We start from the raw sequence: 267,519 nt of genomic DNA, 5'->3' as shown, positions 1-267,519 counted from the left end.
TTTTAATTTGAAAACATCAAATCACATCACCGGAGACCAAATTTTCGTTTACATTTCTTAATCCAAATAATGTCAGGAATCGCTAATTAAAGTAGGTCAAGTACATTCATTAACACCCTCTGTATGTTCTACAAACTTTGGGAGCTGCGGTAATGTTGTTTTTATTTATTAATAGCTGAAGAGTTATTCAAAAATCGGATGTAGACAATAATTTTCCTTTTATTGTGAACTGCTGGGTGGGAAAAAAGGATTGCGTGGTGCAAGACAGTGACCTTCTTCTTGTTTCAAAGGTCAAGTGTGCAAAATTTTATCAATCTCCGTATAAAACTATAGATTTGTAAATCAAATCCACGCCGCCCCCCACAGACACTCTTCTGTACATAAAATCATCTGTATCAACTTTGGGAAAGCTGTGTGGTAGCGTGGAAGGCATTTTACGGGAAAGCAAGGCAAGGGAATGAACTAGGGTACTGAATGTTACACCTTATCATTGACATGAATTATGGTGTATGGTATATTTATACCGTTGATATTCAATAAATAATTACCTAATATCTTAAAAAATGACAATTTCACAAAGTATCCGTCGTTTTTGGAATGTATATTTAACTAGATAACACCGTCAACGTTATCATCGTTTGGGTATGTACATAATACATGTTTTCCATAATGATTATGATTAATTTAGGATGCGACATCCCGCCGGAGAAAGTGGTGACACAGATAAAATATACGTGATAATAAAACTGAGCATTGCGGGAAAAAATCCACCGCACGCATTTTTGACGAACTAACGTACATACGAGTGATTAAAAATATATATTTTTTAAATAATCTTTTACCTGGACTTTCGGATTATGGGCGTGTTTCTCTTGCGAATGAAGCAGTTAGTTTATCGTCGTAAGATTTTTTACGATAAGTAGGTACCCACCTACTGTGAGGTTTTATTGCGTAGATTTTTACTGACGATTTTGCCTTTTTTTTCTTCTTCGTATGGTGGAAGTCCAAGAAAGATGCTGAGGTTATCCAGCCAATCGACGGCATCGCGAGTCACTTATTTCAGCACAGATGTGCCATAGGAAAACTGATGAAGGGGACATTATTCTACGAACATTTTAATAGAATTTTTTTAAGGATAATTTTTGAGAATAATTGCGTATGGAATATGGGAGTGGTTTATTGCGTTCGATCATTTTGATTAGGGCTGTCCCAGTGCAGGCGCAATTTGGAGCAGGGCCGGCCATGATTTTAATAGATTATTTTGTCATTGGAGATGTTAAAACAACATTTATAAAATGGGAATGGCTTTTTTTCCAGAATGCTCACCAACGTAATTATGTATGTATAAATTTATCAAAACATGGGAATGCTTTTTTTCGAGAGTGCGCAGAATGCTAGTCATTAAATTTTAAAAAACGACCGCCCCTGCGCACGAACTTAATTAATTGGTAATTGATTACAAAAAATACATTAATTTTTGGAATCGAAACCGCAGCCGGTTAGGTGCACTGGCCACTTGCTATTGACTATTTGTATTATAGCAGTGTTCCTGGTGTAGATTTTGTGTAGTAAAAAAAAACTATGCAGGTATCTACCTACTATAAAAAATGTTCATTCGTTCGTTAGTTCCTCATTTGACCGCCTGTAAATTTTACTGGGTTAAGCTCACAGACATAGGAATTTAGACGAGAAGATAATGGCGAGGGGTAAAATCAACTGTTGAAGAACGAAGGGCGTAAGGCTGACTGTGATTCGTCAATAAATCAATGTGACAGTAAATAGGCATCTCGCACTATAATATCACCATTTACTTCTTAAAAGTAAAATCTGCTTTTGAATGAATAGACATTTTTACATGGGAGCGCAAATTACTCGCCACGTTATGAACAAATTTGCGAAGTCCAAATTCGGCAAAAAAATTCGGTTCTATTTTCAGAGTCGAATATTTGGTTTAAGTATTTAGTTAAGACACTTTTATAAATGTACATAATTTACTTCCCAGCAACCAACCAGCTTTGTGTTTCGCGTCCAGACGTTTCTCGATGTGATAGTATATTTTTCTAAAACTGATCTATATTATACGATGTGAATATGCTTAAAATAAAGTAAAATAATGCTTATATATGGAATGTAATACGACAATTGGGTTTATTCATTTTTTCACATCTATTTTTATAAGTTTTCATAGTACAAGTCAACATTTTGCCGTGTTATTTCGTAAAATGAACCGATGATGCCTCGACCATAGTTCGCACAAGAATGATGACGTCACGTTTTCAAATTTCACTTGAGGCCATACGCGAGCCCAGCCGGCTCCAATGGAACCGGTATGGGGAGTGGGGATAATACGCTTTTAATCACTTAGGGCAGGTCTACTAATATTCATATGTCTATGGTTAAGCTGTAATAATGTACTATTTTAGGTGTGTGGGTGTGATGCACAAATGAGACCGAAGTATTCTGAATTTTTTGACAGGGGACATATTCGAACAACAGAACACATTCATCGTAAAACAGTGTTTCCCAAACGTTTTTTTCCGTGGCCTGGAAATTATTTCCTTCCCCCCAAATTCCCCTCTTCAACCGTTGGTGGGTCGCGAAGAATTAATATAATAAATAATACACGAACCACGGAAACAAAAGTTTGGAAACACTTTCGTCTTGCAAAATATTATTTATAGGTAGTTACTTCATTGCTTGTCTAGATTTGAAGAGATTCTTTTAAAAAAATGATAATTTTCACAACACACGTACATGCCCATACTTAATAATTAATTCATTATTAGTTCAAAATCTGAAAATGTCACAGATTACACTTCATCCCAATGGCACAAGCTAAAAGTCGCTAATAATAATACTTATCGCCTACCGAGATACTGCAGCGCCACGAAAATGTTCACGACTCTTACAGAGCACTTTTCGGCTACCGCATGGGAAGCTTATGGCGTAGACTACGCCAATCGAAGAATACTAACAGCCATGGTTGCAGGGCAGACCGCATTGTTACTTTGGAACATCTACATTCTACTCCGTATCTCTTTTCCGTGCAGAGATACTAAATCTAATCTAAACTCTCCTGACACTAATAAGAACAAAATTTGAAATTTTCAGCCAAATCGGTCCAATAGTTTTGAGTATACAGAGGACAAACAAACATCCATTTTAATATACACAGAAGATGACATATATTATATTTTGTCTATGTTTTATTATTTCGAAATAAAGAATGTATTGCATTGCACTACCGCTGAGTACATCTTGGAATAAACTCTTTTCATTATTAATTTATATTTAGTACTTACCTATATAAAATTACCTCCAAAGTTTACTTATAATAATAACGTTGAAAAAATGACCCGAATTCCTCATTTGAATCCCCCTCCCCTCCTGTTATCTAATTCACATTCTTACCACATTCTAATTAAGTCACCTTCAAATTGGGGAAATCAATAACGCATTCATAATTTCCTAAATGTAATAATGTCTAAGAATTTCCTTGTCACTTCAGCTTGGTAAAGTGTAAATAAGTATCAGTAATAATTAGCTCACAACGCGATGTGGCAAGACCTAGAATGAACCATCCACTTCAACAGTCAACACAAACAATGTGATATACTTTCTCCTCCGCTGCGGCCAAGGTTATATTTAATCATACCGACATCTTCAATGACTCGGAATTAACGATATTAACCTTTTTCACGTGATGCGATGCGTGCCAGGAGAAATGTTCACTATAAAACTGTTGTGTTATGTTTTTTTTTACCATGTAGCCATAAACATGCTACGTCATTTACGTCGTCGGTGTCTGTATCTGTATACCTACTATCTACCTACTAAAAGTAGGCAATAATTCCTACTTATTGTAGAGTCGATAATCTTTCGTATATGTGTAAATAGTTTAAAATAAAGTGGCTTAGTTCTTCTAAACTACGCAACGGATTTTTATAGGGTTTTCACTATGATATAGAGAATTTCTTCCGGAAGGTTTATATATATATAATACATCCATATTATATTTACAGAATGTTGATAAAAGTCGATGTTTTGTAATTAAGTCGTAAAAATATTTTTTTACGACTTAATTAAAAAACATCGAATTTTATATTATTTTACGTACGGTGAGAAGACAGAATTTAATATTTTCCATACAAAAGATATGAATTAACTTGTCTACGATAAGTAGGTACCTTACAAGAGTAGGTATATAGGTACCCACTCGCAGCCATCGTAAGTTAGGTACTTCTGAATTGAGTAAATGTTTGCGAATGATCTTATGACAGTCAAAAATGGGCATAACTTGGTACATACTCGAACAAGTATATTACTACATAATAATTGTTTAAATATTCAAGTCCATCAAAAGTGCCGACATCGTTAAATATGTAAACGTGTAGATTTTAGATTTTAGAAGTAATATTAGGTAAATTCCATCAGCTTAGGTAGGTTAGTACTCGCACGTGATTATTTTCATAACTATGTACTTACCTACCTTGATAAAAATCACCCACAGTTAACGTATAGTATATTATAATATTATTAAAAATATCCGATCTTCAGTCTAAAATGTTGATGAATTGTTCATTATGCAGGTATTATACTATAATCATTTAATTACATGTAAGAAAATAAAATTACCCGCAATAAACCCAAAATAACATTTAACTAATAAGATGAGTATCATTACCTACATATGGATTTACATCTTGAGGTAATCATAGAAATATTTTATTGACGAGTGATTAAGTAGGTACCTACCCATAATGTAATATTTAGTGCTTAGATAAATCTTTAAATAGTATAAAGCAAAGTTGCTATCCGCGTATATCTGTTTGTGCGCTTAATTCTTCTAAACTATGCAACGGATTTTGATAGGATTTTCACAATCATTTAGAGAATTTCTCCCGGAAGGTTTACATATACAATACATGCATACTACATTTGTGGAACGTTGAGAAAAGTCGATGTTTTGTAATAAGTTGAAAACATATATTCTTGGGCGCTTACATTGCTAACGCTGGCTAAACTTTATGAGATACATCAAAGTAATGTTCTACGTAATTGTATATATTAAAAAGACCTACATAAAAGTCCACGATGGTATATAAATATCTCCTAAGGATAACCCCCAGCAACGCCGGGTCAGTTAGTAATATTTTAATATATATGATTAGTGTCCCCCCACATGAGAAAAAAGACAGATAAACACCGCTTCATAATAATTATTCAGCTTTCCTTGATTGTCCCAATTAATAAAGACGGATGTTGAGTTGATTTGAGTCGGTTCCTTGAAAGTTTTCACTACAAGACCACTCCCACATCCGACTACCAAATATCAAATTGCGTAGAGCCAGGACCGGATTTGAAACAGTTAAATTTGAAAAAGTCGGTTGCTACGAGATTACTGTCAGCTGTCGAACCGTTGACTCCAAAAAAATTTGAACCCTCTAATTTTTTAGTTTTTTTTGTATGTCTTTAAAAAATTACATATTTTTATCTAGTATTTACCTTTTAACAACTTATTTCTATGACATTAAGGACACTTTACAATACATCTAAAACTCATTCTTTATAGTATAGGGTTTTCCAATAAGAGTTGTTATTTTGATATTTTTCCCGTAAAAGATCAATGGTTTCGTTGCGTGTGTGACACGTAGCGCCGTCTTGTTAAAAGCAAACGTTGTCCAGATCAATACTATCCAATTCCGGCCATAAAAAATAATAATCATCTCTCAATAGCGATCCAATCACCGTAACTGTTTCTCCAGCCTCATTTTCGAAAAAGTAAGGTCCAATTACTCCGCCGGACCATAAACCGCACCAAACAGTCACACGTTGAAAATAAAGAGGCTTTTCAACAATAACTCTAAACTATATCAACAATACTTCTAAGCGCATTTACTTACTGTTAGCTGTTCTTCTTACGTGAAAAAGTGCAGTAAAAGAGTGATATCTTATATATGTGTTACATCATTTTGTGGAGAAATATTCGTTTATTCTCCTGCGAAAATTAGTTTTTCGCTATCTTAACCTCTCGACTGTGAGTCGGACGCCGGCATCCGAGAAATATTTTTGCTTGGTTTTTTTTTTTAAAGTGCTATTTTAACCCTTATCTATAGAGAAACTGTATGAAGAACAAGGTCAAAATCGCTTGCGCTAATATCAGTCTAGAAGATACCTTTTATTTTATTAGTGTAGCCTCTTTGGTAGCTTTCAAATTGACTTCTCTATGAAAAGCCGTTGTCATATTTTTTGTGCATCTTTTTCAACGTTCGCTGGTGCACGGACTGCTACAGTAAAGACTGTATTATACGACGAATTTCCCAAAGAAACGTAAGTAAACATGATTTTATGCATAGTTCATTGAACAAGTCATGTGTTTTTCATAAATATAATTCATTTTTGCAAAAGACAAATACGTAAAATTCCTGTCAAAAACTGGAAGTGTTTTCGCTCTGAAAATTTATTGTGTTTGAATCAAGTTATTTATGTCATATATTACATTATTTGGAATGATTTACATGTTATTGTGTAGAAAAACCATTTGAGAGAATAAATAAAAGCTTTTGTTTTGTCAATATTTAGTGTTTATTTTATGAAAAATGAATTACTGGCCGAAAATGTCAAAAAAAACTTGCTTATAAAAAGTTCATTTTTGTTTATCATTATTGACATCGTAATATTATATTATTTGTAGAGATTCATATGTCATTATGTAGGGAAAACTATTGGCATTGTGTTTCAAAATCATTGTTTAGTCAATATTTAGTTAAAATATTATAAAAAAATAAGTTTTGCATCTCAGCAATTGACACCAATACAATCAAGATTTCCAATTTGTTTGAATGTATGTGTTTACGGAATTTTACGAAAGCTTTGAAAAATGACTAGTGTCGCCATCTGTAGTGATATGTGAATATTGCAATCTCCATACAAAAGAAACAACCACTGCAGGGTGTACTAGAAAATGTAAAACTATTGTTTTATTTACGGAAATATTTTTTTTGTTATTTATTGTTTTATGAAAAATCGTAATAAATATCACAAAATTAGATCAGGTGTACAGGATGTGCTAAAAAAAATTATAAGATTTTTTTTTATATATGATAAAAAAAAACAGTATGCAATTATAAATATCTTTTTTAAAATTATATAAATACAAGTATATGTCTGATTGCTTCTATCGCTTTGCAGAATGGAGACCACAATACAACATGATGCAGGGGGCAGAACCACCACAGACACCGCATCGATCGCCATGACGGTATGTTTTGTATTAGTAGTAGTTATATTAGGTTGATTGTACGCTTCATCTTTTCCAGAATTGAAAGACATTAGTGTAACAATAAATGTTTACTGTTTCAGGTTTCAAATCGGCCACATAAGAGGAACATAAGAGAACATAACATAAGAGGAACTGAAATAAATACGATGAAAAAAAACTTTTTTTACTAAACATTTTTTTATTGAACCCCACAGCACTTGAATAAAAAAATGTATTTCATGTAATATAAAATTGAAATAAATATGATGAAACATAAATCTCCGACTTTTATTTTTATTGAACCACCCAGTTACTTGAAATTGAAAAAAATGCATTATATGTTATATAAAATTGAAATAAATATTATGAAAAAAAATATCACTAAAATTTATTTTTATTCTCATTGAATCATGATTCTTTGCACCACTCTGTATTTCGATAAATATCTGTATACAAAAATGGCGGCCATTTTGGATATCGATGTATTGAAGTTGGTCAACTGTCTGAGGTAAATATTGTATATATTAGCATTGTTTTGGATATAAATTCATTATCGAAATAATAGGTGTGAGATTCCATTAGAAAGGTAATTCTATCTAGTTTATTTTGATGTAATTTTTATAATATTTCGCAATATAATTGTGTCAAAAACCAAGTTAGTAAAGTGACAGCGAAAATTTACATCATAGTGCATAAATATATTTTTAGCATTATTTATTTACAGGTTTCTAGTATAAAAAAATATTATTAGTAACAACAATAGTATGAACTACCAAAAACTCAAAGAATTGCTTTCATAACTTTATACAATACGACACAAAAAAATTCTAAAGTGCACGCTTGGCTTGACATTTTTTTTTGAAAAGCCTAAAATATTTTACATTTTCAAAACAACGTAAATGCCATTATTTCTTTGAAAACACTTTTGGTTTGTTTTTTTTTCATATAGGCTATTTATTCAGGTTTGTGTAGAAATAATAAAATCCGTTTATATTCATATACATAATTTTTTTGACAATTGTTTCCCGAACGGGGGAATTTTTTATTAATTTTTCAGATAAAGTTAGCTATTCTGGGAAAACGTCTTACGATATAATCATGAACTATATATGAATAATTAGCTACATTATCTGGTAAACAGAAAACAATCGAAAAAAAAGCAAATACTTAGTTTTCATTAAGATATTTGAGCAGAACACATCGAGGTAATTTTCGCGCCGTTTCCGAAATTTCGTCCCACATTCAACAGGTTAATAATCTACGTGAATTTCAAGTTCTAAAAGTGATTTTGACAGTTGAGTTAACCATAGACACTTTTTGAAGTAGACGGTGATTCAAGCTGTGATAAATAAATTTTTCGTAAATTCTTATTTACAATCAAAACTCAAGATGGATCCCCAGATATACATATCCAAAGCTACGGAAGCGGTAAAACAGATGCAAAACTGTATTAATGATGCTACAACGAAACTGAGCAAAGAACAAATGAGTAAATTGAATCCAAAGACTATAACTATATTAGGTGTAATTAGCGAAATGGCGGCAAAAATGGCTGAAATTTCCGGTGAAAATAGAATTTTAAGGAAGATAAACAATCGTGTTCAAATCTCAACTGTAGAGCATCAATCGAAAGCTGAACTGGAAAATTTTCCCCAACTGCCACCTATAACCAAAAATAATGCTCCTCCAGGACCTGCCAGACCTTCGGTAATAATTCACCAGTCAACAGACAATTTCGAGTCGACCCTAAAATCGCTGAAAAATGCTATCAATCCCAGTAAACTGGGCATCCGAGTCACTGGAATGCGAGAACTAAAAAATGGTGGGGTGTTAATACACCCCAGCACTTCTGCTGAGGCAGATAAACTCGCGAACGCTCCGGCGCCTAACGAAGCGGGATTAAAAGCAACCATTCCCCCAAATCGCCTCCCTCGCATCGCCATCCACAACCTCCCTCAAGACATTTCGGCAGAGGAAATTATAAGTGCCGTTCATCTTCAATCTTCCAACGACACTGGTCTATCTTTGGAGAACTTAAAATTGATCATGTCTTTTTCCCATAAATCTGGCCCTCGCACTGGAAACTGCATCCACATTTTTAGAGTCCCTCCATCTGTGCGTCACTCTTTAATATCGCGAACTAAACTTGCCATAGACTGGCAACTACACCGAGTAAGAGACTGGGTAGATAGTTTAAAGTGTGGCCACTGTCAATTATATGGTCACACAGCTTCAAAGTGCCAAACTGACTTACCTACCTGTCCCCACTGTGCCAAAGTTGGCCACAACCGTGATGCCTGCCCCAATAAGGTGAAATCACCAGTATGCGCCACCTGCACCTTCTTCAGGAAACCGGCTTCTCACAATACTGGAGCTCAGGACTGCCCCGCCCGCCAGGCTGCTGAAAGACGTGAACTCTCTCGGATTATTTTTTTAGGTTGAACCTGTTCAATCGTTCTGTGAATAATTCCTTCTCAATGTACTACCAAAATGTTCGTGGCCTAAACACAAAACTGAACACCATTCGCTGTAACGTCAGTGTGTGTCAATATGACTTTATATTTTTTACTGAAACATGGCTCTCCGATAATATCTCATCTGCTGAGCTGGGATTTTTTGACTATAACATTTTTCGTAGTGACCGTTCTACTTCTGCGAAATGTAAAGGTGGTGGAGTGATATGTGTAAACAAGAAATACCATTGCTATATTCTAGAGTCATCTAACAATGTGTCTGATCAATTGTTTCTATGTGTTCTATTAGGTAACAAAAAACTTGTACTCGGTTGTGTTTACATTCCTCCATCCTCTTCGATAGAAGTCTATAAATCACATACTGTTTTAACTGAACATGTTTCTAGAAACGCTGATTCCATATTTATTTGTGGCGATTATAATTTACCTAAAATATTGTGGCTGAACGACAATCAAGGTGTCAAAACTCCTACTAGAAATCTTTCCCCACAAGCTACTGAAATTGTAAATTTTTTTGCCTACTTGAATCTGTTTCAAGTAAATCCAGTCACTAACTATCTAGGTTCTTGCCTAGATTTAATTTTTTCTAGTATACCAAATATCATAGTAAGTGAAGCTGATGTCTCTTTGTTACCTATAGATAAATATCATCCACCTCTCTCTATTAACATCACTAATTTCTTCCAATTAGATTCTCTGAAACCAAGTGCCTCTTATCACTACAAATATCTTAATGGTGACTACTCTAATATGAACACATTTCTTTCCCAGATTAATTGGTCAGTACTATTTTTAAAATCTGATATTAATGACGCTGTATTTAAATTTAATGAATGCGTCTCACGCGCTATAGATTTGTTTGTTCCTAAGGGATGTTACTATCAACCCAAGTTTCCAAATTGGTTTAGCTCAAAACTCAAACAGTTAATAATTGAAAAAAAGAAAACTCATAAGCTATTTAAAGACACTGGCAACTTAAACTTGTATCGAAAATTTTCTCATTTAAGGGAACTGTCCAAAATCGAATCAGCCAAATGCTATAAATCTTATGTAGAAGTTACTGAGTCAAAATTACTGCAAAACCCTAAACAATTTTGGCAATTTGTTGCGCAAAAGCGTACTGATAATGATCTTCCTTCTAGTATGCACTATAATTTATTTATTTATTTATTTATTTATTTATTAAACGCCATAAAAGGCTTTTACAGTAATGTGAAACATGGGATTATAAGTACACAGTTCAGGGCTGTCAGAGACTTGACAATTAGAAATAGCATTTTTGATTAAAATAATACATCCACAAGCAGTTTTTATTGATGCTATACATATACATTTCACATATATGTATATATGTGGAATGTATATGTATAGAACACCATATATATGTTACACATAAAGAAGAACACAACAGTCAGTATGATGCAGTACAAACAGACATTTAACATTTCACAAACATATCAATTACATTCATAACCAAGTATTTTTGCCTTGATGCAAGACGGTGAGGTTTTGAAAATATCAAAAAGGTCTGTATACGTGTTGGCAGTGCGGTGAAAACGCGCCAACGGTGAATGATACAAATAGTTAGTGCTATGATTGTCACTGTGGAAAAGATGGTGGAGTCGAGTTGATTTAACAGGGACACGAAAATTTATAACACTTAACATTTGAGGGCAGTCTATGAGATTGTTCAGTAATTTAAAAAGTATAAGAATGTCATTAATAGTTCGCCGGGTAGAAAGAAGTGGTAGATTTAGACCAGACATTAATGTATTATAGCAGATATCAATTACAGGCTGTCTCAATTTGAATTGAACGTATCGAAGAAATTTTCTTTGTACTTTCTCCAAGCGGTGTAAGTTACAGGTATAAATCGGAGACCATACAGGAGATGCATATTCTAGGTGCGATCTCACAAGAGAGCAGTAGAGTAATTTAATTGACTCAATGTTTTGAAAAGTCCTTGTGTTACGCATTACAAAACCTAGAATTTGCATGGCCTTATTGGAAATTGTTTCACAGTGACGATCAAAGGTAAGTTTTCTGTCAAAAATAACACCAAGGTCTTTGATAAATGGTACTAATGCAATTTCATTATTGTTAATTGAATACGATATGGTTATTGGAGTCCGTGAACGGTAAAAACACATGTGGAAACACTTTTTTACGTTTAGGAATAATTTGTTTATTTCACACCAGCTAGCAAGTCTATCTATATTATGCTGAAGGATAAGTGCATCATTTAAACATTTTATAATCTTAAAAAGCTTTAGGTCATCTGCAAATAGAATGAATTTGACATTTTCGAAACATAAAGATAAATCATTTATAAACAATACGAAGAGAAGTGGGCCCAGATGAGAGCCTTGAGGAACTCCAGATGTTACTTTAAATTTATATGAGACTTTATTATTTAATTTTACCATCAGTTCGCGGTTACAGAGGTAACTATTCAACCATTTTAGGAATGATCCATGTATACCAAGGGCTTGCAGTTTCGCGAGAAGGATATTAATATTTAACTTATCAAAGGCTTTTGAAAAGTCAGTATATATTGAATCTACTTGTGCACGAGACGTGAAAGCTTCACAGATATAGTGTTCATACAATAGAAGATTGGTTGTGGTAGACCGACCGGTCACAAAACCATGCTGTTCTGGAGTAATAATATGCCTAAACTTAACAGCAATTTTATCTAAGACAATACTTTCAAACATTTTCGGGGTGGTAGACAGTATGCAAATTGGTCTATAATTTAAAACACAATTTTTATCACCTGATTTAAATACAGGTGTCAAGTGATTAAGTTTCCAAGGATCAGGATATATTCCAGTTTGAAGTGACAGATTGAATATGTGTTGAAGTGGAGCTGCTATAAACTGAGCGCATTCCTTTATGAATACCGGTGGAATTTTGTCAGAACCTGACCCCTTCTTACAATCTAGAGATCTGATCTTTGTATTAACATCATCCAGAGAAATGTGGCATGTTGATATGTCAGTTACATTGGTGTATTTAAATTCAGGTATAGTTACATTATCATTTTTCTGTTCATAAACACTTGAGAAATGATCAGCAAAGAGGTCAACTATTTCTTGATCACTGTCAGCATGTTTTCGCCCTGAATACATTGATCGAGGACAGCCGTTGTTGTCTTTAAGAGAATTCACATAATTCCAAAAATGTTTTGGATTTGACTTGATAGTCTGCTCTACATCTGTAATATAATCTGAATAGCATTTTTTAGATAGACTTTTACATTTATTTCGTAAAACAGAAAAAATTTTATAGCAGTCAGTGGAGTTATCGGATTTAAAGTTAATGTGGGCAATTTTTTTACATTGAATGAGTTTTTTTAGTTCAGTACTAACCCATTTTGGGTAACAGTCGTTACGTTTTACAATAGAAGTTGGTATGCAATTTTCAATAGTATCATAAAGGTTTGAGTTGAACACATTTGTTGCTTCTTCTATGTTTGTAGACATAAAAATGCGGGACCAATTGAGCGAAGAAAGATATAACCGCACTTGATTATAATCGGCTTTCTTGTAGTTTAGTTCGTGAACGGGAGGTTGGGGACTAAGGAGTTCAATGGGTGCCAAATAAATGGTCGCTTGTAAAGGGGGATGATGAGAGTCAATGGATACTATTGATTCACGCGATTCGCTGACATTACTATTATTTATGTTTGATATGACAAGGTCAAGAATTCTGTCATTTATATTTTTAACATGATTTAATTGTTTAAGGTTGAGAAAGTTGATTGAGAAAATGAAACTCATGCTACTAACGGTCTTGACATCGCCAACCTTTTTGCTAAACACTTCTCCTCTGTATATTCTGGTGCCTCATGTAACATCCCTCCACTCAACTATAACTACAACATTGACTTGAATGATTGCCAAATCTCACTTGTAGAGGTTTACCAATCTTTAAGTAAACTTTCTAACAAAAAAAGTACCGGACCTGATGGCATTCCAGAAATCTTGCTAAAAGAATGTAAATATTCATTATCTAACCCAATTTGTATGTTGTACAACTTATCACTCTCATCTGGAACATTTGCTGATTCATGGAAAATTTCATATATTCGACCCATTTTTAAGTCCGGGAACAAGTCAAACATTGAAAATTACAGACCAATATCAATTATATCTTGTATTCCAAAAATATTTGAGTCGATAATTACAAAGAAAATCACTCCTATATTCAAAAATGTTCTGATTGATGAACAGCATGGATTTAGATCGGCGAAATCTACAACAACTAATTTATTGTCCTTTACAAATACCATTGTTAAAGCCTTGGAAGACAACACTCAGGTTGACGTACTCTATACTGATTTCTCCAAAGCCTTTGATAAAGTAAATCACTCGATTCTCATGGCCAAACTTTATGCTATAGGCATTAGAAACCCGTTATTATCATTCTTTCGCTCTTACTTGAGCGATAGAAAACAAAGGGTTAAAATAAACAACTTTGAATCCTTTAACATTGACGTAACGTCCGGCGTTCCCCAAGGAGCTCATTTGGCCCCGCTTCTCTTCAACCTTTTTATTAACGATATCACCAAAGTTTTTTCTCATACACGCTTCTGGCTTTTTGCGGATGATAATAAGATTCTTCAGATAATTAAATCCTACCTTGACTGCTTACATTTTCAACGTGATATTGACTCGTTTAATAATTGGTGCAAAATAAACTGCATGGAACTTAATGTTGATAAATGTAAAATTTTGTCCTTTTATAGAACCAAAAAACCTATTCAGTTTGATTATAAATTAAACAATGTTTGTTTATCTACTGTAACATCTATCAAGGATCTTGGGGTCACCCTAGACTGCAAACTTTCTTTCCGTGAGCACATTAACAACATTGTTAACAAATCACTTAAACTACTCGGCTTCGTTCCTAGAATAACCTCTGACTTTAAACATATAAGTACCCTTAAAACTCTTTACTGCTCGTTAGTTCGCCCTCACCTTGAATACGCTAGTGTTATTTGGTCTCCTTTCTATGCTGTCCACATTTGTCACATAGAATCCGTACAACATCGCTTCCTACGAGGAATCGCTTGGAGGTTGGGTCTTGTAAGAGGAGAGTACTCATATGATGAAGTTGAACAAACTTTAAACATTTCTTCTTTGGAGAAACGTAGAAGGGACACTGATCTGATTTGCATATTTAAGATTATCAATGGTATTACAGACTCACCTGCTTTGTTGCAACTTATCCAATTCAACATCCCTTCCCGTAGACTCCGAAATAATGAATTGCTGTTCGTCAATCAACATTCTACCAATTATGGATACCATTCTCCTTTGTCCAGAATGTCGAGACTTGTCAACTCACTGTCAAGTCAAAGCATTGAATTTTGTGGTATATGCCTAAATGACTTTCGACAGTCAATACGCAATGTCTAATTTCTAATGCCCTTTGAACCATCTTCATGCTTTGACTTATTATTATCTCCCATTCTTACTTTTATATTATTATTGTCATTATTATTGTCTTCGCTCCTCATTTATATATGCTCTCCTTTCACTGTCATCTCTGTTTATAAAACTTATTCGTGTAATTAATATGTTGTTAATGGACTATTTGTCCGTAAATAAATAAATAAATAAATAAACTCTTGGGTTTTCCGAGCCCCAGATGCGACAATTTTGCTTGTTGACGAAGCCACCGAGGTGAAAACGGGCCTCATCACTTAAGATGATTTGCATTTGATTCACTCAAGTGAATTTTAATAATTTCATTGCGTTGTTGAAGCGTGTATCGTTTCATTTTTATTAATGGCGTAGTTTCTACTGGTCAAATGTCAAAAAATGACAGCTTCAAAAGTAACATCTACCGAAATAGCGGCCTGTTCAAAATAACACCTCTTATTGGAAAACGCTGTATTTAGGCATAACCCACGAAAAGCTGCAAGGCTTTTAGCTTCTTTAAGATCTGTAGATAATTCAAAAGTTTAAAAAAAACAGAACGAAAAAATGTGTTGAATTGACATGAAAAAATTGGACACATTTACTTTGGGATTTAACATTTTTAACTTTAGGACAGGTAGTTTATATGTATCGTTCTTATGTTCAACAGCTTGGCTATTGGATGATTTGCCAACCTCTGCGTTTCCTCCCTCGTACAGCATGATCACTCCTTCCTCTCCTCTAAAAGACTCCCTACACAGCTTTCCCAATGATGACATTGGCTCTGAGGTAAAAGATTTTAACGTAAATATTTGTCAGAACACATCATAATCCCTTGGAAATGGAATTTAATCACTTCTTGTCTCCAAAATAAACGTCTGATTAGGCAACTTTCCCCGCGGATGTGACAAAACTAATTTTATTTTTAATATTATCATTAAAAATACACTGAAAAGGTTAACAAAAACCAAGATATTAGTAATCATTAATGTGTAGGTATATAATTTACATAAAGATTTAAAAAATAATAATTTCATACCACTTAAATACACACCAAATATATTATCTTATAATTTAAGTAACAGAAAGATTTATTTATTAATCATAAATATTTTCTTTAAATTATCAGACATAAAATTAATATTATTTATCTAATGTTCCGTAACGCCAATTGCTTTTGACAGGCCGTGTACTAACCAATCGTATCGTCAGAATTTGAACTGTGTAGTTTAAGTTCGCACAAGTCAGCTAAAACGACGGAAAGCCGTGAGCCGAGCCAGTTGCACAAAAACGGTTCGTCCTGTCAACTCTCGATCGCCGGTTGTCTAATCGGAATAATCATAAGACGTATTTTTATCGCAATTTAATCTAAAATAACGAGTGCTAACAACCACGCTAAACGTCCCAGTGCTGACAGATGATGCTCACTATGCAGATTTCACCATCTCCTCCCGGTAAGTTGATTGTGAATTAACGTTATGTATTGTGTTTTTGCATCGCCTGTCACAAGCCATATAATTCATTTATACTTTATCTGTGTGGAATAGCCCTTTAAAGTGCGGCTATTCCAACCCCTGTTCGTTCTTCGAACATCTAATTTTATTATTTTTATTAAGTACCTATTTACAAATCCCACTTTAAAGCCCATTATCTCAGGATATTGATTTGTCAGATGGAACCTTGTCCTGGGGAAACATTTCAATATTTTGCTGCTTCAAGTAAGTTTTTATTTTTAAAATAGTTTTTTTGGCTAAAGAATAAATGGAGTACCTAGACTGAGTGCAATTATATTGTCTATGGTCGCATCTTTTTTTAAACGGCCTCATGTTTCTCTATCTTCTATCATCACCGCTCTGTATGGTTGGTATATCTGTGGTTAAGTCACCGCACACCCGATTTATAACAAGTTTCTCGTTGACTTTTTAAGTTGTTAAGTTCCAAAAAATATATGTGTTAATTTTTGAAGATAATATAAATACATTTTTAATGCCGAAACGTTAATTATATGAAATTCCCTCGGCAGAAAATAATCGCAAAGTAAGCTCCGAAAATTATCTAAAACAACTTTTGTTCTGTTATTTAATATTTTAAGGCATAAAAAATCACAGTATATCTTTAAATGCAACTAAAGCATTTATAGAGAGATTTTTGCTCTATTTCAAACGAGTCGTGTTTTATTAAATATTTTCACCACTTTCACCTAATTATTATCGTTTTTTTTAATATTAGCGCGCTCTCTTTCTCCTTTCAAACCATCTTTGAACGCTTACTACGGGGCCTTAAGTTGTGTACAAACTATTTTCATACAAAAAGCCCGAGGATATCGATGTAGTGAATGGTATATCTGGGCCTCATGCATCGTCAAGTTAGCCGCACTGATTTATTTATGAACTCACCTGTGCAGAGATCTGCGCACTTCCTAAATGCGGTGGATCAAAAATTGCATGTTTTTAAAAAATTATATCCTACAACGCATTTATAGGGTTTTTGACATTGCAAATACTTGTATAAATGGTTCAATTATAACGATTTAGACTCAAATTAATACAATTAAAAAACGTGTATTAAATCGTAGATAAGTGTGCAAATGGTGATCGTGTAGAGACAAGATTTTTCATATGGATCCCAATATAGTTTACATTTTAGGATCGGCATGAAAAAAAGCTTCGTATTAAACGCCCAAAGGCGGTCCCTTGATTGTCCAAGTCCGCCTCTGCGGTCACATTACCGCGGCACCACGGCACAGGCCTCACTACCTCCTACGTCACTTCACGTCCGTATGACAACTATTGTTTTTGCCGCTTTACACAAGAAAGTGCGTAAACACAGAAACACCTGCTCAACTAACTAGTGGCTGGCAGCACGATACTTTCGCGCTTGTGAATCACATATTACTAAAATGTAAATAGTCTCTTCACCAGGCCGTGGAACGGTTCAGTGATAACTCCTCAATATGACAATTCAAGTCACCCATAAAAAGTGCTATAAAGTTATGAAAAATGATGAAACAAAAACTAGTTAGTTAAACTATAGTTAAAATTAAAACTAGATATAGTTACATATTTAGTTATATTATTTTTTCGCCAATGTACACTCCTCTTCCATCCACAAGCAAATACTTTTAATGGAAGTGTAGTATAAATTAAGACAGTATGACTTGTAAACATTGTATATTTATTGTAAAAAACACAAATAATATACAAATACAAATAAAAAATAAAATAAGTAATATATTTAACCTTGTTTTTGTTTCATCACTTTTCATAACTTTATAGCACTTTTATAGGTGTGTTGAATTGTCGTTTTGATGAGTTATCCGGTCACCGCGTGGAACATATGTTACGTATATAACTATAGTTCAACTAACTAGTTTTTGTGTCATCACTTTTCATAACTTTATAGCACTTTTTACAAAGCATTTGCTTGTGGATGGAAGAGGAGTGTACATTTGCGAAACAATAATATAACTAAATATGTAACAGTAGTTTAACTAACTAGTTTTTGATTCATCACTTTTCATAACTTTATAGCACTTTTTATAGGTGTGTTGAATTATCGTTTTGATGAGTTATTCGGTCACCGCGCGGAACATAGGCTCCGTAGGTAGCGTTCAAAAAGAAGACGAAGACTCCTGAAAATGATTTTAAAGGGAGATATGAAAATACGAACGTATAGAGGGAACTAATATATAAAAACGATTTGCATAATTAATAGCTACGTGTACACATAATAAAACGCGACTTATAAATCTCTCTAGTGTTAAAGAAATACAGTGGTTTTTTTAGAATATTAAATAACAGAAAATAATCACTATTATGTGTTTTTTGGAACATACCTTACGATATTTTTTTTTATCGAGGGAGTTTCATATAATTCCTTTTTCAAATCGACTAATGCATAATTACCGGTGACCGGATAACTCATCAAAATTACAATTCAACACACCTATAAAAAGTGTTATAAAGTCTTTAAAAGTGATGAAACAAAAAGTAGGTTAAATAGTTACATGTCAAAAAACATATATTTTCGCATGATAGAAAAATAGATAAAAATAATTTTATAAAATACGGACGTCGGTCATATATGACCTTCAAACGCTGGAAGGGTTAAGAGCTAAAACTAAGTTCAACAGAAGTATATTCTGAATATAAGAAAAGTAATTTCCCTTAGGGTACCTATATGCCATCTTTGGAGATGAAGATGGAAAAGGGTGAGAGGAATCAGTGTGTCCAGGAGTGACGGACGAAAGAATATATTCCTCAAAAGTTCAAAGGATCTCCACAAACCAGCCTCTCCCTATTTGGCACGCCACAGTTGGTGGGTAGGCACATCCTGAACACATCTCACCCGATGAACCTGGGCACCCCTGTTAAATCACCAAACGTACCCAACCACTTGGGGTGACCGTAAATGGTTCCCGTGACGGCGATACCCAAACCCGCCCCCCAAACTGTGTGCTTGTATCGCCCTCACTGATTTTGAAGAGAATTCCACCAAAAGATTAACTTGTAATGGATTTGATCAAGTTACAACGAATACAAACGCCTGTTTTCGTAGAACGCTTGATTTAGATTTTTTCCTGTAATATAGGGAAATTTCCTTCGATATTCCCTATTTACTTAAAAATAAAATTAAAATATTGAAACACTAGCTGACGTGTACCTGGCGTTACTGGGGGTTATGCTTAGGAGATAGACACATACAACAGAAAAGTCCCTCGCACACTTTTCTAATAAGATATATATTCTAATTAAGATATACAATTCCGTAATACATAATTTTGACGTATCTCATAAGGTTTAGCCAGCGTTAGCAATGTAAGCGCCCGAAAATATTCTTTTATATGCATGTTTTATGTATACAAAACTTCCGGAAGAAGTTCTCTAAATGATAGTAAAACCTATCAAATTCCGTTCCGTAGTTTAGAAGAACTAAACGCACAAACAGACAGACAAAGATAGCGAATTTATTTTATATTATTTAGAGCTATATACTTGCAGTACTTACCTATAGCTAGGGTTGCCAGACGTCCTTTATTTTAAAGGACGTCCTCTATTTCAGACCCAAAAATTGATCTTGTCCTCTAATTTAATATCTTCAATAGAGGACAATACTTTATCGTTTAATTTGGCAAAAATAAATGAATCATCGTAAATTGATGCATTGTATGAAGAGTTCTGTATATTAAAGCCTCTCCTGACGAAAATTATAGACGATAAGAAGTGTGAAAATATTCTTGAAATTTGGATTCAGATTCTCAAATCTACGGATGAAAACAAGAATCTGCTAAAAATAATACAATACGTATTTTCCATCCCCGTTTCTAATGCCCAAGCCAAAAGGATTTTTCCTTGTGTACGAATACGTGGACCAAAAACCGAAATAAGTTAAATATTGATACTGTAAAAGCAGAACTACAAATAAAGTCGAACTTCAACATGAAATGCAAAAAAATTATAATTTCATTATAGCAAACGAAGAAGCTCTTAAAGCAGCCAAAAGTAATACCAAGTATTAACTTTTTTTATTACTTTAAATGCAAAATGAATAATTAAGGTCGTACTACTTACTTGGCTTCGATTAACATTGTTTTTTTATAAATAAATGTAACTTCTGATACCATAACAGCATTTTATTAAAAAAATATTTATGTCCTTTATTTTCATCATATGTCCTTTATTTAATCGTATCAAATCCTCTAATTCATAAAACGGGAGCTGGCAACCCTACCTATAGCCCTGGTGAAAGATAACCAGGAACTGAAGCATTTCTAGAAATGCCTTTTTTCAGTACCTACAGATACAGAAAATTATTTTCCGAGTATTTTTTTATTTATTAAATAATTAATCAATTTACAGAGTATAATCAATAATGTTAACTAATATAATTAATACAATTATTTTTCACTGCTTTTGATTTTTTAATGTTCCTCTTCTATAGAAGCTGACGCTTGTGTCTAGAAGAGTGGTGAGCATCAAGATTAAGAATTTTTAGGGTGAATTGCATAATACAAAGAAGAAGAAGAAGATTTCTTCTCTTTAATTGCTTTCAGTAGGTGTTTATCGTTTTCTATTTTTTCCCTAGTGAAAACCCTATCAAAATCCGTTGCGTAGTTTACAAGAACTAAGCCCACAAACAGACATATTAGTATAATAAAAAAGATGCTGTACATAGGGTATTTTTGAGGAAAGGTTGGCGTGAACCTGGGTCTCTTGAAGAGACCTATGATGTAGGAGGTAGGAAACACAGAGGCCGGCAAATTGAGTCGTACCAATAACGTTGTACATTGAATAACAAAAAAACAATTGTACTCAGTCTCGTAGATTTCATTGCCAAGAGCTCTGTTTTCCATCACTACAAATACGAAATATGTGGTACAAAGTAACTCCATCGTAAGTAGGTAGGTGTAGAGACTGTAGAGGATAGATGTAAAAAAGCAGAAAGCATTTCGAAACAAAATTTCACAAGACAATGCGACATTCCTGAAAGCAACATTGTTTACGTTAGCGATACTTGGCTGAGTGGCAAATTCGCTTTGGACATCGGTTACAAGAAAGTTTGTAAACAAAAGACTAAAATGCAATAAACATTACACGCACATTACAGCTCCGATAACGCACTCACATTACGAACATTGACAAAAGTGCTGGCCAGTAATAATAACTCTGAAGACACATGTAGCTACAGATAGACCGGTTAGTAGCTGAGTAGACAGTTAAATACATATACTAGCTTAGTCCTTCATCATTATATCCGACTTAATATTTATGTTCAAAATTGTAAATGGTAGTATAGACAGTCCTGATTTAATTAACCTCATTGAATTTCATATACCCACGAGAGCTACTCGTTCTAAAATTTTGTTTAAATGCAACAATATCAGGACTGAGTATTCCAAACACTCGCTTGTACCTAGGTTGCATGAAGTTAGTAATAGATACGCAGATGTGGCAGATCTATTTAACTGCACGCAAGGTAGGTACAAGAGGGCTTTGCTATCAAATCTTTTCAATCAATATTAATTTAATCTAATTCTAACTTATTTGCACTATAGAAACTTATGTACTTGTATCTCTTGTTTACTTACTTACTTACTCTCTAATGTCATTACACAATCAAATGCCACATATATTTGTATTTCTTTTTTTTAAATATTTCTACGATTTTAACTGTGACATGTTATCATTGTTTATGGTATATTTATACCGTTGATATTAAATAAATAAATAAATAAATTATGCTACGTATAAAAAGAACAACATTCTCTCACTATAATGACGTCAGTAGGTGGTTTTCAAATATTGTCAGGGCAATTGATTTTTATTGAAGGAATTGAAAATGTAAGTACACAAGCCTTTATATTTTTGGTAAAAAAAATAATTATTTTATTACTGTTAAAATATACACACAGAAATATAAAAAAAATTTAAAACTCTTCATGATTTGGAAAAGATGCTAATTTTAGTGAGAATAGAAGAAAACAGCACAGAGTTTTGGCGGCCGGACGGCAAGAGCGCACGAGTAACAAGGCTGGACGAATGAAGCATAGTACCGTGCAAGAGCATCGTCCTGTCTTGTGTTCATGATCACATGTTATGTGTACCAGTTTCCAGAATGGATACTTGCATCTTTGCCCTGACGAAATAACACTACTGAAATAGCATTTTTTGTAATAGCGTTAGCCCTGTTTGGTGACCAGATCTGAATAGTCTCGTGAATTCCAATCTTCCACTTCCTCATCTCAATCTCACTCCCTCCTGTTTATCAGCATACCCCAAATGTTCGTTCAAAATCTTAAATCTCTGAAAGTTCTTGTTGGTTCGTTGCCTTCGAATACGCTGGTGTTTTTATATACCTACATTATAATATACAGGGTGTATCGGCACTAACCCGACAAACTTTAACCAGCTATTCCTTAGCACATTTGGAGTAAAAAATGTTATAGGCACTTTGCTGTCCGGTAACATTTTTTTTCCATTAAAAACAAAAAATAAATAAAAAATCCACACTCCGTCACTGTCATTTGCATTGTTTCTCGTGTTCAACACCTGTTATTAGCAAGTGTGTCAAAAAGTGTCCTCGCTCTTTGGTACACACTAAATAATAATAGTTAAAAATGAGACGAATGGTGCCGTGCCATTTCGTTGTGATTGTAAAAGCGCGCCAACGTAGGCACGTACCTACGTATATTATTCAACGAAACTCGAACAAAATATTGCCAGACGGGTTTTCAAACTTTTACAAAGGATAAAACATTGGTGACATGTGGTGAAAATATGAATAATAATTTTTTTATTAAAAAAAATGTTACCGGACAGCAAAGTGCCCATAACATTTTTTACTCCAAATGTGCTAAGGAATAGCTGGTTAAAGTTTGTCGGGTACGTTCCGATACACCCTGTATAGATTTCACCTGTGACAGGATAAAAATTTTTTTTTTGAAAAACAGATCTGTTGCACGTAAAAGCATTATTTCTGTATCAGCACAGACATATTAAGCAACAGCAACCCGTGGCGGGGTACAGCTAGTTCACAATATTATTTTTGACCACTTCATTTTAATTAGACTCAACCGGTTTCAGAAGTACCCTTGCTTCATCAGGAGAATATTAAAACTAACTTATAATGCTTACTTAAGGCGAAACTTAATGCTAAATCACTATTTTGATTAATCTTTATAACGAATTGGTGTACATTATGAATACCAAAAAATATGCTTTAAATAAATTGAAGGTTTTCTTATCGTTTCGCTTGAGTAGAATACAAATAAAAAAATGAATTACTCATTAAAAATATAAATGTAAACTACTAAAAAAATTTTTTTCAATAGAAATGTATGAACGCGTAAAGGAAACAACTTTTAAAAAATACAGTATTATTCCTAAGATTATCTGTGACAGTTTCACTTGATTAACTTTTTTGCTTTCTTATAAAATTATTTACAAAATAAATAAAAAACAGTTATTTGCTTGAAATCGAACGTTTCTAGACTCCGTTTTTCAAGCGATATTAATGCCTATTACCTAAGATATAAGGTATACCAAGAATATACACATTTTTGGGCTGTAGCTTCCTCTTAAACTGCCGAGCTGAACCTCAAATTATATAACGCCGCATGCACTTGCTTCGCTCCTTTCCCGTAATTCGTGTCTCGGTTCGCAAATGTATACGTACCATACTAATAAGACATACAATACTGAAATTTATAGGTGTATGAGTGGGAGGTGAGCAAAGGGGATGGGGTAATTAAGGGATTTTTGGGAAGAGCAAAGCGATTTATTGGAAATATGTCTAGAATCGGAATAAAAGATAAATTAATTTGAATACTTCATAAACTAGGGTTTTTTTTACAATATTTCTGACTTTCACCCTTCAAGGGTGTTCTTGGCCATCATTTAAAATTATTGAGAAATGAAAGGTGAATTTAAATATTAATTTTATTTAAATAGGCAAATTTCAAAATTATAATGAAAATTGGAGTCGAGTTCAGACTTAGAAGAGATGAGATGTTGAATGGAGGGGAGGCAATTTTAGATAAGGCTTGATAGAAGAGAGGATATTTGTTTAGAGAGGGACAACCAAAACATATGTGATCTAAAGTTCCCACTTCTAGACCACAGAATGTACAATCTGGGGAGTCAAGGACGTGAATTTTAAAAAGATGGGAAGGAACATTTACTTATGGGGGAATAGTGACATGCATATCGTATGTGTAGGTATATATTATACAGTAAGGGGGACAATACATCGCCTTGTGGTAAACCCTTCCAAATAGACCTACTTTGAGGAGAAATATCTGGAAGTTCAATGAAATTTTTTCTATCTAGAAATAGATTAATAATAGATTGGACAAACATGGGGGGAAGGCCAAGGCCTAGAAGTTTTTTTTTCAGGATTGGGATGGAAACATTGTCAAAGGCGCCTTCTATATCTATAAAGACGGCAAGACAAACTTCCTGTTTAGAAATAGATAAATTAATATCAGTGCTGATGATGGCAAGGTTATCCTGAGTGGATTTTTTTTCCTAAATCCAAATTGAGATGGAGAGAGGTAACTAGGTAACTAGGGTTATCATTTTGGAAATCTTTGGTTTTCCCCATTTTAAATGTTAAAACAGTAGCTATCATAATAATAAAAACTAAAATATTTGCAAAATTTAATAACTAGGAGTTTTGTGCACAGTAGACCTTGCGCAATGTTGAATATTGTCATATTATAGCTCGTAACGCTCATACAATTACTGGCGGAGTAAAAAGGTACTATCCAACACGGCTACCATCTTGACAGGTTTAACCAGACAAGGAACACACAAATCTATAGGCAGACGAAATGCAATAAGGTACAAGTTCCACGATTTAAATGCAATAACAATAAATGAAAAATATTACATTTTTTTTATTTATTATTATTTTTTCTCCATAAATTGTATTACAATAATTTGTGTTTTTTTAACAACTTAACTATCAAACAAACAAAAGTGAAACCAAAAAGATAGAAAATGATTCAGTCGCATCTAGGAATTGAGCCTTCTTTGTCGATGAGGTGCTCTGACCACTGAGCTAATTCGACCACATCAACTTACGTCAATTTTAGCCTTATCATACTTGAGAGCTAGCTATAATAATTTTTCTGTGAAATTATTCACGAGTATGCTTCAAAATATGTATATTTCAAAGGCTTCTGAGTTCTATGTATACCGTCTGGCGTCTAATATACACATTTGCAACAAAACGAAGTGTTCTTGCTTCTTTACGGTACTATTTGTGAAAGAGCGTTGCACTATTGGGCTGGATTTCAATCTCTCTAATGAAATTCGCCTTTGACTGGAATATTAATTACTACGTGCTTTGTCAGTACGTAAAATAAACGGTGACAGAACAAATGGATGATATTCCCAAGAAGATACGTGGTACATGGTGACAAGGACTTTATGGAAATAACTTTAGCAAGGATATGATTTGAGATTCTTAACTGCCTTGCTGATGGACCCTGCAAGGCTGTCTTGACACGTTGGCTAAAGGTGAACGAAGTGCAACACGGCATTATACCCGAAATATCAATCACAATAATGATATTTTGGCAATTTTAGCACGTGGGCGGTTATTTTCAGATTCAGATTGACATGGTTTACTTAAATTTGCAGATGGCCTCCGTGGTCTAGGGGTAAGTTCCTCGACTGCGATTCTTGAGGTCGGGGATTCAAATCCACCAAATAAATGTTATTAAATTAGTTGATACAATGTGTTAATTAAAATAATATAATATTTAGATAGTTGCGGCATGTTCCAGAGTGGTAGATGCTCTCAGTATAGGACCTCGTGAAAGACTAGCATACTGACACGATATGAAACTGGAAATGGTGTACCTACTGCCAATGATATCCAAATAAATGTTGAAAATGTTACACTTTTAACGACACTGGAAATAGAACTATGAAAGATTTATTCTATTTTATTAATAATTGAATTCTTAAAAAATTGTCTTCCACAAGAGATTTAGAAATCCCTGTTGATTCTAAATTCACATTTTATGTATACCTTATAGACATTAAGGACGGGTTATTTAACAGAATTTGAACAATTCATCAAATTTCGATTTTTAAGTTCCTCGAAGGTTCTCTTCAAGTGCTGTTAATATTTCAGTTTTGTGAAAAACTGGCCAATAATGATATAATAACAGAACTTGAATAGAACCTTCACAGAACTTGAAAATCTTCATTGAAATTTGATTAGGATGGGTTGTTTCATAGATTTCGAACAATTCAAATTTCAACGTTTATTTTTTGAGTTCTGTGAATGTGAATGTGAAGTTTTATCTCTATACGTCAGTTACTTGACAAAACTGAAATAATAACAGAACTTGAAAATGAACTTTGAAATTAGAAGAAATTTAAAATTCTTTGAAACAACCCTTCATAAGAACGGGTTCAATTCAAGTTCTGTTATTATATCATTATTGGCCAGTTGTTTAACACAATTGAAACGATAAAAGCACTTGAATAGAACCTTAACAGAACTTGAAAATCAACTTTGAAATTTTGATGAATTATTCAAATTCTGTGACACAATGCTTCCTACGTGAAAATCTCTTAAAATGATGGGATTTATTTACATAATATATAAACCTTTCAAAGATCCCCAATCATTTTTATCCCTTTACAATGCCCTAAATAGAAGTAAACTTGAATATAGAATCACTATTTGGAATTCACATTACAGTAATTATGAACACATTTATAAAAAATTGCCAAGACATCTTTCAAATTTTATTTATTTCTTTAGATTTACACACAGTACAATATGATACAAGATATAATTAAAATATTTTTAGTGATTATAGATTATTGTACCTTATCAGGTCGAAATTATTGGTTCCTAACTAGGCAAATTGCCCGTTCCAAGGAACCAAAATATGTGAAAGTAAGTGTGTGATATGTCTATAATATATCTCATTAATGTTTTAATTTGTGATGTTTAATCGTTACAATCTTATGGTAGAATCGAACTTGAGCTGTTGTGTATGTTTCAATTGTGTATGAGCAATAATTAGAATAGTGGAAGATATATAGTGCGTGATTAGTCTATGTCTATACTATTTGTATTTATTATGTGACGTTTTTTAACATTTTTTCAGATTCTCCTCTGCCAATCAACCATTTAGTTATTATTGGGCCTATGTAGGAAATATTACAAGATTTTATGTTTAATTCAGGGGCTTAAATGTGGTCTACAATCTCCATGACCATCATAGATCATATTCGTATGTCGTACGTCGGTACGTCTTGAATACTTCAAGATTAATATACTTAAAATAAGAAGGCAAGTGACTCATCTAATATGTTTACACAAAATAATTCAAGGCCATCTTGATAATGCATTATGTCGTAGCAATATTGAAATAAATGTTCCCAATGCACATCGTTTTAGACGCCGTAGCATGTTTCACCTGAATACATTTAAAAATAATATGTCATATTTTAGCTCTCTGTCTGACTCAAATGTGTCGACTATATAATAAGATAGAGTGTGCTGATGTAGACATTTTCGGCTATATAATAAGATAGAGTGTGCTGAAGTAGACAAATGTGTCGGCTATATAATAAGATAGAGTGTGCTGATGTAGACATTTTCGGCTATATAATAAGATAGAGTGTGCTGAAGTAGACAAATGTGTCGGCTATATAATAAGATAGAGTGTGCTGATGTAGACATTTTCGGCTATATAATAAGATAGAGTGTGCTGAAGTAGACAAATGTGTCGGCTATATAATAAGATAGAGTGTGCTGATGTAGACATTTTCGGCTATATAATAAGATAGAGTGTGCTGAAGTAGACAAATGTGTCGGCTATATAATAAGATAGAGTGTGCTGAAGTAGACATTTTCGGCTATATAATAAGATAGAGTGTGCTGAAGTAGACAAATGTGTCGGCTATATAATAAGATAGAGTGTGCTGAAGTAGACATTTTCGGCTATATAACAAGATAGAGTGTGGTGAAGTAGACAAATGTGTCGGCTATATAATAAGATAGAGTGTGCTGAAGTAGACATTTTCGTTGACAATTAATACGGATGTAGAAAAAATGTTACTAAAAATATAACAAATAATTATAAGCAATAGTTAGTCGCCTGAAGTATCAATACAAATTGAAAATATCCCCCGAGTAAAAATAAATGCCGCCAACGGGAATTACCCGGTACCTTCTGATGTCCGGTCAGGTGCTCTGAACCACTGAGCTATGTCGGCTTATTTCCAGCCCGCCAAATAATTTAATATGTACTAGTACCTCAATCAACAATTACTGCTTATTATTGGATAATTTATTATTGGATAATTTGTATAGCGCCGCTTTTGTGAGATATCACCTCAGGGGCGCTTTGATTATATTTTATTCACTTGTAAACAGCCAACTTTATTTTGGTAGGAAAGGCTTTGTTAGTTCTAAATTTCTCACTAGACGGAGTCGAGACATATTATATCTACATTTGTTGGTGAAATATTTTGACTTGTCAAATATTATTATTATTTTTAATGATGAATTAATGTTTATAAGACAAGGTTTTATGCATAGCATAGAGGATACCAAATAATTATATGCAATAGTTAGTTAGAAACTTTAGTTTATCATTAAAAATAATAATACTAAAAATATGTTGCGCTAATTATATTATTTGTAAGGTAGGCGACACATTTTACTATATGCATCTAGGCTTGGCCTATTTCGGCATATCGATCTACTCTACAAATGGGGATGTTTGGTGAGCGATATGCTGAAATAGGCCAAGCCACGTAAATATAGCGCGCTTTAGCATTGTCTGTCACAGGCTTTACTATTGTCACTATTTGTGTGTCTTTTGTATCTTGCCTTTCTTTGTAGGTACTATTTGTCATATGAGTGACCTTTTATTTATTTATTTATTTATTATTTATTAACGCCCTATCGGGCTTTTACATTGTAAGTTGACAGTATATGTATGTAAGTGTAACATGTACATGGATAAAATAGCTAAATATAATTTACTCATTAGGTAATTAGAAAATAATATGGTAAAGTAAATCAAAGTATGAAAGCAAGACCTTTTTTTAAAGCTAATAAATAATACAAGTTAATAACTAGCAAATAGGTCTAAAATTAGTTGCCTTTTGAAACTCACAAAGTTATTAACACCAAATATATCAAAAAGTTTACAGTATTTGTTTGCAAGGTAATGAATTCTTGGAATTGGTGAATACATAGAGTAGTTAGTATTGAGGTTATTGTTACATTTAAAAGTGTCTTTGCTTCGAGTTTGTCTAGCAGGTACATTCATATAAATTAATTCCAATAATTCAGGGTTGTCAATGAGAGATTTGATAATTTTGAATAAAAATAATATATTAGTTAGAACTCTTCTATCCGATAGTTTGAGAAGTCTGGTTTCGGTACGTAAGTTATTATAATTTATAATATTTCAATTAATTATACCTATGTAATTTTTATTTGTTAATCTTTATTTAGATATATGCAAAATAATGTATTCTATGTCTGAGTAGATTTTTGTAATTGTATGACATATTTGTTTATTAACAAATAACCGACACACTTAAATTAAAATCAACACTAAAAACATTTCTTTTAAACAAATGCACTACACATTGAATGAATACCTTACATGAATTAAATACCTCTGTTTTTTATTTTTTATTTACTGTTATTTATTTTTATTTATTTGTTAACATGTAATTGTTGGGTTATGTGATATAATGTGTATTTGTTGGGTTAGCTGGAAGAAATGGGATGTAACCCATAAGTTATACCCTTTGTACTCTTTTTGTGCAATAAATATTTTTTTGAATTTTGAATTTCGATTGTTCTCACGTAAGTGAGATCATTTGTAAAATCAAGTATACATAAATAAACTTCTATGTATTTGGTTATTATTATAAACAATATATTTTACAAAGGCGTTGCTATGAGAACTTAGTATAAGGTGAGTCAATTATCCAAAATGAACGAAAAATCACCATAACATTCTAAGGTGTGAAGTAATTTTAAAAAAATACTGTAATTATCTGTAGGTAGATATATAATGCATTTTTACGAGGGTGTTTGTTATCCGATCGGCGCCAAAGTTCCCGGTAAGAATGTGACATGTTGTCAAAATACGTGTAAAAATAAACGTTTCCTAGTTATTGTTTTACTAAATTTGGTAAATGGGTCTTCCGTCATATCTCTATTGTCTGCAATTGGCGCTTTTACAGCCATACAAATGTGGACATCATAACATATTGAGGATTGAGGTGAATACAGCTAAATCTTTTCTTGGTCCATATTTCACAAAACTGAACTAAATATAAATATAAAAGTACTATAATATTAAATATAATGTTGCCAATGGCTGAACTAGATTATTCCTTATATTTAAAATTCAAAAATTTTGTCTCTCGCATAAACATTCGAATGAATAGACTTGCCCTAACGTGAAATAAATATATTTGCCATAACACAAAATGAATAGACTTGACGTAACATGAAATGAATAGACTTGCCCTAACATGAAATGAATAGACTTGCCCTAAAATGAAATTAATAGACTTGCTCTAACATGAAATGAATAGACTTGCCCTAAAATGAAATTAATAGACTTGCTCTAACATGAAATGAATAGAATTGACCTAACATTAAATGCATAGACTTGACGTTACATGAAATGAATAGACTTGACGTAACATGAAATGAATAGACTTGCCCTAACATGAAATGAATAGACTTACCCTAACGTGAAATAAATATATTTGCCCTAACACAAAATGAATAGACTTGACGTAACATGAAATGAATAGACTTGCCCTAACATGAAATGAATAGACTTGCCCTAAAATGAAATTAATAGACTTGCTCTAACATGAAATGAATAGAATTGACCTAACATTAAAGGCATAGACTTGACGTAACATGAAATGAATAGACTTGCCCTAACATGAAATGAATAGATTTGCCCTAGTAAACTATGACATAAGTCGAGAGTTGTAGATTAACCACCGAAGAGCATACAATGAAATAATCAAACAATGCGCAGAAAAGTAAAGTTTGCATCGCTGTACGTCGTGGGGCTTTTCTGCTAAGGATATGATTTTTTTTCATTCTTCAATATACATTTAAACGAATCGCCTTAATGAGTATCGCTAAAATTGAGTGAGGTGGTTAAATGATAACACATTTGTAAAAGTGTCTGTTAAAAGTTGCGTTACGAATAACCTTACAATAATTTGAAAAAACTCCTACTACCACCACAGTAAGCGGAAAATGTTGCTTGTGTCATACAATGTGAGTTGCCTGTATACCGACAGATTAATTTATTGACAAATTACCGAAAGTGGGTCGGTCACGCCGCCTCCCGCGCTCCGCGCTAGTTGGTTTGTTCCTCTGTCCCTGATTGGCTCGTCAATTAATTTGTATGAATATGGTCTCTCGGCGCTAATTCAAAATCAAGTGGAATGGTGAATATGATGAGTAATGCTGCGTATACATTTGTGAGCCGAAACACGAGGCGAACCTCGAATTATGAGAAAGGAACGAAGCAACCATTATTCGAGGCTCGGCTCGCGTTTCGGCTCACAAATGTGTTCGTGCCATAAGATAAACGATGTGTAGTGTAAAAGAGACAGAGAAGGTATGCACTACGCGATATGTATTGCTGTGTAGTGTATAAGTTGTGTTTAAATTACCTATGGGTAAAAGACACAATAGGTACTAAAGTATCCTTATTGAATATGTCTGGTTCTTCTTTCGTATGGTGGAGGGTCAGAGGGGAACATCTAGATCAGAGAGTGGACTGCATCAATCCAGCCGGGCATTCGTTGACCACATGTTCGTTGATCTGCACCGCACCGCATTCACACATCGCCGACTCTTTAAGGCGTCACTTGTGCATCATGTGGGCACAGCGACTGTGGGAGGGTTACTACCTAACGGACACCCTATCCGCATCGCAGAAAACATCACAAGTCATTATAATATATTATATTATTCCTCGACGATTGTCAATTGTCAACCAAGTTGTAGAATTAGTGTCAAGGTTGACACATTATCGATGCAGCCTGGTTTCGTTAGTAGTAGTAGCGAGAAGTTTCTGTAGCCTCTTGGAAAAACCTACATTACCTACTTGATAAAATATGGTAAACACAGGAAGCTACACATTATATGTATTCTGTTCCAACTTGTCATTTTCTGAACACGGACATTTGTGTAAGATAGACTTGTATCCTTAATTTTTAATGTTTTTACCGAATACCAATCTTACGCGAACCGGTGAGTACAAATTTTTTTCTGAATCACAATGTACAGGATTTTCCAATAAGAGGTGTTATTTTGAATAGCCCGCTATTTCGGTAGATGTTACTTTTGAAACTGTCATTTTTTGACATTTGATAAGTAGAAACTACGTTATTAATAAAAATGAAACAATACACGCTTCAACAACGCATTGAAATTGTTAAAATTCACTTTAGTGAATCAAATGCAAATCATTTTGAGTGATGAGGCCCATTTCCACCTCGGTGGCTTCGTCAACAAGCAAAATTGTCGCATCTGGGGCTCGGAAAACCCAAGAGTTATTGTTGAAAAGCCTCTCTATCCTCAACGTGTGACTGTTTGGTGCGGTTTATGGTCCTGCGGAGTCATTGGACCTTACTTTTTTGAAAATGAGGCTGGAGCAACAGTTACGGTGAATGGATTGCGCTATCGAGAGATGATTAATGATTTTTTATAGCCGGAATTGGATGGTATTCATCTGGAGAACGTTTACTTTCAACAAGACGGCGCTACGTGGAAAACCCGTAAAAATAGTTTTTTTTTAAATTTATTATCTAGAAATGACTTTTTTCATATGATAAGAGTTGTTATAGAAATTTGAAACCGAAGAGCTCTGAAACATTCATGATATTAGAGATTTTCTTGTCTCAACCAAAAACATTTATTTTGATTTATAGTAGCTGAAAAGCAGAATAACAGAAAAGCGACAAGGGTGTGTATGACGCGATGAATTTGAATGAAGCTAGGAGTGTGTGTGCCGAAACAGATTTGTGTATCAGTCTATCCTATCTGCCTATCCCTTCGGGGAAACGACATACTAAGAGACTGAAGGTAGTGAGTGGTAGATATTCTCAGTAGACGGTCCTGTGTTCCTCGAGCGTCCCCGACTTCTTCTATAATTTAAACCACTCTCTAAAAACTCTTGGCACTAATAAGAACAAACTTTCAGCGATATCGATCGACCACTTATTGAGATTTCGAGCACAAACATAGGCAGGCTTAAATTATATACGTATATATATGACGATTACAATAAATAATAAATTGACAGGTTTTCTAACAAACTGTCGAATATATTATTAGGATGTCGGGAACACGTGTTCATAAAAATTCAAAATATTTTAACATTTCGTCATTATATTTATCAGAAAAAGAACACCTGCATGAACGCGTGTTCCGATATATTCTGAATGGTCTAATATTTTTATACCAAAATGTAATACCAAACAAATGCAAAATAACCATACCTATTTAGAAATAAAGTATTTCAACAACCTTCCGATTGAAATAAAGAAATTAAAGGATATTAACATACTTAAACTAAAACTGAAGTTACACTTTCAGAAATAATTAACCAAATAATTGCCTGTTTTTCCCTTTATTGATATTTATTATCTATACTCATCTCCACTGTATTTAGATGTTCCTAATTACTCAATAATTAGTATGTAACAGAATACTATAAATGTACAACTACACATATAGATAATCCAGAAGTTTCAATTGTTCCTATTATATAAATACTTACCTATAGCATAATGGTATTTTATTTTCCTTATAATTAGTGTAACTCGCTCACCAAGCACAAGAGCCAGTTTTTTCATTGGTGAGATTGCGAATATAAATATATTTTGTAGCCAAATGTACTTTTATAACATCACTGTACCCACTTATATATATTAAATTTTTTTTAAATATTTGGAAATTATGTAAATTACGTTTTTAACAGGATTTCAATAAATCAGCCTTACTCATTTTTCTCCGTGTAGACTTCTTGCCTGGACCACTTGACAATGTGTAGGTACACTGCCCAGGGTCCAGTCAAGGAGGTACACCTTGCATCAGCAAGCAGAGAATTCGAGGTGGCCGGACATATCAGATCCTCGTTTGCAATAATATATTCAATGAATATTACATTTTGGATACTTGAATACTGAATGTTACTAAACTGTCCGAAGACATAAAGCTATTTCACACAGGGGCAGTGTTATCAGTCATGGGTTTCTGGAAACCATTGGATCAAGGTTTTAAAATTCCGGATACCTGTGGCTAAATGGTCATAATATTTTATGGCTTTAAAAATTTAATTTTAATTTTACCATCTCTCCCTACATAAAAAGTTCTTTCTTATAGTAGGTACCGAATTAAATAAAAGCGGAATTCACTCTAATAACGGAGGTTTGCTCGACGCTCACATTTGAATTATTTCTGATGAACGTATTACTAAAATCTTAAATGTATCTAGAGGGATCCCTATGGATGTGAGATATTTATATGTAAGATTAATAAAAATAGGACCTTATCATTAAAATATTTTAAGTAAAAGGGTTTGAAAACTTTATAAAACGTTTTTCAGCTATAAAATTATTGGTAAGCACCAGATTTTATTTTTTTAGACGATGAATTAATAACTTCCCGAGGGATACTTCAAGAAACATTTGAGATTTTTGTAATACGTTCATCAGAAATAATTAAAATAAACCCCACGGAAAGATCGATTTCTTAGGACTGCTAGGGTAAAGTCAATCGTAAGTCCGTCCATTACGCCGAGTCGCGTGCCGAATATTGTTTTTACACGACTTGTACATCACTTATGTTTACATCACTTATGTTGTTAAGATTCCCACTTTATTTTAGAGATTTGATAGGACAAATTCAACCGCAGGTCTGTCCAATACACCAGGGCCGCGCGTCGCATATTTGTGTGCACGGCTGCTTCACTTACGTCGTTATGATTCTGGCTTTAGTTTAGGTATTGTGTCGTCTTAAGGCCCCGTAGTAAGCGTTCAAAGTTGTTTTTAAAGGGAGATATGTAAGTATGAATGTTAAAGGACGCGCGTTAATATTAAAAAAACGATAACAAATAAGCGAAAATGGTGAAAATGTTTAATAAAACACGATTCGTTTGAAATAGAGCAAAAATCTCTCGACAAATGATTTTGTTGCATTTAAAGATACACTCTGATTTTTTCATGTATATAACATGAATAACAGAACAAAATGTGTTTTTAATAATTTAAGAGTTTATTTGAGTTAATTTAGAGTTTAATTTGCGTATTTTTTCCTATCGAGAGAATTTCATATAATTATCTAAAAAAATAACATATATTTTTTTGGAAGTTAAAAACTTAAAGAGTTAAGGCGATGCACTACGTCGTGTAATATTTTATGTATTGTAAATTGAGCCGCTATCAATAACAACCCTTACGTAGATGGTGATAAGGTTTAAATTCCCGCTTAATGATCCGCATTTGAAAAAAAATGATCCGCCTGTTTTGATTTATGCAAGAAAAAAACATGGCCAAAAAGTGCCTTTTATTTTATTTTGTGGATGTTCAGGCTTAAATATTTAATTTTTTTTCGATCATTTTATAAATAACTTAATTTGCCACATTATACAATAAAATCATATTCGAAAATGGGTTCGTAAGTAGGAGATTTTGAATTTTAAAGCAGTTTTCAAAGGCCTTTACATTATTTTTATCTGGGTTTATCAAAAGACTTATCTAAAAAATACTCGATTATTTCAAAGGCCAAGATGTATTCTAGGCGACCAAATGTTCAAACCAAAAACACATGATTTTGGATTACTACGTATGGCATCGCCCGAGAAACTTATTATAAATAGGTAGAGATTGGGCGTGCGGGGGCATGAAATTGTGCATGATGCACCGCGTCGTGTAACATTTGGAATCGGGCCGCTAACAATAATACTCCTTATATGTAGATGGCAAAGGTTTAAATTCCCGCTCCACGTTTTGATTTATGCAAGAAAAGTTCCGGCACAAATATTTTTATGTTCAATGATCATTTTATACAGTAAAACCATTACCAAAGATGGGTTCGTAAGTAGGAAATTTTTAACTTCAAAGCAATTCTCATAGGCCTGATACTTTACTTTTTTCTTGGCTATAAAGACTTCTCGATTATTTCGAAGGCCAAGATGTATTCTACTCGCAAAACTCGATAAAACCATCTACAATAATTCTAAGCGAACAAACTTTCAAATCAAAAACACATAATTTTGTATTATACTATGTAACATTCTTATTGTGATCAAATACCAAAAATTTTGTTCAAAATATTTAAAACACAAGAGTTCACGAGGTTATCGACATTGAAATTGAAACAACTCGAAAGAATTAACAAAAAAGTGACCTCACTCTAAATTCTTCCGTTCATAAATATTATTATCATTACTATTAATCGAATGACTATGCAACTTATTTGCCAATCAGTCAATTAAGTACTAGATATAATAATATATGTATATACTTAAATACATCGTGTCCGAAAATTACAGTAGACAAATTAATTGCATTACATGTGATTTATTCCAATGACATTACAATAGTAATAGACACGTTACTGTCTTACATAATTAAACAAAATTGTTGCGAGTAACAAACACTCTTATGTTTTATTTCTAGTATATTCTTAATTCAAACCTTGTTCATATACGACAAAGATGAGTTATCAAGTTTTGAACCAAATAGATTTAGGACCGGGCAGCGTTTGTGTACTTAAAAGTTGCGGCGAATATTACATTCTACATCACGGGTTAGACTGAGATGACAAGATACACTTATTCGCTTACACTGAGCGAATGCGGAACGCTGTATGAGACGACCTACTGACAGTAATTTGTCGTTCTTATATTTATGTAGCGCTACGTTCAATATCTCACTTTATATTATTTAGAAATTTACAAGTTTTGTAAATAGTTGTATTTATTAAAATATTAAGTGATTTGTGAGTACATATTTGTACTCACAGTGAGTACATGAAATTTGACGCCAATTATTTTTGCACTCTCAAATCACAGGAAGGTAGTTTAAAAAAAAGAACCTAAACCAATGTTTTTATGCCAGGGTAGCTGGTGGGACCAACGAACTTATGTGTGATACTAAACGCAAGAAATTTCAAGTACGTCCAATGGACCTAGTTTAATGAAACCTCGAGCATTTTCTTATGTATCTATCTTCACTTTTTAATTAATCTAAGATTGTTCTTTCAAAAGTTGGTCGAAGTTCGTATTCCTGTGACGTCCTCAACATCGCGGGGAATTCGATTTCCATTGAAATTCATAAACTTATCTTCTTCTTCTGTTGCTCCTTACTGACTCCTCGGTGACTATATTCAACAACTCTTAAGCTGAACTGCACTCGCACCAATCACGTAGATTAAGGACGGGTTGTTTCGGAGAATTTGAACAATTATTCAAATTTCAAAGTTAATTTTCCAGTTCTGTGAAAGATTTTTTCAAGTTCTGTTATTATTTCAGTTCTGTCATACAACTAGCCTATGATGATATAATAACAGAACTTGAATAAGACTTTCACAGAACCCAGAAATGAACGTTGAAATTTGATGAATTGTTCAAATTCTCCGAAACAACCCGTCCTAGAATCCGTTATGCGTGGCGTCTTCCTTTTCCAAATATTCTAATTTTGCTTTTATTTTATTGATAACGGATCGATTATTCGAAGAATTTCAAGTGCCTTCATTTAAAGATCTTTATACTAAAAATGCATTAATCCAAATCATAAAAGAAAAAGACAAGTATCAATTTCTAACTGAAAACCGTACTCGACTTAAATATATTTTTCCATGCCCAAAATTAAACACTCCCTTTGCACAAAATTATTACACTTACCGGGCAAGATTTTTTTTCAATCGACTACCTGAAGAAATTAGAAACATTAATGATAACATCCAAATAATAAACAACGTGAAAAAATATTTTAAAGACAAACTTACAAAAAATAAAAATGTTTCCAATTGAATTAATCTTAAGAATAACTCATCTCAATTAGTTTCCTTAAGTAACATTCCATTCTTCAAATAAGTTTAAAATCATTTTGTTTTTAATTACTTACATACTGTAATAAAACAATGTACACTCCATTTCCAGCCACAAGCTAATGCTTCTATGGAAGAGGGGTCTTGAAATATTTGATCATATATTGTAACAAATAAACAAAAATGTACTTAGGTATATAACGCGTATATATTATTGTAACAACTCCTCGTTTCAACTAAATTACAATAAGAAACAATTATTAATGTCGAAGGATAGACAAAACAATGCATTTGTTGTAATTTCATTCAAATTAATATATGCGTATGTAATTTGCCGCTTAAGGCGATGCACTACGTCGTGTAATATTTTAAATTGAGCCGCTATCAATAACAACCCTTACGTAGATGGCGATAAGGTTTAAATTCCCGCTTAACACCATCCGCCTGTTTTGATTTATGCAAGAAAAAAACATGGCTAAAAAGTGCCTTTTATTTTATTTTGTGGATGTTCAAGCATAAATATTTTTTTTCTATCATTTTATAAATAACTTAATTTGCCACATTGTACAATAAAATCATAACCGAAAATGGGTTCGTAAGTAGGAGATTTTGAACTTTAAAGCAGTTTTCATAGGCCTTTACTTTGTTTTTTTTTCTGGGCTTATAAAAAGACTTATTTAAAAAATACTCGATTATTTCAAAGGCCAAGATGTATTTTACTCGCAGTATTTAATTAAAGCATCTGAAAAATTTCTAGGCGTCCAAATTTTCAAACCAAAAACACATGATTTTGCATTACTACGTATGACATCGCCTTAAGTTGCCACCATGTTGTATTTTGATTTATTTTTTTCTGAATGACAGTAGACAATGCTGCTAACCGTATCATCGTCCATCATACTACCAAGATTAAACATGGCGTCAATTTCAACGACAAAAATTCCATTTATAAATGTTTTTACCAAATATTAATTAAAAAGCATATTTTTCCATCTCCTCCGGCGTAAATATTTGTATCTTGTTTGTAGTTGATATCTTCTGTGTTTTAGTAAAACCCTTCAAGTCACATTCTTAGGAATGTTACTTTTCAGTGGTTTTATATTATAGAATATATAAAACCATTGAAAATAGAGTGTTTATATATACCTTTATTGTATAGATGTTACCTTTACAAGGTAAAACATGCTTTTTTTGAAAAAAATAGCCCTATCTGTTGGACGAACATGCTATTTTTGAAAAGCAGGGCCACCCGTTTGAAATAAAAGCAACACACGCTATTGTTTCTCTATCTGCACAGACAGAATGTGCCGCAGCAACGCGTGGTGGGGTACAGCTAGTACTAATATAATTGTAACATTTAACATCAAAATTCTTTATTACATACTTCATTTAGTTTTAAGAAAGATTGGTAGAACAGCTGGGGACAGTCCAGGACAGCTTTTGGAGAACTTTAATTTTGGAAAATTATATGTATTGCTTACTTGAGACACCATCATTTCAAGTCGTGATAAAACAGACTTCGAATATCCGGACACCTTTTAAAACACACTATTACAACTTTCAATAAGTATGTAGTAATCAATGTTGCAACATGGAAGAGTTTTATTACAACATAATGACGGTGGTAATTGAGTACCTACGCGCTATAGCCGGAAGGTACCTGTCATCACTAGCCGGTAACAGGTCTGGTAGGTGATAGGCAATGGCAACCTTGAAATAACCATTATGAAAGTCGAGCCCTCTTCAATGAAAGCATTGCAGTGAAGGTCATAACACTAGCTGATGGGAACTTCAAGCAGGGCTGCCAACTATTACTCTTACTAATATATTATTGATTCAATTGTCATTATGCTACCGTTAAATTCATTCTCTGGGTAGGTTTGTCTGCTTCAGCCCTGGACAAATGGCGCATGAAATCAACGCCTTCAAAAAAAATAAAAAATAATTTATAAGGCCTATGAAACTGCTTCAAAGTTCAAAATTACCTACTTACGAACTAATTTTCGGTTATGGTTTTATTGTATAATGTGGCAAATTAAGTGATTTATAAAATGATCGGAAAAAATTTAAATATTTATGCCTGAACATCCACAAAATAAAATAAAAGGCAATTTTTGGCCATGTTTTTTTCTCGCCTAAATCAAAACAGCTGGATGGTGTTAAGCGGGAATTTAAGCCTTATTGCCATCTACGTAAGGTGTGTTATTGATGGCGGCTCGATTCAAAATATTACACGACGTAGTGCATCGCCTTAATTAATAATTGTGAAAAAACATGAAATATTCAACATAAATATAGTACATAATAATATTATGTAAGTATACTAAGATCAATGGTTTCTATGTTTTGTTTAAAGTGGCCAGGTTTTGGCCACAAGTTTACGGCCGGCCCTGGCATACAAAATCGTGAATACATTAATCTTAAATATGTTGATTCAAATCTAAGATACAACTATGAATGAAGTGTATTATATTATTTGAAGAAAGTATGCACAATTAAAATAATATCATGTTATAGTTTCACATTATCTTGATTTTGATATCGGAGTCATCCGATCTGTTCTTCACATTAGTAAACTGGATTTTAAATTAAATGTCAGAGGTTAAAAACATATATATTTTTTCAAATTCAACTAGTATTAATTATTTGAATTTTAACGTATAAACAATGTTGCGATGATACAGCACTTCAACTTTTACAATTATATATTTTTTAAATAGTGGCACATATAGGTATATATTACGAACAGAGATGTGCAAAATGGGTACCCAAAACCATTTGAAATGCAAAATGGAAATGGGTCAAAACTTTTCCATTTGAAAATGCAAAATGCAAAATGGTTTTTAGAAAAGCATTTCAAATGCAAAATGCAAAATACATATTTTCAAAATGCATTGAAAATTCAAAATGGTTTCTCAGGTCAAACAATCAAAATAATTATAGAATTTTTAAACAATTTTGTCATTTTATAATGGACATCAATGTAGAACAAACATATTACATGATGGTAAATCGGATTATGAAACAACAAAAAATTTGCGCGGGACTAATGTTGCCAACGTAAAAACATAGAAACTGCTATCTAACATTTAATATTACAGCGTCATGGCCCCATGTTCAGTAGGTATTTGAATCAGTATTTTTTGTAATGTTATCACTCAATTGCCAGGTCTCCTACCAGGGAGCAACTTGACAAATGTAAATTATCTCTCATAGCGAGGTTGAGGACCGACTGATATTTGGAACTTATGAAAAAAAGATGAGTGGAGATAGTAGGAAGAATGTTGCAAAAAAGCATTTAAAATGGAAAATGCATTGAGAAAATTATTTAAAATGCAAAATGCAAAATGGTTTTTAGAAAAGCATTTAAAATGCACAATGGAAAATACCCATTTTGCATTTTGCATTTCCATTTGAAATGGATTTATTTGAAATAAAGCACATCTCTGATTACGAATAAGGAATTTCACGACCAAAAGTAGATCAACTCTTAGAAAAAAAATGTATTAACGCGATGTCGGAACACGTGTTTATAAAAATCATTTTATTTTCGCATTTCGTTATTGTACAAGGGTATCCAGGGGTAAAGTGCGCTAACTTCGGGGGGTGATTCTACATTATTTGAGAAGTAAAAAAGAAAAATAACTTATGCGAATCTAATTCTAATTTTTTTAATGTAGTTTTTAGGTAAAAAAGATGCATCTTTTTGTATGGGAAAATAAATATTCTTCTATAGAAAAATATTTTTGAGTGGGGAAATGAACATTGGAATTACAAAAAAGGTATTTTACATTTTTACTTCTACCATCAGTTAGAATCACCGGACATCATGTATTAACAGGACAGGGGCAGGTGTACGAATACGTGTTCCGATATATTCGGAAAGAAATAAGATTTTATTGGGTAACGGCCTGCTGTCCTGTGTTTAACAGTATTTTAATAAATCATCAATATTCATTTTTACTCACAGAAACGTTGGCTACGGAAGGAGGTAGCGTAACACAGCATAATAAGTTAACTATAAATGTAAGGATATTCGTAAATATTGTAAAACTTTTTTGAAATATACAAATAGTCAATCGAATCGTTCAGACTCGGTTCTGAGGTCATTAAGGCGATGCACTACGCCGTGTAATATTTCAAATTGAGCCGCTATCAATAACAACCCTTACGTAGATGGCGATAAGGCCTGTTTTGATTTATGCAAGAAAAAAACATGGCCAAAAAGTGCCTTTTATTTTATTTTGTGGATGTTCAGGCATAAATATTTTTTTTTCGATCATTTTATAAATAACGTAATTTGCCACATTATACAATAAAAATCATAACCGAAAATGGGTTCGTAAGTCGGAGATTTTGAACTTTAAAGCAGTTTTCATAGGCCTTTACATTATTTTTTTCTGGGCTTATCAAAAGACTTATCTAAAAAATACTCGATTATTTCAAAGATGTTATCGCATTTTTTATTCACATTTGTTATCGTACTCGCATTATTTAATTAAAGCATCTGAAACATTTCTAGGCGACCAAATTTTCAAACCAAAAACACATGATTTTGCATTACTATGTATGGCATCGCCTCAATACCGTTCCGAGTGAACTAATTTCTTCGCTTCACAAAAACTGAAAAAACCTTTTAATTTGGAAAAAAATTCAGAATTTTCTATCCTACCATTCAAGATCACAGAATAGTCACAGACCACCACTGGTAGGTAGGTAGTATCACTTGGGTCTGGATTTGAAAAGATTAATTTTAAAATTTGAAATTTTTCTATACCTAAGTACAATTTCGAAAATACCGTACACCATAATATTTTCGTAGAAATCAATCACTTTGGGGTTTGAGATTTGAGAATATATTTTTTATTTAATGAAATGAGTTAGTGATTTCGAGTGAAGTGATTCTGTTTAGTGATTATTATGAAACCATTCAAAAATAAATTATATATTATTAGCGCGAGCCCGTGAAAAATCACGGGATAATCTGAATTCTTCACAAATCAGTTCCAATTTTAAAAATGACGATTATAATTATTTTATGTTAAAATATTAGGTTTTAAGTAGGTCTTTATTGCTTGTCTGAATTCTTCTAACAAACAGTGTTACAATTTTGAAAACTACACATAAATTAAAGTAAATCCGAGTTCTTTGTATCGAACACGGTCATTCAATAAAGATTTGGTCGATAGTGTCTGTAACTTTTCATCATTCCCGAGCATGACCGCAGATCGCCAACGAACAGTTCACACCGACTAACAATTATTAATTTATTCGACGTGAACTGTCATTTGTATGTTAGAACGATGACAATTTATCGACATTATCGATAAATTAGATAGACACCCTATAGTCTTAAGTTAATCTAACCATAGTTACGCACGACAGACACACAACTGAAATTTGTATTTTTGATAATGGTTTACACATTTTTGATTTCAGATGGATATTTTAAATCTAATGACAAAACATTTAAAATGCACACATTTTCTCTGTAAGCATTAATAATTTAAGAAATCACAGGTAAAAAAAAACAATGGAGATAATGCATGAAAGCGTGCTTATTGTAAAACTGCTCGAACTATCAAACAGACTATGAATTACTAATTACACAACAATCAACTCACACTAACATGAAGTTTCTTTACAATCAAGACATCCGCAACCACAAAATTTGGAATAACAATAAAATCCGCATTCCTTTAACACACTATGAAATATGGAATAAAATCTCTTAACTATATTGCCTACACACTCTATAACTCTCTTTCAGATATGTATAAAAACAGCCAGCATTATCCAAAAAATAAAAGTAAGGCTTTAAAAGTACCTATATATTTTTTAAAACCATATAAAAACGAAAATTCGTAATTCTTGTCATGTTGAACTTTGTTTTGTTTCTTTTTCTCTCCTTTTCTATCCCCTGTATTTGTAATCGAGCATAATCTATTTTTACCAACGTATTAGTGGGTAAGTACCTTTTTCTAAATTCCTACCTTGGCTCTGTGCTTATGTGTATATCCCTGTATGTTTCCTTTTTTATTTCTTCTTGTTTGTTCTACTTAACATCCCTTTTTCTATTTGAGTACTGTTTTGTATCTGACACATATAATTATGATATTTTTCAATTTTTATACTCTTTCATATGTGAAACTTATAATTTTGATATCAAAATAAAAATGAAAAATTGTACCTATTAACTCCCATCTATGTATTGTCAGTTCCTCTCGTCCTACAATGAGTTTAGTAACTCATCGAGATTGCTCTAGCAAGAAATAAAAACAATAAAATTAAAATATTGTCAATTGTGAATGTAAAAAAATACGGGGAAAGTGGTATGTAGATTTGCAGTAGTATGGGTCAACGATGTTGACGACACATTTCCATTATTTCTATTATCACTCTGCATATACTAACTAAATTAATCATCAATCTCCAGAAACGTTAATTAATACCATAAAATGAAGTCATTAATCTTCAGTAACATAAAAAGAACCATTGTTTAATTCACGTCTTATTCACTAGTATCTATGCGTTTTCCGATTTCATTATGAAATTAGTATAAAGACTATAATTTATTATGGGACTGAAAAATATATTAATATTTATAAAATACAGTTTCGTCTTCGTTAAAACAGCATGCTGGAACGCACATATTTAATTTATTTACCACCGTTGTTGCTAAAGTCTTATGTTATCTACAGGGTTTTCCAATAAGAGGTGTTATTTTAAATAACCCGCTATTTCGGTAGATGTTACTTTTGAAGCTGTCATTTTTTAACATTTGACAAGTAAAAACTAAGTTATTAATAAAAATGGAACGATAAACGCTTTAACAACGCATTGAAATTATTAAAATTCACTTGAGTGAATCAAATGCAAATCATCTTGAGTGATGAGGCCTATTTCCACCTCGGTGGCTTCGTCAACAATCAAAATTGTTGCATCTGGGGCTCGGAAAACCCAAGAGTTATTGTTAAAAAGCCTCTTTATCTCCAACGTTTGACTGTTTGGTGCGGTTTGTGGTCCAATGGAGTCATTGGACCTTACTTTTTCGAAAATGAGGCTGGAGTAACAGTTACGGTGAATGAATTGCGCTATCGAGAGATGATTAATGATTTTTTATAGCCGGAATTGGATGATATTGATCTGAACAACGTTTAATTTCAACAAGACGGCGCTACGTGCCACACAAGCAACGGAACCATTGACCTTTTACGATTGAATATCAAAATAATACCTCTTATTGGAAAACCTTGTAGTTACCGCGTTTTACCGTAACAACAGCTGTTAGCAATGGACTCTGCCTTAGCGCAAATCACTTTCGCCACCGAACATATTATGTTAAATAAATAAAGAAAAAAAAACATTTCATGTGTATTATTGCACTGTATGGAAACTGATCCAGCAAACTTCCGAATCAAAGTCATTTGATCACAATCAGAGCAGTAAATACTCTCAGTATCGCCCTGTTGTAAGACCACCATTCAGAATCGAAACGTAGCTTGGTTATCAAATTAATTTCCTTCTGCTCCCCACCATCTTCAGCCTCACAACATATTCCTGTTTACACATATGTTAAATACTTATTGTTCTCTAGAGTCACGTCATCGACAAAGAATTGCTGCAACCCACCAAACAAACTAACAAGAAAACCAGCAAACTAAGAAGTTCGTCTGCGCAATTTTTTTATTTGCCGTCTTGCTAAAAAAATGACACCCGGAAAAAGAAAGAATGCTTTATTTGACTAGTCAAAACGCATGCGTTCTCACACTCTAGTAAGCATGCTGAAATAAGGCAGGTGTGAATTTGGTCTTTGAAAAAGTACCTAACTTGCTAAGGAGTAACAATGTATTCATTTAACAATGAAGGATTCAAAAGTAGGTACATAATGTCTTCGTGAATTATGAGTTACGACAGAAAAAAACTTTTTTTCATATGATTACAATTATAATAACTGAAGAATTTTGCGAAACTATAAGCTATTATTTTCAGCAGTAAGTTAAGGCTTAAAATAAGGCTATAGAAATAAGTTTATACCTACCTTACATTAATGCCCCTCCACCAAATTCTTGAAAAAGCATTAAGAAAAATTTAAGATTAAATCGACGATCTAACCTATGCATAAATCGCAAAAAAATTAGAAAGAAACTCTGCTGCGCTAACATATACATTATTATATCGATTATTTTTTTCGACTTTATGTCCGGGTTAAATCTTCCCCACAGGAAAAACTAAACCCTTCCACACACTTCTCCACAAATGATCATCTAGTATCTAGTCAATCCACATTATGCAAGTGCATTATATAAGCATAATAAATACAAAATAATACAAAAAAAACACGTCCAATCACCAGAGATCAAATGGGAAAATAATTCACCGACTCCAGATATTTTCATATCAGAGGGTTCGGCTTGGTAGAACTCCTAACTGGACCTATAAATCCTACTGATCCCTCAGTATATGTATTTAAAAAATCTTTCGTAATCCTACATGTATTTAAAATGACAGATTTTTGCATTTTTATATATAAATTCTTTGATAGATCTAATACGCCTAAATTTTGAATGAGAGAGTTAGGTATAATGCCAGTAGCCGAAATAACAAATGGTAATATTTTTAGTATTAGTCTGAGAATGCCAAATTCTTTTAATCTCATTTCCTAAAACTGTGTATTTTCTTTTTTCAGAAACATATTTTTGAATATTACAGGAATTTAGAATAGCGACATCAATGATATAAGTTTTTTTTTAAATTTTGTCGTCTACAACTATTTTGGGTCTATTATGACTAATCATTCGGTCCGTTAGTATAGTTTTATCGTAATATATTTTATAAAATTAATTTGGTTCGTATTCATAATATGGTACTATATTACGGCAGTCAATCAAGTTATGTTTAAATTACCAAACTTTGGTGAATTATTTTTAAAACTTGATTTTGCCTAAATGTGTACTCGGACGGCGCTAATACAGAACATCCCTATATAAAATGTTGTATAGTTTTCCCTTTCTACATAAATCATCAATTTGATTTGTATCTTTGATAATATGCTTCCTATAATTTTTAGTATTAATGACCCTATCCTGAATGGCAAGCATAAATCCTTCTATTTCTGCGCTCAACTCTCCAATACTCAACCATTTGTTTGACGAAAATTTGTCAACATACGTTTGGTTGAGATAATTAAGTGTTTTGCGTGTAAAATTTTATTTGACCAGGAATCTAATAATTCCTGGTTGGGATTTATAAAAATGTTGGCATTCTCGTCGTATAAATTTAAAGGTGTAATGTTTCTTTTATCTGCCTTGCAAATTATTTTGTGCATTTCTGAGCTATGAGCTTTCCTACGGAAAAAAAAATTGTTAGCATTTCTACTTGATTATGTTTCAAAGAAGTTATTTTGACTATACCTCTACCTCCTAAATTTCTAGGTAAATTAATTCGTTCTATAGCTGAATTTGGATGATGGTAATTAAACTTTGTTAGCGTAGTTCTAATAAATCGTTCTAAGTTATCTAAATCTGTATTGAACCATTTAATTATGCCAAATGAGTACGTTAATAGAGGTATTGCCCAAGTATTTATTGCTTTTACTAATTTTTTAGCAGATAGATTGCATTTTAAAATTTTCCTGATCCTAGTTTGAAATTTAATCCTAATATCATTTTTAATACTAGTATGGTCTAATCTATTTGATTGTGGGTACCTAAATACTTATAAACTTCATCCTTTTTCATACTAGTAATTTATAATATAGTAATTATCGATAATAATAATAATTATTAATAATTATTTATAATATATTAATTATCGAAATTATAGTTATTATTATTACTATATCGATTATTATTATGATTGTATCGATTACTATGTTATATTGATTTACATGAATTGTTTCATATTCTAATTTATGTTCGCATTTTTTAAAATTAAAATAATTACTTTAATGTAGCATGTAACGCAGCAAATTCGTTTTGTTGCAATTTACAGCATTTGTAGATCTTCGATTTGTTCTCAGAATGATTTGGGAAAGGGGCGATAACATCTTATATGTAAATGTTTTTTTTTAAATGAATAATGTTTTCAACACAATTGAACCACAATCAGTGGTTGAAGTAAGGTTTCGAGTGCTCGTTTGCGCAAATGTCAAAATCTGCAGTTTATGGTATAGTAAAACGAGGTTACTTTGCAACTGATGTGGTGACATCGCATTTTTAAAATTAAAAATTATTTCGTAGTTTATTTTTTTTTCTCTTATATAATTTTTAATTATACCAATTTGATGAATCGATTGTATCCAATAACGCTGTCTGATTGGAGAAAACCTGATTCTATAACACAGAGTCATTAACAACTTAATTGACAACCCTGCCATTGTCGCAATTATTAAATTCCATGAACTGAAAAATTATAGTAGTGTTGGTAATGTAATTTTGGTGATTTGTCTTATATGTAGTATTGTTCCAGTTTTTATGTTATTTTATGTTACTGTTATATGTTTCACTAGCATTGTTTCATATTTAGTTTATCAGTATAAAAAACTTTGCGTATAATTTTCGATAGCTCACTAGGTATATATTTTGTTCTTATAATCCATATAAAAGCGCAGCTTGGCGTAAAACCAAATAAATTAAAATCGAGTATATAGTTAACGTAATAACAACCTGGTTATACAAAAAAAAATTATAATAAGTGTTTTATTATCTTTTTTTTTTGAACAAATAGATATAATGACATCCTCACTGGGATCTTCCGTGCTGAGGATTTCATTTACATATTATGTATAATTTAATTATAAGAAAATTAATATTACATCAAAGTTACATATGAATTTAATTATGAACATATATCATCTAGAGTAATTTTTTTTTCTTTAATTAATTTTAAAATAAGTAAGATAGTGTTTTTTGTTATAGTTCAGTTGATTCTGTTTTATTCTGTGTTTGATATCAGTAAATTTTCTATTTCAGATCTCCCTATATTAAGTATCCAGCTTTTTATTTGAGATTTAAATGTTATAATGTTGAGGTTTTTGAGTGAGAGTGGTATTTTACTATAGAGTTTAATACTATGATATAAGATTTTTTGCCCAAGTATTAGTAGTTATTTGTTGGATAAGTTTTTGACCATGAGATCTAGTGTTTCTATTGTACGTGTTTGTTGTTATTTCTTGGGTTTTGAACTTATGAATGTAAACGAGTATAGTTTTAGAATATAGTTGTTTAATTGACATGATGTTAAGATTTGGTGAAGATTTCGTCAGTGCTAGTTCTTACAGGAACTTTCAGTATAATTTTCATTATGGCTTTTTGAGTTTTAATTAGTGTATTTAGTATATTTTTATTTGCACTGCCCCATCCGATAATACCGTATTCTAACAGTGATTGGCAGAGAGCCATGTAGATTTTAATTTTTTAATTTTAATGAGCACATTCCTGATAGTTTTGAAAAATTGATTTAGTTTTTTAATTTTATTATCTAAATAGCTAATGTGATTGGTCCATTTTAAATTTCCATCTATTTTTAGACCTAGATACGTTATATGGCTTAGATACGTTATATGGTGTATGTGTTAGTGTCACCTAGTGTTTTGTGAACACCTCATTAGGAGTATCCGTGCTGCGGTGTTCGCATGTTTATGTAAAGCGATTATGTCGTCATAAGTAAAAACACAGCATCAGCATTGAGATTTTCAAGGAGGATATTGTGGTTTCACACAACAACAATATTGAATACACATTAGGTTAGTAGTAGTTATTCGTTGGCGATATGCAGTAATCATACAACGTAGAAACAATTTAGTGAAAAGAAAAGGATTCTACATAAAGTGTAAAAGATAATAAAACAAAACAAAAGATTAGTAATTAAGTTAGAATTATTCTGCCCTGGTGTGATATTATATTTCATAAAAATTGACTGAACATAGCGAATTCCTGTTTCAACTCGACCATTTGGCATTTGATCAGTCTATAAATTTGTTTGTTACGTTCCGGTTCCGGTTCGAGATGGTGGTTTGGTCGATACTACACTTTTATAGCGCCAGAGTTCGCATGATCGTGGTTACTACTAGAAGGTTTGAAAAAGGGGTAGTCATTGAGATGGTGACCTTTCTTTGGATAAATTGCATAATCAATTATTTGAAATTTTTAAAAATATGCTTTATAATTATGAATGCAGATATTTAAGTACCAGACTACATGCTGTTGAAATGAGATCCATGAGGCGGATATGTGGTTAAACCATGTATGATCGTGAGTGAAATGTGGAGATCCGCAAAGAGTGCAAGGCTGATGTAAGCGTAATGAGTAAGATTGAGAAAGGGACGCTTAGATGGTTTAGGCATGTAGAGCGAATGAGCGAAGAAAGGAGTGTAAGGAGAATATATGATGCGAATGAGAATGGTAGCAGAAGTCGGGAACGCCCGAGGAAGACATGGAACAATCAAGTGAATCAGATACTCGAGTCGGACCATGTCAAGAGTCAGAATAATAGAAGAGTATGTATGAATGTGAATGAGGCGAGGAGTGTGTGTCAAAACCGAGTTGTTTGGCGGCCCGTCCTCTCTGCCTACTCCTGCGGGGAACCGCGTGATGGTTATTTAGTTAGTTACTTTTAATCTTATGATTTCTTATGAGTAATTTTAGTTTTGATTTATAAAATAAGAGAAAATTATAAGCATACTTTTTATTAGTATAGGGTTTTCCAATAAGAGGTGTTATTTTGATATTCAATCGTAAAAGATCAATGGTTTCGTTGCTTGTGTGGCACGTAGCGCCATCTTGTTGAAAGTAAACGTTGTCAAAATCAATACCATCCAATTCCGGCCATTAAAATTATTAATCATCTGTCGATAGCGCTATCCATTCACCGTAACTGTTGCTCCAGCCTCATTTTCTAAAAAGTAAGGTCCAATGACTCCGCCGGACCATAAACCGCACCAAACAGTCACACGTTGAAAATAGAGAGGCTTTTCAACAATAACTTTTGGGTTTTCCGAGCCCCAGATGCGACAATTTTGCTTGTTGACGAAGCCACCGAGGTGAAAATGGGCCTCATCATTCAAGATGATTTGCATTTGATTCAATAAAGTGAATTTTAATGATTTCAGTGCGTTGTTGAAGCGTGTATCGTTGCATTTTTATTAATGGCCATAGTTTCTACTTGTCAAATGTCAAAAAATGACAGCTTCAAAAGTAACATCTACTGAAATAGCGGGCTTTTCAAAATAACACCTCTTATTGGAAAACCTTATATTTAATTGTTCCCTTGAGAAGATAGGCTGTTTATTAAAATTATCAAGAAGGTAAATCTGTTAGCGTCATTTTAAAGTATTTAAGATGAGACAATACCATAAAGTAAAGCCAGAATCTTAACAACCTAAGTCAAGTAACCGTGCATAAAAATATGCGACGCGCTAACCTGGTGTATTGGAGAGGCCTGCGGTTGAATTTGCCCTACCAAATCTCTTAAATAATTTATGAATCTTAACGGTAAAAGTGATAAAGTCAAGTGAGTGAAAAGACGTAATAGACAGACCTACGGTCAACTCTGCCGTAGCAAGAAAATCTGTAAGGTTTATTTTAATTATTTATGATCAACGTATTACTAAAATCTCAAACGTTTCTAGAGGGATCTCTCGAGAAGTTGCTAATTCATCTCCTAGAAAAATAAAATTGGGTACTTACTACCAGTTTTATAGTTGAAAAACGTTTTATAAATTTTTCAAACCATTTTAAATCAATTATTTTCATTATAAGGTCCAGTATTTATATACAGGGTGTCCGGAAACTCGTAGTACAAGCGGGAAACTGGTGAATCTACATCACATTTGGAGTCGATTTTGTAGTATATTTTTTTTTGATTTGAGCTTTCGTTATCGAGTAAATCGAGTTAGAAGTTGATTTTTTTTTTTTTTTTAATCAAATTCTTATAAATTATTACTGAAGATCAAAGTACCCAACTAATTAAAACTATTTGAAAGTAAAGCAAATGAAGAAACTCGGATTTGAAGCATTATTTTGAAATCACCCTTCATTTAATCCGGTGTAATCATAAAATATTTCTGCTCTGCAGGGTTAAAACATTTGTTGTTCAACCCTAAACACCAGAAAAAACTTTAACCCTAAAATAGCCGAAATATATATTTTTTGGTTTTTTTTTTTTTTTTGTGAAAATGCTCAAATCAAAAAACTTTATGTTTTTTTGGGTTCCCCATGTGGTGTATATTCTCCAGTTTCCCGCTTGTACTACGAGTTTCCGGACACCGTGTATTTTAAATACAAATAACTTACATTCGTAAAGATCCCTCTAGAAACATTTGAGATTTTAGTAATACGTTCATCACAAATAATTAAAATGTGAGCATCGAGCAAACCCGCGTTATTAGAGTCGCCTAAGTAAACTGTATTCTTTATACCATTTAACCATAGAATTGTAGATATTAGATGATATTCTGTATTTTGATATCTCCCTGGTAAAGACGCAACTGTCAGTAAAACACGAATATGTTAGTAGGATGTTGGAACGCGTGTTCAATAAAATTTTAATATTGTCGCTTTTCGTCATTATATAGATCAGATGCATGAACACGTGTTCCGATATGGACTAATATTTTATTAGAAAATGGATTGCAATCATGTTTATAACAGGACTCTAATAAATCAGCCATACTCATTTTTAGTGCAGACACAAAGCCGAAAATTTTAAATTATTATGTTATTTATGAATTTTTGTAAAAGTTATGCAAAATACCCCCGTTTTTCCTGCGTCCCTGCGTCGTAAGTTATGTACGTTTACTTACGAATCTCAACTAACAAGCCTGGACACGGTAGGTAGGTACTTATATGCGAATTTACTGATTCTCAACACCTGCGAACTGCGAATCAATCAGTTGAAAGATTTGCGTATTCAAGGGGATAATCTGATCTGCAGATTATATTGAATTATTCTCTCATTGTCGCTGTTTGCCCTTCGTTTATGTTTACGGTTGTTGTGGTGACATACAATATCGTAACAATGCTGAAATTTGGCATGCATAATCAACATACATACATTAATTGAGGTGAGTGTTGATGCCAACTCCAGAAGTTATATGTATGGCAGTGAAGCGTGAAACTGGAAGAGGAAGGATAAAAGAAGACTGAATCCTGCAGATATGAAATCCCTAAGGCGTATGTGTGGTAAAACTTAATGTGAAACCACACAAGAGTCCCGTCTGGAGCCAGTGAGACTATGGCATCTCCAATTGGGGTGTGTTCTGGGGCTGAATATAATAGGGAGGTGAAGTTGATGGTGAAAAAGAAGGTGGAGAAGTACCTGGCTATTCACATCTGGTCACCAAACCCGGAAAAAGTCATTTGAAGCTGCTTTTCAATTCTTAATGGTGGTCTTACATCAGGGAGATACTGAGATTATCTTCTACTCCGAAACGAAATAACAAACAAAATCAAATAAAATTTACATGCGCACACCGGGACTTGAACCCTAGACTTCCTGCAACCACGAAGGACCCTCAAGATGGCCGTCAAACCGCTTAGTTGGTTTGGGCATGAAAAGCGGTTTAACGAATAGAGTAAGAGAAATATATGACCGGGAAGTTAATGGAATAAGAAGTCGGGCACGCCAAGACATAGCAAGATAAAAGTACGGTTCGTTTCTTCTTTAAAAAAATATTTTCTATCCCCAACTGCGTTTGGTCCCGAGGTCCAGGAAAGGAAGACGGGAGAAAAGAATCCTTTGGATCGGGGAAAAAACGCTGCATCAGATTTGTTGCTGCAAACCATTTCTTATCAATGTAAGAAAGGATGTATCAAGGTCTGGGTATACCTAAAGAACATAGGTCCTGAAGGAAGTTTTTTTTCCTCCTGGTTCCCTGTGTGGAGCTAATGGAGCTAAGCTGCAACTTCCCTCAGGGCCTATGACATCTGTGGGGATACTGTGTAGAGGGTTTTTTTAGGGAAAGGAAGGAGAGAAAATTCTGGGAAGGAAAAAGTTATGAGGGGTGGGTAGAAATCTAAGGGATTAATGTGTCCAGGAGTGACGGACGTATGAATCCATCCCTCCCACTGCAGTGCAAGGCTATAGGTCGAGAGATAGTCCGGATGGAGGGGGCAAAAGGACTTCCTCAACCAGTCTCTCCCGATCCGCCCCGCACGCAGTAGGTGGGCAGACATAGCCGCCGCCAAGACCTAGACAAACCTCACCCCATGAACCCGGGCACCCCTGCTAAGTCAACAAACGTAGCGAACCACTTTAGGTGACCTATGGCAGGGGTGTCAAACTCACCTCCAAAATTGAAAAAATATATATATGTTTATATCCTACAGCTGTAGAAAGACTAGATTGCATGGCTTTCTTGATTGTTTGGTGCATTTTTTTTTAATATATATACATTTTATATTTTTTAACATTTTACAAGAATATGTATATTTATAAAGATGTATAAGAGATTTTGATTATATTTGTAGTCCTCCTCACTATGAGATACTGTGTTGAGGGGGACTAGGTTTTGGAAGTTTTTCAGCGACTTCTATGATTCAACTTTATGTTTTGGGTAAGGATTTCCATAAACTTCTACGACGATGTTTTAAGTATGCTAGTAAGTTCTTTATCCGGTAGTTCCTTAAGCCAAGATTTAATGTCCTTAATGAGGTTATTTTTTGGTTTTGAATTGTTTGATACTTAGTGGAAGTTTGTTATATACCTTAACTGCTAAAAATTCAGAGCTTCTTTATCCAAAGGTAGAGTTACACTTTGGTATATTTAGTATCTGTGTTTGTTTGGCTCTGGTTTTATGAGTATGTAAGGTGTTTGCCTGTAAATTATTTTTGAGGTGATGTACCAGAATGTTTTTGGCATAGATTTTCTGTATATTTGGAACGTCAAATTGTTTAAAAATTTCTGTTGTTGACCTCCTTATGGGAACTTTTTTATGGTCTTTATGATGCAATTCTGAGTTACCTTCAGTTGTTTAACGTGTTTTGATGCTGCTGAGCCCCATCCTATTATTCCATATTCCAATTTAGAGTGGCTTTGATTAGATTGCATCGTTTGTAAGAATTGCTTTGAATAAGTAAGCATGAAAGTTCCTGAGATTATTTCACACGATGGTGACATTGAAGATGCAGTTTTAATAATCTTGATTAGGTATTGATGGATGGATGACATGATTACCCAAGATAACGAAGACATTGAACAATTTACCTCTGTTATAGAAAATGATGAAACTGACATCAAAGCGATATAATATCAAAAGATCAAAGTTCTAATTTTAATGCTAATATTTTTTCTGATTTATATAGCGCCGTTTGCGTGAAAAATACCTTAAGGGCGCTGTACAAATATATGTATTGAGTAATAAAAATGGCCTGTTTAGGATTTTAGGATTAATAATAAATAACAAGTGACTTATATCTAGTAACATACGACTGACTTAAAACTAGTGACTTATATCTAACACTAAAACTAGTGACTTACATCTAAGACTTATATCTAGTGACTTATATCTAGTGACATATCTAGTTACTTATTTATTTATTTAACGCCCATAGGGCTTTTAGATGACTGATAATTTTTAAACATAAGTAGAAATAATTATATTACAATTTATAAAAAATACAACAGGTAAAATTAAAAACACAGTGTTCAAATAGATTTAGTAATAAATAAATCAAAATTAACTTTTGTAAGGTAAAATGTACTTGGCCACTAGACTGTAATCACTTATTCGTGATTGGTGTGATTGAAAATGATAATAAATATTTTGATATGTTTATTTTTGTTTTACTTGACCGGCTATCCTGCTGCTCTATAATAATATATATTTTTAAACCGTGTGTCACAAGCGTGAAAGATACCTACTCTGAGTATCGTATTGATGAAAGTTCACCATTCAGAGAAGAAACGTTGCTTTAAATGATTTTAGTTGTGTTTGGTGTTATTCCGTATCTTAAAGTTTCTAAAGTATATTTTTGGCATATATTTGTTATACGTCAAATTGTTGGTACGTCAAATTGAATTGAAAATTTCAGTCAAATTCTTATGCGTACTTTCAGTATGGTCTTAATAATTCATTTTTGAATTGTATTCAGGTTATGTAAAGGGTTTTCCAATAAGAGGTGTTATTTTGAATAACCCGCTATTTCTGTAGATGTTACTTTTGAAGCTGTCATTTTTTTGACATTTGACAAGTAGAAACTACGCCATTAATAAAAATGGAACGATATACGCTTCGACAACGCATTGAAATTATTAAAATTCACTTGAGTGAAACAAATGCAAATCATCTTGAGTTATGAGGCCCATTTCCACCTCGGTGGCTTCGTCAACAAGCAAAATTGTCGCATTCGGGGTTCGGAAAACCCAAGAATTATTGTTTAAAAGCCTCTCTATCTTCAACGTGTGACTGTTTCGTGTGGTTGATGGTCTGGCGGAGACATTGGACCTTACTTTTTCGAAAATGAGGCTGGAGCAACAGTTACGGTGAATGGATTGCGCTATCGAGAGATGATTAATGATTTTTTTTGTGGCCGGAATATTGGATGGTATTGGTTTGGACAACGTCTACTTTCAACAAGACGGGGCTACGTGCCACACAAGCAACGAAACCATTGATCTTTTACGATTGAATATCACAATAACACCTCTTATTGGAAAACCCTGTATATACTTGGATACAGCAGATCCCCATTCATAATACCATATTGGTTTCGAGAATTTTTCATATAATTTTTTAACCACATTTCTGAGATTTTTAACGAAATTTAAAAGGCTACAGCTTATTACAGATTACATATTAATCATAAATCATACTTGGTTTTATAAAATTGACAAAAAGGTCGGTGTAAACATCGTGTAAAACGCCCATTAGAATCTCCCAACATTTGTCCTGCTGATGCATGGAGTGTCATCTTCTTCCTTTCTTCCGTGGAGACGAGACCAAAGCTTCTAGCCCCCCCTCCCCTCCCCCTCCCCATCTCATCCAGTTGATATAAATACGGGGACCCCACCGCGCCATCTTCAGTTGCTGTTCCGACACGGCCCGTGAAACTTGTGCTCAGTATATCGATTTTTATCAGATTTCATTCAAAGGTAAGCCCTAATATATACTAAAAATACATTTATAATATAAATCCTATGTTGTATAAACGACGAACAAATAGTGTAAACGACGAACAAATAGTGTAAACGTAGTACTTACCTAATAAATATATCTTACATCGGTGGAAAATAAATCTTTTAATACAATTAATTCGGCAACCGTTCACAAATATTACAAAAAAAATCTTTGATAAAATAAATTATTAATGTTATATTGAGGGTTTCTTTGCCATCTTGTTAGCTTGTCCATGGGATAACGTATATTTTGGATTTACTATTAAGAACCTATAAATTGAGGCCATATATCGGATAACTTTAAGTTTTTTCTAACTATTGCAAGTGTTTAGTTGTTTGTTTATTAATGTGCATTATCCCTTGGATAAACTATCGAGAGGATGGTGAATCGTACAATATACTATATTAAAACTAAATAAATAAATTTATGTAAAACCTTTTTTTTACTATCGGTCAGTCTGTTAATTTGTGTTTAAATTAATTTTGTTTAAAAACGTGTGATTTAGAATATGTTTATTAAGGACAAGTTATTTCTGACTATTTACAGAATTCATTGAATTTCAACGCTCATTTTCGGGTTCTGTTATTATATCATTATAGGTTAGTTGCTTGACAGAACTGAAATAATTTTATTTATTTATTTATAATAACATAACTTAAAAAAATCTTTCACAGAACTTGAAAATTAACTTTAAATTTTAAGAATTTTTCAAATTCTCTGTTATAACTGAAAACAACCCGTCATAAATAATGTTTCTTTCTTCCATTTGAAATTATTTAAGCTGATACTTTTTCTAAAACGCATCAAAAGACTTGGGTTGTTTCGAAGAATTTTTTTGGTCGCATATTAATTACTGTAAGCATGTACGGTCATACTTGATATGTATATTATACTTTGATTTACTTTACCATTTATTTATTTATTTACTTTTCCATTTACTTTACTATTATTTAAATTCAATATTAATTACGGCGTTGGTATTTTGCCATTACTTATTTGTTTTTTTCTCTATAGATACAACAGACATTTTTTTTCTTTTTTTAAACATTTGTTTTATAATACTTATCAGTATATTACATAAATTTATTTTCTAATTGCCTTATGAGTACATTATATTTAGCTATTTTATCCATGTATTATGTTACACTTACATACATATACTGTCAATTTACCATGTAAAAGCCCGATAATGCGTTAATAATAAAATAAATAATTTGAACAACTCATCAAACTTCATCGTTCATTTAGGGTTCTATGAAAGTTGTTCTGTTATTATATCATTGTAGGCTTATTGCTTGACAAAACTGAAATAACAACAGAATTTGAAAAAATCTTTCACGGAACTTGAAAATTAACTTTGAAATCTGAAGAATGGTTCAAATTCTCCGAAACAACCCGTCCTTATCATTTTAAGTGCAAAGAAGTTGTTCTTCGTGTTGACAACAAATAAATAGCGCCACTTAAGTACATAACTTAAGATTTCTATTTAAACATAGGTCAATTCACTCAACTAACGCAAAGAAACCTAACCAACGGAGATAGATAGTCATATTTTCTACTCGGAGCATGGGAAATTCGTGAGTGAAACGCTGGAACTTTTTGCCATGGAAAGATAAAGTACTCAATTTAATAATTGCCGCATTATTCCCATCATGTTTTACTAACCTTGCCATTGCATTGAATTTCATCTCGCGTAAGTGGAAAACATCAAGTGAGTATATTTAAGCGAATCTAAAATCGATGTGAATCTGTTTTAAAGAGGAGAGACTCTAAAACTCTAAAAGAGAAAATCTACACAAATGAATTTGACTATCACATTAATTCAGTACAATATATTTGTGTAGGTAGTGTGTATATTTTTTGTTCTAAATCGATTAATTTGAAAAAAGAACAACTTTAGTTTGAAATACGAACTGCATTTTAAAAAGAACAACACTAATTCGAAATACAAACTACATTTTAACAAGAACTACTGTAGTTCGAAATACGAACTACATTTTAAAAAGAACAACCATAGTTCGAAACACGAACTACGAGTATATATTAAAATATATTTGTATATTTTTGAAATAGTTTGAATTAATTTCAAATATTTATTTTGAAGCCGATGAGGTATAAAGTTTTCATAAACCACTACTTCCAAACTTATAAATAATAGAAACAAAGGAGATGGGCCATAAATATCTCCAACATGGTTTACCCACTGTATACGCATATTTTCCTACACCAACTTTCATTAACTCCACCGCTTTGATAGTCTGTGCTGTTTGGTCGTAGAATTGGTTCGATGCCATATAATCTCGATTTGATTCAGCTATCTTTGTCCAAACAACTGATGAATGTTAACACAATTTAAATTTTATTTTTCTTAACATATTAATAGTTCAAAGAGGTTGTATATTGTCATCCACGCTCACCTGTGTTGTGGAGGACTTTTTTCAGACTAAGTAATTTTATTTCAATTATTTATTCACTATTAACGCTCTTTTTGGGGGTATTTACGAATAGTAAATTTATACAGTACATATTTATCATACATAACTAAACTGCATCAATAACAATATTTTGTATTTTTTAAGTAAATTGAAGATGTCAACTGACTCGGTATAGTTATTTCCCTCCTTTAGTATTCTTGACAGTGAGGAATACACATCGTTCCATTTTTATTAATGGCGTAGTTTCTACTTGTCAAATGTCAAAAAATGACAACTTCAAAAGTAACATCTACCGAAATAGCGGGCTATTCAAAATAACACCTCTTATTGGAAAACCCTATATGTGTGTGTATATATATGCGCATTGAACAGTCTATATTATTGACATTATTCTACTTTTAAATTTATACTTTTTAATATATCAATCGGGTATTCAAATGACAGTGCATACCATAAACACATCTTTGTAAAGGATATCCTCATTCCGTTGAAAGGCTGTTTATTCGGGTGGCCGAGTTACCATTGCACTCACTCCACTTCTTCACACACTTTCAACCGTCTGTCTTACCTACCTACTTCTTACTTCCGTGCATTATGCGCATTGCTCGATGCGTCGTCATCTGCACTTTCACTATCAAACCATATATACACTACACATGTTGCTGGTGTATTGAATTGTCCAGGTCAACTAAGTCTTACATCGAAATATGAAATATATATGTACATAACACATATTTTTCCAATAAGAGGTGTTATTTTTAATAGCCCGCTATTTCGATAGATGTTACTTTTGAAGCTGTCATTTTTTGACATTTGACAAGTAGAAACTACACCATTAATAAAAATGGAATGATAAACGCTTCAACAACGCATTAAAATTATTAAAATTCACTTGAGTGAATCAAATGCAAATCATCTTGAGTGATGAGGCCCATTTCCACCTCGGTGGCTTCGTCAACAAGCAAAATTGTCGTATCTGGGGCTCGGAAAACACAAGCGTTATTGTTGAAAAGCCTCTTTATTTTCAACGCGTGACTGTTTGGTGTGGTTTATGGTCTGGCTGAGTCATTGGACCTTACTTTTTCGAAAATGAGGCTGGAGCAACAGTTACGGTGAATGTATTGCGCCATCGAGAGATGATTAATGATTTTTATGGCCGGAATTAGATGGTATTGATCTGGACAACGTTTAATTTCAACAAGACGGCGCTACGTGCCACACAAGCAACTAAACCATTGAACTTTAACGATTGAATATCAAAATAACACCTCTTATTGGAAAACCCTGTATTTCCGACGTGGTAGTTTGTAGTATTCAGTATATTCAGATGCATACGTCATAATAAGATTAGTAGTTGGGTAGAAAAATGCGTTGACAGGCTTCGCGGGTTCAATCATCTGATAACTAAGTTCTCTATCATTGCACAACCAAAATATTCAGCTTATCTTATATAAATCATAATAATATTAAGAAAAGTGAACTTGAACCTTTGCAAAACTTGGTAAATTAGATTTTTTGATATCTGATGTAAATACAGTATTTTGGTATGAAATTTCGTTTACCATAAAGATATTAGGAGATAAATATATTTGTTCATAAAAAAATTGCTTGGAAGATTTGCAAAATATGTTAATGTCTTTGAGATGGTAAATTTAGTTGATGCGATACCTGAACACAAATAAATATAGACTTTATTTAGTATATTTCAGTGCTTAACCAATCTTCGACCAAAATTAATTAAATATTTTTTTTAGCTCTAAGCTATCGATATGTAATACTTTTGACCTAGAAATGCAATAAATTATTTTCCATCTAAACTCATTTCTGATACTTTAATGGATATTCCAGTGCTCCTAAGTTCATGATAGAAATAAGGTTGAGAACTTAAACCCATTGCTTTTCACCCAACAATTTCATATACGAAAGATTGTGCAAATTTCGTGATGCTAGTGTCAAAACTTGAAGTATTACGAAATTAATTAATTTTTGATGACCAGGTGACATCCTGTACGTTCTATTTTTTTATTCAAATATGGTCAATAATTTATTAAACGTAGAATTTTCACAGAACTTGAAAATTAAATTTTAAATTTGAACCAAAAGTTGATTTTCAAGTTTTGTAAAGGTTCTATTAAAGTTCTGTTATTATATAATTATGGGCCAGTTGTTTCACAAAAATGAAAAAATGACACAACATAAATATAAACTTCATAGAACTGTGAAATCAACTTTTAAATTTATGAATTGTTCAAACTTCAGTCTTAATTTTCTAGTTCTGTTCGAGTTCTGTAATTATTTCATTTTTGTGAAACAAGTGGCCAATCATTATATAATAACAGAACTTGAAAGTTAACTTTGGATTTTATGAATGGTTCAAATGCTGTGAAACAATTCGTTGTAGGTCTTAATTTAAAAGGATATATCAGATATAATAATCTAGGATATATCTACACAAAACATGTATATTGTATAGTCATGAATTTCATCCGGTGAACCTCTGAAAAAATGCATTATTTTCACCCATATAATGCAACTCATCATTAATCAATGCCTATCGGAACTTTTTCTTATTATTTTTCCCGCTGAGTATTTCGCGTTAAGGTTAAACGCAACGCTCGTTGTATTCTACGTGTTCACAGATGGCGTTAATTAATTAATTTTGTTTAAATACGCTTTTGCAAGGTATTGCTTTACAATATTAAGGCAAATCATTTGTTTGCGCCCGTATATACGCAATATGAATATGAATCAATGGTTTTGTTAGTTTAAAGACTTAATTCTTTCGAGAAAGGCACACAAATACAATATTTTACCGATGATTCAATCCAATATTGTATTTGTATGCCTTTCTCGATAGAATTGAGTTTTTATATGGACAAAACTATTTATTCATATTCATATTGCGTATATGAGGGCGCAAACAAATAATTTGTCTTAATACTGTAAAGCAATACCTTGCAAAAGCGTATTTAAACAAAATTAATTAATTAACGCCATCTGTGAACACGTAGAATACAACGAGCGTTGCGTTTAACCTTAAAGCAGTTCTCTACGATTAAGGTCATGCACATTAAAACACGGTTAACAAGAGAAGACAAGTACATTACATAAAATAAAACAAATAACCATACTTTGGTTAAACCCACAACTTGCGGTAAATATTAAATACATGGACTCGTTTTATGTCTGGAATTTATTTTGATTGTTGGGTGTTTTAAAAATGGCTCCCCATATATCTGTCTCAATACTGTATCAGGTATCTCCCCCCGTGGGAGCTGCGTGCCCCAATTAAAAAAACCCTGTTATAGACCATAGAATTAGATTTGTTTTAAATTTTAGATTCAACTCCGACAAATGACAATTATTTAAAAAATCATTTTTGCCCTACCTACTGCATAAATACAGTATTTTCCAATAAGAGGTGTTATTTTGATATTCAAAGAAAAATGCCATTTGTTAATATAATTGATAAAATGTTTATTTCATTATAAAGAAGAAGGTATGCCGTTAATAGTGAAAAATAACATCAGTCAAATGACCACCACGATCACGCCTACAGGACCATATTCTTTTCATGAAATTTTCCATAACCAAATCGGAAAGTGGCTGCCTTATGTCCTCAATAGCTTCACGAATTCCATCTTTGAGGTCTTGAATCGACGCTGAGCTGTTGACGTAGACCTTCGAAAAGAGTCGCAAGGTGTTAAATCACAAGATCTCGGTGGCCAATTGTGATCACCTCTTCGAGAGATAACACGGTCCGGAAACTTTTCCCGTAAAAGATCAATGGTTTCGTTGCTTGTGTGGCATGTAGTGCCGTCTTGTTGAAAGTAAACCTTGTCCAGATCAATACCATCCCATTCCGGCCATAAAAAATCATTTTATGGCCGGAATTAAATACACATAACACTTCTTATTGTAAAACCCTATACTACTGAGAAGGAAAAGGTACAAGTGGTTGGTCGGAATCTGGGTGTTAGTGAGTTCAGGAGTAACGGAGATATGAATCCATCCTTTGCGGTGGAAGGCAATATTCCGAGAGAGTCTTATTGGAGAGTTCAACCAGTATCTTCCGATCCGTACCTATACCCGCCTCCCAAATTAAAGGTTGCCTCCAAAATCACGAAAAATATCATCCTTTAATGGCCTGTATTTTAAATAAATTAAAATGCTCGTATCCGTAATAGACGGCCTTCGGGGTCGAGGGGTAAGGCTCTCGACTAGCAAGCTGAAGATCACGGGTTCAAATCCCGGCGTGTGCAAGTAAATTCAATTTGATTAATTTGTGTTATTTCACAATTTATTAATTTAAAATCATATATTTGCGGTACGTTCCAGAGTGGAATATACTCTCAATATTGTCCTAGTAAAAGATCACCATTCAGAATTGAGACGTTGCTTGAAATCGTTAGCGTTGGTCGTGTTTGGCGACTAGATTTGTATAGCCTTCCCATCCCTACGACATTCAGCCCCACAACATACCTCAATTGGGGATGTAATAGTCTCACTGGTCAGTCCGTTAGGAGATGTTGCAACTCTTGTAACGGTTTCACATTAAGAAAATAAACAAGGATATTCGCTATGTATTTTGATAAAAAAAAAACATTATTATTCAGTTTGGTTGTTTCTGTTAAGGTCTAAATGTGAATCCTCTTCACTTATTGTCCTCGCCTCAAAGTAGACTTCTTTGTTATGGTTATTCTTTTGTATTCTATTCTTTGTGTAAAAGATATAATTGCTGTTGAACATATTCTCAGCAAACATTAAACTCGAGTAACTCGACCTTCACATTACCAAGGCACCCTTAAAACACAATAGAAATGTATGAATACATGTTGGATCTAACAGATAGGTACTGAATTTGCTCAGTGCAATAAAAACTATTGTAATTCTATTTAAATAACAATAATATCAGGACTTTGTCATTTAGAATTTAGATAATCACTTGTTTCTAGATTTCTAGATTGCATACAGTCGGCAATTGGTACGCAGAGGTGGCTGTGTATTTAACTGGACGGAATGTAGATACAAGAAGGCTATAATATCATGTATCATTAATCAACATATCGAAAATACAAATTTCTGTTGTGTGTCTTTAACTCCGGTGCAATGAGTTCTAAAACGTGGATTTGTATTGATTTTCAAAATTAGAACTGATTTTGGGAACAATTAAGACAAAAAATTATTTTATTTTTATTAATTGATTAATGATTTGTTCTTTATTTGAAATGTGTTTTTTTCGAAATGTTTCAGGTTCACTAAAGGTATTCATTCGAATAGTACATTTCTGATCGACTCTAAAATGGACAATGTTTGTTTTTGAAAGGCGATTCCGAGTTAAATATTTTTTTAATAAATATTTTCAGCTTAACAAATCTTGCAATTATAATATCCCATGATTTTTCACGGGTCTGCTCTAATGTAATAATTTACTACTTGTAATCATCATTCTTACTGTTCGCATGAGCAAATTATTTATTGTATTATAACTGCACCGCTATTAATATCAAATCAATATCACGATTGCATCCAAAAGTAAATATGAATAAAATTTATAATTTTTTCACTAAAACTGACACAATCATTTTCGTGTATTTTGTATAAAATTATCATAACATAACACAGTCCACAAAGCAATTAACTTGTTGGTATTTCAAATACCAAACTAGTTTTTTTTTAAATTATTTTATAATATTTAGAGTACAGTTTTATGTTGATTGATTTTTATAGTATCTCCAACTGTGTTTTTTATTCGAAAATAAACATTTCATATTTATTCTAGTAGTTTTGTGAACAGTAAACCTCGCGTCCAAAATTGTGTTTCTCATTTCTAAATCAAAACCAACATTTTCTCTGAAATTCTAAGATCTGTAAGCAGGTACTTAAAATACCTGCCTATTTAATTAATATTAACCATGTTCTATTATTTGCTGTAACATTTTTTTCATTTCAAATAAGGAATTATACAATTTTTCAAAAGAAACGTTACCACAGGGGGTATTACTCCGATCAAAAATTGGAACCGAAATATTGTGACGTCATATGATTGCCTAACTACATCCACCAATGAAAAACTCAGAAAGTCTATGGAATAAACTTTCGGAGTTTTTCATTGGTGTATAGTATAATAAGTTGGCTCCGAGTGAGAATTTTACTGTCTATATATTAGCAAATCTATGGTTTTTTAAGAACAATATGTTTCTGCCCGAAGATATCGATCTAGTGAGTGTGGTTTATTTATGCGTTACCACCATCCCAAACAAAAGCTTGTATGTATATTATTAATAAAAATAATGACATCTATTAAAAGGGGTTGACTTGGTAGAACGTCATCCAAGAGATAAGCAAATAGTAATAAGTTGGCGTATCAGTTTGCCCGGGATAAGTTCATTTTTTTCTTACTTCTACTGAAATCGATCAAATTAATATCGAAATTTATTGAACGAGCTTAGCAAAGTCGTATTTTAACTCAACCGTTTAGAATTTCATCTGTCTGTCAATTTGTTTGTGTGTTCCGTTTTCGTTTTGAAAAATCTGCTGTATCCATTTTATTATTCAAGCAAGCCTTAATTTGACTCTTCAAAAATTGGTAACCCGGTCAAAAACGAGATTGCAGATCTTAACGAATAAATTAATAGGTTTTCTGATGAAATTAAAAAAAAAATTACGAATCACGATATCGGAACACGTGTTCATGAAAATCCGAATATTTTTGGATTTCGTCATGATTAATGTCACATTATCAAGGCAAATGCAAACGCAATTTTTACGGTCCCAGATGTGACCGTTTCCTTTTCTGATTTTTCTGTTTCAGATTTTCGTTTAGGAATCACTAATATTGTCTTCAATATTTAAGTAAAAATATTTTTTCAAATTTAAAAAGATCATTTCTATTAGTTTTTCAATATAAGGACAATGTTATTTCACGGAATTTGAATAATTCATTAATTGACAATAAGTTGATTTTAAAGTTTTGTGAGGGTTCTTTTCAAGTTCTATTTTTATAAAATTATCGGCCAGTTGCTTCACAAAACTGAAATAGTAACATAATTTGAATAGAACTATCACAGAACTTTAAAGTCAACTTTGAATTTTAATTAGTTTTCAAATTCTGTGATACTTCTATGCCTGAAGAAAGTTTGAAAAAAGAATTATCATTATTTGAAAAAAATAAATTACATTAAATATATCGTTTATAATTAAGTGGGTATTTAAGTACCTACTTACAAATCTTAGAATTTCGAAGGAAATTTGTGTTTTGATTTATTAAATTAGAAAGATACTTTTTTTGAACGCGAATTAGAATTACCAGTTTTGCAGAAAAAAGATATCTGCTCAGTCTGGGGTCTTGTATAATTTGGTGACATCAGTTGTCGTCAAAATCTGTGTAGATCATATTTCCAGGGATTATCTGTCAGTCTCGGTGAATAATATAATATTACTGTAAATTATGTAAAAACTTTTTTGTTGGTTAGATAATTTAAATATAAAATCGCATTCGTTCTGTAAAATGTCTACAAGGTTACAACACGAACGTAACACAAGAAGTATTGTTTATCTAAAAAAATGTTTAATACATGAATATTTCAACTGAGTTTGCACAATGAATGGAAAATATTGCATAAGTTAATAAATACTATGTTACTCAGGTGGCGAGGTTTCGTTCTTGACCGTGAGTTGATGTCATTTGTGAAGAGATAATAATTATGTAAATTCTCGCAACCATTTCGGTAATAACAATAAATTAATATTTTTAGGTTTTTACATTGGTATTTTGAAAAGAATGAATTTTCTATATTAAGAATATCATTATCATCAACTAAATTTTATAAAACATCGACATTTTATTTAAGTACGTTTTTTACATAAAAAAGTGCTTTTCGTGCAGAATTTTTTTTAGCTTATAGCTGTTTTCCGCTCGCAAAGTTATTTCCATAATGAACTATTTTGCTTTATTCCATTCAAAAGTCAAGAAATAAGTTAAAACTATTTTTCAGTCTTTCAAAAAGATCTTGGAAATTTTTTTGTACCTTTTGTTTTGATCTAGATTGAACCCTTTTGTTGGATTCTGCGGGTTATTTCACTGAGAAAAACATAACACAGAAAATTATTTGTTAGGTTAGGTTAGTTAAGGCGACGTTAGGTTAGGTTAGGTGATATTTTTTTATTCACATTTCTTGAATTTTCTATTTCGTAACTGTTTTTTTATCATGGAACCTGTAAATGTGTAGACTGTGTTTTGAGAAACTTTGGGGATGAAAAACTCATCAGTGCCCAAAATAATTATGAAACGTTATTTTTGTGTAGTATATATGCGTTCGTATAAACAGATCTTTATAATTATTATTTTCCCACTCGATCACCTATTTTATTTAAGATTTGAAATGTGATGTTGCATTACTCGGTAAAGAAAAGCCGAACTACAATTTTTTTTTTTTGTAATTAGAATTGCTCTGTTTAAAAAATTTTCGCTTCCCAAAGATTCGTGGTATGAGCGTGCAACACGGTGTAGATATATAAATGTGTGTATATTAAATGTATGGTATTGTTGTTCCAGTTTTGTGATGAAGATGATATTAGGCTTCGCAGTCCTGGCTGTGGTGTGCGCCGCGGCGCATGCGCAGTTCGCCAACGGCCGCATTCTGGAGCCCCCAGAACCCAACCTATGCGCTCAGAGGATCATCCACGAAAGGAGACAAGACGGTAAGACTCTCATTTCATTATGTTGCCCTGGTGCTAGCCAACCTCCGATCGGAAAGGGTTCCAGAAGAACAAGAAGATAATTTGAAAAATATCTGGCGATGAAGACCTGCGGCATTAAGGATTATTCTTTGGGAAGTTACTAATTCTTTGTCTAGAAAAATGGAAGCTGGTAACTACTAACCTCTAATTTTATATTTGAAAAAGGTTTTATGTATTTTTCGAACAACTTTACGTTATAATACAGTGATTAATGGTAAGGTGCTTTTTATAACTTATATCCGTGAGTAACGGTCAGAAAATAGTTACAGTTACAAATATCTTCCAAAAACGTTTGACTGTTTTGATCAAATTTAAAATACATATTAAATTGAAATCATTCTGAAAAAGTCGAAAAAAGTTATTTTGGGGATATTATGTTGTGAAAAAGTTACCGCATTACAGAGTTTTTGTCCCTTTCCTATAATTCGCAGATCGGCTCACTGAAATCTTGTCGTGTTTATACGGACCCTTACAAAACAAGACAATGTTTAAGGCGATGCACTACGTAGTAATGCAAAATCATGTGTTTTTGCTTTGAAAATTTGGTGGCCTAGAAATGTTTCAGATTCTTTAATTAAATACTGCGAGTAGAATACATCCTGGCCTTTGAAATAATCGAGTATTTCTTAAGATAAATCTTTTTATAAGCCCAGAAAAAAATAATGTATAAGGCCTATGAAAACTGCTTTAAAGTTCAAAATCTCCTACTTACGAACCCATTTTCGGTTATGATTTTAATGTATAATGTGGCAAATTAAGTTATTTATAAAATGATCGAAAAACATTTAAATATTTATGCCTGAACATCCACAAAATAAAATAAAAGGCACTTTTTGGCCATGTTTTTTTCTTGCCTAAATCAAAACAGGTGGATGATGTGAAGCGGGAATTTAAGCCTTATCGCCATTTACGTAAGGTGTGTTATTGATAGCGGCTCGATTCAAAATATAACACGACGTAGTGCATCGCTTTAATATTATTACATGCAAATTCGAGTAGCTGGTTTACGAATAAATATGTAATCCGAAAAACTCCCACTGGAGGCGCTGCGCTGCTGATATTAGCTTGGCCTTTTATACAAGCGACATATAATCTTAATCTAATAAAATAATATAGGGTTATAACCCGCTGAACCTTGACGTGTCATAATATTATGTCATCACGAAAGAACATATTATATATGATGTAATATATTCGGCTACTTATTATGTATTACTAACTTCCTGCAATTTAATATAAATATACCGTTTTTTTATAATGATTTTGTAAGACATTTTTAAAATGCTGCTTGAATAATGACCTACTAAAGAAATGCTAAAATAATAACAGTCTTTCCAAGACTTATAATCAATTTTTAACTGAAATTGAATAATAATTGAGTAAATATTAACTAATTATTATAAGCAATAATTATTCGCCTGAAATATCTATACAAATTTAAAATATCTCTCGTGTAAAAAAAATATATGTATATATACAGAGATGTGCTTTATTTCAAATAAATCCATTTCAAATGGAAATGCAAAATTGGTATTTTCCATTTTGCATTTTAAATGCTTTTCTAAAAACCATTTTGCATTTTAAATGCTTTTCTCAATGCATTTTCCATTTTAAATGCTTTTTTGCAACATTCTTCCTACTTTCTCCACTTATCTTTTTTTCATAAGCCCCAAATATCAGTCGGTCCTCAACCTCGCAATGAGAGATAATTTTCATTTGTCAAGTTGCTCCCTGGTAGGAGCCCTGGCAATTGAGTGATAGCATTACAAAAAATACCGATTCAAATACTGAACATGGGGCCATGACGCTGTAATATTAAATGTTAGATAGCAGTTTCTATGTTTTTACGTTGGCAACATTAGTCCCGCGCAAATTTTTTGTGGTTTCATAATCTCTAGTCGTGGTGTTTTTGGATTTACCATCATGTAATATGTTTGGTCTACATTGATTTCCATTATTAAATGACAAAATTGTTTAAAATTTCTATTTATTTTGATTGTTTGACCTGAGAAACCATTTTGCATTTTCAATGCATTTTGAAAATAGGTATTTTCCATTTTGAATTTGAAATGCTTTTCTAAAAACCATTTTGCATTTTGCATTTTCAAATGGAAAAGTTTTGACCCATTTCCATTTTGCATTTCAAATGGTTTTGGGTACCCATTTTGCACATCTCTGTATATATATAATAAGCAGTAATTGTTGATTGAGGTACTAGTACATATTGAATCATTTGGCGGGTTGGAAATGAAGGCACGGGTTCAATTCCCGTTGGCGGCATTTATTTTCACTCGGGAGATATTTTCAATTTGTATTGATATTTCAGGCGACTAATTATTGTTAATAATTATTTGTTATCCTTTATGCTTTGCATAAAACCTTGTCTTATAAACATTAGTTTATCATTAAAAAATAAAAATATTAACTCATTCAAAGTGTTAACCTTTTATTATATAATAACTTAACTCAAGTATTTTTGTATGAATTTAAAATTAGTTTTAAATGTTGTTAAAAACTATAATCATTTATTTTTCAATGGAACAACTTTTCCTTAACTTTTGAAGAATATACCCACCAATGTAATATATCATTGAAGAAGAAGATAATATTCATAAATCTAAATGAAATGCGAAACAGAACAAGACACACAAAATAAAAAGATAATGGTCTGAACTGGGAATAGATCCCAGGATCTCTGTCTTACCGGTAAAACGTATTTATCCCATCAACCTAATTATTATATTTACGTCTTATTTATTAATCTCACATTTAAAATTTATTACGATATTTTCTGGTATATTTTTTCATATTTTTGGCAGCTATCTTTTGAATTGTTTTTTGTAACCTAGATAGTGTCTTGGATAAACACATCCGATTTTTACCCATAAGGAATACCTAATGACAATTCTTTAGAAATTTGTAATCATTTAAAAAGATAGCTTCCAAAAATATGGGAAATATAAGTTGCAAGATAATATTGTTAATTCTGAATTTGAAATATGATGTCGATAAATGTGACGTATAATAATAATTAGGATCCAATGGTCGAGTGGATAAAGACATTTTCCCGGTAAAACATAGAACCTGGGTTTAATTTCAAGTTGAGACCGTTATCTTATTTTATTTTCTGTGTCTTGTTCTGTTTCGTTAAGATTTACTAGTAATGTTCCGTCGCGCCGATTTGTTTTTGACAGGCCGTGTGCTGACCAATAGTATGGTCAGATTTTGAACTGTACAGTTTGAAATCACACACGTCAACTATAATCACGGAGTGCCGTGAGCCGTACAATCGCATCAAAACGTTCCTCTTGTCAAAACCAATGTGTGTAGTATCGCCGGTTATTTATCTGAATAATCCCTTAAAGGTATTTTATCGCAATTATCGCAATCCAATTCAACATAACGAGTGCTACCGTACAACGATCACCGTTCCAGTGTTGACAGATGATTCTCGAGATGCAGACTTCGTTCGCCACCCGGTAAGCTGACTGTGAATTAACCTAACAAATTGTGTTATCGCATTCACCTGTCATAAGCCATAGGCGTTATCCATGCTTTATCTGTGTGGAATAGCCCTTTAAAATACGGCTATCCCAACCCTTGTTCGTTCCTCGAACAAGTATTATCTTCCTCTTCAATGATATAATTATTTATTTTCATAATATCATGATAAATAATTTTATCATGATATGGTGAAATATATATTCATAAACAAATATGTTGATTGAATAAATAAATTTATCATTACACGGTGAAATATATATTTATAAACATATAATATGTTGATTGAATAAATAAATATTCGACTTTAGGGATTGTAAAATCTTGTCCGGTTCTCACTCAAATATTATTTATGCCTTCTTTCTTAAATAATGGCGGACGTACTGTCGTATGAAATCCTTTTCTATATCCAAACATTAATTTTAAGACAACCGATTAGCAGTTAAATTATCGAGTAATTTGAAGAGCAAAGCATTTGCATATTCATGTAAGTGCTGATGCGACTGTCTTACTGGTCGAGATAATAATATATAATCCCATAACGTGGATAAAATATCAAGATTTAATAAAGAAGATAACATACACTCTTACATAACTCTACACAAACCCGATTTCAGACGGTAAATTTCTTGCTTCTCCAATCGAAAGTCGTGGCAGGTAGTTATTTTTTATGAAGAAGAAATAACAGGTGTGCCGTATTCAGTATTCTGTTTGCCCTCTACCCGTCCCTCGGGAGATAGCCGTGAACGTTCAACCATTAATAAACATGGGTCTTGGTGATGTTGAACTCGTTTACCTTGAACTTGTGAGCGTGGGCAGCCATTAACCAAGATGAAAGTTATTCGAGTATTACAGTACCTACGGGCAGTCAAATATTACTAGAATCAACACGACAACTTCATAATATTATATACTAGCTATATATCCTCATGAAATAGATATATTTTCTGTTTTTTGCATTGTACGACAGGTTATTAATCCATTTACAATACAATCTTCTCATTCTGACACTCCTTACAACTTCATATGCATCATATACCATGATTTTTCAGAGGGCCTTTTTAAGATATACAGGGTTTTCCAATAAGAGGTGTTATTTTGATATTCAATCTTAAAAGATCACTGGTTTCGTTACTTGTGTGGCACGTAGCGCCGTCTTGTTGAAAGTAAACGTTATCCAGATCAATACCATCCAATTCCGGCCATAAAAAATCATTAATCATCTCTTGATAGCGCAATCCATTCACCTTAACTGTTGCTCCAGCCTCATTTTCGAAAAAGTAAGGTCCAATGACTCCGCCGGACCATAAACCGCACCAAACGGTCACACGTTGAGGATAGAGAAGCTTTTCAACAATAATTCTTGGGTTTTCCGAGCCCCAGATGCGACAATTTTGCTTGTTGACGAAGCCACCGAGGTGGAAATGGGCCTCATCACTCAAGATGATTTGCATTTGATTCACTCAAGTGAATTTTAATAATTTCAATGCGTTGTTGAAGAGTGTATCGTTACATTTTTATTAATAACGTAGTTTTTACTTGTCAAATGTCAAAAAATGACAGCTTCAAAAGTAATATTTTTATTAATAACGTAGTTTTTACTTGTCAAATGTCAAAAAATGACAGCTTCAAAAGTAACATCTACCGAAATAGCGGGCTATTCAAAATAACACCTCTTATTGGAAAACCTTATACAATCGCGTAGTATATTATTTTGATGTATCTCATAAGGTTTAGTCAGCGTTAGTAATCTAAGTGCCCGAAAATATTTTTTTCGAGACTTGATTACGAAAAAATGGACTCTCCCCCACTTTATATAAATGTAATATGCATGTATTATATATGTAAATCTTTCGGAAAAAATTATCTAAATGATGGTAAAAACCCTACTAAAATCTGTAGCGTAGTTTCGAAGAACTAAGCGCACAAACAGACAGACGCGGATAGCGACTTGGTTTTGTACCATTTTAGAGATTTATTTACATTTTCATACGCCCATACGGGCGTTTACAAACAATTGGTAAACATAATAGTTTATTCATGAAATAAAATTTGAAAATTAGTCTTAGGGAAACTGAATGCGAAACTGATTATATATATTATAGCCTTCTTGTAACTATATTCCGTGCAGTTGCCAACTGTCAACAAACAATGTCAGCAATCACTCGTTAAAATTAGTCTAGTACGTCCCTTAACACCCTGTTAATATCGTTTTAGTTAGATTATCGTTCCATTAATAATAATAATAAATAATAATAATAATTGGATGACTTGTATAGCGCCGTTTTTGTGCAAAATCACCTCAAGGGCGCTGTATGTATATTATACAAATAAACCATCAATGATATAAAGATTATATTTTAAAACGTAAATGTATTAAACCCAAGTGAAGGAATTCCTGGACTATGTTTTGGTGCGGTAATATAATATTTTTTCTGGTACTTTTCAACATTTATTTAGTTTAAATATATAAAAAAAACAATTATACTTTTAAATATTCATTACAATGAGAATGGATTAAAATAACTGTAGAACAAATTACAAACAAGTTTTAATAAGAATTTTCAAATATTTGAGGAGGCACTAAGATCTGCCTATTTACGATTCTGAACTGTTAACATTTTTATCTACAAGAAAATATTATAAATAATTGATTAAGTACCTACGTACCGATACTACAAGCCTTGGAATTATACTAAGTAACTACCGGTAGATATATTTTATTTCTTACTGATTAATTCATCACACATTTACTGAAATTACACTTTTTCAGCAATCACTTTTTAAATAACACGTTTTTAGTTTACACATAGAAAACTTACTGAATATTTCTAATTTATTAAAAATATATTTAAATGATTGAATGACGTCGGAAGATGTGTACATAAAAATTCTAATATTATTGCATCTCGTCATTGAGTATATCATGACAAATGTAGGTACATGAACACGTCTTCCGATGTATAATGAATGTACTAAAAGTTTATTACGAAGCATCATGCTATCCAGTTTTTAACAGGATTTTAATAAATCGCCAATACTCATTTCGCTCCGTGTTGGCAAACCCGGAACAAATATAATCAGACTTGTCCCTCACTAAATAAGATTCACACTCAACAATCTATATTTGTATAACCTACATAACCTTGCAGAGTTGTGTGTATTTACAATATTGACCAATCATTTGATGTCAAAATAACTTCGTCAAAGTACAAACAATCATTGATTTTTCATTTTGTGAAAAAATACGGCGGGTTTTATTTTTTTTAAATTAGCTTAATTTAAAAATACTTTCAATAATAATATTCAAAGAATAATTCGACACAGAAAATAAAAGATTAGGTTGTGACTGAAAGTACTGTTTTTTTAGTTATTTTATAAATAACTAAAATAAATACATTTTTTATAACATTACACATAAGTACATAAGATAACAATATTATTCACGTTCATTGTTTTGTTGATTGAACATAAAAGTGAGATTTTTTTTTTAATGTTCCTACACTTTTTTCATTTTTAATGTTATCTGGAAGGCAATTTTATTTGTTATATAGTGAGTATGTATGGTGTTTAATTGTATGTTATTGTGTTGCCGTGTAAAGTAACTCAAACCATTGAGCTATCGAAGCCTCTTTGAAATCCAGTAAGTTGTCATCTACAATCTTTAAGGTAGATATTGTGACACGGGGGGAATATGCATATTTCCGAAAGCACCACTATTTTATTTGAAAAAAACAAATAAATAAATAATTAGAAATCAACGGTAATTAATGGATAAATAATCTTTGCTTCTGAGAAACAATAAATATATTAATATCGAGCATCAACATCGAGATAACTCGGTACTATAACAGATACAGCTCTGTAAACATCGATTTGTTCAAGAAATTAATATTAATTCCATCTTCTTCGCTTTCTACTAAAGGAGGTACGAGAAGTCTAGGAACGGATTGTTTCATATAATTTGGAAGTTGATGTTCACATTCTGTGAAAGTTCTGTTAATGTATCATTACTGTGCAGTTTTTTCACAACACTGATACAATAACAGAAATTGAATATAATCTTCAGAGAACTTGAAAATCAACTTTGAAATTTGATGAATTTTTCAAATTTTTTGAAACTACCCATCCTTAACAAACGACATTTTATCTTATTTTTAATGCTAAACATAAACATTAAAATACAAGCATAGCATAGCACAAATGATAAAAAAAAATATAATAAGCAATAATTATTCGCCTGAAATACACGTATAAATTCAAAAAATCTCCCGAAAAATAATAAATGCCGCCAAAGGGAATTGAATTCAATTCCTCTGTATCCAATTTAAAAAAGAGACATATTTCATTACTCCGGAGCTAGCCATTTGAGATTCTTTTTGCTTCTCCATTTATTTAGTTCTATAATTTGTGGTTGAAGATTTATTAACAATGTTTTGTTTATTTTTGGAATAACTTTATTAGTAAAACCCGAAATTTTAAGATATAATCAAACTTACATTTTTTGAAACAGAAAAATCATAAAAACTTCGTTCGCAAACAGGAATTGAACCAAAGACCTCAGCTTTGCCGGGGCTTTGCTGTACTACTGAGCTAATTCGACCCTACCCGCTACCTAGACTTATAGAAAAGTCAATAGATGTCGCACATAAAAATAAAAATGGATGTATTTATCGAAGACACTATCAGAATTGAATTTAATTTGGAAATAATCTTGCGATCATGCATAAAGATAACAGCCAATAAATATAATAGGGTCCAATTAGCTCATTGGTAGAGACAAGCCCCGGCAAAACTGAGGTCCTGGGTTCAATTTTTAGATGCGACCTCTTTTTCTAATTTTTCTGTTTCAAATTTTCGAGAATCGTTAATATTGTTTTCATTGATTATTTAAAAACTAGTTTGCGCAGGCTGCCAAAGTAGAAAATAAGGATTTACATAATGATTCGTTCGATATGGCAATTTCGGCAGTAACAAGAAATAAGTTTCTAGATCGGTAACACAGAAATAACATACAAACTGCATTGTTTATGATCTGCAAAAATAATTTTATCTAATTTATAACGTTCATAGTTATTATTATGTAGAAGTTTTTAATTATCAATATCTAAAAACGTCGAGTAGCTATTAATGACCATTGACAAAAGAATTATTTAGCGAGTTAAATGATTGATTCGCGATTTACAGTCGTTCAATTTCGATTAACAGAGAAGTTATAAATAATAATGTACATAATAAGTCAACTCGCTTGTACCAGCGAGTACTTAAAGCAGTTTGCAACATTAAATAAAGATGAACCGCTGCGCTTTCGATTTCCCGGTACCGGCGAAAAGAAAGCGACGCAGGAAAATTCCACAAAGAAATATACGCACTTAATGCAAAATATAAACAAGCGCTTCACAGTATCCGCTATCGAAATACTTACATCCGCTTGGTCGGTAAATTTAAAATACACAGACAATTTTGAAACAAATATTTGTAATCCGGTTCTTTTAAAAAACGACTTTTTAAAAACTCTTTCCGCGTTTCGTGGTACTCCTTGCAGCCTTAATAATCAAAACTTGTTGAAAATTTAAGTTGATTTGCCAAGATGAAAGCTGAGACATTCTGTTTCTGTAGAACCTAAGATATTAGTTATACCAATTAATTCGTGTATTCTAGTTTTGTTCTGCTTTTAAAAATGTCCTGAAAATGTAATTTTGTATCATCGACTCAATTTCAAATCTATCCATATCATCAAAGATACTAATTTAGGTTGTGTGTCTGTCTGTTACTCTGGTTAAATGAACTCTTGAACTCGGATTTGCTTCAAGCGTCATTTTCAAAATTGGAACGGGTTGCGTGAAAAATTCAGACAAGCGTTAATATTGGGACTAAAAGAGATTTAAAATATTCCGTGTTTTTTCACGGGTATGCGCGCTAGTCTGTATTTTTATATAGTGACCGGATAAATCATCACATCTTTTAAAAGTTATATAAAGTCATGGAAAGTGATGAAACAAAAACTTTATTAACTGGGTTAAGTAGGTTAGGTTAGGTTAGGTTTTTTTTTTCATCGTTTCTAATGACTTTATATCACTTTTTAAAAGTGTGTTGAATTGTCACTGTGTTGAGTTATCATGGAACCATTTATATAAAGGATACTGTCTGTACTGTGTGGTTTGGTATTTGATTTTTAAACATATTTACAGTTTTATTCTATAACTGATGAAATATTGCACACTTGACTTTCAAAACAATGGGAAGGAATTGTATACATTATTTTTCTAAAAACTTTGTGTAAAACCTGGGCTACGCCGGGAACTTTAGCTAAATTATATAAAATAGAGTGTCCGTAGCGACGTGGCTTTATATTTTAAACAAATCTACATTATTCCAAATTTGATGAAATTTAGCACACTTGACATTCAAAACAATAGAAAGGTTACAATACATGTCGATAAACCATCCCATTCCTCTTTCCCACCAGAAATTTGATAATTTTAGATGAAATTTTTCACACTTGACGTTCAAAATAAGAGAAAAATTCCTGTCTACATCTGATTTCGTAAAACTATACAAAGTATCGCCCGGACAACGCCGGGGACTTCAGCTAGTGTAGAATAAAATTAGCCGTCTTGTGGAAATGTATTACAGATATCATATCTGGATTTAAAAAGATAATGTCAGCATAATAGTTACTTGACCAACAGATTACTGGCTGTTAAAATTGATGGTACATTTTCATACAAATTCACTGCTACGAGTGGTGTTCCCCAGGGGTCACACTTAGGTCCAATCCTGTTTTTATTATTTGTCAATGATGTATTGTATATTTTCAATGATGTTCAAGTGTTAATGTTTGCAGACGACCTGAAATTATTCAAAGCAATCAGAAACATTAACGATTGCCATATATTGTCAAATAATTTGTCAAGATTAATTATGTGTATAATTTCGTAAATATTTTTATATATACTTATGTAAAAGCCTTAATAGGCGTGAAATAAATAAATAATTAATTTTTTAGTTTTTTTTTTCAAAATACGACACAGTTCAGTTCCAATTTTAATATATTGTTATTGTCGAGTCGCATCATTCTAAAATTCAGGTAGGCTGTCTACCTAACTTATGATATAATTTTATAAAACCTGCATAAAAAATAACAACAATATTATAACGGTATGTCTTTAATATTGTGGGGTTTTATGACCACCTGAGCGCGCAAAAAACAGCCGTAAAAAATATAGCGGATTATTCTTTAAGTTGAATGGTTTGTTATGTCGAATGGACCAGTCAGCAGCCGATTCAGAGCCAGGTGGGTGGTGATTTTAGGCTTCCCAGGTGACTGGGTAGGTACCTGCCTACGCAATACGGGATACAAGATGTAACACAAGATACAAGAGAGACAAACAAGTGGGAAGTAAGAAGATGTACGAGATACACACAAACTGTAGGTAAATCACAGAACAAAAAAAAATTATCGTGACTGTCACAGCAAGGCAAATATCCTTAAATATCCTTAAAAGATTTTTGTTGTTTGTTTTTGGGGTGTAATGCCGTGTTGCGCTAACTCCTTCTTTAGCCGACGTTTCGGACAGCGTTGCAGTGTCCTTAAAAGATATATACCGTCACGGACTTATCTATTGTCTTTTTTAAGAATATCTCATAAGGTCTAGCAAGCATTAGCAATGTAAGCTCCCGAATTTTTTTTTCGACTTGATTGAAAAACATCGACTTTTCTCTACTTTCTGCGAATAAAATATGCATGTATTATATATAAAACCTTTCGGAAGAAACTCTCTAAATGATAGTGAGAACCCCATCAAAATCCGTTGCGTAGATTAAAAGAACTAAGCGCACAGACAGACAGACGCGGGTAGCGACTTTATTTTATAATATAGGGTTTTCCAATAAGAGGTGTTATTTTGATATTCAATCGTAAAATATCAATAGTTTCGTTGCTTGTGTAGAACGTAGCGCCGTTTTTTTTTTAATGTAAACGTTGTCCAGATCAATACCATCCAATTTCGACCATAAAAAATTATTAATCATCACTCGATAGCGCAATCCATTCACCGTAACTGTTGCTCCAGCCTCATTATCGAAAAAGTAAGGTCCAATGACTCCGCCGGACCATAAACCGCACCAAACAGTCACATTTTGAGGATAGAGAGGCTTTTCAGTAATAATTCTTGGGTTTTCGAGCCCCAGATGTGACAATTTTGCTTGTTGACGAAGCCACCGAGGTGGAAATAGGCCTCATCACTCAAGATGATTTGCATTTGATTCACTCAAGTGAGTTTTAATAATTTTAATGCGTTGTTGAAGCGTGTATCGTTCCATTTTTATTAATGGCGTAGTTTCTACTTGTGAAATGTTGAAAAATGACAGCTTCAAAAGTAACATCTACCGAAATAGCGGGCTATTCATAATATCACCTCTTATTGGAAAACCCTGTGTTTATTAGAGAAGAAAGACAAAAGGTCCCGGGATACAAATAACATACGCAGATATTGCTTATGCAATGATAGATAGGAGAGTTCATTGACGACTGTTAAGGCCAGTTGTTTCACAGAATTTGAACAATTTTAATAAAATTTCAAAGTTAATATTAAAGTTTTGTAAAACAATTGGGTCATCATGTAATAATAGAAATTCGATGGAACTTTCACGAAAATTGAATGTTAACTGAAATTTTATGACTTATTGTTCAAGTTCTGTGAAATAGTGTTGTAGCCGTTGTCGGCAAACTGCATGGTCTTTGAAATCCATTCTGCAATGAAATTAATGAGTTTGGTGTGAAGGTAGAAATAAAGCCTTTATCGTTTTGTTATCAAACAATATCGATGTACTTTTGAGCGCTCACACTCACAGAAAACAAATTTGGTACGAGTGATATTTTGCACAAGGTGAATGGTTCATTAGACCTCCGCCACCGTTCTGTTAACCTGGCTTCTGATTGTTAAACTCAATTCTATTTTAAGCCTCTTTTAGTATTCAGGCTGTGCCGCATTTGGTTGTGTGGAAAGATCAGCAGGTTTCGCATTCGGATCACGCGTGCATTCTCAGGACAGTTCAACGGATAATTGTTTTGATAAATATCTTCTTCTCTGCACTCTCCCACGGATACAAGCTGCACGTACAAACTATATAACTTTATTTATATTAAATACTAGCTGTACTCAGTCTGTTTGTGCAGATAGACAGCGGTGCATTAAGCATTTACGTCCAACAAATGGCGCTCTTTAAAAAAAAAAGTTTTTATCTGTCACAGGTGACATTTTGTATATTCGTATTTTTTTATTTTTTTTTTTGTTTTTTTTATTTTTTTTATTTGGAAAACCAACAGTTATAATTATTACAAGGTATGATGTATTAAGTGTTAATTATTTAACCAATAATAGGTTTTCACTTATTTTTTTAAATTATTTAGTGAATATATATAATATTTATGTAAGAAAAAAAGTTACATTAGCCTATAGGGATGGGATGGCGGAAGGGAGGGGTATGGGATGGATCTAGTCTGTGTAATGTGTAGCATGTACGTATGTGTATTAATAAAAAATAATAATGACAATTTAATTATTTATTGATTTTAGGTTTGAAATTTTGGGGTCCTGAGTTAAATAAGTCTAATTCACTGTATTAAGTATTAAAATTGTATGAAGCACGGTGAATAAAAGCATTTTGTTTTGAGTTCGTGTTACATTGAGGGATGTTTAATGTGTGATTTTGTTTGGTTTGTCTGATGGGTACTCTTAATTGAATTCTTTCTAGTAATTCCGGGTAATCTATCACAGAGGTATTATTTGATATATGGTAGGTAAATATTAAATACTGTAACTTTTAACAATATGGAGTGTATTTTTTAACGTTTGAGGTATAATTGGTCGGCCAAATAGTAAAAATAACTCAAATAATGATAACTCGTGATCTGTTAGGAATGAAAGAGAAACTGAAAATAACCCATTTACTTAGAATTTCACATCTGACGCACATTTGCGCTAAACATTCACAATTTACTGTCTATTATTTAATTTGTGTGTATTTCTCATAATGTATTTCCTCGAATCTAATATAAAAATTACAAGTTATTTCCTACTACCCAACTTACTAGTACCACCGCCCCGGGAACCATTTATTGGAAAACCGACGCCTCCGATTGAACAGGGGTGCCCTGGTTCAAGGGATCAGGTTTGTCTAGGTCTTGGCAGCGGATGCGTCAGCCCACATACTGCGTGGCGGGCCGGATCGGGATAGACTGGTTGAGGGAGACCTTTTGACCTTTGCACTGCAGAGGGAGAGAGAGAGAGAGAGACAGAGGGAGGGATTGGATTCGTATATTTAATACACTGATCCCCATTCACCTACCCAACCCTCAAACCTTCTTCCTTCTCAAAAATTCCTCTCCTTTCTTTCCTTAACCCTCCACACAGCATCCCTGAAGATGACGCAGTTCCTGAGTGGAGCTAATGTTAAAAAAACTTGTAAAAGCATGGCTAAATCTTGGATTCAATCAAAGATCTAAACTATAAACAAAAGTGGTGGTAGATATTGCAGTATTTCCCTAGTGAAAGAACAACATTTAAAATCAAGACGTCACTTTAAACGGCTTTAGCCGTGTTTGCTGACCAGATCTGAATAGCAAGGTGTTTTCAACCTTTCTCTTCCCCGTATCCTACCCTTCCCCGCTCCAGCCAGCCTCACAACATATCCCAATTATCGGGGTTGCGGTAGTTCCAATAGTTTCAGACATTGGGAACAGTTGGGGCATTCAATTCAATTCAATCAATCTTGTGCGGTATTCAATTTGTTGAAAGCTGTCAACTACCATGTTTTTTATTCTCAATTTGATTGTCAGTAGTAAAATATTCATTTCCATTAAAAAATATTATTTCATTAAAATCCAAAACGCAAAAAATTTCTTGAATATTTTTATGCTTAATCTTTTGTTTACTTTCGACAATGGCGTCGTTATTCTTAATTGACCTAAATATACACCTTAACACTAATGTTTGTATTATTTATTCACGAAAATGCATTTTTGTCTACCTGACTTCTCCTTAAAATTTATTATTTCTCATATTAGATATCAGAAAAAAAACTATATTTTGATTAATTATTATAACGAGTCGATGTACATTATTAATACTAAAAAAATATGCTTTAAATAAAAATAAATTACTCAGTAAAAATATAAATGTGAACTACCTACTAAAAAAAATATTTTTTCAAAATAAATGTATGAACGCGTAAAGGAAACAACTTTTTAAAAATACAGTATTATAGCTAAGATTACCTGTGACAGTTTCATTTGATCAACTTTTTTGCTTTCTTATAAAAATATTTACAAAATACATAAAAAACCAGTTTTGTGCTTGAAATCGAACGTTTCTAGACTCCGTTTGTCAAGCGATTTTAATGCTTATTACCTACAATACAAAGGTAAACCAAGAATACACACATTTTTGGCTTGTAGCTTCCTCTTTGGATAGGCTTGCCGAATATCAACTAAATGATTTTGCGAGCTGAATATAGTGCTTTGACCTAAAAATTCCACACAGTAGCGCTGTGCAAACTACATGACGCAAGAGCTCACTAATCGACATCGATATAAATCACACTTCTAGGGAATTCAATTAATTTCCACTAAATATTTTTTTATTTCAATATCGCATAAAAAGTAACACCAATTCAACCAGTACCTACATACATAACATAACATAAATACATTTAGCTATTATTATTAAGGCGATGCACTACGTCGTGTAGTATTTTAAATCGAGCCGCTATCAATAACAACCCTTACTTAGATGGCGATAAGGTTTAAATTCCCGCTTAACACCATTCGCCTGTTTTGATTTATGCAAGAAAAAAACATGGCCAAAAAGTGCCTTTTATTTAGTTTTGTGGATGTTCAGTCATAAATTTATTTTTTTTCGATCATTTTATAAATAACTTAATTTGCCACATTATACAATAAAATCATAACCGAAAACGGGTTCGTAAGTAGGATATTTTGAACTTTAAATCAGTTTTCATAGGTCTTATACATAATTTTTTTCTGTCTTATAAAAAGACTTATCTAAAAAATACTCAATTATTTCAAAGGCTAAGATGTATTCTACTCGCAGTATTTAATTAAAAGCATCTGAAACATTTCTAGGCGACCAAATTTAAAAAAAAAAACACATGATTTTGCATTACTACGTATGGCATCGCCTTAATAATGTTTGTATCTGGTTGGTACCTACCTACTCGCGTGCAAATCAATTGTAGATTGTCAGAATATAACAGATTTACTTTTTGAATTGAGTATGGGAGAAAGAAAATCTTACCACAGAGTTACTAGATGTTTCATAATGGTTCGTTAGATGGCAGCACGGTTCTGCCAGGACTGAAAAATTGTCATAGTCAATTGACCGTGAGAATCTTAAATCATATCCTGTCTTCAAATATTTACATGTAATACATATTCAGCTTAATTGTTGAGCAATTACTTTAAAGAGATCATTACGTGCGTAGATCTAGGCAGCGAAAGTTGCAACTGTCATATTGTATTGGGGGACAATCAATCATTTAGATCACTATCATTACATGAATCATCGCAAAAAATATGTCGAAAATACTGCAGCCTAATCGGCGTTAGGAATGTTGTCTTCTTAGATCAGTGGTTCTCAACCGGAGTTCATAGGAACGTTGACGCAGGTGTTCCGCGTACCTGTGACAAGAGTTCCGCTAACCTTTTGCAAGGGTTCTGTGAAACTGTGAACCTCTTGCGATTGTTGCGTAAATCTGTCGCATATGTTCCGCTAACCTTTTGCGAGTGTTTCGCGACATAATGAAATGGTGCTAGCTAGGAAACTATGCTTGAACGAACCTCACCTATCCAAAATGAATAGTACCGTTGACAACCTAACAATTAACTTGTTAAGGCGATGCACTACGTAGTAATGCAAAATCATGTGTTTTTTTGATTTGAAAATTTGGTCGCCTAGAAATTTTTCAGATGCTTTAATTAAATAATGCGAGTAGAATACATCCTGGCCTTTGAAATAATCGAGTATTTTTTAGATAAATCTTTTTATAAACCCAGAAAAAAATAATGTATGCGGCCTTTGAAAACTGCTTTAAAGTTCATAATCTCCTACTTACGACCCATTTTCGGTTATGACTTTATTGTATAATGTGTCAAATTAAGTTATTTATAAAATGATCGGAAAAAAATTAAATATTTATGCCTGAACATCCACAATTTAAAATAAAATGCACTTTTTGGCCATGTTTTTTTCTTGCATAAATCGATAATAATAAATTCGACCCTATCAACTTCAGTCATATTTAACTGTATCATACTTTAACATTATATTCATTTTATTAACGTATATTTTTGATTGCTATCTTTATACGTGATTACATAATTCAGTTATTTTATTCATATAAATATAAGTATTAATTTATATAAATTTATGATTTATTTTGTTTACCGCAGTGTATTAATTCTGTAACTTTTTACGTATTTGATGTTAGTTTTACGACTTTAATAATATGACTGTAATGTTCCGCAATCTGTTTCATAATCAAAAGTGTTCCGCGGTTATGAAAAGGTTGAGAATAACTGCCATAAATGTTAAAGGCTAGATTCGCAAGTAGTTACTATTATTATAGTCAACCCGCCATTAAACACGATTAAAACAATTGTTCACGCAGGAGAGAGTGGATGCCATTCGCTTTCTACCACCTCCATTGCCAATGCAAATTTATACCGGTTCTGAATAAGGTGACAATACTGACGCATAGATTTTCCATACTTATTTATGACCGAATATCCTTGCAATTCCGTTACTAGAAAAGAAATCATTGATGCCCCTTTATAAGAACCGTGGCCCGCCTTTATAGAAAATGGCAACCAATCAATAATTGACGTTCATTAATTGCAAACGTGTATCTATGTTGACTGCTGATGGCTTGACATTTTCTAATACATGCTGCTAAGTTCAGTTGATATTGAAACCTTCCTAAAGTGGTTTTCCCACGAACATAATGCATACCCACTATTTTAATGGTATTCGCCTTACTTACAAAAAGTATCTTGTTTTATATTAGACTGTCGTTTATGTGTTGATATTTCAAAGCTACATATTTTATTTTATCAAAACTTAAATGTCGTTGTAACTTCACTAAAAACAGTTTTATTGTACAAGAAAGTCCAGACAGAAAAGCTGTCCAACTATCATGTTCGCGGCTAGAACAATACATGTGAACAATTGACCGAAATTGCGAAAAACCGACCCAATTGCGTCTCCATAGGGCCGGCCCTGCATCTATAAGCATTAAATAATAATCGGTACCATGATAACTCCTCAAAATGACAATTTAACACACCTTTAAAGGGTGATATAAAGTGATGAAACAAAAACTAGGTTATGTGTCATCCTGTCACTTCGAATGCAATCAACAATGTTCCCAAAATTTGGTTTGACAGCATCGCCATTCCATTGTAAGAATATTATGTACTAAATACTCAATTTGGCTGTCCTGAAACGGGAATCCTTCCCAGTTGGACAGACAAAGGTTAATTTTGTTATGTATTGTTTTTAATTTATATATATAAAATAAATAATTAAATGTATATGTAACTATTTAACTTATTGTTTTGTTTCATGACTTTTCATAACTTTATAAAACTTTTTATAGGCGTGTTGAACTATCATTTTGATGATAGTGCGTGCGGCTTCGCAGTAATAATGCTTCATGTCCCATTTCCCTTCTTTGTATTGTCTATGATTTCTTTTTTTTTTTTTGTATTCGGCAATTCACCCTAAAAAGAGTGCTATGTGCCCTATGATTTCTTCCAATTAATGTTGTTAGAACAAGAGATCTATGACACATCTACGGTATTTTTTTATTTATATTTCGATCAGTTTTATAACGTGAATGTTGTTTTCCCCAGGCAAGGGCTACTACATGGGCTGGCGCGACCCGGAACTCAGGAATGTGGAGGAAGACTGGCTGGGCGGCAGGAACTACTGCAGGAAGCGATGCATGGACCTGGTCTCCATCGAGAGCAGCGACGAGAATGAGTGGATCAAGAGCAAGCTGGTCGCTGACAATGTAAGCCAGTTCTTATTTAGTCGTTTACTACCACTTATATTTCCCTGGAATCGAAGACTATTCTACTCCTCGCGATCCTGCACTGCATAGACTGCCACGAACACCGTTGTTCCGGTGAATTTTCTTCCAGTCATAGATTGTATCGATCAAAGTGATCTATCTGTGCTTCACGGTATTTTCTTCCAGTCATAGATTGTATCGAGTAAAGTCATCTATCTATGCTTCTACCCTATTTTCTTTCAGTCATAGGTTATATCGAGTAAAGTGATTTATCTATGCTTCACGGTATTTTCTTCCAGTCATAGATTCTATCGAGCAAAGTGATTTATATATGCTTCACGGTATTTTTTTAGGAACACGTTTCATAATTTTGTATTTAATCATGTTTTTCTATGAAATACTGCTTTTAAACTGACAAAAGACTGTTTTCAAAGACGTGTTGTACGAGAAAAAAAAACAATCTTATAAAGTTTTAATTTCACCCGTATCAATTCACGAGGAAGTTTATAAAGTAGGTACATAATGTACCTAAGAAATCAAAAAATTGTATGGTTTGAGGATTGAAACTTCCTCCCCACAAAAATGAGTGAACCGCGCTATCAGTTAAGCCAAATCCTGATCGGATGATACCGAAGTTTATTAGGTAAATTTAAATTTTTATAATGTCATCCAACTTTTGAGAAATGCGCGTGTGTATACATTTGTGTGCGTGAGTATTGATATAATGCTTTGTCACCGACAACGAGTCTATCTGCTGAGTTTCAGCTCGATCGGATATCAGGAGGTGGGTTAATTTCCACTTCCAAGATTCCATTTAATTCATTCGTTCATGTATTATTTAAAGGTTTATTTATTTAAAAAGAATCTATACAGAATGGCCACAATCTTGAACCGAAAACGGAACGATCAAACAAATTTACAGACAGACGAAAATAAATGCAAAACTGGCGAGTCAAAACGGATCTTCTCTACACTCAATCATTTATTAGTTTATCAGACGATCATTTTTAATCTGTTTTAATTGCGTATTTTTATTTATTCGGTTGAAATTAAAAATTTCGAGTTTCAGCAAGTCAAGTTATATTCCGTAATTTTCCACTGGTGAACAAGCACCGAGATTTTAAATAAAATAAAATTATAATACGGTTTTTCTCGTGATTTGTTGGTGGTAATTCCACGATTATGTCATCGGAAATCAGAATATTAAATTCGTACAATTTTACGCGAAAATTGGGGATTCCTAGAATGCTATTAAATAGTAATGTTCTTTTTGGAACTTTTAACCTTTGGGTGTTTATATATGGTCTTGAACAACGCACACAAAAATAAAAATGTTAATTAAATTGATTTGCTGTTTTTCTTAAGTGACTCTCCCGTAATTTATCTTCAGTAAACATGTCCGTTTCGATTTCACCGGTCAATGAACTTTTGTTAGGTAGGACATGTCTGCAGCTTGACACAGTTAACTGCGCAGTCGGTGGCATCAACACCGCATGTATTGGAAATCTCAAAGCAAAATAAATCCCTAGAAGTCATGAAACTACAAGCTTATGCTAGAGAATGTTTGCCTAACTATATCCACCAATTAAAAACTCCGAAAATCTATGGAATACACTTTCAAAGTTTTTCATTGGTAGATAGTATAATAAGTAGGCTCCGAATGAGAATTTTATTGTCTATATATTGGCATATCTATGGTGTTTTAGGACAAATTTGTTTCATACAAAAAGCCAGAAGTTCAATCTATAGAAGTTGATTTATGACTAGAGGTAGGCTTTCTACATTTTCAATAGTTTAGCTATTTGATGAAAGAATCGAAATATCGCTTGAAATGGATTTAGCTGTGTTTGATTACTGGATATTCATAACCCATCCCAAGCTTCATATTTCACATCTTCTTCCCTTCTCATATCAAATACAACATAATCCGATTACGTATTATTATTATAGTCCGTTACAATAGTAGTTTACATTTTCCGTTTCACAAGTCAACGAACTTATAGGTACCTGCCCACTAAAAATACTAATTTATATATTTAACTACAATACTCATGTATTTTTATTTGGCCGCATCGCGTTTTTATGTAAAATCAAAGCAGAGTCTACATTTTAAAATCACGCATAGTAACTGCGTTAATAAAACGAAATATCCCGACGATGACAGCATTACAAAATAATTTGCCAAACAAACCTGTACAAATGAATGTGTTGGTTTATCTAATTACATACCTAGCTAGAATCACCTAAAATCTTGTATGTATGCTAATGTCATATCGTTCGCCACAACTTTCTCACGAGTTAATGTCGGTGACTTGGGCCAATATTCAATGTGCACAGCAGTGTTCGTTAAAATTCACATTCTGATTCATCATCGAAGTGCTTTAAATTATTTGTCAATTGGAAATATCAACAAAACAGGTTCCTTGGGAGTCCGACATTAATGTTAATGCTTTTGCCGCGTTTTTGTCGACTGTCAATGGAGCAATCAAAAGTGGGTTTTTTTCTTGAGATTTTTCAGTAATTTTTTTTGAAAGAAATTAACCGAAAGTAGACGCAAACACGTTTGTTTATTTAGAGAAAGAATGTGGTAATATAGCATTTACATTAAAAGAAGTATCTGTAGGTACCTAAGTAGGGAACACTTTGAAAATTTGTAAAGGGATCAAACTATTAAAAAATAAATTGGAATCCATCGATTTTTGGTATATTATGGCACGTTTGCAAAAACGTTTCTACAAAACGTTTAGAGGATTTGACATTTTGTGAATTTCCCTTAGATCCGGCACTACATAAAGGTGGCACGAAGGTTTTTTGAAAAATTTTAGGCCAAGTAATAGAGTCCGCCATATTGTCCGTATACGTCGTGTGATGTTTCTCGCTAAAGTGGAGTCCATTGTAAATTATTTTATTAGGCAACCACCAACCGCGCCGTTATTTGTTCTCTTTGTTTGCGTTGGCCAATGAAGCCGACAACAACTAATAAATCCCGACAAGACTTCGGCGAAAAAACATCGACATTGTTTCGTTATATGTTTACAGTAAAGCTCTTCAGCAAACTTTCCATTAGAACAACAATGCCCATTGAAAATATATTTTAATTGACTACGTACCTACCTGCTGATTAATTAATTAAATTTTCTATACACGTCCACACTATTGGCTATAGCAAGGTTTGTCATTGGACTGAAAATAACCAAAAATTAAGTTCTTACCTAGTTTTAAAAATCGTTCTTTATTTCATAAGAAAAAAATAATACCCCTCCACTTATTACGCACATCGGCGCCAATCAGCGCCCGAAATAATCTTATAGGCAAAATGCGTAGCACATTTCGAATGCTTTGCAAATGTTGCATACATAGGGACTCGTACTATTATACTCAAACCGGGAATCTGAGAAACTAATTTCCATAATATTATTAATACAATACGTATTTATGTTGCTTTTGTTGTAAGTTCAAAGTACCGGGAAATACTTTCTTGAATTTTCTGTAGGGAGGTACCTACTTAATAAAAATGTTTACCCCATGGTTTACCCCGTTTCCAAATCTTTTCGGTTTTCCAGTGAACAACTGAACATGCAGTGAATATTACGTCTATCATTGAACAACTTCATAATTTATGAACAACTTGTTACTATTCACACAATAAGTGTCCTTCATTAAATATTTTCTAACCATCCCAAATATTGTAATAATTACTGTGGGGATGATTATGTTAGATGAAAATTAGGTTATTATGTATCAACCAAATGTTATTATGTCATAGTGCCATTCATTGAGCATTCTCTAACCAGCTGTTTTATTGATAAATGCAGGTGAAGTATATCTGGACATCGGGGCGCAAGTGTGACTTCAAGGGGTGCGACCGCCCCGATCTGCAGCCTGTGGAGGTCAACGGCTGGTTCTGGACCGCTGAGCTGCAGAAGATTGCACCCACCACCAACAGGCAGCAGAATGACTGGTCCGAGAACGGAGGTATCGGCAGGCCACAGCCCGACAACAGAGTATGTTTCATTTTCATTTTGTTAATCACAAGACTATACGATAAATTTCAACCACTGATAATAATCCCTGTAATAGTGTGACCCTTGCTGATTTAATGTGTAAGAAAACTGATCAATATAAATTTCATAATTGAAAAAGCGTGATCACATTTCAAATGATGAGTTTCAATTAAACAAATTTTCATTGAGCTGAAGGAATCCCACCTGATCTATTCTATGATCTATTTCATAGAACAAACTTCTTTAAAATGGAAAGGCATTGTTGCACTTTCACAATTACTTTATTCTATGGTCGATTCTAGGTACAATAGAAGAAAAGTTGAAGCTGATTTAACATTGTTTGTAGTTCTATTGGGTGTTCTACGCAATAGAAAACCTGTTCTCACTGATCTAATTCTCTGAAATAAATCATAAAATAGGTGAGGTGGGAGCGAACCATTAGAAGGTTCTCCACCATAAATAAACCACTTACTACATCGATATCTTTGGCTTTTTGTATGAAAGAAATTGGTCCTAAAAACCATGGATATGCCAATATATAGACAGTAAAATTCTCATTCTGAGCCTACTTATTATACTATACACCAATGAAAAACTCTGAAAGTTTATTCCATAGAATTATTAGAGTAATTAATTTTGTGTTTGAAAGGGAGTCCTTATGATCCAACATTGTACTAATGTGAAATTACTATTCCAGGAACTGCTCCAAGGTGGCGCCCCTGAGAACTGCCTCGCCGTCCTAAACAACTTCTACCAAGATGGCGTTCACTGGCACGATGTCGCCTGCCACCACCGCAAGCCCGTCATGTGCGAAGAGAATGACGCACTTCTCAAGTACGTGCGTTACACCAACCCCAACCTAAGAGTTTAAGTTAGACTTATTTATTTAGACATGTATGATAATGTTATTTTGCCAATAAATAGAATATTTAACTTAATAGACCTAGGTAACTTTATTACAGTGTATTGTTTTTGTTATTATTTAGAATATTGCCAATATTACAAACTGTTGGTGAAAACTTTGATTTTAAAATATTCTTGTAAAAACAATAAAGACTGCTAAATAAGTGCTTGTTTTTCTTTTCACCAATGATCCCACTTTTTCATACAGTTAAACACCATATTATAAAATAGTTTCTGTCATCCGAACCTTCAGTAATCCACACCATCGGGTGACAGAGGCGGTGTGGTTGGTTGGAAAACCGCTGAAGAAAAAAGGGTAATCTTAAGAAGACTTGAAGTGGAGAGAGTTGTACGAAGTAAGTAAGGAAATATAATATTGGTTAATCCACAGTATCCGATTTGAAAGGTATAAAGAATAAAATTTTCGACTATCTACAAATAAGATCCTGGAAAACGTTAAGTCTCAAATGTTCCGAAAATTCAACTTCTCTCGTTATAGTGATTTATTTTAGGGCACTCTGCCGTGTTGCGCTTCCTTCTTTAGCCAACGTTTCGGACAGCATTACAGTGTCCATCATCGGGGCAGAGAAATGTTGGCTAAAGAAGGAGGTAGCGCAACATTGCTGTGAAAATCTCAAATCATATCAGAATCGTATGGGATCATCGTATGGGATCCACCCAACCCTGCATAGTTGGATTGCGGACTTTCTGAGGGGAAGAACAATTCAAACCGTGGTTGACGGCTCTTCTTCCTCACCGCACCAAATCAATGCGGGGGTGCCACAAGGATCTGTGCTGTCTCCGACGCTGTTTTTATTGCACATCAACGATCTCGTTGAATGTGCACCAATTCACTGCTACGCTGATGACAGCACCGTTCACGAGGGTTATCTTTTTGACAGGCCCCCTTTCACCTATGATGTCCGAACAGTTCGGGAAGTTTTGAAGCAAAAAATTGACCACCACCTCGAGATGGTTCGTGCCTGGGGTAAGGCCAACTTGGTCAGTTTCAACGTCTCAAAAACCCAAGCGTGTCTGATTTCGGCAAAGAGGGAGATCAATGACTGTCTGGTGCAATTTGATGGGAGCACTCTCCCCAATAAAGACTCCATTGAAATGCTTGGAGTTACTATATCAGACCAGCTCAAGTATCGGGGATCCATAGAAGCCCGAGTAAATCAGGCCTCCAAAAAGTTGGGCGTCTTGTACAGGGCTAGGAGATTCTTCAACAGTGACCAGCTGCTGACCCTGTACAAGTCTCAAGTCCGCCCAACTATTGAATTTGAGAGCCACCTTTGGGCTGGTGCCCCAAAATACTTGATAAACCTGCTTGAATCTGTGCAAAGGAGAGCGATCCGTCTGATTGACAATCCGTTGTTAACAGACCGATTGCCTTCTCTAATGCATAGATGCAAGTAGGCATGCTGTGTCTGTTCTACAGGTATTTCAATGGAGCCTGCTCCAAGGAGCTAGCAGCATTGATTCCTGATGCACCGGTGCACGTGCGCGAAACTCGACGGACACGAGCTGAACACCCGTTCACGGTTGACGTTGGCTTCATGAGAACGGGCCGTTTTTACGACTCGTTTTTGTGTAAGTCGGCTCGTATGTGGAACGAGCTACCGGCATCTGTTTTTCCTCCCTCCTATAATCCGAGCCTCTTCAAGGCCCGCATTAACAAATCCCTTCCTACAGCCCCTACCTTATTCCGCCTCACAACGCCGCCCAACCGGGTGGTGACATAGTTCCCCTGTCTGTACACTGCACAAGCAGGGACACTCTTGTGAGGTGTCACATAAAAAAAAAATAAATAAAAAAAAAGGACAGGCTCGGTTATTAATTCTTTGGATTACAGGAGCTATACTGTATCTGGATATTATAACTACTACAGTAGGTAATTTGTTATCGAAATTTTGAATAACGATAATGAGTGCTTTCATGCCAGGCAGCAGAACTGAAATTTTTGAGAAAATTTAAAAATTTGAAAGTGTTGAGAATCGACGTTTAACAGGAACCGTTAGGCCTAAACATTTCAAAATGGTGCTGACCATCAATCAAGTTGACTATTATCTGTGGAGGAAACACAAAGACACCAAATCATTCTACTAATAAGCTGTTTTATATAAGAACTAGACATAAAAACCACCTGTTCTCACACAAAAAATGTCAACGGAGTGCAAATGTTGGGCATGCGTTGGACTCGTCTCTTGACTACGTTTGAATGATGTCGAGGGATCAATGTAGAAGAGAGGCATATTTATCGTACCCAGTAAAAGTACCGGGTATTTTCAAACAAATTTTCAGACAAATCTCCAAAATACCTGGTTCCTAAGTATTTGTAAGTATCACAGGTCTCGAAGTAAAAAATACTGGTTACAAAATACTCAAGTATTTTATTCTGGGACAGAGTATTTATTACTCTCCGTCCCCAGTCCCCAGATACTATAATCCCCAGGTAGGTTCAAAATACTTGTGGGTATTTTGTAACCGGTATTTTTCATAGGTATTTTTTTGTACCTTTACTCACTGTACCCAGTAACGAAAAGTACTCACAGAACCAAAGATATTAGAAGAACGAGATATGCTATGTTGGCCGCCGGACCGTAGGCGGAGTACTACCTAATTAGGGTACTTTGAATACTATTGGGACGTGTACGCACAGAAATCTGTTCTATGTATTAGTGCGGATACCTTAGCGTAAGCGAAGGTGTGCAGTAGTATTGGTGAACAAAACCGGCGACACTGGGCAAAACAATTCCACACAGTATAAACTGCTCATAGCACATCTCGTTCTTCTAATATCTTTGCACAGAACCCACCTCTAGATCAATGATTCCAGTTCGTCAGAGCCTCTACCATTGAAATACCTGTAGAACACGTGTAGTATTTCCACCTAATGTATATTATTATGTTCTAAAAAAATACAAATTGTCTATTAACACACTTCGGACGGGAAAGGTATTACTACCCGTTCGGTTGATTGATGCTTAAGGACAGGAAGGGTATTTTTACCTTTTGCGCCGGCCTCATTTCAATGGCAGAAAAGACGGAATTATTCAATGTTTTTACAAGAATATTATATACCAATCTCTTTGTAAAGGTCAAATCGTAAGTTTTTATTAAATTTATTTTTGTGTCTTTCGTTTACATCAGTATTTCAACAAAAGGATATGTAGTAGATTATTTGTTATTGAAATAATTCAATTCCTGGAATGAGGGTTGTTATGACCGTGAATCCTGATTCGAATCTCTTTCTCTGTTCCGCACCCACTCAACTCCTATGTGCAAGCGAGCGAGAGATGTTGGGCGTATTTAAAAAAAGCAGGTGTGAGCAAATACCGATAGGCGGACTGTAATAAACATATTACAAGGTTAATTGAGTTGCATTTCAAATAATATTCGATTTTCGTTTAGTACTTTTATAGCTTGGGTATGCTGAGTTACCATGTAAAAATTATTATTAAATTTTTTAAATTATTTTCGAAGATATAGCGATTTAAAAGAAATTCGCACGGGACCTTTATTTTCGCCCGGACTCAGCATAGCGCCAGCGCAAAATATATCCGGCTGAAATGTGTTGAGAAAGCTGAATCACGTTTTGCGCTAAGAACAGATTGCAGATCATGAAAAAATATACATTAAATTGCACATTTTCGAGTCAGTAATTTTCTTTCAGGTATCTATGGGCACCAGAACGGAGGTGGCTGCCAATAACGAAAATTGGGCGCATTTGCAGTTTTTACAGGGTCATCAGTTACAGCAGTAGTCAACAATAAAAATATAATATAACAACAGCTTTAATTTTTTTCGTCTGTATATAATACAAAAATATTTTAAACTCTCGCAGTATTTTTTTCATTAACATTAGAAATAAGATTTGAGCTATAATCCAACTCACTAGAGAAAAAAAATGTAGGAAATGGCAGTGAATTCATAATTATTGTAGTGAAATCTCAGCAGTAGCGATGGACACCTAATTAGCAGTCCATTTGGGTCCTTGGAGAGTGTAAAGGTTTGTATTAAAATGGTCATTAGGTTTAAATGGCAAACTGATACTGTCTGCACAGTGTTTTTGATGTTTTGTGTACGCATAACTTTACAACAACAATCCATTTTTTCAAAATATCAGCTTTTTATACAATAATTAGTAAATATTTCCCTAACCGCCTCACTTTTTAGGCACAGATTATGGAAATTACTCTTAGTTTCAATTTAATTACTGCAAGAAACAATGATTTACGTCAGGATTCAGGATAGACGATAAAAGTTGCATTATAATTATTAATAATATAATAATATAATTATCAATATTTATTAGTTATTTGAATGTTTGTCTTTCTTTAAAAAAAAAAAAAAAAAAAAAAAAAAAAAAAAAAAAAAAAAAAAAAAAAAAAAAAAAATTCCACTTTTTTATTGGAAGTTCAAAATTTACTTTATAAAACAATTTCTTGGACTCTTTTTGTGACACTTTTGAATGTTTCCTTTCAATCTAAATACTCATAAATGACTCAATTAATCTAAACTAAGAACCTAATAACCTATTTGAGCGTGTATATATTTTTTTTTATAGTAATTGTTGAAGCAAAGTGTAATTTGCATAATCCATGCCTAAAAGTGTGGCGGTTAGGGAAATAATTATCCAATAATTAATGTGATTGACAGAGGTGATTTGGGTAAACTTGTCGAATTCCGCTGCATGCAAACTCTTTAAAAAACAACACTTGATTTTAACTTAAATATCTAATGGAGGCAAGTATTTAAGTCGGGGGTTTAAATCGCACACGCACAAAACAGGTTTTTAGGGTCTTTGGGTTATTTGAATGATTTATGCGTGTTTTATAACATTCAAACTTAATTTTGAGAAAAAACGGAACTTTAATGAATCTTTTACAATCTCACACCACATAAATAGTTATTTATTGTAGTAATTAAGTTGAAACCAAGTGCTATTTATATATTTTTTGCATATTATGGGGCTTACATCATGGCTTGGCCTATTTCAGCATATCGCTCGCCATATAATCACAATGCAGATGTAAATAGGCCAAGCCTGGAGAATATATCACGCTTATAGTGTGGTCTGTCAAAGACTTTAAACGTGCAGCGGAATTCGACAAGTTTATCGTGATTTATTTTACTTCTTTCCTTCGACCATTATGATATGATATCCGAATTTCGTTTTAATCGGGGGATCCGTGTAAATGGGGCTATTAACCGTAGAAATCGGGAGAGCGAAGGCCGCATCCTGGAAGGGCCCCACCATGGCCCCCCGGGTCTGCCAACCCAGGTCTCCGCCCTGCCGAGCCTTGTCTTCACTGTAAGCCGTTGCTACATCGGGAAATTTCTGCCCAGCCTTTATTTTCTCTAAAGCTTCGAGACACTTGCTCTGTTTCTCACAGAGAATGTGCCTAACCTTTACAGCAGTACCGCCCTTCTTCTCTTTATCTTTGCCTGCAAATTCACAAAGTATATTCAATAAAATTAACAATAACAAATGAAAGTCGAAACCATGAAGATGATATTATTTGTAATTTTTACCTTTGTCGTCTTCAGTTGTCTTTGCTGCGCCCTTTGCGGGTTTTGCTGGACCTTTTTTGGGTGGCATTTTAACGAAATTTTATTTAACACCTATTTAATTTACAATACCGATAATTTTGCGAGTTTTGGTTAGGTTTTCTCCAGAAAACAGATGTTTTCTTATTCGCAGTTTTCTGACAGTAGTTATTTTGTTTATTGCTTCTTACTAGGCTGTTGTATAAATTTAAAAATAACGAACCTGCTTCCGAAATTTAAACCGGGGTAAAAATTTTTATTGTATGTTATATTCGATCATTTTGTAATTTCATCTGAGAGTTTTATTGATTTGTCTCAATTTTATTATTAAATTCAAAATATGGCATTAAATTAAAGCTGAACAACTTGCAAATACTACAAAATAAATATAGACATAAACAGTACATCACAACAAAATTTTCATTCACTTGAGAAAGGCTGTAAACCTGATGAACATAAATAAACCATTCACCTTATGAACTTCAAAAATATTATTTATTTATTTATTTATAAATACAATTATTTATACTCCCCTCATTTTTTTATTAATCTTGTCAAAATGAAGTGTTGTTTGTTAAAGAGCCTTTGCATGCAGCGGAATTCGACAAGTTTACCAAATATTTTGTTCACATTATTTTGGAAAAACTACTTTAAAATGTGGAACATAAATATACGATGTGGAATCACATTAGAGCGGCAATGCATGACACAGCTAAAATGCCTGCTAAATCAAATGTAATTGGCCAAAAAGAAAGGGCGTAGTGTTGTATTTTTCTAAATTTGTGTTATATTTATGAGTACCGTTCATATTTAAAACATGTTAAGGACATCTTTTATTTGTAGCTTTTTCTACAACCTGACGTAATAAACTTTCTTCGATTTGTAGTATTTCCCTCGTCACCAAAAGAGCATCTAAATATCTTGTAATAAATGCATACAAATCATCTGGTTGCGCACGAAGTACCTAAAGAAAACGAAAGTAATTTAATATTTCTGATAATTGTGTGATTTAAGCATTCAACGTAGCGACATTCTCGTTTTTTAAAGTAATAATACCTCTCTTGAAATGTCTGACATTAATTCTTGAAGACCGTCAGGCAGAACAAATTCTTCATTACCAGCTACGCGCAACATCTTAAAAATAGCAAATTAAGTTGATAAGTAGCAGCTAAATATTGTTCATAAACAACAAGCTGCAAACAAATGAATATAATAAAAGTATTTTGGGTGTTTGAAGATGGTATTCGAAACATCTTGCTTACCAGATAATAAATTAAAGTACCTATATTAAAGTTTAAAGCGTCAGAAACAAACAAAAACACTGAAATCACACAAAACGGTAACACATATTTTGTTTATTATTTTCAATATAAAAAGGGATTAAGGTGAGTAATGGCCGATCAGACGTTTCTATTTAAATTGATCAACTCGGCACTTTGCATGTTGACAAATGTGAACCTTTTTTTAACAAAGTTGATCAAGTATTAAGTTAGAAATCTTGTCGTGCAATAAAAATTGATCATCTAAAATTCAAACGTCTGAACCGCCATAACAGTACTCATCGTTCGTATTTACTGTGCATATTACTGTGGCTGCGAGTTGCGATACCTATAGAACTACATATAAGTCATATAAGTACTTCTAAACATATTTGTCGGATTCTGAATCGAATATTATTTCGAATACGCTCCAACGCCCATAGAGAAAATAATAATGACAAAGCTAAACATTTTGTCTATGGTGACTTCGGTGAGTGGTATATCTATGGGAGAAGCTATCTGTCAACAACCAACCGAACCAACCAAAGTCAGCTTTATGAAGTAGCACTTTGAAATAATATGTCAAAAGTGCTATTGATTTAACGTAAACATCTTCAATTTGTACCATAATAATGTTTAGGAATTAAAAGGTAATTGCTTGCTTTCAATAATTTTATATTGTAAGTCATATATGTACATTTAATTTAATAATTTTGCGCGATACTGTGCAATACCTGTTACGTTCCGCTCTTGTTTCTTGAACGAAAAGTGTTTGTACGTTTGTAAATAAATGATTCTTATCGATAGCAATGATCAATTCCGCTCAGATCATAAAACGACAACTTTTCTTTGTTTTAGCAAATTACTCATTTCCACTCACATCAAACTAGCTTTTTAAATAATGTAGTAAGCAGTTGTTTTGGCTTATATGCTCGCTTTCCTTTCAGATATTTTTTTTTATTACGTTTCAAATTCCTCAGTTACAAAATTGATATTGAAATAACCTGGGTTGTTTTTTAAATTTGTGACTTAAATTTAAAAAAAAATTGATGACATGGTTACTTTTTCTATATGAAATGTTTCTATTTTTCTATATGGTTTGTGCAATTATAGATAGAAAGAATATTATTTATCAATTTTAAGATAGAAATATAAAGTTCTTTTTTTTGGATTGAGTTACCAGCACTTTTTTCATATTCAACTTTTTACCCGGTTCTTTTAAGTTCTAATGTTTGTACCCTCTCTTCTGTGGATTGACTTACAGACTTTTCCTCATAAATATGATTCAAGCCCAGTTTCACTCCTGCCTCCAATTTACTCCAATTTGTAGGATTCAACAATGTGTTGATGTAGATTACGCTTAATTCTATAAATGGAGTCATTAAATATATCAATAGTATCCTCATACTCGTTGCCCAGATTATGCATCCTACTGGCTAGTGAGTGTGTGTTTTAAATTGGTTACATGGCATTTCCCAATTTTTTCTGTCCCTTTTGTGTTGGCATTTTACTAAAGTGTACTAACTAACTAACTAACCATCATGCCGTTTCACCGCAGGGGTATGCAGAGAGGAAGGACCGCCATACAACTTGGTCTTGGCACACACTCCTTGCCTCGTTCACATTCATACATCGTCTCATACATACTCTTCTATTATTCTGACTCTTGACATGGCCCGACTCCAGTATCTGAATCACTTGGTCGTGCCATGTCTTCCTCGGGCGTCCCCGACTTATGCTACCATTCACATTTGCATCATATATTCTACTTACACTCCTTTCTTCGCTCATTCGCTCTACATGCCCAAACCATCTAAAAGTTCCTTTCTTGATCTTACTCATTACGCTTACATCAGCTTTGCACTCTTTGGGGATCTCCACATTTCTCACACGATCATACATGGTTTTACCACACACATGCCTCAGGCATCTCATTTATACAGCATTCAATCTACTTTCATCCTTTCTCTGCCAGTTCCATGCCTCACTTCCATACATCAGGGAAGGTACCAGCACTCCATTGTGGACTGCTAACTTCGCTTCTTTGGACAATTTTTTGTTAGCGCCAACTGCGTTCAGTCCTCCATTAATGGAGTTACCTGCATTTACCCTTCTTTCAATATCTCTGTCAGCCTTCCCATCTCTCGTAAACACAAAAAAGTAAAGTATACTATTTGAATCAAATTGTAAAATCTCCAGACTGCAGTCTTATTTGATGAGTTCTTTTCCAAGTTTAAGACCCAACAAAGCACAATTTCAGAACTTGGTAACTGCAGTGCCCTTCTTCTTTCAATATATGACATTTATTGAAGTGAGTGAAGAAGTGAGGGCGAGTTGTTTCGGAAAAAATTACGTGTGATCACGAGTCAACTCAATTTTCCATAATTTTCCATTTGGGTTGTTTCATTGTCCGTCGAGAGAAAATTCAATGAAAAATTCATGATCGGCCGGCTAGCACGAATAATCCAATTTTTAAGAATAACGCTTCCGCAAACATCCCAATTACGATCTGACAGGCTGTATATACTACAGAGTACCAATTACTGGTGATCACGACTGGACTATTTTGGCATATGACACAAAGAAAACACAACAATTAAAATTTCAGAAGTAAATGGTTTTGTGGGAAGAAGTTTGAATACCTTTTCTACATTAAGTATTTTCGATATTCTTTTTTATTTCGTTGGTTTCAGTGATTGAAAATGACGCAAAACCTGGTAAAAATATCAAAAAAAATCAAGCACAAGTTTGTTTCTCTTGTCGACTTATGTATTTAAACTATTACCAACTGTAAAAATGTATATTTTACGATAGTTTGTCAAACCTTCTTCATGTGATTGACATTTTCCCATCAAATTACTTCACTAATTTACATTGCGAACATCAGGATGTGTTGTTTGTGGGTATATTGTGGAGAAAAACTAATGACTTTCTCTCAACTCCCGATTTCATACAAGATGAAAGAAGTCAAGCTTGTGAACGAATTGCAATTAAAGATAACCGTATACTTACCTAGTTTTTACATACCTATATTAACTCTATGGCAGTTCATACTATAGAAACAATCCATAAAAAATGTCTTCAACAATATTTTGGTAAAACTGTAGTCTGCACACCACTACCTAGTGCAATTATAGTTGTGGGTTAGCCTGCCTAATAGACATTTTAATACATAATATATAGTGTACAAGGGGTGTTCGGGATATGCGATACCACTGGACCCTCCTTTTCTATACTGGCTTTGAGTCACAGAAAGAGTTCAGTTTATAAATACAGAATAAAGCACTGGTTAAACCCTCATGTATGAACGTTATACGATTTGGGATACATTAGCACAAACCTGTAACCGGCATATTTTTTTTTAAAAGACAATTAAAAAAATACAGTGTGTGGCAAGCCTACGCACGACGGAAGTGAAACTTTTAGTATTCTTCTCTCTCTCTTTTCATTTCATTCTCTCTTTTTTTCTGTCTATTGACATATTTATAAGTAGCATGTGATAAAAAAAAATTAAAAGTTATAAAAATATGGGATTCAAACCCGGGTCCTGCATAACGAGTGTCGAACGCTCTGCCTCTAGACCGCGGTTATTACGTATTCGACCAAAATATCATAAAGTCAAAATATCTAAAAGTCTTTATCACTTTTAAAAAAAGCATTTTATCACTTTAAAAAAAATTATTATTAAAAAAATCACAAAAAGAAAAAAAAATAGTTTAAGCGGGGATTGAACCTCGGTTCTTCACGACGAGAGTCACGCGCTCTGCCTCTAGACCGCGAAGCTGAGTTTGGAGGGTGACCTAAAAAAGGTATATAATATTGGCTAGGCTCCTATAGCGAAATGATCACGGTTTTTCATGACGGTCATGAGTTGGTTTTACTCCTGTCCTCGAAATTGCATAACGCGAGTAAAGAAGTTTCACTTCAAAAAAACTTTAATATTAGGTATTTAAAATATCTGATGTGAAGCAATCTTGTGTGTTCCTACTAGTCATAGCTGTATAAAATTTATTTTTTATTATTAAAAGCCTATTGTTCTCAATGTTGCAACTTTATTTAAATAAGAAATAAAACTAAACCATTTTCTATCAGTTCAAATGCAAACAAACCTCTAATCAGAATCATCCTCAAATTATGTAAATAAAAAAAATCAGGTGCCACACACCTGCCACCGCTGTTACTGATGTTTCTTGATTATCCATCTCCGTTTAGCAGTTTAGGTACTTATATATTGTTTAGGTATTAAAATGGTGATTATTACATGTATTCAATGTTTTCAGTGCTGTACCACCGCCACTATGCTGGGTCTGATGTATGAGAAGCGGCCCCTGAAGCGGCCGCGCCTGGGGCCTCCGGACGTGTACCCCCAGGAGCCCAAGCAGCGCGAGGATGACATGAGCCTGGTCAACGTGAAGCATGGCTTCCCCACTGTGCCGCAGCTCAGCGATGAATTTGGCACGGCCAGGAACTGTAACATCACCGCTTCTAAGGTAATGGACTAATATAGAATACAGACACAAATAACAACTAGACGAATATATTATCATACTAGCTGTACCCCGCCACGCTTTCCTGTGGCTCAGTTTGTCTGTGCATATAGAGAAACAATAGCGTGTGTTGTCCAAAAGGTGGAGCTGTTTAAAAAAAAGGATGTTTGTACCTGTCACAGGTGACATCAATATAATCTAAGTATATAAAAATACGCACATATAGCGATGCTACGAGATTCATCTAGAACGTCTCGCCCATACAAAAAGCATCGTAATCCGAACACTTCAGACATAATGCGAAGCGTTCTTATCTTGCTACCTACCCGTCTACGAGCACCTACTTGCGAGCAAACTACCTACGACAATACATTGTGAGTCAGTCTAGCACATTACGCGCATTCGCTAGAAGGTTCTAGCCTATTGCCTAGGCATAATTCCAGTGCCATCGAAACTACCAGACGAATCTCGCTGAAGCGAGTGACCCGTAGTTTACCAGTGGTCTCGCGTGCTTACTACCGCCACGGGCTGGGCTATATAAATAGGCCCGACGCAGCGAGTATTTAGTATTCAGTCAACTAGCTCGCCCGCTCGTAACCTTGACCCAGATATCGCCTGCATTCCACGCTAAATAATATAGTGCCTACTCGTATTTATCCCGTAAAATAAACGCATTATTATTGTGAAGTAATTGCTATTTGTGCATTCTTAAATAAACGCTCCAACTGAGTAAATCGAGACTTTTATGCATCCCCAGTTAGGGTGTGTGTGAAGGCTAGGATAATGCGGAAGGAAAGGGAGATAGGGAAGGGGAAGGGTGGGAAGCACCTGGCTGTTCACAACAAATGTAATGCCATTTCAAGCAACTTCTGGATTCTGAATTATGGCTGTTAACCAGGGCGACACTGAGAGTATTTTCCACTCTGATTTATGTGCTATATATACATGTATGTAGCTACCAATACGAGGTGTCCGGAAACTCGCAGTGGTAGCGAGAAACTGAGGAATTTGCAGTCGATTTTGCGGTATAACTTTTTTGATTTTAGCTTTTATTTTCGAGTAAATCTAGTCTGAACATGGAATTTTTTAAGTCAAATTTGAAGAAATTTGGTCGTAAAGGATTTAATATCAGCTGTTTGCTATCGTTTAAAATGTGTCGAAGCGTAGACCCGGCTCCAAAACATTTTTTGGGTCCTATTGTTGATGTAGATTCTTCAGTTTCCGCTTGCACTACGAGTTTCCAGACACCTCCATAAGTATATTTCAATATTACATTTAACACTATGTAATTAAGATCGAGATATTAAATAAGTAAGCAATCAAGGTGAAGAGATGTAGCCCGTTTAAGTCTAGAGTCACCAATGCTATTGTTTTTGATAGACGTGCTTGAGACAGTTTTCCGCTAGTGGCGCTAGTATATTTTAAGTTGTCGGTGTTTTTGTCTGTGGCCAGCAGTGGCTACATTTTGATGGAGGTAATTTCTATATAATTTGAATTTGTACTAATAAATGGATCTGTTGCAGGTCGGGGCCTACTTCTCTGGAATTCTGACCCGCAAGGAGGAGCTGAGCATCCTGCCCGACTGCGGGAGGAAAAAGCAGCAGATCAACCCCAAGGACAACTTCTGGCCCGCCACCGCCCGGACTAAGGGAGCTATTGAAGCCTGGTTCAAGGACCTTGCCGGTGAAATATCCTTCCATATATTCTTCTATGTAGCCTCTACTCAACCTCTGGGTCCAGAGCTTTCATTGAATTTAACATTAAAAATAGATAAACAAGTGCATGGCATTTGGCAGCCACCTCTGGTCTGGAGCCCCAAAACATCGTCAGTTTGATAGATTCCCCTTCTTAACAAAGTCAGATGGGAATGCTGTTCTTTTTCTACTCATATTTCAATGAAAGGTGCTCCAAGAAACTAGATTCTTTCGGCACTGTTGTATAGTCGGGATACACGCCAAAGCGTGCCCAACATTTGTACACGATTGACATTTGTCACATGAGAATGCGTCGTTTTAACGACTCATTCTTGAATTCAACAGCTTGACTATAGAATGATTTGCCAGACTCTGTGTTTCCTCCATCCTACAAAATCAAATTCACCATCTTCAAAGCCCATGTTCACTCTTTCCGTTCCTCAGAAAAACCCTCCACCCAGCATCCCCAAAGATGAAATAGGCCCTGAGGGATTTAATTTAATGGAGAAATTATTTTCCTCAGCGTCTCCCGTGTGGAGTTAATGTAAAACAAAAAGTTGTTTTAGTATGATACATCTATTCTATATACAGGTTGTCCGGGGGTAAAGTGCTCAAATTTCGGGAGGTGATTCTACATAGCGCCCTTCGTGGCAGCCGGACGTGTCCTTCAACTTTTAGTATTTTTTTATTATTTTCAAGGGAAATGAGGCAACATAAAAATACAAAAAATGTTTAAACACCGACATCTGCGATTGCCCTCCTCTAGAAAAAACAGAACAAATAAAGTATCTAGGAATCGTAATTGACCATAACCTTAGATGGATACCTCACATCAAACAAATCACAAATAAACTTCTCAAAACAATACACATTTTCCTAAACATAAGAAACATATATAAAATAAAACAATATATTTTGCACTTTGCCAATCAATAATAGAATATGGAATTATTGATTGGGGAGGAGCAACAAACTCGGCTATCAATTACATAGAAACCGCACAGAAAACGATCTTAAAGGTAATACTAAAAAAACATAGACTGACTGATACAGACCAAATATTCAACAGCTGTGACGTACTAGATATACGCCAATTATACGTTAAAACACTACTAAACTACATTTTTGACAAAAAAAAAATTTCAACATACACAAAATAACACTAACAGACCAGTTAGACAAGCGTACAAAGAAAACATAAACTACTCCGACAGTAAATTCAAGCTTTGGACAAAGACACTACCAATACCATGCAATAAAAGCTTTCAACAGTTTAAAACTTGAAATTATAATTGAGGAAAATAAAAATAAATTCACACACAAAATTACAAAATGGATTAAAGAACAAAAAAGACAATATTACCAAAATTTCATATTATAAAATGAAGGCCTCAGCACGGGCAAGCCACCCAGTGAGGCCTACATTACTGGAAAACTTGAATTGTAAAAAATATTGTACCTAATAAAAAAAATAAAAATAAACATCCTTTTGAAATTATTTTTAAAATCAGTTATTCAACATTTTAAATAAACTGAACAACCCATAATCAGAACTTTATAGTAATGTGGTTAGAGTGCAGTGTGTTAACCCATTGGCCTCCGAATTGTTTAGCTAAAAATTTGTCCTTCACATCCGAATTAATTATGTGACAAAAGTTTTAAATCTGCAGTGGTGTACTAAATCTAATATAACTTTTAAACTAAACATGCAAACGTAACAATTTTTTTAAATTTACTTGTGCATTGAATCAAGGTATGTAAAAAATATATGTAGTGTTTAAAAAAAAAATAATATTATGACTAAACGAGGATATAAAAATAACTATATAATAAAAACCAATTATTTTTTCTTTATTTTTTTATAATTGGATTAAGAAAATTTGTACATTAATCATACTTATTACCATAATATATTTTTTTTACATAAACATATACTTAAAACTAAAAATTAAATTTAGTATGGTAATCCTCAAAGTATTCAGGGATGTAGAGGGCCATTTTGCATGATTTGCATTCCCAGCGCGATCCAGACCTCTTAGACCAGTATAGCTGTAGGGAGGACTTTTGGCATGAAGCCATCAGCAGGCATAGGGCTAAGTAGGACTGCAGCTCATCGGAAGTCACCTCCGTCCATCCTGGTCTGGCTTGACCGCAATAAAAATAATAAAATGAAAAAGTATCCTTTTTGGTTTTTGACAGTTAAATTGTAAAATCAATTTTTCAACATACTTCTTCGAACTCCTGGGTTGCCGGTAAATGGAATCCGGCTAATAATTGGAGACGAATTCCACGTCCATTCATTAGGATTGGTAGAATTGCGATATTTTGCTGGAGGTATGGAAGCCGACAGGCCTTCTTCACTCGCTGAAACTTCCACTGTCTCCTCAGTGGACTCTTCTTCCTCAGACTGCGGATCTGAGGAATCTATGTGGTCACTGAGGTTATCGTGGTCAGATTCATCCAATAAACTCTCAATTTGGGCTGATGTTAGCCGCCCACCACGCGTTTTACGAACAAGCTTGTCGATTTCCGAACCACCCGCCATTTTGAAATCAATTTGTCCTTGTGCAGGAAGCAAGCCGCTCATGTCCCTGGCCAAGAAGGCGCCCAACTTCAACAAGAAGGAGGAGATCTTCATGACGCTGACGGAGCACCAGGTGCCCATGTCCCGCGCCGCCTGGTTCATCAAGCTGAGCTCTGCCTACACGGTGGCCGTGTCAGAGGCCAAGATCAAAAAGAGGCAGCTGCCCGATCCCACCACCGGTAATCCACCTCATCTCCGTAGATTATAGAAATAGTGTAGATTTATTTATTTAATATCAACGGTATAATTATACCATAAACAATAATAACAACACGTTTGACATTAGATGGTACAGTGACATCAGAAAGTATGAAATGAATATAAGCTCTAGAATGATGTAAAAGTAAGATGTACAAAACATAGAGGTAGATATAGGTTAATCTTAATTGAAAAAATATGATAGTATAGCCTTCTTGTACCTTCTGTGCAGTTAACCGAATTTCTTAATTTGACCCTGTCCCCTTTGGTCATATTTACCTGTATCACACTTCGACTAAGAACTACCAGCTTTATCTTCATTTTCTTAACGCACATTTTTATTGGCAGCTATCTTTAAGCAAAGCCTCAGCGAGACTGATATCCTGGGTTCAATTCCTAGATGTGACCAAATCTTTTTCTGATTTAGTATTTAAAATTTTTGTCTGAGAATCTTCATTGATGAAATGAACATTTGTCGAATCTCTTGTAGTTCTTTATATGAGGTGATTTCAAGATAATTTTTCATTTTAGATTCATGCTGGATAAATTCTTCTAAAGGTCTAATACACTCTCTGTCTTAATAAAAATTGCCATCTAATTAAATGTAATTTTTATAATTTTCAGAATGGACATCAACACTGGTGAAGTTTCTCAAGGATCAGCTTCCCAAGTTGGCTGAGCACTACCAAAACCCACCAAGTAGTATCCCCGACAAAACACCACCTCCTACTTCAGGTGAATCAATCAATCAGCCAATCAATGAATCAATCAATCAATCAATCAATCTGCCAATCAATTAACCAATCCACGAATGACTCAATTAACCAACCAATCAGTCAATCGACTACTAATCGATCAACCAATCAACCAACCAATCAGTCAATTAAATACCAATCGATCAGCTAATCAACCAACCAATTAGATAGTCAATCAATTATAACTTTTATTTTACAGGTAACACCACCCCAGGCCCGATAATCGCGCCCCAGGGTATCAGCAGCTCTGGTGTCAACAGTTCCCAACAATCGGGGAACAACCAAACGGGGGCCAATCCGCCTGGCACTCCTGGCAACACTGTGCCGAATTCCTTGCATTCTCCTGGCATTCCCAGTGGTGAGAAAAAAATTGGTTCTACTTTGCTTTTTACTTACTAAGGTTATGTTTGCTTCATCATTTCTTTTTTTTTATTATGTTCCTAAAACATATGAAAGGTTTTTTATCAACAGGATGCAAATAAAAAATTTCATCGTGGAGTGACATTGATTTAATTCACTTTTCCCACAGCTTTTGGTGCCCTCCACTTCAAACATCTGTGCAGTGGAACCTTTATATAAATATTATTTGTCATTCATCTGTTACTGAGGGTCTAACGAATCTGGAATTTGAAAAATATAGAGACAGGTTTAACCCTGTCGACCTCATCAATCCCGCCGGGGAATGAATATAGTGGGTATTCATTTACCACATACCGCACCACATTCATACATCGCCAACTCTTGCATCATGTGGGCACAACGGTTGTGGGAGCACCTTATCCTATTGACGGAGGACCAGAGTTTATGAGTTATTGAGAACCCAGGCTGTCTCTCAGTGGGGCCCTGTGTGAGACGGACATTTCTCACATCAGCCCATTGCCACGGATAGTGCGCCAACTGCCGCACGCAATGGTTATGTTCGCCGTGCTGTATGCTATGTAGCAATCACATATATTGTTAACACACGTATAGGTACGGCAGTGAGTGAATTAGCACCCAAAATAAGGGGCCGAAAACTGACAGCTCTCCCGGCCGAGGGGAATCATTAAATATTATTATTATTATTATTATTATTATTATTTTTTAATGAGCAGGCAACATACGGCTGATGAGCTCATACCAATTTCCTAGTTAATAAAGTTAGTTCATAGCTAATCCTTTCTCCTCTCCAAAAAATAATACAATTGAGCTATAAATTGGTTTGTATTAGTAGAATCGATGAAATTTTGTGAAAGTTCCACGCATCCACTACTCTATTTGCAAGGTTGATTTTCGGGGAACAATAATCATAAACACATTAAATACAAATATGTAGTAACTTTTGAATCAAAAGTGGAATTATTGCAATTATTGAAATTCAATTAATCTGTTCCCCTAAAAAATGGTGCAATGATGAATAAAAACATTGTTAAAATTATTATCTTTATTATACTGTGGTGGCAGAAGTGAAAGCGGTGGAAAGTTAATATTATTTAGGAGAATTATCACCATCAATTAAAAGATCAGATAACTCCGATTTCGGTGATGGGTTAGTTTCGCCCGTTGTCAGGTAATACAGTGTTCAGGAGTAAAGTGCGCAAACTTCGGGGGTGATTCTACATATAGTCCAAGTAAAAAAGATAATTAACTTTTTTCCAAAATTTCAATGTTTTAAGGTTGTATTCAGGTATAAAAGTTGAATTTTTTGTGCGTACAAAATAATATTCTTTTATTGAAAAAAAAATTTGTACAGAAATTTTTTTTTTACTTCTACCATCGTCTAGAATCACTTCCCGATGTTTGTGCACTTTATCCCCGGACACCCTGTATATATTCGATTTTACCCTTTAGGCTTTTAAATATTTTTACATACAAGTCCCAAAAACGGGGAAATTTCTCATGGAATTTCAGAATGCTTCTGAAATTCTATTTTAAATTTGTTATAAATTTCTTATTTTTGAAGTAGTCGTAAAAACAAATACCGTTTTAGTTATTAGATAAAGTTATCTTTCAAATATTTGTATTTGAAATAAACATTGATTGATATTCCAAATAATAAAATTTTAATATCAAACACGAAAATTATAATTTTTTTGGTAAACTAATGTTTAAGACAAGATTTTTTATGCATAGCACAAAGGGTAACAATTATTTTATAAGCAATAATTATTAGCCTGAAACACTCATGCACATTGAAAAATCTCCTGATAAAAGATACATGACGCCAACGGGACTCGAACCCGTGTCCCTTCGATTTAAGGTCGACAGCTCTGACCACTGAGCTATGGCGGCTTATCTCTTATCCGCGAAATAATTCAATATATACTAGTGTTTCATTCAACAATTACTGCTTGTTACATTTTTCACCTGAAACAAATAACTTTATTTATTAGTTTACCAAAAAAATTATAATTAATATTTGACAAGTTCTAGTATCTTCACCAAAAAATGTAGACAATTTGTCTCGACGCCATCTAGTGAGAGAGTTAGCACTTACAATGCCTTTCTCATATAAAATAAAGTTGGTTGTTTCAGGTGAAAAAATGTAACAAGCAGTAATTGTTGAATGAAACACTAGTATATATTGAATTATTTCGCGGATAAGAGATAAGCCGCCATAGCTCAGTGGTCAGAGCTGTCGACCGGAAATCGAAAGGACACGGGTTCAAGTCCCGTTGGCGTCATGTATCTTTTATCAGGAGATTTTTCAATGTGGATGAATGTTTCAGGCTAATAATTATTGCTTGTAAAATAAACACGAAAATGTTAGCAAAAAAAATTACCGAAACATTTTGACTCGAATCGTCCATAATTTTGAAAGAATTCGATGTTTAGAAAACACATTTCTTTTTTGTAGGGAATTAGTAAGAAAACTGTTACTTCACTTTTTACGCCATTTATACAATAAACATATATAAATAATTTTTTATCTTTAAAAAAATCATCCCAAATTGTAATCGTACACTTAGACAATTTTTAGGATTTTATCCTTAGAATCAAGTAATTATTTTATTATAACTGAGAAGAATAATTATTTCTCTTTCCAACAACGAACAAATCATATGTCTCCGCATTGCAGAAAAAAAGATAAAAATACTTTTATAAAGTACGGACTCCCCGGTCAGATCTATCCTTCAGGGGCTCTAATGAATACAATGTTTGTGGCTAGTAATGTCCTTCCGAGGCCTGAAGGTTTAATAAAAGACTCGCCCAATGTTACCTGTTTCCGTCTCTCCCGCTGTAATCAATCACATTGTGGCTAAATGTACTTTTGTTTTGGTTGACTAATGTAACACTCCATGTTTAGCTCTGGGCTCCGTGACCCCAACGGGCGCAGGCTCCGGATCGTGCGACGCACCCGCCGTGGACAGCGGCCAGGCCTTGCGGCAGTGGGGCTACTGCATCCAGCTGGCGCGCTGGCTCATCGAGGAGGGCCTCATCGACCGCCACGACTTCCTCACCTGGATCATTGAGCTGCTCGACAAGAGGACACCCGACGATGGTCTGTTGAGGTAAGAATTAGTATTGAATCAAAATATAATTAATTGTTGGAAATAAGTGCTAAAGCCATTAACACCAAACGCATTGATGAAAATTTGTCTCATTTGGATATAACCCCTGGAGCCTCTATATTTTGCAATGTATTTCTCTTAACCGAACTGTCATAATGTGGATTGCGCGGGAAATATTTTGGCATTACATGCGATTACAGATAAATTCGCTCTTCTTAAACGTATTTCAAAATAAAATACTGTTTTTGGCAGCAGATGAAGTACTCTTTTAGATATTAGTATTACAAACCTAAATCCGCAGTAAAAAATATAAAAATTTTGAGCGCAAACATATATAAAGTTTTTAAATTCGCTTGCTGATGGTTTTTTATTGTGTAAACTGTAATTACCATTTTACCCGAAACTAACAAACATATGAAGTGATAACGTCAACGAGTGCTGTAAAATATTTGAAAATAGATTAACGAACTTTATAAATGATTCAAAAAAAATTATTCCAAAAGGAAATACAGCAAAATTTCGTAAAATCAAACCGTGGATAACACATGGGCTTGTTGTGTCCATAAGACACAAAGAATGGCTTTATAAAGAAACAAAAAAAAAACCACTAGACATTAAATTAAATGTTCATTTTAGAGAATACAAAAATAAATTAACCACGCTCATAAAAAACACGAAAGAAAATTATTATAAAAATAAACTTGATGATTCTGAAAATGACAGTAAGAAAGTTTGGAATATAATCAATGAAATCATGGAAAATAAACAAAATACCAAAAGTAATACTATTAAGAGTGTAATACAAAACAATAACATAATTAACTGTATTGAAGAACCTAAAAAAGGAGCAAACGCTTTTAACGAATTCTTTGCAAATATCGGAAAGAGTCTAGCAGAAAAAATTACCGTGAAAAAATAAATAAGATGTATATTGAAAATATTCCAAATATAGAAACTAAACTTGAACTCTTCGAACCAACCAATCCGTCTGAAATTGTACAAATTATATCAAAAATGCGAGGAGGTTCTGCTCCGGGATTTGACGGTCTCGCTGTAAAAACACTAAAAATCATTAAAAATTATATTTCTACACCAATCTCTCATATTATAAACAATAGCTTTAAGACAGGAGTTTTCCCAAGCACGTATAAGAAAACCATAATCTCTCCAATATTTAAGTCCGGTAGCCCGGAGGACATTTCTAATTATAGACCCATTTCACTCTTATCTAATATATCGAAAATTTTTGAAAAAATTGTTAAAAAAAGACTAACTGCATTCTTAAAAAAAAACTCGATTTTAAATGAAAATCAATTCGGTTTCACAGAGGGAAAAAGTACCCAAGATGCCATTGCAAAAATTTCATCTAGTATTCAGAGTGCCCTGGACAAATCAAATAAATGTATAGGAATTTTTATTGACTTAAAGAAAGCATTTGACAGCATTTCCCATGAAAGACTTATATTAAAATTAAAAGAAAATGCCATTGACCACTTAGCTCTTAAATGGATAGAAAGCTACTTAACAGAGAGACCTCAAATTGTAAAATTAAACCAAACCTTTAGTACACCACTAACAAGTACATTTGGCATTCCTCAAGGCACGGTCCTCGGACCATTACTATTTCTAATGTATGTAAATGACATTTTCCAACAGAAAATCAAAGGTGAATTAATCTCTTATGCTGATGATACTGTTTTATTAATAAAAGGTCAAACATGGGAACTAGTTAACAAACTTGCAAATGAATGTATTAATATCTTAAAATCATGGTTTGATAATAACGTACTCACACTTAATGCCAAAAAAACAACATATGTATTATTTTCACTACAAAAAATACCTAAACACAAAGTAAATATCATAATCCATGATGAAAATTGTGACAATGTCAACTGTAAACTACTTAATCCTATTTGTACTGTAATCAACTCTTCTTCTGAAATTAAATATCTTGGTGTGATCATCGATGAAAATTTGAAATGGAAAAGCCATATTACGGAGTTAGTAAAGAGAATAAGGAAATGTATATATATATTTGTTAGGTTAAGAAATATTTTAAATGTGAAAATACTAAAAAATGTATATTATGCTCTTGTCCACTCCCTGCTTATTTACGGAATCATAGGTTGGGGAGGATCTTATAAAAACAACCTAAACTCAGTAAAAGTCTCGCAAAAAATTATTATAAAGGTAATACTTAAAAAAAACTCTACTTTCCCAACAAAATTGCTTTTTAAAATGTTTCCAGTACCAAATATTGATGATATATTTAAGCAAACTTCAATTATAAAAATGTGTAAAGAAAAAAATAACACAGAATATCAAGAATTTTACAAACTGATGAGAAATGGAAATCAATTTATTACGCCAATCTTTAAAACAACTCAAATGCAAAACCATTATATTTACCAAGCCATAAAAAACTACAATAATCTCCCTTCCGAATTGCGCTGTATTACGAACCAACAAGAACAAATCTATAAAATCAAACTTTTTTTCAAAAAAAACTTATATTAAAAAATATATGGATATATTATATTTATATTTTACACATAACATTGAATCACTGAAGTAAGAATCGTGGCTCCCTTATCAGGCACAAGAGCTCCTCTTTTCTGATAAGGTATACATGACCAATTATGTACCTAAATATTATATTTGCAAAAAAATGTATGTATTAATGTAACTATGATCTATATTAAAATAATAAAAAATATATATTAATTAGACAAAAGTATTATAAAAATTATTGTCACTTCACTTTATATTTCCAACACTTATGTTTAACAGTTGTGAAGCGCCCTTTGTGGCAGCTGGACGCGTCATGCCGTCTCCAACCGCTTTGTGTTTTTTTAGTATTTTCAAGGGAAACGAGGCAACATCCCTTTGAAGTTATTTTAAAAATCAGTGAATCAACATTTTAAATTAACTTACCAATTAGTAATCAGAACTTAATAATAATGTGACTAGAGAGCAGTGTTTCAAAAATGAAAAATCGAAAATTGTGCTAAAAATATTCTAAATTCGCTTAAGTTGAACTTGGGACGAGAATCGGTAACTGTAGGTACGCCAGATGTTTTCAATGTTATTCTTGGAAACTCTGAAAGCCCTAACAAGTGCCCAAGGTGATTTATTATCTCGTCCGCCGCCTTTTATTTCGGAACAATACACCACTAACATAATCACCAGAAACAAGTTTACAAGGAGATGGAACGTCACAGCGGTGCTGCCAAGGTTTGTTATCTATGTGAGGATACTGTGACAGCGCTTAATTAGCAGCAGACACATACCTGGACGGATGACGAACCTCGTGCTGGCACTGTTGGTGGCACGGTGCACTCTTTCGCTGCAGTAGCTGGTCCAGTTTCCTCACCACCTGGGATTCTTGCTGCAGAGTCTCCATCCTCTACCTTCGTCGAATGTCACAGCGGTGCTGCCAAGGTCTGGAATCCATGAGAGGACATTGTGTCAGCGCTCTATTAGCAGCAGACACATACCTGGAAGGATGACGAACCTCGTGCTGGCACTGTTGGTGGACTCTTTCGCTGCAGCAGCTGGTCCAGTTTCCTCACCACCTAGGATTCTTGCAGCAGATTCTCCATCTCCGTGTCACCTGTTTCTGTACTTCATTTTATTTAACTTAATTTCAATTTCAATTTGTAATATTTATATATTTTTTTTGTAATATCTGCATTAACTGTACAGCGCCCCTGAGGTGATATTTCGCAAAAGCGGCGCTATAAAAATCATCCAATAAATAAATAACAGTTTTCAATCGCCGACAATAGAGGCATTGGCGTTTTTTCGAATTGCCGTCAAGGCACAGTTCTACTTCATACAATCAAATTTCTATTGCATATAGTTATGATTAAGAGGAACATCTGCGCAGTCTTTTTCACACAATACATAAAGTTGGATTTGAGGTCAAAATACCCAACCAAACTGAAATATTCTTTTTTAATGAAAAGGTATAGCTATTATCTATATTAGTAAATTATATTAGTTATATTACAGTATTTTTTAATTTGAACACACAAGTAAATGAAGTATCACATCCGTACTATATATTTGGTATTCCTTTTGATTTTTCAGTTTGGTCAAGTAAGGGCGTGAGCACACAGAGAGCGGTCAGAGTTCTGCGTTCTGGTGACCGTTGACCGCTCAAGAGTTCCAACGCACACAAGCGGCGTTCAAATTCTCGCGTTCTAGTTTCGTTTGGGTCTTTGCATATGCAACATGTCACTAGAAAGTTCATCATCCGTGAAAATATATTGCTCTTGTGGAGCTTAACAGCTTCTAAAAAGAAAAGAAAGTATTGGGTGCACCCAATCAACACAACGCGAGAAGAACAAGGCGAATTTACTAATAATAAAATTTACTTAAAATTTAAATTTACTAGTAGCAATTTCAAACCAAGCTTCGACTTTTTTTTCGCGTTTTTTATAATTTACATCACTTAAATCGTATAACAAACTCCTTTCCCTAACCAATTCAATTAACTTTTCTGTGTTTGTAACCTCAAACATCGCGGCGTTCTGGCGTTCTCTGCCTCGGCGGCAAAAGAACTCTTAGAACGCGGCGTTCCGTTTTGACCACCGCGGTCTGACTGCCCGCTGTGTGCGTTGTTGTTATAGTATCAGTACATTCTAATGAACGCCGAACGCGGAACTCGGAACTCCTGACCGCTCTCTGTGTGCTCACGCTCTTAAGGGTTTTCCAATAAGAGGTGTTATTTTGAATAGCCCGCTATTTCGGTAGATGTTACTTTTGAAGCTGTCATTTTTTGACATTTGACAAGTAGAAACTACGTTATTAATAAAAATGGAACGATACACGCTTCAACAACGCATTGAAATTATTAAAATTCACTTGAGTGAATCAAATGCAAATCATCTTGAGTGATGAGGCCCATTTCCACCTCGGTGGCTTCGTCAACAAGCAAAATTGTCGCATCTGGGGCTCGGAAAACCCAAGAGTTATTGTTGAAAAGCCTCTCTATCCTCAACGTGTGACTGTTTGGTGCGGTTTATGGTCCGGCGGAGTCATTTGACCTTACTTTTTCGAAAATGAGGCTGGAGCAACAGTTACGGTGAATGGATTGCGCTATCGAGAGATTTTATTTTATTTTATTTTATTTATTTATTTATTTTTTTTTTTTAATGCAATAAACAACATAATATATTATAATTTTACTGGTCTTCCATTAAAAGCCTTAGCTTGTGGATGGAAGAAGAGTTAACATTTCACATATTATGTACAAATAAAGTCACGTGTACAGTTAATACAATGCAGTTAATACAGTTAATACATTTCATATAATTACAATTACTATTTACTATAATCATGTATTTCAATATATATGTATGTGTAGGTAATATAGACACATGGCAATCAGACCCGTTAACTAAAATATGTAAACATATATGAATTCAGTAAGAAGAAAAACAAGTAAGATTTTTAGTGTGACATTCTCTAAAATACTTTTTGATGGAGTTCAACAATTGAATTTTGTTCCTAATGCTTCTGATTTCTATTGGTAGGTTATTGAAAAAGAATTTTCCTTGGTGAGTATAATGGTGTTGTGCAAAAGAAGTGTTTAATTTGGGGCACACAAATACATGTTTAAGTCTAGTACGATTTTCAGTTATGAATGCGTATTTATCTTTTTCTTTTATAATTTGTATAATTGAATTTTTTATAAATAAGTTTTTAAATGTTGGAACTTTGAATTCTTCGAATATGCTGTCAGTTGGAAAGTCTGGAGGTTTTTTTAGTATAATTTTTATTATTAGTTTTTGAACAATTTCTATGGGGGTCAGATTAGTTTTGTAAGCTGCTCCCCAACTGATAATGGCATACTGAAGAATAGACTGTACTAATGCGTAGTATATTGAGTATAGGTTTTTCGTTGATAAGAAGTTTCGTATTCGTAAGAATATATGAATTAACTTCCTAACTCTTTTTATTGTATGGTCGATGTGATCTTTCCATTTTAGGTTTTTATCTATGATTATTCCAAGATATGTAATTTTATCCGCTATTTTCAGAAGTGAACATTTTTGTTGGCAGTGATTAGTATCGTGTTGTGCGAGAGAATGATTATGTAAGAATATTTGAAGATTTGGAGGTACGAGGGTGGGTCAATAAGTCCTTAGAAAAAAGCATTAAAACAGTTTGTATTTTTGTATTTTTTTTTTATTTCTCAACATAATCTCCTTGGAGCTCAATACACTTGGTTAGACGTTTCTCAATTTTTTTTAAACCGTCAGAAAAATAAGTTTTCGGAAGGTCCTCAAAATAAGCATTTGTCCGATCGATGACTTCTTCATTTGAAAAAAAAACGTTGTCCACTTAGCCATTTTTTTAAGTTTGGGAAAAGGAAAAAGTCACTGGGGGCTAAATCTGGCGAATACGGTGGGTGGTCGACCAATTCGAACTTCAATTCTTCAATTTTAGCCATTGATCGTAAACATGTGTGAACACGGGCATTGTCCTGATGAAAGAGGATTTTTTTCCTGTTTAAATGAGGCCGTTTTTCTTCAATTTTGTTTTTTAGCTGGTTCAATAAAGATGCATAATAATCCCCTGTTATTGTTTTTCCTTTTTCCAAATAGTCAACGAAAATAATTCCATGTGCATCCCAAAATACAGTAGCCATAACCTTACCAGCTGATTTTACGGTTTTCGCCTTCTTTGGACATGGTTCGCCTTTCGCAATCCACTGCTTTGACTGTTCTTTCGTCTTGGGAGTATAGTGGTGTATCCATGTTTCATCTACAGTCACAAAGCGACGAAAAAATTCATCCGGATTGCTTTGCATGAGCGACAACAGGGCTTTATAGGCCACCACCCTATTTGTTTATTGTCGACTGTGAGCAAACGCGGCACCCATCTTGCAGAAATTTTTTTCATGCCCAATTTGTCATGTAAAATAGAAATGACGCTACCTTTTGAGATCCCTGTAACCTCAATTATCTCACTCAACTTTAATCTTTGGTCACTTAACACCATATCGTGGATTTTATTGATCATTTCTGGTGTAGTCACTTCTACAGGACGTCCTGAGCGTGGTTCATCCTTTGTTGATGTACGACCACATTTAAATTCATTTAACCAGTTATAAATAGTTGCAAGTGAAGGAGCAGATGTGCCATGAACTAAATCCAACTCATTTTTTATTTTCTTTGCTGTTAACCCTTTTATATTAAAATGTTTAATAACAGTTCTAAACTCAATTTTCTCCATTTTTGTAAACAAGCAAATTTTTTTTTTTAAATGTACGAGAAACACGCAACAACCCGACCAATCTCCTTGAAACTTCGCAGCATACTGAATCGGTAGTGCCGCTGCATGAAAACAAACCGCTTACAGTACTAGTCGCGCCACCTGTCGGCTTTTCTAAGGACTTATTGACCCACCCTCGTACAATGTTAGTGTTAATTTCGAAAGGAATGACATATGTTTTATCACTATTTAACGACAAGAGGTTATTGTCAAACCATATTTTTAGATTATTTATGTCTTCTGTAGCTTTTAGATTAATTTTTTCCCAAGTTTTTTCTTTTATTATAAGGACTGTATCATCAGCGTAAGAGATAATTTGGCCATGCAATGGTTGAATAAATATGTCGTTTACATACAAAATGAACAATATTGGTCCAAGCACGGTGCCCTGTGGGATACCAAAATTTGATGTTTCTTGGTCGCTAGTTTGGTCATTTATTTTAACAATTTGTGCACGATTGTTCAAATAACTTTCTATCCATTGGACGGCTTTATCATTGATGTTATTTAATTTCAGTTTTTTGATAAGCTTTGCGTGTGAGATACTATCGAATGCTTTTCTTAGGTCTATGAATATTCCTGCGCATTTATTTCCTTCATCAAGTGCAGAGTATATAAATGATGTTACATTTGCTATTGCATCTTGTGTGCTTTTTGTTTTTAAGAATCCGAATTGATTGGAATGTAATATTTTATTGTTTTCTAGAAAATCAACAACCCTTTTTTTCACAATCTTTTCAAATATTTTTGCTATATTCGATATTAGTGATATCGGTCGATAATTTGAAACATTTTGCGGGTCGCCGGTTTTAAAGATAGGGGATATTATAGATTTTTTATAATTTGTTGGGAATATGCCTTTAGTCAGACTGAGATTGATAAGGTGGTTTAGTGGTTTCAGTAGATACGTAGATATAGAAATGTGGTCAAAACCTGGAGAGGATCCGTCTTTCATGCTTTCTATTACAAGTTGTATTTCAGTTTCGGTAGTTTTTTTAAAAGTGGATAGTGTATTTTGTTTTTGGGTATTAGTTGTTATAGTTTTTGGTGTGTGTACAGATTTAGTGATTTTATCAGCGAGATTGTTTCCTACTTTAGAGAAATAAGAATTAAAAATGTTTGCTGTTAGTTTTGGGTCTTTGGATACATCTATGATATTATTTTCATGTTTTAAATATTTTATAGAATTATTTTTTTTCTTATTTTCAATTGCATAATTTACCGTTTTCCAAATAACTTTTAGATTGTTTTCTGAAGTAGAGATTATTTTTTTAAAGTAGTCGTCTTTACTTTTTTTAATTAAAGCTGTTAATTTATTTCTATATTTTTTGAGAACTATCTTAGCATTTTCATCGTGTGGATTTTTAATTGTATTTTTATATAGCCTTTCTTTTTCTCTGATAGATTTTATTAGGCCACAAGTGATCCAAGGTTTTATACGTCTGAATTTTGAATTCGTGTATAATGAGACCTCTGTTGTGGAGGTTTCAATATGATCCATAATTTGTTTTTCAAACATATTTGAGCATTGTTCGACATCGTTAGATTGTAGTATCGTACACCAAGTTTCTGCTTTCAATTTTTTCTCTAAAGTGGCAATATTTGTGGTTTTTTTAATAGTAATTGGAGCCTTAATTTGTGATTTTATTTCATTATCATACAATAATAAGCAAGTGTGGTGGTCAGTAATATTCGTTTGCCAAATCATTGTTTTGATTTTATATAGGTTTTGTAATTTTATGTTTATCCAAATATGATCTAAGCAAGACGATTTTTGTCCATGCATTTCTCTAGTATTTTTGTTTATGCATGATTTAAAATCTAATTCAGTCATACAATTTAGGAACTCATTTTTGAAAATATTTTCTGATTTTTCGTTAATGTTAATATTAAAATCACCCGCGATAAAATAGGTTTTATTTTTAAGCGGTAGTAATATATTTTTCAGTTGAGTTATAAAATGTGAAATATTTGATTCGTGTGTTCTGTAAATGGCAATTATGTGATAAATATATTTATCGAGTTTAATTTCGATTTGAATACAGTTAGTCAGTAATATTGGGTGTTCTAAAGTCGTGACAATACTGAATTTGGCGTGAACGAATATTGCGATTCCACTATTTTTATTGATATTTATTTTAGTTGGGATGTATGTATAGTTAGGAAGCTGAAAAGCTGGTGACTCATCATTTGTAAATGTCTCTGTTAATATTATACAGTCTGGTTGTAATATTAGATTATTGATTTTAATAATAAATTCATCAAAATTTTGAAACATACTACGAATATTTTGGTGTAATATGAATAAACCGTTAAATTTGTGTGGGAAAAATTCATTACATGTCTCTGTGCTTGCACATTCGTATTCATGGATTTTGTAGAAATTTTCTATTTGGCTAGCTATAAAATCATCCATTTAAAATTAATTTTAATTCATTTAGAGCAATTGATAGCACATACATCCATAAGCTTGCCAAAACTATGAAGAATTAAATTAAAAGAATTACGCTCCGTTATTATAATTATATCGGTATCGTGTCTATTAGTGAATAAAGTGTACTTATATCTGTTGCGAATGTATAACATGAGCATATAAATAATACATAACATAAGCATATAAATAATATAAAATATAAGCATAAAGAGAAAATAAAACATGAGCTTAAAGAGATTAAAAAACATAAGCATATAAAGAAAATAAAACATAAGCATATAAAGTATACCAGTGATATATGGATTTGGTTGTTGCGGATATTTAACATAAGCGTGAAAAGTATGCATAACATTGGCATAAGTATACAGAGTATGCATATAGTTGTTGCGAGTATATATCACGAGCATATAAAGCATAAGCATATAAAGCATATAGAACATAAGTATATAGAGAAAATAAAACATAAGCATAAGCATGTAAAGTACACAGGTGTTATAGGGATTTAGTTGTTGTAAGTATTTTACATAATTATAGCAGGCATATAGTGTAACTATGAATTGAAGATACATAGTACAAGATTTATATTGGTTAATGCTAAAACTAAATGTAGTGTTTGGGTAAAGAGATAAAAGAAAACTAGAGAAATACAAATTGAATAATTTAAATTCCCCTGTAACCATATACCTGTGCCCTTCTGTTTCATATAATAGGTTGAGATTAATAGTTAAAATAGTGATGTTAATGAATTTTGAGTAAAGTAAAAAATATTTTATCAACATAAATACAATAGTTACAGTTCTTTTACAAGTTATTGGGTGTGTGAGATAAGATGTGTTTGTTTTTGTCATTGATAATAATGACTGGTGTTCCAATATCTCTACGGACGTACACTTGCCCTCCACGGGTCCAGGCGAATTTATATAAGTTTTCCCGTATGATTTCCAGATGATTAATGATTTTTTATGGCCGGAATTGGATGGCATTGATCTGGACAACGTTTACTTTCAACAAGACGGCGCTACGTGCCACACAAGCAACGAAACCATTGATCTTTTACGATTGAATATCAAAATAACACCTCTTATTGGAAAACCCTGTATTTTGGCCACAAAATCCAAATTTAAGTTTTGTATGAAAAAGGCCGCGCAGCCGTGAAAAAGGTCCCTTCATTATCACCTGTCGTCCGAGATGATACTAACTAACTAACCATTGCGCCGTTTTCTCTATAGGGGTAGGCAGAGAGGACGGATCGCCAAACAACTCGGTCGTGCCTCATTCACATTCATACATCGTCTCATACATACTCTTCTATTATTCTGACTCTTTACATGGCCCTACGCAAGTATCTGATTCACTTGGTCGTGCCATGTCTTCTTCAGGCATCCCCGACTTGTTACTATTAACATTTTAAGGCCCATATATTCTCTGGGCATCATATATTCTCCTTACACTCCATTCTTCGCTCATTCGCTCTACATGCCCAAACCATCTAAGCGTCCCTTTCTTGATCTTACTCATTACCCTTACATCACCCTAATACATAATACAATGTGTTAATATATAATAACAGTATTGACTATTACTTCCCCATCCCAATTAAAGTAAATCCTTAAAACATTACAATCAATATGATGTTTATATTTCAGATTGTTCCTCCCCCTCACCCTGCAGTACATGACGGAGTTTGGTCAGTGCGAGCTGCTCTCCCGGCGATTGGCTCACTCTTGCTGCAGGAAACTGGCCACCATCTGCCAGCAGCTGAGCGAGACGGCAATTCAGCAGCTCAGCTCCGCCGGGCTGGTGGAACGGTGTCGGCCTCAAACTGCCGCCAGCCAGTGCGAGAGCAAGGCGGAACCTACTATGCAGGAACAAGGTATTATCAATGAACAATGTATAATAAACTAAATTACTGAGGCCTCACAATGAAACTCACTCCAAAAACTACACAGGTCAGTTTGAGAGAACAAGGTATTATTGACCCTTTCAGACCAGAATTAAAATTGGCAGTGGTAAAACATATTTGATGCTTGATAACGCCTTGTAAAATTATGTACAGGGTGCGGCATAACAGACAGTGCATTTTTGAAGGACTATTAAAAAAACGGAGAAACTTACAGAAGTTTGGTGTATTTTATTTTATTCGGTACATCATGCCGTTTTATGCATCAAGTCCTTAAGATGACATCAGAAAGTTGAATTGATTTCTGAAGTTTTCGGCCGCATTTTGGCACATCTCAGCGAGTATAGCGGCGATTTCCTCTTGAATTCGATCCTTGAGCTCTTCTCAGGTGTGAGGCCGATGTTTAAAAACATTTTCCTTCAGGTAACCCTACAGGAAGACGTCGCAAATTGCAACCGGAAGGCCTGCTGGGTGGCGACGAAAGAACATCCATTTTCAAGAAACATGCGGACGGCGAAGCCCCGGTGTTGTCCGGACCAAACCATGGCAACGACTGAAAATGGCACGAACCTCCCGACACCATTAGACCCCTCTCAGGTTTCTACCCCTGCCACACGGGATGTACCGGTCCTTCAAAACTGCACTGTCTGTTTTGCTGTTTTTTTTTTTCAATACACTAGAAATAATTATGCTATCCTCATTTGAAAAAAAAACAGGTCTCAAAGGGTGTGTTCACTTAATATTTAAATCATATACAATAATTATTGTGATTTATTTTTGATATATTATGCCTGGTTGCGCTACATCCTTCTTTAGCCAATGTTACAATGTCCGTAATCAGGGCAGATGTGTAAACTAAGATTGAGGTGAGGTGTGTCCCTATGTATGTAGATGCAATACCGTGTTGTGCGCTGGGCTGGTATTTACAAGATACCGAGAACTATTGAGCTTTTTATGGGTTTCAATTGCCTCCATAATTAGGCTTGCTAGATGCGTTTTGGGTCTTCCCAGGACTTCAGGAACGAATCCAAGGTAATGGTCGGCTTCAATTTAATGCTCGGTAATTGCCGATTTGTCAGGATGGCCAAGTTTGCACACTTAAAGTGTTCTGATATCCTTTTATTTAATAATAAATGACAATAAATTATTATTTCTAAACTTTCTTTATTCATCAAAAAATTAAACAACTTTTACATACCCTCATAAAAACAATTTACGCACTGCGCAAATCGACGTAGAAACCAAGTTTCACCTGTCAAAATATAAACATGTCTTTTGTCTGAATGAGGTGCAAGAATCTAACTAAAAAATTGGCCAAAAAGCCAGTATCGCCAGCAACTGGAAAACGAAAACTGCAAATCTTATTTGCTCTCGGTAGGGAGAAAAAAATTCTTAAAATCTATGTGCATAAAAAACACAAGCAGACAAATTTACTTAATAATAATAATACATTTACTGTGTATTTCAGTGTCAAGTGCCATCGGCATGTCACCACTGGACGCCGAAATGAACGGAAGCATGGACATGAAGCACAACATGGATATGAAGCATAACATCGACATGAAGCACAATATAGACATGAAGCACAACATCGACATGAAGCACAACATGGACATGAAGCAGCAGAATATGGACGGTGGCATGAAGCAACACATCAAGAAGGAGCCGCAAGCGGAAGTGGATTCTCCGGAGAAGGGGAATACGACTACGCCAAATGGTCCAACAAGTCCGACTCTCTGCCCCGTGAGACAGGCGTTTACAGAGTTGCTGGCTTGCCCTCATCACAGAGATGTTCTCTTGCAATTGAGCACCATAATCCAGGTAATATTATTATACATATCATCATTGTCTGAGAGTAGAGACCCTTTGGCATTTTGTCCGTCTGTAAATTTGTTTGTGCCTTCCGTTTCCATTCTCGAAATTTCGCTGCATCCACTAAGCAAGCCTTACTTTGACTATGGTTCAGTAAAGTCTTTTTTCATTAAATTTCTTAATTAAAGTTTTGGTTTTACATCATTACGGGCCAGTTGTTTCAAGTTCTGATATTATTTCAGTTCTGTTAAGCAACTGGCCCATAATGATTTAATAACAGAACTTAAATAGAATTTGAAAACTAACCTCGAAATTTGATGAATCGTTCAAATTCTGTGAAACAACTCATATTTTTTCAGTATTATGGTACATAACTGCCAGAAGAAAGTTTGAAAAAAGAATTCTCATTAAGATAGGGATGTATCTTTGGACAATTTGTATAATTCCTTATTTGAATTTTTTCTAAATGTGGATTATAATTGAGTAAGTAGGTATTTAAGTACCTACTTACAAATGTTAACAAACATTATGTCCAATCATTTTGTTCATGCCGGAATATAATGTGGTTGTTTAAAAACACAGTTGATCATTATATCAATGTGTACGTTATTGAATTCTCAATTTAATAAAAATATGGTTTCACAGTCGTGTGAAGAAAAATAAAGTGCCATTATGTAATTGTTAGCAGAGATGTCAAACTAACATACAAATTTCATGCCTTCGTGAATATTATCATTTTCAATTGTTTTTTTTTTTAAACTTACAAATATGGAAAAGAAGGAATTTTAGGTGGATTCATTGGCTTTAAATCAACAGGAACCATTTCCTTCTTGACTTCCTGCCACGGGTATTAATTGTGATCTGTTTCTAGATTATTTGTATGGAATGCCCGACTGCCCTGGTGTGGTCGGGGGTCCCGGACGGGCGCTCCGCTCTGCACGGCAGCCCCCTGGACCTGCTGCCCATCCCGCCCAGTGCCCTGCCCATGCCTTTCATGGACTCTCCGCTGACGGACAGATACAGAAGACAGGTATTGTTACCCACAATTGATACAGATATATATATATTGTATACAGATGTTTGGTTTGATTATCCGTCACCAGAGGCGCTGCGCTCGTCTCTGTTAGAAAGGAAGGGACTTACTCGTAATCTTTAGAGAGCGGGCACTCCAACGAAATATTTTAATCGAACTACAAAGATAACCGATTATTGTTACAGTAGAACTCCGATAATTCAAATTACGCATAATAAAATGCATTTTTTTTTCAATTTAAATTTGGAATATGTCGTTGTTTTACGAATTTATTTTTTATATCTGAATTTGAAGGGCCAGCCTGCGCAAAATCGGCTGCGAAATTTCGATTTAGACAGATATATGTCATGATTTTATGAATTTAATTTGAATATCTGATAATGATAATAGGCTGTAGAATTTCGATTTAGTCTGAATAATGTAATATTTTTATTTTTCGAATATCTAAATTTGAAGGGCCAAATTCAATTTAAACGGGAATAAGTTGTATTATTACGAATTTTCTTTGAATACCAACCTGAATTTGATGGGGCAACCGAGGAACTCGATTTTCGACTTTAGACTCGACTTGAACTGAGGGCTGTAGGCAGAGGCGGCCCGTGACTGTAATTACCAGCAGTGCATTTCACTTTTAAAATGTACCTAGTCTGTAATTTAGGTGGAGCAAATTAATGAATGGGAACACCTACTGCAATTCATTCTATCTTATAAGTTATATTTGTAAAATAACTGATTAAATAATACAAAAATACAAAATTATCTCGAAAATAAAGGACACTCAATTCATCGTTGAAAATATAGGGAAACCGTTTGATTTCACCGCGAACGAGTTCCAATGTGTTAATGTTGTTGCGTTAACATTGAACATTAGTATTTCTAAGCGAATCCATTCCAAACGCATTGGATTACGCATGATCAAAGTGATGCAAAATTCACTCGCCGTCAAAGCACTTCGATAATGCACGGATGGGTTATGTATCTGCACTGCTCTAACACGTAATTTGACGTCAAGAGTGTAATCTGTCTCGCTCATGTCACCGTTTCGGCTACTTCGGGCTGTCTCGATACCGCCCGATGCTGTTTTAGTAGTATGGTAAAAGTTGGTTCTGTGCATATCTGGGTATGCACGACCGCTTGCTCTTGTGCGGGATTTTTTTACTAGAAGATAGCTCAAATAATGACCCGACGGGAATTACGAATTTCTTACATCGATCACTGGGGCACAGATGTCTTTGTAATTTATTATATGGAGATTGAAGGCAAGCAGTGCAATGCACAAATGCACGTACCAAGGAACCGCCTCTGGCTGTAGGTAAATACCTGATCGGTACTGCAGCCAGTGAAGCTGTTCTAGCTGCAATCTAGCAGCAAATACATAATAATAAGAATTTATTCCAGAATGTATGCAGGGGTAGTGCAATGCAATACATTCCATATTTGAAATAATATACAAAATAAGTAGTAGAAATAATAATAAGGTAGGTAATAACATAGGTGATTCCAACAGGCACAAAAAAGCGGAATTTAAAAAGATAAAATATAAACACAAAAATGAGTGTGAACAGCCGTTTATGGAGGATATTTGCACATCTCCCGTCTCCAGAGGGCCATCAGAGGGGACTCCATCCAGGCAACCATGGCAGTGATGATTTTGTTACTTGATTGGCGTAGTCTGCGCCATAAGCTTCCCATGTGATGGCGGAGAAGCGCTCTGAAAGAGTGTACTCGTCCCTCCAGGAACATTTCCGCGGCGCTGCAGTATCTCGGTAGGCGGAATAGTTGGCGATAAGCATTATTGTAAGCGACTTTTAGCTTAAGCCATTGGGATGAAGTGTAATCCACCCACAGTTTTGACTTGTACAAGGGTACAAGTCAAAAGGGTAGAAGCATCCTCTTCTAAACAAGTGTCTTGTTTCACTTAACCCTTCGAATGCCATCGTCCTTAGTGCTACCCTGCCTAGTACTCCTTAGTGTGCAACGGGTAAAAATAACAATTGCTCACCATATGCCGACTAACACTATTATCCTAATAAATTAACTTAACTTTTTGCAAAATTATGTTTTTGTAAATTCATATAAAAACATGTACACCTCTGTCCTGTGCATTTTCTCAGGATAGCTCTCGAATTTTACAAAAATATATAATAAAGAAATAAACCGCTTGCTTTCTTATAATAGTTTTCTTTTTAATAAACCAAAAACTAATACAGTAGAACCTCGTTAATTCGAAATCCACGGGACATCAAAAATCAAATTTCGAATTAACGAATTCCCACGTAATTCGAAATTTAATGAAAAAAATAAATAAATAAATATGCCGAAAATCGATTTTCTCGGCCGCCTCTTCAAATCCGGGTGGTATTTTAGTTGTAAATTCGTATTAATACTAATTATTTCTTTATTTAGCGTCCAATTTCCGGCGCGGCCGGCTCTTTAAATTCAGATATTCGAAATAAATTCGAAAAAATACGATATATTTACGTGTAAATCGAGAATGCGCGGCCGATTTCCGTCGTGGCCGACCCTTTAAATTCAGATATTTGTTGTAAATTCGTAAAAATATCATATATTTCCGCGTAAATCGAATTTTATCGGCAAATTTTCGTCGCGGCCGGCCTTTTAAGTTCAGATATTTCAAGTAAATTCGTAAAAATATGTCATATTTCGCCGTGAATCGAAATTTTTCGGCCGATTTCCGTGGCGCCGTATTTTTTAACTCTGATATTCGAAGTAAAGTTAATAAAAATACGATATATTTCCGCGTAAATTGAAATTTAGCGTCCGATTTCCGTCGCGGTGGGCCCTTTAAAATTCAGATATTCGAAATAAATTCGTAAAAATACGATATATTTACGCGTAAATCGAGATTTCACGGCCGATTTCTGTTGCAGCGGGCTATTTAAATTCAAATATTCGAAATAAATTCGTAAATATATGATACATTTACGCGTAAATCGAAATTTCGGCCGACCCTTTAAATTCAGATATTTGGTGTAAACTCGTAAAACTACGACACATATCTGCGTAAAACGTATTTTCTCGGCCCTTCAAACTCGGATATTCGAAATAAATTTGAAAAAATACGACATTCCAGTGTAAATCGATTCAGATTTACAAAATAATAATACTAATTAGGACGATGTATAACCACGTAAAAATAAATTTTCCGCGTTTTACCGCCACGGCTGACTTTTAGATTCAGATTTACGAAATATTATGATTTTTTTTCGCAAAAATCAAATTTTTTCGAATTACACGAACAAATTTTCGTTGCCGGACAAAAATAAATTTCGAATTACGAATTAACGAATTTCGAATTAAAAAAATTTTTGTATGAAAAAATTTTTCTGTGGAAATTTTTTTGGCGAAAATTTCGAATTACGCGTTATTTCGAATTATTCGGGGTTCGAATTAACGGGGTTCTACTGTAATGCATTTTTTTCTGTAATATAATATCAACCAAATCATTTTACCTTTTTTATTCAAATACATATTTTTAAAATTTTCAGGTGTTCGAAGCAGAGCAGGAAATCAGTATTCGGAGCAAACGAGCAGAAAACAAATGGTGTGCAGACAAGTGGCAGAGTAGTTCGCAAGGTAAAACCTATTTCTTTAGGGAATCCGAATCGTACAATTTATTTATTTATTTATTTATTTACACATATACGGCACAACACGTGCCATTAACATAATTGACATACTTATAATAGTACAACAACATGAAGAATAACAGTATAAATGTTAGTAAAATTTAAGAAAATAGGTAAAAAGTAAGGTAATAAGTAGTGTATAAAAATTATAATGTATAAAAGTAAATTGTAAAGTGAATAGTTTAAAATATAAAGTATTAAAGTACAAACCATAATTTATTAGGAAAAAGTAAAAATAAAAATAAAAATTTAAAGATTGAAATAAAACAATAAAATGTACCAATAAGATACCTATCTCAAGGTACCGACAATGATTTAAATATAAAAAGTAATAAATCCTGGATTATGTTAACCGATATGATAAATTTTACAAGTACTTATGATTTCAAGTGCATTAATAGTTTTAGAAGTACTGGTAGGCATATTATGTTTACATGATGTATTTACGTGGTACTAGCAAACAAATTTAGTTTAACGCATCTTTTGTATGAAGACAGATTACCGGCAGCGTGATCAATATTAGCATATTCATTGCCTAAAATATGCAAGCGATTTATGGTTGAGTTTTGTTCTGCGTTCGTCATAGTATTGTCACAGTGGAAAGGTGTTTTGAGTCGAGTCGGTCTACTAGGTACATGGTAATTTATTAATGAGACCAATTCAGGGGAGTCAAACCAGTTATTGTTTATTTTAAATAAAAAAATAAGATCATTGAGTATTCTTCTATCTTTTAACGATAAGAGTCTCATTTTTTGTAATAAAGATTCATAGTTTATGTCAACCGCGGGAATACCTAATTTGAAATTAATTGATCTGAGAAATTTGCGTTGGATTCTTTCAATGGAGTTTGCATGGCTTTTGTAGAAAGGGTTCCATATGGGGGAATTGTATTCTAAATGACTCCTAACCAGAGTTGTATATAGTATTTTAAACGTTTGGATATTTTTAAAATCTTTACAAATTCTTACAATGAAGCCCAGAATTTTCATTGCTTTACCCGTTATTATATCAATGTGATTGGTAAATAGTAGTTTAGAGTCGAAGGTTATTCCAAGGTCCCTTATTACAGGTACTGACAATAAACTGTGATTGTTAAAAGAGTAACTATATTTGATAGGGTTTTTAATTCTAAAGAAACTCATGATTTGACATTTTTTTATGTTAAGTGTAAGTTTGTTAATGGTACACCATTCTACGAATTTTATAAAATTGGATTGGAGGGACAAGCAGTCGTATATATTTTTTATGATTTTATATATTTTCATGTCATCAGCAAATAATAATATGTTAACATCAGTGAATATGGAAGTGACATCGTTTATGAATAGTATAAACAATATTGGACCAAGGTGCGAACCCTGAGGCACACCACTAGTGGCTTCAAATTTGTAAGATAAGTGTTCTTTAATACAGACAGTTAGTACACGTTTTGATAAATAATTCTTAATCCAACATAATAAATTACCACTTATTCCTAATTTAGACAATTTATTTATAAGAATTTTAATGCAAACCTTATCAAAGGCTTTACTAAAATCCGTGTAAATTGAATCAACTTGTTCTCTATTAGCAAGAGCACCAGAGATAAAATGTTCATACAGTGTAAGGTTAGTTAAGGTAGATCGTCCAGAGATAAAACCATGTTGAAATGATGAGATATTAAATTTTATGCAAGAACATATTTTTTGGAGAATTAACTTTTCAAAAAATTTTGGTATTGACGATTGTATGCATATTGGTCTGTAATTTTCAACTAAAGACTTGTCTCCGCTTTTAAATATAGGAGTGAGAAAGCTATTTTTCCATATTTGTGGGAACTTGCCTGTTAAAAGTGATTGATTAAATAGTAGGTACAGAGGGTAAGAGACACTACTCCCACAGTTTTTTTGAAATACAGGGGGAATTTTATCTGGCCCTGAGCACGATTTAGGTTCCAGTAGTTTGATACATGCTGCAATTTCTTTAATCTCAATATGTATCTGAGATAGTTGTAAATTTATATCGGACTCAAAGTTTGGAATGTCTTCATCAGGGATATCTGTTTCATATACATCCTTAAAAAAATCTGCAAACAAATTGACAATATCTTTGATTTTACAGGAAGTTTTCAGTTTATAGTGCATAGTTTCAGGTATGCCAAGGTTGTTGTTATTTTGAGCTTTACAATAGTTGAAAAAATGTTTTACATTGTTACCAATCGAAAATTCCACATTCTTAATGTAATTATTATAACAAATGTTTGATAATTTATTACAATCTTTTCGCAGCTTGCTGAAAATTATAAAATCAGAAAGATTTGTTGTTTCTTTGTAAATTTTATGCGCTTTTTTCTTCTCAATTACTATGTTAATGAGGTCCTTGCTAAACCAGCGAGGGAAATTTGAAGATAGTTTATAACTAATTGGGACAAAGTTTTCTATGGTTTTATATAGATGATCGTAAAAGGCTTTAATATTCTCATCGAGATTACCTCCTTCTAGTATAGACCAGTCAGTGTTATATAGATAATCGCGTATTGCAACATAATTGGCTTTATTAAAGTTAGGATATTGTGTCTGGTTTTTAATTTGGCATTTTATAGGGTTACATAATACAGTAATATCTAAAGGTGGGTGATGAGAATCAGGGGGAAGAACTGAATCGAGTGACTTTTCAACCGCAGTTGACAAGTCGGTACAAAGAACAAGATCTAGTAATCTATTATTGTCATTTTTTACATTGTTTAATTGAACTAGGTTAAGGAAATCACATAATTCAACTATTTCTTTTTCTGTGTCAGTTAAGCTAGAGTTTTGAGATAATGTAGAATTGTCGCGGGTACCCCAGTTGATTTTTGGTAAATTGTAATCACCGATGATAGTGATTTTACTATTTGGAAATTTAAACGACAGTTGTTCAATATCCTCGAAATGACTTTTGTATACACTTATATCTGATGATGGCGGAATATAAACACTGCCTATGATATTTTTTTGATTTTTGCCGTTTAGTAAAATGTAAACTTGCTCCACATTAGAATTTTTGGTTTTCAGAAGTTTTGAAGGATGTATCTTGTTGACAGCTATCATGACGCCACCGCCTCTAGATTTAGCGCTGGTTTGTTGACTTCTGTCAGACCGGTAAATATGATGGTGGGGTAGACCAAGCTCAGCAGAGTTGATGGATGGTTCCAGCCAGGTTTCCGTAAGAATGAGGATGTCATGTGGCAGTGTTGGGGCATGTATTTTAAAGTCCTTAAGTTTAGTTTTCATGCCTCTGACATTTTGGTAATAGCACTTCAGTTTGTTTACATTGTGTCGTTTTTTGGAAGGGTTGTTACAATAGTTGGTTTGGAGTTTATGTACTTTATGGTAAGGTTTGGTTCACCATTCTCTTGACGGAACAATAACTGCTTTCTAAGCTCCACCAATTGATTCCTTTGGAGGATGGTTAAGTCATTACTTGCTTTGATTCCGTCTTTAAATTTGGTGCTATTACGTAGGAGAGTTCTCGGTGCGATATTGTTTGTAAATTCCAATTTAATTGGACGATTTTTGTTGGCAATTTTCTTGGCACCCAGTCGGAATACTTTGACGTTGATTAGATCTAATGACGGGTCGATAGCTTTTATAGCCGAAGAAACTTTGTCTCTATCTTCCGTAATGATGACTGCCTTTTCATCAGACAAGCTCTCGGGAACGTTATATAATATGACGTTGTTAGATCTGATGGCCCTATCTTCCATTTCGGTGACAATATCACCCATATTAATGTCAATCGGGTTGGTCCTGCTGAGTTGCGTATTATTTTTCATTGAATTTAATTCTCCTTGCATTACTCCAAAATCGACTACCAATTCTGCAATCGTAGCCATAAGTTCGGTTGTTTTTGGTATTATTTTTACGATATTTTCCTTAGAGAATTTATTGCTAGGCTCATGAACGATTGAGATCAATCCACTGATTATCGCATTTACTTTGGTAATGTACTGCGAAGCTTTATCACTCAGAGCCATTGTTATTTTTTTTTTTTTTTTTTTTAAACAGTTGTGAACCCCTGGATTTTTGGTAGGGCGTGTAAGTACTACCGCTGGCGGCGCGGGCGGTGTAGGTGCGGGCGCGGGGGGCTTATAACAACTGTCACTTGATTACACTAATCCTTGTTTTATACACTTTTAATGCACTATATACTTTTCTAACAATTAGTAAACTTTAAGCCAGTGTTAATTTAATATAATTAGGTGAAACACTTTGAATTTAATACTTTTTATGACTGCTTTAGATGATTTTGTTAGGATAAAAATAATGCGTGTGCACTCTCCGTATTGTTGTTGTTGTATATAGTAATTGAGTAGGAACTATATAATGTTCGTCGTTCCAGTATGTACTTTTTGGCGTTCCAAATTTCAAATAAACATTCTGAGATGAAAGGACGAAAGTAGTTATTTCATTTTTGAGGTTATGTTGTTTAAGATTTTCTTAATTTAATTCATGAAAATTCAGTTCACAAGGTAAAACCAAGTTCTCTTTGAGAGGGTTGTGGTATTGGTTAAGAAGTATGTACTTCATGTTTATTATTTTATTACATCAGTTCTTACTAAACGTAATCATTTGGATAGGAACTAAAATGAAATGTATTACAACATCAGTTCCTACTCAACCCAAATTTTTTTTGGTGTAATGTTCCAATTTTCAAATAAAAACGCTCAGAAAGAGTTATCTGTTGTATTTTGTTTTCAAGGTTATGTTGGTCTGATAATTTTGTTATGGTTTTTTATATTAGCCACTCGAACGATCGCGCGTCAAAAAACTTTTTTCTCCGATTGCTCGCGGTTTTTTGGCGACGAATTTGAATATTTTCCGCCAACATTAAAAAAATCAAACCTCCGAATTTTAATACGGAGACATAAAACTGATTGTAGTGCTATACAGCCAATGAATTCACCTATATTTTAATAATTTATTCTATATTTTTAGAATTGATAGATAAATTATTAAAAAATCTTAAACTTTATAAATGCGCGAAATTAGCGTTTTTGTGATTTGAAATTGCCGCCAGTGGCAGTTTTAAATATCTTTATAGAATATTTTCTACGTTTTTATGTTCTCTATGGCCTGTTTGATAACCACAAATGCAAGAATGTAATAGAAAAATAATTTTTTGTACGTTATGCTCTCTTCAAAAGTTTGGTTAGAAAATAATTTTTTAAAATTTGAGTGCGTGACGTGTCAAAATTGAAATCACTGTATTATACCATATAATAAATTTACCACAAAAACTGGTATAACGTTAGGAAGATACATTAACTGTCTACAATTATTAATAAGCATAGTCGCCGTGTTGGCTTTATTTTATTCATTTGATGAATTATACAGAGAGCCTATTTCACGATGTCAAAATCATGGTGCTACTTTTTAAATAATTGTAAATTAGAACTGGAGATTTGTCACCATGTTTTTATATAACGTGCAAAACGAGGAAATAAGGCTTAAAATGAGATATATATCATAGATATAAACATTGCCAATATTTCAGGGGGATACTTTGAAAGTTGATGAAATTCACCAATATTTGACGAAAAATCACTTCTGACAGCTACCTTAAGGTCAATCTACATAGAGTAAATCGGAATATGTAAAATGATGATAAATTTGTATATATATCAAACCTTTGTATGACCGTAGAGTGCAAATAAAATCATAGTGATAATTTTATATCTAAACGCAAAGGTATCGAAAAAAAAGGGGTGAGGGGAAAATAATTGATGGAACCAATAATTGATTTATTTATTAAGCCCTAATATCCTTTTAAATCAATATAACAGTTGTATGGTTACAATGAAAGAGCAGTATATTGATTTAAACATTGTTTACACACTTTGTCATAATAAAAATGTATTCAGTTTATTGGTTTATTCATAATTTAAGAAAATCAATACATAATAATATCATTGTGCCTCGCTATAGAGTGAGATTCTGAGTATCGCTCTGGTGAGGGACCACCATTCAGAATTGAACATTGCTTGAATTGGCTTAGTTATGTTTAGTGACTAGATCTGGAAAAGCCTCTTTACAGAAAAAAACTCAAAAAGACTCACAAAGCTCGTAAGACTTTATACCCGCACTGGCCGCTTTGGTTTTGATCATCTGGACGAATCCCAAACGGCCTTTATAGCAGAGTAAGGATTCATCCAGAGAGATGTCTTGCTCGGGCAGGTATAAAGTCTCAAACTTATTTGAGAGGTGGTCCAAGACGGGCTGAATCTTTTGTAACCTTCGCACAGATAATGGTGCATCAGAAGAAAGACTTTCATTGTTGGTGAAGTGAAGGAACTTTTTAATTAGAAGAAAACGATTATAATCCATGGCTCGGCTGAAATAAGGCATGGCGGTGAGTTTTTTTGAATAGAAGTAGTCTTTTTCAACAGGAAGGGGACTAATACCTTGATACATTAAAATTGCCAAGAATACATACATTTCCTCTTTATTCGTGGGAGCCCATTTATTGGTACGCGCATGACGCTTAAATTGTTTTTTCGCAATCCATTGATCTGCATACCTGTTGGTCTCTCTCGCGATCAGTTCAACGAAATCTGCATCAAAGATTTTAAGAAAGGTTTGCCCATTTCGTCGGTATTGAAAGTTGGTCTTGGCGTGCCTGTGAAAGTCTCCCTTATCCCGTAAGATATCATTAGACCAATCGAAAGAGTAACCTTCAGGCGGCAGAATCGAACGCATTGCCTCACTATCTACCTGGTCTTGTCTACTAAAGTCTATGGGAGTTAGGTGAAACGTTGATAATATTATGATAAAGTATTGGTGGCATGTATCCTCATCGCTCTCTTCGTGGTCGACGTCGCTCGCTTCGTCATCCTCGTCGCTCGATCTGTCCATATCCATTTCTGAAACAACAGAAAACCCAAATTAATTTAATGTGTCTATATTACGATAACCCACTGCCTCTGGTACGGCTTATGACTCGCAATACGATTGTCGCGGGATCAAATCAAATAAATTATATTTGAATAATTAGTGTTATTTTCACACAAAATTCATTAAAAATAATATATATTATATTTGCGGCACGTTCCAGAGTGGAAGATACCCATAGTATCGCCCTGGTGTAAGACCCCATTCAGAATTGAAACGTTGCTTGAAATGGCTTTAGCCGTGTTTGGTGACCAGTTCTGAATAGCCACACCTCCTTCCCCTCCCCGCTACCTTCAGCCTCACAACATACCCCGATTGGGGATGCCATAGTCTCACTGGCTCCAGCTGAGGCTCTTGTGAGGTATTCATATAAAAAAATAAATAAAAAGTTAATCAAATACTTGAGGCGGGCAATGTCAGGAGTCAGAATAGCACAGTCAGGTAGGTATGGAATGAAGAAAAGAGTGTGTGTGCCAAGATCGAGTTGCATGGTGGTTCATCCTCTCTGCCTACCGAAATGGCGTGAAGGTAAGTTAGTTAGTTTTATAACTCACGGTTTCCAAGTACAGACTCTTCTAGTACAGCTGCCTCGTCCACGTTACTGTTTCTGCCCATGTCTGACTCTGAAATAAAAGAAAACACAAATTTACAGTAGAATTTGGATATAATGACTTTGCATTTAACGGTCTACTGTTTTAAGTGACGATAATGTAAACTCTAGTAAGGTTTCATAGCTTTTAGTAGGAAAACGTATCCGTTTAAAGTGACCAACTACGTAAAGCGACCTATTTTAATGATAATTTGTCCGGTTACAAAACCCACCTACCAATACAGCCTCGCTTTTAACTAGGAAGCTCGACACAATGAGTCCCGTGAAGCGAAAGTGTTTTTTCAATTTAAGAAAAAAATGCTGTATTATACCGTTTAGAAGCCGGTGAATCAAATGTAATCCTCGCAAAGAAGTTCGGCATGTCTTATTTCTCACTCTGCAATACCCGTTACAGAAAAAAAAGATGTGTAATGATGCATCCACGTCATAACAACAATACATTTTGTATGTTTGTTATGTGGAATTTTTAAGTACTATGCTTATTTCCTGCCAATATACCAACAGTGAAACTGTGCTAGGGATATCAATATAAAATATAGATAATTGATTTTATATTGAGCCCCTGGTATGACATTTCAAAAAATAAACTCACCGTTCCCAAACGCCGACAATTCTTCGTAGAATGGCACGTCCACCCACAGCTCGCTATGATAGCCGGCCTCCGGAGAGAAGAGTTCCCCACTCCGCGATGTCCCAGGTAACGGCTCGGGAGATGCTGCACGGATAGGCATAATTGGTGCATTGGGAGCCGTTGATTGGGTCTGTGCGGGAGTGGACATCCACGGTGGTGGTACGGGTCGTGGCAACGGTGAAGGCGTCCCTTGTGAAAAGGGACACGTTGTTCTCTCCGGAGATGGAATTCTGAAAACATTTACATAAATCATATAAATTGTTCTCATTCACGTGTGAAACAGTATGTACAGTATGTAAATAAACAATAAAATTAGAACTCTGTAAAATATGCACTGAATGTGCCAAATGCACAGAGCGCTGATCTTACCAACTCTCACTGTAAGAGTGGAACGCTGTCAGGAAAAAACAATAATATTGTATCAAGCATCTAAATACGATTACTTACTTTTGTTTAGTTTTTCTTGGAGGTGCGGTAGGGAGCAAAATGCGCGCCGCCTGCTTCTTGAATTTTCGGCTTTCCAGCTCTAGCCGGAAGGAAGCAGGCAGGGCCCTAACAGCCTTTAGGGCCTTGACGCGATCCTCTCGCACCAGTAGCAAAGCAGGGTCGCTGTTTAAATAAATACAAATATATGATGAGTTCAACGGCCACAGCAAAGTACTTTCATAAAAAAACATTAAAAAATACTAACACTCCAGACGAGGCTGCAATTGCAGCTCTGCGTTGACGTCCACGTGCAGGTAGTCCGGCACCAGCTCGTACCCCACCTCTCCCTCTTCCTCTGCCTCCTCTTGCAGTCAGCACCACTCTATATATTTTAAATTGAAAACACTTAATGTAAGTAATGTAAAATGTAAAATGTTTAAATTTTGTTAAATATTGCACTAATATAAAATTTGAAAATAATTATTGGGTCGTGGAGTGATCCCTTTCCCTGGACGACAGCTGTTACTGCACAAATTTGGTAAAAGTAAACAAATTAATTAATTATACAACTAAATTACTAAATTTTTATTGTGTGACGAAGGCTTTACACCATTTTACATGTGAAAAAGAGTCAACTTTTTGACATATGACTTAAAATAATTGGTTAGCAAATATCTGTATTAATAATGAACCAATTCAAATAAAACTTATATATATCTCTTTGTTTTGAATCACTGTGATGGAATATCTATATTTCAAATGCGCGAGTGCAGTATTTAAGACATTATTGTAAATCAAAAACAGATGACGTCTTCAGTTGACGTAATCTTACACAAAAACTTCAACCAAAACAATATAATACAAACAAACGAATTAAAAACGCATTTCAAAGATAGTTAAGTCAATCATGATTACACAGATATATAATTATGCGTTAAAAACCCAATAAATTAATTACTTACGGCATTTTAGGAAGAGTCCAAAATTTCGTGAATGTTGAAAATTTATAATTATGTTTTTGACAGGACGCCATAAAAAAACCGCGAAAACTCGTTAAATAACACTTCAAAGACAACGGATAAGTTCATAGACAAAGAGAATATATTATCAGCTATTCGATAAAACAAGTAGCTGGCCATATAAACGTTTTAAATAATTACAATAAATATTTTACGAATGGTAGAAAAATCGGTCCATTTTTGGACCGATATCAAACGCAGAAAAATAAAAGTGGTCGATTTTTCGACCGAAATCGTTCCAGTGGTTAATTGTCTGATAAATGCATCTATTTTTAAGGTTTTCTTTGTTATATTAGCTTTATTCCATAAGTATTTATCGTTGATAGCAAACCATCGTAAGATCAACACGTAAGTCATTCTGATATGCAATTCGATGGTGGTGTTTTTAAATATTATTTGTCGAATTAAAATAGGATTTTTTCAATATAACAACCGAACGAAAATAGTTTTCGAGATGCGCAATTACATTACCTTTAACGGTTACCCTACGTTTGCTTACATTTTGTGTCAACTCTGTGAAAGTTTCTAGTGACCATAGGTAATAGAAACAAGGGAGATGGGGACACACAAAAGTGTCGCTAACAATGTTCACCCATATTATTGCAAATTGCATCTAGGCACAGCATTGTCACACATTAGTTTCTACATGAACACCTTTTGGAGGATTGTTATCATCGCCAGTTTAAATGGGTTGTTGGCTAGATGATTCTGCGGTTCTCCAATCCGCACAATCCGAGGTTGCGTGATTACTCTCAGTGTGAAATAATGAGAATTTGGATAATTCTAATTTAGTTTTTTTATGTTAACAAAACTCACTTATAATAATTTTATGAACAAATAGATCGCGTACGCTAGAGGAGGTTTAGGGCTAACCCGACGGCTAGACTGCTGGAGACAGAATAATATTATTTGACGCGCGAGGTACCGCGCGCTGGTTTACAATGATACCAGCCTCATAATAATGTAGGTAAAAATAATGTTGTAGTTATTTTCGGAAGATGTAAACTCCCTATAATTTACCCTACAACCTAAATATGCATAGCTTTCATTGTCTCCGCCGCAGTTTGGCTACAGTTGCATGCTTACATGCCATATATTCATTATCTATGGTTATGACACTACATTGGAACAGATTGGACCCTCATTCGACCTGGTCAGTATTTCAGAAAAAGATGTTAAGGAGGCACTCTCAAATTTAAAGAAACCTCACTCCATCGGTCCTGACAATATTCCAACATTTATACTAAAGGGTTGTTCCGACCTTTTAATACCACCATTATGTCATCTCTTCAATGTATGCCTAAAAAACGGGATTCTCCCAGACATCTGGAGATTAACTAAAATAACCCCTATCTACAAGAAGGGAGACAAACGCGATATCCGGAATTATCCACCAGTTGCCGTTCTATGTTCCATCATGAAAATATTCGAGAAAATTCTACATAAATATATACTTAATCACGTTAATCCAATTCTTGATGACCGTCAATATGGTTTTAGACCCCAGATGTCAGTAACATCAAACCTCTTATGCATCTCAGATTTCTTATCACAAACTCTCGACAATCGGGGACAGGTGGATGTTGCTTATTTCGACCTGGAAAAAGCATTCGACAAGGTTGCCATCGACATTCTTCTAAATAAGCTAGCTTCATTTGGTTTTTCCAAAAGACTACTCTGTTTTTTTGCTTCATATTTTCTAAATCGTAGACAGTTTGTTTATTATAAGGGTTCCAGTTCTTTGGAATTCATAGTTTTTTCTGGAGTTCCTCAGGGGTCTATCCTTGGACCACTTCTGTTTCTGATTTTTATCAACGATATTGGTTCAGTCATCACACATTCGCTGTATTTACTATTTGCAGATGACTTGAAACTATATCGCTCAATAAAAAACCATCTTGACTCTATTCTCCTTCAACGTGACATTGACTGCGTCTCAAACTGGGCCAAAATAAATGGCTTGAACTTCAGTACACCCAAGTGCAATATCGTTTCGTATACAAGATCAAAGAAACCGCATGTATTTGAATATACAATCAATGAAATTATTCTCCAACACCTAAACCAAATCAAAGATCTAGGAGTTATTTACGACAGCAAACTAACTTTTCACCAACACATCGATGATTTAATAAGCAGAGGATACAAGCTTCTCGGCTTCGTAATTAGAAACTCATATCCGCTTCGTAACACAAAAACACTGACGTTATTATATAACACACTAGTCCTAAGTGTACTTGAATCAAACTCGATCATCTGGGCTCCACATGAATTAACATACACTTTACGCATTGAAAGAGTCCATAAAAAAATTTTAAGGTTTTTATTCTCGCGGCTCTATGGACGTTACCCTTGGCTTTACCCATCGATTTATATATTAGGCATGACCAATTACCACTCCCTAGAGACACGTAGAGGTATTGCTTTGCTTAAATATTTTTTCCAACTAATAAACGGTCACTTATCTAATAATGAGATACTGGCCCAATTAAATTTTTTTGTACCAGAGTCTCACTCTCGAGGACGTCATCACAATCTTCTATATAGTAGAGCAAGCCGCACTAATTTATTAATGAACTCACCTGTGGGGAGAGCTACGTGCTTTTTGAATGCGGTAGATAAAAAATTAGATTTATTTTTTGTGTCCTATAGCGCATTTGCGAGATTTTTGGCATTGCATATACACTGCATAAATGGTACAATTATAACGTCTTAGGCTTTATTACCTGTAATTGTTATAAATAAATGTACAAATCATATATAAATAAAAATAAAATTTCCTTTTTTTTTTTCATTTGTGACTAGAATTCTTATTTTTTATTTACCAGGAACAAACACAACGCGAGTTCTCGCGGTGCTGGAGGCCCTGGATCGCCATTCCTTCGATCGAGTGGACTCCAACAACAGCCTGGATGTCCTGTACAACAAAGTGTTTGGAAACTGCAGCGTCGGCAGTCCCAACGCCAACAACACCAACAGTTCCAGTTCCCCAAGCCAAACCAGCAAGGACGTCAACCCGGAAACTAGGGATCCGGTAACCAATACTGCAACATTCATTCCTTTTATTTTTTATTTTTAAATATGAATACCGCGCAAGAATCCCAACTGTACGGAGCTAGTGGGAATATGACATCCCTAATTGGGGTATGTTGTGAATCTGAAGCTAGTGGGAAAGGGAAGGAGACGGTAAGAGTATGATTGGTTTTATTTGAAATTTCGAACATAACGCCGAAAACTTTTAGTCAGCAAGTAGCGTTACATTTTAGGTAGTATTTTTACGCCAGTTGATTTTTATCTTTTTCGATAGATCTAGAATGACTAACTTGGCCATTCTGATCTGTTCACCAAACATGGCTAAAGCCATTTCGAGCAAAGTTTCAATTTTTAATGGTGGAATTCTTTCATTAGGACGATACTGAAAGTAGACAAACCTACACATTCATCAAATGTCTCAATTTTTTTTCAAAGGTAAATACTTATTAATTGGTATTTATGAAGCAACTATTATTGTTATGAAACCGCATGTACAAAAGTGTCGCCAACATCGTTAAACCATTCCGCTGTAAATTGCATCAGCGCACAGTGGCGCCTTGCCTTCGTTATTTCCTACACGCATAACTATCTTTGGCTCCACCTTATTCTTTTGACTTATGGAATTACTTGTACCTGATTAAGTTTGGACTTATGGAATTCAATACTTCATTTGTGTGGAAGAACTGTGATTCACAACGATTGAACGATTCTCATGATGGTCCTTGCAGTTTGGTTGTAGTTCGGCAATAGTCAACAAGCTTCCATGCCATATATCCTTTGTTTCTATTATGTATATATGTATTCTAGGAATGGGCCTGTAGCTACTCAGTTGTCCTCGTGCTGTGCGAGTGGGCGGTATGCAATGCGCGCTGGGGTGAACATCGCGCAATGGCTGCCGCCGCACTACTAGACAGGCGCCAACAGCAGCTGCTGGCAAACCCCTCGTCACAAACTACCAACAGCGCCCAGGATCACCATGGTAACTAGATGTTATACATATTGCGCTGGCATAATATTTGGCTGATTTATATAGCGCCGTTTTCATAACAAATAACCTCAAGGGAACATATTAATCGAACAAAAAATGTAGCACCACTTATGAAAAGGATAGCCATTCAAGAAATACGTGCATGAATGGGCCGCTAAAGTATGTCCACCGGACCTAGTTCAGTGAAACCATGCGTTGTGTCATAACGTATCTTTCCTTTTTTAAAACATTTGAACCAAATAAATACGCATTTTGAAAAAAGAATTATTAATAATAAAAATAATTTCAGTACCTACTTTACCGCTTGTGAACTTAGAGTCATTGAACTTGAATGATGTTACTTACCCAAAAACCAAAATAAGTATGTTTAATTAACCTCTCAGAAAAAGACTTTTATTTACTTTGTGTTCCTTTGCGAACTGTCAAAACGTGAAAATTTTTGTGTTATTCACGAGTTTTGTTAAAAGCTTCATAACTCACGTTTTGGGAAACGTAGCCTCATTCTAAAAAATGTTTTGGAAAGATTATGAAATTCACTATCGTATTGTTTTGTTATACGTAAATATTTGCGTTTCTAAATATACATTTTCTGAAAACGTCAAAAATATGTAAAAATCGCTGACCATTATTTCAAAGCTGTCAAAAATGTACTTTTTTCTGAGTATCATAAAGAAATAACACTTTATATATTGAAGAAATATAATTAAAAACTATTAGTCACCTCAAAATATTAACCGTCCAAAGTAAAATATTTTTAATAAATTATTTAGAAACGCAATAAATTATGAACGAACAAGATGACAGATCCAATCGACTTAGATAATGCACCTCTACATTCCATAGATATTCTTGAATACAGACGCGTAGCGTTATTCATTATCGATACTCTTTTTTTTAAATCATGGCAATCCGTATACTAGTGATGGAAATAAATCGATTTTTGTAAAATCTCGCGCGTTTACGTGAAAAGACGTTCTAATGTCTTGACCGCTATTATCATATTTACGTCTTTTGACGTTCTAATTTTCTGAGTGGTTAAGGTACTATGAATCTTCTCCAGGTGCAAACGACGATAAAGAGTCCATCAGCTCAGGCGCTGGCATCTACGGTGGGCCCCCCATCTTCCAGAGCCTTCTCATGAGATTCCTGGATAACGATGCTCCGGTTCTAGGTAAGTTTTTCTTATAGCCGTCTGTGAGTTTCAAAGAATGCCTCCATTATTTTGTTAATATTCTTTATTCTTACGATTTAGCTAATCCATAGACGTTAGGAACAAGGGAAGATATGGTTTATGGAATGAGTGGGGTTCACACAGATACTGTAAATTAAAACTTGATTCCTGAGTTTTTTCAGGTAGAGTCAAGCTTGTAAAGGCAGCAGGAGCTTTGTGGGAAATGTGTTATTTTAATAGCGTTGATCACCCTTATCTCCTTAATAATAATAATAAGACTGAAAGTTCATTAAAATTAATTGCACTGGTCTCAAATTTCATAGTGTGATATGATAGTGTTATGTATATACAGGGTTTTCCAATAAGAGGTGTTATTTTGAATAGCCCGCTATTTCGGTAGATGTTACTTTTGAAGCTGTCATTTTTTGACATTTGACAAGTAGAAACTACGCCATTAATAAAAATGGAACGATACACTCTTCAACAACGCATTGAAATTATTAAAATTCACTTGAGTGAATCAAATGCAAATCATCTTGAGTGATGAGGCCCATTTCCACCTCGGTGGCTTCGTCAACAAGCAAAATTGTCACATCTGGGGCTCGGAAAACCCAAGAGTTATTGTTGAAAAGCCTCTCTATCCTTAACGTGTGACTGTTTGGTGCGGTTTATGGTCCGGCGGAGTCATTGGACCTTACTTTTTCGAAAATGAGGCTGGAGCAACAGTTACGGTGAATGGATTGCGCTATCGAGAGATGATTAATGATTTTTTACGGCCAGAATTGAATGGTATTGATCTGGACAATGTTTACATTGAAGGTCTAGCTTCATTTTTATACTTTGTAGAGCCGTTTATTCAAAAAATATTAGATTCATGCGAGAGCTCCGAAGGGGTGACCATAAGTCACCTATACCGGGGTGGGACAGGGTGGGTGTAACCTTCAATGGACAATGTTTACTTTCAACAAGACGGCGCTACGTGCCACACAAGCAACGAAACCATTGATCTTTTACGATTGAATATCAAAATAACACCTCTTATTGGAAAACTCTGTAGTATAAAGATATGATAATGATTATATCATAGATATAAAAGTGAGATCTTGTTATCTTAATGTATCAAAGTGGAGTCAATTAAAGTTATGCATTTGGTGTGCAGATGCAATTTGCAGTAGTATGAGTGAACAATGTTGATGACATTTTTATGCATGCGGTTTTGTGCTAATAATGGTTGATGGTCCTCTTCCCTTGTTTGTATTATCTATTGCCTAATCTATTTATAATTATTTTCCAGACGAAGGTTCGGCTGCAACTTCTCAGAACAAGGCTCAGTTCACCAACCTGGTTCATCTGTTTGGTGAATTGGTCCGTAGGGATGTGTTCTCACACGACGCGTACATGTGCACTCTCATATCTAGAGGTTAGTTTTTTGTGTTTTATATTTCCTCCAATTATGAAAATGACGTGATAAGATTACATATTTATCACGGTTCGAACTTTCAAATTATAAATCTGAAACTATTGCAAATTTTATAGAGTAGTACAATCTCTCAGTTTCGCCCTGGTAAAAGATCATCACCAGAATGGAAATGTTGCTTTGAATGATTTTAGCTTTGTGACCAGAGATGAATAGCCAGTACCTACTTACTTTCTTTCCTCTTTCCCCTTTTCCACTTCAGCCTTAAAACATGCCCTGATTGGGGAAACCATACTTACTCTCACTGTGCAGTATTCATAAAAAAATACTAAAATAACTGCACAGTATTACGTTTAAAATAAAACCATAGAAATACATACTTATAATTACTTTTTAATAAAATCGTAGATGTTTGATTTGTCTTGATTATAATTTATAAAACATTTATTTTTTAGGAGATTTGCTGGGTGCCACCGAGCCCATGAGCCTGGGCCCTGTGACAGGTGGGGCTGCCACCCCCATTGGTGGGCCCCTGGACCCCGTGAGCCACCACCACCACACTCCCACCCTTGACGAGGAGATCTTTGCCGGAATCGACCTAAAACCAAAAATTGAGGTAACGCAGTTATTAATACACCAAGTAAAATAATTTTCGACGTGGTATCATTACCGGCTCAAATGTCCTGAAGGAATGGAGTTGAACTTTACTGGAATTTACAGCATTTAATGGAATGACTGACACTTTTATATATTTTTTTATTTAATGTAAAGTAAAAAAGATACAGTATTAAGTAAAATAAAACTATAAAGTGATGTAGTTTGTTCTCAGTCCTCCTCACTAGGTATTCCTGTTCGAAGGCGGACTGTAGGTTGTTGTATTTGTGTTGATCATGATTTCCTCATCTTCTAATTTGTTGGTTCCCACAAAATATAAAATAAACTAAGCAAAAAGTATTTATGTTTGTTGTCTGTAGGTTGCGTTGGGGTTACTTCATAAATTACTTAATGATTTCCTCATCTTCATGTTTAGTTGGCCATAATTTGATGTAATTTTTAAACTTTTCTATATCCATGGTGTTTTTAATTTCAATAGGAAGGGCATTATATAATTTTATAGCATGGAAATAGTGGTTTTTCTGGCCGAAAGATGTAGGTATTTAATTTTGGAATGTTTAGTAGATTTGAGGATTTCATCCTTGTAGTGCAGGTGTTTTGTTCAGCAAGGTACTCATATTTTTCTTTAAAATTGAGTAGTGCTTCAATGGATGGTTTGGACATGTGGAGCAGATGAACAAGGACATGTGTGCCAGGAGAATATATGACACGAAATTGGAAACTTAAAAACTTAAAGAGTTAACGAGAAACTTGTTAAAAATCGGTAGAAATTGGGTTTGCGAGGGTTTAAGAAAGGGGTGCTGGGCGTGTAAAGCGGATGAATGAGAAAGGAATGTCAGCAGAATATATCATGAGAGTGCCATTGTATTTGAATTGCCTTGTATTTTTAATGTAATTTGACTATATTTTATGTTATTTTCTAACTTTTGATATGATATTTTCCAAACATGCATTTGATACATTTTGCTTATTGTTGTTAACTTGCAGGATCATGTCAGAATGGACTATGATGATGCCAAGATCGACGATGATTTAGACAAACTGCTTCAGCACATAAAGCAGGATCAGCAGAACTCTATGGATGCTCCGGATAGCCCCAAGGAACCTGGAGATACTTCACACGGGTGAGTCTGCTAGACAAACCTTAATAACGTAGAACCCTTGGAACTTGCCACCTAAAATCCTTGCTGCCATCGGAAATGTCCATGTCCAATTCTTTATGTCCAACGATGCTCTTCTCCAGTCTATTCCTGTTAAATTTTGCTTCTATCTAGATGAAAAACGCTCATCTAACATAACCTAACATAACCATTTTTTAACATTAGCTCCGCACTGGTGGCCATGAGAATAATAATTTCCCTAAAGGCTTATGACATTTTTGATGATGCTGTGTGGACAATCTTTTAAAGGAAAGAAAGAACAGGAAGTTTTGAGAAGGAAAAGGTATGAGGGGTGGGTAGGAATCTGGAGTCAGTATGTCCAGGTATGACTATTGTATGAATCCATCCCTGTCACTGTGGTGCAAGACGATGGGTCGAGAGAGTTTAGCTGGAGAGGTCAAAGGATCTCCCTCAACCAACCTCTCCAACCTAAACGAACCTAATCTATTATTTTATCATTTTCTGTTTTGTCACTGTACTGTTTTCTCCTGTTGTATTATCTAACCGTCATGCCGTTTCAACACAGGGTTAGGCAAAGAGAATGGACCGCCATACAACTTGCTCAATTCGCATTTCAACATACTCTTCTGTTATTCTGACTCTTGACAAGGCCCGATTCTGTGCCATGTCTTCTTCGGAGATCCATGGCTTTTTTTACCATTCACTTAAATATCATTTATTCCTCTTACACACCTTTCTCCGTTCATTCCATACCTTTCTTAACCTCTCAGACAAAGACATTTATATACTATGTGTTCCTTTGTCTAGAACTGTCAAAACGTGATAATTTTTGTGTTATTTACGAGTTTTGCTAAAAGCTTCATAACTCACGTCTTGGGAAACGTAGCCTCATTCTAAAAAATGTTTTGGAAAGATTATGAAATTCACTATAGCATTGTGTTGTTATAAGTAAATATTTGCATTTCTAAATATATATTTTCTGAAAACGTCAAAAATATGTAAAAATTGCTGACCATTATTTCAAAGCTGTGAAAAATGTACTTTTTTCTGAGTGTCATAAAGAAATAACACTTTATATATTGAAGAAATATAATTAAAAACTTCATTAGTCACCTCAAAATATTAACCGTCCAAACTAAAATATTTTTAATAAATTATTTAGAAACGCAATAAATTATGAACGAACAAGATGACAGATTCAATCGACTTAGATAATGCAGTTCTACGTTCCATAGATATTGTTGAATACAGACGCGTAGCGTTATTCATTATCGATTCTCTGTTTTTTAAATCATGGCAATCCGTATACTAGTGATGGAAATAAATCGATTTTTGTAAAATCTCGCGCGTTTATGTGAAAAAACGTTCTAATGTCTTGACCGCTATTATCATATTTACGTCTTTTGACGTTCTAATGTTCTGAGTGGTTAATCTTGTTCATTCGCTTTCTTCAACCTACATTTGTAACACGGTCAAAAATGGTATTACCATACATATGCCTCAGGGATCTCATTTCTACAGCATTCAACCTACTTTCATCCATCCTCTGCTAGTTCCATGCCTCACTGCCATGCAGCAGGATTTGTAACAGCAAATACAATCATATAATTATTAGCTTGTTTGAGTTTCATAGCAGGTTGTTGTGAATAAGTAATGGGATGTAATAATGTATCTCTGGTTTCAGTGTGGAGTCCCAGATGATAGACGTGTTGCCGCCTCCGTCCCGCCACCTGTTGTACACCACGCACTTTCCGCTGGCGTGGCACGACAGCGAAGGCGGAGCGCCCCCGCACGATACCAATCAGCGCCACGTGCTGCTGTACGGCGTCGGCCGACACCGCGACGAAGCCCGCCACCAGGTCAAAAAGATGTCCAAAGGTGAGTCGGTCTGCAAAGCTCCTAACCAATAAGGTCATTAGCTAAATGTGACCTATCTCCTATGTGGCCGTTCAAGTATTACGTAAGCAGATTTATTACAATTATTTACCCCCTCCTCCCCCTTGTCACCAAAAGTAAGCAAAGCTTTTACCACCCCCCCCCCCCCCCCCCTCCCATGCTTACGTAAAAATTGGTACCTATATGCATTTTTCTGTTTTATAAACAATTCAACTTTGGCGAAAGAGGATCAACGGTAACACAAATATTAACTTTCTTTGATTTGCTTACAACACGTCAAATCGTCAATCGTACTGAAACGAAACAATAGATTGATGGAAGAAATTTTGACAAGCGAGTAGCGCGCGGTAATTCCCCCATTCGCTTCTAAGCCAGTACCAAAACGTATTAATTATTTGTGGGAATCCCCGAATATGTATTCGGTTTTCAAACATAGACAATGTGTGGGTTGCCAATGTGTAAAAAAAAATAACTACTGCTGAGCAGTGCTGACGTAATCACTATCTCGACCCCCCCACCCCCCATGTCATCAAAAATAAGCAAAGCAAAGACCCCCCCGCCCCCCTATAGTGCTTACATAATACTTGAACGGCCCCTATGTTAACCTTATTCCCCTTGATGACCTCCAAGATTTTCTACCTTATCTTCAAATTGACTATGAATGTGCCCAAATTTGGCTTTAGGGCAGATCTATTTATTCTAATGTCGGTGATGGAAACCCATCACATCATAAATTTTAATTTTCACACATTTCTCAAGAGGTTTCTTCTTAATTTTGTCACTATCTTGAAATTTTAAAACATGTCCTGTTTCAGAAATCTGCAAGTTGTTCTCCAAGAAGTTCTCTATTGACGTGGCTGAGGGAGGCAAAGTAAAAAAACATTCCCGAAGCGAATTCAACTTTGAGGCAGTCACGCAAAAGTTTCAGGTACTTTCACTCTATAATGCTTACTAGCGGTTACTTACTAAACAATTACCGTCTTACTAATTAGATTCTTATACGTAGGTTCAAAGTTGGTATGAAGCTGGCCTCGAGCCTGGTTTAAGACTGTTTTAACCATATAAATGCTGTGGTAAAAAGACAAGTTTTTCTCAAGTTATATTTACACCACATTTAATAAATAATATAACCGTGGGTTAATAAATAATATGGAACCATCGCACACGATGTCTTGTCTTATTTTTTTTGTCACTTGAAGGTTATTTAAAAGCTTATAGCTCATATTGAAAATGTGTTGGGATTTGAAAGTAGCTGTATTGAGCTAGAAATTTCAGACATTAAAGATGTACATACAAATTTTAGGTTTGGTTTGTTGTTTGTTTGTTCTTTTTCTTCAATGTTCTGTTTTGTCATGGAACCATTCATTTCACACTGTAAGACTTCACTATTTGAGAGTTTTTTTCACTTCAGTTCATAGATTTTTTGGTTTATAGTTATGATACTGAAATCATAGGGGTAGGCAGAAAAGATGGACTGCCACACAAGTATGTATTTGGTTTATAGTTATGATACTGAAATCATATATGTACTATGATTAGAGGTAGGCAGAAAGGATGGACCGCCACACAAATATTTGATTCACTGGAGCGTGTCATAAAATATGTATTCTTTATGATATCATTTCCATCTGTTTGCAGAATATGAACTACTTCGACCAGCACGTGGTGTCGTGGCAATGCGGCTCCACCGTGGTGGAAATGCTGCAGGCTTTTGCTCTGGGCACCTCCAGCTACCTGCCCGTGCAGGAGCACGTGGCCTTCCTCTTCGACCTCATGGAGCTGGCTGTCAATGTGTACGGCCTTATCGATATCTGTATCCAGGTGCGTTCTCTCATCTTCTTCCCTTTATCCTATTAGAGTCAACATCTCTAAGCGACCTTGTCCTGCGCTACTTCGGTGACCACAACTTTCATTGGCTCCACACATCGACATATAATAACATTAGATTAGTCCTCTCATACCTACTTCTAATCTAAAAATAACACCGCCTTAGAATAATTTCATTATTGTAACGTATCGTTGTTGTATAGGTTATAGGATAGAATACTGGGCCCTTAATCTCCAGTATTCTAACGAGGAAAGGATCTGGTAATATATTGAATAGTCTAGATTCTTATACACGGACACTGTTTAATTTGGAATATAATAAACTGACAATACAAGTAACAAGTTGCCCAAAGGCCGTCTAGCGAAAGAGTGGGCTCTCTTCGCGAACCGACAATGTAACCGGAGGCGGTTGGTAGCGTTCGGTTATGTTCGGTAGAACCCGAACTTACCCGAACCTTTTAAATCACCAAATACTACAATTATACAACTCCCCATCGAATTCTGGTACTCGCTTCGAAAGCCTACATATAAATGAAAGTTCCCTACAATATAAAACGTAGCACAAAGTTATTGCTCAAATTCAACAATGTAATATCCCGTCACAAATTATAGTGATGAACTTAACAACCCAACTTGATGTAAACTTGTTGTACAGGCTTCTAAAAACTTATGCGAAACCAGCGAAGATCGTACATTTTGTGGCAAAAGTTTTGTCGTAATCTATTGCGTGACTTAGTTGTTTTGCTAGAAATAAATGTAAGATTTTATCAATTGTTACTTTTATCGATACGCCGCCTCGAAGCTATCTATAAGGTGTATAAGTTTTTTTAATATTCGTATAGCTCATTAAATTGTGAATGATCAAGTCCATTAAAGCCCCTACCTAAAATATTTTGCTGCTTCAATTTCGTGTTTGAAAAATGATCTTTACAAAACTAGTAGTTAGCGTTGGGACGAACTTGCTGGAAGACAAATTTGCTCCTTGCAGACCAACAAAAGGTAAAAAGCAATGCTTCTTCTGATCTTTCGACTGCGAGATAATGCACATTCTTTTTGAAAAATGCTTTCTAAAACCATTATTTTTGGTTTCGGTGTTAATTTTAAAAAACACGCCCTGTCCAAATAATACTTCGTTGATGGCTCCGCCGCTTTGATAGTCTCGGCGACATCTTCCTTTGTTTCTATTGACTATAGTTCAGCTTGTAATATATAGTTTAATAATATTGTGTTGTTATTTTTCAGATCCTCAAAGAGCTTTTGGAAGTAGAGTCGGTTCTGGCGTCCCGCAGCCCGGGTCAGGGTCTCTTGCGGAGCTACACCACTTCCCTCGCCCTTTATGTAGTGGGAGTCCTCAGGAGATACCACTGCTGCTTGCTATGTAAGCGTAATGCCTCGAGCAAAAAAAAAACTCCATCATTCTTTTGCATTCATTTTTCGTTAACCTCTAGTGTGCCAGAAATCCCTATCAGCATTGTATTTTTTTTTTCTTTTTTTATAGAGCGGAGACGGTTTACATATAGTTCCCGTGAGCACTTAGGCCATAAGCCCATTGTGTTATCTCCCATTTTACCTCATTCCTTAAAAAGTCACCCGGTCCCTTTTATAAAGTTCACCAGGGTTGTTATTGGATATGTGGTTATGTCTTCTGTCTCACAATGTGTAGTCTGGTTGTGTTGGTTCCCTGAAGGCGCCAAAAGGGAAGAGAGCCTCATCTCTCCTCTCCACTCCTCCTTGGTTCCCTAACAGCCCCACGATGGAAGAAGACTTGGTCTCTCCTCTCCACTCCTCCTTGGTTCCCTATAGGCCCCACGACGGAGGAGTCTACTCCTCCTTGGTTCCCTGAAGGCCCCATGGCAGAAGAGTCCACTCCCACTCGGTTCCTTGAAGGCCCCACGAGGGAAAATGGAGTTTTCAAATGGTCCAATATTCGTCCCACGGGTATCTAGGGAAATAGAAGGTCTACTCCAGCAGGGTCTGAGTCCGAGTGCTGCGACCCTGTTTCTCGGAGGCACCATTGTTCCTCAGGTCATTTAGCCTGAGCACCGTAGCTCACACCTTAGCTTGGGATGGCTATTGCAGGTCATGTTTCCACTCCCTGAGCGATGGGTTCTCCACACTCCCTACGCTGTAATCTTAAAAACTTTAAACTCCGCACAGAGGCGGGTTTGGGTACCGCCGCCCTGGAAACCATTCATTGGATAATCAACACCCCTGCCATAGGTCACCACAAGTGGTTTGCTACATTTGGTAACTTAGCAGGGGTGCCCGAGTTCGTGGGGTGAGGTTTGTCTAGATCTTGGCGGCGAATGCGTTTGCCCACCTGCTGTGTGGCGAGCCGGATCGGGAGAGACTTGTTGAAGGAGAACCTTTGACCTCTCAAGCCAGACTCCCTCGACCCATCGCCACGCAACGCAGTGGGAGGGATGAAATCATACGTCCGTCACTCCTGGACACCCGGATTCCTACCTACCTCTCATACCTTTTCCTACCCAGAAACTCCGCTCCTTACTTTCCCTAAAAAGTCTCCCAACTAAGAATCCCAAAAGATGACATAGGCCCTGAGGGATTTTTTTTCCTCAGGGCCTCCTGTGTGGAGCTAAAAAAAAAACAAAAAAACACATTCCCTCACGGCAGTGTCATTTTTGAAGATCCTGTGTGAAAGGTTTTTTTTTAAGAAGAGGAAGGAGTGAACGTGGGTCTTAACGACACATACTCGTACATGTGACAAATGTTGGGCGTGTTTCCCGACTATGCATTGGTCAATCTCTTCCTTACCTTCCAGTATCCACGGAGCAGACCAGCTCTGTGTTCGAGCAGCTCTGCCGCCTGGTGAAGCCGGTGATAAACCCCGGCGACTGCAGCTCGGCGGAGAGGTGCATCTTGGCGCACCTGTACGAGGTGTACACGGTGTGTGCGCACCTCCGCTCCAAGACGCACCAAGCGGAACCCTTCTCCAACGCTTACCCAAAGATCAGGTGGGTTTTGTTCATATTGATATATGTGATGTATGATGTATAGCATGGTTCGTGTGTTCTGATTTTCTTCTTTTTTTTCAGACAAGTTCTGTACGCCGGCCTGCAGCCCACACCTTCCAACTATACCTACAATTCACAGTTTCTTAGCGAAGTATTCACCAATCCCAGAAGAGGGGGTAAGACTAATTATTTTTAACCTTAAAGGTCGTCTGGATAGCAGAAGATCCCGGTGTTTGAATCCCCATTTTTAACATTATATTATTGTGCACTAGCTGTAGCTCGCAAGTATGTCTGTGCAGAGAAACAATAGCGCGTGTTGCTTTAACGTCCAAAATATGGCGTAGTTTTAAAAAAAAACATGTTTTTACCTGTCACAGGTGACATCTAATCTAATATAGGTAAATAAAAGCAACCCGTCTTCGTGCAACGTCAAACCAGTGGTAGCTAGCCTTAAGGAGCGATGGAGCTACGCACTCACAGAATTTCTGCCAATCTAAAAATTCCCACAAAACTCAATTCGGTTTTAATTTACAACATAATGCATAGGTACAAATAGATGTCTATACAATGCGTACTGCGTGCTGAACAAAAGCAAAGCGTTTTGTACCTATATTCAAAGCAGTGATTCGTTTCGCATATCGCTCAAAGAATTTTACGAGAATGTTCTCATGTATTGTCATCGAGTCAACCTACCGTTAGGTACATTGTCTTGCAAAATTATCAGCCCAGGGAGGACGGCATTTGAAATTTTTCCACCACATCCAAAGGAACGGTTTGTCAATAGCATTTTAACCGGTACGTGTTGTTGTTGTGATATTTTTGTCGACATTGTGTCTCCAATTTCACATGTACTCTTTTTTCATTCAATGCTCCGCTTAGCATCGACCAAAGACAACATTTTACGAACACCAACATAACAATGCAGAGACAGGCGTTTTGATAGGTCAATATGATTTATTTGTTGGATGCGACGGGAAGAATTAAAAATGAGTTATTAAGGTTAATTTTATTAAAAAAAAATAATGCGCTGAACTAGGCCCATTTTATGTATTACAGGAGTGCAAGTGAAAAACAATAACCAATGATTTTCATAGATAATAAAGCAAATTGGTTGCGCGGGTCTGATAAACAGAACAGTTGAGTCGTGTAATTTCTAAACCCGCTATATCAACTTTCATTGATTTGGAGAAAACCGCAAAAAACTGTCACATCTCTAGCATACATAAGTAATTGCATTACAATTTTTTATATAATGAATTGGAGTAATAAAATTTCGAAAAGCATTTATTTTTCTACATATATATATCTAGCAATAATTAAGTAATTTCGATAAATAAAACGGAAAAAGCGGATTTTGATACTCACTTCGAGATATAGAGGCTTTTGAAAGTCAACTGAGCCGACATGGCGGGTTTAGAAACCCACGCGTAGATCATTTTGACACACGAGCGTGGCGTCAGAGCGGCGGCCATATTGTATTTTGGCAAAATAACTGCTTGTGATTGGTTGAATCCGATATAGCGCGTTTTGATAGTAACTTTCTGTATGATATAGCGGATTTGGTTTCTCAGTCGCAGTTTTATCATGGTTTTTGGTCGTGATAAGGACGGTTTTAAAACTCAATTTTAGGCTCCTCTTGTTGCTCGCAAAAATGTGAACAAGATGTCATACTCAGATCATTTTGTCAAAAAATCGGATATAGCGGGTATAGAAATTAGAGGATTCAGTTTTTGTTTTGGTTTTTGTTTTCCGTGCTTAATGTTAGGTATAGATTCTAAATAATTAAAACCGCAAAATCGGTGATTTATAAAGATGTGCATGATATTATATTATCTCAAGTACAATCAGGATTTCCGTTCACAGATTACCTATATAGGCTAGGTTACTCTTTTCTGAATATAGAACAAATTTTCCTGAACTCGATTTTTGTGCCATTATAAATTGGCAATATTTTTGCATAGGTATGAACTGTTTAAAACGCCGATGAGTGTTTGAAACAACTATTAAATTGGATGCTTTTTTCGAGTCTGTTAAATTGTTAAAAAAATATGTACACAATCCCCGTGTCGTCGGTAGAGAGCGAAAGGTATTTTTCATCTTTAAAACCACCAAACATCAGTCGAGAAATTGCAACACTGAGGGAATACAAGAAGGCGCTGCAAAAAAGCGCAATACCTCTACACAAAGATGTAGTCTCCCACCCGGCATGCCGCTTGAAGTCCCGAAAGCCCTTCTGGGCGGAAGGAGAGAGGCTCCTCCGACTACCTCTCACCCCAGAAGATAGGTGGAAACTTGAGTGGCAAACGGCCAACGTGGGAAATGCCCATCTCATACAGGACCCCACCGAGAGACAGCCTGGGTTCTCACTGCCTCGCAAAACCTGGTCCGCCATCAATAGGTTAAGGTGCTCCCATAGCCGCTGTGCCCACATGATGCACAGATGGGGCCTTAAAGAGTCGGCGATGTGTGAATGTGGTGCGGTGCAGACTACCGAACATGTGGTCAACGAATGCCCGCTCCATTCATTCCCCGGCGGGATTTATGAGGTCCACATGGTGACGCCTGAGGCCCTAAAATGGCTCGCAGATCTAGATGTCCCCCTCTGACCCCCCACCATACGAAAGAAGAAGAATCTTTAAAAGGAATTAAATCTTTCTTAAGAAATACAACTAGTCAAGATAGATTCGATGCTTTGAAAAACGACATCACCGACGTCTTTGCCAGTAGAGGCAACAAAGGATCGACCTAATCTACAAATAGGCAGGATTTTTTCATAATTAACTTTATTCATATTACAGTAGGTATGTGGTGAGAGTATGATGGTGGGTGTGGCAACTCGACATATTCGGGTACTAGTCGCATAAACCATATCTAATGGGTATCCAGGCTCATTAGTTTAATCCGATAATTGACCATAAACGGGCAATGATAGCGGATCCAGCCCTAGTTAGTTGGGTCACTCTGGTTCCACGTCTGACGACCATCGGTGGATAAAAACCATAGTCAATCAACCAAAGCTTCATGGAAAACTTAAAGGAAAGACATACCAGACTATTGTTAGACCCGCGATAATGTATGGCTCCGAATGCTGGACTATGTACAACTCCTACTCTAGACAACTCGAATCAGCAGAAATGCGAATGCTTAGATGAACGGCAGGAGTATCATTAAAAGATAAAATTAAAAGCTCACGCATTCGTGGTAGCCTGGGTGTCACTGACATAAACAGTAAGCTAGAGGAACGACAGTTAAGATGGTATGGGCACATAAGACGGAGACCACCAGACCACACAGTGAAGCAGGCAATGTCTATAGAGCTTCAAAGACAGTCATCCAGAGGTAGACCAAAGAACTCCTGGATGACCCAATGCTCCAAAATCCTACAAAGAAACGGCCTAGATGAAAGCGACACTCAGAACCGAAGAAGCTATAACCTGAGAACGAGAAGAGCCGACCCCAACAGCCTACCTAGGCAATGAGTTGGGATAGTGCTAGGAAGAAGAAGAGAAGACAGTAGGTATGTATATATTGGTGACCGGATAAATCATCATAATGATAATTCATCACATCTTTAAAAAGTTATATTAAGTCATGGAAAGTGATGAAACAAAAACTTTATTAACTGGGTTAAGTAGGTTAGGAGGGTTAGGTTAAAAAAAAAAATTTTCATCGTTTCTAATGACTATATCACTTTTTGAAAGTGTGTTGAATTGTCACTATGTTGAGTTAGCATGGAACCGTATATATTATGTCCAAGATTTTTAGCGCACCACCCATTTTTGTGAGCAACAGCCGCCACTGCTTAAATCATGCCTTCTATATGTTATTCTGTTGACATCTGTTGAAATAATCGAAAGAAATATCGTTCTTTCCCCATATAGATATGTGTTGAAACATAATAGTCCGTTAAATATATCTGTATACTGTTCTACTGTTTGTCTTGGTTCCGTACCAAACTGACGAATTCTTTATATAATTTCGTCGACGAGTGAACAATACCACTCAAATGTCAAATTTTCTAATTATGCAGGAGAGACAAAAAAACTTTTGAGGAGTACCAACTTTCAATGTCGAAACTACAGCGTTTTCCAATAAGAGGTGTTATTTTGAATAGCCCGCTATTTCGGTAGATGTTACTTTTAAAGCTGTCATTTTTTTTGACATTTGACAAGTAGAAACTACGCCATTAATAAAAATGGAATGATACACGCTTCAACAACGCATTGAAATTATTAAAATTCACTTGAGTGAATCAAATGCAGATGATCTTGAGTGATGAGGCCCATTTCCACCTCGGTGGTTTCGTCAACAACCAAAATTGTCGCATCTGGGGCTCGGAAAACCCAAGAGTTATTGTTGAAAAGCCTCTCTATCCTCAACGTGTGACTGTTTGGTGCGGTTTATGGTCCGGCGGAGTCATTGGACCTTACTTTTTCGAAAATGAGGCTGGAGTAACAGTTACGGTGAATGGATTGCGCTATCGAGAGATGATTAATGATTTTTTATGGCCGGAATTGGATGGTATTGATCTGGACAACGTTTACTTTCAACAAGACGGCGCTACGTGCCACACAAGCAACGATCAATCTAAATAAACAATCTTTCACGATTGAATATCAAAATAACACCTTTTATTGGAAAACCCTGTATTTTGTGGCGAAAGTATTGGAGATAGGCAGTATTTAATTCAAAATATGACCAATATCTGTTATCTGGTATTGCTTATTTTCCACTGTGCGCGATATCTAGTGATAGTTTTACGAACTAAGCAAACAAACGTAGGCGGAATTCGCTTCTTTTCGTATTTCATAAAAAAGATATTTTTAGACTGTATGTCACTTAGATAGTATTGTTTCTTCATCAACGATTTGTTTCTAAATCAATTATTTTCTTTTTGCAGGAAAAATAGATGTTTCGTGGGCCCGCCAGCTATCAGAATCTCCCAACAATCAGAATCAGAACAATCGCTACAATTTTGTGTGTTCTGCTATATTAGCCATTTGCAGAGAGGTTGATAATGACAGGTAATCAGTTATACCATTACTAGAGGTTACAGACATCATAACTTAAAGGTTACATCTTCCTAACTTCTCTTCTTCTATAAATATCTTAGTATCCTCCTTAGTTGCACTAATCTCCCACGTTTCGATGGTGTTTCCAGGGTAAACGACATAGCCATCGCCTGCTGCGAGATGACGGCTTGCTGCGGGGGCCTGTCCGCCGAGTGGCTGGGGGCCCTCATGGCCCTGTGCAACAGTTCCAGCTCCCACCAGGCCGCCTTCTATCCCGACCTCATGTTGCATATCGATGTAACGGATCTCTCCATGCACAACTCCTTGGCTGTCTTCACTTGCATCCTGATTGGTAACATACATAGATAAATACAGGATAAACTACATAGCCATGAGATGATGCCATTTCAAGCAACGTTTCGATTCTAAATGGTCGTCCTTCACCAGGGCGATACTGAGAGTATCTTCCAATTTTTTTCCTTTGTTTTTTTATTCTCTTTCACCAATCAAAACTGAGTGAACACGGAGGTCTAGTTGTTTGAAACCCTATCACATTTCGTATTATGGCCATCAACACTATTTAGTTTTTTTTAACATTAGCCGTTTCAAATTACGGTACCCGTTAACCGCCAACTCTCGGCACGTTAGCATTAGGTTAAATTGTTCTTCTGCGCACCCTTGCCCAAAACCAACCCCTCTATTTATAAAATATATTACTCTCAGTAATCCACTGCTCGATTACCCGACGACTACTATAATCCGCTGTTATTTTTACTAGTTGAAAGCACAAAATCAAGCTCTATAATTTGCCGGTATTCGTATTAGAGGTGAGTAAAATAATGTGAAACCATTTGTTTGTAAGTTTTTAAGTTCAAAAATGAGTTTTGTAGATTTTGGGATAACTGTTTAAAAAAAACCTGTGACTAGGCCTGCAGTAAACCTGCGCGAAATGATTCCAATAGAGCACAATACGATTGTAAAGAAACGCTTAATCGTTGAACGCTCATCCGCCTGTACGCAATACTCTACCCGTAAACCAATGTAAAGAAACACTTTCTCACTAAAGGGTTATCCGCCCTTAAACCGTTCAAAGAAACGCTTATTTATTAAACGTATAAATCCATCCGTCCCACTACGGTGCAAGACGTTGGATATGGATTGGACACGGTTAAAGCAATTTATGCAGAAGTTTTATTTATATTTTTAAATTTTTACCTTTAATTTTTTGTTTTTGTTTTGTATAACGTTATTTTTAACGGTTTCTAGTAACAGTTTATTTTAGGAAACCGGAACGCTTTGGGTTTTTTGAAAAAGAAACTGAAACGCCCATCTCTAATTCGTATGTCAAATTCTGTAGACCGCCGCGTGCCTAGACTTGAGTGACAAGCTTTGTACACCGACAGGTTGGGTTATTTTACTCTTACACACTCAATTACTAAACCACCATCCAGCTTGCTAGAGCTGAACATTTTACCAATCCCCGGAGTTAATTATTGTTGTTTTAGGACACTTCCGTTAGTCTTCTATAACCTGACACCTTCACTTTTTATACCAAAAATTTTATGAATGATCCGATAGTGGTGTTAGTTTATTTTACGAAAAAAATGTTGTATTTGTAGCGATGCTACGAGAATCTTCTAGAAGGCTCGCCCATACAAAACGCATTGTAGCGGGAACACTCTAGTCGCAATGCGAGTGTTCGGCGTCCTGCCTACAGTTCTGAAAGTTCTCGAATGCACCCGGGCAGCTATATAATGAGGCGCGCCCAGAAGTACTTAGTCTTTAATTCGCAGTTTTATGAGTGACCAACTCAACTGACTCGAATAAATGCTGTGACGCTACACAATTTGCATCTTTCATTGTCTCTTTACCAGATCCCCAAATATTTTTTAGCGTATTTTGAATGTATGCACTGTAATCTACCGCTTTCACAAATTTAGACACTGTTTTTGTGGTGGTCGATTAGTTGAAGAGTACTGTATATTATATTGCTTATTCCAGCCCGCCACTGCTTCTCGCTGGAAGGCTTCGTGTGCAGCGTGGCTTTGCCCAGCCTGCTCAAGGGCTGCAACAGTGAGGGGCGCGCCGAGGCAGGGGCGCGCCTCACCTGCCACCTGCTGCTGAGACTCTTCAAGACCGTGGAGACTCCGCAGCCTGGTAAGTACAACAGACTCTTATGATAACCCCCGAAACCATACTGCCATGAGTAGAAAACTCCGGCATCTTGAGTTGTAGTCAAAGTTGCTAAAAAAAATTACTTTACTCTGGCAACAATGAGTAAAACCAATTTTAGAACAAAATATCTAGTAGATTCATATGTGAGGTTATGTTTGACTTCCGAATCTAGCAGACTGACTTTGGCAGGAAAAAGACAACTCAATAGAAATATTGTTAAAACATAAATTATTTAATCAAAAAAATGAAGTGCACGCTACTTCTGCATAATTTTTTTAAAAAAATTTAATACATGGCTTCTTTGATATTATGTATATATAAAAAATACACATGCTTTTCATTTCAGGATTATGATAATTGATATTGATTTTGGCAGATTTGGTAGATTCTACATGGTTATTTATAGTTATGAAAATAAATTTGTTGTGATTTTTTTTCACAATGTTCATTTAGGACGGGTTGTTTCGGAGAATTTGAACAATTCGTCAAATTTCAATGTTCATTTTCAAGTTCTGTGAAAAATTTTTTCAAGTTCTGTTTTTATTCCAGTTCTGTCAAGCAACTAGCCTATAATGATATAATAACAGAACTTGAATAGAACTTTCACAGAACCCGAAAATGAATGTTGAAATTTGATGAATTGTTCAAATTCTCCGAAACAACCCGTCCTTAACCCACTGGCCTCAAACGACGCCGTCCCGGCGTGTGTACGGCGATGAGTCTTAAAATCAAACGACGCCGTCCCGGCGGGTCTGATGTCTGTCGGCTTGAAAACGAAAAAGGGATACATTATTGACATCTGTGTTTAAAATTTTAAATGCCAATCGCTCTGTAGATAATTAAGCATTCATTTCGTAATAATTGGCAGGACTCCGTTGGTACAGTTTTTTCCTGATATTTACGATTGAAATTTTGTTATATTTTGGCGTCATTGAATTTTTTCAAAATGGCGTGTGGTTCGGGAATTGACAAGCTTGTTCGTAAAACGCGTGGTGGGCGGCTAACATCAGCTCAAATTGAAAAAATATATATTATGGTAACAAGTATAATTAGTGTACAACTTTTCTCAATCCAATTATAAAAAAATGAAAAAAAAAATGGTTTTTATAAAAAATATATTTTTATATCCTCGTTTAATCATATTATTATTATTTTTTTAAACACTGCATATATTTTTTACATACCTTGATTCAATGCACAAGTAAATGAAAAAAAATTGTTTCGTTTGCATGTTTAGTTTAAAAGTTATGTAAGATTTAGTACACCACTGCAGATTTAAAACTTTTGGTACAAAATTAATTCGAATGTGAAGGACAATTTTTTAGCTAAACAATTCGGAGGCCAATGGGTTAATGTGTGTAATTTAAAGTATTGTAAGCGTTTCTTTAATGATATGTGTTTTGAAGGGCTGTACTCCGTGTCGACCTCTCCCCACCCCGCACCGGGATCTTTGCACTCTATTCGCCTGAGCTGCGATCGCCACCTATTAGCTGCGGCGCATAAAAACATTGCCGTGGGACCACTTCTAGCCACTCTGAAGGCTATACAAGGTAGTTATCTAATTTATTTTCAAGGGTTACAGTTACATATTCCCATTCATAATTGGTGCAATAACTGCTAGAGATTCTTGCCCACCTTTAGGAAATACCTCCACACCAGAAGCGGTCCATGCACACTTCGGATGCTCCACATCCCTCGTGTTCTAGACTGAAAAATAAACGTAATGCAATGTAATGCCACCGTCCAGTCCTCAAAGACTTAATATACATAACGACACGGCACGCAGAGCGAGTCATTCTCATGTAATTATCAATGCTCGAAAAAAGAAGGTGCGGTTTCAATTCCCGTCGGCGGCATTTATTTTTACTCGTGAGATATTTTCCATTTGTATGGATATTTCAGGGGAGTAATTAATGCTTATAATAATTTTAGAAGTGAATTGTATTCAATTTTATCTGCCTATCCCTGCCCGTAAAAGGTGTGATGATTACTTAGTTATTTACGTTGAATTTCAGTTGTAGGTGATGCAACCGCCAGAGATGGAAAATCCTCAGTGGGATCTGCCAAGAAACCAACGTCAGGGGGTTGTGAACTGTCACACATCCTGGGCACCAGTGATGCCAACACGGCTGACACCAATCTCGACCTCATGTCGTAAGTGCCTTTCTTCATCACCACCCAAAGTTTATATTCTAATTTCTTATGTACCAGAAGTATTTAGAATCATAATCATATAATTGTGTTATTTTCTTACTACCAACGTTTAGCTGATCTTATGCATATTTTAAATTTTACGATTCTGCAAGTAAATAAATTTTAAAATATGTCATGCAGTTTATTTTGATATGTCACAGTGACAAAAAGAGGTTATTGAAAATGGCCTGAGCAACATTGAATAAATATCATGCTTAGATTACACGATTCACTCTACTACTTATTTTTTGTTTGTGCATTAATTAATGCATTCTTTTTTTCAGCTGTATGTTTATATCATCTGGATCTTCAAAATTGATAGAAATAAAGGATTCACCAACATATTTTATTATAAAATTCAATATGAATCAGTTAATTTTATTATTTAACTGTACAGAAAACCTACATTTATCTGTACGGAATCCTTCAAGTCAAATTGCCAGTCACAACAGTTCTTTGCAATGACAATAAGGGTATAGGTGCAGTTTTTGTCATCAAATTTACAGAAAATGTAAAAAATTGTATGTTCTTTGATTTGACAAAATATATGGTTAAACATTACAAAAAGATATTACTTCTGGGGGTCTAGCACGATCAAATTGATAACTTAACAATATCGGATCGATGGGCTCAACTTCCTCCCTAGCACGGTTGCGCTGTCGATAGCCGAACCGAAAAAATAAATTAGAAATCATTATTTGTTGGCATCACTGGCGTATCTGTTCATGGTTTGACGTTCCTAAATGTCAAACGTCTGCATAAAAATTAAAAATACTAATGAATATCAATGTCGAATTGAAATATTAACTTAAATGTACATTTTTAGTCTGCATGTACTTTTTGACACTAAAAAAAAAGGTAATTAGTCAACTAGGTCTTTAGTCATAACTACCAACTTTCGTGCCTCCAAGCTGGAACGGAATCAATTGATCGCATCTTAGATGAATGAATTAAGTCTATGGATCATGTGTACGATTTCTTTCAATTCTAAGAGCTTCGTTAGTTCACCTCCATTCATTAATAAGTCAGTTATGTTGCATAACCAGCCATACTATTCAAAAAGTTGTGTAAATTGAAAGTTAACCAAACACCTTGGAGGACGCGCTAAAAGTGGTGGCTCTTGTCTAATGACTAACGGAATCATATTCTGAGCTTGCTCGCAAATATCGCCAACTGACCATAGATATCGTTTTGATATATGGTTTTATCGATCGACCGTGCGAGATACCCAGAAGTCTTTTAAAATGTTAACCTCTACGCCGCTACGTGCATATATATATGTACGCGAATAAACTGTGCCCTCACATAATATGTCTGTTCATTTTCAAAGAAAATTTATGAATCTCACAAAAGTGTCGCCTACAATTGTTATCCTGTAAACATCAGAAAATGAGGCAGTGAAAAGCTTAAAATGTCGTATTGTATTTCATACAGTATAGCTAGTAATTTGACGGCTTGATTTTGTTATAATCAACATTTCAGAGAGTCGGGGACATATAAGAAAAGAAGGATGACTGTTAACATAATACATTATAATTTGGCAACATGGCACATGTTTGTTTCTGGCACAGCTCCCTGTTTATGTTTTAATTTGAAATGATTTGGTTATAGGATGGTAGATCTGGAAACATCCAGCGGCCATAGAACGCCTAGGTTTGTCCTGTTTTTATTTTACACACGAACCACCATATTGGATCCACCATCCTCCCCCCCTCCACCTCACTGTGGCAGTGTGTGCATCTCATTCTTTCATCGTCCGGTCTGTCTAGACTTGGACTCCTTTCCCTATGTTCTCAGTTTCTTCACCAGGTGTCGGCTTACAAATATTCTGAAGGTTAAAGGTTAATCTAATAACAGACATAATTTACAAAACAGACCACTATTCAGAATCAACCTGCATGGCTTCATGATTAAATGGCTACGATCCTCGGCTACGAATTGGAAGGTCGCGAGTTCTAATATTCCGAAGGTTGAAGGTTAATCTAATAACAGACATAATTTACAAAACAGACCACTATTCAGAATCAACCTGCATGGCTTCATGATTAAATGGCTACGATCCTTGGCTTCGAATTGGAAGGTCGCGAGCTCTAATATTCCGAAGGTTGAAGGTTAATCTAATAACAGACATAATTTACAAAACAGACCACTATTCAGAATCAACCTGCATGGCTTTATGATTAAATGGCTACGATTCTCGGCTACGAATTGGAAGGTCGCGAGTTCTAATCTTCCGAAGGTTAAAGGTTAATCTAATAACAGACATAATTTACAAAACAGACCACTATTCAGAATCAACCTACATGGCTTCATGATTAAATGGCTACGATCCTTGGCTACGAATTGGAAGGTCGCGAGTTCTAATCTTTCGAAGGTTAAAGGTTAATCTAATAACAGACGATTGAGTGGCTACGATCCTCGGCTACGAATCGGAAGGTCGCGGGTTCAATTCCTGGCGTGCGCAAGTTAATTTTATTTGATCAATTTGTGTTGGATATTTAACATATTTAAAATAATTATTACATAGTATATTTGTAGCACTTCCGGAGCGGTACTTTCGGTATCAACCTGTTGAAAGACCACCATTCTGATTCGAAATGTTCCATGAAATGGCTTTAGCAGTGTTTGGTGACCAGATGCGAATAGCTTAGTACTTCCCCACCTTCCTCTCTCCCACCTCCTTCCCCCCCCCCCCCCCCCCCCACTACCTTCAGCCGCACAACATACCCCAATTGGGGATGCCATAATCTCACTGGCTCCAGATAGTTGAGCCGTGTTATTTTTTCCTCCCTTTTGAGCCAACGTTTCGGACAGCCTTGTGGTTTCCATCGTCTGCCCTGATGATCAATACAAAAATATCATAATAATCCAATTTATCAATGTGCTTTCACAGCATCATCTTAATTCCTTTATCCCTCACTCCTAAAAATATTTTCAACACTCACTCCACAGCAATACTTGTAAATAAAATACATGTAAAATAAGCTTGAGGGTGATGGAGTGGGTAACCACATGAATGATTCCTTTTTATATATATTTAAATAATAAATGGTAGCGGGTAAGTACCTACATCGAAATAATTTCTTTTAAATTTCACTTCTGAATATTTGTGGCTGGCGATTCATCTATAGAACGGTTCCGTTTGCAAAAGGTTTGCGTGATTTCACATCATTTCACACCCCCGATCACTGCTTGCTGCTCACTCATACGCTTTGTGTTTGCGTTAACCTTAAGTTCCTACTCACTCAGGCTTCTTGTCTATGCCCTTCTGTCGATGTTAGCCCCATCTATGTTATCATTTCAATACTACGAAACCACTATTGTCTGTGGTTGGGTTGAATCTTCTGTGGAACTCAACAGTTAATTTTAGGTATCTACCTATTTTATTTTCTACAGTACATTGTTTTGCTTCTTTGGAAATTACATTTATTTTAAGGTTAATGGTATTTCTTAAAGCCCTCCACAAACAATTTCTTTAGTACGAAATCTGAAATTCAGTCTAATAAAAAAGCTCTACTAAAAAATAAAAATAATAATCTAATTTAACATTTTTACATTTTTCTGTAAATCGTGTTTTCATTTCTAATTTAGATCTGTTAAATACTCCTAATGAACATCTCAATTCAGTTGGCTAATGTTACATGTGAGTTATTTTGCAATTTTATCCCATTGAAACCATGATTTCAACAATTCCCGAATTTTCCCAAAAAAAAAAAATTCCTCACTTATTCAAATGAGAATTGGAAATTGCCCCGTTCCCTCTCACCTTTTTAAAATTTACATGCTTGACTCCCCAGATTGAACTTTCTTGTGGTCTGGAAGTGGGAAATTTAGATCATAAGTCTCTTTCTTAATGGGTCCCCGAAACGATCAAGTACACTTGACAAGTCTACGTGCTTGACGATTTCACTTGACGAGGGAGTTGAGGCGACTTGAAGGTGCCGTCAAGTCCACGTGCCACAGTCGTTTACCGCCCTGTGCCCAGGAAAGTGGTTGTCGCAAAAATTAATAATGGTTTCCAACGCAGACAAGGCATTCCTTGCTATAACTCTAGCGGTATCTATCACAGAAAAACTTGTCAAGTCGCGTCAAGTCGCATCAAGCGCAAGGTGGTTCAAGTGCCGTCAATCAAAATTTTTGTCAAGTATGGTCCAGCCCGTAGACACTTGACGGGACTTGTCAAGTCAACGCTGTAAACGATCAATATTCACTTCAAGCACGTAGACTTGTCAAGTGCACTTGATCGTTTCGGGGACCCATAACAATTATCTCGTTTGCCTCCCCTCCATTCAACATTTCATCTCTTCTAAGTCTGATTTGTTGCATATAAAATGAAGAAATTTGCCAATTTAAATAAAATTAATACATAAATTCGCCTTCCAATTTGAAATGCTGGCTTTGAACGAACATCCTTGTAGAAGTGGAAAGCTATAAACATTGAGAAAAAAAAAACTTGATTTCCGATTGAATCTCAGATTTTGTAATACATTTTATTTGCTAGTGTGGAGGGTAATTCATATTTCCAATATTCAACTTCATTAACTTGATTTCGACGCAAGTTTTGAAATATATATTTTTTTAAAGAAAGACAAACATTCCCGGGTTACGAATAACCTGACAATATTTGAAAATCACCTACTACCACCACGTAAGCGGAAAATGTTGTTTGTGTCGTGATGGAGCACTTTGCCAGCCGAGGAATTGAACACACCATTCTTGGTTGGGACCCAAACGCGATGCCAACTCAACCACTGGTCGGTCAAGATACTTATTGCAAAATGTAAAGATTCGGATGGAGATCACCCAATCAAATTTTATACACTTTATAATCAATATTTAAATTGGGTACTGTTTTTTGTATCATTTTGTAATCAAAAGTTTTTTTCACAGACTATCGTGCCTGTTTTTACATTCATAGCCTTTTTTCTTAATTTAGTTGTCTTTTTCTGGCATGAAGAAATAACATACAATAAATGTATCTATTTGATAGTGTCTTTGATTAAGTAACGTGTTTTAGGTGCTTAGCTTAAAAGACTTATTTTCCATAGACTAAATGAACGCAAGAATACGATATGGGAGATTTTAAAGTATGAATGAATTTGACAATGGCATGTTGAGCAATATGTTCTAATCATTTTAGGATTAACGTTTATAATATTATTATTTGTTTTATTTCAGCCGATGTCGTAACTAATTCTAATTTTAGCTTAGATTGATTAGATATTATGTAACTCTAAATTTTTATAGTATTCTTTTAATGGGTAGTAGATCTACTGTTCTATGTTGCAAAATGACCATTCACTCATTATAAGATTCGTTTGCAACGATTAGATTGATCGTATTATAAAATAATTCCCATCTCAACATGGTGGGAAATTAAAGTTGTATTTTTAAGCTTGTTAATATTATTATGCTCACTTAGTTTAATACTAAAAAAAAATGAAAAATGTGGATCGAAAATATTATGGCATCTCATATTGCATTCTGATGATTGAATTGTTCTTTCAAAGCTCCATAACTCATGTTGGAAATAATTGTGAGCTGAAAATATTTTTCTAGAATTTTCAGACTGCTGTGTAAATTTCATGACATCAGAGCTCACAGTTCTACAGTTTTAGTTGGACATCCAACGAGATTTTCTCTAAATTTATAGTTAAAGTGCACTTAGGTATTGTGTTCCTGAGCTGTAAAAAAACCTTTTCAAGTTTGTTTACAAAAAATCACAATCATTTGAAATTTTTGTAATCTTTGGTTAAGGTTTGTGTTGACTACTGTAGTGTTAAATCATCCATCGCTGTGTAAAATGGTCCTTTTTCACTTTTTTTCTAAAAACTGCATAATTTGGAATTTTTATCCAATTGAATATTTTACCCAAAAACAATCCTTAAAACACATTAGGTATAACCTATTTAAAATTGGAATGTTTTATCTTATACTCAAAATCAATCAAAATTTATTGAGAAATAATATACCTATAGCGATTTGCATAGAGATGAAATGGTTTAGTGCTAGATGTGTCAATGTGTTTATAACAAATTGTTGGAGGCTTGTGTTCCTGCTTGGTTGTTGTGTCACCGTATACGTTAAATATATCCTTGTATAGCTTGGTGTGTGTTCCTATTCATAACACCGTTTCCATTTTTTTAATCATTTTTGTATGAAATTTCACATCTGATTTGATTTACAAAATAATATCATTGAAGCTTCCCCTCGTTGAATAATTTTTTTTGTTTGATTTTTTCATTTCACTTTATTAAATTTAAAGTTATCAAGCTTTCCCAAATATGTACATAATACAGTAATACCTCATTATCTGCAGTTTTGTTTTCCACGGTCAAGGTTTACAAAAGAAATTTCAATAATTTTTTCAAAATATAACATTTTAAATACATATCTACAAAATTGAATTTGTCAGAAGAATGGTCTTTATTGCCATTTGAACAGCATTTTATTAAATTATTTTTAAAACCTGCATGTGTCTACTGATGTTAGAGAGCTGTCGAAAGACAAAAGATTTATTTTTTAAACATCTTTCATAGGTAAAGATTAGTTTACGTTTTCATTATTTTAACAGCGTCTTATCAAGTTTTCACAGCGTCTTATCAAGTTTTAACAACGTCTTATTAAGTTTTAACAACGTCTTATTTACTTTTAACAGCGTCTTATTAAGTTTTGTTGATTTTGATTTCAAAAACTGCCCCAGTGTTGCTATGTAGTACTCTTTGCCAACTATAGATTATCCGGCAACTTCTATTTTTACACCACTAGATATGTGGTGACATTGCAGGAACATAATAGATGTACAGAAAGCATAGATACATAGATGATGTGGAATTACTGTACAGAATTTCTTAAAAATTATTTTATATAAAACTTTCCCTTTGAATAAATCTTTTAAAAACACAATTACTTACGACCCAATAAAAATCAATAATGCACTTCAAACAATGTCAGAATACATTGATAACAGAACCTTGCTTGGGACATTTCCTTATCGCAGGCAAAACCAGTCGTCCCTGACCTCCATGGACAGCTCCATGTCTCTGAGCGAGTTTGCCCGACACGTCCTGGCGGAGATATGTGGCGAGGAGTGGGTCATGCAGAAGTGCCTCCAGTCGCCCGAGGAGTTGTGCCAGCCGGATATGCTGCTCGATTCAATGCTGACTCCCAAACAGGCTCAAAGGTAACAGTTTTATGTTTAAGTCTTGAAGATTCCATTGAAATGGTTGTAGGAAGTTTTTCAGACCAATTCGAGTGTCGGGGCTCAATAGATGTCCCAGTCAATCTGGCTTCCAAGAAACTGAACGTCTTGTAAAGGATTATCATAGTGACCAGCCACCTCTAGCCTGGAGTTCCCAAATACTTGATTAACCTGATTGATTCTGTGCGAAGGAGGGCGGTTCATCTGATTGACAATCTGTTTTTAACAATCCGAGTACAGATTCAGTGTAGGTATACTGAGTCTGTACTACAGGTATTTAAATGGACCTTGCTCGAAAGAGCATGTACTTGAAACTTGTTTCCTGGAGGTGGCTCGGTTGTAGTAGAAGTTAAATAATATGGAATAAACAATACTAATACTTTGTGGATAATTCAAGGCGATAATGGAGGTGAGATGAGAATGTTGCAAGCTAAAAATACTAATCTATCAGTTTCCTTTTTCCAGATTGCTTCATATGATCTGTTATCCAGATTCAGCTAATCACACTTGGCCCGACTTGGACCAGAAAACAATCATCAGTCGGATACTAGAGGTAAAAACCTTTTCTTTTGCATACTCGTACCTACATAGATATAGTTTGTGATATTTTCATATTATTCTAACCTAATGGCTCCATGAACTCAATAATAATAATGTTATATGACGCACAAGGTGTGATGAATATCAAATCTTAGGGAACCAAAAAAAGACTTTTATATATATGTACATATGTATATATGGTGACCCCATAAATCATCACAATGATAATTCATCACATCTTTAAAAAGTTATATAAAGTCATGGAAAGTGATGAAACAAAAACTTTATTAACTGGGTTAAGTAGGTTAGGTTAGGTTAGGTTTAGTTTTTTTTTTCATCGTTTCTAATGACTTTACATCACCTTTTAAATGTGTGTTGAATAGATGGGTTAAAAAACTTGGATCTACGCCTCGATACATTTTAAATGACATTAAACAGCCGATATTAACCCCGTAGCAAAAAAGATGGTCGCGGACGCCCGAGGCAGACATGGCACGATCAAGTGAATCAGATACTGGAGTCGGGCCATGTGTCAGAATAATAGAAGAGTATGTATGAGACGATGTAAGAATGTTAATAAGGTAAGAAGTGTGTACCAAGACAGAGTTGTTTGGTGGTCCCTCCTCTCTGCCTACCTGAGGGGAAACGGCTTGATGGTTAGTTAGTAGCAACTGTTTTTTTATTTGACCAAAAAATTTCTTAAGACTCGGTTTACTTGAAAATTAAAGTTCAGATCAAAGAAAGTTATTACCACAAAGTTGACTACAAATGTGATGTACAGTCTGGATGTACATTATGTAGAACTGAAACTACCTATTGCCGGTTTTATACACCATTGGATTAATAATTTGTGTGTGTTTTCATGGCAGAACCTGGAGCAATGGTCCCTACGCATGTCCTGGCTGGACCTGCAGCTGATGTTCAAGCAGTTTGCCCCCGGCAGCCCCGAGCTGACCCAGTGGCTAGAGACGGTGGCGCGCGCCGCCATCGATGTGTTCCACGTGAGTCCCGTGGTGGCGGGACACTGCTCCGGGGGCTCCAGCACCCCCGACACTAAGGAGATGTAAGAATTATTATGTTTTATTAACCGCACAAAAGTTTACTTTTTATTTTATTTTTGCCATTGTGTGTAGCATAATATGATAAAGATAAAGTGTGTATGTTTTAGTTAAACTTTGTGAATCACATATCGATGATATAAAAAATAAAATAACCTGATGTTTTTAGTTTCATTTTTGTTAAAAAAACAGTGGTTAATATGGTGTGGACTTGCGCTGAGCATAAAGAAAAATATATTGTTTTGGAGATACAATTTCTGTGCTCATAAAAATATTGCCTGGAGGATTTACAATATATTTTTATAAAAAAATATATATTTGGGCAGTAGGTTTAGAAAAAAAATATATATATTTCACATTTTCAACCAAAATTGGAGACACAATATTTTAGTTCTAAGCTATCGATATGCGAGGTCTGCGTACGGAGATAGCCGCCGATGGTAGATCAGAAGGGTGAGTATATATTTGGAATAGGCAAATGCAGGTTAAATCGGCATAAAAAGATTTGCATGTAACATACATAACAGAATCAACCCCCAGAAGTTTATGTGTATTACGTTTCGTGCAACTCATTTAACGCCACGTTAGCTAATGCAAAATATCCAGACTCACCCCCCCTCTGCGCCTAGAAGACATCTGCGTGCCGTTCTTACACGAGAAGAAGTTGGAGAAACGAATCGTTCTTGTGAAAAACCTGTTTCTGATAATTTTGGAACGAACATTAAATGTGTATTTGAAAGCGTCATAACTCATGAACTGAAAACCTCTAAATTACAGACAATCTTTTTATTACAAAATGTACAAATCCGTTAACAACATAGACATATGAATATTAGTAGACCTGCCCTAAGTGATTAAAAGCGTATTATCCCCACTCCCCATACCGGTTCCATTGAGCCGGCTGGGCTCGCGTATGGCCTCAAATGAAATTTGAAAACGTGACGTCATCATTCTTGTGCGAACTATGGTCGAGGCATCATCGGTTCATTTTACGAAATAACACGGCAAAATGTTGACTTGTACTATGAAAACTTGTAAAAATAGATGTGAAAAAGAGAATAAACCCAATTGTCGTATTACATTCCATATATAAGCATTATTTTACTTTATTTTAAGCATATTCACATCGTATAATATGAATCAGTTGTTACTATCACATCGAGAAACGTCTGGACGCGAAACACAAAGCTGGTTGGTTGCTGGGAAGTAAATTATGAACATTTATAAAAGTGTCTTAACTAAATACTCTGAAACTAACTACGACTCTGCAAACAGAAGAAATTTACTTTGACGAATTTGGACTTCGCAAATTAGTTCATAACGTGGCGAGTAATTTGCGCTCCCATGTAAAAATGTCTATTCATTTAAATGCAGATTTTACTTTTAAGAACTAAATGGTGATATTATAATGCGAGATGCCTATTTACTGTCAGATTGATTTATTGACGAATCACAGTCAGCTTAACCCCCTTCGTTCTTCAACAGTTGATTTTACCCCTCGCCCTTATCTTCTCGTCTATTAATTCCTATGTCTGTGGTTAACAATAATTTTGTGTTAATTTAGCCAAGCACTGGAGAAGCGGCGTAGCAACTCCATCTGGCTGGTGGCCCCCCTGGTGTCTCGGCTACCCCCAGCCGTGCAGGGCCGCGTGCTCAAAGTGGCCGGCCAGCTACTGGAGGGGGGGCGTCAGGACAAGAGCCCCACCGGATACAAGGGAGCGCAGGGGTAAATATCTATTTCAAACAATACTCATAAATCAACACTACTTACGCTGCCCAGAATCAGTAAGACTGAACATTTTATTAACTTAAATTATAAATATAATAGATCCTACAACAGTTCACCGACGTTTTATTTTTGCTGAGGTTTGTTGAATTTGAACAGCCATTCAAAATAACTTTTTACCTTATGCAGTTCTCTCTTCCTACCATTCGATCAATAACTCTTTAACATTACTTTACAACCTTCCAGTTTAGCGGGAGCCGCGGCTAACACGGGCAGCAAGCGCATAGCAGGGGCCGCAGCCCCGGCGCTCTGCCACCAGCCCTTTCTGGCGCTGGTGCTCACCTGCCTCCGGGGGCAGGACGACCAGAAGGAGGGTCTTCTGACATCCCTGCACACACAGCTGTCTCAGTTCTTGCAGACAGCTAAGGAGGTAACATAAATTATCTTCGCAACCTTTGAATCTAGCGGGTAAAACGGGCAAATTAGGTACCGCCACACAGTTTCTGATATTTATTTACACCCTTAGGGTTTTTACATACAACATGCCTTAACCCTTTCAGATCTAAATTAAAACTTGCAGTGGTGGAACATATTTGATGCTTGATAACAATTGGTATAGTTATTTGAAATTTTTTTTTTTTAAACTCAGAAGTTATTGCTAATTTCATTTGAAAGAAAATTAGGTCTCAGAGGGCCTGTTTCACATAAAATGACAAATCGTACACTGTTTACAAAAAATGTTACATTTTATTCAATTAAAAAAAATTACATCGGAAAAAAACAAACGTCGGAAAAATACCTTCAAAAATAGGTAAAAAAATGGTTGAGATTGAACACTAAAGTAACATTTCAAAATATATAATGGCTACCGCCTAAACAAATATACCAGCAATTGAAAATCAAAATGGCCAATTTTTATTCGCTCTAGATAGGGAGGAAAAAATTCTTCATACATACACATGCTCCGAAAGGGTTAATAAATTATATTAGTGCAGTAAAATAAACAAAATAATAATATTATAATTCCCAGCCACATGAATGTCATATCCAATGTATATATAAGATAAAAAATAAACATAGTTTAAAAGTACAGTATAACCCCTATTTTACGTTTTTTAAGGGACTGAAAAAAAAAAACTTAATTGGAGGGAAAATGTAAAAGGGGGGTATGAAAAAAAAGAACATTTAAAGTTTGGTTCTAAAAAAATTACGTTTTATTAAAAACGACATTCAATTTTATTTAAAACAACATTCAATTTTATTTATTTTTTATTAAAAAAATCTTGTATATTAGTTTGTTGCATTTTTGTTATATAATTCTCTTTCAAGGACTATATAAAGATTTAAAAATGTCATCTTGAATATTAGCACAGCTTGTAAAGTAGGTTTTTAAACCCTCGATGAACCTCATTGCTTCTTCTTTTGTTGGAATATCACCCTCTTCTTCATCAGACAGTTCTTCAGCAGACAAGTCTGCTGGTGTTAAATGACTGTCAACAATGTCATCAACTTCCACCAAGTCTGATGTCATAATATTGGAGTCAATGTTTACATAATCCTCCAGGGGTTGGTCTGAAATTCTTTCCCAGCCTTCTATAACACCACACTGGACATTTTCTTGGGTAAAAATGAATAATATCGAACCGAAAGCAACATTAAATAATTAACCGCGAACTAGTAGCTTGTAAGACTGATGACAGAATAATACAAAACACAATACCAAAAGAAAAGATGGCGACCAATGGACCAATCACCTTATTGTGCGCCAAACTCGGGCCAATCACAGCGTCGCTCGCCAACCAATCACCGTACGCCTTTTAAAAACACGGAGTTTTCCCTCCAATCACCTTGTTTTGCGCCAAACTCGGGCCAATCACAGCGTCGCTCTACGACCAATCACCGTACGCCTTTTAAAACCACGGAGTATTCCCTCCAATCACCTTACGCTGTTCGAATGTCACGACCCAATCATTTTTAAGCGCGCGTAACTCACATATTTTGAATATTTCCGACGTAAATCGCGGGAAAAAAAACGTAAATGCGGGTATTAAATGTACTGAAATACATCGGGACTGAAAAAATTACACGCAATTGCCGGGAAAACGTGAATTCCGGGCACGTAAAAACGAGGTTATACTGTAAGTTAATTATAAGTATTAACAAAACAAAATTTTGTAAATTTCTGATTTAAATTTTAGTAATGGATAAAAGAAAAACTGAATTTATTTCCAAGCCTATGGAGCCTTTGGTCTGGGTAATGAGCAAAATAATTTGTTTTTGAAGAATAAACAAAGAACAACTCTGGAAGTCTCGGAAAGTTATTAGCTTTGTTGAATCAGGTGCACTTAATATGACAATGATGACATTCCAGGAGCGTCAGGGTGCTGTGGAAGACTACCCTCTGAGGGAGCAGATGGTGGACGGGCTGCAGCTGAGGTTCTCCCTGCTGGGGGGCATGTTCGACACCATCCAGAGGAATGCCACCGTCACCGCTGACTGGGCAATACTCCTCGTGCAGCTCATCTCACACGGCGTCATCGACTACAACAACAATGCGTGGGTTGATGATTTTCCTCATCTTCATTCCTCACCTTTGTGGTGTTAACATATCAAAAAAATATAAAACATTACAATATTTAACGAAGATAATATCAACAACTCTCAACGCAAATATGAAACATACAGGCAAAGAAATAAAAAGATAATGGTTGCAATATGAGTCATACAAGTCCCAGTGAAAGCTTGTACGTATTTTCAAGCAGATGCCATATTTTACAATTACAAATCGCAGTACATTGGCCGGATTTCTTCCGTCATTTATTTAGAAAGCCACAGTTATACCGGATAAAATTAAATTTGTAACGGGATAGCGATGACATTTAAAAAGATATATCATTTGAATATTCTAGCTCTCTGTTCACCACGGTGATGGACATGCTGGCCACTCTGGTACACTGGACCCTGGCCTCCGACAGCAGCGGGGGACCCAGCGGAGACGAGAACAAGAAGCAGTACCAGAACCTCATGAAGAAGCTAAAGAAGGAAGTCGGAGAGCGGCACGGCGCCGAGATCCAGGTGGTCAGGCAGCTGCTGCCGCTGCCCAAAATCACTATGGAGGTATGATTCTTCCCAGGCTGGTAAACACCTGAAGGGCGCCTGCACAGGACCGGCCCTGATTCTTCCATATATAATAAAAACAAGGAAGATGGTCCATTAACCCGTACTACTGCAAATTGCATCTGCGCACAGCGGGCCTTGCCTTTGTATCTTACTACGCACCAAATGCATAACGTTCATTGACTGCACGGCTTTGATAGTCTGTGCAATTTGATCGTAGCTCGGTCGTCAGTATGCTTCCATGCCTTATCTACCTGTTGATTTTTCAATGTGAATGATGGGAGACTTTCATTTCTTTTTATTTATTGTGTGTACATTACATAATCAAATCATTATTAATACAAATTTATTTTATTTGCAGGCAGACCTTAAGTTTCCTGATACAAATTTTGTTTTTTCACTCTCTTATAAAATATTCCTGATTTCAAATCGGAGGTATTATGCACCCAGCAACGATAAATATAATATGAGAAGGATTGAATCTCTATTTTGTTGTGTAATGTAATCGGTGTTTTAATATACAGGGTGTATCGGCACGTATCCGACAAATTTTAACCAGCGATTCCTGAGCATAAATATGGAGTAAAAAATGTTATGGCCACTTTGCTGTTTGGTAACGTTTTTTTTTAATAAAAAAATTACTATTCATATTTTCACCACATGTCACCGCTGTTTTATCCTTTGTCAAAGTTTGAAAACCCATCTGGCAATATTTTATTCTAGTTTCGTTGAATAATGTACGTATGTACCTACATTGGCGCACTTTTACAATCACAACGAAATGGCACGGCACCATTCGTCTCATTTTTAACTATTATTATTTAGGACAGGTTGTTTCGGAGAATTTGAACAATTCATCAAATTTCAACGTTCATTTTCGGGTTCTGCGAAAGACTTATTCAAATTCTGTTTTTATATCATTGTAGGCTAGTTGCTTGACAAAACTGAAATAAAAACAGAACTTGAAAAAGTCTTTCACAGAACTTGAAAATGAACGTTGTAATTTGATGAATTGTTCAGATTCTCCGAAACAACCCGTCCTTAGTGTGTATGAAAGAGCGAACACGCTTTTTGACACACTTGCTAATAACAGCTGTTGAACACGAGAAGCAATGCCAATGACAGTGAGGGAGTGTGGAAAATTTTTAGTTTTTTGTTTTTAATTGAAAAAAAAATGTTACCAGACAGCAAAGTGCACATAAGATTTTTTACTCCAAATGTGCTAAGGAATAGCTGGTTAAAGTTTGTCGGGTTAGTGCCGATACACCCTGTATATTGTAATGTAATAGGTGTTTTTTTTTTATTATTGAAAAGAATGCACTTTTTGTGAACAACATCCTTGTTTGGTTAAAGGGACTTAAAACTGTTGGTTTTGTATCTGTTGGTTTGCCCTTTCTCTACTCCCCGCTAATGATATTGGATTGTGGTTGTTTAGGTGATTGCCTGTGAACCGGTGGGTTGCCTGATGGATACCAAGGGGAACAAAATCACAGGATTTGACAGTATCGACAAGAAACAGGTTGGACAATACATGTTATTCTTGTTTTTTTTACACATGGGATACTTTCCCTAGAATAAATACAATTGCAGACCGTGTTATGTATTGTATACCAAATGTTCGAATCACTCTATTTCAGCTACAACGTGTTATATTAAACTAGTTCATAGTTCTGTAAACAGTAGACCTCGCATCCTAAAAACTGTGTTTCTAATTTTCTCTTATTTAATAAATCAAAATAAGAATTTCCTCTGAAAAAAAGTTATGAAATCATAACATTTTTAAGTAGGCACTTAAATACCACATAATATTTTATTTATGTGTATATATATTTTTTTCAAATAAGGAATTATACAATTTGCCTAAAGAAAGTCACATCTCGATGACAATTCTTTTTTCAAAATTTCTGCAGACAGGTATCATAATATTAAAAAAGTGTGAATAAGATTTTACATTGAAAAAAAAAAAAGAATCTTTGCTCCATTAGAACGACCACCATCTTGAAACGGAAACGGAACATACAAACAAATTTACAGCTTTTACAGAGTTAAAACAGGACTTCACTACATCACTAATTCACTGTAAGTGGTTCAGAGCTGTCGCATTTCATAGTATTGTATGTTGTTTGTTATTTTCAGGGCCTCAGACTGTCAGACAAGCAGAGGGTGTCGGCGTGGGAGGTTGTGGAAGTGGGAAGATCACCAGCTCCACTTTCTTGGGCCTGGTTCGGGGCGACCAAAATGGACCGAAAACCCTTGACATACGAACACACTCATAGGTATTCTTCCTGATTATGGATATATTTACAGGCACAATTAGATTCTTATAAGCCGGTTTAACGTTGGTATGGTAAAGCCGCCCTTATGCCTGGTTTAAGGTCATTTTAACAAGTCAAGTTTCACTGTTCCGACCTTAAGTGCCGCATTATATTTACACTGCCTGGATAAAGGTGAGATGTACCCATAGATCATAGAAACAAAGGGAGATATGACATGGAAGCGTGCCGATTGTCGCTGAGCTACACTAATTTCCGAATAAATAGACCTGCCCTAAAGCCAAATCATTTCGACAGCCTGGAGGCAAACCATGTAACAACCTATTTGCTACCTCCCGTGTCAGCGCATTTCTTGAATAAACTACGCCATCATTCTTATTTTCATTTAGAGCATTTTATGGAATAACGCAGTAATAATGGTTTCCTGTGCATTCAAACGGTGTAAATATAGAAGTAGTTAAGATATAATCATTAATACCACATTAAATTCCACAGGTATGAGCTATTTTACTTCATTTGAAGCTTATATTCAGTATAATAATGAACAGCTTTGGGAAATCATAACAATTGAGAGAGGCGCAAAATACAAAGTGATTTTTTACTTGTGGTGAGTAAATTTTAAAACTACAGGGTTTTCCAATAAGTGGTGTTAACCTCTCAGACAAAGACATTTTTTTACTATGTGTTCCTTTGAGAACTGTCAAAACGTAATAATTTTTGTGTTATTTTCGAGTTTTGCTAAAAGCTTCATAACTCACGTTTTGGGAAACGTAGCCTCATTCTAAAAAATGTTTTGGAAAGATTATGAAATCCACTATCGCATTATGTTGTAATACGTAAATATTTGCGTTTCAAAATATACATTTTATGAAAACGTCAAAAATATGTAAGAATCGCTTAGCATTATTTCAAAGCCGTGAAAAATTTACTTTTTTCTGAGTATCATAAAGAAATAACACTTTATATATTGAAGAAATATAATTAAAAACTATTAGTCACCTCAAAATATTAACCGTCCAAACTAAAATATTTTTAATAAATTATTTAGAAACGCAATAAATTATGAACGAACAAGATGACAGATCCAATCGGCTTAGATAATGCACCTCTACTTTCCATAGATATTCTTGAATACAGACGCGTAGCGTTATTTATTATCGATACTCTGTTTTTTAAATCATGGCAATCCGTATACTAGTGATGGAAATAAATCGATTTTTGTAAAATCTCGCGCGTTTACGTGAAAAGACGTTCTAATGTCTTGACCGCTATTATCACATTTACGTCTTTTGACGTTCTAATGTTCTGAGTGGTTAATAGCCCGCTATTTCGGTAGATGTTACTTTTGAAGCTGTCATTTTTTGACATTTGACAAGTAGAAACTACGCCATTAACAACGCATTGAAATTATTAAAATTCACTTGAGTGAATCAAATGCAAATCATCTTGAGTGATGAGGCCCATTTCCACCTCGGTGGCTTCGTCAACAAGCAAAATTGTCGCATCTGGGGCTCGTAAAACCCAAGAGTTATTGTTGAAAAGCCTCTCTATCCTCAACGTGTGACTGTTTGGTGCCGGAATTGGATGGTATTGATCTGGACAACGTTTACTTTCAACAAGACGGCGCTACGTGCCACACAAGCAACGAAAACATTGATCTTTTACGATTGAATATCAACATAACACCTCGTATTAGAAAACCCTGTATTATAAAAGGGTTGCACTACTTTAAAAAAATATTCGGTTTTTATAAATATGCAGAACCTTTTTCACCTGATCTGAGATTTTTTGTTACGGCTAGAGATAGATGAACTAAGCGAGGAATTTGCGCACTAATGTAAAAAGGACGACTTGCTCGTAAGTGGAATTCGTTTTTGAAGACTAAAATACTAGTGTGTATTGCAGTGCCAGTTGCCTGCAAACCCATTACCGCCTCCCTCCGCACGCAGGTTGGTCCGTAAGGGTTTCTCTGTGTTGAACTATAACCAAACAGCACCGACTATCAAAGTGGTTTAACAAACTGTGCCAAATGACACATGTTGTGCTTGCAGTTTCATACTAATAATGATTTCATGTCTTGTCTCTCCTGTTCATAATATTATCTATAGATGTACTGATATTTCACCTAGCACCATCGACAATTTCCCATCTCATAAAGTAGTTAGTTCCTTTGCTTGGATTTACCTAGTAATCTTTTAATTAGACATGAAGTCACATAGCATTATTGTTATTATTGTTGCGTATAACTAAGTGTGATTTTATTTATAGGTTACTGAGATATCACACTCATTGTCTGGTGAAGCCAGCCAGCTACTACCTGGATCCCCTTCCTCTCCCCCCAGAAGACTTAGACCCACCTCCAGAGAAACCTGTAAGATTTTATAAAACTTATATTTAGAGCACCAGGTTTCAATAACCTATTTTTATACAGTAGAACCCCGTTAATTCGAACCCTGATAATTCGAAAAAACGCGTAATTCGAAATTTTCGCCAAAAAAATATCCACAGAAAATTTTTTTCATGCAAAATGGTTTTTTAATTCGAAATTCGTTAATTCGTAATTTGAAATTTATTTTTGTCCGCACACGAAAATTTGTTTGTGTAATTCGAAAAATTCGATTTTTGCGAAAATAAATCATAAAATTTCGTAAATCTGAATCTAAAAGACAGCCATGATGGTAAAACGCCGATAAGTGTATTATTACGTGATTATACATCGCCCTAATTAGTATTATTATTTTGTAAATCGGAACCGATTTACACTGGAATGTTGTATTTTTTCCAATTTATTTTGAATATCCGGGTTTGAAGGGCCGCGAAAATTCGTTTTACGCGGAAATATATCGTATTTTTACTAAATTTACTTTGAATATCTGAGTTAAAAGATCCAGCGCTACGGAAATCGGCTGCAAAAATTTTGATTCACGCGGAAATATGACGTATTTTTACAAAATTTACTTAAAATATCTGAATTTAAATGGCCGGCCGCGACGAAAATCTGCTGAGAAAATTTAATTTAGGCGGAAATATATCGTATTTTTTTGAAATTTATTATAAATATCTGAATTTAATGGGTCGGCTGCGAAATTTCGATTTACGCGTAAAGATATCGCATTTTTACGGGTGTATTTCAAATATCTGAATTTCACAGATCCGGCGCGGCGGAAATCGGCTCCGAAATTTCAATTTAGGCGGAAATATATCGTATTTTTACTAAATTTACTTCGAATATCTGAGTTTAAAGATCCGGCGCTACGGAAATCGGCCACAAAAATTCGATTCACACGGAAATATGACGTATTTTAACAAAATTATCTGAATTTAAAGGGTCGGCTGTGACTGAAATCGGCCACGAAATTTCGGTTTACGCATAAATATATTGTATTTTTCGAATATCCGAGTTTTAAGGGCCGGCCGCAACGTTAATCGGCCGCTAAAATTTGATTTATGCGGAAATGTGTGGTATTTTTATGAATTTGCTTAGAATAACTGAACTTGAAGGGCTGATCACGGCAAAAATCGGCTGCAAAAATTCGATTTAGACGGGAATAATTGGTATTAATACGAATTTACTCCAAAGATACCACCTGAATTTGAAGGGGCGGCCGAGGAACTCGATTTTTGCCGTCTTTTTTTTTTTTTTTCATAAAATTTCGAATTACGTGGGAATTTGTTAATTCGAAATTTGGTTTTTGATGTCCACTGGATTTCGAATTAACGAGGTTCTACTTTATATATCAGGGTGAGTCAAAAATTATCTGCACTTCCGCCATAACACACTTTCAATATTGCTTAGGTTTTGTACAGCTTGGGAAATTTGATCGCGGCATTTGCCTTTGGGCTATTTCAGTTTAAACATGTCCGTTCCACTAGCAGTTTGCACCAAGGAGAAACAAAGAGCAGTGATCCCTTTTCTCTGGTCGGAGGGATAGAGCTTTATCACGTTTAACCTCTTGAATGTTGGAACAGAAAATCCTCAAAATACCTTCGGCTGTTGTTGGCTAAGAATTGATATTGTTCTCCGATTATCAAATGATGTATCTTATTATTCATATATATATCATGTTTATATCGTAAGACGTTTCCCCAGAATAGCTAACTTTATCTAAAAAAAGAAAATATTTATGTGAAAATGTAAACTGCTTATTTCTACATAAACCCTATACGAAAAACAACAATCGAAAGCTCTTTTCAAAGAAATAATGTCCTTTATATACTACTTTGAAAACTCAAATAAAGTCATTTTTGCGACGCCCCTGAATGAAAATGAATTTTGACATTCATATACAAATTATTTCGCAAGTTGTCATAGTGGCTATTTAGTCCTCTATACAGTTTTCAAAGAATTAAAATTAAAATCGCATTGGAATAAATTCCAGCGTGGATGGTATTAGAGTGCTCGAGCGCCGAGAAGTTTAAAAGTAACACGATTAACAAGTAACTCAAGATTCAGCAAGCTCGGGAGATGGTTCTAGCGAATATGCGAGTTATCATTAGTGAAGTATGTATTGTCTTATTTGAACATCAGTCATGGTGAGATATTGGAACACACTCTGTACAGCCCAAATCTTGCTCTCTTAGACTTTCATCTGTTCGGGCCGCCAAAGGATATTTTGTGAGGTTGTCGTTTTCTCGCAGACTTGAAAATGACTTTGCGTCCAACTGAAAACCTTCTTGGAAGGAATATGCTAGCTTGTGGACCGCTGTACCAGGTGCGTTGAGAAGGAAGGTGACTATGTAGAAACATTATGTTAACGTTGAACCCCTGCAGTTGTGTTAATAAATTGTGTAACTAAAAAGTGTACATAATTTTTGACTCGCCCTCGTACACAATAAAAGTCTCTTAAAGATCTTCCATGGGACCAGACAAAAAAAATTCTTAAGCATGAAAACTTCTTATGTGGTAACCTTATAAATGGGTTTTACTGTACATATATAGAAATTTCAATACCACAGTTCATATAAGTGTACATAATGTATTTGATGTTTTTAGGGATTGGATTCGGGATCCCTAGACCAGAGTCCCACAGGAGTAGGCAGAGGCCGTGTTAGAGGAAGAAAACCGAAAAAAAACAAGGCTAATACACCTGTAAGTATTTTTTTCTGTCAATAATATTAAAGTAGTCACAGAGACAAGTCGTACGTAACACCATCGTTTTAGTATTTTCTGTCTTTTTCGTTTTCATACAAGACGTGTGAGAAGGAAGATTTTTCATCAATATTTTTTTCATCATATCTTTTCATAAAATACCACTGTTTTCTGAACACCTTTTGATATTGATGTGAAAAATATTTGCTATTTTTCCTTTCACCCATTATGATGTTGCCATTTTAAACCTTTAATTTATATGTAAAATGGAGTGAAAAATATGTAAATATGTAAAATGTGTAGTGGAAAATATGTAAAATGTGTAGTGGAAAATATGTAAAATGGAGTGCTGTGCACTCCATTTTTGGCTACACTTTGACAGACTTATCATTAATTTTCATAGGCACCTGGAAACCTAGGACCTGGTGTGATGTATCCCCCCGGAGGCGTGATGGGCCCCGTCCCGGGCCAGCCGCCCCTGGGCCCGCAGATGGTGGGGGGGCCGGGCGGGCCCCCAGGACTGGGCCAGGGAGGCCCGGGCCCCGCGGGACCTCAAGCCTATGCCCAGCCGCCGCAGCAGCAGTGGTTTCAGCAACAACAGGGGTATTACGGGCAGCAAGGTTTGTTACAATTATGATCTTTTTTAAATGTTGTAATTGGTTTTTGTCAAACGCTTACATTTGTGTTGTCATGTTTTTTAATAGAAATTTGACAACATTTAACCCATTCCCAAATTGGGTATGTTTAATAGAGGTGGGCGTTTCTTTTTCCCTCCCTGAACTTCTTCTCCTTGCTTTCCTTAAGTCCCTCCACATGGCATCTCCAAAGATGACATAGGTCCATGACTTATTAAAAATTAAAAATTTTAAATGTTAAAAATATTTTAAAATGTCGCTGCTTGTGTTTTAATACTACAATAGGTTTATGTCTTTAGTTCAATGCAATTCATTACGAAAGAGAACCTCCTCTCTTGCTTTCCCTGTTCTTACTAAAATCTGTTGTGTCATTTCCCCAGTCGGGCGTTTTGAGCGCCCCCCCGTCAACCAGTCCAAGCAGGCCCTGTCCAACATGCTGCGCCAACGTCAGCCCCTCGGAGGCGCTGCCTTCGCACAACAGCAGCAGCTGCCTGGGCCCCACAGGGCGCAGCCCTACGCCCGCCAGCAGCCCAGGCCTATGCACAATATGGGACAGCCGGGGTAAGCCTAAATTTTATTCAACAACTCTCATATTTTAATATCAACAGAAAAAAGAGGGAGATGGGCCTTAAACCATTATTATTCTTCAAAATTATAATTGGTATTATTGATTCACCTACTCTACTGCAACTCATCCCCTTCAATATCCCCTCGCACAGACTCAGAAATAATGAACTGCTCTTCCTCAACCATCATTCGACAAATTATGAATATTATTCACCATTGTCCAGAATGTGTAGACTGGTCAACTCAAGTCAAAACCTTAACTTTTTTGGGATAAGTCCGAATGATTTTTGCCAGTCGCTAAACAAGTGACGGAATATTATAAGTGTCCTGTGGTCCTGACCCACGGCGTAGTCTTGACTTGATTCGACTTGTCACTTTATTTTCTTATATTATATCTGCCATATGTCTTTGCTTTGTCTACCTTTGTCTACTCCTGTATTTTTCTTTTTACTTTATTTGTGTTATTATTTTGTAATTTGGACGATGTCCGTTAATAAATAAATAAATAAATTAAATAAATAAATAAATTAAATTAGTATGAAACAGAGCACATCAACGTTTTTTTTATGTGAATACCGTACAAGACTCCCAACTGCTCCCAACAATCAATGAGGCTCATCCCCAATTGGGGTATGTTGTGTGGTTGAAGGCATTGGGGAGGGCATTACACCAGGGCGATATTGAGAGTATCTTCCACTCTGGGACGTGCCGCAAATCTATTTATTAATTTATTTTAAATTAAGTAACAAATTAAACAAATAAAAATTTACCCGCAACCTCTGGATTGCTAGTCGAGAACCTTTCCCATCAGTTAAGGAGGTCATTGCCAGCACCACGCATATGCACAGTGTTATGCCTTTGTTTCTACCTACGCACCAAATGCATAACTTTCATTACGTAGCTGCTTAGAACTTAACTTAACTTGGTCGTAGCTCGGCAACAGTTAGCACGCTTTAATGCCATACCTTCCTTTTTTTCTATGATCTATCATCGTTAACGTTGGCTAATGGAAACAAGTTAACTATATTTTGTTGTAACTGTATTCTGTTGCTCGTGTGGAACTAATTTCTTTAAAATTGTTTATGTTGTTACGAACTGGGGTTTGCGGGCTCCACGATGGAAGCCAGTGCCGGCTTTTCAGCTTCAGTAGGTAGAATCATGGGACTCTAATTATTTAGCTCAGGTTTTGGGTCGGCAGGGTATGCCTTTACACGGGGAACATTCAACAATTCAAGACTCCACTCCCTCGTCAAATGAAACACCTATATGGGAATGATTAATGAGTGTATTTACAGGTCAACAGGCACATAGAATAACACAAAAAGGGGACACATTATACATCCTAAATTACTCCTGGCTGATTGAATTGAACAAATCTCTTTCTCATATTGGCTCCGTCTGGCAGCCATCTTTAACAGGCATTTAAAGAAGGCACATAGTAGGGCAAAGGTTTGGTGCACGCTTACATGAGTTGTCCCGGGGGATGCAGGAGTTGCGAGGCCAGCGAGATGTTACTTCCAGACATTGTGAGTGGAAACCAAGGTAGTAATCGACTACACGCACAAAACGTTGGTCCGCGTTGGTGCGCAGCATAGATGCGCGCTGCTCCGTGCTGCCCAGTTCTGCATTGAATTTAGTTTCGCGGGGGTTTTTAAAATGTGTTTAGAGATATTATATATTATTTACATTTTAACCAAACACATAAATTTTTATTGTAAGGTAATTTGTTTTCGTACCGAAAACTCTCAACCAATGAACTCAGGGGGGGAGTCTCATCTTTTGCATTAGCCCAATGCATGGTGGCGTCAATTCAAATTAGAATTTGTTTTGAGTTGTATGAATTGGTTCCAAGAAGAATAATGATGTCGCGTTCCCGTGGACTTTGCCTCCACGCAAAATGCAGCATTAGGCTAACGCAAAAGATTCAGACTCACCCCCCTGACCTTTTCAATGTTTTTTTCACTTTGCCATGATCATGATAAACCCTGCAAAAGTGAGTAGCAAATTCGACACAACTCATTGCCCTAAAGGTCAAGCAATCTGTGTGAAAGTGCGTATGTACATTGTATTTGGTTTCTTCTCCATAATTTTTACAATATTTTTTTTTCCTACTTCTCTTGATTTTGCGTAAAATACATAATGTATCTACAATAATATAATGTACACTCCTCTTCCAACCACAAGGTTATGCTTCTCTGGAAGAGTAGTATTAAATATTGTTATTGGAAATTGTAAACCTTATACATACTTTTTCCTTTAATAAATAAAAAATAAATAATAGTAACAATATATTTTTTTAATTCCAGTGCACAAATGGCGCAAATGGGCAGTCAAATGAGTCAGATGGGCGGCCAGATGAGTCAGATGGGCGGGCAGATGGGCGGCATGGGCCAGATGCCCAACCCCAGTCAGATGGGTCCCGGCCCCATTGCCAGTCAGATGGGCCCCGGTCAGATGGGTCCCGGACAGATGGGCCAAATGGGACCCGGACAGATGGCCCAGATGGGTGGAATGGGCGCGTCCCAAGGGGGACAGGGGGGAATGTTTGGGGGGCAGCAGTACGGGATGGGGCAAGGGTACGGAGGGGCCGGGGCGGGGTATGGCAGCCAGCAGATGATGGGGGGAGGACAGCAGGGGGGGCCCATTGGCGGGCAAGGGGCCTCCATGGTGCAGCAGATGGCGCAAATGGGACAGGTTAGTATTAGTGTTATTATTCTAGATTTTTATTATTTATTCTGAGCACGGGCTGATAAAAATCACTGAACTCCTGAACTCAATCAATGCTGGATGCTGGTGGAACTATTTGATCAATAAAGACTTTTGGCCCCGATGCACTGAAAAAACAACTCAAACTTTTCACCACGTTCCTGATGTTCATAGGATAACGGTTATACGTTACACTTTTCATGACATTTGTGTACGAGCTGCCGACCCCTTAGGTCAATTGGACATTGACCCTCCAAAATTTTAAGATAACAATAGTTATATAAAATAATATTTTACAAATCAAAACTGGTCAAATTCTTAATTGATTTGAATGCTGCCAAATAGCAAGCATTTACAGTGGCATGTGGCGAGTAGCGACATCTAACATTTCGGTTAGAAGCTCTACCCATTCTGCATGTATCTGCGCTCGATCAAAAAGCCCGCTGACCCGACTTCTGTCTTTGTTTGCTCCAAACGAGATGACTCTATTGCCTTGTGGCCTAATATTATGCAGGCGAAATTTCGCAAATTTAAGGTTTGATATCTGAGACTACACGATGAATATAATTATGTGTTTGAAAGAGATAGTTAAACAAAGTATAAATGTTGCGTAAAATAAACTTTGTTTGGAATATTCTTTTACCGTTGTCTGTAATTTATGACGAATCGACGAAAAAGATAATTTCAATAAAGAGTGATTATTGCATTATTCAGTGTAAAGAATCTTAAAACAGTGTGGTATTTGTGTTTACCTTTGATGCTTTGCACAGTTAGTGAGCCGTCGCTAATCATCAATCGACCGCTACGCAGGAAGGTTGTCACAGTGCTATTCAAATGCAAGTTTTATTCTCATTCACTATGGATTTAAAAGAAAAATCTCTACACTTCATGAAAAAAGTGAATATTATGATAACTGAACTGTTAACAATTTTCAGTGACCCAGCTAATTTCACGAAAACCCAAATAGTTAAAGTAACACTGAAAACGACAGACCTCTTGGGTACAATAGGAGAAATGGCTGTTACTATGGGAATTGTAGTTGGCGAACTGACCACCTTCAAGAGTCAAGCAATTATTCAGCCACAAGTGTCACCCGTAAATAGTATGACCAACATCTGTGAGATGTCAAGTCAAGATCTAAAAATATTAACATCATTGCTATTAACATCCTCGAGAGCAATTCACATTGGACTGCAACGAGAATCACTGATAATATACAAAAGGTTTAACCTTCTGTGGAGGGATTTGAAAACGCCTTCAATTCAAACGAGATCAAGATACACCGGTTGGGGATCAAGAAACCTGACCAAACTAGGCCCATCAAGATTCAATTCAAAGATGCAACAACTTCCTAATCCATTCTGATCTCACTGGAACAGAGCAAAGTTGAAGAATGCTGTCAAAGCAGCAAACCACCTCACTAATCTACAAAGAATTGAACTTGCTCTTTTACGTAGTGAACTGGAAACAAGAATAAAAAATCGCCAAACCAACATCACCATTATATATTAATTCAATACCAAAAATAGTGAAGGCTCAAATAAAAAACTATCAAAATCCAGGACACTAAACCTATACCATCGAAATACTTAACCACTTAACCCAATGCCTGCCCAAGCAATATACTCTGTCAACTACGACACGCCAAGCTATTTCAGTCTTTTTTAAGTTCTCAATTAAATTAATCTTTACGGCATTCCCATTGCCATTGAGGGCTTTGTTTTTACTAGATGCTCATTACTGATATCTTTGGTACATACTTGATAAGATATTTGAATCCTCGAGTGTGTCCCGTAATGTATTTTCGACATAAATAATAAACACTGACAGAATAATTGAGTGCGGTGAACCGCCATAGTGCTGACTCACTAACACAAATAAACAAAGAGATATAAGATAAACACTCACAGTCATTATGGATTGTATCGAGTCGGCAACGATTCTCTAACTTTTTTCACATTTTATATTTGATATTGCACTAAATTGTATTACATTTTATTTACACAATGTTTTAAAGATTTAAAATTAATATTCTTTTTTCTCGTGGAATATTGTTGAGCATGGCCAAACACATAACGGTACGTTACATTCGCCACACATGTACTTCGTCGCTTTTCTTATTTTTGGTCTAAGTTTAGTGTTAGAGCAAACATAACAGTTTTTATAAGGTTTTTGGGTTTTTTCCTTTGCGGGTATAGGTATCGGCATATGTTTTACTAGCATTTTGGCAGATAACCGTAATGGCACATCTTGTGACGTACATGGACCAACTTCAGGGTGCGATGTAGTATGATATTTTTCTAATAATTGTCTTATCACATATAATTGGAAATCAGGAAAAGTAATGTTTTTGGAAGTAACGGTTTTGTGCATAATGTACGAATTCAGTAAAAATAAATCGATTAAATGAAAGAAAACTTTTTTGTACCACTTAATTGATTTTCTAAGCGAATTTACACTAGTTATCATCATATCCGCTTTATCTACTAAGCCCATGTTTTTATTATAATCTTGAATACAATTTGGCTTCGAAATTACTTCTCCAGTTCTAAAATTTATTTTCCCAGTTGGAGAAACTTTATCATCATGAAGCGTCGTTAACATGTGAATTTCTCTTTTGTCGTGCCATTTTAATGCCATCAGTGAATCGGAATACTGAGAAGTAATTTCCCCTTTCTTCAATTTGTTGAATTTTGGCATGTTTTTACGGTTTTTTCGCACCGTTCCACATGCGTTAGTTTGGTGGTCATGCAAAAATCTGATAGTATTATTGTCCCAGCGTCTGGACGGTGTAGGCCCTCTGATTGGTCAAATTTAAATTGTCTGTTTCGGGTAACTTGAATATTAAGACACAATTCCATACTAAATTAGGATCGCCTCATAATAATACGAGATTTCTTCATAAGCATCGTTTCTGCTCATATAATTTTTGGATAATATCGAAGAAAATATGTTTTAGAAAGTTCATAATCCATTGGATTAATTACATTACAATGAAAATTCTCCACAGTTACGTGATTATGTTTGACGTTTATAAAAATTCACGCGTTTCTTCAAGATGGCCGACAGAGCGCACCTCTGGCGGTTTAAAAACGAACCAAATGCCTGGCGCGAATATTTAAATATGCAGCTAACAATACTTGACTACTTACCATTAACAAGCGTTTTATAAGAAGATTTATTCTGGAAGCTTATCACTTTGTAATGGCATTTATCATTATTTTTTATATTTTTTTTTTCTTATTAATTATATCTGATTTTATATTGGCATGTTTTCTAATTTCTAAAATTGCAAAATTATTTATTTGCGATGCTTTATATCCTGAGTGAAGTATTTTAAGACCTAAATTTTTATCGAAAGTGTGATCATTATTTAAAAGATTATTTGCAAACTCAGATTCACTATTTCCATTTATAGCCCTGCGATATTCTTTAGTTCTGACTTCAAAGTTTCTATTGGTTCTACCTTTGTAAAAGATATTACAATCATCTCAATTGAGTTTTTAAACTCCTGTTTTTTTTGTTTGAATTTTGCTATCATTATTATTAAGAATATATTTCTTCATTGTTATTAGTGTAAAACGCCAGTTGAATGGTACCAGGATTGTTTATATATATATAATTTTAGAAGTATCGTTATCCACAAACAGAATTCTACGCCATTGTTTATTTCTATCTTTAGAAAGACCGTTTGAAGAGAATGTGTTTAATTTTTTTATTTAGTATTTCAACTATCAATTTATTAGAATAACCGTTATTAAATGCTATTTGTCTTATGAATATATTGTTTTATGGTTATATGCTATTTGTTTTTTTCAGGTCTTAAAATACTTCACTATAAATAATTTTGAAATTTTAGAAATGAGGAAACATATTAATATAAAAGCAGATATAATTAACAAGAATTTTTTTATAAACTCTCTTTTAAATATTTTCCCACTCAACTGGTCTTTCCCGTCTAACGATATTGTAATTCCTAATTATTATAAACCCAGCCTACTCTTACTCCTCCCCCCTCCTTCCACTTCTTCTTTCCCAATTGCAATCTATATTTAATTTTTGACTTCGGTGTATACACAATAAAATGTAAACATTATATTTATTTATTTATTGGACAATTTGCATAGCGCCGCTTTTGTGAGATATCACCTCAGGGGCGCTATATTGTAATAATCTACCTTTATATATAGATTTTTACTCTCCTGATGAAGGTGTATATATAATCTAGCATTAAACTTTATTAGATACAGTAACAGTTGTAGGTAAAGAATTACCACCAGTTGGAGTAAAATTAGCACCTTTTAATTAAACCGACTGCTAATGTCATCGCACAATTACCCTCCTTTTATTCATAAACACGGGTACAATTAATCAATATGTAATAATCTATTATTTAAGTCAACTTTGTTAAAACTATCTTTAATTGTGACAAACTAAACGATATTGATTCAACTTATAGACATTGACGGTTGTAACACATATTTAAGCACTGCAAGTCTCCTATGAGCTAATTATATTAGGTACGATAACAGTTAATATCAGTTGTAGACATGTAGTCAATAATAGTGTTTCATTTGAAATAATCCATCACAAATACGTAAAATTTCATTTATTCAAACAACTGTCATTCTTATTATGCGTAAATTTAGAATGTTATTATTAATTAACTCCTTCCTGTTCCGTGTTTTAACAATATATATATACTCACCCTCTCTCTGTGAATGTTCTAATATCTATCTATTAAATGTAACTGTTGTTAATATCACTTAAAATGGGCGAAGCCCAAGCAAGAGCCGCCCGCAGGGCCTAGCAGAAAAAAACCCGCGGAGCGGGTTTTTAACTGCTAGTTTAAATAATATTGGACTAGTGTACCAATTATCTACATATAATTTGTGGCCTTTTCCGAGGTAGTCATTTAACATAGTGGTGACAACAGCTCCTGAAGCCCCAAGACATTGATTGTCAGTGACATCCGTCCCATCTCCACAATAAATAATTATATCAAAAATATAACCTGTCTTCGAGTCGCACAAAATAAACATTTTTATTCCAAACCGATGGCGTTTGGATGGAATATATTGTTTAAACTTAAGACGTCCTTTGAACTCTATAATACTCTCGTCAATGCAAAGATTTTCGTATGGCACCATTGTTTCTTTGAACATTTTTCGAGTGTGATTGACCAGAAGTTTAATTTTATTTAATTTGTCACCAGCAATTTGAGAATCAGGGTCTGACATATGCAGCATACTCAGCAATATCTGGTAACGATTTCTTGCCATCGTCTTGCCAAATATATTACTTGTCAGAAGGGGATCTTTCGACCAGTGCTCTTCTATCGTGTGGTGCTTATTTCTGGTCATTAGCATTGTCACTGCAATAAATATGTAGAGTTCATTAACTGATGTATCTTTCCACCTGCGAAGCCGTGAATGTTCAGAAATAACTTTATTTCTAATAGTCGCTTGATAATATTTGTTTGTCTCCTTGACAATTTCGGCCATTATATTTGTATTTAGAAAGTGTTCAAAAAAATTTATTTCCGGGGAATTTTCTGATAATAATGGGGTCGCGATTATTCCAGATGGAAAATCATTAAATTGATGGATGATTGGTTTAAAATTTCCGGAATTCACAGTCCAATTTCCTGACGAAGTTCTTTGGGTAACTTCAGTCTCCATAGGCTCATCTTCATTGTCACTAAGTTGCGTTATAATATCTGAGTCATCATCACTCTCCTCAATTTCAGAGTCAATATCGAGGACGAATTCTCTTATCTCTTCTTCATTGAGATCGCGTCTTGACATATTTAGGGATATTAAAAATAAAGTTTCAAAAATGATTGTATAAAAGTACACACAAAAAGAAATATCGAACTAAATTTAAAAAAAATACGCAAACTAAATTCTCAATTCGGGAATAAAAACTCAAGTCCACATTTCCGCCGAATATTAAAAAAACTTTTAGAACCACACCACAGAGAACGTAATAAGAACCACGTGACATCCACACACACGACGCTGCGATGGCGGGAGAATCAAACGACTGCGTCAAGAAATCTGTTGACCTTTTTTGGATGCTGCTTTTCGTAGTATAAACAATTAAAATTATCATATTTTACCAGAGATGTCGCAAAGAAACAGTTCATAATATTTTACAAAATAATATTTAGCCCCATCTACCGTTAGAACTTAGAAAAATCATCTTCGAAACATTCATACTGGCGATTTACGTGATACGGCGTAGATGGCAGTTGTGGCACGGATCGTTCGTACGCCGATACGCGTAAATGGCAGCGATTGGGTTAATGCTAGGGTTTTTTAATAAAAAGTATTTTTTAAATGTTTTATTCAACTGCAGGCAAATTCATACTGAGTAAAATACATCGCTAATTTTCACGAGCGTTACTCGTGTTAGTTAAAAATAGAACCCTGCAAGTCAAAACCGGCGAATGTCACTCGGGCTAGCAGAAATTGGAACGCATTTAGCATGCGAGCGTGACTCGTTTAAAAGCATGAAGTGGTTTATAAAAAATACTAAGGACGGGTTGTTTCTGAGAATTTGAACAATTCATCAAATTTCAGAGTTCATTTTCGGGTTCTGTGAAAGACTTATTCAAGTTCTGTTATTATATCATTGTAGGCTAGTTGCTTGACAAAACTGAAATAAAAACAGAACTTGAAAAAATCTTTCACAGAACTTGAAAATGAACGTTGAAATTTGATGAATTGTTAAAATTCTCCGAAACAACCCGTCCTAAGACAACCTTAGTACTGACTGAAACATGGTTAGATCTGTCCATCAATACAGTAACGTTGAACAATTGTTTGCATTTGTGAAATGTAAAAGAGAGAAAATAATAATTAGTTCTGTATATATACCCCCTTGGCCAACATTGTTGTATATACAAAAAATACTAGAACCACATTCGCTCAACGACAATTCTGGTTCATCCCCCTAAAATATACAACATTCGTTCATGCCCCTAAAATATACAACACATTGAGCACCGATATAAAATCAACTAATGAGATATCCCTCTTTACTATAATTGTTCAACGCTGGATATTTGAAAGGGGGCGAGAATTCTGTAAAAAATTTCTAAAGACTTTCTAAAACCATTTCAAAAAATGAATTTAAAAAATATATATATATTATATTGTATTATATTCTCCTTTTTTTTTTTAATTCTTCCAATTTTGTTGTCCGGGTTATCTTCCCCATAGGAAAAACTAAACCCTTCCACTCACTTTTCCACAAATGATCAGCTAGTCAATCAACACTATGTAAGTGCATTATATAAGTAAAATAAATACAAAACAATACAAGAACAACAACACGTCAACTCACCAGAGATCAAATGGGAAAAAAAATTCACCGGCTCCAGATATTTTCATATCAGAGGGTTCGGCTCGGTAGAACTTCTAACAGGGCCTATAAATCCTACTGATCCCTCAACATAAATATTTAAAAAATCTTTCGTTATCCTACATGTATTCAAAATGACCGACTTTTGCATCTTTATATATGTATAAATTTTTTGATAGATCTAATACGCCTAAATTTTTAATGAGAGAGCTAGGTATAATGCCAGTAGCCGAAATAACGAACGGTAATATTTTTATAGTCTGAGAATGCCAAATTCTTTTAATCTCATTTCCTAAATCTGTGTATTTTCTTATTTTTTCATTAACCGATTTTTGAATATTACAGGAATTTGGAATAGCGACATCAATGATATAAGTTATTTTTTTAATTTTGTCATGTAAAACTATATCGGGTCTATTTTGTCTAATCGTTCGGTCTGTTAGTATAGTTTTATCATAATATTTTTTATAAAATTCGTTTTCTAAAAATGAATTTGGTTCGTATTCATAATATGGTATTATATTACGGCAGTCAATCAAGTTATGTTTAATTACCAAACATTGGTGAATTATTTTTAAAACTTGATTGTGCCTAAATGTATACTCGCACGGTGCTAATATAGAACATCCCGAAATAATATGTTCTATAGTTTCCGGAAAAGCCAAACATTTTCTACATAAATCATCAATTTGATTTGTATCTTTGATTATATGCTTCCTATAATTGTTAGTATTAATGACTCTATCCTGAATGGCAAGCATAAATCCTTCTATTTCTGCGCTCAACTCTCCAATACTCAACCATTTGTTTGACGAAAATTTGTCAACATTTATTTTGTTTGGTTGAGATAATTGAAGTGTTTTGCGTGTAAAATTTTATTTGACCAGGAATCTAATAATTCCTGGTTGGGATTTATAAAAATGTTGGCATTCTCATTGTATAAATTCAAAGGTGTAATATTTCTATCTGCCTTGCAAATTATTTTGTGCATTTCTGAGCTATGAGCTTTCCTATGGAAAAAAGTTCTTAGCATTTCTACCTGATTATGATTCAAAGAAGTTATTTTGACTATACCTCTACCTCCTAAATTTCTAGGTAAATTAACTCGTTCTATAGCTGAATTTGGATGATGGCAATTAAACTTTGTTAGCGTAGTTCTAATTAATCTTTCTAAGTTATCTAAATCTGTATTGGACTATTTAATTATGCCAAATGAGTACGTTAATAGAGGTATTGCCCAAGTATTTATTGCTTTTACTAAATTTTTAGCAGATAGATTGCATTTTAAAATTTTCCTGATCCTAGTTTGAAATTTAATCCTTATATCATTTTTAATACTAGTATGGTTTAATCTATTTGATTGTGGGAATCCTAAATACTTATAAACCTCATCCCTTTTCATACTAGTAATTTGGAAATTTCTAAATATACTCTCGTCCCCATCTACAATTTTGCCTTTCTCTATATGGATCTAATATTATTTTAACACTTTTTATTATTATTATTATTTTATTTTTTTTCACATTGTATAATTTGTATGACTACCATAACACGGGCATAAGTCTAGTATGGTAGTTGAAAATTGTAATATCTAAAAAATCTATAAAATAAATGAAAAGAATAAATAAATATAAAAACCATTATGAAGACGTAGAATTAATTAAAACAAAATATCCTGAAGCCAAATTTATTGCTGTGGGCGATTACAATCTTCCAAACATAAATTGGGATTTGCATGATCCCGAATTGTCGGACACTTGTAACACAGCTGTCTCGGAAAATGAAAGAGTAATACTCAACCTGTCAGTATACTTAAACTCAACTCAACATAATCTTAAAAGAAACATTAACAATCGTATCAGCCGTAGATGAATGATTCGTGAGTACATATCTATATTGTGACCAGTGCACTTGAAGTGAAATGACACTAAACTGCGCTATATAAATTCCATGTTATTATTATTATTATTAGTGGCGGCTCGTGACTTTTGGGTGTACTAGAATGCTAAATTTGAAAAATTCTACATTATTAATGTTGTTTAGTACAAAAGGTTTTTTTTATTTTTTTAGAAAATTCGATTTTTTGTATGAAGATTTTCAGGAAATTTCAGTTTGGCCGTGCGCCGCTAGGATTTCCTGAAAATCTTCATACAAAAATACCGAATTTTCGAAAAAAAAAATACAAAATCGTTTTCAGCAACAATAACATCAATAATGCCATTTTTTGTCATATTAGCACTCTAGTACACCCAAAAGTCAAGTTAAGCAAGTTACATATCATATTTTTATTCATTGTATTGAGTACAAGATCTCACTGTTTATTTATATACACGCTTATAAGAGGTGTTTATTATTTACACAATTCTCATTTAGAACTTTTCAACTTGAAATATGATAATAATATTTGGCTAATTTATACAGCGCCGTTTTTGTGAAAAATCACCTCCAAATTCAAGTTCAAATATATTTATTAAATAATGAATCTTTACTTATTATACACCTTCCTATAAATATTTACTGTATACCTCATATATCGTAAGTCAGTTATTTAAGATATATATGGTAATATATAATACATATTTTTTTCTTTCCAGTATTGTATTACTTAAACAGGATCTCCATTTGCTTTTTTTCCTATATCGATAATACATACTTATATTTTAACCTTTTTTATTTTCAGGGTATGGGTCAAGGCGTCAATCAAATGGGACAAGGCATCAATCAAATGGGGCAAAGTATCGGCCAGATGGGTCAGGGAGGACAGATGGGTCAGGGTGTGGGCCAAATGGGTCAGGGTGTAGGTCAAATGGGTCAGGGTGTCGGAGGTATGGGCCAAGGAGTAGGGGGGATGGGTCAAGGTGTGGGGGGGATGGGTCAGGGTGTAGGTCAGATGGGTCAGGGTGTGGGCCAGATGGGTCAGGGAGTCGGTGGGATGGGGCAGAGCGTGGGGGGAATGGGTCAAAGCGTGGGGGGGATGGGTCAGGGCATGGGCCAAATGGGACAGGGGGTCAACCAGATGGGGGGCATGGTGCCCATGGCTGGACAAGCGGGGGCCATGGGGGGTCAGGGCCAGGGCAGTGGCATGGGAGGATTCCCTAATCAACAATCATTCCAACAAGTGAGTTGCTCTGTTCTAGATATCACTAATGAAACCTTATATTTTCACCACAACATCTATGGTCTTATAATATATGAAATTGCAAAAGAAAATGGCGCTATACAAGTCATCCAATTATTATTATTATTATTATACCAGTTTAATTTTTTCAATTATCCTCGATAAGCGAAAAATGTTTTGACTATTTTTGTATTAGATGCAGTTACATACCATGATTATATGAAACAATAAAATAAATATATAGATTATATGAAACAATAAAATCACATACCTACTTATCATTGATTTATCATTTTTTAACTTATAGAGACTTTCAGCGACAGAACACTTGAACATGTGAACTTATTTGTTGTTTGTATTTCCAGAGCATGATGGGAGGTCGAGGGGCACAAGAAGCTGCCTACTTAGCCCAACAGAGACAGAATACAAGGCCATACATGCAGGTAACAAACAAATCTATAATATCAAACCAACTACTATAAAAGACTGAAAGGTTGTCCGATGACTCTTTGTGATCCCTTTTACTAGAGATAATACATCCTAATATGATATTATTACTACACTGACAGCCTTACTGATAAAACAAACACTAATCAACCATTAAACGGTGTTTTAGTTACACTTTAAATAAAGACTATAAGTTCTGACTTGAAATCATACTAATAAAGGCATTTGACTGTGTAGTTAAAAGAAATTGCAGCCTGGCAATGTGAATAGATTTTCAGATAAAACGCGTTATGTTAATGACGCATAAGAGCCAATTTTTTGTTGCTATTATGTATGGCAAAAATCTGCTTACAATGACAAAGTTTTCAATAACAAGCATGAAATTCATTAATCACAAAATTAAGTTGAGAGTCAACGCTGAACACAGCTAAACATGCCTCTTCTTCTGTGTAAGCGATGCGTAACTTTCCATGAAATCTACACACCTGTTAAACATCAGTTTAGTCTGTGTGTTGTTTATTAGTAAGGTTTTTACATAAACATTTGTGTAAAATTTAAAACAAGTTTCTTAGTAAAACTGTTAATATTTATATATTATGTACTAACTGTACCACACCACACGTTGCTCTGGCTCAGTATGTCTGTGCAGATACAGAAACAATAGCACGTGTTGCTTTTACATCCAACAGATGGTGCTGTTAAAAAAAAAACTGTTTTTACCAGTCACAGGTAAATTTTTTTTTGTAAATTTATTTTACTATACAATATAAGTATATAAAAACACGCATATTCGAATGCAACGTTGTGTCAAAATTTCAAAGTAATTGGTTAAGAATTTTCGGAGATTTAAGATTCAGAACAAAGGAACATTTCCATTTTAATTTGTATAGAAGACAGATTCTGATGAAAACAGCAAAAGTGAGTACTTTTATGACAGAATTGATGTGTTTTTGCAGGGAAGCAACGTTCCGATGGGAGTGGGGGGTCTAGGGGGCCCCGCCCCACCGTATCCTCGCGGAGCCATGCCTAACCAGCAGAACCAGCAATTCCAACAGGTACGCATTCACACCAAGCACACAACATAAAACTACAATTAAATCCATATTTTCTTTTAAAAGTTTTGTAATATTTAATTAAATAATAATTAGTCAAACATATTTTGTTTTGTTTTTGGTCCGGCGACTTATTATGATATATTTTTCCAACCGATTGAAAAAAAACACCCTTCAAACTCTGCAAAATATGGAGAATGTGAATATTCAAAACCCTTATCATACACTTTGGCCATTGTGACGGTTGACCTGTTGCAGAGAAAGATAACTTTTTGCGTGCTAATCTAGGCCATTTTTCCTTCAATGCTCCTATAATACTAAATAATAATAATAAATAATACTGATAAGGTACAATAATCTATAATCACTAAAAATATTTTAATTATATCTTGTATCATATTGTACTGTGTGTAAATCTAAAGGAATAAATAAATAAATCTTCCCAGTTTCAAAATAGTCCATCATGATGATACCTTGGGAATAAGTCCCAGGCCCAGAGATCACTCGACATTAATAAGAATATTTGGCTGATTTGTATAGCGCCGTTTTTGTGAAAATTACTTCAATGTCACCTAACCCCTAGGGGTCTCGACAAAATAATATGTCATCAAATAATCCCTCACGACATTCAATTTCAAATAGATTGCTATTTTAGAATGTATTTCAAATAATCTCGCACGACATTCAATTTCAAATAGATTGCTATTTTAAGATTGCTATTTTAGAATGTATTTCAAATAATCCTGCACGACATTCAATTTCAAATAGATTGCTATTTTAGAATGTATTTCAAATAATCCCGCACGACATTCAATTTCAAATAGATTGCTATTTTAGAATGTATTTCAAATAATCCCGCACGACATTCAATTTCAAATAGATTGCTATTTTAGAATGTATTTCAAATAATCCCGCACGACATTCAATTTCAAATAGATTGCTATTTTAGAATGTATTTCAAATAATCTCGCACGACATTCAATTTCAAATAGATTGCTATTTTAAGATTGCTATTTTAGAATGTATTTCAAATAATCCTGCACGACATTCAATTTCAAATAGATTGCTATTTTAGAATGTATTTCAAATAATCCCGCACGACATTCAATTTCAAATAGATTGCTATTTTAGAATGTATTTCAAATAATCCCGCACGACATTCAATTTCAAATAGATTGCTATTTTAGAATGTATTTCAAATAATCCCGCACGACATTCAATTTCGAGAGCAACTATGTTAATCTTTTAAATGAAAAGGCAAAGCCTGGTGTTTTCTCTTTCCACACGTTTTAAATCATAATGTACACCAGTTCCAGCGAGAGCTCTTACTGATGTCATCAACGTTCATCCTCTTCTTTCTCACGGGTTTTGTTTGAAAATGAAAAGATAGAAATTGCTAGAACAATGACGTCACATACAATCTCTGGCTGGACAAGTATATCTCACCGTAATACAAAATTAGATACCATGACTTTTACGAGTCCTTGTCAGACTGGGAGAAATATCTCCCAAAGAGACTAGAGATTAATTGGACTTGAATAGTCGTTGAAATAATCCAATAATAATAATGTATGTATGTAATTGCAGCAAGTGAGCCAGCAGCGCATTCGCCAGATGATGGCTCTACATCAGCAACAACAACAGCAAGGAAACCAGTCCATGATGTCCCGTCAATACCAGCCCCCGCCCTATTAGGCACATCACCGCATCAAATCATTTCACCGCATCAATCATTTTATATATTTCATATTTTACAAACAAAACATCAGAAAAGTGTGTCATATATATATTATAAAATATATTATTACTAGAGGTGAGGAATTTTTTGCCGATTTTGAGACAGTTGCAAAAAACCGTTTAGAACACATTAAATGTAACCAAAATTATTACATTTTTTCGCTTTACATGGCGTCCGGAAACGCGCAGTACAAGCGGGAAACTGGTGAACCAAAAAAAAAAATTTCTGTTTTAAATTTATGATATTTTAAAAAAAAAATTTTAATCACTGATAACAAGGGTTAAAAAAACTTTTAGAGCGGTCTTCTATGCATTTCAATAATATACATTACATTAACGAAAACGAAAGCTCAAATCAATCACAAAGTCGACTCCAAATGTAATATGCTTGTATTTACTAACTAGTAAGAAACTTCCCTACACCGTGTTATAATATTTAGCATAAAATGAATGTTTAAGGTGTTCCAAATGGTTTTTCGTGACTATAAGTCAACAAAAAGTTCCAGAGCGGTTTCGCAACTTCCCGACTCATAACAATCTTCATCTAGTAAAAATAGTTTGTTTTATGTATTTAAGTAAAACAAATCTCTTATTGTGAAGATGATTCAAACAACTATTATATGTTCAAATTAACAAAGTATCTTACTAAATTATTTTTTTAGATTTAAAAGGGTATTCATGGATGTGCGACTATTACCGTGCATAAAAACAATTTCCATTAAAATGATGCATTTAAAAGGTACAATCTTGTTTAACAATACATGAACACCAAAAGTAATAAATTCAAATATTGTTGAGGTTGTCTCATTGTTCCCTTTAAAATATTATGTATTATTCTTTAATTAAATTATTGTTAGCACGGTAAATAATATTAACTATGTTTTTTTTGTATTACAGATCTTTTATCACATGACTGACTAACTGAAACTGTATTATTTTTAGTTCAATCTTAGATTAAGTGAAAGGTTATTGTATATTGTATTAGATAATTATATTAATTACTTTTCAAACTGATTCTTGAAAAGCTATTAAAACTGTGACCTTGAGTGACATTTTTCATTGAATCTCTAATAAAAAGGTTAGAGTATTTGTGGGTTTTTTCACTTATCCCTTTTTATTTGCATTTAATTTATGTTTTCAGTACTACTTTGAATTCCGGAATAGCCGCATCCTTGACCGACGGCTTCCGTGGTCGTAAGGTCCTAGACTATAAATCTGGAGGTCGCGGGTTGGAATCTCACTACCCTCATGCCGTAGTCCCACTCTGTTGGCTCCAGACAGTTGGACGCAGTTCGGGCTCTTGTTATTTTAATCCTTGAATGGAAGGCTGTTGGGGACCTGCCTATTGTCCCACTTTAGATTCCGAGATTCCTGACTGCCAAGGATTGATTGATTGATTATTCAAACCACACAAAGCTAACTGTATGTTTGGTTCCTTCCGGGATGTCATTTCGTACCGGTTCCTTCCTTTCCTCAACAAACTTAAATCTGTTTAAAATTTGGAACATTTGCAAGAAATTTGTGCTTTCTTTTTGGACCTAGAAGAAGGATTCGAACTATTGGATGTTTTTGATGTTGTATTTATTTATTTATTCAAAAAACAGTTTTTAACATAAAAAACATACTCTGCACATCTCACTAGGGCATTCCTGTATCAAGATGTGCAGCTTTACAATTATATCATTTAAAAAAAATACATATATGTAAACTTAATTTAATAATAACATTAAATGTAAACCCAAAAAAGAAAAGTTAATAACACGGTTGTTTCGAGACCGGTAGACAAAAACAAACAAAATTTTAGCAACAAATGTACGAAAAATAAAACAAAAATGTCAACAAAAGAAGCATTGGGCAGTAAGTTTATGGTAAGTTGGCAACAATAATATTCTTCTGTTAACTAAAGTACAAGGTACCTGTGCTGGCTTATCAGACACAAGCATAGGGTAACCATACTAACAATTACAACATGGATAGTATGAATAATAAATTATAAGAAAAAATAAAATAACTAAATAAAAATAGGTAAATAATTACCGATAGGTAAGTAAATAATAATAATAATAAAAGTAAGTGTAAGTAAGTAAATAAATTATAATAATTAAAGTAAATAATAATACGAGAATGAAGTAGATAGTAATAAGTACATAATAATAAGTATATAATAACAATAAGTTATTTTAGAAGTAAATAAGTACATGCGCAGTAAGTAAATAAGGATTGTATCGAAACAGAACTTCCACACGGAATTATGATATAAGTGACAACATGGGTGATCCCAAATCATCACTCTCAGCTAGTACAGAGCTTTTGACCATTTTCTTGAATGAATTTAACGTACCTATAGTTTTTATATTTTCACCAAGCATTTTATATAGCAACAGAGCTTTATATGAGAAACTCCTTTGTCCGAAGTATGTTCTGGTATGCACCGGCTGATACATTAAAGAAGAACCCATTCTAGTGCTGCGCACTTGTTGAGATCTTTTGGCAGTAATAGTGTTGTTGAAAAATTTACAGAGAGCCTGTATTATGTACAACTGCCTTACTGTCATAATTTTGCTTTCACTATATTTAATATTTCTTTCATTTAATCGTTTGGCAACAATTACCCCGAGAAATTTCGGTGGATTTAGTACTCATTTAATCGTTTGGCGACAATTACCCCGAGATATAGCGGTGGATTTAAATATATTAAAGTGATTATTTTATTATGTGCTCCTTTTCATAGTTGGTTTATTGGTAAGTGATTGGTCATCCTTTTTCATTCCCATACCTTGTTCCATCTTCTATCCTACATAATATACTACGACCAAATTCCATCAAACACCATTTAATGTTTTCAGTCCATTTTCAAGTTCATCTAGAGTTTATAATTAAGCATCCACCACTCACGGTGTTGAACATCAGCCTGGGGAATTCACCACCGTTCATCTTCATCACCTACGGTGTCGAGCATCAGCGAGCTTTCAGTAATTCATATTCAAATACTATCAAATATATATATTATTATACACGGTGTCCGGAAACTCGTAGTACAAGCGGGAAACTGGAGAATCTACACCACATGGGGAACCCAAAAAAACATAAAGTTTTTTGATTTGAGCATTTTCAAAAAAAAAAAAAAACCAAAAAAAAATATTTTTCGGCTATTTTAGGGTTAAAGTTTTTTCTGGTGTTTAGGGTTGAATAACAGATGTTTTAACCCTGCAGAGCAGAAATATTTTATGATTACACCGGGTTAAATGAAGGGTGATTTCAAAATAATGCTTCAAATCCGAGTTTCTTCATTTGTTTTACTTTCAAATAGTTTTAATTAGTTGGGTACTTTGATCTTCAGTAATAATTTATAAGAATTTGATTAAAAAAAATAAAAAAAAATCAACTTCAAACTCGATTTACTCGATAACGAAAGCTCAAATAAAAAAAAAATATACTACAAAATCGACTCCAAATGTGATGTAGATTCACCAGTTTCCCGCTTGTACTACGAGTTTCCGGACACCCTGTATATGTATATCACATTACTAATTAGAACTAGAATTCTTTTAAATTACAACACCAATTTCAGGACTGAGTCATTCAGTTACTCGCTTGTACCTATATTGCATCTAGTTGGCAATATTTTCGCAGAAATACGTAAGCAGTGCCTGGATAACTCATCAAAATGACAATTCAATATACTTTTAAAAGATGATATATAGTTATGAAGAGAGATGAAGCAAAAATTAGATTAAATAGGTTACGAAGTTTAGGTTTATCGGTTAGTTTTTTGTCATCTCTTATATTGACTTTATGTTACTTTTTGAAGGTGTGTCGAATTTTCATTGTATTGAGTTATCATGGAACTGATGTGTAGTGAACGGAAGGTAGTTACAAGAAGGCTATAATAACATTTCACAATAATAATATTTAAGGTTAGCATAATTGTACTGGACGTGTGTCCGCACAAGACTAGATTTAGGCACCGGTTCCAAACCGTTGCTTCAACCGACGAGAATGCTCCTTTACGACGATAATGATGGTAGTAATTTGTAAATTCTGCTGATGATGATGATAGTAGATTATGCCTCCCGCACCCAGGGCTTGGTAGATGGTGGGCACTGATGTGCTTCGCCTCTGCTCACTTCTGGCGCTTTGCAGTCGCCTAACAGGGCCAGCTGGTCTTTATGAGGTAAGAACTAGAAGGTTTGGAGCGGAGACTAACGGAGTCACTTGTTTGAGGTAAGTAATAAGACTTGTTGAGTGGTAAAGATGAACTGATTTATTTTGAATTATTTCGCTGTTTATATCCTATTCGGCCGGCGCGCTATCGACATTTGGCTGCCGTCCGAAAAAGGGTGGGGAAGTTTGTCCCCGCTAGATGGGATATATAAGCCGCCACAAAATTATGCATAGGTACTCATTTCGGCAGTGTGCTCGCCGAAGGCAGTCGCTTAAATTTGCTGCTTAAGAGAGATTTTACAGGCTCACTTGTATAACATAATATACAGTGGTTTATATCAAGGCGTATCTTGACAACTAGATTTTTAGTTTGCCAAGATACAAGAGAAAATTAGAAATGTTTATAAAAGTGTAAATTTGATCCTCAAGCGACCAAATGTCTAAATAATGTAAAGTCAGGATTTTTCCGAGGTTCGCCCTAGCATAGCGCTCCCAAAGAGGTAAGATTCACTATGCTACGTGATTCCTGGATTTTTGTATAGGCAAATACGTAAAATTTATAACAAAAATAGTGAAATTAAATTTCATAGAAAGACATTTTTAATACCTCCCTAGTGGTAACATATCCCAAATAGTTTTTATTTTACTACCACTGGGGAGATGTACAAGATATAAAGCAGTATCAAAGTATTTCGGTTGTTTTTCTTTTCCCTGTCATTTGTATGAGGTTTTTTATCCAGTTAAGAATCACAGTCGCGAAATCACTAAAAAAATCTGCATAAAGTTACATTTCTTGAAAAATCATTATATGGGCAAAAGTGCAAGACTTGGGTTCGACCTTTAAAAGCCATTTTTCAGGAAATTTTGGAATCGTGATAAGAATCATGGTCCAAAACGAAATCAGTCATAAAATCTGCATAAAGTTGCATTTCTGAAAAAATCATTATTCTTATGGGCACTAACTTGAGACTTAGGTTAGAACTTTAAAAGCCATTTTATCAGCCTCTATTGTACCAATCCGGTGGAAATTTTCGAATCGTAATAAAAATTGATGGTCCAAAACGAAATCAGTCACAAAATCTTTATAAATTTGCATTTCTGGAAAAAATATTATTCTTATGTGCACTGATTTGAGACATGGGTTCGAACTTTAAAAGCCATTATTTCAGGCTCTATTGTCCCAATCGGGCGGAAATTGAGAATCGTCAAAAGAATCATTGTCCATAAGGAATTCAGTCACAAAATCTTTTGAAAGTTGCATTTCTGGAAAAATCATAATTCCCATGGACCTTAATTTCACACTTGGGTTCGAACTTTAAAAGCAAATATTTCTGGCTCTATGGTACCAATCGGGCGGAAACTTCGGAATCGTCATGAGAATCATAGTCAAATACGGAAACAGTAAATAAATATTTATAAAGTTGCATTTCTGGAAAAATCTTAATTCCCATGGACCTTAATTTCACACTTGGGTTCGAACTTTAAAAGCAAATATTTCTGGCTCTATGGTACCAATCGGGCGGAAACTTCGGAATCGTCATGAGAATCATAGTAAAATACGGAAACAGTAAATAAATATTTATAAAGTTGCATTTCTGGAAAAATCATTATTCCTATGGGCACTAATTTCAGACTTAGGTTCGATCTTTAAAAGCCATTTTTTCAGCCTCTATGGTACCAATTCGGTGGAAATTTTTGAATCGTAACGAGAATTATGGTCCAAATCGAAATCAGTAACAAAATCTTTATAAAAATGCATTTCTGGAAAAAACATTATTCTTATGTGCACTCATTTGAGACTTGGGTTCGAACTATAAAAACCATAATTTCAGGCTATATGGTACCAATCAGGCTCCATTGTAACAATCGGGCTGAAATTTCGTAATCGTAAAAGAATCATGGTCAAAAACGAAATCAGTCACAAAATCTCAATAAAGTTGCATTTCAGGAAAAATCATTACTCCTATGGGCATTAATTTCAGACTTGGGTTCGAACTTTAAAAGCCTTTATTTCAGCCTCTATGGTACCGATCGGGCGGAAATTTCGGAATCGAAATGAAAAGTATGGTCCAAAACGAAATCATTCACAAAATCTTTATAAAAATGCATTTCTGAAAACAAACTTGTTCTAATGGTCACTTGTTTCAGACTTGGGTTCGAACATTAAAAGCCATTATTTTCTGCTCTATGGTACCAATCGGACGGAAATTTCATAATCGTAAAAAAGAATCATGGTCCAAAACGAAATCATTCACAAAAGCTTTATAAAGTTGCATTTTTGGTAAAATCATTATTCATATGGTTACTAATTTCAGACTTGGGTTCGAACTTTAAAAGCCATTATTTCAGGCTATTTTGTACCAATCGGGCTGAAATTTCGGAATCGTTAAAAGAATCATAGTCAAAAACGGAATCATCGGAAAATAAATATTTAAAAAGTTGCATTTCTGGAAAAATCATTATTCTAATGGGCACTTATTTCAGACATGGGTTCGAACTTTAAAAGCCATTATTTCAGGCTCTATTGTACCTATCGGGCGGAAATTTCGGAATCCTCTTAGAATCATAGTCTACAACGAAATCAGTCACAAAATCTTTATAAAGTTGCATTTCTGGAGAAATCATTATTCCTATGGGCACTACTTTCAGACTTGGGTTCGATCTTTAAAAGCCATTTTTTCAGTCTCTATTGTACCAATCGGGTGGAAATTTTGGAATCGTAATAAGAATTATGGTCTAAATCGAAATCAGTCACAAAATCCTTATAAAACTGCATTTCTGGAAAAAACCTTATTCTAATGGGCACATATTTCAGACTTCGGTTCGAACTTTAAAAGCCATTATTTCCGGCTCTATGGTACCAATCGGGCTGAAATTTCGGAATCGTCAAAAGAATCTTAGTCCATAACGAAAGCAATCACAAGATCTTTACAAAAATGCATTTCTAGAAAAATCATGATTCCTATGGGCACTAATTTCAGACTTGAGTTCGAATTTTAAAAGCAAATATTTCTGGCTCTATGGTACCAATCGGGCGGAAACTTCGGAAACGTCATAATAATCATAATCAAATACGGAATCAGTAAATAAATATTTATAAAGTTGCATTTCTGGAGAAATCATTATTCCTATGGGCACTAATTTCAGACTTGGGTTCGATCTTTAAAAGCCATTTTTTCAGCCTCTATGGTACCAATTCGGTGGAAATTTTTGAATCGTAATAAGAATTATGGTCCAAATGAAATCAGTCACAAAATCTTTATAAATTTGCTGAATCACTGTCCATAACGAAATATGTCAAAAAATCTTTATAAAGTTGCATTTCTGGAAAAATCATAATATTCCTATGGAACTTAATTTCAGACTTGGGTTCGAAATTTAAAAGCCATTATTTCAGGCTCTATTGTACCGATCGGAGGAAAATATCCGAATCGTCAAAAGAATCATATTCCATAACGAAATCAGTCACATAATCTTTATAATGTTCCATTTCTGGAAAAATCTTTATTCCTATGGGCACTTATTTCAAACTTGGGTGGAAAGTTTGAAAGCCATTATTTCAGTCTCTTTTGTACCAATCGGTTGGAAATTTTGAATCGTAATAAGTATTATGTTCCGAATCGAAATCATTCACAGAATCTTTATAAAAATGCATTTCAGGAAAAAAACATTATTCTTATGTGCACTCATTTGAGACTTGGGTTCGACTTTTAAAAGCCATTATTTCAGGCTCTATGGTACCAATCGGGCCTTAATTTCGAAATCTTCATAAGAATCATAGTCCATAACGAAATCAGTCACAAAATCTTTCTAAAGTTGCATCTCTGGAAAAATCATAATTCCCATGGACCTCAATTTAAGACTTGGGTTAGAACTTTAAAAACCATTATTTCAGGCTCTTTTGAACAAATCGGGCTGAAATTTCGGAATCGTAATAAGAATCATTGTCCATAACGAAATATGTCAAAAAATCTTTATAAAGTTGCATTTCTGGAAAAATCATAATATTCCTATGGACCTTAATTTCAGACTTGGGTTCGAAATTTAAAAGCCATTATTTCAGGCTCTATTGTACCGATCGGAGGAAAATATCCGAATCGTCAAAAGAATCATATTCCATAGCGAAATCAGCCAAATAATCTTTATAAAGTTCCATTTCTGGAAAAATCTTTATTCCTATGGGCACTAATTTCAAACTTGAGTGGAAAGTTTAAAAGCCATTCTTTCAGTCTCTTTTGTACCAATCGGTTGGAAATTTTGAATCGTAATAAGAATTATGGTCCAAATCGAAATCATTCACAGAATCTTTATAAAAATGCTTTTCAGGAAAAAACATTATTCTTATGTGCACTCATTTGAGACTTGGGTTCGACCTTTAAAAGCCATTATTTCAGGCTCTATGGCAGTGCTCCGCAACCGGTGTGCCGTGGCACACTGGTGTGCCGTGAGCCGGACACAGGTGTGCCGCGGTCAAATTCAATGTATTTGACATTTCTCAATATTTCATTATGCATTTAATACACAATGACAAAATATTTTTCATAATATTGTCTGTTTTTCATTGTCTGCGGATACTGTTAAAAGACGTATTCACAATATATTAGAAAACTGTTATTGGCTGAAAAATTTGCACTTCAGATCAACGAAACAACCGATATTAAAAATAAAGCACAGTTGATAGCTATTGTACTTTTCGTTGACGAGGACTTTATTAAAGAACATTATTTATTTTGTAAGGAGGTTCCAGAGCGAACTACCGGTGAAGAATTTTTTCAAGTAACCGATGATTTCTTCAATATATATAATATTAAATGGAGCAATTGCATTGCTGTTTTTCACGGATGGCGCTGCGGCAATGACAGGTAGTAAAAAGGGTATTGTCTCTTGTGTAAAACAAAATATTCAACGTTACAATTTACACACTGCTGCATACATCGAGAAGCATCGATGGTCAAAAATTTACCGAAGGATTTGAACACGATGAATGAATGCATTAAAATCGTAAACATAATTAAATCAAGAGCCCTATACTCGCGAATCTTCGGAATACTCTGTGCAGAAATGGGAGCCGAATATGAATCCTTATTGTTTTATACTGAAATTCGTTGGCTATCCCGAGGCAAAGTTGTGGCTACATTGTTTGAGCTTCGTCACGAGGTGTGTGAGTTTCTTTTAAATCAAAATATGCCCAAACTATATCAGCACCTCGATGATAATTACTGGATAGCCAAACTTGCATACATGGCTGATATATTCGAGCATTTGAATGAACTTAATAACGAACGTTGGCAGAAAGAGTTGCAAAAAGGATGTTTGGAAATGTACCAAAGGATCAACCATAGTACAATTGAAAACAAACAATTAACTGTGGATCTGGTCCAACAAAATTTAAGTATGCTTCAGCAGAAATTTGATCGGTATTTTTATTCCATTAATACGGAACAATACGATTGGATTCGAAATCCTTTTGCTACCAATGGAATAAATTCTACGGAAGCACTGCATCTGCAAATTCGAGTGGAATTTACAGATTTAAATAATGACATGATATTAAAACTTCACTTCTCCGAAGATCAATTATATGTTTTCTGGGTTTATGTTAAAAAAAGAATATCCTCACATTTCCGTCAAAGCATTCTTAACACTTCTTCCATTTTCAACGACATATTTATGTGAGCAAAGTTTTTCAAATCTTCTATTAATTAAAAATGATAAGCGGTCATGCTTAAAAGGTCTTGACCAAGAACTTCGGGTTGCGCTGTCAAAAATCGAGCCGAATATAAAACTTTTGTGTTCATTGAAACAAGCGCAGGTTAATTTAACAATTATAATTAATTTATCATTAATTTATTATTATTTTATAATAATTATTAAGATTGGGTAAAATAAATATGTTATAGTTATATGTGTATATGTATACTTTTCAAATAAAAAAAAACAAGAAATTATTGTAAAATTTGTGTATCAATTTAATATCTATATATTTTAGCTTTTGGTGTGCCGCGGAATTCTAGGAAGACATTTGGTGTGTCGTAGGTGAGAAAAGGTTGCGGAGCACTGCTCTATGATACCAATCGGGCCTTAATTTCGAAATCTTCATAAGAATCATAGTCTATAATCCTTATAAAAATGCATTTCTGGAAAAAACCTTTTTCTAATGGGCACATATTTCAGACTTGGGTTCGAACTTTAAAACCCATTATTGTTGGCTCTATGGTACCAATCGAGCGGAAATTTCGGAATCGTCAAAAGAATCATGGTCCAAAATGAAATCAGTCTTAAAATCTTTATAAAGTTGCTTTTCTGGAAAAATTATTATTCTGATGGCCACTTATTTCAGACTTGGGTTCGAACTTTAAAAGCCATTATATCAGTCTCTATGGTACCAATCTGGCTGAAATTTCGGAATCGTCAAAAGAATCATGGTCCATAACGAAATATGTCCAAAAATCTTTATAAAGTTGCTTTTCTGGAAAAATTATTATTCTACTGGCCACATATTTCAGTCTTGGGTTCGAACTTTAAAAGCCATTATTTCAGGCTCTATTCTACCAATCGGGCGGATATCTCGGAATCCTCAAAAGAATCATGGTCAGTAAAGAAATAAGTCACAAAATCTTTATAAAATTGCGTTTGTTGAAAAATCATAATTCCCATTGACCTTTATTTCAGACTAGGGTTCGTAATTTAAAAGCCATTATTTCAGGCTCTATTGTACCGATCCGGCAGAAATTTTGGAATCGTCGAATTATTTCTGGCTCTATGGAAACCAATAGGGCGGAAATATCGGAATCGTCATAAGAATCATGGTCCATAACGAAATCAGTAACAAAATCTTTATATAGTTGCATTTCAGGAAAAATCAAAATTCCTATGGAACTTAATTTCAGACTTGGGTTCGATCTTTAAAAGCCATTATTTCAGCATCTATGGAACATATCGGGCTGAAATTTTATAAGATTAAGAATCATGGTCAAAAACAAAATCAGTCACAAAAGCATTATAAAGTTGCATTTCTGGTAAAATAAGTATTCCTATGGGCACTTATTTCAGACTTGGGTTCGAACTTTAAAAGCCATAATTTCAGGCTCTATGGTACCAATCGGCCTGAAATTTTGGAATCGTAATAAGAATCATGGTCCATAACAAAATCAGTAACAAAATCTTTATAAAATTGCATTTCAGGAAAAATCATAATTCCTATGGACCTTAAGTTCAGACTTGGGTTCGAACTTTAAAAGCCATTATTTCAGGCTCTATGGTACCAATCGGGCGGAAATTTTGCAATCCTTATAAGAATTATAGTCCAAAACGAAATCAGTCGCAAAATCTTTAATAAATTGTATTTCTGGAAAAAACATTATTCTTAGGTGCACTAATTTGATTGGGTTTGAACTTTAAAAGCCTTTATTTCAGGCTCTATTGTACCAATCGGGCTGTTATTTCGGAATCGTAATAAGAATCATGGTCCATAACAAAATCAGTAACAAAATCTTTATAAAATTGCATTTCAGGAAAAATCATAATTCCTATGGACCTTAAGTTCAGACTTGGGTTCGACCTTTAAAAGCCATTATTTCAGAATCTATGAAACATATCGGGCTGAAATTTTATAAGAATAAGAATCATGGTCAAAAACAAAATCATTCACAAAATCTTTATAAAGTTGCATTTCTGGATCATTATTCCTATGGGCACTCGTTTCAGACTTGGGTTCGAACCAAAAGCCATTATTTCAGGCTCTATCGTACCAATCGGCCTGAAATTTTGGAATCGTAATAAGAATCACGGTCCATAACGAAATCAGTCACAAAATCTTTAAAAATTTCCATTTCTGGAAAACTCATGATTCCTATGAGCACTAATTTCAGACCTGGGTTCGAACTTTAAAAGCCATTATTTCAGCCTCTATTGTACCAATCGGCTGGAAATTATGGAATCCTTATAAGAATTTTGTTCCAAAACGAAATCAGTCACAAAATCTTTACTAAGTTCCATTTCTGGAAAAAACATTATTATTATGTGCACTAATTTTAGACTTGGGTTCGAAATTTAAAAGCCATTATTTCAGGCTATATGGTACCAATCGGGTGGAAATTTTGCAACCGTCATTAAAATCCTGGTCTTAAACGAAATCAATCTTAAAATCTTTATAAAGTTGCATTTCTGGATAAAACATTATTCTTATGCGCACTAATTTGAGACTTGGGTTTGAACTTTAAAAGCCATTATTTCAGTCTCTATGGTACCAATCGGCCTGAAATATTGGAATCATAATAAGAATCATGGTCCATAACAAAATCAATCTTAAAATTCCTATAAAGTTTCATTTCTGAAAAAATCTTAATTCCTATGGACCTAAATTTCAGACTAGACAAAGCCATTATTTCAGGCTCTATGGTACCAATCGGGCTGAAATCGTAATAAAAATCATGGTCCATAACGAAATCAGTCACAAAATCTTTATAAAGTTGCATTTCTGGAAAAATCATAATTCCTATGGACCTTAAGTTCAGACTTGGGTTCGACCTTAAAAACCATTATTTCAGCCTCTATGGTACATATCGGGCTGAAATTTTAGAATCGTAATAAGAAACCTTGCCGAACACGAAATCAGTGACAAAATCTTTATATCGTTTAATTTCTGGAAAAATCATTATTCTAATGTGCACTTATTTCAGACTTGGGTTCGAACTTCAAAAGCCATAATTTCAAGTTCTTTTGTTCCAATCGGGCTGAAATTTCGGAATCGTTTTAAGAATCGTGGTCCATAACGAAATCAGTCACAAAATCTTCATAAAGTTGCATTTCTGGTAAATTCATTTTTCCTATTGACATTTCAGACTTGTGTTCGAATTTTAATAGTCATTATGTCAGCCTCCATGGTACCAATCGGGCTGAAATTTTGGAATCGTCAAGAAAATCATTTTTCAAAAAAAAACAGTCACAAAATCTGAGTAGAATTGCTATTCTTGAAAATTCATCATTCCTGTGGAGACTTATTTCAGGCTTTGGTTTGAACTTTAAATGCCATTTTTTTATTCTCTATGGTACCAAACGGGTGGAAATTATGGAATCTTCAAGAGAATCATGGTTCAAAAGGAAATCATTCACAAAATCTTTATAAAGTTGCATTTCTGGTAAAATCATTTTTCCTATTGGCACTAATTTCAGACTTGTGTTCTGTTGTGTATAAAGCTTCGGGCTTTTAGACACAGATGGCAGTGCTCTTAGTTTTAGCCTCCGACGACAGAGGGCGTCTCAGCTTCAGGTTAGGTTTCATTTGGAATCCCTCTGGAGACCGAATCTAGCTAGTACCGATAAAGGTTGACCAACGCGGTTATATTGTACACGCGATATTCTAAATAAACCAGTTAATAACAAGTAACCTATTTATTACTGAAAGAGGTATCTTCCATCCAAGGAGTGTTGGAAGTCTGTGGCAAGAAGTCCACGGCTGACTACCCTGAAGGGTAGAACATCACAGCTGGCGCAGTCGAAGGATAACTGGAGAATTTTTTTTTTGTTGTCACACGGCAGCAAAATTTTGTCAACCGGGAACGTGAGGGCTAAGTCACGGGGTGACTTCCAATTGTGTTTTCCTTCGTGGAGAAGGGAGACAAGATTGGTTATCCAGGGCCGTGGAGGCCTAGGATCGACGTTTTCTGTTCTAGGAATTAAGAGGCAATTTACCAGAGGACCATTTTAACAAAGGAAAATAATCCATTGCCAAGGCGAGCGGTGGAGCTAATTTGGAACAATAAAACATTGCCAGGACGTGCGGTGTTTGCAGCATAGATAGCTATTGCCAAGGCGAGCGGTGGATAATAACAACTTTTGAAGGAATTTCTGGAAGATTGGCGGCGCAGAGAAGAGTTCCTGAGTTAAGTAGTTGTTTTTTTTGTTGGAGGTTATTGTTCCGGGTTTTGTTTTTTTTCTTGTGTGTTTTTATTGTGGTCTGTGCTTCGTGTAGATATGGAATCGGGAAGAATTCCGAGTTTTAATCATCTCGAGGGAGATTGGTTCGTGTTTAAGCTTCGTCTAGAACAGTTTTTCGTTATAAATGATGAGATTAACGCGGATAAAAAAAGGGCGTTTCTGTTAAATCTTTTGGAGCCGGATACACTCTCTTTGTTGATAAATTTGTGTTTTCCACTTAGAGTTACGGACGTTTCGTTTGAAAAATTATGGGCACTTCTTGAAAAACATTGTAGTAAAAAGCGTTCAGTATTCAAAGAACGCGAAGTATTTTTTTCAGCAAGACAAGAGGCGGGCGAATCCATTAAAGATTTTGGGGTTAGATTACGGTCTTTGTCAACTTATTGTGAGTTTGAAGCTAGGTTGTAGAAAAATTTAGTAGATATGTTTGCCATTGGATTATTACCGGGTCGCATTAAAGACAAGATTTACTTGGAAGGGCTGAAATTGTCACAGCGAACTAGAGGAAATAGCTAATAGTATGTCAGTTTTAGACGTTCCAAATAATTCAGTTAAATCAGAGGTTAACATCATCAGTAAGAATACTAGCAATAGGCATTTTTCTAAGGGCAATAAACAAAAGTTTGCCGCGAGTTCATCTGTAAACAAACCGACGTATACAGTACCATCGGGTGCGAAAACCCAGTGCCGAATTTGCAAGAAAACGGGTCATTGTACTAATGCGAGATGCTACAAATGCAATGAAGTAGGTCATCTGCAAAAATATTGTGTGAATAATAACTTTTAAAATAGTGTAAATCCAATTATAGACCAATATAGACCAATCACTCTGTTAAACTCGCTATCAAAGATTTTCGAAAGAGTATTAAAAAACCAAATTATAAAATACCTTGAAGAAAACAAATTAATCTCGGATAACCAATATGGATTTAGAGACAAAATAGGCACAAAAGAAGCTTTAGCATGTACATTCGAGGATCCCACCACTTACCCGCCCCGGTATAGGTAACTTATGGTTACCCCTTCAGGGCTCTTGCAAGGACGCTAATTTTTTTGTTAAGAACGACTCTTCATTTAATAAGAACGAAGATAAACCTCGAATGTCCCCGCATACGTTTTTAGGGAAGCAGTCTGCGAGTGCTTACTGTGTACAATGTTAGTTTGTTAGTAGAGTACTTGCCTCTGTTTCTATGTTAGTAGAAGGGGAAAAAAATAAATACAAAAATAAAAACAACTGGTGTAGACTGTTTGTCTACATAGTATGTGCATAGTAATTTAGATAAAACAAAAGTACAAATGAAAAACATCTGGTGCTGGTCCGGAGAGGAATAATCCACATTCTTTTCGGCGGTCCCGAGGCGAGTCAGTTGGTGATTGGGTTGATCGGTTACGAAGTCAGGGGACCGCTCCCCTTAGCCGATTTCTCGGTGGTGCCCTGAAGAAAGTGTAACTGGGAGATGGGGGAATGGATACCCGAAGACCCTAGGGAGAGATGCGTCGAGTCGTCGGAGGCGGGGAGGAAGATTCCCTAAGGTCGACCGACCATCCCTCAAACCTGCTACTGTCCTCGGGGGAGGCGCGGTAGGTTTGTGGATATCCTGTTTCCGGGGTCTGTCCTTTGGCCGTATGAGGGGACGAGGTTTATCCACCCCCTTGTGGGGAAAATGGACATTGACAGAACATTGATGTTCAGTTTCATCCCGGACTCGTGTTGCCCCTAAAGGTTTCTTCTATATGGGTGTATAACCTGAATAACAAAATATAAGAAAAGAAAGCAGAAGAGAAATGTGAGGAAACAATAAAGAAAATTATGAAGCAAAAATAAAACAAAAGTATGAAAGAACGGAGAATTGGTAGAAGCTACAATTTCCATAGCAAAAAAAATAAAAATATATATTTATATTATTTGTCATTCCAAGGTATCCACAAAGATGGGAGCTGCTGCTGCTGGGTCTGGTGTTTATCATCTGAGCTGGGTGAAGAACAATTTATCAGCAAAATCTGGCGAGGGTGTAAAAGAGTATACAAATCATGGTCAAGGAAGTCAGGAGCAAGTACACCAGGTTATGATTGATTTTACTCTAGTCAGCGACTCTCAAAGCTGGCCATCTCTCAACCCATGACTTAACATACTTCCTCAGACATTCGAAATTTGTCTTGTTCGAAACGAGATCGGCGTTCCAAACCGGTCTCGTGATTACATCTAGGCCTCTCAGTAATTCATCCCTCGCATCCGTCATTATCTCGCAGTGCCACAGAATGTGCTCGGCGGTTTGGTCCGTATTGCCACAGGCGCAGTTGGGATGGGGTGACAGGGAGAGTCTGTGAAGTCTCCCCCTGAATTCCCCATGTCCGGACAACAGTTGAACCATATAGTGGTCTGGTTTGATGAAAGCCCCTTCCATTCTGAGTTTAATTGATGGGAAGAAGGAGAAGGTCCATCTTCCCATATTCGACCTATCCCACCGAGATTGCCACTCTTTGAGTGACAGCTCTCGCATTTGTTTAAGTCGACTGGGTAGGGTCCCGGCACCGCCTGGTGTAATAATTACACCGAGGTGGTTGGCCGGGAGGCCCCTAGTCAGCTTTTTCTTTGTAAGCACTTCCCTAATCTCTAGATCGATTGGCAGGACACCTGCCAACACTGGAAGTGCGTCCGAAGCGACTGTTCTATAGGCTCCAGAAAGTGCCAACAAGGGAGTTCGCTGGCCCCTCTTGAGAGCCAAGAGTATAAGGGCATTATCCAGACGATGTTCCCAGACGCAGGCGGCATAAGTGACTTGCGCCACAAAAACCCCCCTGTATAGGAGACGGATCGCTGGTGTCCTCAATCCCCATTCCGTAGTGGAGATTCTCCTCAGCTTCAAAAAAAGGGCCTGGGCCTCAGTGGAGACTTTCTTAACGTGGGCTAAGAAGGAGGACGATCGATCTAGAGTAACTCCAAGATATTTTACTGTCTCTACGAACTTGATTTTGGAGTCTCCCATTTTGATGATTGGGTTTCTCTCTCTGCTGAGAAAACCTTTCATCAGAAGACCCATGGTTTTTTGGGGAGCGAAGTTCAGTCTATTTCTCTCTCCCCATTGGAGGATCATGTTTAAACCTTCACCTGCCTTTCGTTCAAGCTCTCTCCTACTGTTCCCCGCAACCAAGAAAAACTTGTCATCAGCGTAGTCGACCATGATGCATCCCGCAGGCAAGGGTAACCTGGAGGAGTCATCAAACTTTATGTTCCAGAATTCAGGGGCCAGAACTGATCCCTGTGGGCAACCCATGTCCACCTCACGTTCGATGACAAAGTCTCCAAAGGTGAGGATTATGGTTCTATTATTGAAAAAGTCTGAGCAAATTTTAAAAAGCCACGGAGGGCAGCTTCTACTTTTGAGTTTGTTGAGCATCATCGGCCACCACGCATGATCGAAGGCACCTGTGATATCAAGAAAGATCCCCACGACATACTTCTCAGGTCGAACCTTCACCCATTCAAGCGCATGCATAAGGGCATGCTCTGTAGATTTACCGGGAACAAAACCGAACTGACACGGGGTGGGAGGGGTGAGTGTTCGGCGCAGGCGTTCTCTGATTATTTTTTCCAGTACCTTACCCATTATAGGCAGCAGTGTTATCGGACGGTACGCCTTGACATCAGAGCGTGGTTTGTCAGATCCCTTTGGTATAATCTTGAGCATACCCCTCTTCCATACCGAAGGGAAAATTCCTCTTCGCAAACACGTCTCCATGACCTGCAGGAACTCCTCCTGGGCATAGAGCCATACTTTCTTCACGATTATACCGTTGATTCTGTCATGCCCAGGTGCCTTCTTAGGACCCAAACCCTTAATTATAGTATCCATCTCTTCTCTAGTTATTCGCATCTTATCCTCCTGGGAGAGGGTTCTCGGTGGAATCCTTGACAGATTTCTTATCTGTTTATGGTGGTCGCTTTCCCCAATTACTGAGTCTAATGGGACTAACTTTCCCAGAAGTGTATTGAGAGTGGTTTCCACGTCCACTGTCTCAACGTCCCTACCCTCAAAATTTGAAATTACACTCGAAAGATACCGTTCAGAGCCTTTTCCGGATTTCTCAACGGCGCTGTGGATTTCCCACGGGTTGGCGTTCCCTATATCTTTAACCCAGTTATGCCAATTAGCTCGTTTTGCTGAGAGGACTGCTAACTTGAAGGTTCTACGTGCAGCCCTGAGGCGCTCCATGCGAGCAGCGATCTCCTCCTCCGTAAAGCTGCCTCGTTTGGTAGCGCCCAAGGCCCTGTAGGCCTTCTTGTAGGCTCCCTTCAGCTGAGTCAGCTCAGGCGACCACCAAGGATTCCTTGTAGACCTCCTTGGGTTTGCTCTTCCCAAAGAGGACTCGGCAGCTGACACTACGGCTGCATTGAAAAAGTTCCCCAAGTTTTCCGGATCTCTTGCTGCTACGTCATAGAATCCCCTTAAAGTGTCGCGTAGCGCCTCCCCAAATTTATCCCAATTCGCCATTGTGGTTTTGAAATTCCAGGAGGATCTCGGAGTTCCGGTCTTTTTGACACCCACAGTAAAGGTAATGAGCCTATGATCGGAGGCTATTGCGCATTCATGTACCTTCCAATGCGATATCTTGGCCGCAACAGATCCAGAGCAAAGAGTTAGATCTATGTTGCTCTCCCCGAGGGTATTCGAAAAAGTGTATAGTGAGTTAGGCTCATTTAATACAATAAGACCTTGCGCCGCAATTAGATCTTCTACGGCGTCTGATCGTTCCGTCCTATAGCTTACAGCATGATCGAACCATATCGGGGAGCGAGCGTTAAAGTCTCCTCCTATAACTATGTTACGACCTTTAAGCGCGTGAAGAGCGCGCGTCAGGCTCAAGATATGCGGTTCAACCGGGTTCCCATACTTAAAGTATACTGAGATCAAGAAGATCTCAGTTTCGCCAAATCTAATAGATACGCAGGTCTGGTACTCGTTCGACAGTCCCACCAGAAGGAGGGGGCTGATCACAGAAGAGTTAACCAGGATACCCGCCCCTGGAGAGGTGCCTACTTCGAGCACCAGACCTGGTGGATTTATCGGTGTCTTACCAAACCAGGTGTATTGCTCCTGAATAAGCAAAATGTCGATTTTTAGGTCAGACATTGTCTGCAGTGACTCCAATGTGGCGGCTCTGGACCTCTGCAGGTTGATCTGACCTATTTGAAGAAGGGGATTACAGGCCATAGTCCGTCATTTTTACTTGAGTCTCCACTGCAGCCCGTAGGGCTGGGCAGGATCTGTCACCAGTGGGATTATTTGCCGGCTTTTTGAATTTGGTACATGTTGCACAGGTACCGGGTGCTGTTTTCTTGGGGCAGTTCTCAAAGTCGTGTCCAGGTTGGGCACAGTGACGGCAAGTGATAGATTCCTGGGAACAGGATTTACTAATGTGCCCATATAAGTGGCATTTGTAGCAACGCGTGGCTCCTAGGTAGTCCCGGACACGACAAGCATTCCACCCCAAGAAGCAGTATCCACTGTCAATAAGGGCCTTCCGTACCTCGGGATGGCAAGTTACCACCATATTCGTGGTGCCTGTATCCTTTTTTCCAAATAATGAGACTCTGCGCATTGTGCGCACGTGGTCATCCTGTGAAACGGTGGCTTTGCCGTCTATGTTATTAATAAAGATTTCTTTAAAAAGAGCCGGGTCAGCAGACGGTTCACCTCTCGGGACATCGTAGATTACTATTTTGGGAAGGCGGCCCTGAGGAGCAACAATTTTTATACCCTTCTCCGCAAGTTTCTCCTCGACCTTTTTAATGTTGACTATCCCTTCTGGAGAAGTGGTTTGAACCGCTACCCCGGCTCCTTTGATCTTACGGGTGCGTACTACTTGGAAACCATCCTTGCGTGGGTCAAGGATGGTAGTCAAATTCTTTTGAAGTTCCTCGGATGTTTTACCCTCTGGTGTTGTGTGGTAGAACAGTACTGTTGGCTGCCTTGGAGGGACCGGTCTTTCCATTCCGTCGACTGTGATAGTTTTTGAGGGGGGCACACTGGAGGCTGCACCAGCATAAGATCTCTTTGGGGTGGGTAGAGGGATGAAGGAAGGGGTATGTGAGGTGGCAGTCACTGTCTCAGTCAGTAGTTTGTCAAGTTTCTCCGAGATAGTTTTGTTATTTTTCTCAATTACATATTCAAACGCTTTCGCTCTGGAGACTGCTCGAGTGTGCTCTAGCATGATTTTGTCGAGATTATTTTTGATTTCATCAATGGAGGCGCTGATGACGGTCCTGTCGACTTTATTAACTTTATTTTTACCCTCTGAGATGATTTTTAAAATATTTTCAAGGTGCGACGAAATAAGTCCAATGTTGTCGGAATTTATGTCCTCCAATTCTTCCGTAGCAAGGTTGTCACTATTTATTGACTCATCAGCTCTGGCGCGCTTCCTATTCGTCTGATTCGGAGATTTACACTTGGGTGCACTCTCAACATTTGAGTGGCTTGTACTTGGTGCAATCAGAGCAGCGGGTTGGTTTGGCTGAGGTGGAGCAGTCATTACATCTGGAGGGTTTGTTCTCGGTGCATTCTGTACATCGGGCTGGTTTAGCGACATTAGCCGTTCACTTTGGATGCTTCTATATGGTGATTCAGATCTCATAGTATGTTTGTATCCTGTTTTAGATTTGAGTGTGAGATCATCAATTTCTCTCTGCTGGCGTTTAAGCAGTTTTTTAAGCTTACTTGAGGTAGATGCATGCGCTACTGACGAGTCGGAACCTGGTTCTTCCTCAGTTGAAGAATCCATACTTGAGCGATTTGTAAATCGCGATTTTGTACTGAAAAGCTTTTTGTAGTTTAGGTATGCGCTGACGGATATTGATGATTTTGGTCTTAAATGATGGACATCTATGAACTCTTGCAATTTGTGAAAGAATTACCCGTCTATTATGAATATCTATGGAGATATATTAAAGACAAGATCAGTCTGGACAATTTTGCACAATTTCTGCGCAAAGCTCCAAGTTGTCTATGGTCACTGAATTTTGACAGGTAGCATTTTTTATGAGTTTTTTAACGTTATTAAGTACACAAGAGATTAAACAATGGTAAGGCATTGAAAAGGGGGATAAAAACCACCCCTATGAGTGTTATTTCACTAATTGAAAACACGTAAAATATGAAAATTTCACTTTCCGTAAAATGTTGATTTGGAATGAACTTAAAAACTAAAATGAGTCTTTTCTCAGTAAAAAGGAGGAATCTCACCTTGCGAATACTTGTACACGTCACGGGGACGGTCCGAAGTAGATTAGCGCGGTTATTTTGTTATTTTAAGTAGTTTTATATTTAACAGGGAGTAAATGATTGCGGAGCAAAATTGATAGATGTTAAGTTGTCCATAGACAAAACTGAACAATCCTTTAGCATGTACAGTAGATTATATACATAGCAACTTAGATCAAGGGTACAAATGCATAGCGATATATCTAGATTTAGCTAAAGCCTTTGACTCAATCTGCCACAATTCACTTTTTAAAAAATTAGAAAACATGGGTATCAAAGGCAAGGAACTTCAACTATTTAAAAGTTATATGAGTAACAGAACTCAACAAGTCAAAATTAACAACCATACTAGTAAACCACTGCCGATTACATATGGAGTTCCACAAGGAAGCATACTAGGGCCCGTTCTTTTTACTATTTACATAAATGAACTTTGCAGCATGAAAATAGACGGTGAAATAGTTAGCTATGCTGATGACACAGTTTTACTTTTCAAATCTAAGGATTGGAATAATGTATATAACATAGCGAATTTGGGAATCTCGCAAGTGAAAACATGGCTAGACTCAAACATACTTACACTTAACATATCAAAGACAAAATTCACAACATACAGTATAAATAGCACGGGACAGCCAAAAAACAATACAAACACCATAAAAATACACGAATGTTTAAACACCAACATCTGCGATTGCCCTCCTCTAGAAAAAACAGAACAAATAAAGTATCTAGGAATCGTAATTGACCATAACCTTAGATGGATACCTCACATCAAACATATCACAAATAAACTTCTCAAAACAATCCACATTTTCCTTAACATAAGAAACATATATAAAATAAAACAATTGAAAACAATATATTTTGCACTCTGCCAATCAATAATAGAATATGGAATTATTGCTTGGGGAGGAGCAACAAACTCGGCTATCAATTACATAGAAACCGCACAGAAAACGATCTTAAAGGTAATACTAAAAAAACATAGACTGACCGATACAGACCAAATATTCAACAGCTGTGACGTACTAGATATACGCCAATTATACGTTAAAACACTACTAAACTACATTTTTAACAAAAAAACTAAATTTCAACATACACAAAATAACACTAACAGACCAGTTAGACAAGCGTACAAAGAAAACATTAAAACTCCAACAGTAAATTCAACATTTGGACAAAGACACTACCAATACCATGCTATAAAAGCTTTCAACAGTCTAAAAATTGAAATTAAAATTGAGGAAAATAAAAATAAATTCACACACAAAATTACAAAATGGATTAAACAACAAAAAAGACAATATTACCAAAATGTCATAGCATAAAATAAAAATAAAACCTACACGTAACACACAAAACCAACATAAACACACATCACTCACAAACACACAAGATTATTTTCATTGTATTATTTTTTTAATTTTAAATGTATTATTATGTATTTTTATTTTTAATTTTAAATTTATTATTTTCTTTTCAAATTTACTATCTTCTCTTTAAATGTAATATGTAGATAAGATTTTCATATTATAAAATGAAGGCCTCAGCACGGGCAAGCCACCCAGTGAGGCCTACATTACTGGAAAACATAAATTGTAACAAAATAATGTACCAAATAAAAAAAATAAAATAAAAAAATTGTTGAGGATTTTTGTTGTAATAATCATGTGATAGCTTCAATAAAACCGTTCACAGCAGACATTATAATTAACGACAAGCATTTTAGAGCGATGGTCGATTCGGGATCTTCGTTAAGTGTAATGCAGGAAGAAATCTTTAAGCGTCATTTTAGTTCATTAAAATTATTGGCGGATAACCGTATCATTACTGGGTACGCAGGGAATCCGTTGAAAGTTATTGGCAAAGTTATTTTTGACGTGAAGTTCAAAAATAAAAACAATAATGTTACATTTATAATTGTTGCGGGAGGTTCAGATCTAATTGTAGGTAGAGATTTCATGGATATTTTTGGGTTAGAAATCGCTTCAGTACAAAATACAATTAATTCGGTGGACCCTGAAGAGGAATATAAGGATTATTTATCGCGTTTGCCGTTGGAAAACTCAGAGGAAAAATCGGAAGACGATCTAGGTTCCGATTTCATAGGCTATATAGAAAAGTGTGAACACTTAGATGTAAAGCGTATAGTCGCAGCGACAGGCTCAGACCCAGAAATTCAAGGAATTTTAGGGCATCTTCGTAGAGGGTGGCCCAAGTGGGTAAATCGCAACAGTTTTTTATGGAAATTCTGGATTAAAAGGAATGAATTATCTATAGAAAATGATTGTTTGTTTTGGCAACATAGAATTATAATTCCAAGTTCGCTTCAGAATATAGTTTTAGATTTGTTACACAGATCGCATTTGGGCATTGTAAAAATGAAGGGATTAGCCAAAGGTTATTTTTGGTGGCCGTCAATGAACAAGGACTTAGAGAAAATCGTTCAAAGTTGCAAAGATTGTGCAGCAGTTAGGCCGTTACCACCTAAGAGTCATTTATCAGTCTGGCCTAATTCAGGATCAGCATGGAAGAGGCTGCATCTGGATTATTGTGGGCCAATTTCGGGGAAAATGTTTTTAGTTATTTGCGACGCTTTCTCAAAATGGGTAGATTGCGTGGAAATACCGAAAGCAGACTCAAGTCATACGATTAATGAGTTGAAGAGATTTTTTTCAAATTTTGGGTACCCGGACTGTATTGTAACTGATAATGGAACCGTTTTTACTAGTCAGGAGTTCAAAGATTTCTTAGAGTATAATAATATTGAGTTTTTAACAACGCCAGTGCGTCATCCCCAAAGCAATGGGCAGGCAGAAAACTCGGTAAAAACAGTGAAGAATTTTTTAAAGAAAATTCTTGTTAATAACGTATTTAAGTCAAATTATAAAGATAGATTATATGAATTTTTAAGTGATTATAGAAATATTCCACATTCCACAACTGGAATTGAACCCTCAGTGCTAATGTTTGGTAGGAGATTAAAATCAACCTTTAGTAGCCTTTTACCTAAAAGTTTTGAAGGAAACGTAGCAACCTCGACAGAGAATTTAGCGAATGCGAATATTAATAAAGGTCAAGAAAATCAGTTTAGGAATTTCGGTGGGGTTGTTTGTAGAAGTTTTCAGATAGGTCAGAAGTGTTTAGCGAGAGACTTCAGACAAGTGAATAAATGTTCTTGGGCAAAAGGAATTGTTGAAAAAAGACTGGGAAAAAAACTGTATATTATTAAAATTGTGGGGACACAGATGTCGTGGAAAAGGCATATTGATCAACTGAGAGGATGTCCGCAGCATAGAGAGGAAGAGGCAGAGAGTGAACCTTTCGCGTCTGATATGACGAAATGCTGGGCAGATGAGGTTGACACGTCACTCCTTTTGAGAGATTTTAACCGGAGTTCTCTTGATTTCAGGTCTCCAGGGAGAAACAGAAGCCCACCACAAAATGAACCAGCACCATGGGCGGGACGACTTCGTCCCAGACGTCTTTGAAATGACCTCCAGGGAAAGAATCAGCTACTTATAGAGTCAACATCTTTTTGGAGTAAAGTCAGTGCTTAATGAATTATTTAATTTTGTGTGTAATGATATATTTTCAAATATTTAGTTCTTGATTTTAATAATATTGATTTTAGTGACATCTGTTTGCGATTGTATAGATTCGTGATTTTAAAAATAATACTGTAACAATGAAATATCGTAGACAGGTTTCTAGTTAGCAGGGGGAAGATGTTGTGTATAAAGCTTCGGGCTTTTAGACACAGATGGCAGTGCTCTTAGTTTTAGCCTCCGACGACAGAGGGCGTCTCAGCTTCAGGTTAGGTTTCATTTGGAATCCCTCTGGAGACCGAATCTAGCTAGTACCGATAAAGGTTGATCAACGCGGTTATATTGTACACGCGATATTCTAAATAAACCAGTTAATAACAAGTAACCTATTTATTACTGAAAGAGGTATCTTCCATCCAAGGAGTGTTGGAAGTCTGTGGCAAGAAGTCCACGGCTGACTACCCTGAAGGGTAGAACAACTTTAGGAAGGGTAGAACTTTAAATGCCATTTTTTCAGGCTCTATTTTAGCAAAAGGGCTGAAATTTCGGAATCGTGATGAGTCATGAGTCATGAATTTCCGTAATGTTGCATATCTGAAAAACTCATTATTCTTATGGCCTCTAATTTCAGACTTGGTTTCGAACTTTAAAAGCCATTTTTTCATTCTCTATGTTACGAATCGGGCTGAAATTTTGTAATCGTCAAGATAATCATTTTTCAAAAAAAAACAGTCACAAAATCTAAGTAGAATTGCTTTTCTTGAAAATTCATCATTCCTGTGGAGACTAATTTCAGACTTTGGTTTGAACTTTAAATGCCATTTTTTCATTCTCTATCGTACCAAACGGGCGGAAATTTTGGAATCGTCAAGAGGATCATGGTTCAAAAGGAAATCAGTCACAAAATCTTTGAAGAGTTGCATTTCTTGAAAAATCAACATTCCTGCGGACACTAATTTCAGACTTGCGTCCGAACTTTAACAGCCTTTTTTTCAAGCTCTATGGTATCAAATGGGCTGATATTTTGGAATTTTGATGAGAAACTTGGTCTAAAATCAAATCAGTCAATAAATCTTCGTAATGTTGTATATCTGGAAAAATCATTTTTTTTATGTGCACTAATTTCAGACTCTGGTTCATGCTCTATGGTGCCAAACGATCTGAAATTTTAAAATTTTGAAAAGAATTATGGTCCAAAACGAAATCCTTCATAAAATCCACATAAAGTTTCATTTCTGGAAAAATCATCATTCCTGTGGACACCAATTTTAGACTTTTTTTCGAACTTTAAAAGCCAATTTTTCAGGCTCTATGGCGCCTTACGGACGGAAACTTTGGAATCGTATTAAGAATTATGGTCTCAAGCAAAATCAGTAAAAAAATCTGCATAAATTTATAGAAAAATCATCATGCGTATGGGCACATTGCAAGATTTGGGCTATTTTTTCAGGCTCTATGTTAGCAAAAGGGCTGAAATTTTTCAATCGTGATGAGAAACATGGTCTTAAACCAAATCAGTCAATTAATTCCGGAATTCGGCATATCTGGAAAAATGATTATTCTTTTGGGCACTTATTTCAGACTTGGGTTTGAACTTTAAAAGCCATTTCTTCAGGTTCTATGGCGCCGAACGGACAGAAACTTTGGAATCGTAATAATAATCATGTTCCAATACGAAATCAGACACAAAATCTCCGTTATGTTGCATAACTTGAAAAATCATTATTCTTATGGGTGCTAATTTCAGTTATTTTTTTGGTAAACTAATGTTTAAGACAAGATTTTTTATGCATAGTATAAAGGGTTACAATTATTTATAAGCAATAATTATTATTCTGAAACACTCATCCACATTGAAAAATCTCCCGATAAAAGATACATGACGCCAACGGGACTTGAACCCGTGTCCTTTCGATTTCCGGTAGACAGCTCTGACCACTGAGCTATGGCGGCTTATCTCTTATCCGCGAAATAATTCAATATATACTAGTGTTTCATTCAACAATTACTGCTTGTTACGTAACACTTTCTGCACAAATTTCGGTATCGTGATAAGAATCACGTTCTTAAGTGCAATCAGTAACACCAACTGCATTGATTTGCATTGGCAACAATGCACGACTTGGTTTGGAATGTTAAAGCCATTTTTTCAGGCCTTATTGCGCAGAACGGACTGAAATTTCGTAATTTTTATAAGAATCTTGGTCTTTAGCGACATCAGTCACAAAATCTGCATAAAGTTGTATTTCTGGTAAAATCATTTTTCCTATTGGCACTAATTTCAGACTTGTGTTCGAATTTTAATAGCCATTATTTCAGCCTCCATGGTACCAATCGGGCTGAAATTTTGGAATCGTCAAGAAAATCATTTTTGATTTTTCGAAAATTTTTGAAAATCATTTGACTGATTTCGTTATGGACCATGATTCTTAAAACGATTCCGAAATTTCAGCCCGATTGGAACCAAAGAGCTTGAAATAATGGCTTTTAAAGTTCGAACCCAAGTCTGAAATAAGTGCACATTAGAATAATGATTTTTCCAGAAATTAAACGATATAAAGATTTTGTCACTGATTTCGTGTTCGGCAAGGATTCTTATTACGATTCTAAAATTTCAGCCCGATATGTACCATAGAGGCTGAAATAATGGTTTTTAAATTTCGAACCCAAGTCTGAATTTAGTGCCCATTAGATTTTTCCAGAAATGCAACTTTATAAAGATTTTGTGACTGATTTCGTTTTGGACCATGATTCTTATAACGATTCCGAAATAACAGCCCGATTGGTACAATAGAGCCTGAAATAAAGGCTTTTAAAGTTCAAACCCAAGTCTCAAATTAGTGCACATAAGAATAATGTTTTTTCCAGAAATACAACTTATTAAAGATTTTGCGACTGATTTCGTTTTGGACTATAATTCTTATAAGGATTGCAAAATTTCCGCCCGATTGGTACCAAACACCGTGTCACGAGATTTTTATAAATAAAGAAGATTAATAGACGACTTTTTTCGCGAATAAACCCCTCATTAGTTTGACTTTTCTCTCTAGCACTCGTATTTAAAGGCTCCACCTGTATTTAAAAGTTTTTTATATATCAAGTCACCTTATCTTTTTTATTTAAAAGACAGGCTAGCATAAATTTTAATATGTTTGTGATAGCCAAGGATTGCAAACATTTGTCTTTAAATTAAATAGGACACCAATGTCATCATTTTTTTTATATTTACACACAATTTAATTAATTCAATTCGGAGTTCAGTAAGTTTACTATAACATAAGGATGGAGACACATTACGCTATACACATCAAAGAGTTTTGCATAACACCATTTCGCTCGCCAAACAATCCCATAGAGATCTTATTTAATTTACGGAGCGCCATGATCACGCGGCTGTCATCTATCAAGGTGATCGATCCCATACAAAGACATGATATTCCGCGGCAATTCCCCAATTGATCTCCTCTCCTGGGGAAGATTATAGCCAAGACACCTCAACATTTATTCTGCGTCACTTCCAAATAAGCGTTGATGCGTATAGCGTAATGTGTCTTATGCCGGCGCCTGACATGTGTTCAAATAAGTGAACACTTGTTTGAAGACTTTGCTCACACATTTGGTCACTTATGTGTGTCTCTGTCAGATATGTGTTCAAAGATTTGATCACTTCTTTGAGCTCACAGTTTTCAAATAGACCTCACATAACATGGACGACGATTTGGTCGACACAGTTTGCTTATATTATTTATGTGCTAGTAATTATTTATTATGTTATTTCTGTTTTTATGCCCTTTTCGTTTTGGGTCCCATATGTCAGGCTCTCCTTATAATTCAATGAATTCAAACACGCCCTCATTGTTCCACTCCATCGCTAGTTCGCTTGGTTATGGCTTGTTTGTGTACGCACGCGGCACGACAACTCTCCACGGCGACGCTCGCGCTACTGGGCTTCGCGCAGCGTGGCAGGCATGCAAACATTTTGACTTTGATCCCTTTGATGTGCGCCAAAGAAACCGACACGGAACGGCAAAGCGCACTTAAGTGCGCAAATAAGTGAACACAGTATCAAATGCCCGTGCCACACATGTGAACACTTATGTGAACATTTCTTTGAACACATGTCTGGCGCCGGCTTTAGGCTTAGTGATTTTTCATATTATCTTCGAACCTAATAATCACCCACCTATTTGGATAGATACAGGTTTAGTCCTGGTATGGTTAAAAACTGAATTGTGAACAATAAATTTTAACTTGACGTGAAGAAGAAAAAGCTGAAGGATATTTTGCATTCAAACTTTGGCAGTACATATACAAAAATACGACATACGATTGACATTACAAAAAAACGAACCTTTTGAACTACCTCAACATGTGATTAATCTTTTTCCACACAATAATAAGATTGTATAATTTTTATGCAATAACTTATCTACTGCGAAACTAGATTGTAAACACTGTCATAAAATAAAGTAGTTTAAAATGATTGTTTTTCTTTTGATCACACTTTGTAATAATAGAAATAATTGTTTACCTATTCCTTTCTTATAATAATTACAAAACAACAACAAGATTATGAAATACTGTTAAATCAGGGGTGTGTAACCTTCGGCCCGCAGACCGTATAACTCAACTCAAAATTTAATAAATTCAGAAGCAGCTGGTGTTTGCTTTGAACATTTTAAAAATACGAATTTTGGCGTTCAGAGATTTTCGATTTCAGAACACGGAGAAAAATGAGAACGGCTGATTTATTAAAATCCTGTTAGAAACGTGATGGCTCGCCATTTACTAACAAACTATCAGTACATCAAGAATAAATCTAAACACGTGTTCACACAGCTGCGCTTATCGTAATAAATATAAAGACGATATGCGAAAATATCAGAATTTTTATGAACACGTGTTCCGACATCCCGATAATATGTTCGTGTTTTACCGACAGTTTGTTAGGATACCTGTCAATTCATTCGGTATAGAACTGCAGTCCTGTTTTTAATAAATTAGCGATATATTATATAAGTAAGTTTTCTCCGTGGAGGTGTACATTTCGATGGCGGGAGAGGGATCAGGCTTGCCAAGAAAAATTTTAAGTCATCATATATAGTAAATAATCGTGATGGAAAGGTGAAGAACCTTCAAAAAAGATTACATGACCATTCCGACAAGTTAAGAACTGCCATTGACCAAAACAACCCAGAACACGAAATAAACAATCTGTTTCATCACAACTGTGCTCAGACTAATTAAACGATTCACATTGCCGCCAAAATCCAATTTAATGACTTGCAATTTCAACTTCGAAACCTACTCCGAATTGTATCTGTTGCCATTATTTAAAAATCTTCAAAAAACTCTTATCTCTTTGTTGATATTATTTCCAATCGAATAAGATTTATTTAATTAAGCTACGAACCATTTTTACGGTGCAAAATCCCATAAAAAAGAAGTATGTTTTAAATGCGCCAATCGGCCACGGCGGCGATCAATGGTTACAAAGGTACAAAAGACCGATAGGCACTTCGGCACACAAAATTTTTTTAAATCCATATTATAGCGCCTGTGCGTACACGTTCGCCCAATGCGCTGACCCAACGTCTACAGCAGTGCTCTGCAACCGGTATGCCGTGGCACGCTGGTGTGCCGTTAGCCGGATGCAAGTGTGTCTCGATCAAATTCAATTTATTTTACATTTTAAAATATTTCATTATGTATTTAATACACAATGACAAATTATTTTTCATAATGTTGTCTATTTTTCAAAATATAGTAAATAATAATTATTATAACTAAACATTTATTCAATGTTCATCCAGCGCCAGGTGTTAAATGTTGAAAACTGCACAGTGTGCTTTTTACGAAAAAGAATATCCTCGCATTTCCGAGAAAGCAATCTTAACACTACTTCCATCCTCAACAACATATGTACATGAGCAAAGTTTTTCAACGCTTGTATTAATTAAAAATGATTAGCGGTCATGCTTAAAAGGTCTTGTCTCTGAACTTCGGGTTACGCTGTCAAAAATCGAACCGAATATATAACTTTTGTGTTCATTGAAAAAATCGCAGGTATCACATAAATTTATTATTATTTGATAATCATTATTAAGATTGCGTAAAAATAAATATGTTATAGTTATATGTATGTACACTTATCAAATAAAAAACAAAAAATTATTGTAAAATTTGTGTATCAATTTAATACATATATATTTTAGCTATTGGTGTGCCGCGGAATTCTATGAAGAATTTCGGGGTGTCTTAGGTGAGAAAAGGTTGCAGAGCACTGCTCTACAGGATGGTTCCATGATAACTCAACACAGTGACAATTCAACAGTGATATAAAGTCATTATAAACGATGAAAAAAAATTAAACCTAACCTACTTAACCCAGTTAATAAATGTTTTGTTTCATCACTTTCCTTGCCTTTTTATAACTTTTTAAAGATGTGATGAATTATCATTTTGATGAGTTATCCGGTCACCGTAAAGGACACCTTTAATGTGCCATTTTCGATTTGCAGTCGCACGTTTGCGCCAACGTTGGCTCAATGTATTGATCAACAAGCTTTTGAACTACCCACGTAATTTTCTTATTAGTTTAGGGTTTAAAAAAATAGGTTTTTTTCAATTTAACTCCACCCCATCATTTACTGTATTTACGCCTCAGTTCCACTAATGGCCGCCAAAAATAAGCCATGTTACGTATTAACGTACATATCAAAAATAAAATAATATAAATCATCTCTTAAATAAAATATTATTGGTATGTTTTATTTACCTGCCTTAACTGTCTAATTGAAAAGATTATTTTCATCAAACACATCAATTCCAATTACGAAAAGGTCACGCATGTATGCACAAGGAAATTACATTGTCGTTCTTGTTAACAATATATCACATTATTTAAAATACTGGAAACAAGTATTTGATTATAGTGATTGCCGCGAAATTACTTCGCTCTATTTTTTTTTCAAAACATCGTATTATTGCCAAGTGTATATTGTTATAGTATTTAACTTTTAGCGAAAATAAAAATAAGAGACAAGACCCTCAAACATATTTTTTCAAGTTACTACATCAATTTTTTTTCGCAATTGGAGTTGGATATTTTTTTAGGTCAAATTTGAAAAATTAAAATATAAAAAATAAAAATGTTCAGAATGAACATAATTGTGTTTTGGTTCTCTTTTTGATGTAGATCACTAGTTGGCCGCTTGTACTACGAGCTATACAATACAAAACCTGCGGCTATTCATGAAAATATTATAGAGATGGGAACAATAAAAATGTACCTACAGCAAAAGAGAATTTTTCGAAAATCGATGCACTACCAACAATAACCATGGTTCTTGTAAAATACCTCTATTCTCTTAATAAACATATTTTAAATTTAACACAACCCATATATAGTAAATGGTTTTTTTTCAGTTGTAAATTTAAAACACGTTTATTAGTAAAAGGGTTTGTCTTTATTTCTGGACTAGAAACATAGGGAACGTGTCTGTAAGACATTCAGGAAATTAATTTCCATTCTCTTGGTCTCGAAAACTCTCTATTGGTATAAACTGCTAGCTCGCCTCGTTTCTGAACTGGAGGGGCGAACCCATACACAAGCGATATCCATTGAATAACTCTAATCTATATGCTAAATCTGTAGTTCGGACTATCACACTTGTGTCTATAAACAAGTAGTACGTAGCGATCCTCTCAGTATCACCCTGGTGAAAGACAACCATTCAGATTTCTTGAAAGGTTGTTCGAAATGGCTTTAGCCTGTTTGGTGATCCGATCTGAAGGTCCAGGCATTTCCCCCACCTTCCTCTAACCTATCTCCTTCCTCTCCTCACTAATTTCAGCCGAACGACTTACCCTAATTGGGGATATCATAGTCTCAGTGGCTCCAGGCGGTTGGGAGCAGTTGGGACTATTCACATAAAAAGTATCAAATATAACAGATAAGAATGCACTACATAAAAAGTAGCAAATGGAAGAAGTAAGTTGACTGCTTACCACTCGACTAGCAAACTGAAGATTGCGGGCAAAATCCCGGCGTGCGCAAGTAAGTTTGATTAATTTGTATTATTTCACAATTATTTATTTGAAATAATATTTAGTATACTTCCAGCACGTTCCAGAGTGGAGGATACTCTCAGTATCGCCCTGACGTAATAACAACCATTCAGAATTGAAACGTTGCTTTAAATGTCTTTAGCCGTGTTTGGTAACCAGATCTGAATAGCCAGATATTATACTAACTTCCTCTACCCCATCACCTTTTCCTCCCATCTACTTTCAGGCTCACAACATACCCCAATTGGGGTTGCCATAGTCTCACTGGCTCCAAACGGTTGGGAGCAGTTGGGATTCTTCTGCGGTATTCATATATAAAAAAGAAAAGAGCAGGTACTGCAAAGTGGAGTAGATGTTTATATTTGAGATAATGATTAATTTTCATGATGTTTGATAATCTCCGGTTAACACTTTGACATTCCAAGTGCCGCTGATGGTATATATATTTCCGTTGAAACGATACAACAGCATAATCTACTGAGTGTTGTTCCAGCAACTAGCTAAAATGGCAACCCTAAGCAACGTGATTTCTGGTAAGAAAACTGTATAATATATATATTCTCTAAATGCCTTATGTTGTTGTTGAAAGCTTTTCGAACAGTTGGTATAGCTCATGGCTGTATCTAATTGTCAGATACTATATTATTAATGTATTTACTTTGCTAAAACCATTGAAATGTATGTACATATTTGCAGAGTAAATATATATTATACATAGAAACCATGGTTTTTTGTTGTTTGTTTTTGGGGTGTTATGCCGTGTTGCGCTAACTCCTTCTTTAGCCGACGTTTCGGACAGCGTTGCAGTGTCCCTCATCAGGGCAGATCCGAAGATGCACATCTTCACCAACAACACCCCAAAAACAAACAACAAAAATGCTTTTGGCCGTGAAAATCTAAAAACTTACCAGAAACCATGGTTATTATATTACGCGGAAGGCCTGCATAGCTTCCGTAAATACTAAGACCATATGATATTTCGCTTGGTTAAGACATTAGCGTCTTCCTATACGCCGCACAGTGGGCTGAAAATCGGCTTTCATAGACATAGAGACTTGAATTTTCAAGGGTATTTTTTTGGCTAGAAATGGATTTTGCTGATCATTACTATGCTATAAAATGTCGTACGAAGCAATTGCGTGTACAAATGAAGGAGTTATAATTTTTTTAAGAAAAATTTGTATGGCGCTGACATTAAAAATGAGGCTATCTCTGGAATCATAAGGTTGGCCGTTCTATCCTTACATACAGATAATACTACTATTTATTTGTATTTTTTTGACATACTTCATATTGTGGCGCAAGGTGCGATTTTTTTTTTTAAAATCCTCAAAGTTGAAAAAACCCTTTTTAATGTTGATGATTCATTTTAATGCTTAAATGCTTTTGGGCTTGCAGTGTAAATAAAATATTGTAAACTAGACAAAGCATACTCATATGTAAAGCATTTAAGCATTAAAATGAATCTTCAACATAAAAAAGTTTTTTTTTCAACTTTGAGGATTTAAAAAAAAAAAATCACAAGTTTCGCCACAATACGAAGTGTGTCAAAAAAATACAAATAAATAGTAGTATATTTGTGTGTAAGGATATAATGGTCAACCTTATGATTCCAGAGATAGCCTCATTTTTAATGTCAGTTCCATACAAATTTTTCTTAAAAAAATGATGACTCCTTCATTTGTACACGCAATTGCTTCATACAAATTTTTATAGCATAGTAATGATCAGCAGAATCCATTTCTAGCCAAAAAAATACACTTGAAAATTCAAGTCACTATGTCTATGAAAGGCGATTTTCAGCTCACTGTGCACAGTTTTTTGGCTTGGAGTGTAAATAAAATATTGTAAACTAGACAAAGCATACTCATATGTAAAGAATTTAAGCATTAAAATGAATCATCAACAAAAAAAAGATTTTTTTTCCACTTTAGGATTTTTAAAAAAAAAATCGCACCTTGCGCCACAATATGAAGTATGTCAAAAAAATACAAATAAATAGTAGTATTATCTGTGTGTAAGGATAGAACGGCCAACCTTATGATTCCAGAGATAGCCTCATATTTAATGTCAGCGCCATACAAATTTTTCTTAAAAAAATTATAACTCCTTCATTTGTACACGCAATTGCTTCGTACGACATTTTATAGCATAGTAATGATCAGCAGAATCCATTTCTAGCTAAAAAAAATACCCTTGAAGATTCAAGTTTCTATGTCTATGAGAGCCGATTTTCAGCCCACCGTGCGCCGGTTCAGCGTTGGAATGGCCTGATTTAAGGCCGTTATAACTACACAAACGTCGTGGTATTAAGTGAAGTTTTCACTGTTCCCACCTTACCCGCCGCATTATATTTACACTTACACGCAAATACTGCACAAGTGTCTCAACTGTTCTTCGCCGGTGGTAAATGGCATCCGCAATCGAGACATGTTTTGAAGCTAATTAGGGAAATGGGAGAGTGTAGGAGTGTTTGGCGATGTCTCCTGGTTCCACAACATGATATTTAACTCAGAAATCATAAAAAGGAATATCAGCCTTCCTCCCATGAAGAAGGATTATAATACATAGGTGTTTCGTTGTCCGCTTCACATTTCCTATTAAATGCAGGCTTTTCCAATAAGAGGTGTTATCTTGATATCAAAGAAAAATGCCATTTTTTTAAATATAAATGATCGAATGTTTATTTCATTATAAAGAGGAGGTATGCCGTTAATAGTGGAAAATAACATCAGTCAAATGACCACCACAACCACGTCTACAAGACCATATCCGTTTCATGAAATTTTCCATAACCAAATCGCGAAGTGGCTGCCTTATGTCCTCGATAGCCTCACTAATTCCATCTTTGAGGTCTTGAATCGACGCTGGGCTGTTGGCGTAGACCTTCTCTTTCACGTGGCCCCAAAGGAAGAAGTCGCAAGGTGTTAAATCACAAGATCTTGGATAACACGGTCCGGAAACTTTTCCCGTAAAAGATCAATGGTTTCGTTGCTTGTGTGGCACGTAGCGCCGTCTTGTTGAAAGTAAAGAAGCGGGCGTTGAAGAAGCACCTCATAGCTCATGAACGTAAGGATTTTAACACGAATGCTGAAGACATCTGGGTGACTGTTACGATTAATAATTTCATAAAAATTCATTTATGCTGTGTTTACATACCTCCAGGAGTCAATCACTCACAAAATATAAATGAATTCATGGATAAATTATGTGATCTTCGAGGACTACATCACGATGATCATTTTGTCATATCGGGTGATTTCAACTTACCTCAAATTAACTGGTCTTTAAGTAATGGTAATAGTATGCAAATTACGAATGGCTCTAAATCTGAAATTATTTCCAAACTATCTGACACCCTTTCATTTACTGATCTATCACAGTACTGCACCTTTCCAAATAATAATCATACATACCTAGACCTTGTTTTTAGCTCGATCCCTGTAATTGTATCAAATACTGACCAGTATCTCATCCCTGAATGTAAACATCATAAAAGCATTCTTGTTGACATTAACATATCTCTGGAAACTCCTATGGTGGACAACAAACGAACAATCAATCTTTTTAGGAAAGCTAACTTTGAAACAATAAATAACGTCCTCAGTAGTATTGATTGGGATGCAGAATTTTTAAACCTATCAACCAATACTGCTATTGACCGCTTTTATGCAATTTTATATGAAATCATTCGATTAAACGTCCCGTCAAAGGAAGTTCATATTAATAATTCTTATACCTATTGGTTTAGTCCAGCCCTAATAAAACTGACTAAGGAAAAATATAAAGTGTTTAAAATGTGGAAAAGGTGGTCCAATCCTTTAGACTACAATGAATTCTGTATCCTTCGATCAAGGCAAAAGAAATTGTCTAGAGAATGTCTTAAACAATTTATAACAAACGCTGAACTTAATATATCTCGTGACCCTAAAAACTTTTGGTCTTATGTTAAAGGAAAAAGAAATAATTCTGGTTTGCCTCATGTTATGAAACTGGGCGAAGTGACTGCTGAAAATCCATTCGCAATATGTAACCTGTTCTCACAGCATTTCGTGTCCACCTTTAATTACAACACTATTTCCGATGTACACTCTACCAACTATCATTTTGACAATCAAGTTAATATCTCCTCGGTATCAGTTTCAAAACAAAAAATAGAAAAAATAATCGATACTATTTCTAGCTCACTGGGTGCGGGTAGTGATAAAATTCCGGCTTTCTTTATCAAAATGTGTAGCAAGGTAATCTCGAAGCCCCTATTATTGCTCTTTCAATCCTCATTGAAAGAAGGTATCTTTCCTGATCGTTGGAAGAGTGCTCTCATCACACCTGTTTTTAAGTCTGGGGCTAAAAATGATGTCCAGAACTATCGACCGATATCTAAATTACCAATCTTTATTAAAATTTTTGAAAAAAATGTTCATGAACAACTATATAACTGCATCGAGTCTGTAATACTCGTGAACCAACATGGCTTTATGAAAAACAGATCAGTTGTATCTAATCTTGCCATTTTCATTGAAAATATTACTAAATCAATGGATGATCAAATCCAAGTTGACGTAATCTATACAGACTTCTCAAAAGCGTTTGATAAAATTGACCACAGTCTTCTTTTGTCCAAATTACTAGCTTTGGGAATTCATGGGGATTTATATAGATGGTTAGTCTCCTATCTTAATGGGCGCACTCAGGGAGTAACAATAAATGGCTTCATCTCTGAGATTGTAAATATATCCTCAGGTGTGCCCCAAGGATCTCACCTGGGACCGTTACTGTTTATAATTTTCATCAACGACATTATAAAATGCTTCAATTATGCAAATGTTCTACTTTTCGCTGATGATATGAAAATATTCCTGCCTATTAATTCTATAATTGACTGCTTTAAACTACAAGAAGATCTGTATAGGCTTAATGATTATTGTATCCGCAATCGTCTCAACATGAACACTTCTAAATGTTATGTAATTACCTTCACTAGAAATTAAATTAAGTTTGACCATAATTATCATATAGCTGGCCAACTACTCAAAAAAGTTACACAAATTCGTGATCTAGGTGTTATACTTGACAGTAAACTTACATTTGAGGCTCATATTGATATGATTGTTAAGAAAGCCCTTAGAATGCTAGGATTCTTATTCCGTATTGGAAAAGAATTAAATAATATCATAACACTTAAAATATTGTATTTTTCTTATGTTCGCAGTCATCTTGAATTCGCTTCTCCCATATGGAATCCTCAATATAATATTTACATAAATCGCATTGAAGCCATCCAAAGAAAATTTGTCCATCATTTAATTTCAAATTAAATTCAAACCTTGACGTAAACAGCTCGATGGACCTTTATGGACTTAAGCCATTAAAAACTAGAAGAAACTCCGCAGATATAATATATCTCCATAAAATTATCAATGGCTTTATTGATTGTTCTCCCCTTCTGTCTGAAATTAATTTTAGAGTCCCGAGCGTTAGAACTAGAGAAAAATCACTTTTTCATCTCCATAAATGTTCTACTAATATCAGACAAAATGCGTTTATATTCAGAGCCTGTAGTATATTTAATAAGAATTTTAATCATATGGACATATTCACAAGTAATTTAGGAACCTTTAAAAGATATGTAATAACTAACATTAAATAATTTTAAATATTCTACTGGAAGTTATCATGTTGTTGCTTTGAATCCTTTCCAGTTACTTACCTTCCAATTTATACTCATATGTTCAATTTAGTTGTAGGTATACATTTATTATATTGTAATTATTGCTATTGTGTAGTGCTTTTATTGATTGCTGCTGTGTTGAAATTTTACAATACATTATGTTTTGAATTTCAGCTGGTTATTAGTATATCAGTTAAATTTAAATTTTTGAAATTTAGCTGGTTATTAGTATATCAGTTAACTTTAAATTTTAATTTATTTGTGTTCCTAGATCTGTTATTATTTTTTATTTATTATTTACAATATTGTATTTTTTGTAAATCTCTAAGGCCACGGGTACAGAACCCTTAGTTTTTTGTTTTAATATTCTTTATTATTATTATAATTTTAAGTGAAAATCTGTTATTGGATTTTATCTTTATTATTTAGTTTGTTCTTATATATGTAAATAATCTGTTGATTTTCCCAAATAAATAAAATAAAATAAAATAAAAGTAAACGTTGTCCAGATCAATACCATACAATTTCGGCCATAAAAAAATCATTTTATGGCCGGAATTAAATACACATAACACCTCTTATTGGAAAACCCTACATATCTATGTATTGTATGTTGCACTTCCAACAGCTGCATTTGCCTCCCGAGGTGAAATTCTTGCGTTAATTATTTTTCTACAACTTGTATCCATATTAAGTAGTTGTTGACTGAAAGTAACAAACAAATTAAATAGGTATGTTTGTTTTATTCCAGTATTTATTTTTATTTTATTTATTTAATACATGTTACATTGTTTAGAAATTTACATAAAGTAGATATAATGAATCACCATACTAGGCGGCTGCCTGTTTCATGGTGACCAATTGAGTGTAATTACTTTGTATGAAATATGAAATCTAGTGTAAACATATGAAATAAGTAACTATAGATGAAGCTAAAATTTTGGAAAAATTGTAATAAAAAGTAGAAGATAGAAATTAGAAAGGAGAAATAAGTAAATTAGCATTAGATTGTAAAAATGTACATAATTATATATATAATTTTTAATATGTGTGCATGCAAGCACACATGTGTATATAGCAGCAGACACACCTATATACATATAACAACACATGTATACATACACCCATATGACGCATCCTCACGCATATAAACAATATATACACCTCTATCTGAGTACTTGGAATAGGCTACTAACACTATAACAATCGCACATCAAAAAATTCCCGAGCGCTTTCCTGAAACTGTCGTATTTGGCTATTGATTTTATTTCTAACGTTAAATTATTGAATATTTTTGGAGCAAGAAAGTTAAATTGTCTTTGTGCCATTGAGGTTTTTAGTATTCTTCATTGTCTTCTTTGTGAGCATTGCAAGCAGCGATAATTCAGGAAGTACTTTACTAAATAAGCTGACCCATAGCATCAACAATTTTGCCGTGGATTTCTATAAGGTAATATCATAAAAAGGCAAAACATCTCAGGGTAATTCTGAAACACCAACTATGAAAAACATTCTCACTGTAGTGAACTACTAATTCAGAAATGCCAACTATGAAATATCTCGTGGTAGTGAACTATTCTGGAATGCCAACTATGAAATATCTCGTGGTAGTGAACTATTCTGGAATGCCAACTATGAAATATCTCGTGGTAGTGAACTATTCTGGAATGCCGACTATAAAATATCTCGTGGTAGTGAACTATTCTGGAATGCCGACTTTGAAATATCTCGTGGTAGTGAACTATTCTGGAATGCCGACTATGAAATATCTCGTGGTAGTGAACTATTCTGGAATGCCGACTATGAAATATCTCGTGGTAGTGAACTATTCTGGAATGCCAACTATGAAATATCTCGTGGTAGTGAACTATTCTGGAATGCCGACTATGAAATATCTCGTGGTAGTGAACTATTCTGGAATGCCAACTATGAAATATCTCGTGGTAGTGAACTATTCTGGAATGCCAACTATGAAATATCTCGTGGTAGTGAACTATTCTGGAATGCCAACTATGAAATATCTCGTGGTAGTGAACTATTCTGGAATGCCAACAATGAAATATCTCGTGGTAGTGAACTATTCTGGAATGCCGACTATGAAAAACATTCTCACTGTAGTGAACTACTAATTCTGGAATGCCAACGATGAAATATCTCGTGGTAGTGAACTATTCTGGAATGCCAACTATGAAATAAAAAACATTCTCACTGTAGTGAACTACTAATTCTGGAATGCCAACTATGAAATATCTCGTGGTAGTGAACTATTCTGGAATGCCAACTATGAAATATCTCGTGGTAGTGAACTATTCTGGAATGCCGACTATGAAATATCTCGTGGTAGTGAACTATTCTGGGACGCCAACTATGAAATATCTCGTGGTAGTGAACTATTCTGGAATGCCGACTATGAAAAACATTCTCACTGTAGTGAACTACTAATTCTGGAATGCCAACTATGAAATATCTCGTGGTAGTGAACTATTCTGGAATGCCAACTATGAAATAAAAAACATTCTCACTGTAGTGAACTACTAATTCTGGAATGCCAACTATGAAATATCTCGTGGTAGTGAACTATTCTGGAATGCCAACTATGAAATACCTCGTGGTAGTGAACTATTCTGGAATGCCGACTATGAAATATCTCGTGGTAGTGAACTATTCTGGAATGCCGACTATGAAATATCTCGTGGTAGTGAACTATTCTGGAATGCCAACTATAAAATATCTCGTGGTAGTGAACTATTCTGGAATGCCAACTATGAAATAAAAAACATTCTCACTGTAGTGAACTACTAATTCTGGAATGCCAACTATGAAATATCTCGTGGTAGTGAACTATTCTGGAATGCCAACTATGAAATATCTCGTGGTAGTGAACTATTCTGGAATGCCGACTATGAAATATCTCGTGGTAGTGAACTATTCTGGAATGCCGACTATGAAATATCTCGTGGTAGTGAACTATTCTGGAATGCCGACTATGAAATATCTCGTGGTAGTGAACTATTCTGGAATGCCGACTATGAAATATCTCGTGGTAGTGAACTATTCTGGAATGCCGACTATGAAATATCTCGTGGTAGTGAACTATTCTGGAATGCCGACTATGAAATATCTCGTGGTAGTGAACTATTCTGGAATGCCGACTATGAAAAACATTCTCACTGTAGTGAACTACTAATTCTGGAATGCCAACTATGAAATATCTCGTGGTAGTGAACTATTCTGGAATGCCAACTATGAAATAAAAAACATTCTCACTGTAGTGAACTACTAATTCTGGAATGCCAACTATGAAATATCTCGTGGTAGTGAACTATTCTGGAATGCCAACTATGAAATACCTCGTGGTAGTGAACTATTCTGGAATGCCGACTATGAAATATCTCGTGGTAGTGAACTATTCTGGAATGCCGACTATGAAATATCTCGTGGTAGTGAACTATTCTGGAATGCCAACTATAAAATATCTCGTGGTAGTGAACTATTCTGGAATGCCAACTATGAAATAAAAAACATTCTCACTGTAGTGAACTACTAATTCTGGAATGCCAACTATGAAATATCTCGTGGTAGTGAACTATTCTGGAATGCCAACTATGAAATATCTCGTGGTAGTGAACTATTCTGGAATGCCGACTATGAAATATCTCGTGGTAGTGAACTATTCTGGAATGCCGACTATGAAATATCTCGTGGTAGTGAACTATTCTGGAATGCCGACTATGAAATATCTCTTGGGGGAGTGAACTATTCTGGAATGCCGACTATGAAATATCTCGTGGTAGTGAACTATTCTGGAATGCCGACTATGAAATATCTCGTGGTAGTGAACTATTCTGGAATGCCGACTATGAAATATCTCGTGGTAGTGAACTATTCTGGAATGCCGACTATGAAATATCTCGTGGTAGTGAACTATTATGGAATGCCGACTATGAAATATCTCGTGGTAGTGAACTATTCTGGAATGCCGACTATGAAATATCTCGTGGTAGTGAACTATTCTGGAATGCCGACTATGAAATATCTCGTGGTAGTGAACTATTCTGGAATGCCGACTATGAAATATCTCGTGGTAGTGAACTATTCTGGAATGCCGACTATGAAATATCCCGTGGTAGTGAACTATTCTGGAATGCCGACTATGAAATATCTCGTAGTAGCGAACTATTCTGGAATGCCGACTATGAAATATCTCGTGGTAGTGAACTATTCTGGAATACCGACTATGAAATATCTCGTGGTAGTGAACTATTCTGAAATGCCGACTATGAAATATCTCGTGGTAGTGAACTATTCTGGAATGCCGACTATGAAATATCTCGTGGTAGTGAACTATTCTGGAATGCCGACTATGAAATATCTCGTGGTAGTGAACTATTCTGGAATGCCGACTATGAAATATCTCCTGGTAGTGAACTATTCTGGATTGCAAACTTTGTAAATAATATCTCATGTATCATCTAGTGAACTATTCTGGAATGCCGACTATGAAATATCTCGTGGTAGTGAAAGAGTTCTGGATTGCAAACTTTGTAAATAATATCTCATGTATCTTCTAGTGAACGATTCTGGAATGACGACTTTGAAATATCTCGTGATAGTGAACAATTCTGGATTGCAAACTTTGTAAATAATATCTCATGTATCATCTAGTGAACTATTCTGGAATGCCGACTATGAAATATCTCGTGGTAGTGAACTATTCTGGATTGCAAACTTTGTAAATAATATCTCATGTATCATCTAGTGAACTATTCTGGAATGCCGACTATGAAATATCTCGTGGTAGTGAACTATTCTGGAATGCCGACTATGAAATATCTCGTGGTAGTGAACTATTCTGGAATGCCGACTATGAAATATCTCGTGGTAGTGAACTATTCTGGAATGCCGACTATGAAATATCCCGTGGTAGTGAACTATTCTGGAATGCCGACTATGAAATATCTCGTGGTAGTGAACTATTCTGGAATGCCGACTATGAAATATCTCGTGGTAGTGAACTATTCTGGAATGCCGACTATGAAATATCTCGTGGTAGTGAACTATTCTGGAATGCCGACCTTGAAATATCTCGTGGTAGTGAACTATTCTGGAATGCCGACTATGAAATATCTCGTGGTAGTGAACTATTCTGGAATGCCAACTATGAAATATCTCGTGGTAGTGAACTATTCTGGAATGCCAACTATGAAATAAAAAACATTCTCACTGTAGTGAACTACTAATTCTGGAATGCCAACTATGAAATATCTCGTGGTAGTGAACTATTCTGGAATGCCGACCTTGAAATATCTCGTGGTAGTGAACTATTCTGGAATGCCGACTATGAAATATCTCGTGGTAGTGAACTATTCTGGAATGCCGACTATGAAATATCTCGTGGTAGTGAACTATTCTGGAATGCCGACTATGAAATATCTCGTGGTAGTGAACTATTCTGGATTGCAAACTTTGTAAATAATATCTCATGTATCATCTAGTGAACTATTCTGGAATGCCGACTATGAAATATCTCGTGGTAGTGAAAGAGTTCTGGATTGCAAACTTTGTAAATAATATCTCATGTATCTTCTAGTGAACGATTCTGGAATGACGACTTTGAAATATCTCGTGGTAGTGAACAATTCTGGATTGCAAACTTTGTAAATAATATCTCATGTATCATCTAGTGAACTATTCTGGAATGCCGACTATGAAATATCTCATGGTAGTGAACTATTCTGGATTGCAAACTTTGTAAATAATATCTCATGTATCATCTAGTGAACTATTCTGGAATGCCGACTATGAAATATCTCGTGGTAGTGAAAGAGTTCTGGATTGCAAACTTTGTAAATAATATCTCATGTATCATCTAGTGAACTATTCTGGAATGCCGACTATGAAATATCTCTTGGGGGAGTGAACTATTCTGGAATGCCGACTATGAAATATCTCGTGGTAGTGAACTATTCTGGAATGCCGACTATGAAATATCTCGTGGTAGTGAACTATTCTGGAATGCCGACTATGAAATATCTCGTGGTAGTGAACTATTCTGGAATGCCGACTATGAAATATCTCGTGGTAGTGAACTATTATGGAATGCCGACTATGAAATATCTCGTGGTAGTGAACTATTCTGGAATGCCGACTATGAAATATCTCGTGGTAGTGAACTATTCTGGAATGCCGACTATGAAATATCTCGTGGTAGTGAACTATTCTGGAATGCCGACTATGAAATATCTCGTGGTAGTGAACTATTCTGGAATGCCGACTATGAAATATCCCGTGGTAGTGAACTATTCTGGAATGCCGACTATGAAATATCTCGTAGTAGTGAACTATTCTGGAATGCCGACTATGAAATATCTCGTGGTAGTGAACTATTCTGGAATACCGACTATGAAATATCTCGTGGTAGTGAACTATTCTGAAATGCCGACTATGAAATATCTCGTGGTAGTGAACTATTCTGGAATGCCGACTATGAAATATCTCGTGGTAGTGAACTATTCTGGAATGCCGACTATGAAATATCTCGTGGTAGTGAACTATTCTGGAATGCCGACTATGAAATATCTCCTGGTAGTGAACTATTCTGGATTGCAAACTTTGTAAATAATATCTCATGTATCATCTAGTGAACTATTCTGGAATGCCGACTATGAAATATCTCGTGGTAGTGAAAGAGTTCTGGATTGCAAACTTTGTAAATAATATCTCATGTATCTTCTAGTGAACGATTCTGGAATGACGACTTTGAAATATCTCGTGATAGTGAACAATTCTGGATTGCAAACTTTGTAAATAATATCTCATGTATCATCTAGTGAACTATTCTGGAATGCCGACTATGAAATATCTCGTGGTAGTGAACTATTCTGGATTGCAAACTTTGTAAATAATATCTCATGTATCATCTAGTGAACTATTCTGGAATGCCGACTATGAAATATCTCGTGGTAGTGAACTATTCTGGAATGCCGACTATGAAATATCTCGTGGTAGTGAACTATTCTGGAATGCCGACTATGAAATATCTCGTGGTAGTGAACTATTCTGGAATGCCGACTATGAAATATCCCGTGGTAGTGAACTATTCTGGAATGCCGACTATGAAATATCTCGTGGTAGTGAACTATTCTGGAATGCCGACTATGAAATATCTCGTGGTAGTGAACTATTCTGGAATGCCGACTATGAAATATCTCGTGGTAGTGAACTATTCTGGAATGCCGACCTTGAAATATCTCGTGGTAGTGAACTATTCTGGAATGCCGACTATGAAATATCTCGTGGTAGTGAACTATTCTGGAATGCCAACTATGAAATATCTCGTGGTAGTGAACTATTCTGGAATGCCAACTATGAAATAAAAAACATTCTCACTGTAGTGAACTACTAATTCTGGAATGCCAACTATGAAATATCTCGTGGTAGTGAACTATTCTGGAATGCCGACCTTGAAATATCTCGTGGTAGTGAACTATTCTGGAATGCCGACTATGAAATATCTCGTGGTAGTGAACTATTCTGGAATGCCGACTATGAAATATCTCGTGGTAGTGAACTATTCTGGAATGCCGACTATGAAATATCTCGTGGTAGTGAACTATTCTGGAATGCCGACTATGAAATATCTCGTGGTAGTGAACTATTCTGGAATGCCGACTATGAAATATCTCGTGGTAGTGAACTATTCTGGAATGCCGACTATGAAATATCTCCTGGTAGTGAACTATTCTGGATTGCAAACTTTGTAAATAATATCTCATGTATCATCTAGTGAACTATTCTGGAATGCCGACTATGAAATATCTCGTGGTAGTGAAAGAGTTCTGGATTGCAAACTTTGTAAATAATATCTCATGTATCTTCTAGTGAACGATTCTGGAATGACGACTTTGAAATATCTCGTGATAGTGAACAATTCTGGATTGCAAACTTTGTAAATAATATCTCATGTATCATCTAGTGAACTATTCTGGAATGCCGACTATGAAATATCTCGTGGTAGTGAACTATTCTGGATTGCAAACTTTGTAAATAATATCTCATGTATCATCTAGTGAACTATTCTGGAATGCCGACTATGAAATATCTCGTGGTAGTGAACTATTCTGGAATGCCGACTATGAAATATCTCGTGGTAGTGAACTATTCTGGAATGCCGACTATGAAATATCTCGTGGTAGTGAACTATTCTGGAATGCCGACTATGAAATATCCCGTGGTAGTGAACTATTCTGGAATGCCGACTATGAAATATCTCGTGGTAGTGAACTATTCTGGAATGCCGACTATGAAATATCTCGTGGTAGTGAACTATTCTGGAATGCCGACTATGAAATATCTCGTGGTAGTGAACTATTCTGGAATGCCGACCTTGAAATATCTCGTGGTAGTGAACTATTCTGGAATGCCGACTATGAAATATCTCGTGGTAGTGAACTATTCTGGAATGCCAACTATGAAATATCTCGTGGTAGTGAACTATTCTGGAATGCCAACTATGAAATAAAAAACATTCTCACTGTAGTGAACTACTAATTCTGGAATGCCAACTATGAAATATCTCGTGGTAGTGAACTATTCTGGAATGCCGACCTTGAAATATCTCGTGGTAGTGAACTATTCTGGAATGCCGACTATGAAATATCTCGTGGTAGTGAACTATTCTGGAATGCCGACTATGAAATATCTCGTGGTAGTGAACTATTCTGGAATGCCGACTATGAAATATCTCGTGGTAGTGAACTATTCTGGATTGCAAACTTTGTAAATAATATCTCATGTATCATCTAGTGAACTATTCTGGAATGCCGACTATGAAATATCTCGTGGTAGTGAAAGAGTTCTGGATTGCAAACTTTGTAAATAATATCTCATGTATCTTCTAGTGAACGATTCTGGAATGACGACTTTGAAATATCTCGTGGTAGTGAACAATTCTGGATTGCAAACTTTGTAAATAATATCTCATGTATCATCTAGTGAACTATTCTGGAATGCCGACTATGAAATATCTCATGGTAGTGAACTATTCTGGATTGCAAACTTTGTAAATAATATCTCATGTATCATCTAGTGAACTATTCTGGAATGCCGACTATGAAATATCTCGTGGTAGTGAAAGAGTTCTGGATTGCAAACTTTGTAAATAATATCTCATGTATCATCTAGTGAACTATTCTGGAATGCCGACTATGAAATATCTCTTGGGGGAGTGAACTATTCTGGAATGCCGACTATGAAATATCTCGTGGTAGTGAACTATTCTGGAATGCCGACTATGAAATATCTCGTGGTAGTGAACTATTCTGGAATGCCGACTATGAAATATCTCGTGGTAGTGAACTATTCTGGAATGCCGACTATGAAATATCTCGTGGTAGTGAACTATTATGGAATGCCGACTATGAAATATCTCGTGGTAGTGAACTATTCTGGAATGCCGACTATGAAATATCTCGTGGTAGTGAACTATTCTGGAATGCCGACTATGAAATATCTCGTGGTAGTGAACTATTCTGGAATGCCGACTATGAAATATCTCGTGGTAGTGAACTATTCTGGAATGCCGACTATGAAATATCCCGTGGTAGTGAACTATTCTGGAATGCCGACTATGAAATATCTCGTAGTAGTGAACTATTCTGGAATGCCGACTATGAAATATCTCGTGGTAGTGAACTATTCTGGAATACCGACTATGAAATATCTCGTGGTAGTGAACTATTCTGAAATGCCGACTATGAAATATCTCGTGGTAGTGAACTATTCTGGAATGCCGACTATGAAATATCTCGTGGTAGTGAACTATTCTGGAATGCCGACTATGAAATATCTCGTGGTAGTGAACTATTCTGGAATGCCGACTATGAAATATCTCCTGGTAGTGAACTATTCTGGATTGCAAACTTTGTAAATAATATCTCATGTATCATCTAGTGAACTATTCTGGAATGCCGACTATGAAATATCTCGTGGTAGTGAAAGAGTTCTGGATTGCAAACTTTGTAAATAATATCTCATGTATCTTCTAGTGAACGATTCTGGAATGACGACTTTGAAATATCTCGTGATAGTGAACAATTCTGGATTGCAAACTTTGTAAATAATATCTCATGTATCATCTAGTGAACTATTCTGGAATGCCGACTATGAAATATCTCGTGGTAGTGAACTATTCTGGATTGCAAACTTTGTAAATAATATCTCATGTATCATCTAGTGAACTATTCTGGAATGCCGACTATGAAATATCTCGTGGTAGTGAACTATTCTGGAATGCCGACTATGAAATATCTCGTGGTAGTGAACTATTCTGGAATGCCGACTATGAAATATCTCGTGGTAGTGAACTATTCTGGAATGCCGACTATGAAATATCCCGTGGTAGTGAACTATTCTGGAATGCCGACTATGAAATATCTCGTGGTAGTGAACTATTCTGGAATGCCGACTATGAAATATCTCGTGGTAGTGAACTATTCTGGAATGCCGACTATGAAATATCTCGTGGTAGTGAACTATTCTGGAATGCCGACCTTGAAATATCTCGTGGTAGTGAACTATTCTGGAATGCCGACTATGAAATATCTCGTGGTAGTGAACTATTCTGGAATGCCAACTATGAAATATCTCGTGGTAGTGAACTATTCTGGAATGCCAACTATGAAATAAAAAACATTCTCACTGTAGTGAACTACTAATTCTGGAATGCCAACTATGAAATATCTCGTGGTAGTGAACTATTCTGGAATGCCGACCTTGAAATATCTCGTGGTAGTGAACTATTCTGGAATGCCGACTATGAAATATCTCGTGGTAGTGAACTATTCTGGAATGCCGACTATGAAATATCTCGTGGTAGTGAACTATTCTGGAATGCCGACTATGAAATATCTCGTGGTAGTGAACTATTCTGGATTACAAACTTTGTAAATAATATCTCATGTATCATCTAGTGAACTATTCTGGAATGCCGACTATGAAATATCTCGTGGTAGTGAAAGAGTTCTGGATTGCAAACTTTGTAAATAATATCTCATGTATCTTCTAGTGAACGATTCTGGAATGACGACTTTGAAATATCTCGTGGTAGTGAACAATTCTGGATTGCAAACTTTGTAAATAATATCTCATGTATCATCTAGTGAACTATTCTGGAATGCCGACTATGAAATATCTCATGGTAGTGAACTATTCTGGATTGCAAACTTTGTAAATAATATCTCATGTATCATCTAGTGAACTATTCTGGAATGCCGACTATGAAATATCTCGTGGTAGTGAAAGAGTTCTGGATTGCAAACTTTGTAAATAATATCTCATGTATCTTCTAGTGAACGATTCTGGAATGACGACTTTGAAATATCTCGTGGTAGTGAACAATTCTGGATTGCAAACTTTATAAATAATATCTCATGTATCATCTAGTGTACTATTCTGGAATGCCGACTATGAAATATCTCATGATAGTGAAATATTCTAGTTAGCAAATTTTAAATAATATCCCATGGTAGTGAACTCTTCTGGAATGCAAACTCTGAAATTCTCTTCATAGTAAGTTAAGAATTCTAAAACTCCAACATCTAACAAATTTACTATTGTTTTTTTATTAATATTATCAATACTACATATGAACAGTGATGGTTTGATTAATTTTATTACACAATGTTTGGAAGGCTATCATTTCTAACTAATGTCTAGTAACTATAATAGGTAGGTAGATATATTGTTGGCTAATATTGATTGTATTGCAGGTGACCTCCAAGCTCAATGATCATGATGGCAAGAACCTCATTGCGTCCCCGATGTCGGCACATATGCTGCTGGCCATGATGTCTCTAGGCGCCAAAGGAAAAACTCTTGACGAGCTGAACAAGGGTCTGTACCTGACCGACTCTGGCTTTGTGAGTATTCCTGATTATCCTATCCAAGAACTTCACCCTAAATGTAATAATATAACAAAAAATAAATTAAGTAAAGAAGAAGATTTGGATGAACCGCTGCAAATTGAGCCATAACGTCAAAGAAGATGATTCCTCAACATCTTGTCCTGAAACTGTCATCAACTGAAACATTGATTGATTACTTTCCCATTCCTCGGATTCATCAACAGACTTTATCTCGCTGTCACCCTCTAAAGTAATTGATTATTTGTCTTTCAGATATCATCCAGGCCCTGTCAAATAAATTGACTGTTCAAATTATGACTACCCACGAATTACATTGATTAAGTTCCCTATTTAATTACTATATCTTCTGAGACATCATTTTGACCAATCTGTCATATGAACTGTTCATTTATTGACCTAAGACCTAGATACCTATTTTTTCACAGTTGTTTTGTCTTGACCACTCTGTCATATGAATTAAATGATTACCTGCCTTCTCCAGAACAAACTAGCCTACAAACAGGAGATGGAAATGCTGAATGGCTTCCAGAAAGTCACCGTGGTCTCGGCGAACAAGGTGTACGTCAAGAAGGGACCCCAATACACGCTGGCCCCCGCCTTCATGAAGGACGCTAAAGATTCCTTCAAAACCGAAGTGGAAAACATCGACTTCACCCAAAAAACTTCTGCAGTTGCCAAGATAAACTCTTGGGTGAGATAAATCAGCTAACATATTACAAAAACAGATTTTTTCCTAACAAACACAACATTGCTGCAGTATTATTTATATTTTTACTATGATTCTGGATTGATTGGAAGGAATTGGCAATAAGCTGGCCTTTAACTTTCACATCCCTGAAAGTAAAAATCATGTATACAAAGGGGGTAACGTGCACAAACTTCGGTAGGTGATTCTATATGATAGTACAAGAAAATAATTTAAAAAAAAATTTCGAAATACCAACTTTTTAAGATTGTTTCAGGAAAAAATAATATTCTCGTAATTAAGATGATGACAATGAGCTGTAGAATCACCTCCCAAGGTTAGTGCACTTTACCCCTGTATATTGCGGAACAATTGTTAATCTTAAAATACCTTTTTCCAATTTTTTTTAATGCCTACCGATTTAACCGGATATCGTCCATCTTCAGCCAGCTCTCGATCATTAAACAAAGATAGAACAAAATTGAGCATAACTCAAATACATATTATTGTAGCTTTTTCCAGTAAAATGCATTCTTTTCTTGTGAATTTTTCTTTTTTTGTTAACGAGATCTGATTAATACTTTTTAAATACAATGTTAGGTTGATTATTAAGTATGTAATGATCACTGAGTGTCTGGTGCAATTTGTTGGAAGCACCCTCCCCAATATAGAATCCATTGAAATGCTTGGAGTATATAAGTATATCAGACCAGCTCAAGCATCGGAACTCTATAGAAGAATCTGGAGCACAAGAAACTGGGTGTCTTCTGTAGGACTAGCAGATTCCTCAATAGTGACTAGCTGCTAACCCTATATAAATATCAAGTACGCCAAACAACTGAATTTGGGAACCACAATACTCGATATACCTACTTGATTCTGTGCAAAGGAGGACGGTCCGTCTGATAGACAATCAGTTGTTAACAGACCGATTGTCATCTCTAATGCACAGACGCAATGTGGGCATATTGAGTCTGTTCCACTAGTATTTTAATGGAGCCTGTTCTAAACTCGATGTCCACAAGTGTAACACCTGTTCACGGTTGATGTTGGCTTCATGAAAACAGGCCGCTTCTTCGGATCGTTTTTGTGTAAAACGATAAGAGCTACCGGCATCTGTTTTTTCTTCCTTCATATAATCCGGACCTCTTCAAGACCCACATTAATAAATCCTTTCCTAGAGCCCTTACCTTAACCCGCCTCACAACGTTGCCCAATCGGGTGGCGACATTGCTCCCCTGCCTTTACACTTTACAGACAGTAACGCTCTTGTGAGGTGTCGCATAAACAATAAAGTATTCTGTTCCTCTGTTTAGGTTGAGGAAAAGACCAAAAAGACTATTAAGAACTTGATTGCACCCACCGATTTGGACACTCAAACCGATCTACTACTTGTGAATACTATGTACTTCAAGGTTGGTTAACTCAGATCATGTAGAGCAAGGTTGCAGTACTCCCACCGCATGGAAGCCATTTGTTCAGTTATAACACTCACATGGGGGGAGATCTGTAACTTGAAATATATATAATTATTTTCTCATATTTAACCCATTCCCTCCGAGCCGCTACAATTTAAGGCAGATATCTTAGAATGCCTTCCCTAATATCATTTTTATAACATCAATAAATGCAGGACAAGTTTGCACAACAATTAATTCAGTTGCTTGGTCAGTTTCAGTTTAAAATCTTTCGATGGGATTGGTTAATATCACCAGTATCCCCAAGTGTGTTTTGTGTTATTGTTTATTGCTTAGATCTGAAAACATATAATAAAAAGCATGATTTGTTTTGTTTGTATCGCAGGGCGAATGGAAGAATAAGTTCAACCCGGATAAAACAAAGAAAGACACTTTCTACAACAGCAAAAACGAGAAGACCACCGTTGACATGATGCACAATATACAAAAGATAAATTATGTAGATAGCGCTGATTTGAAAGCAAAGGTAATGTTATGTATTCATATTATTAATTATTTAATTATAACGATCTCTGTGGCAGAGCGATTTGATCCTTCTCTCCAGACCCAGAAGTGGCGGGATGGAATCCTGGTTTTATGTTTAGGTTACACGTCATAACATCGCCTGGTTATGCAGCGTTCTGAGGCGGATGAAGGTAGGGGTTATAGGAAGGGATTCATAGCTCCTCTAAGCACTTAGGCAGTAAGCTCCATGCTTTACCTTGACAGTAAGTACATAGTCCCTTTTATATGGCACACCAGGGTTGTCTCCTGGTTCCACAACGAGCTCATCTTCTTCCCAGCAAGTGATTAATTGGAACTATACTTAGATTGGTGTTTCTGTATCAGATTTACGTACCTTCAACTCTCAACAACTGCATATTATGTCGCCCGAGGTGACAGTATACTGTTAGTAGTTCTTCTTGATCAGCGTGTCTGGTTTGTTTAATGAATAAGATTCAATAATCTATTTTTCGTGAAAACTCAATTAATCATTTTATATTATTAATCCTCAGGTCGTGGAGCTGCCTTTTGAAGGTGGCGAGGTGTCCATGTTTTTCGTTCTGCCCAACAAGATCGATGGTCTCGCAGCCGTCCAGGAGAAAATGTATAATGAATACAACAACCAAGGTTCCATGAATAACATTAAATTTGAATCAGAATGGGTCGATGTGTCCCTGCCCAAGTTCCAAATTACGAACACTATCAACGTGAAAGATGTCCTGTCCAAGGTGAGATTTATTCATTAAACGAACTTCAGATTCCGGTACATTCCGGAGTGGGATGATTATTTAGTATACTCCACAAAGTGTTCCGGTCCGAACACATTACTCTTCAGTCCGCAGGCAATCGGGTCCTGCTAAAATTCTCTTTTACAAAGTCAATTCATCTCTTCCTCGGACTGACTCTGGTGCGCTTCCTCTGGGGCACCTACTCAGAATCACGACTTTGACTGTTGGATTTTTTTTTACATGGTTTAATTTGGGAGGAGGGTATCGGTACCGTTACCACGGGAGCCAATCGTCGGATAACCAATACCGCTGCCATAGGACACTCCAAGTGATTCGCTATGTTTGGTGATTTAGCGAGGGTTGGCGGGGTGTAAGGTTTGTCCAAAACTTGATAAAGGATGGGCCGGATCAAATAGGCTGGTTGAGGGAGACCCTTTGACCTCTCCAGCCGAACTCTCTCGACCCAACACTCACTCAACGTCACTCCTGACATACTGACCCCCAGATTCCTACCCACCACCCCTCATACCTTTTTCCTTCCCAGAACTTAAAATTACCCTCCACACAGCATCCCCAGAGATGACAAGGCCCTGAGGGAAATTATTATCCTTGTGTGGAGTTGATATTTAGTATTTCACTGGGAGTTTTTTTTTCAACGACTGCAAATTTTTTTCTTGGTTGTAGGTTATGTAGCAAGTGAACTTTCACTACAAAGTTTCAAAAATATACCATATATTCATAAGCATTCAACTAACCTAACACTTTCACTGTCACCAGCTCGGTATGGGGACCATGTTCGCCGACGATGCAGATTTCGGAGGTCTCCTTACCAACTCTACTCCACTGAAAGTCAGCAAGGCCATCCAGAAGGCGTATATAGACTTGAACGAGAAGGGAGTTACAGCAGGCGCTGCCTCTGGTATGTCTAAACAAAGAGTCATAGCAAATGTAATGTTCATGTGTTTGAGAAGTTATTTTCACATTTTGTATATATTATCCAGATAGTAATTCCCACCTGTAAGTGAATGGAATGAGACTAATATGAATTCCTCTGTATATATTAAGATATCTTCTAATTACGAGTAATGGGCATTGAAGGCAGTTTGAAAAAACGCCAAAAGCCGCTATCGTTGAAATGTTAGGTACTGTAGGTCCATTCGCAAATATCAGTCACATGTCAGCACAGTGCTCTTTTCTCCCATCCTGACATGGATTTATAAAAGTCATGCTATCTCATTTTGTATTACTGTGACATACATAATTAAAACAGTTTTAGAAAGAGAGGACACCACGATGTGTATTTTTATTTAAAAGTTTACCATAGACCTTTCGTAAAATTTGAAGATTTTTATATTTCACGACAAAAAGTGAAGTAACAATAACTTTTATAATATCTTTGTTTAATTAAATTAGTTAGCTTCGTGTAAAGAAGGAATTACAGTTTACATGATAAAAACCATCGGTTAGCTACTTTAAAAACATCATTAGTTTCACATGTTTATTTGTAATACTAAAATCTCAAAGAGTATGTAAAGCGAAGATGGCTTTGACTTCTAACGCATCGTTTTATTATTCTAGCGGTGACGATCGATATTATGCCGCAAAACTTAAAACACTTCAAAGCGAACCATCCATTCTATTTCGCATTGGTCACTGATGGACAAATCTTATTCTCCGGAAAATTCACCAATAAAGAAGAGTAAATTAAGCGTAAGAACAAATATTTCCTTTTTATTGTCAAAACACATTTTATTGTTATCGTCGGTTAAGAGCGACAAGTTACTAACCAAGATTTGGTACTGAATAATCAAGGGTTCCTTACAATGTCCTTTATCATTAAAAAGAAAGTTAAATTATACTTTATACATTTTATTCAATAAAGGACATTGTAAAAACACAATTGGCAAAAAATGTTCAGTTAGCCACTTATGGCTCTTAACTGACGATATTTCAATACACCACACCATTAAGCAAGGAGTTATAATGTTCTCATTATCAAAATGCACATCAATTATATCAGACTACATCTGCAGGAAATGATATTGTTGACCTCATCATTCTCAAAATGCACCTCACATGTATCACACTACATCTGCAGGGAATGATATTATTGACCTCATTATTCTCAAAATACACTTCACTTGTATCGCACTACATCTGAAGGAAATGATATTATTGACCTCATTATTCCAAAATACACTTCACTTGTATCGCACTACATCTGCAGGAAATGATATTATTGACCTCATTATTCTCAAAATTAACAACACTTGTATCACACTACATCTGCAGGGAATGATATTATTGACCTCATTATTCTCAAAATGCTTATTATCCGACATAAACTAATAATATTTTAGTGTTGTTGTAGTTAGTGAAGCAGTAAGTTTTTACTTTTCGTGTTAATACATCATACAATGTCTTTGAGCGACTAAATTCTCGTATTATATGTAGCAGTGGTCGTCGGGGACTGTTTGTAAAAGGGATTCTGAAGTATACCAGTACAGGGTGTGCGGGGGTAAAGTGCACAAACTTCGGGAGGTGATTCTACATGACGTAGAAGTAAAAAATACAAATAACTTTTTTCCTTATTTAAAAATTAATTATATCATCATCACTTATTTGTAATGTTTCCAGTGTTTTTGATGCATTATTTAAGCAGTTTTCCTATACATATTTTCTTATTTTCCAGGATTAAAATTTCCACCATTAGCGCTATTATTTCACACCAGATCCCACATGACTCGGAGCTGATCACCAGTTCATCTGCGCGATTAGAAATGGCCAATGGTACATCATTTCATAGGAATAATTACAAACTTCTGACTCTTTTGTGCAATTTGAAACAAATGTAATTACATTTTGTAAAGTACAAACTAATAAATAATAATTCTGATTTCATCATTACTTGTTTTTTTATTATTATTTGTTATAAAAAAAACATTCGCAAGACAAACATTCGCAGGTTACGAAAAACCATACAATATTTGAAAATCTCTTACTGTAATCATTTCACACAGAATATGTTGCTTCTTCAATGATGGGGGACTTAGCCAACTGAGTGATTTAACCCACGATGTGACGCCTGAGTGGGAATCTGACGCAGTTGTCAACTCAGCCACTGACTGGTCAATGTTATGTGTAAACATAGCTTAGACCAAACCCCAATAAAGATGATCCACCACATAAAGTGACTACTGGTATCAAAAACGCTTTCTTTTCGTACAATCTTCTTGGTTCAACAAAATAGTTTATTAAATCTTTCAATACGTCAACATTTATTTATTTAATTATTTGTTGCATCTCACTATACATAAATCATATTTTTTCTCACAATAATCAAACAATAAATCAAAGGCTGTATCGAGGCTTAGTCCTAGTCCTAGTCCAAAGCGAAATCAGTAATAAAATCTGCATAAAGTTACATTTGTGGAAAAATCTTCAATTTTCGGGCACAAATGCAAGCCCGGTGTTCGGACTTTAAAAGCCATTTTTCTTGGCTCTATGACACCAAACGGGCCGAAATCTTGGAATCGTGATAAGAATCATGTTTTAAAGAGAAATCAGTTACAAATTCTGCATAAAGCTGCATTTCTGGAAAAATCATCATCCTTATGGGCATTAATGCAAGACTAGGGTTTTATCTTTGAAAGCCATTTTTCAGGTTCTTATGCGCCGAACGGACTGAAATTTTGGAATCCTGATAAGAATCATGGTTTTAAGCGAAATCATTAAAAAAAATCTGCGTAAAGAGTTGCATTTCTGGAAAAATCATCATTCTTATGGGCACTAATACATGACTTGGGTTCGAACATTAAAAGCATTTTTTCTTGGCTCTATGGTACCAAACGTCCTGAAATATTGGAATCCTGATAAGAATCATGGCCTTAGCGAAATTAGTAAAAAAATCTGCAAAATTAAATTTTCAGAAAAATCATCATTCTTTCATGCAATAATGTAAGACTTGGGTTCGGACTTTGAAAGCCATTTTTCCATGCTCTATGATACCAAACGGGCCGAAATTTTGGAATCGTGAAAAGAATCATATTTTAAAGCGAAATCAGTCACAAAATCTTCATCAAGTTGCATTTCTGGAAAAATCATCATTCTTATGGGCACTAATACATGACTTGGGTTCGAACATTAAAAGCATTTTTTCTTGGCTCTATGGTACCAAACGTCCTGAAATATTGGAATCCTGATAAGAATCATGGCCTTAGCGAAATTAGTAAAAAAATCTGCAAAATTAAATTTTCAGAAAAATCATCATTCTTTCATGCAATAATGTAAGACTTGGGTTCGGACTTTGAAAGCCATTTTTCCATGCTCTATGATACCAAACGGGCCGAAATTTTGGAATCGTGAAAAGAATCATATTTTAAAGCGAAATCAGTCACAAAATCTTCATCAAGTTGCATTTCTGGAAAAATCATCATTCTTATGGGCACAAATGCAAAACTTGGGTTCGGACTTTATCATATTTAGTATCCCAAACGTGCTGAAATTTTGGAATCCTTTACACATTTCTTTGGACAATTGAGTTTATTTTTGGAAGGTTTTTGAAGCGTTCGTGAGTTAACCATAATTAACCAAAAAATTTCGTTTTAATTTAAAATGACCCCTCGGAGATGGTTGTACCGATTTTTTCAATCGACCCCTGCTACAACTAACCCCTAGGTTTATTTACGATTCTATGAGCACATCACCCAAGTCATAAACTCAAGTGCATGTCCCTCCGTCATACTTCCAATATCCAAACCCTCTTCTCTTTATGTATATGTTAATGTTGATTAAATTACCATGTCAATGATCTCTACCTTTATAATATTATTAATTATTTTTATTTATTTTTTATTTATTAAATTGAATATAATTACATTTAATACAATATAAGATATGGGTAGTCCCACAAAGCTGTGACAATCAGCTTGTCTGTAGGTTCTACCATTTAATGTTATAACATAATACACATTATATTAATACCAAATATAATGTTTAGGATAGATAAACGTTTTGTTCATGTATTGACTACTTTTTTGTCAGTTTAGGGCAGGGTTCCTCATTATTTTTTAAGTTAAAGTTTTCAGTAAATTTGTTATAAATCACATGTATCAAATAGTCAAGTGTTCTGCTACCATACTTATTTGATATTAGTGTAATTTTTAGGACTTTTTTTCAGTAAATCTTGTTTTGTGACTATTCACCAATGACTTTTTGCACGCTTTTTCTCCCGCATTATCCATAATTATAATAAACCAGAGAAGCCCTTTAATTGGAAGTAGGCCCTCAGAGCCATACAGTAATTTTAAGTTATTTCTTTGTTTGTAAATGCTAGGTTTAACAATTTTTTTAATTATAGCAGTTTGTAGATTTTGAATGTATTTAATATTAATATTACTCGAGTGTCCCCAAGTTCGAATTCCATATCTAAGTATTGATTCGACCATAGAATGATATATAAGTTTGAGAGTACATCGAGGCAATACAAATTTTAATTTATAAAAATTACTCGCCAAACATCGGAGCTGGTTACAAATTTTGGTCACACTTTTGGTCCATTTAAAGTTATTGTCTACGATTATGCCAAGGTAAGTATATTTGTTTGTAAAATCAATTTTTTCACAGCAGCAAATATTATCCATTTTTTTATGTACACATTCAAAATTATGTGCAGTTATTTTAGGTAAGTTCCACATTTTCAAGCTCGGTGATCTTATATACATGCATTTAGTTTTTATGACATTAATAATTAATCCTACATCATGAGATCATTTAAGTAGCTCGTTAAAGTCTATTTGTAATTCTTGAATAGCTATTTCAGGGTTTTCATTAGAAACAACTAGTGCAGTATCATCAACGAAAATGAATCTACGGGCTATTTTAAAAAGTTTAGACATGGCAATTACATATATAATGTATAATTTTGGTCCTAAAATTGACCCTTGTGGCACTCCTGATTTAATAAATCTAAAATTACTCATTAAATTCAAAATCTTTACATACATTTTTCTATTTGTTAAATAGTTTTTGAAAAATGATAGGAGTTTACCACGGATTCCTATGATTTCGAGTACCTTGATTAATTGTGTATGGCTGAGTGTATCGAAAGCTTTTGAGAAATCAATAAATAATACTAGTACATGTTTTTTTGAGTTATGCTATGAATTTATATAATTGGAAAAATTTTCGAGCAGTTTATCACAGCTTTTTTGTTTTTGGAAGCCATACTGACATTCATCAATAATGCCCAAATTATTTAAATATTTATCCAAATTTATAGATATATATTTTTCTAATATTTTTTTAATGCGGGTAATAAGGAAATAGGCCTATAATTATTTATTACCGTGTGATCTCCATTTTTAAAAATGGGCCTTATGATGCTGCATTTTAGTTCAGCTGGAATGTGACTTGTGTCAATAATTTTGTTAATTAGGTGAGTAATTATAGGACCAAATAATTTAACATGTTTTTTAGATCATACATGCGAATTAGATTTCAGATTTCTTTTAGATTTCTTCCGATAATGCATTCAGTTTGTTCTGCATTAGCTCTTGGTAGGTACATTGAATGTTGCAAATGTTCTTGCTTCAACTCAGACGCTCGAACATTGCATTCGTGCAATTATAATTAATTAATAACACAACAATAATAATTACTTTATTCTTACTTCTTACACCTACCTTTGTATATTATTTAATACCTACCTATACTTTTTTAGTTATTTATTAATACTCTATACTTTTTACACTTTATATCTGTAACTTCACACTTATTTTAATGGTAGGTATTAAAATAAATAAATAAAATTAGGTATTATTGTGACTTTTTTATGGGGTATTCTGCCTCCCGTTTTAGATAGCATTACAGTGTCCATCGTCATATTTAATAATAACGCTGCATAAAACCCCCATAATAAATCAAAATAATACTTTTGGTCGTGAAAATCATATCTAAATAAAAGTATTTTCTAGCATTATCGAGATTTTAATAAAACACGTGTATTTTTATTTTGTAAAATGCCGCAAAACAGAAAAAGAACAACGGATCGAGCCTCAAATGACCTTTTACTATATGAGCAAGCATATGAAGAAATCAAAATTGGTAAGCAGGTTACTCACCAAGAGTGTAGCATGTAACGTATCTGATACTGTATCAATCTGCAAGTGGGTACGGCTCGTCCACGGTAACCGCATATCCAGCTACGACCTCCCGGATCCGCCTTTAGTGCTCGCTATGGTCGATGGCGGTTTCACTGCGAGCACATTGCGCTCCACCCGCGAGCGGCTCGCAGTAGGCTCGCGCCTACGTACTCACTTGATACAGTATCAGATACGTTACATGTTACACGGTTAGGTGAGTACACTGCTTTTGGTCGATACGTTCCTCAGCTCGGATGTTTGACCTGTATCACGTGTCACTAATACGATATAAGCAAAAGAGAGAAGCTGCGGATGCCACAGATTGTCATCCAGCTGCTGTAACTGCTGTAGGGTTTTTTTTCAGAAGAAATGGAATCCCAAATGAAAAAATATGTAATGAGAGCTGCTGAAATATACTACGGTTTATCGGCAAAAGAAATATGAAGACTTGCATATGAATTAACGGTTAAATACAACCTAAAGAAATTTAAATATTTGTAATTTTTAAATTTTAAATATTTGTCGTCAAATACCAAAAAAGATTGCCCCAGCGTTTTTAAATGGAGAACCTCTCATAATAGTAGAAACAACGAAATATTTAGGGCATATCATCACCAACAACTTAACGGATGACGACGACATCGATAGGCAGAGGCGAGCACTGAGAATAAAAAGTAACATGCTCAGTAGAAGATTTCGACTCTGCAGCCCGCGGGTGAAAAGGACGCTATTCTCAGCTTTCTGCACTACCTTGTATACTTGCGAGCTGTGGGCCAATTTCAAAAAGCGAACCATGGAAAGGCTTCGGATTCAATATAATAATGCCTACCGCATAATGTTCGGACTTCCAAGGCACTGCAGTGCCTCCTCGATGTTCATGGAGGGAAGAGTTCCCGGCTTTGCTGCCCTAATGAGATCCAGGGTAGCCGGAACGAGGGGAAGGATCAATAACTCCAGAAACATCCTCATCATCGAATCCCGCCAGACCTCAGGATCGAGCATCGAAAAACATTGGAGAAAAATATTGGCCCCCATAATTATCGCTCCGATGATAAGCTTACAAGATATTTAAATGTTTTATGTTAACACTCTCCATTCTATATAGTTCCTTTTACTTTTTCTTATGTTTTATTTGCTCTATCAAACTTACATTTTATATTATTTGTACTTAATTATATCTCTGTATATAACATTGTAGTTATATTTTATGGATTGTGTGGGATTGCACTAACCTCCCCACATTCTGGAATAAACAATTATTATTATTATTTTTTTTTATTTTATTTAAAGAGACCTTCTACGTGGGATGCCTTGGCAGGAGGATATTGGTTTTCGGGTTTTATGAAAAGAAACCCAGAGTTGACGATTCAATGTCCTCAAGCAACAAGTTCCAGGGCAACGAGCTTCAACGAGAGCAATGTTCAGTCATTTTTCGACAAATTGGAAAAGGTAATGGACCGTAAAAAAATTTAAGCTAAAGACGTTTATAATGTTGATGAAACTGGTGTGACTACCGTCCAAAAACCTGACAAGGCAGTTGCCAAAAGAGGAGTTCGACAAGTAGTCACTGTAACTATAGCAGTAAACGCAATAGAAAATTCCATCCCTGCCATGTTTATTTTTCCTTTGATTAAATACCAGAATGCTTTTGTAATAGATGGTCCACTTGGGTGTATTGGTACAGGGAACGCATCTGGATGGATGCAAGAAGATGACTTTCTCATATTTTTAAAACACTTCCAGATCATACCCAATCATCTCTTCAACACAAAGTATTGGTTCGGTTGGGCAACTATTCATCACACATTACAATTCGGGCATTGGATTTTTGTAAGGAGTATGGAATCATAATGTAATCATTCCCACCCCACTGTTCACATAAACTACAACCACTTGACCGATCAGTATTTGGACCGCTTAAAAAAGCTGTGAATTGTGCTTGCGATGCTTGGATGAGAAATAATCCAGGGAACAAATGACAATATATCACATCCCGAGAATTGTAGCTACCGCTGTACCGTTGGCACTGACCCAAATAATTATCCAGTCTGGGATCAGATGTACGGAATCTATCCCTTTAATAGGTGTATTTTTACTGAGTTGGACTATGCACCCTCCTATGCCACCGATAGACCTATGCCAACACCAGTCACAGATTTAAATGAACGTAACCAGCAACAAATTATCATTGCATTCCCCAGTGTAAATACTTCCTCGGAGAAAATTGAAATTGAAAGCCTACAAATGCCGGAGCCCTGGGCTGAAATAGAAACCTTTTACACGAATTCATCGCACATAGATCCGCTGACGACACTGGTACTCTAAAATCCGTTATCTGATATTATAAATATTTCGGATTCTATAAGCCTTAAAGATTCCATAAATCCGTTGACTGAGGCTGGAATGTCTGTCCCTTCAACGTCTGCCGCCCCGCAAATGTGCTTTTCTCCGGAGATAGTGAGGCCATTCAACAAAGCTCCGCTTTGAAAAATAACCAACAGAGGTTGAAAGAAGAGAAAGGCTACTATTTATTCAGATACGCCCGAAAAAGAAGTGATAATAATAGAAACAGAAGAAAGGGAGAGGAAAAAAAGAGCTCAACCAGCTAAAAACAAAACACCTAAAAAAGCTTGGAAAGAAAAATAAACCGAAAAATTAACCAAGAAAATCAAAGTCCAAATGAAGAATATTTCTGTATGGTGTGCTAAGAATCGTACAGTGCAAGCAAGCCCGGTGGAGAATGGGTTCAATGTATTCTGTGCAAATCCTGGTCCCATGAAGACTGCACACAACGAGAACCTAGATACATATGTCATAAATGTGAATCTGAGTACTAAATTGTACAATTTTGTTTCTTTTTCTTTTTGATAATTACCTGCTTTATTTATAACCACCATTTTCCATAATATGGTAAATGGTAATAGGTTGTTTGTTATTAGGCGACCGATTACTCACCAAGCCATGCATGTTTACTATTTTTTGTTTTTTCGTTTTTATGATAGGGAAATTTTGATATAATATGAGAATATTTCGAAATATCCCCCCCCCCCCCCTTAAATTCTAAAAATTATGGT

At 35.0% G+C, this 267,519-nt stretch overlaps 5 protein-coding genes and 1 long non-coding RNA gene across 6 annotated transcripts; 4 read left to right on the top strand and 2 right to left on the bottom strand.

Moving 5' to 3' along the window:
- Positions 1–6,030: 6,030 nt before the first annotated feature.
- LOC149411070 (uncharacterized) lies at positions 6,031–7,559 on the top strand. The gene is made up of 3 exons (XR_016304896.1): positions 6,031–6,330; positions 7,192–7,261; positions 7,363–7,559. It is a non-coding gene; the product is annotated as an uncharacterized LOC149411070 (long non-coding RNA).
- A 50,231-nt stretch (positions 7,560–57,790) lies between these two features.
- LOC149411069 (uncharacterized) lies at positions 57,791–92,721 on the top strand. The gene is made up of 5 exons (XM_089647500.1): positions 57,791–57,851; positions 68,869–69,014; positions 87,490–87,650; positions 91,466–91,654; positions 92,352–92,721. Exons 2-5 carry the CDS (start codon positions 68,876–68,878, stop codon positions 92,523–92,525), a joined length of 663 nt encoding a protein of 220 aa, XP_089503626.1. The 5' UTR covers positions 57,791–57,851; positions 68,869–68,875; the 3' UTR covers positions 92,526–92,721.
- A 4,240-nt stretch (positions 92,722–96,961) lies between these two features.
- LOC149411068 (peptidyl-prolyl cis-trans isomerase NIMA-interacting 4) lies at positions 96,962–98,317 on the bottom strand. Its single transcript, XM_089647583.1, has 2 exons — positions 98,096–98,317; positions 96,962–98,008 (listed from the first exon to the last, which is right to left on the bottom strand). Exons 1-2 carry the CDS (start codon positions 98,160–98,162, stop codon positions 97,692–97,694), a joined length of 384 nt encoding a protein of 127 aa, XP_089503709.1. The 5' UTR covers positions 98,163–98,317; the 3' UTR covers positions 96,962–97,691.
- A 1,563-nt stretch (positions 98,318–99,880) lies between these two features.
- kto (mediator complex subunit kohtalo) lies at positions 99,881–204,304 on the top strand. The gene is made up of 47 exons (XM_089647356.1): positions 99,881–100,019; positions 103,650–103,859; positions 105,380–105,539; positions 108,122–108,313; positions 108,957–109,067; positions 109,287–109,445; positions 112,374–112,578; positions 123,946–124,172; positions 125,668–126,020; positions 126,883–127,041; positions 130,554–130,641; positions 143,117–143,322; positions 144,129–144,300; positions 145,370–145,480; positions 146,775–146,900; positions 147,353–147,513; positions 148,500–148,636; positions 150,318–150,511; positions 151,345–151,457; positions 152,168–152,350; positions 153,599–153,734; positions 155,139–155,331; positions 155,413–155,507; positions 160,232–160,355; positions 160,493–160,695; positions 162,345–162,500; positions 163,925–164,068; positions 164,534–164,672; positions 166,323–166,364; positions 171,712–171,894; positions 172,378–172,465; positions 173,322–173,515; positions 175,075–175,236; positions 175,483–175,666; positions 177,608–177,792; positions 178,146–178,353; positions 179,789–179,872; positions 180,490–180,629; positions 182,895–182,997; positions 185,620–185,715; positions 186,119–186,335; positions 186,731–186,911; positions 189,224–189,615; positions 199,835–200,109; positions 200,475–200,552; positions 201,513–201,611; positions 203,196–204,304. The coding sequence occupies exons 2-47, from the start codon at positions 103,668–103,670 to the stop codon at positions 203,301–203,303; spliced, it is 7,458 nt and encodes a 2,485-aa protein (XP_089503482.1). The 5' UTR covers positions 99,881–100,019; positions 103,650–103,667; the 3' UTR covers positions 203,304–204,304.
- LOC149411067 (uncharacterized) lies at positions 135,988–140,437 on the bottom strand. The gene is made up of 6 exons (XM_089647355.1): positions 140,232–140,437; positions 139,535–139,651; positions 139,291–139,452; positions 138,805–139,073; positions 138,157–138,225; positions 135,988–137,574 (listed from the first exon to the last, which is right to left on the bottom strand). Exons 1-6 carry the CDS (start codon positions 140,300–140,302, stop codon positions 136,757–136,759), a joined length of 1,506 nt encoding a protein of 501 aa, XP_089503481.1. The 5' UTR covers positions 140,303–140,437; the 3' UTR covers positions 135,988–136,756.
- Positions 204,305–234,287: 29,983 nt separating the features above from the next.
- Positions 234,288–260,166, top strand: LOC149411065 (antichymotrypsin-2-like; the record flags this gene model as incomplete). The annotated part of the gene is made up of 10 exons (XM_089647635.1): positions 234,288–234,330; positions 243,346–243,455; positions 253,774–253,923; positions 254,411–254,620; positions 255,931–256,029; positions 256,418–256,558; positions 257,088–257,303; positions 258,081–258,222; positions 258,882–259,013; positions 259,996–260,166. Coding segments are annotated over 9 exons (1,236 nt in total), but the record flags the coding sequence as incomplete, so codon positions are not given.
- Between the last annotated feature and the right edge of the window lie 7,353 nt (positions 260,167–267,519).

The sequence above is a fragment of the Hesperophylax consimilis genome, chromosome 26 (genome assembly GCF_061612785.1).
Source record: "Hesperophylax consimilis isolate HC1 chromosome 26, BYU_Hcon_1.0, whole genome shotgun sequence".
NCBI lineage: Eukaryota > Metazoa > Arthropoda > Insecta > Trichoptera > Limnephilidae > Hesperophylax > Hesperophylax consimilis.
This window is presented reverse-complemented; position numbering and strand designations above follow the sequence as displayed.

Bases quoted from the DNA above. Each gene is read 5' to 3' on its own strand.
- kto (XM_089647356.1), top strand. From the start codon at position 103,668: ATGCTGGGTCTGATGTATGAGAAGCGGCCCCTGAAGCGGCCGCGCCTG. The intron at 164,069-164,533 runs GTAGTTATCTAA...GTTGAATTTCAG, and splicing joins CACTCTGAAGGCTATACAAG to TTGTAGGTGATGCAACCGCC. The intron at 182,998-185,619 runs GTAAGATTTTAT...TGATGTTTTTAG, and splicing joins ACCCACCTCCAGAGAAACCT to GGATTGGATTCGGGATCCCT.
- LOC149411067 (XM_089647355.1), bottom strand. From the start codon at position 140,302: ATGGCGTCCTGTCAAAAACATAATTATAAATTTTCAACATTCACGAAA. The intron at 139,652-140,231 runs GTAAGTAATTAA...TAAAATATATAG, and splicing joins TGGACTCTTCCTAAAATGCC to AGTGGTGCTGACTGCAAGAG. The intron at 139,074-139,290 runs GTAAGTAATCGT...AAATGTTTTCAG, and splicing joins CCAAGAAAAACTAAACAAAA to AATTCCATCTCCGGAGAGAA.
- LOC149411069 (XM_089647500.1), top strand. From the start codon at position 68,876: ATGAAGATGATATTAGGCTTCGCAGTCCTGGCTGTGGTGTGCGCCGCG. The intron at 69,015-87,489 runs GTAAGACTCTCA...TGTTTTCCCCAG, and splicing joins CCACGAAAGGAGACAAGACG to GCAAGGGCTACTACATGGGC. The intron at 91,655-92,351 runs GTATGTTTCATT...TTACTATTCCAG, and splicing joins GGCCACAGCCCGACAACAGA to GAACTGCTCCAAGGTGGCGC.
- LOC149411068 (XM_089647583.1), bottom strand. From the start codon at position 98,162: ATGCCACCCAAAAAAGGTCCAGCAAAACCCGCAAAGGGCGCAGCAAAG. The intron at 98,009-98,095 runs GTAAAAATTACA...GTGAATTTGCAG, and splicing joins GACAACTGAAGACGACAAAG to GCAAAGATAAAGAGAAGAAG.